General features: G+C 42.9%; 2 protein-coding genes across 4 annotated transcripts; one reads left to right on the top strand and one right to left on the bottom strand.

Moving 5' to 3' along the window:
* Positions 1-57,626: 57,626 nt before the first annotated feature.
* Positions 57,627-98,688, top strand: ccnh (cyclin H). Of its 2 annotated transcripts, none has more exons than XM_067982808.1 (10): positions 57,627-57,713; positions 62,262-62,404; positions 69,197-69,322; positions 69,671-69,744; positions 73,290-73,500; positions 79,583-79,746; positions 80,877-80,947; positions 89,370-89,481; positions 95,014-95,074; positions 96,706-98,688. In XM_067982808.1, the coding sequence occupies exons 2-10, from the start codon at positions 62,288-62,290 to the stop codon at positions 96,742-96,744; spliced, it is 975 nt and encodes a 324-aa protein (XP_067838909.1). In that variant the 5' UTR covers positions 57,627-57,713; positions 62,262-62,287; the 3' UTR covers positions 96,745-98,688. The 2 variants fall into 2 exon arrangements, with proteins under 2 accessions (XP_067838909.1, XP_067838910.1); XM_067982809.1 differs by lacking the exon at positions 57,627-57,713 and adding an exon at positions 58,422-58,565.
* Positions 98,689-112,728: 14,040 nt separating this feature from the next.
* LOC137320874 (ras GTPase-activating protein 1-like) lies at positions 112,729-288,127 on the bottom strand. 2 transcript variants are annotated; one of them, XM_067982806.1, is made up of 25 exons: positions 287,295-288,126; positions 242,542-242,694; positions 241,879-242,014; positions 231,956-232,026; positions 222,886-223,003; positions 219,006-219,037; positions 212,880-212,932; positions 211,197-211,347; positions 198,504-198,582; positions 196,661-196,781; positions 194,097-194,253; positions 185,004-185,091; positions 180,452-180,532; positions 176,134-176,291; positions 172,268-172,344; positions 167,711-167,883; positions 165,110-165,269; positions 157,792-157,934; positions 148,809-148,924; positions 145,132-145,218; positions 139,194-139,261; positions 130,376-130,464; positions 128,870-128,947; positions 121,867-122,001; positions 112,729-113,671 (listed from the first exon to the last, which is right to left on the bottom strand). In XM_067982806.1, exons 1-25 carry the CDS (start codon positions 287,645-287,647, stop codon positions 113,594-113,596), a joined length of 2,955 nt encoding a protein of 984 aa, XP_067838907.1. In that variant the 5' UTR covers positions 287,648-288,126; the 3' UTR covers positions 112,729-113,593. The 2 variants fall into 2 exon arrangements, with proteins under 2 accessions (XP_067838907.1, XP_067838908.1); XM_067982807.1 differs by lacking the exons at positions 112,729-113,671; positions 121,867-122,001; positions 139,194-139,261 and having other exon boundaries at positions 287,295-288,127.
* Positions 288,128-288,358: the final 231 nt, after the last annotated feature.

Here is a 288,358-nt window from a genome sequence, read left to right as displayed (position 1 = left end):
TAATTAGCCACTCCTACTATTATTTTGCGTTAGCAGCATGATGAGGACTAGCAACCTCAGCAGATTATTGTGTATTCCATCTTTAGTAACATGTAGCATAGTTTTCACCTTCAGCTGATAAATTTCTGGATCTGTGACTGAGGCGTTATTAGAAGAAAAACAATTAATAACTGAGGTGTCTCATCTGGAACCCCTGGGACCTGCCAATACCTCTGTTTTCTTTTGGTGTAGGCTTCTGTGCTATTTATTTTATTATTATTTAGCTACAGTCCAGCTCTGTAAGTTCAGCTGTTTTGATCAATTTATCATTTTTGTCCCCTTCTATGCCATAATAACCACATTTTGAGAAGTACTTTATTTCTAAAATCTCTCCTTTCTAGCCATCCAGGGCCAAATGTTTTTGTAATAACTGACCAAGTACCTGAGAATAGGCAGCTGTGAGACAATCTTACTTCATAAATACACTTGACTACCTCACGGGAAAAAAAACCTCTTCAGTTTAAAAGCTCCCATGTGCACAATAAAACAAATTGGTCTGACAAAAGGGCTTCTCACTGCCTGTACTTTATATATGACTAACATGGTCCACTACATAAAAGCAGTCAGTAAAATAGATTCTGGAGCCTAACCCAATGTCTTCAATGGTGTTGAAATGCAAATGTAAGGCAGGTTACATGGACTTTTTGTTTTCACTGGGCTTCAGGCTTTTCAGGAAGTTAATAATGTGACCAGCAAGATTGAATGAAAAGCAACCAGCCCATACTGTTTAAGTGGATTTAAAAAGATCAACATTGTTCGAAAGTGTTAATGAAAATTCAGTTTTGTGATAAATCCCTTCTAAATAAATCAAGCATATTTTTATTGAACTGCATTGTACACAGACAACCAATTATCATTTTTATTTATCATAACTTGACCTCACAAAGCAAACTGTAAGAATATTCAGGATTTATCGGGTGTATTACAGATTATACATGGCCCGATTATGTAAATGGCCTGAGAAATGACAGATGGATTTTAGTGTATAGAAATGATACGGTAAAATTGTACATATTGTCAAAGGATCCTGTTTTAAATAGGCCAATGGGAACTGTGGGATTGGGTTAAAACCAAATCTTTGGGATGCATCAGGTGCCTACCATTAAAGGAGCAATACCAATAAGATTACAGAGAGGGATGGTCAGTCTCAAACAAAACTAAAAAAAAATAACTGTAATAACAAAATTAAGTCAAAATTGTATAACATGAAAGGATCTTAGTTTAAGACTCCACTGCCAGATGGTGAAAAGGAAGAGGATTTGCTAGTAAACTTTGATTGTACCCAGAAAGCATGTGGTCAGTGTGAGGCAGTTATCAAAAATGCATATTGGGTACCAGGATGCATCTGGAGGCTGCTGGACTACAAGCCAGAAGACGTTATCTTGACATTGTACAGACCAATGATTAGACAAGTTCTGGAATATGTCACACAGTTTTAGTCAGCCTACCTCAAAAATTAATTGGTGCATTAGAAAGGGTTCAGAGAAAAGCAACAAAGATTAATCAAGGCTTTATGGGACTAAGTTATGAAGAAAGGCTGAAGTGACTAAATTTATTTTTGCTAGAAAAAAAGTGAGTGAGCAGGGTATAAGTCATTAAAATAATGATAGTTATAGAGACGATAGAAATAGTCAATCTATTTAACTTGCACAATGAGCATAAGACTAAAGAACACAAGTACAATATTCACAAGCCTCAAGCAAAATTGAGATTACTGGAATCATTTTCCCCGCAGGATAGTGGACATATGGAACAGACTTCCAGAGTGGTAACTGATTCAGAGTTTATTAACACTTTTAAAAGGGAGCTGGATTGATACCTGTTGAGAAGAGAATTGAAGGTTATAGAGAATAGATAACGCTGCTTGGAGGTTAAATTCGATAACCCTAGCAACGATTGACCCGCGCCCGGTCATTGAGATGCAGGCAGCACGTGAGATTCGCGCTGCCTGATAATCTCCATGATTGCTACGTGCAGCCAGTACTACCTGTGCTGTTGAGTAGTTGCATGCACCAGCAGGAGACCCAATATGGGGCATGACCAGCACTACTTAAAGGCAACCTGCACCTCTTAAAGGGGAGGTGCAGTGTCAATTCAATCAGTGGTGGAAAAAAAGTCTAATAGCTGGACTTGCGAGAGAGCATGCACCAAAGTTCTCGGATGACGCACTAGAGGCCTTGGTGGACGATATGGATGCACGGAGGGTCATCCTGTATCCGCAGGGTGGCAGGAGACCCTCCAGACACCAGCTGCAGAGGCAGTGGAGGGAAGTGGCGCTGGAGGTGAATGCCAGGAGCATTGCACCACGCACGTGGATGCAATGCAGGAAAAAGTTCAATGATTTGACATGAGTGGTCAAGGTGAGTGAATTCAAGTGTCAAATGGCACATCCTACCAACTGCACCACTGCTTCATGCACAACACTCCCCGTCACCCACCCACCAACAAATGCTTTCCAACCGTAAGCAATGCTGCACTTTGGATGCTGTATCTCACCTTCATATAGTACCACCCTTGCAAGCTATACACACACAACTCACAGATCACACACACTGGCAACTATTCAACCATGATAGCCACATCACCCAAACACCTTGTAGGACACTCACTGACACACTTCCCTCTGTCTTGCAGGAGAAGGTGACGCATAACAGCCAGCAGCAGCAAAGACCAGGGGAAGGACAGACTCGCCTACACATCCTCACCTCCATGGAAGAGACAGTGCTGGGGTTCATTGGGCATGCTGTCGCTATGGCCGTAGCCACTGGCGGCGCTCGAGGTATCAACGATGGTTTCCCACATCTCCCTCATCCCACAGGCTTTTCTGACCCACGTGCTGCAGGTGGTGTCAGCACACACAGCTTACTTTCTCCTCTCCCCACTTCACAACTCAACCTGTCTCCTTTTGTCATTGCAGATACCCAAGAACTGGAGCCAGCACCGTCTAAGGTGGAGGAGGAGGAAGACAGTGATAATGAAGCCACACTGTCACTTGATCTGACACTCACAGCCACTAGCTCAGATACTGACACTGCACGTAGTGAGAGGCTAGGTTAGAGGATCTGCACATGGTGAGACATCGGGCACAAGTTCACAGGAGCCGGGGCAGGGGGAACGGATACTACAGGTGCCAGCTCGCCACAGGGCGAGGTTGCACACTAGTTCTGCTGCAGAGGAGTCAGATGAGGACTTTGATGGGCCAGGCTACAGAAAAAGGCTGGTCGGCATACATAGCCAAATGCGCAGTGCACTGGAAAGCCTGCCGGAAAGCCTGCACACAATGTCAAGGGCATGGGGGAGTCCAGCTCGAACTTGGCACCGGGCTTTGCGCAGAGCTTGGACCCCATCCTTTCCCACATGGTATGGTTTTTATTTATGCGATGAACTGTGGGAGGAAGCAATGTGTAACTATAAGGAGGACAATTTGATGGTCATCTGGGAGAGGAAAGGTGAGGAGTGTAGGACTGTTGGTGAATGGGGAGGTGTTGTTCAGGTTACTGATATCACTCATGAATAAGGTGAGCACGCAGAGCTCTGGCAGACAGGGCCTATACACCTTTTGCCTCCTTGGCACTTCATCCACTTCCTCCTCCATCTCCTCCTCCTCCTTCGCCACTTCCTCCTCTTCCTCTACCTCTGGCTCAGGGTCTTGCTGGATAGGTGGTTGCAAGGGCTGTCCTCTCATAAGGGCAAGGTTGTGCAGCATGTAGCATACAATGACGAATCGTGACACCCGCTCCACTGAGTACAGCAGGGCAACTCCAGAATAGTCCAGGCAGCAGAGGGTTGCTTTAGGACATGCATGGTGTGTTCGGTGATGTTTTGTGTGGCCGCATGGCTCTCATTGTAGGCCTGCTCTGAACGTGTGCATGCATCCTCATCGGATTCATGAGCCTCCTCATGAGGTTGTCATGACCCCTTGTTGCCCAGTAGCCAGCCTTTGACTTGCTGTGCCAGTTGAAAGATTGGTGGGTCGTTGGACTGCAGCATAATGAAGGCGTCATGACTGCTGTCGGGGTAGCGGGCACTCGCCTGCATGATGCGCTGCGTGTGGTCGCACCAGCTGCACATTGAGGGAGTGGAACCCCTTTCTGTTCATGAAGATGGCCAAGTTGAGATGTGGATCACGCATGACAATATGCTTGCAGTCAATGGCTCCCTGCGTCATGGGGAAGCCTGCAGTGCGAGCAAACTCTCAAGCTCGCTCATTCTGCTTCTCTCTGTCAAGAGGGAACATTACGAATCTCTTGCGCAGCTCGTACAGTGCCTCAGTGACCTCCCTCAGCAATGCACTGCAAACTACGAGATGTTGCACCTATCACCAGCAGCAACCTGAAAGGATCCAAAACCGTAAAAGTTCAGCGCCATGGTTACCATCACAGCCACAGGCAATGCTGTCCTTGCCCTGCTCTGAGGCTGTAGTTGTGGCTGCAGCAGTTGACAAATCTCCATCACGACCTCTTTCGTGAACCGCAGCCGTCGGATGCACTGATCTTCGCTCAGGTTGAGTTAAAAAAATTGGATATGGCCTCCTGCTCAGTGCCCTGCACCTCCTCCTCCTCCTCTCTCTCCTCGCAGCTTGACCTGCTCTGCATGGCCTCTCTGCATGCTCCCAGTTATTTTCCATGCCCAGCAGGAGCCCTAGCAGGCCGCCCATAGTTGGCAGAAACCTTGTTCAGCAAACTGTTTTAAATGCCACTAACAGTAATGCAGGACCTGCCTGACCACTCCCTATATAACATTGCAACTTTCTCCAACATTAGGAAGCTTCAACCAACACATACATTTGTACTAGCAGCCAGAAGCAATAATCCAACAGCTAACCTGCAACACCTGCATGATCCCTTTAAATAGCGCTGGTGGGTGGGGTCCTCCAGGTCGTCTACAACCTGTTCAGCTGTGTGTGGTTGGCTGGAGCATTGAGTTCCAAAATCGCATCTGTCCCTTTAAATCAGCGTTGCACACTGATCTCCCACATATTGTCCCTACTTTACATGGTGCCGGCGTTCATTACCTGCGCGTGTGCAAACGCCTTTACCAAGATGGCGTCCGGTGCACATCATGCTAGAAGTGTACGCACACATTCCGGATGCCATTTTGAGTCCAAACGGGCGATACGCGGCCCAATTTATAGCCCCTTGACTTGTTCAGCAGTGGGAGCGACGCCCATATCCCGAAGAATGATTTAAAAAAGTGTTAAAAACAATTTTTAGTCATTGTACAAAAGCTACATATGGCTGTTCCAATCAATTATTTTTTCTTTCACCAAAAGTTAAGAAAATATCTTGCTATAAAATACTAGGGGCAAAATATTATCATTCACAATGCAAGCTTGCAACCTGTGCCTGCACTATATGCTACTATTATACACATATTGAAGGGAAAATGTTGCCCCAATCGGTTTGCCTGTAGTCAACTTTAGGCTCTTGGCTATAGTTAACTGTTATGAACATGCAAAATTGACGGGCAGGAAAAGACCAGCTGGTCCATCAATATGACCCGATCTTAGTAAGGTTTCATCCAAAAGGGAAATATTTTCAAATGCTAAAAAAAAGAAATTTTATCAGCCTAATGTGCTCCTGTCCACCTTTGGTCTTCGACCTGAAATGTTAACTCTGTTTCTTTCTCCACAGATGCTGCCTGACTTGCTTAGCTTCTCCAGCATTTTCTGTAATAGTATTACAGAAAATGCTGGAGAAGCTAAGCAAGTCAGGGAGGAATGGCTAGTAACAGAATTTTATATGGTTAATACAGATGCCATTTCCTCACTTGCAGATTTTAATTAAAGGAACGGAGAAGGAAAAGTTATGTCACCGTATCACAAGCCTTGGTCAATTTGATTGACAAGTATAGAATAAGGTGTCAGCCTTGGCTCAGTGGTAGCACTCTCGCCTCTGGGTTGGAGGGTCATAGGTTCAAGCCCCACTTCAGAGACTTGAGCACATAATCTAGGCTGACACTTCAGTTCAGCACTGAAGGCATGTTGCACCATCAGAGGTGCTGTCTTTCGGATTAGACATTAAACTGAAGTCCCATCTGCCCTCTCCTGTAAACATAAAAAATCCCATGACACTAATAAAAGAGCAGGGGAATCCTCCTGGTGTCCTGGCCAAAATTTATCTCTCAACTAAAATCAGAAGGGTAGAAATTGGATTGCACCTGAGTTTGATGACAACAACTGATGTGCAAGTGGACCATGCAAAATTGGTCCTCTGACATCATCAGGATGTGATCTGTGGGCACTAGTCATGCCTCAGGAGGTAGAGCGATGTTCCTGGAGAGGATGAAGATCGGCTGGCTGAGATGCTAAAACCAGACCTAGGATGAGTCGGTGAGAGTGGAGATCGGGATAGGGGAGAGTACTGGCTGGCAGTGCCCATAGTTTCAAAGTGGAACCAGGGAGGATTGCTCCTGCTTCCCCTGACTGAATCCACATTCAGGTAAGTAATTTTTAAAAATCTTACCTGTTTGTGGCAGTTTCCAGCGCTCCTTTTAAGGACTGCTGGTTTGGCTGCTGTAGGCCTGAGAAAACTGACCGCACGCTGCAACATGCTGCAGTCAGTCACGATCCAATATGGGAAAGGGGCTTGAAACCGTCGTTAGGACCTGGATTTGCATTGGAAATGGGCCTAACACTGGCTTCAGACGTGCATGCTGGACAACTCTGGAGTGCTCTAACCAATTCAGCATGCGGTGTGCTCTCAGCGTGGAACGAGGACAAGCACGCCACGAGAAACGGGTGCTGCGCGATCACATTTCTAAACCATGTTATCTGGTAATTTGTATTATTGCTGTTTGTGGGACCTTGCTGTACACAAATTGCATTTCCCTACATTACAACAGTGACTACACTCAAAGAGGGTAACTTTGACTTTAGATTGTGCCGAACGTGCGCTATCAGCTTGGGCACTTGTTAAACACATCTCCCAATTTTCATTTCCATTGACACAAATTCTATCCTGGGTTACAAATTTAAACTAGCAAGAATGTTCAAAACTATGAAGGGTTTTTATAGAGTAGATAGGGAGAAACTGTTTCCACTGGCTTGAGGGTCAATAACCAAAGGACACAGATTTAAAATAATTGGCAAAAGAACCAGAGGGGAGATGACGCAGCAAACTGTTCTGATCTGGAATGCACTGACTGGAAGGATGGTGGAAGCAGATTCAATCATAACTTTCAAAAGGGAATTGGATAAATACTCGAAAAGGAAAAATTTGCAGGGCTATGGGGAAAGAGCAGGGGAGCAGGACTAATTGGACAGCTCTTTCAAAGAGCCAGCAAAGGCACAATGAGCCGAATGGCTTCCTTCTGTATTGTAAGATTCTATGATTCTAAGATTCTATTCTATGAAGAGGTAAATTTAGGACTGATAACAGGAAGCTTTTCTTCACACAAAGGGGAAAAGTTAAAATTACCCTCCAAGAGTGAACATCAAATGGAATGGATTCCCAGATAGATTAGTGGAGGTGAAAGTGGATTCTTCAATGAGGGGACTTTGGATACATTCTAAATGAACTAAGATGGGCTGAACGTCTTCATCATCCATAATTACTTTGTGATCTTCTGAAACCTACAGTAAGCAGTAGAAAAAACATCAGTTCTAATGCTCAAAGTACAGTTACTCAAGTCAAAAATAATAATAAGGGTTGCAACTCTCACTGATAAATCATCCTAGCTTTAAATTGTGGAGTTCTTCAATGATTAGTTTGCAGGCCTCCCAGCAGCCTTTTTATTTCCTGCTAAAAGAATCAATAGCTGCGCTGCAAAGGTACATGGGGAATTCAGAGTAGGACCAGTTTACATTCATTTGTACTGTGTAATGAGGCCAGCACACAGTCAAAGCATTGCGTCCAAATTTTCAAAAACGTTTGTTCCCACAGAATCACTGAGGTCTACCCTTCTGACTCTGTGGACTGCACATGCTAGTGAGGAGCCACTGCCCAAGTGCACCACTGTGGAATCAGCCTGAGTATTCTTTTGAAGGCTGTGTAACCTAATATGCAGTTCACAAATAGATCTTCGTGCCTCAATTTCCTTGACATCTATCCATGAGGCACCCAAACAGAGAAGCAACTCAAAAATGGTGGCAGTGGAGCTTCCGACATGTGGTTGCTCCTTAGATTGAATAATCTGAGGAAGGCCCAGGAGTAACTGAAGAGGACAGCGGCAACCAGGAAACCCTGAGGCCGACAGCCAGGAATGCAGCTATAGGCTTCCCTGTGCAAGGCCCTGTCGGGGAGCAAGCCTGTCCTTGGTTTGCACCTGGGCCGTGCTAATGGCTTGGGACAGCAAAATCAGGTGGATTGGGGCCTTCACAGACACAGCACATTTTGTGCATGCTGCATCTGTCTAGCACCCGGGGCAGAGGGGAGAGGAAAATCAGCCCTATTATTTATTAGATCAATAAAGTGATCCTTGCAGCAAAGTGCACTACTTAATTATAAGATTTTATAAGCTTGTAAGAAAATATTGCTAATATGAGTAACTTTAAATGCTTTGTGAAACTACATACATTTTTCCAGGTTTATTAATGTTTGTTGATGGCAGCATTAAATGGTCTGTTGCTTCATACACTGGAATCTATTACTCACGAATTACCTTGAATATCCTGGGCACTGGACAGAAAATATTCTTATGATGGACAATTTACTTTTCATCACATCTCTTATATAATTCTGTGGATTGGGTTTAATATTTTTGAAATATACATTTTGCTGAAAGGTTTCTAATGGTTCTTAGCAATTACACTTTGATAGAAATCAATCACTGGGCTACACACGCCACACTGTGCACTTAATTATCATGTAGTTCTCCAGACTTTTGCACCTATCTGCGGAAGGATTCTAAACTTAAACAAAAAAGCATTAACATACGTCAGATGCATTTTGTATGTCCGTATATTTAAGACTTGGGTCTCTGATCTATGCTGCCTTTATTGGTTTTAGCGTGGCTCTCACCCAACCAATTTAACCAATTGGTGTAATTTAATCAGTTTTATTTTTAAATGAGGGGGTTATCAGCAGTGTCATTTGTCCTACGGCTGCATTCAGGTTTCTTTGATTTCACCTGCTGGGAATCTTTTGGTCTCTTTCAAATTGAATGGGTGAACAAAATGAAAAAGGCTGTACTGGGATAAGAGTTCCTGATTCAGCCCAATAATAAAATCAGTGGGTTCTAGTAATCCTCATTATGTGTCACAGAAGTAGTTTTAAACAACCACATTTTACACAGCAGCTCTTCAGCAACTTTCTCTGTTGTATCCTGGCTTGCAGCCTCTGCAGGAAAAATAAATGTATTGTTAACTTTGGTGTGCTAGCTGGTGAAGAGATTGAAGAATACATAAAAATATTAAAGAAAAGATAAACAATCTCGCAAACCCACTGAAGGCACAGAGACTTTCACGTCTTCATTCCTAACTGCCAGGCCAGAGTTCAAGCCAGTTATTGCCATTGCTCCCTATTCATATGCTGTTAAATGGCAAATGTTGGCATGTCCTCTTCCAGTGGCCTGGTATTTCCTGGCATTGTGTGTTACTTTCTCCTGCAGGAGGAATGTAAAGTGTTAATTGATTGTTGCAGTCTCCAGATGCATTGCGATTCATGGAATAAATGGTAGTAATGGTAAGTGTAATGGAGCAAGGACCTAGGGTGTGAAACGTCAATTTTTTAGCATCGATTACAGGATATGAGACACTTGACATGAGCGCTGCAAAGTGACTTTGCTTCTGAGACAAGGAACATGGTGCCATGTGATACCCTAATGGGCAAAGCTTGACTATCGGTCTAGAGAATATCCATGTGCTTCTCCGGCTTCTGGCATGTGCTCCCAGTACGTCACCTATTTTGGGCCCGAATATAGGCTGTTTTGAATTTGCACTCCATGGAATTGGAGGCATCCCTGTAGCATGAATAGGAAATTGAGGAGGAGGTAGGAGGCAGAGATTTAACATAAAAGGGATATTCTTGGATTAGTTGGCAGTGACAATTCAATATTTGAATGCCTCCCTATGTCTCTGTGATTAGATCTGGACTCAGTACTCAAGATGTGGTCTGACCAGAGCATTATGCAGTTTGATCATGACTTCTTTTGACTTGAATTCTACAGTTTTGGCTACACAGTTTAACATTCTATTGGCTTTGTTTCAGGATAGAGTTGAATCAAACCCAGGTCCCAGAGGTGAAAGGATGGTGTGCTAACTTACTGCTGTTGCTGGGCAGATGTCCCTGTATGTTACTGAGTGAGTGATTTTGAAGGGGAAGCAATAAGAAGTTAAAGAGAACATTTGCCTTGTTCGCTTCCATCAAGCTATCAAGCTTTCCCTTACTTACGCTGCTATTGACTCAATTTCTATGATTTGCAAGACTGCCTTCTCACGGCAGTTTACAATTCAGAGGTTGGCAGGACTACTACCAGTCCAGTTTCTCGTTTTCTAGTTGTGTGATAGGGAGGCAGCCAATCGAGAGTGAGAGAACGGGGCGATCATTTGTGGAGTGGGGGGAGGGAGGCGATTGGGAATGGACCGAGGGGCAGCCTTTACATTATGGTCACCATTCACCAGATGCTCTCTTACTACCATGACTGGAAAAGGATAGAGAGAACTTTACTATGCAACTGTTCCTAATATAAAAGCACTAGTGGCTGACATTGGGTACCTAAAATGGAAAAATGTTCTATTCCCCCAGGCAAAAATCTCCTCCTTTCATAAGCACAAAATATCACCAAACAACATATTAAACCAGAAACGTAAATGGAAGAGTTCTCCATCAGAGCTGCCGAGAATCAGATATCTCCCACCAAATTGCACAATGAAAAGATATGTACATTATATTTCTTGCACCAAGACTGATCCCTAATGTTTTCGGCCTAAGTTACGGGGAAGACTGGAGACACTTGACCTCACTGACAGGCAGGCACCAGAATTTCCGGCAGTGTGGGGCAGATTGGTACCAGAGATCATCCACAGTAGCACGGATGCCCAATGGCCCCATGTAAATTAGGTGCCCTCCCACTGAATCCACAAATTCCAGCGGGGTCAGAGCTGGGACCACCAGCAGGCACAATCCTGGCGTCACTGCCAAGATCATGGCCCAAGGACGTTCATGGCCATTCTGTTTATTCTATTGCTGCATAGCTTCTGGCAGAATGTTAACACTTTTTTAAATGAATCAGAACATTGCATTCTGTTCAGTTGTTCAGTGTTATTTTATACGTGTGAAATAACACTTTGAATTTTCACATGTCAAAATTATTACTGAGAGCAGCAATATTACTGTTACCTAGAGAATAACATTTATTTTATGACATAATGTCAATTTGATGAAGTATTCAACAGGGGCCAACAATAATTTTCTCAAAGAGATTTAAATATGAATGTGTTTACAAAGCATTAAATGTGAACAGGGAACTTTTCACGTATATTTAAACCTGTTTGAATTCTTTTAATATCCTGTGAAGTTTTAAATGGTGAACTGGGTGATCCAGTGTTATCTGTTGCAACAAATCGTTGCATTTAACTACACTGGGCAACTCTGGGTAGTCAAAGTCTGAATTGATCTCACCTGGGTTAGTTCATGAGAAAAGTACATCTGGATAGATCCAAACTCAGATCAATTGGGATTTATGACTTCACAGCTCACAACTAACCATGGAATATTTACGCTCTCATCTTTTGTTTAGCAGAAGAAAAAAGTGTTTTTTTTATTTTGGTGGGGAATTATTCTATAGCAGTTAGCTTCAAAAGGTTAATTTGTTTCTTTCTGCGTAACTGATGGCCTGGATAGGGTGAGTGTTTAACTTAAGAATGCACAAATACTGTGCAGTGCTTCACTGCCATCTAGTGGCCTGGACAATAGGCAAGTCCCATGTAGCCGAATATCTGCTCCAACAACTCCTGGTTCAGCAAGTGATGGTTAACTCTACTTTTGAACAAGAGACTGAGTTCCAAGTGGTAACATTACATGGGTAAAAGTTCCACAGAGGGAGAAGTCGTATGTAAAGTTTTGCGGCTTTCACGCTGTTTGGAATTTTGCAATTGATTCAGGATGGCCCAGCAGCTCTGCACCTTGCCATGAAGACAAATGTTTCTTAAGCACTAACAACTCTTATGGTACTGCTCCAGTCATAATGTTACTGAATACTTACAGCCTGCTCACATTCCGCTGAAGTTGTAGAGAGTGGATTCGGACATTTCGTAGGCCATCTTCCTCAAGACCACTGGATTACATGGCTTTCGGTTCTTTTGAGCCCAGGAACAGGAGATGGGTTTTCAACTCAACCTGTTGAACAGGGCTATAATATTCCATCACTAAATGTATATAGAATTTATAAGACAATGTGGTTGTCAAAGGTTCTCAGATTCTTGAGGATTACAACTTTAAACGAGAAGGATAGTGAATTGAGAGTATGAATGGATGAGGGTTTCAGTGTTTCAAGTAAATGTGCAAAGCATTAGAAATAAACTTGGGGAATTAGAAGCACTAACTAGAACACAACCAGAGCAAGATTAGGAATTAAATTAAATTAAATGGTGTAAAAACAACAATGTAACTTTCATTTAATAACCGGGGATACTTTCAAAAAGGACTGGTATAGGAGAGACAGGCTGCACCTAAACCAAGTAGGGACAAACAGACTTGTAGGTAACATTGAGGTAATAATCAAGTATCATTTAAACTAGGCAGGAGGATGGCAGGGCTGGGTGGAAACATGATCCTAGACAAAACTGAACATAGGGTGAAAGGTAGTCAGCAGGTGGGTATAGACACAGTGAGGGCAATTAAAATGGAGTGGGAAATTTACCCACTCTGTTCCATTCCGCCCTGATTTCAAATTGCAGGCGGCGAGGACACCCACCAGAAGGAGGTGGGGTCCTTTTCCAAAATACAGATCTGGCTCCAATCACATCATAGTGGCCCGACTGCTATTTTTACCTGAGACTGGAGCAGGGGAGCAGTGGGGGCTTCACTGCCAGGCTAAACCTGCCGGGAACAGGAGCCAGGGCCAGAAGAGGCCCAGTAAGGTGAGTTTTAATTTTTTTTACAAGTATCCTAGTGGGAAGTGCTCAGGAGTGCTCCTCCAGGCCCCACAAGGAAACCTTGGGCCTCCCCTGCCATGGACTCCCCCTCCCCCTCCCCGTCCCCGTCCCCCTCCCCGTCCCCCTCCCCCTCCCCCTCCCCCTCCCCAAGTCCTCGCAGTCACTTACCTCGTGCAGAGGATCATTCCCACAGGACCCCACCGGCGGCCTCTGAGCTGCCCAATTTTAATGGCTAGACTGCCGCTTCCTGTCGACTTCCCCGCACTTTTGGTTGAGAAGTTGCTCTGTTTGTAGCCCATGAGATTAAAGGGACAGTGGCTGCATGAATACGAAATTGGCCAAGAGACAGAAAGCAGAGAGTAGTGGTGAACAGTTGTTTTTCAGACTGGAGGGAAGTATACAGTGGTGTTCCCCAGAGGTCAGTATTTGGACTGGTGCTGTTTCTGATATATATTAATGACCGGGACTTGGGTATACAGGGCATAATTTCAAAGTTTACAGATGACACAAAACTTGGAGATGTAGTAAACAGTGAGTACATTAGGCAAACAGACTTCAGGAGGACATAGACATACAGATGAAATGGGCAGACACATGGCAGATGAAATTTAACGAAGATTCATTTTGGTAGGAAGAACAAGGAGAGGTAATATAAACTAAATGGTACAATGGTGCAGGAACAGAGAGATCAGGGTGTGTACATACAGAAATCTTTGAAGGTGGCAGGACAAGTTGAGAAGGCTGTTAAAAAGGCATACGGGACCTTTGGCTTTATAAATAGAGGCATAGAGTAAAAAGCAAAGAAGTTATGCTAAACCTTTATAATCACTGGTTAGGCTCCAGCTGGGCTATTGTGTCCAATTCTGGGCACCACACTTTTGGAGAGAGTGCAGAGGAGGTTTACTAGAATGGTACCAGGGATGAGGGATTTCAGTTATGTGGAAAGACTAGAGGACATGGGATTGTTCTCCTTAGAGCAGAGAAGGTCAAGATTTGATGAAGGTGTTCAAAATCCTGAAGGGTTTTGATAGAGTAAATAAGGAGAAACCATTTCCAGTGGCAGAAGGATCAGTAATCAGAGGACACAGATTTAAGGTAATTGGCAAAAGAATTCAGAGGCAAGTTGAGGAGAATTATTTTTACACTGTGAGTTATTATGATCTGGAATTTACTGCCTGAAAGGGTGGTGTAGGCAAATTAAATAATAACTGTCAAAAGGGAATTGGGTAAATACTTGAAGGGGAAAAATTTGCTGGGCTATGGGGCAGGGGAGTGGAACTAATTGGATAGCTCTTTTAAAGAGCCGGCACAAGCACGATGGACCGAATGGCCTCCTTCTGTGCTGTATCATTCTAAGATTCTAAGTCAGCAAACAGCATGGTAAATCGACTGAGTCTCCCTGCTATCACTCTTGAATGGGCTGGCCACTTGTTAGGCCAAGTTCCCACTAGAAGATAAAATCGACCCTAGTAACTCAAAGACAAACACATGAACCAGAGACCAGGAGAAGGCAGACACTGGGGATCATGAAAGGAGCCAAACAAATGTATATTATATATGTGTATATATATATATATATATACACACATGAATCCTAGAAGCAATAGAAATAAGTTGCTGGATCTGGAAGTCGTTGTGGCAGCAGGGAATTACAAAGTACAAAGTATCAGAAAAGTGGCTGCTAACTCCAGAGGATGGGAATGAGTATAAGTATAACATTCAGGGGTATAAAGTATTCAGGTAAAATAGAGTGGACACAAAAGAAGGTGGTATAGAGAATTCTAGGACGTGAATTAAATAGTTCCTTTGGGAGGTAGCAAGCTACACAATGAATTACTCTGAAGAGAGATGCCCAATGTGAAAAAATCCAAGCTAACACTAGGGATATTCTTTAGGCCTCCAGGTCACCATAAGAAGTAAGACCGTCCACTTTATGAAGGGATAGGAAGGATATATAAGAAGACATCAATCGACCTAATGAAAACTGGGAAAAGTGGTCTAGTGCCAGAGCTGGTAAATGTATTATGTGACTGCTTCATGGCCTAATGCAAAGAGAAGCTACAAGAGATAGTGCTCTGGTATTTGTAAATGACCCATAAAATGCACAGGAAATGGAAGTTGTGGGATCTGTGGCAGTGACCACAAAATGATTGGCCCAGAAATTGCTGGAGCGGTGCATCTCTAGGCGAGCACGTGAATTTAATTTTTCTCCTCAACCTTCAGGTCGTATTATTTTTGCACCACTAATTGCTGGAAATGCAAATTGATTAGTACTTGACATTTACAAATATAATCTTGTAAAAATGTTGAAATAGCTGAGCAACTATGGAAGTCGGCAGGTCAACCTGAGGGCGAGCACTAAGCAGAAAAAGTTGTGATCAGACTGCACTAAATTCTGGTTCACCGCTGAATGCTATCCAACATTCCGCACCCTGGGGTGGAACTTCCTGTGGGGGTGTAATCTGGAAATTACGCCCAAAATTACATCAATTCGTGCTCCCATTTTGTCAATGTCAATTTCATTGTAAGGGTGTCAAAGATCAAGGAAATTCAGGGAGGTAAGTGCACCTGAATCACTGCTTGTGGGCCAGGAGGAGCAGAAGTGCTTCTCCTGGCCCCCCAAGCAAACCTCTTTACAGACCTCGTGATCGGACCCCGCGATATCCGACTCCCCCACCCCCCTATGATATCTGACTGCTTAACCCCCACCCATGACCTCCGACTCCCCTCACCCTACCCCGTGATGTCCGATTGCTCACCCCACGCGATCTCCGACTGCTCACCCCTCTCGATCTCCAATTGCTCACCCCCCCCCCCCCCCACAATCTCTGACTGCTCAACCCCCCCCCCCCACAATCTCTGACTGCTCACTCCCCTGCAATTTCCAACCTCCACCCCCCTGCGATCTCCAATTGCTCACACCCACCGGATGTCTGACTTCCCCCACCACCCCCGCGATCAGACCCCCCCCACCCCGATCCAAACCCCGAAGACCCTGATCTCTCCCCAACATCCCCCCCCCCCCATCCTAACCCCAAGATCCTCTCCCTGGCTGCTTTTCCGCCCAACAGGCATATCAATCTGGCTGGCTGTCGGACGCGAAACCTGCTGGAAAAGTTTAAAAGGTGTCCTTCTGTCAAAATCGTCATGACGTGCGGTAAACCCATACTTCTGGATTCCCGTCCAAAAATCCTCCCCCATGTTCTCTTCCCAGCTCCGAGTAAATATCAGGGCCCATGCGTCTCTAGGCACAAATACACGGGATATTTCATCTCCCGCACACTTGTATTGAGTTATTACATCCCTGCCTGCTCAATCTTTATAGAATCATAGAGTCATAGAAAGGTTACAGCAAGGAAGGAGGCCATTGGGCCCATCGAGTCCACACCAGCTCTATGCAAGAGCAATCCAGTCAGTCCCACTCCCCCGCCTTTTGACCATAGCCCTGCAAATTCTTTCCTTTCAAGTACTTATCCAGTTCCCTTTTGAAGGCCGTGATTGAATCTGCTTCCACCACCCCACCGGGCAGTGCATTCCAGATCCTAACCACTCGCTATATAAAAGAGTTTTTCCTCATGTCACCCTTGGTTCTTTTGCCAATCACCTTAAATCTATGTCCTCTGGTCCTTGACCCTTCCGCCAATGGGAACAGTTTCTCTCTATCTACTCTGTCTCGACCCTTCATGATTTTGAATACCTCTACCAAATCTCCTCGCAACCATCTCTGTTCCAAGGAGAACAACCCCAGCTTCTCCAGTCTATCCACGTAACTAAAGTCCCTCATCCTTGAAATCATTCTAGTACATCTCTTCTGTACTCTCTCTAAGACCGTCACATCTTTCCTGAAGTGCTGTGCCCAGAACTGGACACAATACTCCAGTTGTGGCCGAAACAGTGTTTTATAAAGGTTCATCATGACTTCCATACTTTTGTACTCCATGCCTCTATTTATAAAGCCCAGGATCCCGTATGCTTTTTTAACCACTTTTTCAACCTGCTCTGCCACCTTCAACGATTTGTGCACATATACCCTCATATCTCTCTGTTCCTGTACCCCTTTTAGAGTTGTGCCCTCTAGTTTATATTGCCTCTCCTCGTTCTTCTTTAGCAGTCACTTATGACTTTTGAGAGACTCACATTTTCAAAGATGATTACATATTACATATTTCACATCAAATACTTTTTTTTCACTCAAGTGCAACAGCAACAAATCATTCCCCTTTCTTGAAACTCTGGTCTTTATTGTTTGTTTGTCCCTTGAATGGTAACATTCTGTGCAGCACAAGGGAACAATTAAGGTATTCATTCAACAAGTCAAATGCAAATCAGAAAAATTGCTTGACATTGTTTTTGCCTGAAAATAGTTTCCATGGCGTCTATATGTAAATTGCTGTAGAAAACCGTTAATTTTTTAAACCTTGATAGATTATTTTAATGAACCTGAGGAGTGAAGAATAATAGGAAACTTTGCCGTCATTACATGAGGTCATGTTTTGAATTTAAGCCTTGTCACTCAGATTCAGCAATAACCACCCATGTCATAATGTGCTTTTTCTCACCTCTGATAAGGACAGTTCCAACAATGAGAACAGAGCACGCTCAAGTAATACATTACTCAACCAGTTGTATACATACATCTATTTTCTGTAACAGGGCTCACAATTCATATTGGTACAAACATGGCACCATGATAAAAAGGGTCATTTAAAAGACTTCACAGATGCTCTGTACTGTGAAGGATTGAATTTTCAGTTGAATGCTTGCACTTTCACATCTTTCTGCCGACTGGAATTTACTTTTCAATGGCACACTGTAATAGGTGTTTCTTACTTTGCAGATCATGAACATATTTGTTATAATACCATGCTTCAGACTCATTTTGGCATAAGAAATACCCAAATTTGCCATTATGTTGATTGCTTTAAAAGAATGTTTAATTTTTTTTTTAAAAACAAACTTAGGACTATATGCTAAAACACAGTTCACATTTTCAAAAGACTGAAAAAAAAACAATTGTTATTGCAGCACTTTGTTCCTAAAAACATAATTTTAAAAAACTTTTATCCCCATTTTTCCAGCCACATCGTCTGGCTAAGTGATCAGACAAGTGGCTATGGATATCTCTAATGTCTACTAATTACTGTTGAGTTGCAAGCTCTATCAGGCAGACCTGTCCACTCAGTGCCAAGCACCTGGCCAAGACTGGCTGCTCATTGCCTGTGGGGATGCTCAAGTACAAATGTCTGTGATTTGAGGTTGGGTTTCAAACCCTGCTTTTTCACTAGTACTCTGCAGCACCAAGCTTCATAGAGCCTTATGTTTTTATTATGCTATACAAAATCCAGTTAATAAACTATTTAAATGCATAAGTGTCCCTGTAACTGATCAGTAGAAATCCTTGATTAAGTATTCATGTTGATAAATATTTGACAAAACAAATCCTAGCTTTGCTAGTAAGAAACATTTTGAATGTACTAGGAAGTCTCCTGTGGCATTGTTCATGAGTAGTCTGGGGCATGATCCAGGGAGCATAGCAGTTGGATGAGAACGGGAGAGCTGGGTTGGGACTGGAGCAGTTAGGCAGTGAACAGAGTATGGGACCAGAGAACCGGGCAGGTGGAAAGGTAGGAGTTGGCATGGGTTGTGGTGGGAGGGCAAGTAGAAATGGAGCGGGATCGGGATCGGTTCCCTGTTACCTGCCAGATAGGAGTAGAAAAATACAAGGAGTAGGGTAGGTCTGGCTGAATCTGGGAGCAGGAAGGTTCAGGGTATGGGGTATAAGGCAGGTGATAGTATTAGTAGGACTGAGTCCCAGGGAGATGCGAGGTTCCTGTTGCTAAGGTCGGTAGGGAAGGTGTGCGGTTGAGACTGGAATGAAGGCTCAGTATAGTGGCAAAGTTAGTGACGAGTTCAGGGACCCTGGGGGCTGTTGAATTATTGTAACCCATCAGTACCTGTAAAAACTTGATAGCTATTGATAGATTGAATTTATATATTGAGTGATTGGGGTGGAGAGCTGCAGGAGACAGCAAGAAGCCATTGTTATTTACTATATATATAAAAACAATTCAATGTATATTTAGTAAATATATTTTTTTCAAATATATTGAATTCATATTTATTGTTATATTGTTACATTTAGAGAACACTAGGAAAGGGCTGGGTCTCATTCAATCTATTTATATTATTACATTATTAATGCATTGATCATGGAGGTTGTTTAAGACGTGAAGTTTTCAGTAAATCTTACCTTGTACTGAGTTGATGTCACTGAGGTCAAGAGTTATCTCTTGCAGTTTTATTTGCCTGTCGCCATGGACATGGAGACTGAGAGCACTCCGAAGCAGGCCTCATACTAGTGAGGGAGAGGTCGGACTTATTCTGGAGATGCTGCCCATAAATATCCCCACCCCATCTTCTGCTCACCCTCACATCTCCCCACAATACAAAATCAACAGTTTCCTTGTCCTTTCCTGCTGGCAGACAGCACCATACCTGCCCACAGCCCTGTAATCCAGTGGGCTGAGTTCTTGCTCTGTTACAGCTCATGCCAAACAAATGGAACCAAGCAATGGAATGAAAATTTCTAATTGCAAATAAAAATTAATTATACAACCTGGAGTTCAGGGAAATTAAGACCAATAGCCCAAGGAACAGAATCAGGTGTTAGTTGTGGCTCCGTAGTAGAATTCTAGCCTCTGAATTAGAAGGCTGTGGGTCCAAGTACAATTCCAGAGACTTGAGCACGCAAACTAGGCTGTCACTACAGTGCAGTACCGAGGTCATAGAATCATAGAATGATTACAGCACAGAAGGAGGCCATTTGGCACATCGAGTCTGTGCTGGCTCTTTGTAAGAGTAGTCCTGTAGTCCCGCAAATTTTTTCTCTTCAAGTATTTATCCAATTCCTTTTGAAAGCCACGATTGAATCTGCTTCCACCACCCTTTCAGGCAGCGCATTCCAGATCATAACTACTCACTGTGTAAAAAAGTTTTTCCTCATGCTGCCTTTGCTTCTTTTGCCAATCTCCTTAAATCTGTGTCCTCTGGTTTCGATCCTTCTGCCAATGGGAACAGTTTCTCTTTATTTACTTCATCTAAACCCATCATGATTTTGAACACTTCTATCAAATCTCCTCTTAACCTTCTCTGCTATAAGTAGAACAATCCCAGCTTCTCCAGTCCATCCACGTAACTGAAGTCCCTCATCCCTGGAATCATTCTAGTATATCGTTTCTGCACCCTCTCTAAGGTCTTCACATCCTTCCTAAAGTGCGGTGCCCAGAATTGGACACAATACTCCGGTTGTGGCCGAACCAGTATTTTATAAAGGTTCAACATATCTTCCTTGCTTTTGTACTCTATATCTCTATTTATGAAGCCCAGGATCCCTTCTGCTTTTTTAACTGCTTTCTCAACCTGTCCTGCCACCTTCAAAGATTTGTGCACATATACCCCCAGATCTCTGTGTTCCTTCACCCCCTTTAGAATTGTACCATTTAGTTTATATTGCCTCTCCTCATTCTTCCTGCCAAAATGGATCATGTTGCACTTTTCTGCGTTAAATTTCATCGTGTCCACCCATTCCACCAGTCTGTCTATGTCCTCTATCCTCCTCACTGTTCATCACACTTCCAAGTTTTGTGTCATCTGCAAATTTTGAAATTGTGCCCTGAACACCCAAGTCCAAGTCCTTAAAATATATCCAAAAAAGCAGTGGCCCTTGTACCAACCCCGAGAACACCACTGTACACCTTCCTCCAGTCCAAAAAACAACCGTTCACCACTACTCTCTGTTTTTTGTCACTTAGCCAATTTCGTATCCATGCTGCCACTGCCCCTTTTATTCTATGGGCTTCAATTTTTCTGACCAGCCTATTATGTGGCACTTAATCAAATGCCTTTTGAAAGTCCATATACATGATAGCATTGCCCTCATCAACCTTCTCTGTTACCTCATCAAAAAACTCAATCAAGTTAGTTAAACATGATTTGGCTTTAACAAATCCGTGCTGGCTTTCCTTTATTAATCCACACTTGTCCAGGTGACTATTAATTTTGTCCCGGATTATTGTTTCTAAAAGCTTCCCCACCACCGAGGTTAAACTGACTGGCCTGTAGTTGCCGAGTTTATCCTTACACGCTTTTTTGAACAAGGGTGTAACATTTGCAATTCTCCAGTCCTCTGGCACCACCCCCGTATCGAAGGAGGATTGGAAGATTATGACCAGCACCTCTGCAATTTCCACCCTTACTTCCCTCAGCAACCTAGGATACATCCCATCCAGACCGGGTGACTTATCTACTTTAATTACAGCTAGCCTTTCTAGTACCTCCTCTTTTTCAATTTTTAGCCCATCCAGTATCTCAACTACCTCTTTTACTGTGACTTTGACAGCATCTTCTTCCTTGGTAAAGACAGATGCAAAGTATTCATTTAGTACCTTGGCCATGCTCTCTGCCTCCATGAGTAGATCTCCTTTTTGGTCCCTAATCAGTCCCACCCCTCCTCTTACTACCCGTTTACTATTTATATGCCTACAGAAGACTTTTGGGTTCCCTTATATGTTAGCCCAGTGAAATCGGGGTGCTCCGCACGCAATTGCAGCTTGATTGGAGCCACTTACCTTTGCTTCCGGGTTTCGCGCTGCAAAGCTGCGCAGCGGGTGGACTGCCCATGCGCAGCATAGGCTGTCAGCTCAAGGAGCCCTATTTAAAGGGGCAATCCTCCACTGACTGATGCTGCAGGAAATAGGAAAAATTACAGCATAGAGCAGCCCAGGGGGAAGGCTGCTCCCAGGTTTAATGATGCCTCACTCCAGGTATTATTGAATGGGATGAGGAGGAGGGGGAGGACAGAGATCTTCCACCCCCCCACACCCCGGCGGACAGGAGGAAATGGCCTGCCTCTGCCACCAAGAAGGCCTGGCTCGAGGTGGCAGAGGAGGTCACCTGCACCACCAACATATCACGCACCTGCATACAGTGCAGGAGGCACTTCAATCACCTAAGTAGGTCAGCCGAAGTGAGCACACTTACTCATTCCCCTACACTCCGTCTGCCACATCACCGCCCCCACCCCACACCTCCTTCTGCACTGCCAACACTACTCTGTCACATCACTCCTCACACCCACTCAAAGCTCACGCTCATCTGACCTGCACTTACTCACCTCGCCAGTACTCATCCCGCCACTACCACTCAACCCAATCCTCATACAATCTCATGGCTCTATCTCATACTCACCCTCTCGTGCATCTCTTTCGTGGTCAGCCTCACTCAACCTGCCACTACCTGTGTTGCAGCCACAGGGCATGCATCACATGTGCAGTAGGAAGGATAAGGCAAACGTGTCGTGAGCATGAAGGCGATGCACAAGGGTGTTTGAGGGTTTGTCATGGTTTTTACTTATATTTCATTTCTGATCAACTCACATTACATATTATATTGGCACCACTACTGCCACATCTTTGCGAATCTTGTCTGGTTTGTGCAATAATGCCCTTTCCTGAGGATCACTATGAAGACCCACACCTGATGCCACCCATTGTGTCACTGCAGAGTGGTGTAGGTGTATTTACAGGGCTCTTTTGTGCAGACGACTGAGAGACGTCGGCGATGTCCCCGGTGGCACCCTGGAAGGATGCGGAGGAGAAGTTGTTGAGGGCAGTGGTGACTTTGACAGCGACAGTTAAGAAGATGGTGCTCGGGCCAGCCAGGAGCAGCTCGGCATGATGGAGGCTGCAGATGTCCATGACTACATGTCGAATGACTCTGAGCCTCCGTGTGCACTGCTGCTCAGAGAGGTCCAGGAAGTTGAGCCTCGGTCTGTAGACCCTGTGGCGAAGGTAGCGCCTTCTGCGACGCATCTCTCTCTGCGGTTGCCCTCCCTCCTGCTGTGCAGGTGGATGTGTCACAGCACTGTGTTGTGGAGCTCCACGTGTCAGAGGTGGACGGTGTGGCTGGCGAGGCTGGTGATGCTGTTCGTCCTCCGAGGAGGTCATGACTGCAGCTATGGCGGCCCCCATCCGGAAGATGTACATCTGAGGGGGTCCACAAGGTAGGTAAATGTGTCTGGACACCGGGGTAAGTGTGCAAGTTGGTGAATTTTATTGTTAGGAGGAGGGTGGTGGAGGCCAAACTTTGTCCAAAGTGACAGAGTGGCCTCCTGCAATGAGTGAGGGTCTCCCCACCCCCACCACCCCCCCCACCTGTCAAATGGACCTTTGCAGCTGCCACAGGCTGATGGCTGCAACACGTCCATTTGAACTGGGAGTGTTTCCCCTGGTACAGGAAACAGTCCCAGTTGTTTGCAACATCCCACCCCTCCTAAAATGTCATGTTAATCAGGTCTCTAAACGACCTGAAATACCTTAATGATTACTTTAAGTGGCACCCCGCCGGCTTTAATTGCATGTCAGCGCGTCACTGGGGAACCTGGAAGTGGGTGGGTTGGAGCCGGGCTCCAGACCCGCTCCGGGATTCCCCGATTTTCACAGCCCCCCCACCACGAACGCACCTGCTCGGGGGTGTGAAAATCGAGCCCATAGTCTCTCTCTAGAGAGTATTTCCTTTTTCACTTCTCTGTACTTTTTATATTCAGCCTGGTTCTCACTTGTATTATCAACCTGACATCTGTCATATGCCCTCTTTTTCTGTTTCATCTTATTCTCTATCTCTTTCATCATCCAGGGAGCTCTGGCTTTGTTTGCCCTACCTTTCCCCCTCGTGGGAATGTACCTAGATTTAACCCGAACTATTTCCTCTTTAAACGCTGCCCATTGTTCAATTACAGTTTTGCCTGCCAATCTTTGATTCCAATTTACCAGGGCCAGATCTGTTCTCAACCCACCGAAATTGGCCCTCCTCCAATTAAATATTTTTACCTTAGATTGCTCCTTGTCCTTTTCTATATCTACTCTAAAACTTATGATACTATGATCGCTGTTCCCTAAATGTTCCCCCACTGACACTTGCAAAGTGCCACAGCAAGATTCACCTTTCATCCTTAGGCAGGTGTCCCCACTGCCCTGGAAATGGGTCAGGCATCAGCCGTTATACATATGTTATGTAGCCTCACCCTGGAATTTCCAACCGGGTCAGGGTGCTCTGCAGTGGGCAGGCAGAGTTCTACTCCCCCCACTTTCAAGCCTCCCAAAGACTGTCGTGGCCCTAATTTTTTAAAAAAATACTTCATTAGAAAATTGCCATCAACCTTACGTTTCTACATGCATACTGTCCATTGGTGCAAGAAAATCACAGTGTAAGGATGTCACAAAATAGGTTCTGATGAAAAGGGCTTTTTGACTCATTTGGTATCATCCTTTTAGAACACCATCTACTCTATAACGCAACCAACTGTTGGAGCACCCTTTGTGTTCATTGTACACAATTGAGGGTTTAAAAAAAATGCCATGTTAATGAAATTTAAGTACACCATGCAATATCGTTCGAATTTAGAAATATGTTCACCATCTTGCGTTCAAACATTCCCATTTGTTATCTTATTCTATGTATACACAGTAGTATTGCTGAGTGAATAAATCCCACTCCCACTCCACTGAGCTCTCTAAGAGCTACTCAGAAGTCACATTTCCAGGTCTTTCTAAGAAGAATAACTCATAAGCTTCCCCCATTGCACTGTAAAACTTTATGCAGTACTCATTATTTTGGAAGCATTCTTGTAATACATTAACAATTATTGGAAGTGGGAGAAATGAATTGTTATGCTTAGCTAGCTGAAGGATGACACCTCGGAAAATGGAAGATTTTTCCATTTTAAATCCAATGTCAACATTAAGAAAGTTGCTGTTGTAAATAAAGTGTTTGAAAGTTTTTTTTAAAGAAATAAGGGTTAGAATAAAAAATATAAACATTAAGGTTTATAATATAAAAATAGATAGTGGGGAAAATGGCATAAGGGCAAAGTAATTCAAAGTTCTGTTTCAACTGCTTATTTTCACAGTCTAAGGTTAATATTACAATAATTACAGCATGTGACTGCCTTGGAGGTGGTACAGAAAAGATTTATTAAGGTGATACCAAGGATGAGAGGCTATAGTTATGAGGAGAGACTGGAGTAACTGGGCTCTTTTCATTAAAACAAAGATGGTTAAGAGGACATCTGATAGAGGTATTTAAAATTCTGACAGTTTTTTTGACAATGTAAATTGAAAAAAACAATTTCCACTGGTCAGAAAGTTGGTAAATAGTGGGTATAAATTTAAGATCAACATCAAAGGAATGAAGGGAGATTTTAGGAGAAGATTTTCATGCAAAGAGTTGTTAGGACCTGGAATGCCCCACTAGAAATAGTGGTGGGAAAAGAATCCATAATAGCCCTCTGTATTTCCCTGCAAATTGCTCCTCTATATCCTTCCCACTAGTGGGTGGCCTATAGAATACACCCAGTAGTGTAATGGCACCTCTATTGTTTCTTAACTCTAACCAAATAGATTCTATCTTTGACCCCTCAAGGACATTCTCTCTCTCCAACTCTGCAATGTTTTCCTTAATCAATACTGCCACCCCCTCACCTCCTTTTTTTCCTTTCCTGTCTTTCCTGAACATCTTGGGGGTTAAATTGGTTAACCCTCGAAAACGGGCACAGGGATCGCAGTGTGCAATTAACCCACGTCCGGTCGCTGAGATGTAGGCAGCACGAAACATTCATGCTGCCCAGTGATTTCTATGATTGCTGCATGCAGCCAGGCCTACCTGTGCTGTTGAGTGGCTGCTCACCAGCAGGGGGGCCAGATATCAGGAGTGGCTAGCACAACATAGAGGCAGCCTGCACCTCTTAAAGGGAAGGTGCATTGTGGCTACAGGAAGTGGTGGAAGTCAATGGTGAAGTCAATCTGTGCTGCAATATAGTGAAGCATGGCAATGATGGGAACTCTGGAACTTTTAATGAGCAACAACTTGGCTGCTCATAGTTTGCGGGACTGTTATATTTTCAAAATATAAGATATGGGTCTGAATGGAGTCTGAACGGAGATCAGACATCGTACATGTAAAACACAGATGCAAGTCCCATCCTTATGTTTGCAAACTGTTGAGTTCCTTCAAAACATTGAATAAAGGTTGCTCAGCACTACAGCACCCCCACCACCATCACCCCATCACCCACCTACCAACAAACTCTTTCAATCAGTACTCAACTCTTCCAATCAGATGCTTCCTCTCGCCCTCATGCATTACCACTGTTGCAAGCCGCACACCCACAACTCACAGATCACACACACTGGCAGCTATTCAACCATAACAGCCACATCATCCAAACGTCTTGCAGGACACTCACCGACACACCTCCCGCTTTCTTGCAGAAGAAGATGGTGCATCACAGAAGGCAGCAAGTGACCATGGCTCCATGGAACATGAACCTCCTATCATCTCTCGGGAGGACAGCATTCCTGTCCCACCCCTGCCACTCCGCCAGTGCCCTTGCTGTTGTCTGTCAGCTAGCCAGCCCACTTCCTGTAGAGTATTGAAAACTTATTATAGGAACGTAGGAACAGGAAAAGGCCATTTACCCCTCAAGCCTGTTCCGCCATACAATGAGCTCATGGCTGATTTGTGATCTAACTCCATATACCCGCCTTAGCCCCATATCCCTTAATATCTTTCGTTAACAAAAATCTATCAATCTGCGATTTAAAATTAACAATTGAGCTAGCATAAACTGCCATTTGTGGAAGAGAGTTCCAAACTTCTCCCACCCTTTGCGTGTAGAAGTGTTTCCGAACTTCACTCTTGAAAGTCCTGGCTTTAATTTTTAGGCTGTGTCCCCTCGTCCTAGTATTCAAGTATAGGAGACCTTCCAAAACAGGTACAAATGCATCAGCAGCCAGAAGCAATAATCCATCAGCTAACCTGTAACTCCTGTATGATCCCTTTAAATAGCGCTGGTGGGGGGTCCTCCATGCCATTTAAGACCTGTTCAGCTGTGCAAGGTTAAGACAGTGTGATGTCTGGAGCGTGGAGTTCCAAAAATGCATCTGTCTCTTTAAATCAGCATTGCACACTGATCTACCACATAATCTCCGTACTTTACATGCTACTGGCGTTCGTCAAGTGTGCGTGCACAAACGCCTTTACCAGTATGGTGTCCTGCGTACGTCATGCCGGAAGTGTGTGCGTGCATCACGGATGCCATTTTTGGTCCTTAAGAGGCCCAATTCAGCCCCCCTTTGTATCCAGGAATATTTAGTACCCAATCCTGCCCTTTTTTGAGCTCGGTCTCTGTTATCGCCACTACATCATATTCCCATGTAGCTATTTGCACCTGCAGCTCCCCAAACTTATTTACCACGCTTCGTGCATTTACACACATGCACTCTAAACCTATCTTAGACCTTCTAGTATTCTCTCTTAGTCTGATCCCACCTAATACTATACTATTTCTTACTCTAGTGCTATTTGTCTCTCCCAATCCTTTGTGCACCTTGTTTCTCCTTTTTAATGCTACATCTTGGTGCCCACCCCCCTGCCAAATTAGTTTAAACCCTCCCCCACAGCACTAGTGAACCTCCCTGGGAGGACATTGGTCCCAGCTCTGTTGAGGTGCAACCCGTCCATCTTGAACAGGTCCCTCCTGCTCAAGAACTGGTCCCAATGCCCCAAGAATCTGAAGCCCTCCTTCTTGCACCTTGTCTCTAGCCACACATTAACCTGCACAAAGAGGAGTGACTAAAAGCTTAGTCAAAGAGATAGGTTTTAAGGAAAGTCTGAAAGGAGAAGAGTGAGGCAGAGAGGTTTAGAGAGGGAATGCCAGAGCTTATGGCCTAGATGGTTGAAGGCACGGCAGCCAACGTTGGGGCAAAGAGAGCGGGAAATGTGTAAGAGGCCAGAGTTGGAGGAGTGCAGAGTACTTGGAGGGTTGTAGAGCTGGAGAAGATTACAGAGATAGGGAGCCGTGAGACCATGGAGGGATTTGAAAGAGAGGATGAGAATTTTAAAATTGAGGTGTTGGTTGACCGGGAGCCAGTGTACATCAGCGAGCACAGGGGTGATGGGTGAGCGGGACTTGGTGCGAGTTAGGATACGGGCAGCAGAGTTTTGGATGAGCTCAATTTTATGGAGGGTGGTAGATGGGAGACCAACCAGGAGAGCATTGGAATAGTTGTCTGGAGGTAACAAAATCACGGAAGAGGGTTTCAGCAGCAAATGGGCTGAGGTGGGACGAAAACGGGCGATGTTATGAGGTGGAAGTATGCGGTCTTTGAGATGGAGAGGATATGGGGTCGGAAGCGCGGCTTAGGGTCCAATAGGATGCCGAGGATGCAAACGGTCTGGTTCAGCCTGAGACAGTGGCCAGGGAGGGGGATGGAATCAGTGGCGAGGGAATACAGTTTATGGTGGGGACCGAAGACAATGCCTTCAGTCTTCCCAATGTTTTCTCCTTTTTTTCTGATACTCGCTATCCATTTTGGAAATAGAAGCAACTTCTAAATCCTCAGGGTTTCTTTGGCTGAAAGCCATCTCCAAGCGTTAGTTTTTCGACCAATCTAAAACCCAGAGACCAAAGAGCGCCATGCTCAATATTTGATGTGAAAAATTGATCAAAGATTGACTATGATCAGAAACATTCCATAATTAATAGACATCAGAGAGGGAACCCCCAAATGGACAGTGTCACTCTGGGGAACTTCACATAGACTCAATTGGACAAATTAAAAACTATTTTTGTTCGTTACCTTATGTCCACTTGGAAGTGAAATGACATCCCCTAAGTTATTACATAATTCAGGCACTCCCTTTTGAGGCTCTCCCATGTCCTACACTATTCCTCATCCTCCATAAAAATGAAAATAAATAAGAAACTAGGCAGAAAATAATGTTTTAGGCAGGAAGGTACTCTATGGATGAATAGCAATCAATGATCCTGCTTTAAGTAGCCTTTTGGATTTGTGCATTAAATTATTTTTGGACACATGTCAGCATTTGGATAAAATACGTATGACAATGATAGGGTTGGAAGTCTCATGACAAACAGCTCTTGCACAAGCTGCAATTTATGCAGCTATTAGTAATAGACCATACAGTCAAAATTGTATGTCAACATCAGTCAGCAGGACAAGCCTGTTAGCTGTGTTTGTGTGTACTGTGCTTGATGACTGTTACTCTGAAGGAAGAACTGGGATTACATCACCAAAAAAAATCACCTGGGAATGATCACAATCTCCAATGTCCATTATTCAGATAGCCAAATTAGTTTTACAGAAACCTACTTCCATTGCTATGACTAAGTCATTAACAGTGTTAGGATTAGTTAGAGGCAATGAAAACACATGACAGCTGTCCCAAACTCTGGACATTTAAATTCACTGGAGCAATGGGTATCAAAATATCTGAATTTGAAGCAAAGCATGAAGATCATTTTGGAAATTGTAAATTCCATTCATACTCAGGTAAATCACAGGCAATTCGAAAATCTGATTGATGAGCTAGCTAAACGATGACCATTACCCTGGAGACCTTGGCCCTGAAATTTCATAGTAGTTCTCCTGTAACTTTGGTGGGAGATCAGTGACAGGACCCCCAGAGAAATTGTGCCATTGGCTGAATTTCAGTGCCCTTGTGCTTTACTGTGCAGGCTTTCCAGAGGAAAAATAATAAAAGTGATCGCATTCTTCTGAAGCAATTCATGGAAGAAAAAGGCAAAGCATCCCCTGAACTGACAGACTCTCACTTGGTATTGGATTTGGTGTTTCCAGCAGATATATTCTGCATCTGGACAAATTGAATCTGGAATTGCAAAGAAAGATGAAGTTGTTACCTGAACATATACATAATGGGTTTGCTTAAGCTGTACAGGACTCAATTACAGAGATGAACTGGTGCACTTCCCATCCACGGTGAAGGTTTGTGAAAATGGTGATGAGGATGAAGACCCGCAGAGCTACAAGCAATTTGAATTTTGGAAGGTTCTGACATGTGAGAAGTATCCAAACTAAACATCACCGCCCTTCATATGATTTCTATGTTCATATCCACTATGTGTGCAAATCTGCTTTTTTCTACTCAAACATGTAAAATCAAGATGTGGAGATGCCGGTGATGGACTGGGGTTGACAATTGTAAACAATTTTACAACACCAAGTTATAGTCCAGCAATTTTATTTTAAATTCACAAGCTTTCGGAGGCTACCTCCTTCCTCAGGTGAACCAGAGGAAGGAGGTAGCCTCCGAAAGCTTGTGAATTTAATGTAAAATCAAAGTGGAGGTACTTTGGCCTCTGAGTCATATTTTTTGGCATAGTGTCTCTTATCTTTACAACTTCTCAAATTTTACAGCTCAAATTTTTTACTTGTTCTGCATTGAGTGATCCAAACTGTCAGATCTACACAATGTGGGCTCGATATTACCAGGGCTGTGGGTTCGCGGCGGGGGGGCTATTGGGCGCGTGGGTAACGCGCCCAGCGAAATCAGTCTGCCCCGCGCGCGATCGCAGCCTAATTGGATCCACTTATCTAGTCTTCCGGGTTCCCCACTGCTGAGCTGCGCGTCGGGCAGATTGCGCATGCGCAGTAAGGTCTGTCAGCTGGAGGAGCTCTATATAAAGGGGCAGTCCTCCACTGACTGATGCTGCAACAAATAGGAAAAAATACAGCATGGAGCAGCCCAGGGGGAAGGCTGCTCCCAGTTTAATGATGCCTCACTGCAGGTATCATTAGATGGGGTGAAGAGGAGGGGGAGGACAGAGATCTTCCCCCCGGCGGGCGGGAGGAAGCGGCCTGCCTCTGCCACCAGGAAGGCCTGGCTCAAGGTGGCAGAGGAGGTCACCTACACCATCAACATATCGCCCACCTGCATACAGTGCAGGAGGCGCTGCAATGACCTAAGTAGGTCAGCCAAAGTGAGTACACTTACTCATTCCCCTACACTCTGTCTGCCACATCACCGCCCCCACCCCACACCTCCTTCTGCACTGCCAACACTACTCTGTCACATCACCCCTCACACCCACTCAAACCTCATCCTCATCTTACCTGCACTTACTCACCTCGCCAGTACTCATCCCGCCACTACCACTCAACCCAATCCTCATACAATCTCATGGCTCTATCTCATACTCACCCTCTCATGCATCTCTTTCACGGTCAGCCTCACTCAACCTGCCACTACCTATGCTGCAGCCACAGGGCATGCATCATATATGTGCAGTAGGAAGCGTAAGGCAAACGTGTTGTGAGCATGAAGGGGATGCACAAGGGTGTTTGAGGGTTTGTCATGGTTTTTACTTCTATTGATTTCTGACCAACTCACATTACATATTATATTGGCACCACTACTGCCACATCTTTGCGAATCTTGTCTGGTTTGTGCAATATTGCCCTTTCCTGAGGATCACAATGAAGACCCACACCTGATGCCACCCATTGTGTCACTGCAGAGTGGGTGTAGGTGTATTTGCAGGGCTCTTTCGTGCAGACGACTGAGAGACGTCGGCGATGTCCCCAGTGGCACCCTGGAAGGATGCAGAGGAGAAGTTGTTGAGGGCAGTGGTGACTTTGACAGCGACAGGTAAGAAGATGGTGCTCGAGCCAGCCGGGAGCAACTCGGCATGAAAGAGGCTGCGGATGTCCACGACCACATGTGGAGTGACTCTGAGCCTCCGTGTGCACTGCTGCTCAGAGAGGTCCAGAAAGCTGAGCCTCGGTCTGTGGACCCTGTGGCGAGGGTAGTGCCCCCTGCGACGCATCTCTCTCTGCGGTTGCCCTCCCTCCTGCTGTGCAGGTGGATGTGTCACAGCACTGTGTTGTGGAGCTCCACATATCAGAGGTGGACGGCTTGGCCGGCGAGGCTGGTGATGCTGTTCGCCCTCCGAGGAAGTCATGACCTCAGCTGCAGCCCCCCATCCGGAAGATGTACATCTGAGGGGGTCCGCAAGGTAGGTACATGTGTCTGGACACTGGGGTAAGTGTGCAAGTTGGTGAATTTGATTGTCAGGAGGAGAGTGGTGGAGGCCAAACTTTGTCCCAAGTGACAGAGTGGCCTCCTGCAATGAGTGAGGGTCTCCCTCCCCCACCTATCAAATGGACCTTTGCAGCTGCCACAGGCTGACAGCTGCAACACGTCCATTTCAACTGGGAGTGTTTCCCCCAGTATGGGAAACAGTCCCAGTTGTTTCTAAAATCCCACCCCTCCCGACATATTTCCTTAATCAGGTCTGTTAATGACCTGAAATAGCTAGATAAATATTGTTAAGTGGCACCCCGCCGGCTTTAATTGCCTGCGGGATTCCCACATACGGGGGCTGCGTGCGCACGTCGGCGCTTCTGTGGGGAACCCGGAAGTGGGCGGGTTGGAGCCGGGCTCCTGACCCGCTCCGGGATTCCCCGATTTTCGGAGCCCCCCCGCCAGGAACGCACCCGATAGCGTGTGCTAAAATGGAGCCCAATAATTCCAACTGGCTAGCAGTGCAGGCATATCCTTAATGCACATCCATGGGGCATTCCCTCCCTCCATTCAGTCATAGGTGAACCACCTTTCGGAATTGTATCTGAAAATATAGCTCTCACACTATAGCAATGTAATGTTTTTAGCAGAAGACACCAAAACCTTAATTATGCTGGTACAACGTGTATGCCATTATGGTCAAATCGGTTTGAAAACATGGTGTGCTGGTGGTAAAAACTATATGTTGTCCATCCACAATTCTGAGGATTTGGACGTGATCATTGTGCCTTTTTCTTCAGAAGTGCCGATTTTATGCACCTTATTTGGATGCTGTTGAATGTATTAGGCAGATTTCTGCTAAGATTTTTTTAAAATTGTGAATTTAAAATTTGTGTCAACATTAAGCACTCCTAGGTCAGGATAGCACAGCAGGTACAGAATAATATTCCCTCTAGTCAGTCTTAACAACGTGCCTCAGCCCCACCTTCAAAGGGCACCCTTCCTATTCCCAGTGTGAATTTTATGTTTCCCACATTAACAATCCATGAGACCTCGCTGATTGAATAGCCAATTTTTGTACTGGGAACTTGCATCTACTGGAATTAGGTGGAGATAGCCCAAACCCATTTCACATAGGGTCTTTCCAACTTGCAGAAAGAGGAGGTTTTTATCTTAAACATCTGGCTGGATTCAAACATAGGTACCTGAGGTGAAAGGACAATGTATTGCCCACATCACTGCCCTGTCCCAGGGAGATTAAATATTTCAGGTAAACAATGCTACAACAGAAGTATGTGCACAGATACTAATATGAGTTTGCAGTCAACAAATAAAAGATTATAATTCCATTATATATTTATTCAAAACCAATTTAATTGTAAAGCTACCTACCATTTGTTTAATTTTTTCAAATGCTTGTTGCTCATAATCATTACTATTTTACTTACAATTATAGAATCATAGAATTTTACAGCACAGAAGGAGGCCTTTCGGACTATCTCATCTGCGCCCTTACGGAGACTGCTGTTGTCTTAGTCCCATTACCTGCCTTTTCCCCATATGTTTTTAAATGTTTCTTTTTCAAGTAATGACCCTCTTCCCTTTTTAGAGCTATTATGGATTTTGCTTCTACCCCTGTTTATGGAAGGCCATTCCATGTCCTGACAACTCTCCGTGTAAAAATAAATTCTTCTAACTCTTCCCTTTTTTTTGGTAATGATCTTAAATTTATGCCCCGAGTTACCAACTCACCAACCAGTGGAAATAGTTTTTTCCCACTTTATCAAAACCTCTCGCAATTTTGAACATCCCTTCTGTTAACCTTCTTTAAAGAGCCACTGTTTTTCTAGTCTCTCCAAATAACTAAATCCTCTCATCCCTGGGATCATCTTAGTGAACCTCTGCTGTAACATTTCCATGGCCATGATATCCTTCCTAAATTAAGGTACTGAAAACTGTACACAATATTCTACCTCAGTCTAAGCTATGATGTATATAGGTTTAGTATTACCTCTTTGTTTATATACTCTATATCCTTACCTTCAAAACCTAGGTCCTCATATGCTTTTATTGCAGTTCTCCCACTTTTTAAGATTTGTATATCTGAACCCAGAAGTCTGCCTGTTCCTCTGCTCCTTTTAAAGTTTTACAATTTAGGATATATGTCTTCTGATTCTTCCTCCTAAAATGTATCACCTCAATTTTATTCACATTAAGTTTCATCATCGTTAACATCTATTTTATTGGTAATGGTAAGTGGTGCAAAAGCAAACAGTTCAGCTTTAAGAGCTTTGACATCCAGTCAAGATCTACAATGGTTATTGCGAAGTACATAAAGAATGTTCCATTCTGTAGCACTTCCAAACTACACACTAATATGAATAACCCATCTAAACTAGTAACTCTATAATACCTCTAATCAATTTAGTCGAAGCTTCACAATTATTTTCTACAATTAAGACATAAATGTTTATATCTAATTTCCATAATCACAGAAGTGTTCCCATGTCTCAATGTGTATTATAAAGGTGATAAATTTTAACATTGTATATAATTAAGAAAAACATTAGAAAATATATTTTGCCACAACAGCAAAACATTTACTGTTTCGATCTTTTTTGCATTTCCGTAATGTGCTGCTCTGATCACAATAGTGAGCTAAATTTCATTCCCTTGTGACCTAGTGCAATTTACATGATGTGGCATATTTCAGTAGCTAATACAGTATTTTTATTGAGTGTGTCAGTTTCTATAGTTACATTGTATATATGCATATATTTTGTGCAGCTTTGCACAGATCCAAATAAAGAACTATACACTGAAATCACAATAGTATTGAGAAATTCTGAAATGTAAATTGCCAAAATTTTGAAGTGTCAATTTTCTGCTGGTTCAATGAAGAACAGTCAGCATCTCTGTCAAAATATAGAGTAACATATCAGACAGACAGACAGCCATCTCCCAGTAATTATGGACACAGGTTTTAAACATGGTCTAAGAAACAATATTTATGAAAAGTTAAATTTATCAAACAAATGCTTTATGAGTTGTTTCAGTTATTAAAAGAAGTTTGAGAATTTCATTCACCCAAGAATTGCATACTGCCTGTGCCAGTGAAGATGCTCTCTGCTTTTATCATCTATCAGCTCGAGCAATTTGGTATTATTCAAAAATATCTGGTCACTTCAGGACATCATACCAAATTCCATGCAAAAAAAACCCAATGTCTCTCATGGTTTCTTTCATCAGTGTCTTAGCTGCCATTAGCTATTCCCATGTAATCATCCATAGACTTTAGTATGGACGAGGGTTAAATTCGATAATCCCCGAATCCGGGTGCAGTCAACACGATGCAGAAGGCCCAAAATGGGGAGTGGCCAGCACTAGTTAAAGGCAGCCTGCACCTCTTAAAGGGAAGATGCACAATCAAGGAGAGCAGTGCAGGATGGCAGGCAGGATTGCTGGACCGGCAAGAAAGCATGCACCAAGGTTCTCGGACAATGCACTGGAGGCCCTGGTGGAGGGAGTTGACGAAAGGAGGGCCATCCTGTACCCGCAGGGTGGTAGGAGACCCTCCAGACACCAGCTGCGGAGGCAGTGGAAGGCAGTGGCCCAGGAGGTGAATGCCAGGAGCATGGCACTGCGCACGTGGGTGCTGTGCCTCAAAAAGTTCAATGATTTGACACGCGTGATCAAGGTGAGTGAATTCAAGTGTCAAGTAGCACATCCTACCAATAGCACCACTGCTCCACGCATGACACCCCCCGTCACCCACCCACCAACAAACGCTGCCCATCCATATACAACGCTGCACTTCGCAAGCTGCATCTCACCCTCACATAGTACCACACAGGCAGGCCACACAACCACCACTCACAGGGCACACACCTGGCAGCTATTCAACCACAACAGGCACATCACCCAGACAGCTGGCAGGACACTCACTGGCACACTTCCTTCTGTCTTGCAGGAGAGAGTGATGCATAACAGGCGGCAGCAGGAGAGACCTGAGGGTGGACAGGCATGCCTACATGTCCTCACCCCCCTGGAGAAGGCAGTGTTGCGCATTATTGGGTGTGCCATCGCTGCGGGCATGGCCACCGGCAGCGCTGGAGGTCCCGACGAAGGGGTCTCTGCATACTTAATCCTCCTTCTCGTTTCCCACATCTCCCTCATCCCACAATCTTTTCTGACTCACGTGCTGCAGATGGTGTCAGCACACATGTCTTACTTGCTCCTCTTCCCGCTCCACAACTCAACTGGTTTCCCTTTGTCATTGCAGATACCCGAGAACTGGAGCCGGCACCGTCCGAGGTGGAGGAGGAGAGGGATACTGAATCCACACTGTCACTTGATCTGACACTTGCATCCACCAGTTCAGAGACTGACACTGCATGTCGTTTAGAGGCTAGGTTAGAGGAGGGATCTGCATGTGGTGAGACACTGGGCACAAGTGCGCAGGAGCAGGGGCGTGGGGAACAAATACCACAGATGCCAGCTTGCTGGAGGGCGAGGTCGCTCACTAGTTCTGTTGACGAGGGATCAGATGATGACTTCGATGGGCCAGGCTACAGAAGGCAGCTGATGGGCGTACAACATCAAAAGCTTGGTGTACTGGAAAGCCTGCCAGAAAGTCTATGCACAATGTCAAGGGGCATGGAGGAGTCCACCTCGAACTTGACACAGGGCTTTGCGCACAGCTTGGAGCCCATCCTTACCCACATGAAACGGGTGGTCAGCTCCATCAGCACACCTGAGCAACCCACCATGATGCAGTGCCCGATGGCCGATGTCGCGGCTTCCATTGCAGCACAAACCGACGTGATCAAAGGTTTGCAAGCTTCAGTTGAAGCTCAGACTGCTGCAATGGCAGCTCAGACTACTGCTATGGATGTGCAGACTGTTTCTATCGTAGCTCTGGGTATCAATGTGGAATGGAGCTTCCAGGATGTCACAGCACTCCAGCAGTCTGCTCGCCAGCTGATCACCAGGATTGCTGAGGCGCCACCCCGTGTGAGTGGCAGTGGTGCCATGGCAGTCGAACCTGCTGTCCTCTGTCCAGACGACAGCATTCTTGCTCTCACCCCTGCCACTCCGCCAGTGTTTTGCTGTTGCCTGTCAGCCAGCCAGACCAGACTGCTGCAGCCCAAGCCGAGATGGTACAGTCTGAAGCCGGGCCCAGAGTTGCTCAAGGTCATTCTCCACGGCCATCTGCACGCTCCTCCATTGAAGGTCAGCAGCTTTACACCACCCATGCTCCAGCCACTGGGATGCACCTCCTATGAGCACTTGGATAGGTAAAGGCACACGAACAACAGGCACTAAGGGAATGTACAAGGATGAATAGTCTCATTTTGTTTGCATCATTTCATCTGTTAATTTATAAATTTGAATTTGAATTTGCATTTGGTGGTGGTTTTTATTTGTGCGATGAGCTGAGGGGGAAGCAATGTGTAATCATATGGAGGGCGATTTGATGGTCATGTGGGAGAGGATGGGTGGGGAGTGTAGGACTGTTGGTGACTTGGGAGATGTCATTCACGTTATTGATATCGTTCACGGATCAGGTGAGCATGCAGAGCCCTGGCAGACAGGGCCAGTGTTCCCTGTTACCCCTTATGTCTTCCTTCACTTCCCCCTCTGTCTCCTCCTCCTCAGCCTCTTCCTCCTCTTCCTCCTCTTTCTCTGGCTCAGGATAATCGGTGGCAAGGGCTGTTCCCTCATAATGGCGAGATTGTGCAGCATGCAGCATTCCACGATGAATCTTGACACCTGCTCAGCTGAGTACTGCAGGGCTCCAGAAGAATGGTCCAGGCAGCTGAAGTTTTGTTTTGGGACGCCTATGGTGTGTTCAATGACGTTAAATGTGGCAGCATGGCTCTCGTTCTAGGTCCACTCTGCACATGTGCGTGCGTTCCTGACTGGACTCATGAGCCATCTCATGAAGTGATAGCCCATGTCACGCAGTAGCCAGTCTTTCACTTGTCGAGCTGGCTCAAAGATAGCTGGCACGTTGGACTGCCGCATAGTGAAGGCGTTATGACTGCTCCCAGGGTAGCGGGCATTGACCTGCATGATGCGCATTGTGTGGTCCCACACCAGCTGTACATTCAGGGAGTGAAACCCCTTTTGGTTCATGAAAATGGCCAAGTTGACATGTGGAGCACGCATGGCAATATGCGTGGAGTCAATGGCACCCTACACCATGGGGAAGCCTGCAATGTGAGCAAACCGTCATGCTTGCTCATTCTGCTTCTCTCTATAAGAGGGAATGTGATGAATCTGTTGCACATCTCGTATAGTGCCTCCGAGACCTCCCTTATGCAGCAGTGCACTGCACACTGTGAGATGTTGTACAGCTCGTCAGCAAAGGCCTGAAAGGATCCAGAGCCATAGAAGTTCAGCGCCACGGTTACCTTCACAGCCACAGGCAATGCTGTCCTTGCCCTGCTCTGAGGCTGTAGTTGGGGCTGTAGCAGGTGACAGATCTCCGTCACGACCTCTTTGGTGAGCCTCAGCCATCGGATGCATTGATCCTCGCTCATCTGGATGTAAGAATGGTGTTTCCTGAAGGCCCTCATGGGATATGGTCTCCTGTTTAGTGACCTGTGCCTCCTCCTTTTCCTCCTCCCTCTTCTCGCAGCTTGACCTGCTCTGCGTGGCCTCTCTGCATGCTCCCAGTTGGGTTCCATGCCCAGCGGGAGCCCTGGCAGACCACCCATGGTTGCCAGGAATCTTGTTCAAACATTGTTGTAAATTACAGCAACCTTAAAGCAGTACCTGCCAAGCCACTCTCAAATATACTATATCAACTCTCTATAAGCATAGGAAGCTTCAACAACACATCCTATTCTACCGGCAGCCAGAAGCAATAATCCAGCAACTAACCTGCAACACCTGCATGATCCCTTTAAATAGCACTGGTGGGGGGGTCCTCCAGGCACTCTAAGACATGTTCAAGTGTTCGTGGTTAAGACAATATGTTGAGTGGCACATTAAGTGCCAAAATGGTGTCTATCACTTTAAATCAGCATTACATGCTGATCTAACGCATAATCTCCATACTTTACATGATGCCGGCGTTCATTATCTGCACGTGCACAAAACCGTACCAAGATGGCATCCAGCGCGCATAATGCTAGAAGTGTGCGCGCGCATTCCGGGTGCCACTTTGGAACTTCGGGAGGCCGCATAGCATCTGAGCAACGGGCGCTACACAGCCCAATTTCTAGCCTGACATGTCTACCATACCAAGAAAGGTTTCCACTCTATTAACTTACAGTTATATCAGAGATATCATGATATCAGAAATATCATTGTGATGTGTGCACAGTACATCCCATCAGCTAAGGATGTTGCCTCTGCTCAGTGCTGAAATTGCTGACCCTTATTATAGGCAATCGACCATCAGAAAGGAACTCCAGATAACACAATTTTCTTAGCAGTTAATTTCTTTAAGTCTTCTTTCCTCTTCCTTTCCCCCCTCCCTTTACATATCGCTGTTATTTTGAGCCAAAAGGCAAACCTGGCAAACTGGTCCCAGGCCTATCTGAAAGCTACTCTCTAAGCTGTCAGTCCTGGCTCAATGGTAGCATGCTTGCCTCTGAGTCAGAAGGTTATGGCTTCAAGCCCCACTCCAGCGACTTGAGCATATCATCTAGGCTAGCAGTTCAGTTTAGTGCAGTATTGAGGGAGTGCTACACTGTCAGAGGTGCCACCTTTCAGATGAAATGTTAAACCAAGGCCCTGTCTGCCCTCTCAGGTGGCTGTAAAAGATCCCATAGCACTACTCAAAGAAGAGCAGAGGAATCCTCCTGATGCCTTTGCCAACATTTATGTCTCAACCATCATCTAGAAAAACATATGGTCTGGTCATTTATTTCATTGCTATTTGCGGGACCTTGTTGTATGTAAATTAGCTGCTGCATTTGCTATATTACAACAGTGACTACATTTCAAACGGTATTTTATTGGCTGTATAAGTGCTTTGGGATGTCCCGAGGCACTATATAAATGCCAGTTATTTCATTCTTTCTTTAACTGAGAACAACAGCAACCCAGATCGATTTCCCTTTAATATCTTCCCTCTCTCTCTGTGATGAAGTACCTTGTCTAAGCTTGCTACCTCGCTTAACGAACAGCTGAGATTAGGAATTCAACATTTGGGAATCACTCTGTAATGGAGTATGTAAGTAGAAAAATACACTGCAACACAATCCTGGATTTTAGTACATTACAAATACTATTACAGTGGTACAGGTTGGCTTCATCTTTATTATGGTACATAGCTTTTGGAATTAGAGGTCTTGTTACAGAGGTACAGTTGTAATCTAACAAATGAATATACTGTATGCATACTATTTATATATAGCTCAATAATTCTATCTTTTCATTATTTGTTGTTAATCACTAAAATATTTCTTCATTTTCAAGCAGGAAAAAAATGAATAGAATCTTTATTTAAGTGCTAAATTAGGCCATTTTTAAAATAGCTTGTGAAAAACAAAGGGGTAAATTGAACTCTATTTTCTTGTAGAAATAGCTGAGTAGAGTTCTGGGCACCAACGTACAACTCTGCCAATCTCACAACCAATAGGGAAAACATATCCATGGCAACAGCGTGTATCACTTTAACTAGCAGAGACAATTCTCCCAGATTTTACCTCTCAAATATTCAATGCACAGCATGTTAAAAAAGCTTTATTTAATGCTTCCTTTGTTAATGCTATACTTTGTATCTGTGGATTTATTTAGATAAAAATTCCTTCCACTTCAATAAACTATCCTTGAATTCCTTTGGCAACTTGCAACAGATTCACTTTGACTACCCTCCATAATTAAAAAAAATTATCATGAACATAGTGTCCAGAAATTAGCTCTAGTGAGCCCTCTACCTGCTATTTGGATGACATAACAACTTATATCTGGGGAAACCATATATACATAAGATACAAATTTTTAAAACTGCTGTAATTGATTCTCTTGAGAAAACTTTTGGATTTGCTGCAACAAACTGTCAAAAAAAGATTTAAGGTAAGAAAAACCTAAATGAAGATCTATAGACATTGTCAGAGTCAAATTAAGCATAAATGACTCAAGCAATTGTATATAATCATATACAGCGATAGTTAACCTGTAGGAATAATAGACATATTATAGAGCACAAAATTTATCTAACAACAAAAGAAATTGGAGGTTTCAGTTGAACAATTTGTAACTGTAATACTGTCAATTGGCAGCTTAAATTCACATGTATAAGTCATTACAAAATGCATGTTTAAAAATGTGTGCTCAGCTATAGAAAAAATATAAACAAAAGTGTGTTCATTATAGAGAAGAATCAGATGTACAAATCCATATTTTAATCATGCATGGATAAACTGTAATATTGATTCAGAATTAGATGTGTTAAAAGGCCTCAATCATTATGACAAGTTGCAAGGACTTCTTCAGAATATTTATACCTTTGTACATATTCTTCCAGTTAAAGAAAGATGGAAAATGTCCTCATAGACAATTCTTTTTTTCTATTGTGATATAATTTAATTCAGTGGCTCAAGACAGGTGAGTAAATAAATAATATGCTATTGTGTGCAACACTGTGGTCAATTTTTTTTAATGTTACGATTGTATACTGTGATTAATATTTGAATGTTTGAATGAATAAGTGACATGAATAATAAATCAGCATGTCTATCACATTATTCCCACTTCCATGAGGGAATCTAAAAACAATGTGTAAGTTCATGATGCTGTAACATATTTAAAAAAGCATAACTTTCACCTTCATTGGAAAATTGAAAAAAATTAAAAGCATGAGTCCATACAAATAGGGTTTTCCACTACTGTTGAGTCCCTATCATTTCAAAATATCACCAGCAACTCCTTTGGATTATTTGACAGTCTTTCACATCTCTACTAAGTAGGGTTTTATTCTGGAAAAGATAAAGTGCTGCGACAAAAACTAATGAATATTTGTAATCTTATAATGGTCTTTTCTACTGCTTCTCATCTGTGTGTGTGAAGGAGAAAGGGTGTATATGGGTTGGAGAGACAAAAAGAGAGTGAAAGGTTGGATAACAAGAGGGGATAGAAACTTAAAGAATAGGAAGGTTCTGCAGTCTAGATGGGTTAGGTTCAGTTGTCCCTTTCTAGTTTACTTATTATTAATGTATATCTACATGACCTTGACTTCTAACTTGGTTCTGCTTTTTCTGCTCTGTGAAATATGCTATGAAAACAGTGATGAGTAAAAGCAAAAAAGATGTATTTTAAAATATTATACAGTTATCAACAAGGATAGAGACACATGGGAAGGTAATCAAAAGCAGAACCACAGCATCGTGGAATAAAGGATATTCATGAAGAAAAGATAGGCATTAGCTTTAAGAACCAGGAGTGTGGTAGTTGTAGAGGGTTCTATAATTAGTGAGATAGATCATTTTAGCAGCGGTATGGTAACATGGTGGTTACGTTACTGCACGAGTAATCCAGAGCCTTGGACTAATGATCCAGAGACTGTGGGGTAAATTTTAATTTCCAGCCCGGTAGGCAGCGGGGGCGGGGGGGGTGGATGCTTTCCAGGTGTGAAACCCGAAAGATAAGATAAGTAGATGCAATCGCAACCTTAATGAGGCCCATTAATTGCACTTCCAAGTTTCACGCCCAGCAGCCAGCCTGATTGACAGGCTGGCTGGCTGGCGGGCAGGAAGGCTTGCTGCAGCAAGTCGCAGCTGGGGATCAGAGGGAGGGAAGGAGGGAGGGATCATAGGCTGGGGAGAAGATCGGGGTGGGGGAGCCGGGGAGAAGATCGTGGGGGGGGCCGGAGAGAAGATCAGAGGCAGCTGGGGAAGAAATTGGGGGGCTGAGAACATCAGGGGGCTGAGAAGAAGACTGGGGGGCTGAGGAGGAAATTGGGGGGCTGAGAAGATCGGAGGTCGCTGGAGGTCGGGTGAAGAGTAAAAAAAAACACGCACTTTAAGACTTTAACAAGCATCAGTGAACGTATCAGGCTTGTTTGAACATGACGGGGGTCCACCATGTTAGTGGGGGGGATCCACCATCGGGGGGAGCATCATCGGTGGGGGGGGGGTCGGCCAATCGCGGGGGTCCTGTTGGCCAGGTGAGATTGTTGGGCCTGGATGAAGCACTGCTGCTCCTCCAGGCCCCCAAGCAGTGCAATAAAGACACTCACCTCATGGATCCGGCCCTTCCCACCTGCTTTCACCTGACGTGAATCGGAAACAATGGGAAACCCGAACAGATAAAGTAAAATTTGTTTTGTTATTCCAATACACAAAATATTAAGTACCTGAAGTATCTCAGTGAGGTACATTGCCTTTTTAAGTATCAGCCCACCAGCTTTAAGTGGGGGTGGGACTTCCTGGTGTCTGCTGTCCACACGCAGACAAACCTGCCTGGGTTAATCCCAGAAGCAGGCATGTTAGAGTCGGGATGCGGTCCCGCTCTGAAAATGGAGTATTTTCACTCCCCACCCGCCCCCAACCCACCCATTCTTGGGAGTTAAAATCTACCCCTGTGAGTTCAAATCCCACCATGACAGTTTGAGAATTTGACAAATTCTGGAAATAAAAAGTTAGTATCAGTAAAAGTGACTATGAAGCTGTTGAGTTGTCGTAAAAATCCAATTGATTCATTAATGCTTTTTAAGGAAGGAAACCTGCCATCCTTATCGGTCTGGCCAGTATGTGACTCCAGTCCCATATCAATGTGGTTGACTCTTAACTGCCCTCTGAAGTGGTCTAGCAAGTCACTCAGTTATATCAAGACCATTACAAAGAATTTTTAAAAAAAGGCCCACCACCACCTTCTCAGGGCAACTAGGGATGGCCAATAAATATCAACCTTACCAATGACACCCACATCCCGAGAAGGAATAAAAAAAGTTTTGCAGCTATGTCGGAAGACCTGAATGGTGTCTTGCCTCTTAGGTGCCAGGGTAACGAAAATTACAGAACAGAAGATGTGTGAAAAGGAGAGAAAGTAGACAGAATTAATGTTAGAGGTAGGAACCAATAATATAGGAAAGCGTAGGAAGGATGGTTTGCAGAGAGAGTTTCAGAAGCTAAGTTCTAGGTTAAGGTGTCAGTCTTGGCTTGGTGGTAGTACTCTCGCCTCTGGGTCAGAAGGTTGTAGGTTTAAGTTCCTCAATCAACATCACTAAAGCAAATAGGGCTATAAATTGGGCCGTGTAGCGCATTTTGTAGGCGCTATATGGCCTCCTAAGGACCCAAAATGGTGTCCGGAATGCGTACGCACACTAGCATGACATGCGCCGGATGCCATCTTGGTAAAGGCATTTGCGCATGTGCAGGTAACGAACGCCAGCAGCATGTAAAGTCGGGAGAATGTGTGGTAGATCAGTGAGTAATGCTGATTTAAAGGGACAGATGCGATTTTGGAACTCAACGTTCCAGCCAACGCACTGCCTTAACCTCGCACAGCTGAACAGGTAATAAGCAGCGTGGAGAACCCCCCACCAGCACTATTTAACGGGATCATGCAGGATTTACAGGTTAGTTGCTGGATTATTGCTTCTGGCTGCTGATGCATTTGTAACTGTTTTTGGAGGTTTCCTATACTTGAATACTAGGAGTAGGGGACATAGGCCAAAAATTAGAGCCAAGACTTTCAGGAGTGAAGTTAGGAAACGCTTCCACACGCAAAAGGTGGTAGAAGTTTGGAACTCTCTTCTGCAAATGGCATTTGATGCTAGCTCAATTTTTAATTTTAACTCTGAGAATGATAGATTTTTGTTAACCAAAGGTATTAAGGGATATGGGGCTAAGGCGGGTATATGGAGTTAGGTCACAGATCAGCCATGATCTCAATGAATGGTGGAACAGGCTCAAGGGGTTAAATGGCCTACTCCTTTTCCTATCTTCCTATAATAAAGTTTCGATACTCTAGAGCGAGTGGAATGCTAGTTGACAGGCAACAGCAAGGTAACCAGCAAATTGGCAGGGGTGGGACAGGAATGCTGTCATCCTGAGAGAGGACAGCAGGTTCATGTTCCATGGAGCCACTGCCTCTTGCTGCCTCCTGTTATGTGCCACCTTCTCCTGCAAGAAAGCAGGACGTGTGTCGGTGAGATGTTTGTGTGATGTGCCTGTCATGGTTGAATAGCTGCCAGTATGTGTAACCTGTGAGTTGTGGGTTTGCGGCTTGCAATAGTGGTAATGTGTGAGGGTGAGAGGAAGCACCTGATTGGAAGAGGTGAGTACTGATTGAAAGAGTTTGTTGATAGGTGGGTAATGGGGGGGTGTGGTGTGTGGAGCAGTGGATGCGGCTAGTGGTGCAGTTGGTAGGAGACACCACTTGGCAGTTGACCTCACTCACCTTGACCACACGTGTCAAAGCATTGAGCTTCTTCCTGTACTGCATCCACGTTTGTGGTGCTATGCACCTGGCATTGATTTCATCCCCTAATGCCTGCCACTGCCTCTTGCACCCCGGCGGATATAGGATACACCAAGGCCTCTCGAGCATCAGCAGAGAACCTTGGTCCACTCTCTGCTGCAAGCCTGGTACAAACTCAAATCGGTAGATTAGTGAGGTCTGGCGTGCAGATTGGAGGATGTGGGATTTAGTAGTGTGCAACCTTTATTCAATGTTTTAACATAACTGGGACAGGACCTGCATCTGAGTTTTACGTGAGTGATGTCTGATCTCTGTCCAGGCTCTGTGCGAATCCATATCTTATAATTTGCAAATAAGAGGTGCAGGCTGCCTTTAAGAGGTGCAGGCTGCCTTTAAGTGGTGCTAGCCACACTTACGATATCGGAGCCTCCCCCGGCTGGAGCCACTCTACAGTGCAGCTAGGCCTGGCTGCGTGCAGATATCAGGTAAATCACTAGGCAGTACAAATGTTACGTGCTGCTTGCAACTCAACGACCGGGTGCGGGTTAATTGCGCTCCGTGACCCCCGCCCCAGCTTTTGGGGGTTATCCAATTTAACCCTCATAATCTGGCCATTATCACATGCTAAGACTTTGGGAAAGTTCTGGACCAGGGGAAAGCAGAGGATGTGGGGTCAGGGAGAAGTCACTTCGGTTCAATATTGTTATAGATATCTGCCTGACTGGGGAGCCTGGTAATTCCTGCGGAGGCTGCCCACTGTGGGGATTGGTGCACCCTCCCCCCAAAACACCCTGCAATTGGTATCATTGGCTACCTTTATAGGGGGTTAAAAAATCATCCTGGCTCCTCTTTTGCCCCAGCAACAGCCAGTACACTATCTTTCACTGGGTGTATCAGCTACTGCTGCTCCACCAGGCTAGGGATGAGTAAACACCTGGCCTGGGAGTCCCCTCCACTGGCCCCCACTGACACTTGTGACCTTGTTGCAGTTGGCAGGGGTTCCACCTCAAACAAGGCCCCACAGAACCTGTGGGGAAGGCCAAGACCCAGCGCATCTGCGTCCCAGCCCCTCTGCTGTACTCGCACTGGACCTACAGCAGGATTGCACTGGAAGGACCATGGATCTTCAAACCCCTATCTTCAAGTGTACAGTGATACATCGAAGTGGGTGATTGGAGAATGACAAGTGATTCTGGATTACTGTCAGACTGTTAACCAGCCTGCAAATCCTTCCACTACTTCATACTCTTGAACAACAGAAGAGTGTGAAGATACAAAAACAATAACAACATCACAATTTCATGTTTGTAGCAAGAAAACTGCTAGTATTAGTGAACACTTAGAAAGGTAACGTGGATTTGTAATGGGCAGGCGTAACATTTTGGGATTTTCCTGATATTGCCTGAGCAGAATTCTGTTAATTTATAATATTTCTTATATTAAATGAAGCATTTTGATTTAAAATTAACAGGCAGACATTATACTGGGGTGATGTCCCTCTGTAATTTGAAGTGTTGCTATCAAAAGAGAGACATGCCTGCTATAAAACAATTTATACGTGCGTGGCTCTATAGCTATGAGGCATTGGGAAAAGCCTCATGTGTCAATCATTTGTAAGCTGGATCTTTGACAAGGATGCACCCAACATGGGGCTTAACCTAAACACACATTCAGGACCCTTGGGCTCCCACATCAAAGAAGAGGCATTTATATTAGAGTGGCAACTGTGATTGACAACCCAGTAGACCAAACCCAAACACACACAAAGGTGAGGGGGTCAGAGGATTCTCTTAGTCTCTTAGTCTCTCTCTCTCTGACAGGTACCAAAGTGGGGAAGTGAACCTGTGCTGCTTGTAACCAAAATAGTTTGGGATTAGCTAGCTTGAAAATGTTTTTTTTTTGCCTAAAGTATCAATGATGTATCAATAGAGGATGGCCTCTTGCGCATCCCCGATTTTAATCGCTCCACCATTGGTGTCCGTTCCTTCAGCTGCCTAGGCCCTAAGCTCTGGAATTCACTCCCTAAACCTCTCCGCCTCTCTACCTCTCTCTCCTCCCTTAAGACGCTCCTTAAAATCTACCTCTTTGACCAAGCTTTTGGTCACCTGTCCTAATATTTCCTTATGTGGCTTGGTGTCAAATTTTGTTTGATAATTGCTCCTGTGAAAAGCCTTGGGACGTTTTACTACATTAAAGGCACTATATAAATGCAAGTTGTTGTTGATGTTGTATTTGAGAGAATATACAGCACAAAATCTGAAACTTGTGACAACAAATGCTTGACTAATTTAATCAAATTTCATGCTCGACTATTTAATCAAACTTCTTGAAATATTCAACATTTTGAAAAAGTTGGAGAAGGGAAGTAGTGAAATATTATTTGCACTGGTTGGTGAATTGGTTAACAAGAGGCTATAAGTTTAGGATAGTACTAAAATAATAAAGGGAACATTAGAAGGAATCTTTTCATGTGAATATGGAATGCGTTACCACAAGTGGCTATCAATGCTAAGGGATCACAACATTTAAGAGGTAATTAGATAAACACTTGAAGAGGAAAATATGAAAGGGTATGGGAAAAGAGCAGGGAAATGGGATTAGAATAAAACAGTTCTAAAGTGGAGCTAGCACTATAATTAACACTGGTACAATGGCCTCCTCTGTGCTAAAATGTATATGATTCTATGACTTAGTCTACAAAGAAAGGAAAAAAATGATAAATTTTATTCCCACTTTATGATGCAGCAGCCAATTCCAATTATTAAATAAAGTAGGAGGTGTTTGAGGAAAGGACAACATACTACTTACATAACAAATTGCAGTGGACAAACCAGGACGATCATTGAGTAAACACTTAGGTTGCTAAAACAAACCTGCAGATGGTTGAACCAATGGGGCATGGGAAACTTACATTATGCCCAGTCATGGTGCACAGAATTGTAACAACATGCTGGACAATACTGCCACAAACACATGCCTCAATGTGAATTTAATTGAGAATTAACAATATGAAAGACAGGACAGTCTCATTCTCCAATGCTTCTAGTGAGCCCTGAAATTGCCCAGTATAACTTTCATCGGAGATATTTATGACTAGGGAATTACTAGTTTTTCTTGCTTATTTTTGGCTAAAAAATGTTAGGTTCAGTTTGTGTTACTGTTGGAAAAATCACTGCCATTTTTGCAAAATAAGAGTGACACCCTACAATGTATATTAAAAGTGACATAATGTTATTTAGTGAATGAGCCCATGTCGTGCAAGTCTTCAGTGTTTTTGTGGGAACATTTATCCCTTGTGATTCATGTCGTTCTGGATATTGCTTTCCCATTATTCCTAAGTGCTCACCTAGCTGAGGGAGTAGCAGTGGTGTGTGATTCCTGAGCCAAATGGTGAACAACCTATGATTCAGAAGGCCTGCATCTTGCCCTGTGCATTGCTTGCTGATGTACCATTGGCAGCCGTGTAATGGTCCAGGACTGCTAGTGACATTACTGTCACTTGATTGCTCCTGTGTTGCTCTATACATCTCACTGCTCGAGGCCATCTCCTTACAATGCCTATGGATGAACTGACCAAGGTAGGCTTGGCAGGTTGATATTAAAACACAGTAAGTACTAACTGAAATAAAATAACATTGATAACAGCAAAAAGAACATTTTGTGAAGTTTTTATAAATTGAATAGACTTTTAAAAATTGTTGCAGACCTATCCATAAACTGTAGACAAAGAAACTACACTATGTTTGGAGAGAAACAGTGTATGATCAGTGAGATTAAGATGTAACCACCATGTCAAAATAATGTAATACTTTCCTTGTATCTGAAAAGTGTAATTATAATATGCCACAAACGTTATGTCTTCTTAGTGATGCAAGACCTAAATAAGAGATGAATACTATAATTAGCAGACATTATCCTATGTATTTCTTACTAAATCATCAAGCCTTTGACCAGATTCATATGATGACTTTGTATGGGTTTTAAAAAGAAGCATTTATTTTCAAAAAATAAGTATACTCAATATTAAATAATTATCTCAATATTTGTTTTCCCTCAGATATAATTTATGCAGGGTATTTTAAATAGACAGAATATTCTGTTCAAACCGAATATTGCAGGACAACTGCTAATTGCCCTATTCTACAACAGAGCCTGATAAATAAGTGCGTTCATAGTGCCTACTAGCTAGTTCTGTTGTCAAAGGATGACAAAAATTCAAATCCTGCAGAACACTAGCTTTTGATGTTAGTTGGATGTGTATGGCATAGACACAATTTAGGAATGTAATAGAACATGTTTTGACTTCAAGGAAACTTGAGTAAATAAGACAAACCTGATTAGGGAGTCTCTAACAAGATTTTGTTTATCTTTCCCAGCATGTTGGTAGCTGTCTTTGTAACTATATCAACTCCCTGCGTATGATACATACATTCTGTCAGAAATCTTTGACAACGGTCTTATTGCTAGAGTCTCTCTCTTGCTACCTGTCTATTTGATTCTTTTATCTATTTGTCTGGAATTCTACCTACCCATCTGTATTCCAAACAAACAAACTGAATTGGCACTAGTAAAATGTTACTGTGCATGATGCCAGTTCCATTTTCTGTATGCTTCACAAAGTGTACACATATTTTACAACAAGCCCCAGTTTAAGAGATGCTTTTCCAATTTTCTGTTTATTTGGAGATTGGGAAATGTGAAAATGCTTCATTTACTATGCTCCCCAAAAGATTTTCTTTTAAATGTTTTAATGAATACATAAATGCCTTCTCTAAGTATCTTTGAAATCACTATTTATAGTACAAGAAATCTGTTTCGTCTTTATTTTTAAGACAATCTACATCAGAACATCAAATTCCCAGGAATTTCCTCAGGGTTTCTTCTGCTCCACCGCCATAACTTTGGCAGAAGTTTGGCGGAAACCCCGTTTATGCATGTTATGGTGGCGGTTCAGGAGATGCCCTGAGGAAATTCCCAGCGTAAAACATTGCCTGGGGAGTTCTCTATGGACACATATCATCTGATGATCCTTTCTGGTAAACCACATAAAATGAAAGCCTCATTGCTTAACAAAAAAAGGGGATATGGATATAAAATTGTTAAATAGAAAACTACAAATGACTTCCCGTAGCATCCTAAGATTGCACAAGTGCGCTCTAACTTCTGCTTGTCTGTAGATGCCTCGAAGATGTACTGAATTGGTTGTAGTGCTTTTGCTTCCTTTCTACAAGGGAAGAGTTTGACTGTAAAGAACTGGCAAAATTTGCAAGTACATACACTAGCCTAATTAACATCCTTGATTATCAGAGAACGGACAATGCAAAAACACTGCACAGATAAACAGAATTCTGATCTACTTCAAGCAATAAGTCAACAGCAAAAATCATTGAGATCTTCTTTGCGATCCTTGACCCTAAATCCTAGGGTCAGGGTCATCTCAACATGGTTGGGGGGTAGGTGTCTATGCCACTTGTAGAGCTACAGGGGCATCCACTAATGCAGGGGGCGAGAATTTCAGAGTGGTACTTTGCTGCAATGTTCAGGGGACCAGCCATTCCAGCTAAAGATGGCAAGAAAGGTTAAAAGAAAATTCAACTCAAAGTTGATTGTTGGGAAACTGGCATTTGAAGCAGCTGTAAACTCCACTTCCTTCCTGGTGCACTAGTATGCCTTATGGTGTGTTTAACACTCGGGGTAATGGTGTCAGAACTAGCAGGATTTCTGGTTGATGACATTATCCACCATTCCAACTTTTCCGATGATATCTGCACGGGGAGGGCAGACACATCTCGCACCCACTCCCACTTCCCACAACATGTGGCATCTTACAAAAAAAAGGGCAGGAGACCTAGCAGAGCCAGGTCATGTCCAACATTCCAGTCTTCCTGTCCCAATTGGCTGTTGCTGTGCCCTCCCCAGCCAGAAATTTGAAGGAGGTTGTTAAAGTGGAGCAAGTATAAAAATGAAATAGAAATCAAATAAAGGGACTTTTCAAATTTTAAGAACATAAGAACATAAGAACATAAGAAATTGGAGCAGGAGTAGGCCAATCGGCCCCTCGAGCCTGCTCCGCCATTCAATAAGATCATGGCTGATCTGATCCCAACCACAAATCTAAAGAACACAAGAAGTCGGAGCAGGACCCGGCCACATAGCCCCTGGGCCCTCTCCGCCACCCACAGGGCATTGACCGATCCGAACTCAGCTTCATGTCCAATTTCCTGCCCGCTCCCCATAACCCCTAATTCCCTTTACTTCTAGGAAACTGTCTATTTCTGTTTTAAATTTATCTAATGATGTAGCTTCCACAGCTTCCTGGGGCAGCAAATTCCACAGACCTACCACCCTCTGAGTGAAGAAGTTTCTCCTCATCTCAGTTTTGAAAGAGCAGCCCCTTATTCTAAGATTATGCCCCCTAGTTCTAGTTTCACCCATCTTTGGGAACATCCTTACTGCATCCACCCGATCAAGACCCTTCACAATCTTATATGTTTCAATAAGATCGCCTCTCATTCTTCTGAACTCCAATGAGTAGAGTCCCAATCTACTCAACCTCTCCTCATATGTCCGCCCCCTCATCCCCGGGATTAACCGAGTGAACCTTCTTTGTACTGCCTCGAGAGCAAGTATGTCTTTTCTTAAGTATGGAGACCAAAACTGTATGCAGTATTCCAGGTGCGGTCTCACCAATACCTTATATAACTGCAGCAATACCTCCTTGTTTTTATATTCTATCCCCCTAGCAATAAAAGCCAACATTCCGTTGGCTTTCTTGATCACCTGCTGCACCTGCATATCAACTTTTTGATTTTCTTGCACTAGGACCCCCAGATCCCTTTGTACTGCAGTACTTTCCAGTCTCTCGCCATTAAGAAAATAACTTGCTCTCTGATTTTTCCTGCCAAAGTGCATAACCTCACATTTTCCAATATTATATTGCATCTGCCAAATCTCCGCCCACTCACCCAGCCTGTCTATATCCCCTTGCAGGTTTTTTATGTCCTCCTCACTCTCTACTTTCCCTCCCATCTTTGTATCATCTGCAAATTTTGATATGTTGCACTCGGTCCCCTCCTCCAAATCGTTAATATAGATTGTAAAGAGTTGGGGACCCAGCACCGACCCCTGTGGAACACCACTGGTTACTGGTTGCCAGTCTGAAAATGAACCATTTATCCCAACTCTCTGCTTCCTGTTCGATAACCAATCCTCCACCCATGCCAGAATATTACCCCCAATCCCGTGATTTTTTATCTTAAGTAATAATCTTTTATGTGGCACCTTGTCGAATGCCTTCTGGAAGTCTAAATACACTACGTCCACTGGTTCCCCTTTATCCACCCTATACGTTATATCCTCGAAGAACTCAAGCAAATTTGTCAGACATGACTTCCCCTTCATAAAGCCATGCTGACTTTGTCCTATTAAATTATGCTTATTTAAATGTTCCGTTACTGTCTCCTTAATAATAGACTCCAAAATTTTACCCACCACAGATGTTAAGCTAACTGGCCTATAATTTCCAGCCTTCTGCCTACATAAACTAGCTATTTCCATTAATCACAACATTAAGTTAGCAGCCAATCTGACCTAATATACATAACCAACTTACTTATCCAATAGAAAGTTAAAATTCACCACTATAAAATAGGGAGGACAGAATTATATGTGAAATATAACTTTGTTAAAAGAACGAGGACTCTAACACCTAAGGTTATTATCTTTTTTTCATGAATATTTCTCCATATACTATGCGTAATCTATACCACAGTAGCTTCTCAAGAACCCATTTAAGATGCACCAAGGGCTGATCTGAGAACAGTCATACCAAATTGTATATCCTGTTTGGTAGCAAAATCAAGATTAAGTGAAAATGTGTGGATTACTCCAGTAGCGGCTTTGCAGCAATCTTCTGAGCATCTGTAGCATAGGGCAGCATAAGAAGTGGCTACAGTCCCTGGTGGAATAGTATTTCATTTTTGTTAAAAATATAATGCCTAACCAGCTGATAACAGGGCAACACTCCCCAGAAAACAACTCATTGATCAGATACAAGAGAGTTCAGGCAAATAAACAGATGAAGATTCTGTAAGGTGGTTTGTACATCCACAAGGAAGGCCTTATGACATCCACACTGTGGAACACTTTCTTATTATCAGACTTTTGAGTGGGGAACAGAAAGAAGGATCTTTTGGGTTAATTTACTGTGAATTCAGTGATGGAGCTGGGTTTAAGCCTCATCTCCAAAGGCTGTCAGAGATAATTTAGGACCTGTGCCGTCGTACAGGTCCAGAGTTCAATATTCCTATTTATGCACCAACTTACTATTTCCTAGCTTCTATTTCTCTTTGCTGAATTGCAGCTTCATGGGAAGCCATCCTTTATGAATGGCTTAAGACCTTGCTGCTGGAGTCACGAGTCTCCTTATTTCTAGAACAAGGGGTCAGAAATTGATTTGGGCACAGAATGGGTGCCAAACTCGAAGTGCATGCCCAATCACATGGATGCAACTAAGGCCCCAAATTGGTCTCCCTGATTAATTAAAATAAAATAGGCTGGCTGCCAGTGCTACTGATGCTATTCGGTGGCAGCTTGCCTAAGGGGAAGCATCAATATCATGCGTTGCTTACAACATTTAAAAGGCAGCCTGACCTCTTAAAGCGTAGGTGCACTTTGGCTGCAAGCAACTATAACTGAGGATTGTTGACAATGGCAGGCACAGAGGAAACTGCAAGGGCCACCTGTTTTCTGACACTGCATTGCAGGTATCGGTGGAGGAGGTCAGCAGGAGGGACATCTTCTATCCCCTGGGTGGCAGAAAGACATCAAGGCAAGCTGCCAGGCGTGAGTGAGCTGAGGTGGCAGAATGGATCAGTGTCAGAAATATCGCCTCCAGGACCGGAGAGGAAAAGGACCCAGCAATGGAGGGCTCTATTTAGGGTGAAGCAGGGAGCTCACTTCATTAAGCATTCAGGTGGCACAGATGAGTTTACTGATCCTGGCGCTATCAAACTGTGGAGCAGCTGATGAGTATACGCTATGGCAGTAGCCCTATATGTTGAGGAGAAGTGTTGTAGTGTCAAAGATTGACTTGGTTATGTGGATGATACAAAGTTGACAATCTCCAGAATCTGGGCTTTTGAAAGACAGGAAGCTGGTTTTTAGCCAATCAACACACTCTTGTTAAAAAAAAATTGCTCCTCTCCCAACTTCAAAATAGACAGTAGGGGCAGGGCATTCAAAGAGTAAAGATAAGCGAAGCTATTTATTTTCAAAAATTGAGGGAGAAAAAGTTAGAATAAAGCAATATTAGAAAAGAGGAACATTCCATTTAAAATTTAAATATAGAGGGAATGGGAGAGGATAAAGCATCAACAGTCAACACAGGTAAAGTGATGATCTTTTTTATTTTCTTATAAAATTGTTTTACTTTACTGGCTGATGTTACAGTAATACATTTATTCCTGACATATAAAAGGATTTTTTGTTAACTGATTTGTTTGTGCTGTAGCAAGTGAGCTGATGACACACAAAACCACCAGGGTTTTTATCCTGAGTTGTTTTATGGATGATAATGATAGCATCAGTAATAAAACAAACCTGAAATGGATGCAGTAATTGTATCCATTAAATATGCAATTAAAAATAAGATTGAGATTAAAATTTTTAATCATGAGATTAATTGTGATTAATTCTTTTTAATCGCTTGACAGCATTAATCTATATATTATATTTCTATTGACTGCACACACATCCTGTGTCACACATTGTGACACTGTGAACATTTGGTAATGCCTGAATTCATGTCCATTTACATTATTTCTAATGGCAGAATGTGACAAGTATTGTTCCCCAGGGATCTGTACTGGAGCCTCAGCTTTTCACCGTATATATCAATGACTTGGATGAAAGAATAGAGAATTGTATATCAAAGTTTGCAGCTGACACTAAGTTAGGAGGAACAGTAAGTTGTGTAAATGGGAGCAGGAATTTACAAAGGGACATAGACAGATTAAGTGAGTGGAAAAAACTATGGCAGATGGAGTTCAATGTGGGAAAGTGTGAGGTCATCCACTTTAGATCCAAGAAAACCAAATTGGAATATTTTCATAATGGCGAGAGACTAGAAACTGTGGAGGAACAAAGAGATTTTCGTGTCCAGGTACACAAATCACTTAAATCTAGTGCACAGGTACAAAAAGTAATCAAAAAGGCTAATGGAATGTTAGCCTTTATCTCAAGGGGGCTAGAGTGCAAAACTGAAGAAGCGATACTTCAGTTATATAAAGCCTTGGTCAAACCCCATCTGGGGTATTGCATTCAGTTCTGGACACAGAACCTTAACAGTGAGGTCAATAAGCAGGGGGCATAGATTTAAAGTGGTAGAAGGATTAGAGGGGAGCTGAGGAATTTTTTTTCACCCAGAGGGTGGTAGAGGCACAAACTCTCAACTCATTTGAAAAGTACCTGGATGTGCAGCTGAAGTGCCGTGACCTACAAGGCTACGGACCAAGTGCTGGAAAGTGGGATTAGGCTGGGTGACTCATTTTTGGCCAGCGCGGAAACGATGAGCCAAATGACCTCCTTCTGTGCCGTAAATTTTCTATGATTCTAGGATATGGAGAGGGTCTAACGCAGATTCACCAGGGTTAAATTATGAGGACAGGTTGCATAAACTTGGATTGTATTCCCTTGAGTTTAGAAGGTTGAGGGGTGATCTAGGGGTTTAAAATGATAAAAGGATTCAATACAGTAGATACAGAGAAACTATTTCCTTTAGTGGGGGAATCCAGAATATGGGGGCACAATCTTAAAATTAGAGCTAGGCCATTTAGGAGTGAAATCGTGAAGTATGTTTTCACACAAAGGGTAGTGGAAATCTTGAACTCTCTCCCTCAAAAGGCTATGGATGTTGGGCTAATTGAAATTTTCAAGACAGAGCTAGATAGATTTTTGTTAGGTAAGGGTATCAAGGGATATGGAGCAAAGGCGGGAAGATAGAGTTAAGATACGGATCAGCCATGATCTAATTGAATGGTGCAGCAGGCTTGAGAGGCTGAATGGCCTACTCCTGTTCCTATGTAAATAACAATAATAATTCTCATTTGTAGCCTTGCAATGTATAGCCATTTCTATATTATTGCATTTACCTCCGCATCTCCCAGAAGACCACCATCAACGATAGGCGCTATTTACAATGGCCTTTCGAAGGGCACTTGTGAGCACTCCAGGAGGTCAAAACCCCAAGTAGGTGAGATCACTGAATTCCTCCCTATAACCTAAAGATCTGACACTCACAGGATAGGCAATCTAACCTTTAAGGAGATGCAGGAGAGGAAAGGGAAGCACTGTGGACACTAATCTCAAAGGAATTCATTGATAAGACATGTCCCTGATTTCCTCGGGTACTTTTTATCAGCATCACCCTCTTTACCATGTCGTAGAATCATAGAATAATACAGCACAGAAGGAGAAAGAGGCCATTCTGCCCATCGTGCCTGTGCTGGCTTTTTGAAAGAGCTATCCAATTAGTCCCCATTCTCTGCTCTTTGCCCCATATCCCTGCACATATTTCCCCTTCAAATATTTATCCAATTCCCTTTCAAAAGTTACTACTGAATCTGCTTCCACCACTCTTTGATCATTACAACTGACTGAGTAAAACAAAACTCCTCATCTCGCCTCTGGCTCTCTCTGCTCTTTTTAAGCCCACCTCCCACCTGTCCTTTGATATAAATAATAATACTAGAATCTAGCAAATTACAGCATCCTATTACTGTATTTCTGTCTTCACGTTCAGCTCCCATTCTCCTCAAGAGCTTGTCTCCGTTGATCAGGAAGTATTCCCACCTTTATACATGTAAGGAATCTTACATACACCAGGTTATAGTCCAACTGTTTTATTTAAAAATCACAAGCTTTCGGAAGCTTTCTCCTTCGTCAGGTGAGCGAGTGTGGGATCCCACTGACGAAGGGGAAAGCCTCCGAAAGCTTGTGATTTTTAAATAAAACAGTTGGACTATAACCTGGTGTTGTAGGATTCCTTACATTTGTCCACCCCAGTCCATCACCGGCATCTCCACATCATCACCTTTATACAGTCCGTTTACCGAAAATTTTAAAAACACTTCACATTCCGAACCGTTAACTGTACGTCAGCTGACCCCGCCCCAATAACGCCTGTTCTCTCGCGAGATTTCCGCCTCCCCCTCACCCCCGCAAAGAAAAAAACCCGCCGAAGCGCTTTTCAATTGGATGAGCACTCGGCATTACGTCACTGGAAGGCGTTTCGTTCGCGAACAACGTGGATTTAATTAAAAAGGATCCCGGCGGAAACAGGAAACATCGCCGGAGCCAGGTGGGTGTGAAACTCCGGAATCCAATTAGAGACCGAAAGGGTGTTAGGAATGAACACTTGGGTGGGCTGAGTGTGTAACACACCGGACAAGTGGCACTCACTCCCCTGGGTTTAAGTGTGTGTGTGTGTGTGTGAGAGAGAGTCGCCCCGTATATAACCGAAACAGGCTCATGAGCCACTCCAGCTATCGGGTCCGATTCACCTCACTCACCGGCGGCCGCTGATTTTGACAGCAGTAGTCTGCAGACCGATTCAAACTATTTGTGCTTCTGCCAATGTCCCCCCCCCCCCCCCCCAGCTCCTCTAGCTGTTATGTTTAATATTCCCTCACCTCATCCAATAAATTAAACCATTGGAAAGCAAGAGTTCCTGCATTGTGCTCAAACAATTAGGTTTTATTGATTGATCCGATGAAAAAGACGGACATGTCATTCTCACACTTTGGTTTTGGCCTTGCAGAATGACTGCCTGTCGGACCCTGACCCTATGTAGAGGGTTGGCGCTCCCCATTGTTTCTACTGTTTATAATTTGTGACTAACAGCTGGGTCATTCCGCGTACTTAAATTACTTTGCAACAATTTTTTTGTGCATTTTTTTTAGAGCTAGAAAGTAGGCCAGCTGGAAACTCTGTATACTAATTTTAAATTGCTACTTAAACTTTTTAAAGAAGAAAAAAAGAACTTGCATTTATATAGTCAAAAGCAAGATGCTGGAAATCTGAAATACAAACAGAAAATGCTGGAGAAGCTCAGCAAGTCAGGCAGCACCTGTGGAGAAAGAAACAGAGTTAACGTTTTCAGGTCGAAGATCTTTTGTCAGAACTGGAAGATGTTAAAAGTTAACGTTTTTGAGTAAGTACAGAGCCAGGGAAAGGGGGGGGGGGGAGGAGAGGAAAGAACAAAAGGGAAGGTCTGTGATAGGGTGGAGGATACGAGTGATTAAATGACAAAAGGGATGATGGTGCAAGGCAAGGAAGGTGGTAATAGGACAAGTTAAGAAACAAGAAGATTGATCAGGAGTAGCTGTAAATGGCAGCAACAGAACCATTACCAGTACTAGCTGACTGGAAAAAATATATAGTACCATTCACGTCTTGAGCACTTTACAGCCGATTAAATATTTAGAAGTGCAGCTACTGTTGTAATTTAGGTAAATGTGGCAGATGATTATCACACCAATGTGATAAAAGACCAAATAAATACATTTTGGTTATGTTGGTTGGGAGACAAATGTTAGTCAATACACTGAAAGAATTACCCTGCTCTACTTTGAATACTGTCATTGGATCTTTTATGTCCACCAGAGAGGGCAGATGGGGCCGATTGTCTCACCCAAGACTGCACCTCTGACTGTGCAGCACTGCCTCAGTACTGCACTGAAATAGCTGAGATTATGGGGGTGATTTTAATCCTACCCACTAGTGGAAACAGGGCAGGGGGGCATTTAAATTTGCTCAGGTTACTCACCTGCCCTGGAGATGCCAGGAGCTGGGGTTTCTTGGTTTTAATCTGCTTAACTGAGCAGGCGGCAAGGACACCTGCCCAAAGCTGGCGGAATCTTTTTTTACATAAGTATGTCTGATCCAAACGATGTCATTGGGATCCTATAACAATTTTGACTTGGCGGCATAAGCAGGAAGGTGCATTAAAGACAGCGGGGAAACAGACTGGGGCCAGAAGAGGTCAAATAAAAGTAAGGTTTTTGTTTTACTTTCCCTGTGGGGCCAGGAGGAGCAGGACTGTTGCCCCTGGCACAGCAAGCAAAGCTTAGGTCTTCCCTGCTGTGGACTTGCTCTCTCCCCAATTGTGAGACTCCCATGGGATGGCCCCGGCAGCCAACCCCACCACTTTCCTGGTCTCAGTGGGCAGCCTCTGAGCTGTGTAATTTTCTGCCACTTCCTACCAAGAACAGGTGGGAAGTTGGTCGGTTGGATGTAAATAAGGGTTGAGAGTCCCGGGCCTCATTTCTAGAATAGCGGGTTAGTTTCAAACTCAATCGCTACTCACCTGCTGTAACTGGCCCAGAGTTAAAATTAGGGCCTGTATGCTCAAGTGCCTAGAGGGTGGCTTGAGCCCATGACCACCTGACTCTGAGGTGAGAGGCTGCCACATTTTGTAAAAGGCCATTTGCAAAATGTAACAATTGCTCCTGTAAATGAAGCCCACTTTTTAATTTTTACTGTTTTAAGACAACTTAAGATTCAGCACATTCCATGCCTATCCTGTCTAAGAAGTAAAGCAAGTCTGATTTTCATTGATTCATTGATTTTCAGTTATCTATTGAGTTCACCATCAAAGTTGGGACTTATTGTATGGCTTACTGATCTCAAGTTGAAGTTCATGTTAGGCCCTCTCATCTGGGAAGAAAAGGTGTGGCTTTGAATGATATAAAAGCTAAGTAATATAAGCATTGCCCTGGATGTAAATTTACTGGACTTCTTGGAAGTAATGTGGACCTTGTTGACAGTGGAAACTCTGTGGCTGTGATGTAAATAGATTTCAGCAAGGCTTTTAATATAGAGCCATCAAGTGATTAGCCACAAGAAGTCACAGAATAGGAGGCAAGCTTCTGGGTTGGGTTTAAAATTGACTAAATCAGGGTATGTAAAGGTGGCTGTGAATGGAGATGTGTTCGCATGATAAGGGGGGTCACTAATGGGGTGCCACAGGGATCAGTGGTGGGGCTATTGCTGTTTACCATGTATATATAAATGATTTGGTGCTGAGAACAGAACTAAAACTGTCTTAAGTTTACATAAGATGGCAAACTCTGTGTGTGGATGGGGGGGGGGGAGGAAGGAAGGGGAGGAAGAAGTGTTTCAAACAAGGGAAGAGAAAAAGAAAGGGCTCTGGATAGATTGGGAACGTGGCCTGATAAGTGGTGAATTGGATTAAATGTGGACAAATAAAACCTAATGAGACCAGGGAAAGGAAATATATAGCCAAAATATAAAATAAATGGCTTTAGGCTACAGGACATGGGAGAAAGATCTGAGGGCATGATGAATCTGTATAAGGCATGCCTGGAGTACTGTGTACAATTCTGGATACCTTACTGCAGCAAGCACAGCCAGGCATTGGAAGCTATGCAGAAAAGGACAGCAAACCTGATGTCTTGTTTGGCATCTGATCTGTTCGGAGAGGTTGACGAGCCTGGGGTTGTTTATTCTGGAGAAGAGAAAGCTTGGGAGATACTATTCAAGACAGTGAGGGGAATAGATAAATTGAATCCCCAATAATGTGTTTGAGATTTCCACAAACTCTAGACACAGGGGATACAGGTTGAAGCTGAGAAGAGACTGTTTGTTTAGATTTAACTACTTTATGTAGAGGGTGGTGGATACGTGAAATGTATAGACATTGGAGGCAGTGGAAGTAGAATGAAAAAATTTAAGGGAGAATTGGATTGAACTTTGGAGTGGGTGATTGGGTCTGTCCAGATGGTCTATGTATTCTTTTCTACCTCTGTAATTCCCTACGTTCTTAACATGATTTTATTAACTTATCTATTACCTATATGCATGAAGTTTTAAAAAATGTTTATTTGTTCTTGGGATATGGTGGTACTGGCAAGGCAGCATTTATTGTCCACCCCTTGTTGCTCCAAGGGCATTAAGTGTCAACATATAGTTTGAGACTGAAGTCACAAGTAGGCCAAACTTGGTTGGGGTGGCAGGCTTCCTTCCCTGAAGAACATTGGTGAACCAGTTGAGTTTTTATGACAATTTCATGTCATTTTTATCTGCTACTGCCCACAAATTACTAGATTTATTGAGTTCAGTTTCAGAACTTGCCATGGTAGGATCTGAACTCTCAACTTCGGAGTTGCTAGTCTAGTATCATAACCACCACTCTACTGTATTCATTATTTAACATGAGTTTGTATTTAAAAATATTACGGTTGCATGTTTGTATGAAACATGTTTTCCAGCCATAAAAATCAAAGTATAGATTTGGCAATCAAGTAAAAGAAATTTTAAAATGTAAATTTTCACTTATCTTTTTTGACTAAATAAGTGAGGCAATTTTATGACCAAAGCAAGACCATGCCATGTTTATTCAGTTTTGTGGCAGTGTACATTTGTATTCTGCATTAGTGAAATGCCATGAGAATCCCAAAGTTAGTGAGCTCTGGAGTTATGCCTGGGGATGTTATGACAGGTTTTTTTGACTATGTGGTAGCGTGCAGTAATTGTATAGTAGAGTACTGTATGGTCAGATGGAAAATCAAGCATTGCTGTATAAAGGTTAATGCTAGAGATAGTGGTGAAAGAGTATGCAAAGTAAAGTGATGGCGCTGCATGAAATATAACACACATGTAAAAGTTTTTTTTAATGTAAACCTTGAAAGTAGTGGCAGGCGTATCACATTGAGTGCTGAATTAGATGTTGGAAATGCCAGTGGGGTTTGTCTCCTACTCTCACCATAGCAAATTGCCTCCAGGATTGGAAATGATATGCTTTACACTTTGCTGTCCCTGTGTGAAAATGTTTTAAGCTTTTAAGCAACCCAAAACATTGTTCTGTGATTTTTTTTTTTAATAACAGGAATGAATATTGAATGATGTTCAAAGATGTTTCACAACAGCACACAGAAGAAATGCTGGATTTTTCATAGCGAGGAAAAATTGGAAAAGTTGAGAACTGAAGCCAATCAGAAATTTCGGTCTAAGGTTCTGGCATGTGGAAAGGTAAAATATTACTTTGGTTTTGTATTCTCAGAAATAATAAAAATGGAGAATTGAGACTCTCAGGTATTCAGGAAAGATAGGGAAGGAAAAAAAGGACGGGGTGGCAGTATTGACCAAAGAAACTGTTATGGGACTGGAAAGAGATGATATAGTTGAGGGATCAAAGAATCTATTTGGTTAGAATTAAGGAACAATGGAGGAGCTATTACGCTACTGGCTGAAAAACTATAGGCCACCAAATAGTGGGAAGGAGATAGAGGAGCAAATTTGCAGGCAAATTACGGAAAGATGCAAGAACTATAAGAGTAGTGATAATGGGGGACTTCAGTTATCCCAACTGGGATTGTAACAGTATAAAGGGCAAAGGGCAATTCCTGAAATGAACTCTCTTGATCATTGTGTTTCCAGCCCAATGAGGAAGGAAGCAGTGCTGGATCTAGTTCTGGGGAATGAAGTGGGGCAGGTGGAGCATGTTTCAGTGGGGGAGCATTTGGGAAACAGTGATCGTAATATCGGGTTTAGAATAGTTATGAAAAAAGATGAGGAACAATCCAACGTAAAAATACTTAACTGGAGGAGGGCTACCAGGTGGATTGGAATCAAAAATTGGCAGGCAAAACACTAATTGAACAATGGGAGGCCTTCGAGGAGGCAATGGTTCGGGTACAAAGTAGACACATTTCCACGAGGGGTAAAGGAAGGGCATCCAAAGCTAGAACTCCCTGGATGACTAAAGACATAGAGATTTAAATAAAAGAGAAAGGAGGCTTATGGCAAATGTAAGGTTCATAATACAGAAAGTACAGAGGAAATCTTAAAGAAGGAAATAAGAAGGGCAAAGAGAGATTATGAGAATAGATTAGGGGCTAACATAAAATGAACTCAAAAGTCTTTTCTAAACATATAAATAGTAAAAGGGTAGTCAAGGGAAGGGTGGGGCCAATTTCGGCACAAAAAGGAGATCTTGTGGAGGCAGAGGGTATGGCTGAGATAATAAGTGAATACTTCGCATTGTTCTTCACTAGAGAAGAGGATGCTGCCTATATAACAGTAAAGAAGGAGGTAATAGCAAGATTGGAGAGGATAAAAATAAATAAAAAGGAGGTATTTAAAAGGTTGGCAGTACTCAAAGTAGGAAAAGTCACCAGATCCAGATGGGACGCACCCTAGGTTGTTATTTGGCCCATGTGCCTGTGCCGACTCTGAAAGAGCTACCAATTTATCCCACTTCCCTGCTCTTTCCCCATAACCATAAGACCATAAGAGATAGGAGTAGGAGTAGGCCTTTTGGCCCATCGAGCCTGCACCGCCATTTAATGAGATCATGGCTGATCTGATTTTTACCTCGACTCCACTTTTTTCCTTTTAAGTAGAGATCCAATTCCCTTTTGAAAGTTACTATTGAACCTGCTTCCACCACCCTTTCAGATCATAACAACTCGCTGAGTTTTTAAAAAAAGTGTCTCCTCATCTTCCCCCCCACCCTGGCTTTTTTGCCAATTTTATATTTGTATCCTCTGGTTACTGACACTCCTGCCAGTGGAAACAGTTTCTCCCTGTCTATTCTATGAAAACCCTTTTTAATTTTGAACACTTCCATTAAATCTCCCCATTACCTTCTCTGCTCTGAGGAGAACAATTCCAGCTTCTCTAATCTTTCCAGATAACTGAAACCTCTCATCCCTGGTGTACCATTCTAGTAAATCTCTACACCCTCTTGATGTCCTTTCTAAAGTGTGGTGCCTAGAATTGGACACAATACTGTAGCTGAGGTCCAACCAGTGATTTATAAAGATTTAGCATAACTCCCTTGCTTTTATACACTCTGCCTCTATTTATAAAGCCATGGATCCTGTATGTTTTTTTAACAGTTTTATCAACTTGTCCTGCCACCTTCAAAGATTTGTGTATGTGAACCCCCAGATCTCTCTGTTCCTGCACCTGTACCCCCTTTAAAATTGTACCATTTACTGCCTCTTGTCATTCTTCCTTCCAAAATACATCACTTCACACTTCTCTGCATTAAATTTCATCTGCCATGTGTCTGCCCATTTCACCAGTCTGTTTATATCCTCCTGAAGTCTGCTACTATCCGCCTCACTGTTTACTACATTTCCAAACTTTGTATCATCTGCAAACTTTGAAATTATGCCCCCTATACCCAAGTCCAGGTTATTAATATATATCAAATACCAACCCCTGGGGGACACCATTGTATACTTCCCTCCAGTCCGAAAAACAACCGTTCACTACTACTCTCTGCTTTCTGTCTCTCAGTCAATTTCGTATCCATGCTGCCACTGCCCCTTTAATCCCATGGGCTTCAATTTTGGTAACAAGTCTACTTTGTAGCACTTTGTCAAATGCCTTTTTGAAAGTCCACCAAACTACTTTTATCATCCCTCTTCATTATTTCATCAAAGAATTCAATCAAGTTAGTCAGACACGATTTGCCTTTAACAATCCCATGTTGGCTGTCATTTATTAACCCATGTTCTTCCAAATGACAATTAACTTTGTTCTGGATTATAGTCTCGAAGCTTCCCCACCACTGACTTTCGGCTGACTAGCCTGTAGTTACCTGGTTTATCTCTCTTCCCTTTTTTGAACAGGGGTGTAACGTGCAGCATTCCAGTCCCCTAGCACCACTCCCATATCCAAGGAAGATTGAAAGATTGTGGCCAAAGCCTCTGCTATTTCCACCCTTGCTTCCCTCAGCAACCTGGGATGCATCCCATATGGTGCACACTTTTGATGAAAAGTCAATATCTAATATGCTCCATGATGTTGCCTTTCATTATAAACTTGAAAAAGGGATTTTTTTAAAATATAAAAATATAAATTGAACTATAGAAAGTTGTACAAATAAAGAATTTGCATATTTTTGTTGACTGGCTCTACTCGAGCAGACAGTCAGAATTACTTGCAGAGTTGAAGTTGTTAACATAGGCCTAAAAAAACTGTCAGTTTCTTTTTTTATATTTGTTTTTGGAATATGAGTGACACTGGCAAGGCTATATTTATTGCCCATCTCTCGTTGTCCTGAGAAGGCAGCAGTGGGCCATCTCCTTGAATGACTGCATTCCTTGTGGTAGTGATGCTTCCATAATGGTGTTGGCTAGGGAATTCTACGATATTGACCCAACATTCATGAAGAAATGGTGATGTATATCTACGTCAGGGTGGTGTGTGACTAGAAGGGGAACTTGGAGGTAATGGTGTTCCCAAGACATTGCTGCTCTTGTTCTTGGTGGTAGAGGTTGCAGGGGAGGGAGATGCTGTTGAAGTAACCTTGGTGAGTTTCTGCAGTGCATCTTGTAGATCATACTGCAGCCACACTGTGCCGGTAGTGGAGTGGTAGGATATTCCAGTGGCAGGGCACTGATCAAGCGAACTGCTCTGTCCTGGATGGTACCAAGGTTCTTGAGTGTTGTGGCTTCACTCATCCAGGTGAACGAGGAGTATTCCATCACACTCCTCACTTGAGCTTTGTAGATGATGGAAATACTTTGAAGGCTCAGGAGGTAAGTCAATCGTCAGAGTTCCCAGCCTCTGCCCTGCTTTTGCCCTTCAAGTAATTAATGTTCAAAAGTATAAATGAACAAATGCGCAGAAACCAATATAATTCTTTCATAGAATGTTTAGAATTAACAATTTCAAAAAGAGTAAACTTTATTTTAGTTTTTTTTGTTGAGAAACACTATCAAAGTCCTTGGTGGGTTAACAAACAAAGCATATTAGCATTGTCAATGATTCATCAATATCCATTGCAAAATGCACTTGTAATTGTGGAATAAAATTAAACTAGTATGAATTTCACATTAATGACCACTAATGTGCTATGTTAATAATATCAGTCATGAGTATGGCAAAAAATCTGTTTTCCTCCCGTTGTTCCCCATCATAAATGTTATGTTAGCATATGCTTCTTGTATTACTTTACTGCTATTGATTCTTGTTTTGCCTTGCTTTATGAATGTTTAGAACATTTAGACTTTCACTGCTATCAGGTTAATTTTGATTAAACTTGATGATTATAGCTCTAACAGAGAAAGTAAATAATAGATAGTATGTACAATTATCTGTTTGCTTAGTATTGGTATTTTGGACTTATTTGAAATTATTTGTAAGGATATTGAACTTTTGGTTCTGAAGCAAGGATATGAGCCAAAAAATTGAGGGGTGGGTTTGCAATGTTTTTGTACCCCCTTGGTACTCGGATATCCTGCTCCCAGCCATGCCTCTGTGAGCTAATGCTGAGCAGAGGCTGGGTGCTTTTTCCATGCAAAAGTCATTCCAGGCTATGCTGTCTTACTCATAATGGGCTTCAGAAAACTATTGATGGAGGCCTGGGAGCAAGTCGTCTTGCATCTTCTGAATTGTGGATGGCGATTCATATGGGGAAACTGAGGAGAAGTGGGGAAGGGAGGGGGTGAAAAGTGAGTTTTTTACTTAAAAATTTCACTTACTGTTCCAGAACAGCAAACAGTATAAATGCTTTTGCAACCCATTAGTCCAGTCTGTTTCTTATTCCTGGTTAGGAGTGTTGCAATATTCAAATATGGTGTATTGTTTTAGTTCCTAATAATAGTCACTGGTAACACTGTTGTTTGTTTCATTTCTTTCTTTCTTTCTTGCACAGAAGTTACAGTTAGCTGCTTCAGGCAGGGTCACGAGGGCACCATGATTCTTCCACTGTGGAATATTTCTCATACCACATCCATTTTTTTAAAAAAATGGCCAGTGGGAAAGAAATTTCACAAGCCATTCAGAACAGGGAATAGGAGAGGTTACAGCATAGCTTTCCTTCTTAGTATAGTCTTGAAGGAATAAACGCATGAGACTTCCATATTAACTGAGAAACCAACTGTGCATCGGCCATCTCTCCTCATTATCCTGGCATCTCATGCATGCTGCTCCTGCTATTTCTGCCCCATAACCCAAAGCAGTGTCAGCTACAGTGACATTGTTTTAGCCACATGCACTAACTTTAGTAGAAAACACCTTACACACAATACAGGTAAAGGAACTTCACGTGCACATTTACTTAACCAACATCTATCGCTGTTCAGCGCAAAACTTTGCAGTCTGTCTCTTTCACCAAAGTTTGGAATTCCGGCATGAATTTATCAGACAAACACATCTTAGCGCAACTTCTAGGTTTTTGTCGAGCAATTGCACAGTACTTTGACTTCATCAGAGTGGTTGCTGAGAATGTTGACTTGCACAACGAGACTCACTAGACTTGCCCCTGCTGTCCAACCAGAATCTGCTTGGATGCTGCTTGCCCTCTTCCATGACGTGCCCAGTTGGAGCTGCTCATTATTGGTTGGGTTGGCTTGCTTCTGCTCGTCTGGAGCTGTTGTTCCGATTGGTCAAACTGACCATGATGACAGCTTCCCTCTCCATCCAATGTTGCTGGTGTTTCCGTGGTGCTGAAGTCCAGCATTTTCACTCGTGCTGCCCGCCAATTTGGCAGACAACCAATAAGCAGTAACCAAGGAAGTAAAGCACACACAATGATGAAAACCACTCGCGCATTCGTATTACCATTTTACCAACAAATGCACAAAAAGGGTTAAAGTACACATGCATATGCCTTGCGAATGAGTATTGAGATGACATGCCCAATAATGATGTATTATTATTCATTTTTTATTTACTCATCAAAATGCAATTAGCCGCATCTGGATTCCCTATTAGCCACATATGGCTAGTGGCTAACTAATTGAACAACACTGGCCCAGGGGACATGATTCACCCTTGTTGGCAAGCTGCATGGTGGTATGGTATGAGCTGGCTGGCTGCTTCTGGTCTCTACTTCCCACTCTGCTGCTGGCTGTTCTAGATATTTGGCCTAGCTTCAGCTCTGTTGATTCAGCCTCCCTGGCATGAATTTTCACTCCGAGCCGTGGAGATTGGGGTGGGGTGCATTTCTGGACGGGAAGCCCAGAAGTTTGGGTTTCCCAGATGTCCTTACAATTTTGACTAAAGGGCGTCTTTTAAAATTTTTTTTTGCAGGTTTCCCACTCAACAGCCAGCCAGATTGATAGGCTGTCTGTCGGATGGGAAAGCATTCAGGGAGCGGATGCCAGCAGGTAAGTCTGACATCCGGGGGGATGGGGGTTGGTCATCGAGGACTTGAGGCCGGACTTCGAGGAGGGGTGCCGGTCATCGGAGTGGTGGGGGGTGGTGGCAGAGAGTTGGTCGATCGTGTGTATCTGATCGCGGCAGGCAAGTTTGTTGGGCCTGAAGGAAACACCGTTGCTCCTCCTGGCCTACAACCAGTGCAATAAAGCCACTTACCTGTTGATCTGACCCTTCTCAACTCAGTCCCCAGGAGTTAAAAAATAAAAAAGCTATTAAAATGGAGGCATGCAGTCTCAAAATATTTTAGTGACCGACCCGCCTCCTGAGAGCTGGAAGTGGGCGGGTTTTACATTTTTACAATTTTTACCTTGCCCCATTGCCACTCAGTGACAGGAATTGAGCAGTGCATTTATTTTTTCAAGTCTGAACCAGAAGAAAATTCTCCTGAGTAATGAATAAAAACAGAAACAAATTTAAAAGATGGGTTTTGGAAAATAGCAGCATAGATTTAGCTAAAGTTCTCTCCCTCTTCTTTCCTCCGCCCGCCCGCCCCCCCCCCCCCCCCCCAAGCTGTTGTGAATGGTTGAAGCGAAACATAGTAAAGCTTCTTGCCATCTTTGCTCAGAGAGAAATAGAACATACAAAGGTGCAGTATGTGCCATTGTTTCTCTTGATAATGATTGCTTTGGTTTTGCTGACCAGCTTTCTCCAAATGACTGTCTGCTGTCTCTGGAGCCTCATGAAGAGGAGGTACTACGTAAATACTATGAAAAACGACTCTTGGAATTTTGCTCTGCATTTAAACCCGTCATGCCCAAATCTGTGATGGTAAGAATTATTTTGTAGTTTAGTAACTGACTATAAGTTTTTAATAGTCTGTAGAGTTTTTTTTGTTTATGTTGTCTACATTACAAAATAACACACTTGTTCAAGGTCTAATATTTTTGTTTAAAAATGACCCTGTTAACAAAAAAAGTACCAGAACAATGTTTTAAAAGCAAGTGACTGAGTGCAACATACTACAATTTTATTTTTTTAAAATAACATTATATTGGTGCTGTAAATGGTCAAAAAGTAGTTTATCAAAAACTATACTTGTACAAGATTGTTTAAATGAAGGTAACCTGTTGTATATATGATAGACTTTGAGAACATTGTTTATATTTCTTCATTTAGGGCACAGCAAGTATGTATTTCAAGAGATTTTATTTGAATAACTCCTTAATGGAATATCATCCAAGGACTATTATGTGAGTTTTTAGTCTATTTGTTGGCTGATTGGGTTGCCACAGTTGAGTTGTACCAACTTCTGATGTGAAAGTTTTGCTTAATTTTCTAAGAGCTGTTAATGCAGCCCCATTGTATTCCTATATTTCAACTGTGGCACGATATTATAAAATTATCAAAACCGAATAAATTGAAGATGGTGTTCCCATATTACCAAACATGGTCATAGAGTCATAGAGTTATACAGCACGGATAGAGGCCCTTCGGCCCATCGTGTCCGCGCCGGCCATCAGCCCTGTCTACTCTAATCCCATATTCCAGCATTTGGTCCGTAGCCTTGTATGCTATGGCATTTCAAGTGCTCATCCAAATGCTTCTTGAATGTTGTGAGGGTTCCTGCCTCCACAACCCTTTCAGGCAGTGAGTTCCAGACTCCAACCACCCTCTGGGTGAAAAAGTTCTTTCTCAAATCCCCTCTAAACCTCCCGCCTTTTACCTTGAATCTATGTCCCCTTGTTATAGAACCCTCAACGAAGGGAAAAAGCTCCTTAGTATCCATCCTATCTGTGCCCCTCATAATTTTGTACACCTCAATCATGTCCCCCCTCAGCCTCCTCTGCTCCAAGGAAAACAAACCCAATCTTCCCAGTCTCTCTTCATAGCTGAAGCGCTCCAGCCCTGGTAACATCCTGGTGAATCTCCTCTGCACCCTCTCCAAAGCGATCACATCCTTCCTGTAGTGTGGCGACCAGAACTGCACACAGTACTCCATCTGTGGCCTAACCAGTGTTTTGACAGTATAGATATGCAGTTTTTGGTTTTGTAGAAATAAATTGTGATGAGATTTAAAAGGTTAGCCTTGTGTTAACTCCTACTTTCTAATTTCTGCTGTTCAGAACTGACCTTTTTAATTTTTACATGATGTGGTATTTTCTGGGAACTGATTGTCCAGGACAGGTACATGTGTTAGGAAGTGTCTCCAGGTGGACTTGTTAGTGTTCAAGCTAACAAGGAAACAATTGGAGAGACTCTCACTTTATGGGAGGAAAAAGAGTTCCTGGAGCATGTATTGGAGGAGGTAGTCACCTCTGCAGCTGGAGAGCTATGGTGAGGAAAGGAAATAGGTGACAATCTTTTTTGGGGGTGGAGGAGGAAGAGGTCTTGGGTTGAGACAGCACAGGAAATTCCTGGGGATCCAAACCTGTGCAATAATTATACGGTGCTGGATCCTACAACTCTGTACGAAGGTGGTGATTCTGCAGGAAAATCATGAGCAAAGCTGTGACACCGAGGAGCAAGTGGCTACCCAAGTGGGGAGCGTTAAGTGGAGGAATGTAGTGGGAGATTTGATTGAAAGAGGAGTAGGCAGTTACTCCTGTAATTAAAAGCATGAGTTGCAAATGGTGTATTGCCTCCTGTGTGTCAGGGCAACGGTGTAGGTGCAGAGGCTCTCCAAAAGGAAAGGGGATCTGCTGGAAGTCTTAATTTTATGCCAACCAATGACTGAGAAGAATAGAATTTAGATCCTCTAAAAAGTGTTCTAAGGGTTTAGAGGTAGATTAATCACTAAGACCACAAAGATAGTAATCTCTGAATTACTACCAGTGCCACATCTCAGCCAGATCAGGGAGGTAAATATGTAGCTGAAGACACGATGTAGGTGGGAACAGTTCAGATTCCTTGGACGTTGAAACTAGTTCTGGGGCAGGAGTGAGCTGTACTGCCCAGGCAGCCTACATCAGAACACAGCTCGGACCAATATCATCATGAGAGGCTTACCTAGGGCATTGGGGAAGAGTTGAAACTAATATGGCAGTGGGAAAAGGAAAAGCAATAGATTTAAAATATAGGCTGTTTGAAGGGAAAGTAAGCTTTAATATCTGGAGGTAAAACGGTTAAAAGAGGTTAAATGGTAAAAATAGTAAAAAGAAATCAGTATCTGGGAATGCAAAAAAAATTGCCAAACCAAGGGACTCTAAAACAAAGTGTGTGTGTGTGTACATAAATGTGCAGAGTATAAGAAACAAAAGTGGAGATCTAGTTATCAATTAAAATGGAAAATCATGATGTAGCAATAACTGAAGCATAACTGCAGCTGGGTCAGGATTGGCAATTAAATATACCTGCAATACATTGCTACTCGTAGAAGGAAGAAAGTACTACTTGCCTTGGTTCTGGGTAATGAGATGGTGCAAGTATGTGTCCTAAAAGTAGAGGAAACTTTGGGAAACAATGACCAAAATATAATTAAGTTTGCTATAAGAATAGAAAAGTTGAGGAAAAGGGTATCTGACTGAGATAAAAAGGGACCTTGTGCAGGTGAAATGAATGATTCATGGAAGTTTACAACATGGAAACAGGCCCTTCGGCCCAACATGTCCATGTCGCCCAGTTTATACCACTAAGCTAGTCCCAATTGCCTGCACTTGGCCCATATCCCTCTATACCCATGTAACTGTCCAAATGCTTTTTAAAAGACAATGGAACTGTAGATGACCAATAGCAGGAAATGGAAGGTGTTCAAATAGAATATATTCCAGTAAGGGAGGGAGTATTTCGAAGGCTCAGGTTTTATGGGTGAACAGAGGAATTAGATTAAATTTGAAACTTAAGAATTTAGTGCTTACAGTGCAGACAATTTTTTTTAAAAAGCAGTCATGCGAAATGCAAAGAATGTAGAAAAACTACAAAAATGGAGATTAGAAAGGCTGAGGATTTATGAGAAAAATAGCAAGAAACATAAAGAAAATAAAAAAGCTTTGACTGGATATTAGTAAGAAGATAGTAAAGATAGGGGTGGGGTTGCTAAGAGATAAAGGAGGTAAAGTTGATAATATCCACCTCCTGTGTGAAAACTGGGATTGTAGAACCAGCAGAGGTGGGTGTAAAACAGTTAGTGGAGGTTACTATTTGAAGAGAAATGTTACTAAAGAAGTTAATCAAACTTAAGTTAGACAAATCACCAGGACCTGAGAGAAGCTAGGGAAGAAGTAGTGGAGTTTAGCTGCAGTTGGAGTATTGTGTACAGTTTTGGACATCCTGTTATAGGAAAGATGTAAAATTAATGGAAAAGGTACAACATAAGTTTGTTAGGATGTTACCAGCGATTAGGGGATTACAGTTATGAAGACAGAATTGAGAAGTTAGATTTTTTTTTAAATGAGCAAAGAAGGTAAACGGATGAACTGATAAAGGTCTTCAAGTTTATAAAGGATTATGATAAGTTAAATGGATTGTTTCACTGACAGTAATGAGAGGGCACAAACTGAAGATAACCACAAAAGTGACCATATGCAGAAGGTGGTTAGAATGTGGAATTCTCTACCATAAACTGTTGTCGAAGCAAAGTCCATAAATTATTTTAAAAGGAAATTAGATAATTGCTTGAAAAAGAGGAATATTAGAGTGTATAAGGAGTGAGCAGGAAACGGGATTAGACTAAATGGCTCATGTGCAGAAAAGCACCAGCCAGACGATGGGTTGAATAGCCTTTTGCTGTGCAGTAATATTCTAATTCTATTTTGGAATCTTCCTTCATTAAAGCCTTTTTATTCTCATTTTGATTTAGGTTGACAAGTGTCTACTTGGCATGTAAAGTGGATGAATTTAATGTCTCAAGTTCCCAGTTTGTTGCTAATCTGTGGGAGAGCCCTGCGGGTCAAGATAAGGCACTGGAACAGATCCTTGAGTATGAATTGTTGCTTATTCAGCAGCTGAACTTTCATCTTATTGTCCACAACCCATTTCGACCTTTTGAGGGCTTTCTTATTGATCTAAAGGTACCATGCCAACAGTGACTGGTCTTGTTCTGTAATTAAGTAATTCAGAATAGTCTTGAGACTATTGGAAGTTTGAAACATTGAAAGTCTGTTTATCTTTGCACGTAGAAAAGTCTTATTAAGTACCTTAGCGCCACAGCAGTAATGGTATCTGCTTAACAGTCTACAGGTGATAGGTTGGAGTGCTAGTGCTCTAGGTTATTTCTGCTTGCAAGATTCAACTGTGTTCAAGTTTCATCAGTTCTCACCGTGACCATAAGTTAGAAAGATTCACAATACTGCAGTGATAAATAAGTGTGGTTTGGTTTTAGTTGTTAGCTGATGGATAGCCTAAGCGGTGTATGTGAAACGGTAAGGAGTGAATAATGATATTGAAGTTTTATTTGCAGCTCCCATGATGACTGTGAACTTATGCAGTGAGTAGCTGAGCTATGCAGACCAGCAAGGTTCAAGTTTAATCCCCAGTCTGTGCTGACTAAACAAGGCATCAGTAGGAGCTCTACAATTGGCCCCAATATCCTGCATTAGAGAAAGGAAAATTTGGCAATGGTTTCCACTCCCAATCAGTGTATATATTATGTATGTTGCATGAGGACTAGATTAAGCTTATCTATGATACTCCAGTGGCTGAATAGCCAACCAACAATCGTTGTCAAGGGTGTAGAAGTAAAGGGAATTAGGGGTTATGGGGAGCGGGCAGGAAATTGGACATGAAGCTGAGTTCGGATCGGTCAATGCCCTGTGGGTGGCGGAGAGGGCCCAGGGGCTGTGTGGCCGGGTCCTGCTCCTACTTCTTGTGTTCTTTAGATTTGTGGTTGGGATCAGATCAGCCATGATCTTATTGAATGGCGGAGCAGGCTCGAGGGGCCGATTGGCCTACTCCTGCTCCAATTTTTTATGTTCTTATGTGTAATCTGTTTTTTATCAAGGAGTGGGTTTATTCTAATTATGCCCCTTGTGCCAGATTTGGAACTAGTCGATGGTAAATACAATTGGGAATTCTCCATTGCCTCAGATTGCCTAAAGGACTGATAGACCCAGAAGCATTTTCAAGGAGACCTGGGTCTCCTTCAGAGTTGCTATTATGGGGTGTTCCTGAATCTGTCGGGTTTTTCTGGTATCCACTATGAAGGCAAGATGTAAAATGGGGTTGGTTTGGTTGGATAGCCAGGCCTCCATGCCCAGCTGTAGGTTGTGGGGGCAGACCAGATTCCAAGCTCATTATCTGTGGAATTGGGCTGCCAATTAGTACTTCCTGACATTGGGAAGGCTGAGCCCTCATTTGTCTGAGGAACTGCAGGCATTTTGGGTGTATTTGTGGGTTTTTTTGCCTGCCAGAAGATGCGCTTGTAAGGTGTTGGAATTGCTGGGCCAGCTTCCTGACTGGTAACACCTGAAATATGTAGAGAAGGTTGGTGTGGAGTACTTTCATTTTTATTGTGCTAACCCTGCAGTCTGCTTGGGTCTGTGTATACTGCCAGGGAAGGGGAAAGATAATTTGGTTTGGGCTAGCTAGTTAAATCTTTAACATTGGTGAAGAGTTAACAAGATTGTTAGCATTTTATTCACATTTAAAAGTTACATAAGTGTTAGCTTCTTACTTCAGCAAGTCAATGCTATGTCAATGTAAGGTGAGACTACTTCCTTGAGGCCGTCTCTCGTCACTTGCCAAATCCAATGCAGTGTCAGTTCAGCAACTTTGAATCCCATTTACACTGCAGTTTTGGCATTGATACAATGCAAAAAAAAAATCAACCCTGCAATATAACTGGGATATGAAGTAACTTTTTACATTTGCTTTTATGCATTTATCTTGTGGACTGCATTTTTTAATGCGTTCAAACAACCTTTTATTTGTCATTATGTGCAGCTGACCATTAAAATATCAAAAATACAACTGCTTTAAACCACCACCAGGATTAGGATTAGCTGATTAACTGAAATTGCTCCACCTGGTGGATACTGTTGCTACTACACCAAAATATTTCACACTGGAGGTCTAGCTGAAAGCATAATTGAAGTGAAACATGGTTTCCAACACACAAAAAAATCGACCCTCTTCCAAAACCTGTACTCTTCAGGGTTTACTCACCTTTTTAATATTCTGAGCTGACATTTATTTTCTCTTGACAGTTGGGCTGTGTCCCCATTATCAGGTTTGTAAACTTGATCATACCTCCATAAGGCACTTTTTCAGTTGCTAAGGTGCCCATTGAATATAAATTGTTGCTTTTTGTGGAGAAACTCTTCTCATTTCCATGGGGGGAAAGAACAGCTTTATCCTGCCACCCCCTAATTCAGAATTAAATAACTTTTTTGTCCTAATTATAAAAAAAAAAGAGCAGTTGCAAAGGTTCAAATTCCAGGTGGAAATAGTATAAATAATAATTCTAAAACAAAACAAAAAGGAAGAGAGTAGAGTAATAGTCAGAAATTATGCTTTAGGCACTACAAGTAAAGGAAAAACTAAAAGATGTAAAGTAATTCAATCAGGAGAGATAAATAAGAAATGTGTGAGAAAAACAACATTAGAGCAAAAGGACAGGTTAGGGTGTGTGGCCCAAATAAGCGTCATTCGTACAAAGGCACGGAGTATAAGGAACAAATTGAATGAATTACAGGCGCAATTTCAACTTGGAGGGTACTACATGGTGGCCATCACTGAGACATGACTGCAAGACGGTCAGGACTGGGAACTGAATATACCAGGTTATAAGGTCTACAGGGAGGATAGGGAAACTGGTAGAGGGGGAGGAGCATCCTTAGTGATTAAGGATGAAATTACTTCAATGATAAGAGAGGATATAGCAAGATGTAAGCAGGCAGTGCAGACTTTGAGTAGAATTAAGAAATAGAAAAGAAATTAAGACTTTAGTGGGGGTTCTGTATAGGCCCCCTGGTAGCAGCTGTGAAGTGGCAGAATGTATAAATGCAGAGATTAGTCAAGCATGTAGCAAAGACAGAGTGGTTTTAATGGGGGATTTTAACTTTCATATAGATTGGGATAAGCAGACAAGCTCATGTCAGAAAGGTAGTGAATTTCTTGAATGTGTTCAGGACAGCTTCCTGCAACAATATATCCTAGAATCAAGAAGGGGCAGGCTATATTAGATTTAATAATGAGTTAACAGCCTAATGGTGCGTTAACATTTATCTAATAGCGATCACAATATGATAAAGTTCAATGTTGTGTTTGAAAGGGAGAAACCCGCATCAGCTACTAAGATTCTAATTTTAGGTAAGGCCGACTTCAACGGGATGAGACAGAGACTGTCCACAGTAAACTGGGTAAATCTGTTAATGGGTAAAATGACAGAAGATCAGTGAGAGGTGTTCAAAAAAGAATTTAACGTGATACAGAACCAGCTTATACCCCTAAGGGGCAAGAGCTCTACTTGCCAAAAAAAACACCCATGGATGACAAAAGAGGTAAGGGACAACGTAAAACTAAAAGAAAAAGCATACAAAAATTAGCACAAATCCTGGCAACTGGGAAAGATACAAAGAACAGCAAAGGGTGACAAAACAGATAGTAAGAGTTACAAAAAGGGAGTATGGAAAGAAACTTGCAAGGGACATCAAAATCAACACACAATTTTTACAATTATATTAGGAAAAAGAGGGCGGTCAAGAGCAATTTGGGCCCCCTTAAAAACTGATAATGGTGATATTGTAAATGAAAATAAGGAAATAGCGGACACGTTAAATAATTACTTTGCATCAGTGTTTACTGTAGAAGAAGAGGATAGCATGCCGGACACCCCAAGGAAACTAATTTTGAATCAGGGATGGGGACTCACCATAATTAACGTAAGCAAATTAACAGTAATGAAGAAAATAATGGCTCTAAAGAGTGACAAATCCCCAGGACCAGATGGTTTCCATCCTAGGGTTTAAAGGAAGTAGGTGAGATCATTGCAGATGCCCTAACTATAATCTTCCAAAGTGTTCTCGATTCAGGAACTGTTCTTTTAGATTGGAAAATTGCACATGTCACTCCGCTATTTAAAAAGATGAGAGGGGGAAAGCAGGGAATTATGGACCAGTTAGCCTAACATCTGTTGAGGGGAAATTACTAGAGTCTATAATTAAGGATAGAGTGACTGAACATCTTGAAAATTTTCAGCTGATCAGAGAGAGCCAGCATGGATTTATAAAGGGTAGGTCACGCCTGACGAGCCTGATCGAATTTTTTGAAGAGGTGACTAAAGTAGTGAACAGGAGAATGTCTATGGACGTTGTTTATCTGGACATCCAGAAAGAATTGTTAAAGTCCCTCATAAGAGACTGTTAGCTAAAGTTGAAGCTCATAGAATTGAGGGCAAATTATTCACTTGGTTAGGAAATTGGCAGGAAACAGAAAGTAGGGATAATGTGCAGGTAATCAAATTGGCAGGTTGTGACTAGTGGTGTCCCACAGGGATCTGTGTTGGGGCCTCAACTATTCACTATTAATTAACAACTTAGATGACTGGATAGAGAGCCACATATCCAAGTTTGCCAATAACACAAAGATAGGCAGCATTGTAAGAAGTGTAGATGGAAGCATAAAATTACAGAGAGATATTAATAGATTAAATGAATGGACAAAACTAGCAAATGGATTTGAATGTAGGCAAGTGTGAGGTCATCCACTTTGCACCTCAAAAGGATAGATCGGTGTACTTTCTAAATGGTGTAAAGCTGAAAACAGTGGATGTCCAAAATGACTTAAAGGTCCATGTACATAGATATTAAAATGTCATGGACAAGTATAGAAAATAATCATAAAGGCTAATGGATGCTGGCCTTTATATGTAGCGGACTAGAATACAAGAGGGTAGAAGTTATGCTATAGCTATACAAAGCCCTGGTTAGACCACACCTGGAGTACTGTGTTCAGTTCTGGGCACCGCATCTAAGGCAGGATATATTGGCCTTCGAGGAGTGCAGCATAGATTTACTAGAATGATACCTGGACTCTAAGGATTAAATTACGAGGAGAGATTACACAAACTAGGGTTGTATTCCCTGGAATTTAGAAGATTAAGGGGTGATTTGACCCAAGTTTTCAAGATATTAAGGGGAACTGATAGGGTAGGTAGAGAGAAACTATTTCTGCCAGTTGGGGAGTTTAGGACTAGGGGACATAACCTAAAAATTAGAGCCAGGACTTTCAGGAGTGTAGTTAGGAAACCAAAGGGTGGTAGAAGTTTGGAATTCTCTTCCGCAAACGGCAGTTGATGCTAGCTGAATTGTTAATTTTAAATTTGAGATTGATAGATTTTTGTTAACCAAAGGTATTAAGGGATATGGGGTTAAGGTGGGTATAGGGAGTTAGGTCACAGATCAGCCGTAATCTCATTGAATGGCGGAACAGGCTCGAGGGGCTAATTGGCATACTCCTGTTCCTGTGGTCCTAATTCATTCTGAAACCTACTTTTAACTAAATAGCATAGTGAGGAGATGTTCTATTCTAATGCTAATATGCTGGTGGTGGATTGCTAGCCATTAGCACATTGAGACAGAAGTCCCTTTTGTAAGAATGTAAATTCCACATATCACTGTCATTTCATATTGCACAGGAAAGCGTTCTTAATTTGAACTATTTTTAATTGCTAGTATTGGCATATATAGGGCAGAAAACTAGGTAAGAATGCTTCCTTTTGAACAGCCTATTTACTGTTTCATTTTAAACTTAAAACCTGATTGCAAATATGCTGAAAATATGAAAGTCTCTACTGCCTTTTAGTAACCTTAATGCTCTAACAGAGTTTGTCCATTCAATCTAAGCAGGGTCTAGGATTCTACATTGTTAACCATGTAATACATTTCCTAAAATTTCAGTGATCCTTGTACTCATTGCATCCTGTTACTAATGTGGCCAAATTATAAATGTGTATTGGAAACACAGTGTAATGAATCAAGGAATGCATTTTTTCAAAATAGGATGGTTAGCTTGTGTTGGGAGCACTTCATTTTCAGATCAAAAAAAGGAAGCTTTTGGTTTCTTATAAGATGAAAAACAACCGTACTGGTGAGAAATGATAATTGTGGAAATGTATGTTTCTAGACAATTATTTCCTTTTTCTACCCTTTTTAGGCTCGATACTCAGCATTGGAAAATCCAGAAGTTTTGCGAAAAACAGCTGATGAGTTCCTGAGTCGAGAAACCATGACTGATGCTGGCCTTCTGTTTACACCATCACAGATAGCAATAACAGCCATCCATTTCAGTGCCTCCAGAGCAGGCATTAATATGGATAGGTACTGGTACCCTTTAAGATTTCATCTGTTTTATCGCTTTAACAAAACAGTTTTTACAAGCTACAACATTTATAAATTATTGCCCCTTATTAATGCAGTCTTTTTCATTCTCTATAGTGGGCTCCATGCTAAATTTTATCTTTCGCATTCTAACTTGAAACAAATTTAAATGAGAACTAAGATGGAATTGCAACTCTGTGTTCAGTGCATAGTAAGGCTTTGTTTAGTTTTAGAAACTAGTAATCTGCGATATTTAGGCTAGAACAAATGATTAAAAAATGCAAATAATCGAATGAGGACTGCGAGTCTTGCAGGTCAGTTGAAGATACAAAAGCCAGTTGAGGATAACTTAAAATGAGTGTTAGTAATAAGACGAAAATAGGAAGTTAAATTATTGTTGACATGGAGTAAAAAAATATAACCTGTGCATGACATAGGTGTAGTGTTTTCAAGACCCGAGAGGTTGTTTAAGAGGTAAATAGGATGGAATTAGACATGGCAGATGTGTTCAATTATCTGTGTAATGCTTAATGAATGAAGATTGGATAAATTCTAGATTCATTCCAAATGGTTTGGGAATTTATAATCTGTTGACATGTTCGCAAAGCTTCAAAAAACAGCTGTCTGTAGGACATGTACAGTAGATAGGATGCACCCTCAAATCTTAAAGGAAATGGGTTTGTTTCTGAGTGGCATTTTAATGAGTTGTTAGTACAGAGACTGTACCTGAGTACTAGAGGATTGTTCCTATAATCCTCTTAGTCAGTAAAGGGTGGAATCTTTAGACCATTTAGTCTGACAATTGTAGTGAAACTTATGAGTGAATTTTACAAGGAGCTGTTGATAACTTCTAAGGAGTATAGAAGCCATAGAGAAAGTCTGTGATTGTATTTTTTGGAAGCAATAGGTTTTTTTGGAAGCAATAGGTTGTGCTTGATAAAGCTGCTGAAATTCTTTTAGGTAACATTTTGTTATCTGCTCCTGTTGGAGATATATGTGCCCACTGCTAGTGTTTGAGGCCATTATGTTGACATACATGGGTGAAATAGTCTCTTTTCCTATATTCAAGATCATTTAACTACTGCATTGATTAACATGATCTTTGCTTTGATTTTGTGTTGGTGCTTTAGTTACTTGATGGAATGCCTTATGTTAAAAGACAACAAAGAATGCCTGTCAAAGCTGGTTGAAGCAATCAGATGTGAGTAATCTTGTAGTTACTGTGGTGTATTGAATTTGCATTACCTGTAATCGATGCAACCAAATGCAGATTAATTAGTTGTGTAGTGTTGTGACAGCTTTTACTTCAGTTCAAATAAGTTGTGTCATAGTTTTAAAAGTTCTTAATATAGTATTTGGAATGCTACCATACAGTCCTTTCATGTGTTATCATAGAATTAGAATGTCACAGCACAAAAACAAGCCATGCAGCACATCAAGGCTTCGCTGCACCTAGCCTAATCCCAGTCTCCTGCTAGCTCCCCATACACTTGAACATTCATCTTTTTCAAGCAACTGTCTAATTCCATTTTTTTAAAGGATTTCTGGGTACTGCTTGTGCCCAACAGTTTGTGGCAGAAAATTCCACATTCTAACCACCCTTTGTGTAAAGATTTTTATTCTAACCTCTTTAATTCCTTTTTGTAGTTACCTTAAATTTTGTGCCCTGCTCTCACTGTCGTACTGTCTATTGGAAACAATCCATCACTATTTACCTTATCGTAACTGTCCATAACCTTTAAAACTTCTATCAGGTCACCCGTTAACCTTCTCAGCTGGTGAAAGCAACCCTAATTTCTCAAGCCTATCTTCAAAACTATAACTCCTGATCCCTAGTCTGCTTGTGCATCTACAGCACAGAATGAAGCCATTCAGCCCATCACGTCTGTGCCAGCTCTTTGAAGGACCTATCCTATTAGTCCCACTCCCCTACTCTTTTTTTTCCCCATAGCCCAGCAAATTTTTCCTTTTCAAGTATCATTTTATGATGAAGTGCTTTGTTATTTGATAAAGTAACAGAGGGTTGATGAGGGTAGTGCGGATGATGTGTATATTGGCACTCTGAAACTGGTGTACCAGTGATGACACCTTGGGGGTGTGCAGTCAGAAACAAATCCACGGCATCATGGGAGACTCGACTGCACAGGGCGGGGCACAAGAAAGGGTAGAAATGCAGTTATAGAGAATTCAATAGTCGGGGATAGACAAGCGTTCCTGCAACCGCAAACGTGAGTTCCGAATGGCATGGTTTTTTTTATTCGTTCATGGGATGTGGGCGTCGCTGGCGAGGCCGGCATTTATTGCCCATCGCTAATTGCCCTCGAGAAGGTGGTGGTGAGCCGCCTTCTTGAACCGCTGCAGTCCGTGTGGTGACGGTTCTCCCACAGTGCTGTTAGAAAGGGAGTTCCAGGATTTTGACCCAACGACAATGAAGGAACGGCGATATATTTCCAAGTCAGGATGGTGTGTGACTTGGAGGGGAACGTGCAGGTGGTGTTGTTCCCATGTCCCTGCTGCTCTTGTCCTTCTAGGTGGTAGAGGTCGCGGGTTTGGGAGGTGCTGTCGAAGAAGCCTTGGCGAGTTGCTGCAGTGCATCCTGTGGATGGTACACACTGCAGCCACAGTGCGCCGGTGGTGAAGGGAGTGAATGTTTAGGGTGGTGGATGGGGTGCCAATCAAGCGGGCTGCTTTATCTTGGATGGTGTCGAGCTTCTTGAGTGTTGTTGGAGCTGCACTCATCCAAGCAAGTGGAGAGTATTCCATCACACTCCTGACTTGTGCCTTGTAGATGGTGGAAAGGCTTTGGGGAGTCTGGAGGTGAGTCACTCACCGCAGAATACCCAGCCTCTGACCTGCTCTCGTAGCCACAGTATTTATATGGCTGGTCCATTTAAGTTTCTGGTCAATGGTGACCCCCAGGATGTTGATGGTGGGGGATTCGGCGATGGTAATGCCGTTGAATGTCAAGGGGAGGTGGTTAGACTCTCTCATTGGAGATGGTCATTGCCTGGCACTTATCTGGCGCGAATGTTACTTGCCACTTATCAGCCCAAGCCTGGATGTTGTCCAGGTCTTGCTGCATGCGGGCTCGGACTGCGTCGTTATTTGAGGGGTTGCGAATGGAACCGAACACTGTGCAGTCATCAGCGAACATCCCCATTTCTGACCTTATGATGGAGGGAAGGTCATCCCTAGTGCCAGGGTAAAGGATATCACTGGTGCAGTACATTCTGCGAGGGGAAGGGGAACTGCCAGAAGTCGTAGTCCATGTTGGAACCAGTGACGTAGGCAGGAAAGGGTTGAGGTTCCTTCAGGCAGAGTTTCAGGAGCTAGGAAAAAGATTGAAGAACAGCACCTGAAAATGGTGGTAACCTCTGTGTTACTCCCAGTGCCACGTGCTAGTGAGTATAGAAACAGGAAGATAGTGCAGCTGAATGCGTGACTGGAGAAGTGGTGCAGGAGGGAGGGCTTCAGATTCTTGGGGCATTGGGACCAGTTCTGGGGCAGGAGGGACCTGTACAAACCAGACGGGTTGCACCTGAACAGGGCTGGGACCAATGTCCTTGCAGGGAGGTTAACTAGTACTGTGGGGGAGGTTTTAAACTAAGTTGGCAGGGAGATGGGTACCAGGACGCAACAGCAGAGAGGAGAGACAAGGTTCATATAAAACTGAGAGACATACAGCAACCGAACAAAGAATAGTGCAGAAAGAGCAGGAATTAGATGGAGGGAAAAAAGCAAAGCCGACTAACATGGTGTTGGAATGGAGGAGTGTTACAAATACGGTTGACAAGCTGCAGGTGCAATTTGCCACATGGGGTTATGATATAGTGGCTGTAATTAATACCTGGCTTAAACATGGGCAGGAATGGGAACTAAACATTCCTGGCTACAATGTATTCAGGAGGGATAGGGAAGGAAAAAAGACAGGGTGGTGGTGGCAGTATTGATCAATGATATTACAGCTCTACAGAGAGACAATATTCTAGAGGGTTCAAAGACTGAATCTATTTGGTTAGAGGTAAGGAACAGAAAAGGAGCTGTTACATTGCTAGGTGTTTACTATAGAGAACCGTCACCACACGGACTGCAGCGGTTCAAGAAGGCGGCTCACCACCACCTTCTCGAGGGCAATTAGGGATGGGCAATAAATGCTGGCCTTGCCAGCGACGCCCACATCCCGTGAACGAATAAAAAAAAAAGACCCCAAAATAGTGAGAAGGAGATGGAGGAGCAAATCTGTCGACAAATTTCAGCGAAATGTAAGAATAGTACAGCAGTAAAAGTAGGGGACTTCAATTACCCTAATATGGACTGGCGAAAAAACACGAGTAAAGGGCAAGGAGGGTGAAGAGTTCCTAAAATGTGTACAGAAGAACTTTCTTAATCAGTATGTTTCTAGCCCAACGAGGAATGAAGTAGGGCAAGTGGAGTGTGTTTCAGCAGGAGAACATCTGGGTAATAATGATCATAATCTAATTAGGTTTCAAGTAGTTATGGAAAGGGACAAAGAAAAGTCAACGGTGAAAATACCCAACTGGAAGAATGCCAATTTCAGTGATTTGAGAAGGGATCTAGCACAGGTGGACTGGAAATAAAGATTGGCCAGGAAAACAGTAAATGAGCAATGGCAGGCCTTCGTGGTGGAGATGGTTCGGGTACAAACCAAGCATTTTCCCACACAGGAAAGATAGGGCATCCAAAGCCAGAACTCTCGGGAAGACACAGGAAGCAGAGGTTAAAATAAAACAGAAGAAGGAGGTTTATGACAAATGTCAGGTACAGAATACAGTTGAAAACCAGGCATAATACAGAGAGTGCAGGGTGGAAATTGAAGAAGGGCTAAGAGAGAGTGAGAGAAGATTAGCAGTAACATAAAAGGTAACCCAAAAATCTTTTATGAACATATAAAAAGTAAAAGGATAGTTAAAGGCATGGTGGGGCCGATTAGGGACAAAAAGGAAATTTTCTCGTGGAGGCAGAGGGCATGACTGAGGTACAGATTGAATATTTTGCATCTGTCTTCACAAAAGAAAAGAATGAAGTTATTGTCGCAGTAGAGATATTGGCTAGGATAAAAATAGATAGAAAGGAGGTGCTAAATAGGTTGGCATCACTCAAAGTTACGGGTACAGTAGCATAGTGGTTATGTTACTGGACTAGTAATCCAGAGTCATGAGTTCAAATCCTGCACAGCAGCTGGGGAATTTAAATTCAATTAATTAAATTTAATTAAATAAAATCTGGAATTAAAAATACTGGCATCAGTAGTGGTGACCATGAAACTACCGGATTGTCGTAAAAACCCATCTGGTTCACGAATGTCCTTTAGGGAAGGAAACCTGCTGTCCTTACCCGGTCTGGCCTATATGTGACTCCAGACCCACAGCAATGTGGTTGATTCTTCATTGCCCTCTGAAATGGCCTAGCAAGCTACTCAGTTGTAAAATCTCGCTTAAAAAAAAAAAGTAGTCATAAGAATAAAACCGGATGGACCACTAGGCACTGGACACGACAACGGCAAACCAAGCCCAGTCGACCCTGCAAAGTCCTCCTCACCAACATCTGGGGACTTGTGCCGAAATTGGGAGAGCTGTCCCACAGACTAGTCAAGCAACAGCCTGACATAGGCATACTCACAGAATCATACCTTTCAGCCAACGTCCCAGACTCTTCCATCACCATCTCTGGGTATGTCCTGTCCCACCGGCAGGACAGACCCACCAGAGGTGGTGGTACAGTGATATACAGTCAGGAGGGAGTGGCCCTGGGAGTCCTCAACATTGACTCTGGACCCCATGAAATCTCATGGCATCAGGTCAAACATGGGCAAGGAAACCTCCTGCTGATTACCACCTACCGTCCTCCCTCAGCTGATTAATCAGTCCTCCTCCATGTTGAGCACCACTTGGAGGAAGCAAGGGCACAGAATGTACTCTGGGTGGGGGACTTCAATGTCCATCACCAAGAGTGGCTCGGTAGCACCACTACTGACCGAGCTGGCCGAGTCCTGAAGGACATAGCTGCCAGACTGAGCCTGCGACAGGTGGTGAGCGAACCAACACGAGGGAAAAACTTACTTGACCTCGTCCTCACCAATCTACCTGTCGCAAATGCATCTGTCCATGACAGTATTGGTAGGAGTGACCACCGCACAGTCCTCGTGGAGACGAAGTCCCGTCTTCGCACTGAGGACACCATCCAACGTGTTGTGTGGCACTACCACCGTGCTAAATGGGATAGATTCAGAACAGATCCAGCAGCTCAAAACTGGGCATCCATGAGGCGCTGTGGGCCATCAGCAGCAGCAGAATTGTATTCCAGCACAATCTGTAACCTCATGGCCCGGCATATTCCTCACTACCGTTACCAACAAGCCAGGGGATCAACCCTGGTTCAATGAGGAGTGTAGAAAAGCATGCCAGGAGCAGCACCAGGCGTACCTAAAAATGAGGTGCCAACCTGGTGAAGCTACAACTCAGGATTACATGCATGCTAAACAGCGGAAGCAACATGCTATAGACAGAGCTAAGTGATTCCACAACCAACGGATCAGATCAAAGCTCTGCAGTCCTGCCACATCCAGTCGTGAATGGTGGTGGACAGTTAAACAACTAACGGGAGGAGGAGGCTCTGCAAACATCCCCATCCTCAATGATGGCGGAGTCCAGCACGTGAGTGCAAAAGACAAGGCTGAAGCATTTGCAACCATCTTCAGCCAGAAGTGCCGAGCAGATGATCCATCTCGGCCTCCTCCCACTATCCCCACCATCACAGAAGCCAGCCTTCAGCCAATTCGATTCACTCCACGTGATATCAAGAAACGGCTGAGTGCACTGGATACAGCAAAGGCTATGGGCCCCGACAACATCCCAACTGTAGTGCTGAAGACTTGTGCTCCAGAACTAGCTGCGCCTCTAGACAAGCTGTTCCAGTACAGCTACAACACTGGCATCCACCCGACAATGTGGAAAATTGCCCAGGTATGTCCTGTCCACAAAAAGCAGGACAAATCCAATCCGGTCAATTTCCGCCCCATCAGTCTACTCTCAATCATCAGCAAAGTGATGGAAAGTGTCGTCGACAGTGCTATCAAGCAGCACTTACTCACCAATAACCTGCTCACCGATGCTCAGTTTGGGTTCCGCCAGGACCACTCGGCGCCAGACCTCATTACAGCCTTGGACAAAAGAGCTGAATTCCAGATGTGAGGTGAGAGTGACTGCCCTTGACATCAAGGCAGCATTTGACTGAGTGTGGCACCAAGGAGCCCTAGTAAAATTGAAATCAATGGGAATCAGGGAAAACTCTCCAGTGGCTGGAGTCATACCGAGCACAAAGGAAGATGGTAGTGTTTGTTGGAGGCCAATCATCTCAGCCTCAGGACATTGCTGCAGGAGTTCCTCAGGGCAGTGTTCTAGGCCCAACCATCTTCAGCTGCTTCATCAATGACCTTCCCTCCATCATAAAGTCAGAAATGGGGATGTTCGCTGATGATTGCACAGTGTTCAGTTGCATTAGCAACCCCTCAGATAATGAAGCAGTTCGAGCCCGCATGCAGCAAGACGTGGACAACATCCAGGCTTGGGCTCGTATGTGGCAAGTAACATTCATGCCAGGCAATGACAATCTCCAACAAGAGAGAGTCTAACCACCTCCCCTTGACATTCAACGGCATTACCATCGCCGAATCCCCCACCATCAACATCCTGGGGGTCACTATTGACCAGAAACTTAACTGGACCAGCCATATAAATACTGTGGCTACGAAAGCAGGTCAGAGGCTGGGTATTCTGCGGTGAGTGACTCACCTCCTGACTCCCCAAAGCCTTTCCACCATCTACAAGGCATAAGTCAGGAGTGTGAAGGAATACTCTCCACTTGCCTGGATGAGTGCAGCTCCAACAACACAAAAAGCTCGACACCATCCAGGACAAAGCAGCCCGCTTGATTGGCACCCCATCCACCACTCTAAACATTCACTCCTTTCACCACCGGCGCACTGTGGCTGCAGTGTGCACCATCCACAGGATGCACTGCAGCAACTCGCCAAGACTTCTTCGACAGCACCTCCCAAACCCGCAACCTCTACCGTCTAGAAGGACAAGAGCAGAAGGCACATGGGAACAACACCACCTGCACGTTCCCCTCCAAGTCACACATCATCCCGACTTGGAAATATATCGCCGTTCCTTCATCGTCGTTGGGTCAAAATCCTGGAACTCCCTTCCTAACAGCACTGTGGGAGAACCTTCACCACACGGACTGCAGCGGTTCAAGAAGGCAGCTCACCACCTCCTTCTCAAGGGCAACTAGGGATGGGCAATAAATGCCAGCCTCGCCAGTGACGCCCACATCCCATGAACGAATAAAAAACAAGTCACCCTGTCCAGATGTGATGTATCCTCGATAGCTGAGGGAAGAAGTATGCAGTGAGGTCCCCCCAGGGTGTCGGTACTAGGACCATTGCTTTTCTTGTTCTATATAAATGACCTGGACTTTGTTATGGGGAGTACAATTTCAACGTTTGCTGATGGGTACAAAACTTGGCAACATAGTAAATAGTGAGCAGGATAGTAGCAGACTTCAGGAGGGCGTAGACTGGTGAAATGGGCAGTTACATGGCAGATGCAATTTAATGCAGATAAGTGTGAAATGATGCACTTTGGGAGAAACAACATGGAGAAGGCAGTATAATCTAAATGGTACTATTTTGAGGGGGGGGGTGCAAGAGCAGAGGGACCTGGAGGTGCATATTCACAAATCTTTGAAGGTAGTAGGGCAAGTTGATAAGGCTGTTAAGAAAGCGTATGGGATAACTGGCTTTGTAAATAGGGGCACTGAATACAAAAATAAGGAAGTCATGCTAAACCTTTACAGATCACTGGTTAGGCCTCAGCTGGAGTATTGTGTACAATCCTGGGCACCACACTTTAGGAAGGATGTCAAGGCCTTGGAGAGGGTACAGAGGAGGTTTACCAGGATGATACCAGGGATGAGGGACTTCAGTCATGGGGAGAGATTGGAGAAGCTGGGATTGTTCTCCTTAGAGCAGAGAAGCTTAATGGGAGACGTAATAGAAGTATTCAAAATTATGAGGCGTTTTCATAGAGTAGGGAGAAACTATTTCCTTTAGTAAGTGGGTCGGTAACCAAAGGTTATAGATTTAAAATAATTGGTAAAAGAACTAGAGGGGATATGAGAAGAATTATTTTCACACAGAGGTTTGTTAAGATCTGGGATGTACTACCTGGAAGGATGGAGGAGGAAAATTCCATAGGAAGCTTCAAAAGGCAATTAGACATATACTTGAAGAGGACTGGGTTATGGGGAAAAGGCTGTGGTCTGGGACTAAATTGGACAGCTTTTTCAAAGAGCCGGCACAGGCACGACTGGCCGAATGGCCTCCTTCTGTGCTGTAAGATCCTATGATTCAATGACTTCCCTGTAAACCACATGCAAGACATTTTCTTTATCTGTCCTCTTATTTTTATCTGATAGTTTAACAATTACATTTCTTTAAAATTTAGTCCTGTAGTTTGCTTTGTATTTTAGTATTTTCTTTAGGAGCTTGAGAGAGACTTTTAATCTCAGTATTTAGTATGATGATTATTACTGAACAGGTATAAAGACCCTGGTGAAGAAGTATGACCCTCCCAAACCTGAGGAAGTTAATCTTCTGAAACAGAAACTGGAACATTTTCACAGCTTGGACCTTGGTTTCAGCACAAGTTTGTAAGTATTGTTGACAATTGACAAAAAAAAAGCTAACCAAAGTCAAATGAGTGTGGTTGCAATTGTTTCATAAAGCCAGCTAAATTTTAGTTATAGTGTTAAGTCCCAAATGGCAAAAGGGCAAAGAAGTTCTCTGTTGTTTTCTAGCATTGTAATATTCAAACTGGATGTTAAAAACAAAAATTGAGCAAAGTTGTGAAGATGGAATATGGGCTGAATTAACTAAAGGAATATTGTTTAATGTATTAACCGCTAAGGTGCCAAAGTTGAGAACTTGTTTGTCGTACTAAACTACCTGTATGACTGATGTTATCCACTGTACAGCCTAATTAATGTGGTTGTCCCAATGATGTCACCAGATAAAATAACACTCTTCAGATTTGATTGACTAGAAACTGCTTCCAAAATGTACTTTTCTTAATAATAGAACTGATTTTAAGGTTGCATAGGTCAGAGCTAGATCCAGAAATACAAGTAAGAAACTAAAGTTGTAGTTATACTGTACAAGCAATCTCTGGTACCGGTGGAGTGCAATTAGTAGTCGGTAGATCTGAAGTTTATGGTCCCGACTTGTGTGTCACATTGAGGTCAGCCACAAAAGCTCACTGCATGTGAATGGGGAATGGAGCTTTGCACAGACAGCTAGTTAAATAACAGCAGAAATTGGACATTTCCATCTGGGCTCTCCTAAAATTAAACATATTTAACTTTTTTTTCAAAAAGTGCCCCAGGAGTCCAACATAAGAAATAGGAACAGGAGTAGGCCATATAGAACAGGCCCCTCGAGCCTGTTCAGCCGCTCAATAAGATCATGGCTGATCTTCTCCCCGAACTCTACTTTCTCGCCCTATCCCCATATCACTTAATTCCCCTTAGCGTGCAGGAAAAAAACCCCAAAGACTCTTTTAAAATGTGGCTTTGTACTAAGCTGGTATTATACTGCACCTGGTGTGAGCTCAAAACGGTGCTAAATGGCCTCCTGCAAGTGGTCTTTCCCTTCCTGACTAGTATGTTCAGGAATCAGATCAGGACCTGATACCTGAGTTATATTGCTACTTCTCGTGTTGGTGGACCATCTAAGCTTCAAACTCCATATCTTCTCCATCACAAATACCGTTTACTTCCAGATCCACAATATCACCCATCTCTGCACCTACCTCAGACCATCTGCAGCTGAAATCCTTATGTACCTTTGTCACTTCCAGACTTGCATCTATTTTCCTTATGCCTAACTGTGGAAAATTCTTTACATCAAAGATTCTATGTAAATTGAAGTTGTTAAGATTATCATTTAAGGTGTGATAGATAAGATAACATTTAATAGAAGGAAAGATGCTTATCGCATTCACTTGAGGATAAGCTCAAGTTGCCCTCTGCTATCCCAGCAAATTTAAGGTTAAGGTGTTCCATGCTAAATAACTTGTTTGAATCGTACTTTATTCCAGATCTCCATTGCTTTAAGGTATCTCACACTAGGTTACGTCACAAGATAGAATATTGTGGTATCAGTAGGAATTTGATACGCTGGATTAGGAATTGGCTCCAATCCCACAGCCAAAATGTTGTAGCTAACGGATGTGGTTCAGCCTGGAGGCTCATTACTAGTGGTGTCCCCCAGGGATTGGTCCTAAGCCTGCTACTGTTTACTGTCTTTATTAATGACTTGGACCATGGTGTTACTAAATAAATTTGCAGATGACACATAAATCTCTGCAAGGGTTAAGAAAGTAGAGGAGTGCAGTCAAATGCAAAAAGATTTAGATGTGCTAGGGAAGTGATCCACACAATGGCAAATGGCATTTAACTTGGATAAATATAGTGTCATGCATGTTAGCAGGACCAACACAGAATACACACATCATTTGCAGGGAACAATACTGAAAGAGGTTGAAAGAGAAAGAGATCTAGGTGTTATTTTGCACAGATCACTAAAGGTTCATGACCAATGCAGAGAAGCTGTAGCTAAAGCTTAAAGGGTATTGGGTTGTATTAATGGAACCATTTAGTATAAAACAAAGGACACCATTTTGTCGCTGTACAGGTCACTGGTCAGACCTTACCTGGAATATGTTGCCCAGTTTTGGTTCCCCCACAGCGTAGGTGATATAGTGGCCTTGGAAATGGTCCAGAGGAGAGCTTTGAGAATGACTGCCAGCTTAAAGAACCTCAGCGGGTACGGTACAGTAGCATAGTGGTTATGTTACTGGATTAGTAATCCACAGTTCAAATCCCGCCACGACAGCTGGGGAATTTAAATTCAACTAATGAAATAAAATCTGGAATTAAAAATACTGGCATCAGTAATGGTGGCCATGAAACTACCGGATTGTTGTAAAAACCCATCTGTGTTCACTAATGTCCATTAGGGAAGGAAACCTGCCGTCCTTACCCGGTCTGGCCTATATGTGAGTCCAGACCCACAGCAATGTGGTTGATTCTTAATTGCCCTCTGAAATGGCCTAGCAAGCCACTCAGTTGTAAAATCTCGCTAAAAAAAGTCGTCATAAGAATAAAACCGGACGGACCACTAGGCACCGGACACGACAAAGGCAAACCAAGCCCAGTCGACCCTGCAAAGTCCTCCTCACTAACATCTGGGGACTTGTGCCGAAATTGGGAGAGCTGTCCCACAGACTAGTCAAGCAACAGCCTGACATAGGCACACTCACAGAATCATACCTTTCAGCCAACGTCCCAGACTCTTCCATCATCATCCCTGGGTATGTCCTGTCCCACCGGCAGGACAGACCCACAAGAGGTGGCGGTACAGTGATATACAGTCAGGTGGGAGTGGCCCTGGGAGTCCTCAACATTGACTCCGGAACCCATGAAATCTCATGGCATCAGGTCAAACATGGGCAAGGAAACCTCCTGCTGATTACTATCTACCGTCCTCCCTCAGCTGATGAATCAGTCCTCCTCCATGTTGAACACCACTTGGAGGAAGCACTGAGGGTAGCAAGGGCACAGAATGTACTCTGGGTGGGGGACTTCAATGTCCATCACCAAGAGTGGCTTAGTAGCACCACTACTGACTGAGCTGGCTGAGTCCTGAAGGACATAACTGCCAGACTGGGCCTGCAGTAGGTGGTGAGTGAACCAACACGAGGGAAAAACCTACTTGACCTCGTCCTCACCAATCTACCTGTCGCAGATGCATCTGTCCATGACAGTATTGGTAGGAGTGACCACCGCAGAGTCCTCGTGGAGATGAAGTCCTGTCTTTGCACTGAGGACACCATCCAATGGGTTGTGTGGCATTTGCACAGTGCTAAATGGGATAGATTCAGAATAGATCTTGCAGCTCAAAACTGGGCATCCATGAGGCGCTGTGAGCCATCATCAGCAGCAGAATTGTATTCCAGCAAAATCTGTAACCTCATGACCCGGCATATTCTTCACTCTACCATTACCAACAAACCAGAGGATCAACCCTGGTTCAATGAGGAGTGTAGAAGAGCATGTCAGGAACAGCACCAGACGTACCTAAAAATGAGGTGCCAACCTGGTGAAGCTACAACTCAGGACTACATGCATGCTAAACAGCGGAAGCAACATGCTATAGACAGAGCTAAGCGATTCCACAACCAACGGATCAGATCAAAGCTCTGCAGTCCTGCCACATCCAGTCGTGAATGGTGGTGGATAATTAAACAAGTAACGGGAGGAGGAGGCTCTGGAAACATCCCCATCCTCAATGATGGCGGAGTCCAGCACGTGAGTGCAAAAGACAAGGCTGAAGCATTTGCAACCATCATCAGCCAGAAGTGCCGAGTGGATGATCCATCTCGGCCTCCTCCCGATATCCCCACCATCACAGAAGCCAGTCTTCAGCCAATTCGATTTACTCCACGAGATATCAAGAAACGACTGAGTTCACTGGATACAACAAATGCTATGGGCCCTGACAGTATCCCGGCTGTAGTGCTGAAGACTTGTGCTCCAGAACTAGCCCCGCTGCTAGCCAAACTGATCCAGTACAGCTACAACACTGGCATCTACCCAACAATGTGGAAAATTGCCTAGGTATGTCCTGTCCACAAAAAGCAGGACAAATCCAATCTGGCCAGTTACTGCCCCATCATAAGGTCAGAAATGGGGATGTTCGCTGATGATTGCACAGTGTTCAGTTGCATTCGCAACCCCTCAGATAATGAAGCAGTCTGTGCCCGCATGCAGCATGACCTGGACAACATCCAGGCTTGGGCTGATAAGTGGTGAGTAACATTTGCACCAGACAAGTGCCAGGCAATGACCATCTCCAACAAGAGAGAGTCTAACCACCTCCCTATGACTTTCAACGGCATTACCATCGTCGAATCCCCCACCATCAATATCCTGGGGGTCACCATTGACCAGAAACTTAACTGGACCAGCCACATAAATACTGTGGCTACAAGAGCAGGTCAGAGTCTGGGTATTCTGCAGTGAGTGACTCACCTCCTGACTCCCCAAACCCTTTCCACCATCTACAAGGCATAAGTCAGGAGTGTGATGGAATACTCTCCACTTGCCTGGATGAGTGCAGCTCCAACAACACTCAAGAAGCTCGACACCATCCAGGACAAAGCAGCCTGCTTGATTGGCACCCCTTCCACCACCCTAAACGTTCACTCCCTTCACCACTGGCGCACTGTGGCTGCAGTGTGTACCATCCACAGGATGCACTGCAGCAACTCGCCAAGGCTTCTTCGACAGCACCTCCCAAACCCGCAACCTCTACCACCTAAAAGGACAAGGGCTGCAGGCACATGGGAACAACACCACCCGCATGTTCCCCTCCAAGTCACACACCATCCCGACTTGGAAATATATCGCCGTTCCTTCATCGTCACTGGGTCAAAATCCTGGAACTCCCTAACAGCACTGTGGGAGAACCTTCACCACACGGACTGCAGTGGTTCAAGAAGGCAGCTCACCACCACCTTCTCGGGCAGTTAAGGATGGGCAATAAATACGGGCCTCGCCGGCGATGCCCACATCCCATGAACAAATTTTTAAAAAAGCTGCTTAGAAAGGCTTAAGGACCTTGCTCCATTTATTTTGGAGCAGCATAGACTTAGAGGCGACCTGATAGAGGTCTATAAAATGATTAAATGGCTGGATATCGTGCCTATTGAAATATTATTCCAGTTTAACAGATTGGGGAGGACCGGGAGACGTGAGTTTAAACTATGTAAGAGACTGGATGTTAGGTGGCGGTTCTTATCACCGTGAGTAGTGAGCCTCTGGAATACGTTGACTCTCTGCATGCCTCAAGGAGGGAGCTGGACTGGTTCCTGACTGGCGCAAAGATCACATCATGTGGCAGGTAAGTGGATTAACTGATAACGAACACATGGTCCATGTGATCTGGACTGGTTTTGATGGCACTGGGGTGGATGGAGAGGAATTTTCCAGATTATTTTTTCCTATATTGGCCCTGGGTTTTTCTCTTTTATATTTGTTCTCCACCCACACATTACAGTATTCTGAGCCAGTGAATTGTGAATGTGTGTGTTCAGTTATCAACTCTGTTTCTGTTGAAAACAGAAAGAAGAGGAAAGGATATGAGGAAGATGGAGCAATTTCAAAAAAAGCAAAAGTGGAAGAGGTGAGTGAGATCCTTCTATAACACTGGTTTGCACAGCATTTTACTTCAACCTGGGACATTGTGACACTGAAGAGGACTATGCAAGAATATGAGAGATGTCAACAGCTTGCTTCCTGATTTTTGTATATGGATAGCATTATTTAGGTCAGACAGCATCAGCTGCCGGTCAACTCAGGCCAGGCTATTCCTTCAGATCGTCAAAACCACCAGTCATACTGCATTGCTTGTTGACTGACTTAAAAGGTGAATAGAAGACACCGCAATGGTGGGAGAGTAGATTCTGAGAAATGTCCTTAAGCTTCAGCCATGGGTCTCCACAGCTAACTGAGGGAAAAGTCACCAGCACTGGTATTGATGCAACTTCTAATTGCAGGAAGATTGTGCTTTGTCGAAGAATGTTGATTGCACTTTGTTGACAAGTCAATTTAATGCATTAGTATTAACTATGGCTAGTGCAACAGCAGTCAGCACAAATCATAATGGACGTCTTGATATCTGCCAATACTGCGCTAGAGATCGGGTTTACTGATGTCTCCACTAGTCCTCCATTGTCACAATTGTCAATTTTGACTGACCCTGTCTCCCACTAAGGCCCTTCCTGTACTTTGGACGAAGCACCTACTGAGGAGATTCCTCTGCTGAGCTGGCCTAGTACAGATCTAGTCAATCACTCATTGGCAGCGGTGCATCACTTCAAGTGGACTGTCGTTTCTCCTGGTTGAAGCACCCATTGTCACTGGTCGAAGGAAATAGTTAATCTGTTCATAATAGGGCTCCATAATAGCTAATGCTGGTGCTAATTGGGCAAATTTGGTCAGTGTTATTAGGTTCTTAGACCATTGGCATGCTAAGCCATTGGGTGAACATCAGGCAGCCAAGTAGTGACGTGGGAGCAGAGGATGAGTGCATGTTAAGGTTCTAATAAACCTGTCATCCATGCCAGGAATGCACTGATATTGTTCATTGCCCCTGTAAAACAAGTACTGTTTTGGTTCTGGTGGGTTCACCAGTTTTGAAGGTTTTGCTTTCCTACCACCTGTGTTGACATACTAAATCCATTTGGAAGAGCATTGATCAGTTTATCTCCTTGTTGGGCTGGAAAAGCACTAGTCCCTTTACCTATTGAGGAATTCTTTTTACTGAACTGTTACATGGTCCCAAATACTGCTCCTACCTAAGGCTCACTGTTGCTGAAATCCTTCTCTATGCTTTTTTTCCCCACCAGATCTCAATTTCTCTAATGTTCTCCTTGCGGGCCTCCCATAATCTTCAACTTGTCTGAAACTCAGCCATCTGCATGCTGTCACATTTGCTGATCACCCCTGTCCTCCTACAATAACTTTCTGTCCCTGAACAGATTGAATTTAAATCTTCATCTTCAAATTCCCCCATGGCTGCCCCACCATATCTCTGCAACTGCCTTCAGCCTTAGATCCTGCACTTTTCAGTTCTCTTTTATGCATCTCCCTCCCCAAATTCCTCTGCTTCCCCACTTCTCTATCCATTTTTGACTAAACTTTTGGTCACGGCTCCTAACTCTCATCTGTTTCTTTTACCTACATTAATATTCTCTGTTTATATTCTGGTATCCTAAGTAGGTATTGTAACATTCTTTTGTGTATTATTTGTAGGAGGAATGGAGTGATGATGATCTAGTTGATACAATGTAAATGCTGCTTGACTTGCATTTTGAAACTCTTCATGGAGGAGCAGTTGCTGTGGTTCTCTGAATCGGGGTATAGTCTGAGACATGACATTCCGAGATGAGTTCTAGAGTTAAACAGGATGTGCCTTTGAATAGAAGAGCCAGAAGCCTTGTGATTTGAAAGGCCAATTAAGGCTGCAGACCACAGAAACTACTTCAGATGCAAAATTTTTTTTCTCTGTAAAGGACATTTGATGGTCTATTCATTTTTACCAAAACCAAAATATTGAAAGTACTTCAAAGCAAGTTTGAACTGATTGCATTGCCAGTGTCTGTATGTAATTTGTTATGTGGAAGCATATTTTAAGTGTCTTATTTTCAGTCCCAGTATTTGAAATAAAATTTGTAACATCTTTCAGAATTTCATTTGTCATCTTTGTTTCAAGGCAAGGGATAAGAATAAAAGTTTTGGTTTTATTCCTGGCTCATAAGATATGTAAAAATGTTTCTTTTTACAGAATTGTTTACTTTGCTATAAATTGTATCCCATAAATGTACCTGCATTTTAGATGATACTGAAAATAACAGTTTTAAAACTAAGGTTATGTGGAACTGACCTATGCTGTTAATTTCATGACCTTGATCACAATACTGAATAAGTGATGGCTGTTGCAAACATTTAGAGTATATCATGGTACTCAACATCGTAAAACTGCAGATTATATTTACCATTTTGATTTTGCTAAGATTTAAGTGTATTTTTATGTCACAGGCCCATTTCTATGATTATAGAAAAAATTAAGCCCACTACCTTTCATGTTCTTGTCGACCTCCTGTAGCATTGCACATGTAGAGTTGAGATCAAGTGTAGCCTTCAGGTAAAAGGTTACTAGAGCAGTAAATTACATGGTAAAAGATAAAAGTTTTGGAGTGTATTAGTCTAATGTGACTGAAGTTCTAAAGTCTTGATAAACAAAAGAAGGCTTGGGCAGTTCATGGCCTTTAAAACCTCAAAGCTCCAATCCATATTGCAATCCCTAGTCATGTTTTATTAATGAGATTTGCAATTTGAATGTGTCCTCCATTATTATTGTCAGTTTTTACTTTACCAAAGCTTTACATTATAAATGCAAGTTGTGTAGCGTTTTTAACATAGTAAAACATCCCCTAAGGTGCTTCACAGCAGTGATATTAGGACAGGAAAGAGGTAGGTTTTAAGGAGTGTCTTAAAGGAGGAGCGAGGTATGGAGAGATTTAGGAAGGGAATTCCATAGCTTAGGGCTTAGACAGCTGAAGGTTTGGCTGCTAATGGTGGGGCGAAGGAAATTGGGGATACACAAGAGGCATCCTTGGCCATCTACCAAATTAGATTTGGTGTGAGTTAGGATATGGGCAGCTACTGTGTATCTACTTTAACTTTCAACTGTGAAATTTGTGTAAATAGAAAGTGAAATATAAGATAGTGAAATAAGAGTCTGGCATTAAAGAACAAATTATGTAGTTTTGAAAAATGTACAGGGAGCTGAGTACTTTACTGGCAGTGAAAATCAGATATTGCTGGTAAGGGGTGGAGGAGGGGAGTAGGAATATATTTTCAGTGATGTCCTGTAGGCCGTATTTGGTAATAAAACCAGGTCTATAAATGGAAAATAAACTGGGTATAGGTGCCACCTTTTGCCAAAGATTGTTATGAAAATATTAGTGATTTAGATAGCTAGAAGTTTTATGTATCTTGCTGATATGATTGTCTATTGTGCTTGTAAGAGGTATTGCATACTCATTTTTGGCTTTTTGGATAGTGCACTAAATCCTAATACAGATGTATTAACTTAGTAAAAACTGAGCTAGCATCAGTTTGTCAGTAAACTAGATTGATGGGGCCTGGCTTTAAATTATTATTTTCTCTGCCTGATTCTGAATTCAATATGTGTGTATATATCCATAATATATTAAAAATCCTATGCCTGTATATTTTCTGTCTGCATCACTTGACTTCCTATTGTCACATTTTGTCATACTGTTTGTTAACTTTTCCTGTATAAATTCCTTTGTCCACATTTATAATGGAAATTGCATATGTAAGTTTGTCACACTCAATTTGTGAGTGACTGCAGCAGCTTTGAGCTGCTAATGGCAACAGCTGCCATCATTTTTTCCCAGATTTTTATCCTTGGGTAAATTATCTTTTAACCTTAGTTTTAAACCAGTATTTTCAAGTAGAAATACTGTGTACAGTTCTGGTCACCCTATTATAGAAAGGATATTAAACTAGAAAGAGTGCAGAAAAGATTTACTAGGATGCTACCGGGACTTGATGGTTTGACTTATAGGGAGAGGTTAGATAGACTGGGACTTTTTTCCCTGGAGAGTAGGAGGTTAAGGGGTGATCTTATAGAAGTCTATAAAATAATGAGGGGCATAGATAAGGTAGATAGTCAAAATCTTTTCCCAAAGGTAGGGGAGTCTATAATGAGGGGACATAGATTTAAGGTGAGAGGGGAGAGATACAAAAGGGTCCAGAGGGGCAATTTTTTCACTCAAAGGGTGGTGACTGTCTGGAACGAGCTGCCAGAGGCAGTAGTAGAGGCGGGTACAATTTTGTCTTTTAAAAAGCATTTGGACAGTTACATGGGTAAGATGGGTATAGAGGGATATGGGCCAAATGCAGGCAATTGGGACTAGCTTAGTGGTATAAACTGGGCGACATGGACATGTTGTAACTTCTATGATTCTATGAAATTACAACAGGTATTTCATATTTGTATATTTAACAAACATCACCACCATACAGTAACCAAGAAAGTAAAGCACTCAACGATCAAAAAACACTTGCACACATTGCTTTTTGTCTTACCATTTCAACAACAAATGCACAAAAAGGTTAAAGTACGTATGCATACACTGCAAATATGAGTAAAAGAACTTGCATTTATATAGCACCTTTCACAGGCGCTGGAACTCCCAAAGCACTTTACAGCCAATGAAATACTTTTGAATACTGTTGTAGGAAACTCAGCAGCTAATTTGGGCATAGTAAGGTCCCACAACTAGCAGTGACCAGATCGTTTGTAGTGATGATAGTTGAGGGATAAATATTGGCCAGGACACCGAGAAGAATTCCCCTGCTCTTCTAATAGTGCCACGGAACCCTTTACAGCCACCTGAGGGGGAAGATGGGGCCTCGGTTTAACGTGTCATCCGAGAGCTGTATTTATGCAGAAGGTTTTGGTATTGTTGCTGTGGTCAATTAAAATTTGCAGTTTTAATTAACAAATCAGTACAACTAATTTCAAATGAGGTTTCTTAGTTTCTTTAAATGGATTCCAAAAGTGCAGCACTCCCTCTATTGCTCTGGAGTGGGACTTGAACCTACAACCTTCTGACTCTGAGACAGAGTGGTACCATTGAGCCAAGGCTGACATCCTAATTGTTGAGATCGCATGCCCAGCGACAGTGTCAATTACTTATTTTTTATTTACTAATTAGAAATGCAATTAGACACCTCTGGATTCCCAATTATCCACATGTAGCTAGCGACTATTGTATTGGAAAACACGTACAGATTTTTTTGTTTCTAATTTAAAATGCTTATTTTTCTAGATTAAAAGTACCTTAATTTTTGGTGGGCTGCAGGCTATCCTCAACCCCTTTACTATGGCCTGCTGTGAATCCTCTTAAAGATTTTATTTTAAAATATTGTTTTGAAAGGTATTTAGTTTTAGGATTCTCTGTCCTCTTAAGTTTTGTTTTCAAATGCCACCTGTTCAGTCCCAGCTTTGTACTTTGCTCCCCAATGTGGTGTTATGACCCAAAAGCGAAGCAGGCAGCCAGCGAGTAGCATATCTGTGCACCTACGGGATTGGCTCTAAAGTGGAAGTTGACAGCAGGAAGGATAGCAGTGTTGTTCCAGCCTAGTACAACTCCATTCCGTACATCGCTACAGCAAGTGTTAGGCTTTAATCTTTCAATTGGACATGTACTTGAGGACTAATTTGCAGGGTATGGGGGGAGGATCTAAATTGGACAGCTCTTACAAAGAGCTGGCACAGGCTCAATGGGCTAAACACCCTGTGCTGTAAGATTTTATAATTCTAATCTGCTAGAGCTCTGTGGTCTTAAAAACTTAACACCAAAATTTAAAATTACCAATCTGAAATCCAGGAATAGTGAGTACCCATGGGGACTGGTATCCTACTGCAGCGAGCAGTATACACAACATCATAAATGGGCCAGAGTTATATATAATAGTGTTAGAAGCTGCCAATCCCCCTATCTCTACCTATAGTATCACCAATGCACTCAGAAGAATTCATTTTGTCTTGACTTTTCTTGGGCAAAGGCATAGGAGACCCACTAATATATTAAAAATCTTACACCACACGCACCTAAACTTTTCCCTATGTTCACATTTATAATAGAAACTGTCAATGTATACTCGTCCTGCTGTAATTACACCATCCTATCAGTGGTAGCACTGCATGCCTCCACAGGGGGAAGAGTGTAATTATTGATCAATTTTACATAGGCAGTTTCCAATATAAATATAGACATAAGGTCTGATACCTATCCTCCCTCCGAAATTACTGGAGCCCCACTTTAATGAAACTGTTATTTTTTTTGTTTGTCAGTAATGTTCTTCAGGGAAAGGGACTTGCCATTAGTAGCCGATTTGATCTACACATGACCTCTGTCCCACAATATGGTGAACTCTTAATTCCCTCCAAAGTGGCCCAACAAGCTACTCAATTGTAAACCAGGGCTACAGAAGCATACAAGAAATATCAGATGGATCTATTGAGAGTAACCCAGGAATTAGATCAGGACAAGACTCAAGCAATCCCAGCCCAGTCAACCTGCAAAGTCCTCCTCACAACATTTGGGGACTGGTGTCCAACTTGGGACAGTTGTCCCACAACCAGTCAAGCAACAGCTTTACACAGATGTACAGAGAGTAATTCCTATCAGCCAACATCCCAGGCTGCTCTATCACCCTCCCTGGGTATGTCCTTTCCACCTGCAGGATAGCCCCAGCAGAGATGGGGGGTGCAGTAGTATAAGCCTTGAGACCCCCTCAACATTAACTCTAGACCAGTGTTGCCCAAAAGTCAATTCTCAGCAATCACTCTGGTGAAGTCAAAGACCGTTTGCAACTGCTGGACAAAAACCTAGAAGCTGCACTAAGATGTGCTTGTCCAATACATACATGCCAGAATTCCAAACTTTGGTGAATGAGAAAGACTGTAAAGTTTCACAAAATGGTGGTAGACGTTAGATGTTACATTGAGTACATTTACATGTATCGTAAGGTAATTTTCTACTAAAATTAGTGCATGTGGCTAGTCAGCCATTTCTATTGGGCAACACTGCTGTAGACTCCATGAAGTCTCAAGGCTTCAGGTCAAACAAAGAAACTTCCTGCTGATTGCCAACTACTGTGTCACCTCTGTATTCCATAATGAACACCACCTAGAGGAAGTACTGAGGGATGCAAGGCACATGATGTACTCTGGGTGGGAGACTTCAATGTCCACCACCAAGAATGGCTCAAGTAGTACCACTGCTGAACTGAACTGGCCGAGTCCTTAAGGAAATAGTTGCCAGACCGTGCCTGCATCAGGTGGCAAATAAATCAACATGGGGAGACAGAACTAAGCAATTCCACAACCAATGGTCAGAGCAAAGCTCTCTAGCCCCACCACACTTGGTCAAGATTGATGGCCTAGGACTTTGATTTAGGAGTTTCTCAGCCCAATGCCTTCAGCTGCTTCAATGATCTTCCTTCTATCAGGAGTGGAGTTGTTTGTTGACAAGTCTACAATCTAATTTCCCATCCAAAATCTCACCACCTTCCTCTTTTGCTTAAGACCTTTCATCAAATTCACCGCTTTTTTTTTCACATAGAATGTACAGCACACGAACAGGCCATTCAGCCCAACAGGTCCATGTCAGTGTTTATGCTCCACACAAGCCTCCTCCCTCCCTCTTTCATCTAACCCTAGCAGCATATCTTTCTATACCTTTCTCCCTCATGTTTATCTAGCTTCCCCTTAAATGCATCTATGTTAGTCAACTCAACTACTCCTGGTCATAGAATCAGCAAGGTTACAGCACAGAAGGAGGCAATTTGGCCCATCGAGTCCACGCTGGCTCTTTGCAAGAACAATCCAGCTAGTCCCACTCCCCCGCCCTGCAATTATTTTTCCTTTCAAGTACTTAACCAGTTCCCTTTTGAAGGCCAGGATTGAATCTGCCTCCACAACCTCCTCGGGCAGTGCATTCCAGATCCTAACCACTCGCTGTGTAAAAAAGTTTTTCCTCATGTCACATAGAAAGATAGAAAATAGGAGCAGGAGTAGGCCATTCAATATTATCATGGCTGATCCTCTATCTCAATACCATATTCCCACTCTCTTCCCCATAGTCCTTGATGCCTTTTGTGTCTAAAAATCTATCTAGCTCCTTCTTAAATATATTCAGTGACTTGGCCTCCACAGCCTTCTGTGGTAGAGAATTCCACAGGTTCACCACCCTCCGAGTGAAGAAATTTCTCCTCATCTCAGTCCTAAATGTCCTACCCCATATCCTGAGACTGTAACCCCTCGTTCTAGACCCCCCAAGCCAGGGGAAACATCCTACATCCAGTCTGTCTAGCCCTGTCAGAATTTGATGTTTCAATGAGATCCCCTCTCATTCTTCTAAACTTGAGTGAATACAGACCGAGTCGACCCAATCTCTCCTCATATGACAGTCCTGCCATCCCAGGAATCAGTCTGGTGAACCTTCGTCGCACACCCTCTACGGCAAGTATATCCTTGGAAGGGTAGTAAACAGTGAGGAGGACAGTGATAGACATCAAGAGGATATAGACAAGCTGGTGGCACGGGCGGACACATGGCAGATAAAATTTAACGCAGAAAAATGCAAAGTGATACATTTCGGTAGGAAGAACGAGGAGGGGCAATATAAACTAGAGCGCACAACTCTAAAAGGGGTAGAGGAACAGAGGTCTGGGGGTATATGTGCACAAAGCATTGAAGGTGGCAGGGCAAGGAGACCAAAACTCCAGGTGTGGTCTCACCAAGTCCCTGTATAACAGCAGTAAGAGTTCCTTGCTCCTGTACTCAAATCCTCTTGCAATGAAGGCCAACATACCATTCAGTGACTGGTTTACAAGGACGCCCAGGTCCCTTTGTACATCAACATTTTCCAATCTATCACCATTTAAATAATACTCTGCCTTTCTGTTTTTCCTTCCGAAGTGGATAACTTCACATTTATCTACGTTATACTGCATCTGCAATGTATTTGCCCACTCACTCAACTTGTCTAAATCGCCTTGAAGCCTCTTTGCATCCTCCTCACAACTCACGATCCCACCTAGTTTTGTGTCGTCAGCATACTTGGAAATATTACATTTGGTTCACCTTTGGTTCTTTTGCCAATCACCTTAAATCTATGTCCTCTGGTTCTTGACCCTTCTGCCAATGGGAACAGTTTCTCTCTATCTACTCTGTCTAGACCATTCATGATTTTGAGTATCTCTATCAAATCTTCTCGCTACCGTCTCTATTCCAAGGAGAACAACACCAGCTATTCCAGTCTATTCACGTAACTAAAGTCCCTCATCCTTGGAATAATTCCAGTAAATCTCTTCTGCACCCTCTCTAAGGCCTTCACATCTTTCCTGAAGTGCGGTGCCCAGAGCTGGATACAATACTCCAGTTGTGGTCGAACCAGTGTATTATAAAGGTTCATCATGACTTCCATACTTTTGTACTCCACGCCTCTATTTATAAAGCCCAGGATCCCGTATGCTTTTTTAACCGCTTTCTCAACCTGCCCTGCCACCTTCAATGCTTTGTGCACATATACCCCCAGACCTCTGTTCCTCTACCCCTTTTAGAGTTGTGCCCTCTAGTTTATATTGCCCCTCCTCGTTCTTCCTACCGAAATGTATCACTTTGCATTTTTCTGCATTAAATTTCATCTGCCATGTGTCCGCCAGTGCCACCAGCCTGTCTATATCCTCTTGATGTCTATCACTATCCTCCTCACTGTTTACTACCCTTCCAAGTTTTGTGTCATCTACAAATTTTGAAATTGTGCCCTATACACCCAAGTCCAAGTCATTAATATATATCAAGAAAAGCAGTAGTCCCAACACTGACCCCTGGGGAACACCACTGTTCTCTTTCTATTACTTCTTCAAAGAATTCAATAAGATTGGTCAAGCACCACCTTCCCTTTTGAAATCTGTGCTGACTATTCCTTATTCTATTTTCAATTTCTAGTTGTTTTTCTATTACATCTTTGAGTATGGATTCCATTATCTTTCCTACCACTGACGTTAGGCTAATCGGTCTATAGTTCCCTGGACTGGTTCTATCTCCCTTTTTAAATATAGGAATCACATTAGCTGTCTGCCATTCCTCTGGCACTATTCCCTTTTCTAATGAATTTTTATTTATACGTAATATACCTCTGCTATCTCTTCCCTATCTTCTTTTAATATGCACAGATGCAATCCATCCAGATCAGGGGGTTTATCCGCTTTAAGTTTGAATAGTTTATCAATTATCTCCCCCCTTTCTATCTTAAATGTCTTTATATCTTTTTTTAAATCTCTTCTAATATCATGCCCACCATGTTAGTCTCCCTGGTAAATACTGAGGCAAAGTAATTATTTAGTATTTCTGCCATTTCGCTGTCATTACCTGTAAGTTTATCGCATGTATCCCTGAGTGACCTTAGCCCTATCCTGTTTTTCTTGTGTGTCTGTAGAATACTTAGGAACATAGGAACAGGAGTAGGCCATTCAGTCACTCGTGCCTGCTCCGCGATTTGATAAGATCATGGCTGATCTGTGATCCAGCTCCATATACCTGCCTTTGGCCAATATCCCTTAATACCTTTGGTTGCCAAAAAGCTATGTATCTCACATTTAAATTTAGCAATTGAGCTAGTATCAATTGCCGTTTGCGGAAGAGAGTTCCAAACTTCTACCACCCTTTGTGTGTAGAAATGTTTTCTAATCTCGCTCCTGAAAGGTCTGGCTCTAATTTTTAGACTGTGCCCCCTACTCCTAGAATCCCCAACCAGCAGAAATAGTTTCTCTCTATCCACCCTATCCGTTCCCCTTAATATCTTATAAACTTTGATCAATCACCCTAACCTTCTAAACTCTAGAGAATACAACCCCAATTTGTGTAATCTCTCCTCGTAACTTAACCCTTGAAGTCCGGGTATCATTCTAGTAAACCTACGCTGCACTCCCTCCAAGGCCAATATGTCCTTCCGAAGGTGCGGTGCCCAGAACTGCTCACAGTACTCTAGGTGCGGTCTAACCAGGGTTTTGTATAGCTGCAGCATAACTTCTGCCCCCTTGTACTCTAGTCCTCTGGATATAAAGGCCAGCATTCCATTAGCCTTCTTGATTATTTTCTGCACCTGTTCATGACACTTCAATGATCTATGTACCTGAACCCCTAAGTCCCTTTGGACATCCACTGTTTATAAACTTTTTACCATTTAGAAAGTACCCTGTTGCATCCTTTTTTGATCCAAAGTGGATGACCTCACATGTCTACATTGAATTCCATTTGCCACAATTTTGCCCATTCACCTAATCTATCAATATCCCTTTGTAATTTTATGTTTTCATCTACACTGCCTACAATGCCACCAATCTTTGTGTCATCGGCAAACTTAGATATGAGACTTTCTATGCCTTCATCTAAGTCGTTAATAAATAGTGAATAATTGAGGCCCCAAGACAGATCCCTGCGGGACTCCACTAGTCACATCCTGCCAATGTGACTACTTACACATTATCCCTACTCTCTGTCGCCTTTCGCTCAGCCAATTTCCTAATCAAGTCCGTACTTTTCCCTTGATTCCATGGGCTTCTATCTTAGCTAACAGTCTCTTATGTGGGACCTTATCAAATGCCTTCTGGAAGTCCATATAAATAACATCCATTGACATTCCCTTGTGACATTTAGTCACCTCTTCAAAAAATTCAATCAGGTTTGTCAGGCACGACCTACCTTTCACAAATCCATGCTGGCTTTCCCTGATTAACTGAAAATTGTCGAGGTGTTCAGTCACCCTATCCTTAATTATATACTCCAGCAATTTCCCCACAACAGATGTTAGACTAACTGGTCTATAATTCCCTGGTTTCCTTCTCTCTCCTTTCTTAAAAAGCGGAGTGACATGTGCAATTTTCCAATCTAGAGGGACAGTTCCTGAATCTAGAGAACTTTGAAAGATTATGGTTAGGGCATCTGCAATCTGCTCACCTACTTCCTTTAAATCCCTGGGATGGAAACCATCTGGTCCTGGAGATTTGTCACTCTTTAGTGCTATTATTTTCTTTATTACTGTTGCTTTACTTATGTTAATTTTATCGAGTCCCTGTCCCCGATTCAATATAAGTTTTCTTGGGATTTTCGGCATGCTATCCTCTTTTTCTACTGTAAATACTGACGCAAAGTAATTATTCAACATGTCCGCCATTTCCCCATTGTCAATGACAATATCCCCACTTTCAGTTTTTAATGGGCCAACACTGCTCCTGACCACCCTCTTTTTTTCCTAATATAACTATAAAAATTCTTTGTATTGGTTTTGATATCCCTTGCAAGTTTCTTTTCATACTCTCTTTTTGTAGCTCTTACTATCTGTTTTGTGACCCTTTGTTGATCTTTGTATCTTTCCCATTCGCCAGGATCTGTGCTATTTTTTGCCTTTTTGTATGCCCTTTCCTTACGTCTTATACTGTCCCTTACCTCTTTAGTTGTCCATGGCTGTTTTTTTTTGGCAAGTAGAGTTCTTGCCCCTCAGGGATATAAACCGATTCTGTATCACGTTAAATGTTTCTTTAAACATTTCCCACTGATCATCAGTCGTTTTACCCATTAACAGATTTGCCCAGTTTACTGTGGACAGTCTCTGTCTCATCTCATTGAAGTCGGCCTTACCCAAGTCTAGAATCTTTCAAACACTACATTGAACTCGATCATGTTATGATCGCTATTGGATAGATGTTCACGCAGTTAAGCTGTTAACTAAATCTGGTTCATTACTCATTACTAAATCTAGTATGGCTTGCCCCCTTGTTGCCTCTTGGACATACTGCTGTAGAAAACTATCCCGGACACACTCAAGAAATTCACTACCTTTCTGACAGTTGCTAGTCTGCTTTCCCCAATCTATGTGAAGGTTAAAGTCCCCCATTAAGACCACTATGCCTTTGTTACACGCTTGTCTAATCTCTGCATTTATACAATCTAGCACTTCAGAGCTGCAGCCAGGGGTCCTATACACAACTCCCACTATAGTCTTAGATCCTTTCCTATTTCTCAATTCAACCCATAAGGTCTCTGTTGGGTGCTTACCTCTCGTTATATCCTCCTTCATCATTGAATTGATTTCATCTCTAATCACTAAGGCTACTCCTCCCCCTCTTTCATTTTCCCTATCTCTCCTGTAGACCTTATAACCCGGTATATTTAGTTCCCAATCCTGCAGCCATGTCTCAGTGATAGCTATCATGTCATACCCTCCAATTTGAATTTGAACCTGTAGTTCATTTAATTTATTCCTTATACTCCTTGCATTTGTATATAGAACCCTTAGTTGGGCCACACACCCTAGTCTGACCTTCAGCTTTGATGCTGGGATAATCGCCTCACGCCTTCTAGTTTTCACTTTATCTGTAGTGACTAAAGTAAACTTTCTTTCCGCTGCTCTACGCTTTTCCCTTTCACTTGTCCTTGAACAACTGTTTGTACTATTTGTATTGTAAATTTCCCCTGGGTCTTCCCCTCTCTTGCTGCTCTCAACTTTACCCCCTTCTGACTCCCCGCTAAGGTTCCCATCCCCCTGCCACTCTAGTTTAAACCTTCCCCAACAGCACTAGCAAACATCCCCGCGAGGACATTGGTCCCAGTCCTGCTTGGGTGTAACCCGTCCCGCTTGTACAGGTCCCACCTTCCCCAGAACCGGTCCCAATGTCCCAGGAATCTAAATACCTCCTTCCTACACCATCCCTGCAGCCATGCATTCATCCTGTCTATTCTCCTGTTCCTATACTCACTAGCACGTGGCACTGGTAGTAAACCTGAGATCACTACCTTTGAGGTCCTGCTTTTTAATTTATCTCCTAACTCCTTGAATTCACCTTGCAGGACTTCATCCTTTTTTTTTAACCTATGTCATTGGTACAGATATGGACCACGACAACTGGCTGTTTACCCTCCCCCTCCAGAATGCCCTGCAGCCGCTCCAAGACATCCTTGACCCTAGCACCAGGGAGGCAACATACCATCTTGGAGTCACGTTTACAATTGAATCCCCTATCACTATAGCCCTGCCACTCTTCTTCCTCCCCTCCTGTGTAGCAGAGCCACCCGTGGTGCCACGAACTTGGCTCTTGCTGCTTTCCCCTGATAAGCCATCTCCCCCAACAGTATCCAAAGCAGAATATCTGTTCGAGAGGGAGATGGCCCCAGGGGACTCCTGCTCTACCTGCCTGGTCTTTTTACTCTGCCTGGCGGTCACCCATTTCCTTTCTGCCTGCGTAATCTTTACCTGCGGTCTGACCAACTCACTGAACGTGCTATCCACGATAGTCTCAGCATCGTGGATGCTCCACAGTGAATCCACCCGTTGCTCCAGCTCCGAAATGCATTTTACCAGTAGCTGCAGCTGGACACACTTCCTGCACACATGGTCATCAGGGACACTGGTAGTGTCCATGACTTCCCACATAGTGCAGGAGGAGCATATCACGGGTGCGAGCTCTGCTGCCATGACTTGCTTTAGATTTACCCTGCGTTCACCTCTCAGACTCTCCTCCCGCTCTCGATCTCTCCTTTTATACCGTCCTCACCTCTCGGACTCTCCTGCCTCACCTGCGACGTCGCACAGTAGTTGTCTCTTGTTGCAGGTCTGCTGCTGCTTCTATCCCCACTCTCAGTCTTCTGTTGCTCAGGTCCGCCGCCGCTCTGTGGAAAAAGTTAGGAAAAGCAAGGCAAAGCAGCACCTCCTTCCCCCACTTCACCGACCTCCCACACTTACCAAACTCTGAAGTGTTCACTCTGTGTTCCGCTGCACTCCGTGCTCAGTTAGCACTCTTTACTATTTCTTTTCATATTCCTTGATAATTTAATTTCGTAGTTTCTCTTTGCTTTCCCAATTGCTTTTTTAAAAAAAACTTATTTCCTAACCTTTTCGGATTCCCTTTTGTCATCCTCTCCTTTGTTGGCTATGTACTTTGTGTTTTTCTTTAGTTTCAATTTTGCCCTTATTTCTTCATTCATCCATGGTGTATCATTACTGGCTGCTTCGTTCTTGCTCGTTAGTGGTATATATTTCTCCTGGACTCTGTTGATCACTGTTTTAAATGTTTCCCACTGCTGTTCTATTTCTTTGTCAGTATTTTTCCCAGTTTATTTTCCCTAGTTCCATCCTCATTCCCTGAAAAATCAGCTTTTTTTCCCCAATTTATTACTTTGGTCTTTTGTCTTACTTATGTCCTTCTCAATCTATATCTTAAACCATAGTATGTTGTGATCGCTATTGCCTAGATATTCCCCTACACTGACTTCTCTTATCTGTTCTGGTTCATTTCCCATTAATAGATCCAGCAGTGCTTCCTGTCTTGTTGGGCTTTTTACATATTGGTTAAGAAAGGAGTCCTGCACACATTGTAAAAACTCCATTCCTTGTACTCCTTTACCTATCTCTTCTTGCCAGTTTATTTGGGGATAGTTAAATCTCTCCCATGATTATTATTCTATGTCCTTTACTCATTTCACATTTGCTTACATATTTCTTCCTCCACCTCCTTTCCACTATTAAGTAGTCTGTTGTATACTTCTATTAGAGTGATCGATCCATTATCTTTTATTTCAATCTATATGGATTCTGTTTCTATCTTTCTATTAGTTATGCCCCTTTTTTTCTACTGCCATTGTTATCTCTACTTAATACAGCTACTCCACCCCTTTCTTCCTTCCCTATCCTTTCTTATTATGTTATGTCCTGCCATATTTAGTTGCCAGTTCTGTTCTTTATGAAGCCATGTTTCAGTTATTCCTACTACATTTGGTTTCTTGCTATGGATTATTTGGATGCTGTGTACGTTGCTGTACAGGGAGTTTAATTCATCTCTTAAAAAATTAAGTAAAAGGAAAAACTATTAAATAGTCCTTTTTTTGTCACTCCTCCGAATCTCTCCTCTGTCTTGGTGTCCATTTTTCCTCATGCCTCTAAAGAGCTTTCAGACATTTTTCCAACATCAACGGGATTACACAAATACAACTTGTGAACATTTCCTACGGGAATTCTATCGTTAAAATGTCACTTAGATGTTACTTACCTGTAAGTACATAATACTCCACCAGGTCGCACTCTAATGGGAATTCATGTCAAAGGACACCGACCTGTAATGATTAGCTGTCAGGTCACTAGGTGATGCTGTATTATCTTTCCACCATAAATTACAATGCTTTCTGAAAAAAAATTGCATGCCATTTTTCCCTTAGTAACTAAAATTTCTAATGTCTGAAATAAGATTTTAAACAAAATAAAAATTTAAAACAAATACTCAAAGGCCTCAGCCTCTTCCAAAAATGTGGGCTTGGACTTGACATTTTTGCTCTGTGCTCTGACTGTCAGCTGAATGCAGATTGTGCATTCTGAGCATATGCAGCGTGCTCAATTTCCCAGATGCATCAAGCACTACCGGGATATTTATTTTCAGATTCTAGCAATTCCTGCTCAGTTGTTTTTCAAGATCATTTGAAAAAAATCTAGAGGGCAAAATTCAAAAGCTTCAATCAGATGAAGTTTATATTGACCTTTTTTTAAAAAAGTGTTTGTGTGAGTTGAGAGAAATATTTCAGACTACTTATTACATACTGGTTATAACTTTTGTTGTGTATATGCATTTTGTTCAAATGCAACAATCAGGTGAGTTTTGATGACTGTTAGAAAATCATGAGAGAGAGGGAGAAAAAGGAAAAAGACAGGAAGAAAAAGGCAGAGAGGAAAGAAGACATTCCGCACCCTAATTTGAGTTATTTTTGTTAAAAAAAAAGTTGAATTTTGAAAGCAAACAGCTAGAAGAGGATGGGAACAGGTCGAGGGCGAGGGAACCTCTGGTCCTTTGCCACCTGTCTTTGGGGATGAGTGGATGGAGAGTTAAGGTGAGTGACAATGGAGTGAGGGAGAGGGGAGGATAAATGGATAGGTAGGGCAGCAGGAAGGTGAAGAGGTAAGGGATGTAAGATGATGGTAGGGTGGGGGAAGTATGAGTGATGGAGAAGGAAGTGGGAAGGAAACCACTGAAGGCAACAGGCCACATCTTCTCCGCCCATCACTGGACAATGCAACCTGTAGCAATTTGCAGCTCCTTTCCCTGCCACATCACCCACCCAATCAAAAGGAAAAAGAGAAATAGAAGAGGCCATAGAGAGAAGCAAAAAGGTTAGGGAGAGAAATGGAGAGTTAAGGTGACATGGACTCGATGGGCCGAATGGCCTTCTTCTGTGCCATAACTTTCTATGATTCTATGAAATGCAGAAGAGGAAAGACACACAAAAGAGAGAGGGAGAGAAACAGCAATACAAAGACAAAAGACAGGTAAGAGAAACCATATTTTCCAACTTACTGTGTGCAATGCCACAGGAAATCCACTACTCTACTGTAAAAACCCCAAAACCCAACAGGTTTACTTGTTTGGCTACATCAGAAACAAAAGTTTGAAATGGAAACCTTTCATGTCTACACAGAGAATGAAATCTGAAAGCTGAATAATTGTATTTACAAATTTAGTAGAAACTATATTCACATCACACAATTCATCATAATTTACCATTTTCCTTATAAGTTTTACGACCGCTGTATCTGCAGTCCAATGTTGTTAAAATAGATGGTTTGAACCGGTGTCGATTTCAACACTACTTTTCATTTATAGAAACAAAAAGTCAAAGTAACAGGCTACTTTACAAAATGGTTTAATAAGTGCATGCATTTCCAATACAATGATCAATAAATTTATTCAACTATTGAATTTGTTTACAGTTGTAAACATTATACATACAAAGCTTTTGATTAAGTAACTTTAAAAGAACTTTTCTCACTCTGTTGTCTTTGATGGAAGACTTAGCCAATCATACAGTATAATTAAACAGTCAAAATTAGTGGCACAATAAATGCTGTGATATCTCTGCACGTTCATTCTGTCACGCAATGAATGTTTGTAGCAGAATTCTTTTCTAGAGTATAAAATAACCAGTCTTTAGTGAGGAATCCCTCCTCTTGGTATTTAAAGACATTTCCAACAAACTGTAAATATAACCAGAGATTAAAGATGTAAGCAATCTTAACCATAAAAGTAGTCAGTCAGAAATTACAGTACAAAACACTTTACAACCCATACTCCAGTTATAACAAACACAAGTAATTCAACTTGTTTCTTCATCTTGTCAGTTGACTGGCATTTCATACTGCAGCTCTGGATAGATCCTGGGAACTTTGGCAACTTGAAATATTAAACAACTTAAAAGTCCATTATGTTGTCAATCCACCTAGCATTGTGAAAGGTGACTGGTACATCAAGGCTCAGAGGCTAGTGATTGGTTCAGAGAAGAAAGTGCAAGAGGTGGCCTGCACAAATAGCTTACTAAGTTACTGGTGAAAACATCAACCAGCGGTTTTTCTGTTGCATAGTTCACACGATAGAGGGAATGTTGTACATAGGTGTTATTTCAGAAGTAACAAGAGAAAGTGAGATTGCTGTGAGTTGCCCAATGATAACCTTGGGACATGCTAATCCATGCAGAATTCTCTGAACAGGAAGGCTGCTACCTATTAGATGCAGAATACTGGTTTTGTTTCTGCTGCAACAGTTCTGTAATGGCTAGAAGTTTTTTCAAGACATGCTGAAAAAGAAAGACATCAGAAATAGCTTCAGACATAGTAACCAACACATTCTAAAATTGTTCAACAAATTAAAGATTATACAATGTTAAGTTACTTATTGTAGGTATGGTCTCATTCTTTGAAGTTCAAATATAAAGTAAGAATTCCCTTAATGCCACGTGGATGGGGCGGGGGGGGGGGGGGGGAAGAGGGGGGAACAAAAAATAGGGAAATATCTCTCCTTTAAAAATCAGTCAAGTGATCTAATTTTAAAACAGAACTTAATTTCTCCATCTGGATTAGACAACAGCAAAACCTATAAGACCAAGAGAAACGTGGCAATTGTAATAAAATTAAAATAAGCCCCAATACATTGATACGTGACACAGCTTTGAGATGTCGCATGAAAGAAGGAACTTCATAAAATATAGTAAGACACTCTGGTCAGGTCTGAAGATGAAGGGTTGGCCAGGAGGGAATTTAGTATGTGGAGTCTGAACTTTAATCAAAGAAGGATAAGGACAGCCTATATGGTATTTACCATATACCAAACGAGCAGAGCTCTACCCTTCTGGTAATTCCTACTTTATGAGCAAGCAACAGAAAAGTCATATGTTCCACATTACTAACCTGTTTTCTTAATGCTTTGCTTACAAAGGAAACAAATAACTAATTAGATCTTTTGCCCCATTCACATATCAAGCAGATACCCTGTGCATCTTATCCAAGTGTTTCTTTGTAAGAAAGTAACATAAGTGGATAAACTTTGGCACAGTGATCTCCTGAGATAAATGAACCAATATTGGGTTAAAAAAACCTGGATTAGGACTTGAGTGCTGCCATTTGTCAAACAAGAGGTGGTGGGGTCTACTATCCAGCCATGAAATTTACTGACTTTACATGCTAACATGGAGCTAGTACAGTGATCGTTCTAAATGATATCATGATAATATTCCAGGAACTGGTTGAAAGAATCTCACTAGCTGTTAAAAATTCAGTTCAGGTCCCATGTCAGAACAACCTAAATGACAATATGGGAACACTGCAACTCAAGGAACTTTGCTCAGAGTTGTTGAGCTGGAGTCCTAGGTGCGGACATTGCGGGAAAAGGAGACGATGGATCCTGTCAGTTGGTTCCCCGAGCAGACTGTCAATGTCATTTGGCAGAACGCCTCATCGCCAGAACTTTCAAACAAGCACCAAGACATAGCTTGGCTGGTGGTGAGAAGGGCCCTTCCTGTCAGATCCTTCATCCACTCCCGGACTCTCCGCGCCACCGCACATTGTCCCCGAGGAGGCTGCGGTGCAGACGAAACCGTCACCCATCTCCTTCTGGAATGTGCCTTTGCAAAGAAGGTCTGGAGAGAGATGCAGTGGTATCTGTCCAAGTTCGTCCCGAGCAGCTCCGTAACACAGGACTCTGTGCTCTACAGGCTGTTCCCGGGGATGCACACTGAGACAGACATCAACTGCTGCTGGAAGGCCATTAACTTGGTGAAAGACGCCCTTTGGTCTGCCCGAAACCTGCTGGTCTTCCAGTACACGGAGCTGTCCTCGACCGAGTGTTGCAGACCGGCACATTCCAAGGTCCAGGACTACGTGCTCAGGGACGCACTGAAGCTAGGTGCGGCCGCCGCTAAGGCTCTATGGGGAAAGGCAACCATTTAGAGCCTTCCCGCCATTGTATACCGAGGGGCTGCAATCAGGGAAAAATCCCACCCCCGGGCAGAATGTAAAATTCAAATTGCTTAATGTACCAATAATGAATCTGTAATCAATAATCTGCATTGAGTATAATGCAGTGAGACACCCCAGAGTGTCATGAACTGTAATTATGCACAATGTGTTCATTGAACTGTACTTGATTTAACCTGCAAATTGTATAATCTGTATTGTGTACATTTGGAATGTGATATGACAACTGTATTGTATGTTTTTGCTACAAATTTTATGAATAAAGTATATTTTTTGAAGAAAAAAATCAGGGAGGGGGAGATTTACCTGTACATTTTGAGCCAGGAGGCAGTCACACCCCTTAGGTTTAAGGTTAGGTAGTGGTTTGATTTGGTTAGTGGTCAGGGACAGGAGAATGTGACTGCGAGTCAAGCAGGTAAGGGGACCCCAGGTGCAGTGGTGGAGGAGCCTCAGCCTTTGCCCTTGTCCAACAGGTACAAGGTACTTGCTACCTGTATGGATGAGAACAAAGACTGCAGGAAAGATGGGCAAATTGACCATGGCACCATGGTACAGGAGGCCATTCAAGTGGGGGAGTGAAAGGAATGTAGTAGTGTTAGGGGATAGTATAGTCATGGGGATAGATACTGTTCTCTGCAGCCACGGCTGGGAGTCCCAAAGGCTGTGTTGTCTGCCCGGTGCTAGGGTTAAGGATAGCTCTTCGCGGTTGGAGAAGGACTCTTGGACTATTCAATATCCCCCATAGTGGATCCAGATGGGTGCACAAAAGTCCTGTCTGATGCTCTGGGAGTGAAAGGTGTGGTACAGAAAGGGTGATGGTTGTGCATGGTAGTTGGTGGTTGTATCCAGTTGTCGTAGTCCATGTAGGATCCAACGATGTAGGCAGAACTAGGAATGAGGTTCTGTTGAGGGAGTCTGGGACCAGTGTCCAGGCGAATTGAATAACTAGGACCTTAGATAGGGCTTTAAACAATAAGAGCGGGCTGGGGTTCAGGTTAAGGATAAATTTATAAGTCTAAAGAGAAAAGTCAAGGCTGTAGAGCAGAGTGGCGATTTGGATAAAACAAGCAGAATGTGTCAGGAAGGGTCAGTGAGTTTAACAAAGGTAATAGAGCATTAGTGACTAAGGTCACATCGTGGAAAAATAGTAAAAAGTTAAAATTAAAGGCGTTATATCTGAATGCATGAAGCACTCATAACTGATTTGTGCCATGAATTAATGGCACAAATAGAGATAAATGAGTTTGATCTAGTAGCCATTTCTGACATGTAGTTGCAGGGTGACCAAGGTTGAGAACTAAATATCCCAGGGTACTTAACTTTTTGAAAAGAGAAGCAAAATGGAAATGGAGGGTGGGTAGCCCTGATAATAAAGGATGAGATAAAGACAGAAGTGAGAAAGGACCTTAGCTCAGAAAATCAGGACGTAGCTAAGAAGCTACGAAATAGCTAAGGAGCTAAGAAATAACAAGGGGCAGAAAACACTGGTGGGAGTAGTTTATAGGCCCCCTAACAGTAGTCATAGTGTTGGACAGAGTATAAAGCAGGAAATTAGAGGAGCATGTAACAAGGGTAATGCAATAATCGTGGGGGATTTTATTCTTCATATGGGGCAAGATGGCTAAGGTAAATTGGGAGATTAGATTAAAAGATATGACAGTAGATAAGGAACGGCGAACATTTAAAGAAATAATTCATAATTCTCAACAAATATACATTCCCTTGAGGAATTAAAACTCCACGGGAAAAATGATCCAACCGTGGCTAACTAGAGAAGTTAAGGATGGTATTAAATTAAAAGAGGCTTACAATGTTGACAAAAAGAGTAGTAAACCTGAAGAATGAGAGGGTTTTAGAAATCCGCAAAGGATGACCAAGAAATTGATAAAGAGGGAGAAAATTGAATATGAGAGTAAACTAGCAAGAAATATCAGAACAGATTGTAAGAGTTTCTACAAGTATGCAAAAAGGAAGAGATTAGTGAAGGTAAATGTGGATCCCATCGAGGCAGAGAAAGGAGAAATTATAATGGGGAAATAAGAAAATGGCAGAGACATTAAACAAATATTTTGTATCTGTCTTCACAGTAGAAGACACAAAAATCATATGGGAAATAGTGGGGAACCAAGGGTCTAATGAGAGTGAGGAACTTAAACTAATTAAGATTAGTAAAGAAAAAGTACTGGAGAAATTAATGGGACTAAAAACCGACAAATCCACTGGGCCTGATGGCCTACATCCTAAGGTTTTAAAAGAGGTGGCTGCAGAAATAGTGGATGCATTGGTTTTGATTTTCCAGAATTCCCTAGATTCTAGAATGGTCCCTGTGGATTGGAAGGTAGCAAATGTAACCCCGTTATTCAAGAAAGGAGGGAGAGGTAGGGGTATTTAAGAAAGGAGGGAGCAGGTGTCCTTGTACACGAATCACAGAAAGTTACCATGCAGGTATAGCAAGCAATTAGGAAGGCAAATGGTACGTTAACCTTTATTGCAAGGCAGTTGGAGTATAAAAGTAAGGAGTTCTTGCTGCAATTATATAGGGCTCTGAAGACCATACCTGGAGTACTTTGTAGGTTTTGGTCTCCTTACCTAGGGAAGGATATACTTGCCTTAGAGGGTGCAATGAAGGTTATCTAGATTGATTCCAGGGATGAAAGGGTTGTCCTATGAGGAGAGATTGAGTAGAATTGGCCTATATTCTCTAGTGTGTAGAAGAATGAGAGGTGATCTCAATGAAACGTACAAAATTCTTAGAGGGCTTGACAGGATAGATGCTGAGAGGCTGTTTCCCCTCGCTGGAGTGTCTGAACTAGGGGTCATAGTCTCAAGATAAGGGGTCGGCCATTTAGGACTGAGATGAGGAAAAATTTCTTCACTCAGAGGGTTGTGAATCTTTGGAATTCTCTACCCCAGAAGCCTGTGGACGATCAGTCGTTGAGTATGTTCAAGATTGAGATCGATACATTTTTGGTAACTAACGGAATCAAGGGATACGGGGATAGGGTGGGAAAGTGGAGTTGAGGTAGAAGATCAGCCATGATCTCATTGAATAGAGGAGCAGGCTTGAGGGGCTATATGGCTACTCTTGCTCCTATTTCTTATGTTCTTATTCAGACCCGCTTAGAAAGGCAGAATAAGTTGTTCCCCTCCCATTACACCCAACAAAGCAGAGTGGAAATCAAAAACATGTCCAGTGATCATTCTTGGATGAAACACATATCAAGTGGCTAAAGATCAGTGAAGCCAGCTTTGATTGCTGATTTAAAAACACTGGTTTATTCCGATGTTTTTCAGGTTTTAATTTTAGCATCAATAAATGAGAGAAAATAATGTTTTTTTTAAAAATGGAACTCAAAAACTTGTTAAATTTGGAGAAAGTCAGTTTGTTTTTGTAACATTACTAAAACTCCAATTAAATCTTTCTTCTCTCTTCTTCTCTCCGCCCCCCCACACCACCACCACATCCCCACCAAGAATCAAGGCAAAGGACATCAAAGCTGTATTACTAGAAATAATAATTTGGCGATAGTTGAAAATCAGCTTTGAGATAGTAACGGGTCATTTACTTGCCAAACCTTTGTTTCGTCAAACCCCACTAAGTGTTATGCTCCCATTAATTTAATTCACTTTGGTGTATTTACTGTACTTATTGTAAATTTTCAAAATGTAAATTTCTAATATTAAAAATTCCAATAGTCCATATTAATTTTATATTATACTATGTATTAACTATCAGTATGCTTTAAAATGAATTGGATCAGTCAGCATTTTCCAATAAACTCGATTTATCTCTGTTCTATTAATCTTGAATCTGATCCAACTGCTGAACTGACCTCAAGTCTTCACTCCCTTCATGGAATAGGGCACTAAAAATTGTGCCCAAGATGCATGCGCATCACAGGTGATGACTTATGTACATGCAGCATGTACACCACTCAATGTACATGTTGACATACGCACCTTGGGATTCGCAAACACTAAAGAGAATTTGGGACCTTTCAGCTGGGAATTGGGACGGAATCAGTTTTTACTGATCCATCAACCTGAAAAATGCAACAATTTATGGTAGAGATTGGTAAAACCCAATTTTGATAAGAACGTGAGAAATATAAGCAGGCGTAGGCCTTACAGCACCTCGAGCCTGCTCTGCCATTCAATCCGATCGTGGCTAATGTTCCACCTCAACTCCACTTTCCTGCCTGATCCCCATATCCCTTGATTCCCCTAGAGTCCAAATATTTATCTATCTCAGCCTTGAATATACTCAATGACTCAGCATCCACAGCCCTCTGGGGTAGAGAATGCCAAAGATTCACAACCCTCTGAGTAAAGAAATGCCTCCTCATCTCAGTTTTAAATGGCCGGCCCCTTATCCTGCGACTATGTCCTCTAGTTCTAGACTCTCCAGCCCGGGGTAACAACCTCTCAGCCTCTACCCTGTCAAGCCCACTCAGAATCTTATATGTTTCAATGAGATCACCTCTCATTCTTCTAAACACCAGAGAGTATAGGCCCATTTTACTCAACCTCTCCTCATAGGGCAACCCTCTCATTCCAGGAATTAATCTAGTAAACCTTTGTTGCACATCCTCTAAGGCAAGTATATCCTTCCTCAGATAAGGAGACCAAAACTGTACGCAGTACTCCAGGTGAGGTCTCACCATAGCCCTGTACAATAGTAGTAAGACTTCCTTACTCTTGTACTCCAAACTCCCTTGCAATAAAGGCTAACGTGCCATTTGCCTTCCTAACTGCTTTCTGTATCTGCATGTTAGCTTTTTGTGTTCTTGTACTAGGGCACCAACATGTAATAGTTTCTCACCATTTAAAAAGTATTCTGTTTTTCTATTCTTCCTATCAAAGTGAATAACCTCACATTTTCCCACATAATACTCCATCTGCCACCTTCTTGCCCACTCACATAACCCTTTGCAGACTCTGTGTCCTCCTCATAGCTTACTTTCCCACCTAGCTTTGTATCAGCAGCAAACTTGGACACACTACACTCGGTCCCTTCATCCAAGTCATTAATACAGATTGTAAACAGCTGAGGCCCAAGCACCGATCCTTGCCGCACCCCACTAGTTACAGCCTGCCAACCTGAAAATGTCCCGTTTATCTCTACTCTGTTTTCCATCCATTAACCAATCCTCTATTCATGCTAATATGTTACCCGCAACCTCATGAGCCCTTATCTTGCGTAACAAACTTATGTGGCACCTTATCGAATGCCTTTTGAAAATCCAAATATACTACATCCACTGGTTCCCCTTTAACTACCCTGCTAGTTACATCCTCAAAAACCTCTAATAAATTTGTCAAACATTATTTCCCTTTCATTAAATCCCTACTAGTAGCCCTCGAAGGCAGGAAAAAATGAAGGCAAACAATCCACAATAGGGTCACAGTAATGCCATTCTTCATGTGTGAGTCTAGATAGTGAGCATTGGCAGTTTATTTGGTCGTGGAAGGCACTTCCAGCTTTATTCAACCCTGTTCTCATCCAGCATCCATAAAAGTAAACTTATCAGGAAGATGCACTTGTTAACAATCAGGAGTGGGAACTATGAATTAGTGCAGGCAGAGGTTGAACATGGAGCCTCTGGTCTATATGGTTTAGCATCATACTGTACAATATCTTTATCCTTGCTTGTGATATTTTGGGGAGCTACCGTGATTAATGAGTTGAATTTTTTTTTATATTCGTTCATGGGATGTGGGTGTCGCTGGCGAGGCCAGCATTTATTGCCCATCCCTAACTGCCCTTGAGAAGGTGGTGGTGAGCCGCCTTCTTGAACCGCTGCAGTCCGCGTGGTGAAGGTTCTCCCACAATGCTGTTAGGAAGGGAGTTCCAGGATTTTGACCCAGCAACGATGAAGGAACAGCGATATATTTCCAAGTTGGGATGGTGTGTGACTTGGAGGGGAACGTGCAGGTGGTGGTGTTCCCATGTGCCTGCTGCCCTTGTCCTTCTGGGTGGTAGGGGTTGTGGGTTTGGGAGGTGCAGTTGAAGAAGCCATGGCGAGTTGCTGCAGTGCATCCTGTGGATGGTACACACTGCAGCCACTGTGCGCCGGTGGTGAAGGGAGTGAATGTTTCAGGTGGTGGATGGGGTGCCAATCAAGCGGGCTGCTTTGTCCTGGATGGTGTCGAGCTTCCTGACTGTTGTTGGAGCTGCACTCATACAGGCAAGTAGAGAGTATTCCATCACACTCCTGACTTGTGCCTTGTAGATGGTGGAAAGGCTTTGGGGAGTCAGGTGAGTCACTCGCCACAGAATACCCGGCCTCTGACCTGCTCTTGTAGCCACAGTATTTATGTGGCTGGTCCAATTAAGAATTACTGGGCCTGTTGACCTAAAAGACCAGGGTGTGTCAACAACTATGCTTCAATTGGTATTAATTCTGTTCCCTCATACCACCGATCACAATTCTTCCCATTCATGCAACCAAAGATGTTAATCAGAACTCTTTGTAACATTTCAATTTTAAAGAAGCTTCTGGATAAAGACACAAGTTACCTGCTGGACTCCCCGTTCATTGCTTAGGGTGCGAAGTTCATCCGAATGTGCCGCACAAACTTCATGCAAAGCTGCCAGGTCACGAGACAAGTCAGTTCTAAAGTGCTCTGTAGTGTCAGGAAGCTCAGGGACATTCTATAGGCAACAATGAAGTATCTCATTTAAAAAAATCCAGATACAGTAATCTGTTCCTTAAACAGAAATAGAATCCAAGTTGATGCCAACATAAATAAGGAGCCTTTCAAGGGTGCATCAGTTCTTTCCAAAGGAAAATCTAATGAATATGTTGTGATGTTTGCGTATTGATAGAAACAGATCCTTCTAAAAAGGAACAGACTAGGCTGTTTGGGCAGGTGTCTGCCACGTGGAGCATCCTATAAACACAAAATGAAGACAACCATACTATCAGGATCATGTATTTTTGCTACAGTATGTGTCATTTTTTGAATGCAGTTCAATTCCTACATATAATAGGAACAGTCAATTAAACTAGGAGGGTTTTGAGATGTCGGCGGTCCAGACTATGGTTTTTAACAAAGCAGAAAGCTCACATCTTTGAAATATTAATCTAGTTTTTTTTTTAAAAAAGGGAAATCTTGCAACTAGTAAGGTTAAGATTATTAACACAAATTAAATGTGTGAGACAAATAAAACAACAGAGACCAACTTTTTCCTGGTGCACTGACAACTGCTATTGATTAAAGAATTACAAGAAATAAGATGAACTTGGAACATATATGGCACAAGGAGAAATGTATAATCAATATGCATCAACCTTTCTAAGGGACAGTTTCCCCATTATTTCTTTCCCCATACCTCAGGTTGAATGATGGCCTATTCATTTGTATGAAGAAGTTGAACAAATGACAAAAAATCTTCATAATTACCTACTGTGGGTATGCTCCTCTTTATTCTTTGAATGAACTTCAACTTTTACATACAAATAGAATATTGTAATCATTCCATGGCAGACACATATTTGAGGACACCATCTCTCTCAGAAATTGTAGCACAGAACAGTCAGATAATCTTTCCCCACTTTGCTGAATGCAAGAGCTTATTCTTGATTGAGTGTCTTGACGGAAAAGCAAAACGTAGTAACGCATGTAGACTAGTTCCTAGCCACTGCATGTAAGAAAGAGAAAGAGGTGGGCTGGGAGGAAACTTTATATGTAGAGAATGAGCAAGAACCATAGTAGGTAACTCCACATGTGGCCCCTCATTCAATTCTAACATACAATACCAAAGTTAACAAAGAAAAAGCAGGAGGGTTTAAGAGGATCCACATCTTCAGGCCAGCTTGGACTAAAGTATTGCTGAAACCTTCATCATCCTGGGCTGCTTAAGTCAATACAATAATGCTTATCTGAAAGCATGCTTCTGTTAGAGACAAAATTAATAATTATGTAGAATGATTAAACCACTATCAATTATGTGGCTAATAAAACTTCGGCATTCTGATCTTTGAAATAAGTGAAATACATAGTTATTATGGCAAAAATATTGAATGAGGCTGAGGAACTACCCTATCTGCATGCCAAACAAGGACACAAAGCAGGATAACAAGACCAGCAGAGCTTGTGCCCAAGCCTGTATAATATTCTCCCCAACAGGGAAAAGAGCAGATACTGGAACATAAGAACAGGAGTAGGCCATTCAGCCCCTTGAGCCTGTTCTGCCACTCAATTAGATCATGGCTGATCTGTACCTTAACTCCATTTACTCCCTTACCTAACAAAAATTTATCAATCTCAGTTTTGAAATTTTCAATTGACTGAGCCTCAACAGCTTTTTGGGGGAAGAGTTCCAGATTTCCACTACCCTTTGTGTATACCAGATTCGCTGGTGCGCAGTGCTAACATCAGAGGCCACAAAGCATTTCCTCTGAATTCCTGGATCAATCTTTGCTGGGTCACAGTTGACTCTCCACTTCTCCTTGGTCCTTTGATTCCACTAGACAACCTCCAGCAACTATACTCTGCCTCTCGAATAGCTCCTGAATCCACTCTTTCTTCACAACCATCTCCAAACCTAGACGCTGATTCCTGAACGCTCCAACCTGACTCCACTCTTTCTACAAGTAAACTTCATCCGACCAAAGGACCTCAGACTCCAAATTTACACTCACACTGTCTCCTCCCTATCCTCTGTTTACAATCACGGCATGCCTTTCCTAATCTCTGCCATGCCTATGTAATCTGAATTCTGTTAGTGGCCACTTGCATGTACATTTTGCCTGCTGCGCCAGATCCGAGCCAGTTACTTCTACCTCCATTTCTTTTCTTCCCTTGGCCCCTTCTCTCCTAGAGCAGGGAGGTTATGCTAGAACTGTATAAAACACTAGTTAGGTGACAGCTTGAGTACTGCGTACAGTTCTGGTCACCACATTTCAGGAAAAATGTAATTGCACTAGAGAGGGTGCAGAGGAGGTTTATGAGGATGTTGCCAGGACTGGAGAATTTTAGCTATGAGGAAAGATTGGATAGGCTGAGCTTCTTTTCTCTGGAACAGAGAAGGCTGGGGGATGATTTAATTGAGGTGTACAAAATTATGAGGGGCCTAGATAGAGTGGATAAAAAGGACTTATTTCCCTTAGCAGAGGAGTCAATAACCAGGGGGCATAGATTTAAAGTAATTGGTCGAAGGATGAGAGGGGAACTGAGGAAAAATGTTTTCACCCAGAGGGTTGTAGGGGTCTGGAACTCACTGCCTGAACGAGTGGTACAGGCCGAAACCCTCAACTCATTTAAAAAATACCTGGATATGCACCTGAAGTGCCATAACCTACAAGGCTACGGACCAAGTGCTGGAAAGTGGGAGTAGGCTAGGTGGCTCATTTTCAGCCAGCACGGACATGATGGGCCGAATGGCCTCCTTCTGTGCTGTAAATTTTCTATGATTCTATGACCACACTGCTCCACTTTCCATCCAGAATCTGTGTTCACCCAGGAACAATGTCCTTGCCATCTAAGACCCTATTACGGATGATTGCATCCACATCCTGGATTTGACTTACGTCCTGGAGTGGTGGGTAGTTTTGGCGTTACCTTGCCCAATACTGAAATCTCCCTGTCTGGCTATATTTTGCACCATGGTGGGGCGTGTCGTCCTGATTGCCAAATCACACCTCAATCTCTTCCCCTACTCCTCTGGTAACTTCTGCTCCTCAGAGACTCTATCCTCTCACCTTTCATTCAAAATCCTCATTGTTTACCATTCCCCATTCCAAGACTTACCAGGATACCCTTCCTCAGCCTCGAGATGGAAATTACAGACGATAAGGAGTAGCTAAATCTTGAGTTCAGCTCCTCTCTTCTCTGAATGCACTGGCCCCTTGTCCTCCCTAAACTTATGCCTCCACATAAACTCCCCGACTCTCATTCACAGCTACCCCTCATCCTGGTCATCTCCTGTGGCATCTCTACGCCCATGATCTCAAGGCCATGAACACTTTCTTGTATCTGCATCCCCAACTCCAGTGCAACCTCACTTCCTGCTGTGTCCACTACTGGAATTAACTCTCCCCTATATCACTTACAACTGTACTTTCAAACTCCCAGCTGCATAGCCTTGCGTCCTCCATTCGCCACAACACTTCTGCAGCTGTCGATCTGCTTGGCCATTCTCATTTCCACCTTTGATGCCCTTGTTCCCAGGAAAACCTTTAGCTCTTCCATCCCAGTCTTTCCCCTGGTATGGCCCCCATCTTTGTCCCTCAAGTCCAAGAGATGGAGACTTGAGGGTATCCAGTGCACAACTAGTTTAACCATCCACTACGAGAATTGACCGAGCCACATCAAGAGCTAGCGGGCTTCAATCTCCTCTGCCAAAACCACCCACCACTCCAGGGTCATCCTGGATGGCAATGGTAACCCTGGTTTTTCTCCACTAGTAATAGTCTCCTTAAACCTCTCTCCTTTGTCCCCTCCACTCTCTGCTCCAATAAGTGTGAGGAGCTCATGGACTTTTTGTCACTAAGATTGAGCCCATCTTTAGCGGCCTCTGCTGCTTTCCCCCTCCCCCATCAAGACACGGCTCCACCCAGATTCCGCCCCTCCGTCATAGCCCTGAACCCAACTTTCTATAGCTTCTCTCTTATATCCCACTATGCCCTCTCCAATCTCACCTTGTCCATCGAGACCCACCTCCTGCTCGCTTGACCCTATTCCCACCAAACTGCTGACCACCGAACTTCCCTTCCTAGACCCCATGCTAGCTGCCATTTTAAATGGTTTCTTCTCCTCAGGTAATGTCCTCCTCCATTTCAAAACTGAAATCACCACTCTCCTCAAAAAACCCATGCTTGATCCAATTGCCCTTTCAAACTACCACACCACCTTCCACCTCCAAAGTCCCTGAACTTCTTGTTGCCTCCCAAATTTGTGCTCACCTTGTCCGCAACTCCCCATTTGAACCTCTCTAATTAGGCTTCCACCCACCACAGCACCAAAACAGCCCTAACCAGTCACAAAAAACCTCTGACTATGACAGTGATGCATTATCTCTGCACAGCATTTGATACAGTTGACCAAACCATCCTCCTCCAATGTCTCACCTCTGTTGTCACTTCAGAGGGGCTGAACTCGATTGGTTCCACTCCTGCCTATCCGAAGTATGAGAGAATGGCTTCTCTTCCTATCCCGTTAACTCCGGTGTCCTCCAAGGTTCCATCTTTAGCCCCCTCCACTTCCGCATCTGCATACTGCCCTTTGGCGACATCATCCGTGGATATGGGGTCAGTTTCCCCATGTAAACTCATGACATGTAACACTATCTCTCCACCAGCTCTCTTAACCCCTTCACTGCCTCTCATCAGCCTTTTTGTTCAACATCCATTCAGGAATGAGCAGCAGTTTCCTTCAGTTAAAAGCTTGGAAGACGAAAGCCATGGTCTTCAGCCCCCACTTGTACACTTGCTCTTCCCCAGCCATTACATCAAGTTGAACCAGACTGCTTGCAACCTCTGTGATCTCAGTTTTTGACAACATATGCTCTCCATCACAAGGACCGCCTACTTCCACCTCCCTAACATTGCCAGCTTCCACTCTTACCTCACCCCATCAGGATAAACTGTCACTTCGAAAGGCACAGACTGATCAAGGACAGTCTGCACGGATTTGTTAAGGAGAGGTCGTGTCTGACTAACTTGATTGAATTTTTTGAGTAGGTGACAAGGAGGATCGATCAGGGTAGCGTAATTGATGTAGTCTACATGGATTTTAGCAAGGCTTTTGACAAGGTCCCACATGGCAGATTGGTCAAAAAAGTAAAGGCCCATGGAATCCAAGGGAATGTGGCAAATTGAATCCAAAATTGGCTCAGTGGCAGGAAGCAATGGGTAATGTTCGATGGGTGTTTTTGTAATTGGAAGGCTGTTTCCAATGGGGTGCTGCAGGGCTCAGTACTAGATCTTTTGCTTTTTGTGGTATACATTAACGATTTGGACTTAAACATAGGGGGCGTGATTAAGACATTTGCGGATACAAAGATAGGCCGTGTGGCTGGCAGTGAGGAGGAAAGCTGTAGACTGCAGGAAGACATCAATGGACTGGTCAGATGAGCAGAATAGTGGCAAATGGAGTTCAATCCGGAGAAGTGTGAGGATGCATTTGGGGAGAGCAAACAATGCAAGGGAATACTCAATAAATGGGAGGTTACTGAGAGGTGTAGAGGAAGTGAGGGACCTTGGAGTGCATGTCCACAGATCCCTGAAGGTAGCAGGACAGGTAAATAAGGTGGTTAAGAAGGCATATGGAATGCTTTCCTTTATTAGGCAAGGCAAAGAATATAAAAGCAGGGATGTTGTGCTGGAACTGTATAAAACACTGGTTAGGCCACAGCTTGAGTACTGCGTACAGTTCTGGTCACCACATTACAGGAAGGATGTAATTGCATTAGAGAAGGTGCAGAGGAGATTTACAAGGATGTTGCCAGGACTGGAGAATTTTAGCTATGATGACAGATTGGATAGGCTGGGGTTGTTTTCCTTGGAACAGAGGAGGCTGAGGGGTGATTTGATTGAGGTGCACAAAATTATGAGGGGCCTAAAGTGGCTAGGAAGGACCTATTTCCCTTAGTGGAGGGGTCAAAAACCAGGGGGCATAGATTTAAAGTGATTGGTAGAAGGATTAGAGTGGAAATGAGGAAAATGTTTTCACCCAGAGGGTGGTGGGGATCTGGAATTCACTGCCTGAGAGGGTGGTAGAGGCAGAAACCCTCAACTCATTTAAAAAATACCTGAATGTGCACCTGAAGAGCCGTGACCTCCAGGGCTACGGACCAAATGTGGGAAAGTGGGATTAGGCTGGATGGCTCATTTCTCAGCTGGCGCAGATACGATGGGCCGATTAGCCTCCTTCTATGCTGTAAATTTTCTATGATTTCTATCTGCTGCTGAAAGCCACATCCATGCAGTGTTACCTCCAGACTCAACTATCCCAATGCTTTCCTGACCGGCTTCCCATCCTCTACTCATATCTTATCCCACACCAAGTCCAGCTCACCCATCTTGTAATGGCCTCACCCCTTCCTATTCTCTAACTTCCTCTACTCCTACAGCCCCTCAGATCTCTGTTTCTCTGATTCTGTTTCTTTGTGCATCCCAAAATACCTTAGCCCCAACTACTGGCGGCTGGGTGCTTTCAGCCGTCTAGGTCCTAAACTCTGGAACTCCCTCCTTAAGCCTCTCTGCCTTTCCATCTCCCTCTCCTTCTTAAAACCCACCTTTGACTAAGCTTCTGGTCACACTTCCTAATAGCTCCTTCTTCAACTTGGTGTACATGTTTTATCTTATTACGTCTTTGTGAAGCACCTTGGAACATTTCTCGATGTTAAAGGCACTATTATAAATGCAAGTTACTGTTGTGGACCTCATTAATTCAACTAACCTCAGAATAAAATGTAACACAAGGTTACAATAAAATATGTTTTGGTGCAGAAATACCAACTGCTATATTCAAGAGAGCTAATTTTTGAACAACTAAGCAATGTTAGATGCACTTACCCCCAATTCATCTAAGAACATAATCATTCGATGCTTGTTGTTTTTGATGAATGGATTTACACCTTCCATGTAGGGCTCCTATAACAAAATAAACTTTTATCAATACAGGTGCTTTTCCGTTAGATACTGAACATCATTCTGCTTACAGAACATTACGTACTCAAGTTGTAAACACATATTGTACTCATGTTTAATCTATATTACCTGAATCAATTCTGCCTACAAGGTTATTTTGTGACAACTTATTTGCTAATCAGCAAATGAAACAAGAACATTCCCCTGGAAGATTTGTTCCAAACAGTTATCATTGAAAAAGTTATTAAAAATCAGTTTTAAAATTATTTCTCAGTAATATGAATATGTGGGGTACACTGATATTTGCACCTGTCCTCCTAATATATGCACTGTCTTGCAAAGTTATGTATTAGGAGCACCAATTTATAAAATCTGCCTTTATACAACAGTGTGTTTAGCCGTATCATTTATAGACTGTACTGCTTAAGCTTCTCTAATCTCTCCTCATAGCTCACCCTCTTTACACTACTTAGTTCAATCTTGTTGCTCTTTACACACACTCTAATGCTTGTTCATTGTGGTACATAAACCAAAACTAGACAGAATGGCCTAAATTTTCTACCAGGGTGGAATCACTTTGAGAAGTACATCAGGACTGCACTTCCAACTATTTTGTCAACCTAATTGTTTGAGGCTGGTTTTTCAGGGAACAGAGCCCCCAAAATTTTCAGACTCTTCAGTTGAGATGTTCTAAGCAGAAATCTAGCAAAGTAGGCCACAGATTTAATTTGAGAGAGGTGGGCCACAAGTGGCAAAGGAAGGAAATGCAATATGGGATCTGGCAGTAGCATTTATATTCCATTTGGATATGGCAGGCTGTATTTCAGCAGGATCTGCCAGGATCAGACATTGATGGGCCAATAAATTGCAACAAGTTTTAGGACTGGCCAGGATTCTGGCCTCTGGGCCCATTTTCCTCTCTTACCCACCTGAAAAAGTCCAAAATAGTGTGGCAAAATGGTGGAAAATCCAGGCCAATGTTTCAAATGCTGTCTGATCAGCATATTGTAAAGCAACAGTATAGCCTCCAGAGACTTCTACTCTACTGTTCTGGCTATGTGTCCAAGTAATTTTTGTTGTTGTTTCTTCACACTGTCGAGACATTGAAAATGACTCAGCCATTACACTTCCAGGTCCCTTTCTACATTTCCCTCTGCCAATTCATATGCCAGTTGGATAGCATGTTAAAATTTTGTAAATCTTATGCTACATCCTCTGTCTGTACTGCTTTCCCTATGGAATCCATTCCATTCAAAAGCTGGGAGTTTTTCAGTGGCCATTTTACTTTTCTGTAGACTGGAAATGAAAATGTTATTGGGGTGGCATTGACATTGTTGTGATGGCAAAATAAAAACATTTTAATGTGATGACACTGTGATTTTGAAACATTACCTATAAAACTGTGAAGAACTACATTCAAATTTAGCATACCTTAGCTCCAAATTCCACTAAATTCGCCAAGTTTTGAAGTGACTTTGCAACAAGAGTGAGAGTCCTTGCAGCTGTGGAAGAGGGAGGATCTAAAAAAAAAGTGGGAAATAAAAGTTAATTGTTGCACTTTGCATTTTGTCATTACATATTTACTAAAATCTTGTCTGATTTATGCTAAAGCAAATCAATGATCATATGGTCAGATATAATTCCCTACTTTCCCTGCATCATAAAAATAAAGCACTTCTCTATCATGGGGGGGGGGGGGGGGGGGGGGGAAGGGGAGGGTGCCCGGGGTGGGGGCCATTGGAAGTACTCCAATGTTACCCTGGCCCCAAGAACATTTTTCAGAACACTGGTAACTTTAGAACAGTGTTTTATCTGTGCGAGGGATCCTTTGCACGTATTGACAAACTGACCCCCTGTCCTACATTCTGAAAAATATCAGATACCTAAAAGGAAAACCACAGCAGAAAACATTTTTAAAAAAATTATTACTGAGCAATAGATATACCTTGCTAGTAAGCTAATGCAGAACAAAATATAGAATTCTTGAGATACTGTGCTCATGGTATATAATATGCCTAACCCCAGACAGAAACCTTATGATCATCCGGATTCCCAAGGAGCCGTATGCCGTAGATACACTTTTGCCAATAACAACTTGGATTTATATCGCGCCTTTAACGTCCCAAGGCGCTTCACAGGATTTGACACCAAGCCACATAAGGTGTTATTAGGACAGGTGAATAAAAGCTTGGTCAAAGAGGTAGGTGCAAAGGAGCTTCTTAAAGGGTGAGAGAAAGGTAGAGGGGTTTAGGGAGGGAATTCCAGAGCTTAGGGCGTAGGCAGCTGAAGGCGCAGCCACCAATGGTGCAGCGATGGAAATCAGGGATGCGCAAGAGGCCAGAATTGGAGGAGCGCAGAGATAGAGTCATAGAGAGTCATAGAGTTATACAGCACGGATAGAGGCCCTTCGGCCCATCGTGTCCGCACCGGCCATCAAGCCCAGTCTAATCTAATCCCATATTCCAGCATTTGGTCCGTAGCCTTGTATGCTATGGCATTTCAAGTGCTCATCCAAATGCTTCTTGAATGTTGTGAGGGTTCGTGCCTCCACAACCCTCTCAGGCAGTGAGTTCCAGACTCCAACCACCCTCTGGGTGAAAAAGTTCTTTCTCAAATCCCCTCTGAACCTCCCGCCTTTTACCTTGAATCTATGCCCCCTTGTTATAGAACCCTCAACGAAGGGAAAAAGCTCCTTAGTATCCATCCTATCTATGCCCCTCATAATTTTGTACACCTCAATCATGTCCCCCCTCAGCCTCCTCTGCTCCAAGAAAAACAAACCCAATCTTCCCAGTCTCTCTTCATAGCTGAAGCGCTCCAGCCCTGGTAACATCCTGGTGAATCTCCTCTGCACCCTCTCCAAAGCGATCACATCCTTCCTGTGGTGCGGCGACCAGAACTGCACACGGTACTCCAGCTGTGGCCTGACCAGTGTTTTATACAGCTCCATCATAACCTCCTTGCTCTTATATTCTATGCCTCGGCTAATAAAGGCAAGTATCCCATATGCCTTCTTTACCACCTTATCCAACTCTTCCGCCGCCTTCAGGGATCTGTGAACTTGCACACCAAGATCCCTCTGACCCTCTGTCTTGCCTAGGGACTTCCCATTCATTGTGTATTCCTTTGCCTTGTTAGTCCCTCCAAAGTGCATCACCTCGCACTTTTACGGGTTAAATTCCATTTGCCACTGTTCCGCCCATCTGACCAACCCATCTATATCGTCCTGCAGACTGAGGCTATCCTCCTCGCTATTTACCACCCTACCAATTTTTGTATCATCAGCGAACTTACTGATCATACCTTTTACATTCATATCCAAGTCGTTAATGTAGACCACAAACAGCAAGGGCCCCAGCACAGATCCCTGTGGTACCCCACTGGCCACAGGCTTCCAGTCACAAAAACAACCTTCGACCATCACCCTCTGCCTTCTGCCACTAAGCCAGTTTTGTATCCAAAGTGCCAAGGCACCCTGGACTCCATGGGCTCGTACCTTCTTGACCAGTCTCCTGTGCGGGACTTTATCGAAGGCCTTACTGAAATCCATGTATACCACATCCACTGCGTTACCCTCATCCACACGCCTGGTCACCCCCTCAAAAAATTCAATCAAATTAGTCAGACATGATCTTCCCTTGACAAAGCCATGTTGACTATCCCTGATTAATCCTTGCTTCTCCAAGTGGAGACTAATTTTGTCCTTCAGAATTTTTTCCAATAATTTTCCTACCACTGATGTTAGGCTCACTGGCCTGTAGTTCCCCGGTTTTTCCCTACTCACCTTCTTGAATAATGGTACTACATTAGCGGTTCTCCAGTCCTCTGGCACATCCCCTGTGGCCAGAGAGGTTCTGAATATATGTGTTAGAGCCCCCGCAATCTCCTCCTTTACCTCACACAGTAGCCTGGGATACATTTCGTCCGGGCCTGGGGATTTATCCATTTTTAGGCCTGCTAAAACCGCCAATACCTCCTCCCGCTCGATGTTAATATCTTCGAGTATATCACAGTCCCCCTGTCGTATTTCTATGTCTACGTCGTCCTTCTCCATGGTGAAAACAGATGCAAAAAATTCATTTAGAACCTCTCCTACATCTTCCGGCTCCACACACAGATTGCCATTTTTGTCCCTAATGGGCCCTATTTTTTCCCTAGTTATCCTCTTACCCTTAATATACTTATAAAACATCTTAGGATTTTCCTTTATTTTGCTTGCTTTATTTTGTTTTCAGGGACTTAACTCCTGGACCTAAGATAAATAAGAAGCAAAAAGTAATCCAAAGTGGGACGTCACCAAGGAAGAGGTAAGTGATTGGTTGGTGAGTATTTTCCTGCTGAATTTGTCTAAGGTTAGAGTTTGTGGATTCTAGGGTCTCTGTTGTGTAGTGGGGGACTGCTGTTCAGCAAGGGCCCTTGAGTATACCTTTTAATTGAAGTGAAATTGGTGGGATTCATTTAATTTGAATTAATTAGTTAAAGGGTAAGTCATGTCAGGACAGCCCAGCCTCGTGTTATGCTCTTCCTGCTCTATGTGGGAAATCAGGGACCCTTCCAGTGTCCCTGAAGACCATGGGCTCGATTTTGCCAGGCCTGCGGGTTTCCGGCGGGTTGGGTTTCGGGAGCGTGGTCAACACGCTCGGCGAAATGAGTGGGTTGCCCGCGCGATCGTAGCAGGCAACCCACTAATAGGCATCAATTACCTGATCCTCCGGGGTCCGCGGCGCTGGCCTGCGCGTCGGGCGGGCTGCGCATGCGCAGTATGATCTGTCAGCTGGAGGCTCTCTAGTTAAAGGGGCAGTCCTCCAGATGCTGCAACCAAACTGACAGATGCTGCAACCAAAGGAACAAATTGCAGCATGGAGCAGCCCAGGGGGAAGGCTGCTCCCAGTTTAATGATGCCTCACCCAGGGTATCATCAGATGGGGTGAGGAGGGGGGAGGACACAGATCTTCCCCCCGGCGGGCGGGAGGAAGCGGCCTGCCTCTGCTACCAAGAAGGCCTGGCTCGAGGTGGCAGAGGGGGTCACCTGCGCCACCAACATATGGCCCACCTGCATACAGTGCAGGAGGCGCTGCAATGACCGCAGTAGGTCAGCCACAGTGAGAACATGAAGTCTTTCCCCTACACTCCGTCTGCCACAACACTGCCCCCACCCCACATCTCCTTCGGCACCGCCAACACTACTCTGTCACATCACCCTTCATACCCACTCAAACCCCATCCTCATCTTACCTCCACCTACTCACCTCGCCAGTACTCATCCTGCCACTAACACGCAACCCAATCCTCATACAATCTCATTGCTCCATCCCATACTCACCCTCTCGTGCATCTCCCTCACGGCCAGCCTCACTCAACCTGCCACCACCTGTGCTGCAGCCACAGGGCATGCATCACATATGTGCGGTAGGCAGCGTAAGGCAAACGTGTCGTGAGCATGAAGGGGGTGCACAAGGGTGTCTGAGGGTTTGTCATGGGTGTTACCTCTATTGAATTTCAGAGCAACAAACAGCACACATTATATTGACACCACCACTACCATGTCTCCGCGAATCCTGTCCGTTGTGTCCAATAATGCCCGCTCCTGGGTATCACTATGAGGACCCACCACTGATGCCACCCATCGTGTTACTGCAGAGTAGGTGCAGGTGTATTTGCAGGGCTCTTCCGCGCCGACGACTGAGAGACATCGGCGGTGTAGCCGGCTGCACCCTGGAAGGATGCGGAGGAGAAGTTGTGGAGGGCAGTGGTGACTTTGACAGCGACAGGTAAGCAGTTGGTGCTGGGGCCAGCCAGGAGCAGCTCGGCATGAAAGAGCCTGCAGATCTCCACGACTACATGTCGAGCGAATCTGCGCCTCCCTGTGCACTGCTGCTCGGAGAGGTCCGGGGAGCTGCACCTCGGTCTGTGGACCCTGTGGCGAGGGTAGTGCCCTCTGCGATGCGTCTCTCTCTGCGGTAGCCCTCCCTCCTGCTGTGCAGGTGGGCGTGCAACAACACCGTGTTGGGGGGCTACACGTCTGTGCGGCGGACGGCGTGGACTGCGAGGCTGCTGGGGCTGGTCATGCTGTTCGTCCTCCGAGGGTGTCCACGCACCACCCATCTGGCAGGTGTTGGTCTGAGGGGTTGTGCAGGGTAGGTGGGTGGTTCCTCAGACTGGGGCAGCGGTTTCGTGTCGGTCTGTCCTCTGGCTTGGCGGGGGGTGGTGGGGGGCAGGGGTTGCCCTATGTGACGCGGTGGCCTCCTGCGTGGGTGAGGGCTCTCCCCCGTGGAGTGCACCTTGGCACCTGCCACAGGCTGCTGGCTGCAACACGCCTGGTTGGAGAGAGACTGTTTCCCCCAGTGTGTGAAACTCACTGCCTTGAACCTAAAATCCCACACTTCCTCTTTTGACAGCTGCTTCAGCTCATTAACTGACCTCAACAAGCAAGGTAAGTACTCTCAAGTGGAACCCCGCTGGCTTTAATTGCCTGCGGGATTGCCACCAGCGGGGCTTGCGCGCGCAGCCCCGCACGTCAGCGCGGTACCCGAAAGTGGCCGGGATTTCGTCGCGATCCGGTCACGTGACCGGATATCGGGATTTTCGGGGCCCCCCCGCTGGAAACCCGACGTGAAAATCGAGCCCCATGTGTGCGGGAAATGTATCCAGCTGCAGCTACTGACAAACCGCATTGCGGCACTGGAGCTGCGGATGGATTCATTATGGAGCATTCGCGATGCTGAAAACGTCGTGGATAGCACGTTTAGTGAGATGGTCACACCGCAGGTAAAGGTTGTACAGGCAGGAAGTAAGTGGGTGACCTCCAGGCAGAGTAAGAGGAGCAGGCAGGCAGTGCAGGGGTCCCCTGTGGCCATCCCCCTCTCAAACAAATATACCGCTTTGGATATTGTTGAGGGGGATGACTTATCAGGGGAGGGCAGCAGCAGCCAACTTCCTGGCACCAGGGTTAGCTCTGCTGCACAGGCTGGGAGGAAAAAGAGTGGAAGAGCTATAGTGGTAGGGGATTCTATCGTAAGGGGAACAGACACGCGTTTCTGTGGACGTAAACGTGACTCCAGGATGGTTTGTTGCCTCCCTGGTGCCAGGGTCATGGACGTCACTGAGCGGCTTCAGGGCATTCTCAAGGGGGAGGGTGAGCAGGCAGAGGTCGTGGTCCACATTGGGACCAACGACATAGGTAGGAAGGGAGATGAGGTCCTGCATCAAGAATTTAGGGAGCTAGGTAGCAGATTAAAGAGCAGGACCTCAAAGGTTGTTATCTCTGGATTACTCCCAGTGCCACGGGCTAGTGAGTATAGAAATAGGAGGATAGAACAGATGAATGCGTGGCTAAAGAGTTGGTGCAGGAGGGAGGGTTTCAGTTTCCTGGATCACTGGGCCTGCTTCTGGGGAAGGTGGGACTTGTACAAGTCGGACGGGTTGCATCTGAACCAGAGCGGGACAAATATCCTTGCGGGGAGGTTTGCTAGCACTGTTGGGGGGGGTTTAAACTAACTTGGCAGGGGGATGGGATACAGAGTGGAGCTACAATAGGGGGTGATGTACAGCCAAATATTGAGAAAAAAACAAGTCAGCTTGGAAGACAGGGCAGATATGTAAGAGCAAGGCTGGATGGCATCTATTTTAATGCAAGGAGTCTTGCAAATAAGGTGGATGAACTGAAGGTATTGATAAACACATGGGAGTATGATATTGTTGCTGTCACAGAGACATGGTTGAGGGAGGGGCAAGACTGGCAGCTCAATATTCCGGGGTACAGAATCTTCAGGCGAGACAGAGGGGAAGGTATAAGAGGAGGGGGGGGTCGCAATATTAATTAAAGAATCAATTACTGCCATAAGGAGGGATGATATATTAGCAGGTTCCTCAAATGAGGCCATATGGGTGGAGCTTAAAAACAAAAAGGGGGCAAGCACTTTGATGGGAGTGTACTATAGACCCCCAAACAGTCAGGGGGAGATAGAGGAACAGATATGTAGGCAAATCTCAGAAAATTGTGCAAATAATAGGGTAATAATCGTGGGGGATTTCAACTTCCCCAATATTAACTGGGATACTCAGAGTGTAAAAGGCTTAGAGGGTACAAAATTCTTAACGTGCATCCAGGAGAGCTTTTTGAGCCAGCATGTAGAAAGTCCTACAAGAGAGGGGGCGGTACTGGACCTAATTCTAGGGAATGTGGCCGGCCAAGTGGAAGAAGTGCTAGTAGGTGAGCACTTTGGTGACAGTGACCAGAATTCAGTGAGATTTAAGGTGGTCATGGAAAAGGACAGAGAGGGGCCGGAAATAAAGGTTCTAAATTGGGGGAAGGCCGATTTTAATAGGATAAGGCAGGATCTGGCCAAAATGGACTGGGATCAGCTGCTTGTAGGAAAATCCGCATCGGAGCAATGGGAGTCTTTCAGAAGGGAGATTGAGACCATACAATGGCAACATGTTCCCGTAAAGGTCAAGGGTGGTTCCAAGAACTCCAGGGAACCTTGGATGTCAGGGGATATACGAGAATGGATTAGGAAAAAAAGGAGGGCTTTTGGCAGATACAAAAGGCTAAAGACGGAGGAAGCCCTAGAGGAGTACAAAAAGTGCAGGGGGATACTTAAAAAAGAAATTAGGAGATCAAGGAGGAGGATATAGAGATAGGGAGGGGTGAGGCTATAGAGGGATTTGAAAACAAGGATGAGAATTTTAAAATTGCCAGACTGGGAGCCAAAGAAGGTCAGCAAGCACCGAGGCGATGGGTGAGAGTTAGGATACAGGCTGCAGAGTTTTGGATGTGCTCAAGTTTACGCAGGGTGCAAGGTGGGAGGCCGGCCAGGAGAGCATTGGAATAGTCGAGTCTAGAGATAACAAAGGCACGGATGAGGGTTTCAGCAGCAGATAACCCTCACCAAGAAGATATGGGGTCGGAAGCTAAGCTCAGGGTCAAATAGGATGCCAAGGTTGAGAATAGACTGGTTTGGCCTCAGACAGTGGTTAGGAATGTAAGTTTTGGATTGGTGGAAGGGATGGAGTCGCTAGGTTAATGGCTAGAAAGTCACTAGACAAACTCTCCCCATTCCAATATAATCAATAAAAGCTGCAAGTTTGGAATTTTTGCCCCCTCCCACCATTCCAAAACTTACATTCCAAGAGATTCAAATCCCACCACTTTGATCAAAATAATATGGTGACTAAGAGTGGAAAAACACACTTACATTTTTCTAACAGCATTAAGTCCCTCTGCATCATATGCTGATGAAGGGGATAGATAGCCAACTTGCTTCTGAATCACAGTCCATTATTCCTTTATAACTGGGAGCAAAGACTGGAAACTTTAGCCTGCACAGAACTGTGGATGAACCTGCATCCTTCTACTGTGGAATTGATGCCACAGTGGTATATACCAAAGCACTACACCAATTTCATTCCATTTCTTTACAGGATTTTCTAGAATATATCCATAACAATATTCAATTTAACTAACTAAACATACATATAAAAAAATTGAAGAAAATAATTTTCAACTTATTACTTAACAGGTACAAGGTAATGGATACATCATGACATTAACCTTTTAAAGAAGGGATAGCCCAAATTTTTGTAGCTGGGGTAAGCCTCTATGAATAAAAGTGCATGTCCATTCATAATCAAAAGACCTCATGTGCACAAAAATAAAAAAATAAATCAAGATCAGCCCCATACATGAAATACAAAATCATGCAAGCCTCCCCACCCTCCCTCTTCCCCAAAGCCTGCTTCTTTCACTCTTCTCATTTGTTCTCCATCTTCTCTTTTCTGATCTTCTTTCACTCTCCTCTGTTTATCGCACCTCTTCTCATTGTCTCTTCTCCGCCCCCCCATCCCCTTTCCTCCACAATACCCCTCTCCATCACAACACATCTCGAAAGACTCTATTGTCTTCAAAAATATAACCCGTTTCTGAAGAAGTTTCTTCAGGAAAACAGGCAGCAGAAGACATCCGTCTGTGGCTACTAGCGTCCCAAAGGAAGCTCTTTAAAAGTGGTTGCCTTAAAGGACTAGTAAAGGCAGCTCCTTGATTGGTCAATCTTCCAGACTGGGAAATTTTAAGTAGCTTTTGCATTTTAAATAGATTGGAGGTGTTGAAGTTGGTTTTGTGTACAACTGCAAAGGAGGAGGAAACTGGCAAGAGCTTTGCAGGATGGATGAAAGAAGCTCATGGGCCAGTTCTTGGACATCACTGTTCTAAAGTATAAAGCAATGCAAACTTTTGTCGGGCATGACTCACCCAAAATGATATTGAACATCCGTGGATTGAGAATAGCTGGACAAATCAACCGCAAGAAAACAAACCCACTACAATTGGGAGAGAAAGGGAAAAAAAACACCAAACATTACATATAATTCACCAGATACACTGTTCTAGAGAAAAAAGAATCCACATACACAAAGAGCAACTAATGAAAATACTTTTCTCTGAATAAATGTAGCAACTTGACCAAAATAACGAGTTGACATACTCTCGTTTTTCATATCTCCTCAAAATCTAGTCAAGCTTAATCTAGTGGGGTCATGGAGGTAAGAATTGGGATAAAAAAAATTGACTAAAGGACAATTGTTAGGAGAATATTGGGTGGGGTAAGTGTTGAGGTAGAAGGTTTAGTGATCGGTGTTATATTAACAAATTCAAAAGTTCAATCCGAACTGGTTAAATCTGCAGATGATACAAAACTGGGGGCTGGGGAGAAAAGAGCAATTGAATCTGAGGAGGTATCCGAGGATCTACAAAATGAATAGATAAAATATGTAGATGAGCAGTGTCAGATGCAAGTTAACACGTTCAGGTGTAAAGTATTGTGCACAGTGAGAAAAAAAAGGGTTACATAAGTACATGAATGGAGTTGAAATAGCTGAAGGTGATTTTAAAAGAGATCTTGGGAGTATTAGCAGGTTTGCACTTCTCACAAGGTACGTTCTGATGAATGGAGTTTCCTGGCCACAATCAGCCTTCCTGATAACCCATTTCAGCTATTGATGACCCTTATAACATCTCCGTTTCTTCTCAATGTTGAAGAGCCCTAGCTTATTATGTCATTCTTCACAGCTCTTCTCTAATAATAGTAATCAACTTTGCTGCTATCCGCTATTGCCTCAAGTGTCAGCTTGGCCCAGTGGCAGCATTCTTGTCTGAGTCAGAAGGTCGTGGGTTCAATTCCCACTCCAGGACATGAGCATATAATCTAAATTGACACTTCAGTGCAGTACTGAGGAGAGGCTCCATTGTTGGAGATGCTGCCTTTCAGATGAGACATTAAACCACGGCCCCATCTTCCTGTTCAAATAGGCGTAAAAGATCCCATGCGAAGAGAACTATTCGAAGAGTTCTCCGTGTCCTTACAAACATTTATCCCTCAATCAACACCTCCAAACATAAATTATCTGTTCATTTATCAATTACTGTTTGTGGGGCCTTGCTGAATGCAAATTGGCTGCTGCATTTGCAGACAAATCGGGAACTACACTTCAAAAACAATTAATTGGTTATGAAATGCTGTGGAATGTCCCAAGGACGTGAAAGGCACTATATAAATGCAAGTTCTTTCTTAATCTCGTAGTGACCAGAACTGCATGCAATACTGCAGATGCAACCCATCATACAGTTTCGGCACAAAGTCCAGGAAATTAAACCTAGGATCCTAGTAGCTTGGTTTATTAATGCCTTAGTGTTCAGACATGGCGAGTGCTGATGCAACTAGTAGGCCCGTTGGTCTGTTGCAAACAGGAAATGTTGACATCCCTTTTCTTGTCAGACACACCTAGCTAGAGAACTTCATACCATGATTTTTCCTGCAGGACTGGCTGAACTACTTTATCCTCCCAGGCAGCTTCTCCACTACTAACTGAGCCCTGAAGGACATAGTTGCCAGACTAGGCCTGGGGCAGGTGGTGAGAGAACCAACACGAAGGAATAATTTTTTGACCTCATCCTCACCAATTCAACTGTCACAGATGCATCTGTCTAAGACAGTATTGGTAGGAATGATCACCGCACAGTCCTTGTGGAGACCAAGTCCCATCTTCACACTGAGGACAACCCCCGTCTTGTCGTTTGACACTACTACTGTGCTGAGTGGGATAGATTAAGAACAGATCTCAGCTCAAAACTGGGCCTCCATGAGGCACTGTAGGCCATCAGCAGAATTGTAAACCACCGCAACCTATAATCTCATGGCCTGACATATTCTTCACTCTTCCATCACCATAGCCAGATGATCAACCCTTGTTCAACGAAGAGTGTAGAAGAACATGCCAAGAGTAGTACCAGGTGCATCTGAAAATGCAATGCTAATCTGGTGAAACTACAATACAGAACTACATGCATGCTAAACAGCGAAAGCAGCATGCTATAGACAGAGCTAAGCGACCCCACAACCAATGGATCAGGTCAAAGCTCTGCAACCCTGCCACAATCTTGAAGGGTGACGGGCAAATTAGCAACTAATGGAAGGAGGAGGCTCCATGAACATCTCCATCCTCAATGATGGCAGAGCCCAGCATGTGCATAAAAAAGGACAAGGCTGAAACATTTACAACCACCTTCAGCCAGAAGTGCCAAAATGGATGATCCTTCTTGGCCTACTCCCAAGGTCCCCGCCATCGCAGATGCCAGACTTCAGTCAATTCAATTCACTCCAAGTGACATCAAGAAATGACTGAATGCACTGGACAGAGCAAAGGCTACGGGCCCCAACTACATCCCAGCTGTGGTGCTGATGACCTGTGCTCCAGAACTAGCTACGCCCCTAGCCAAGCTATTCCAGTATATCTAGAACACTGGTTTCTACCCGACAATGTGAAAAATTGCCCGGGTATGTCCTGTCCATAAAAAGTAGAACAAATCCAACCTGGCCAATTACCGCCTTTCAGCTGACTCCCAATCAGCAACAAAGCAATGGAAGGAGTAGTCACCAGTGCTATCAAGCGGCACTTATCCACCAATAACCTGCTCACCGATACTCAGTTTGGGATCCTCATAACAGCCTTCATCCAAACATGAACACAAGAGCAGAATTCTAGAGGTGAGGGGAGAGTGACTGCCCTTAACATCAAGGCAGCATTCCACAAAGGGTGGCACCAAGGAGCCCTAGTAAAACTGAAGTCATTGGGGATCAGGGGGAAAACTCTTGAGTGGCTGGAGTCGTACCTGGCACAAAGGAAGATGGCTGTAGTTGTTAGAGGCCAATCAACTCAACTCTAGGATATCACTTCAGAAGTTCCTGATGGCAGCATCCTAGGCCTAATGATCTTCAGCTGCTTTGTCAATGACCTTCCCTCCATAAGTTCGTTGATGATTGCAAAGTGTTCAGCTCCGTTCGCAGTTCCTCAGACAATGAAGCAGTCCATGTCCGCATGCAACAAGACCTGGACAACATCCAGGTTTGGGCTGATAAGTGGCAAGTAACATTCATACCACACAAATGTCAGGAAATAACCATCTCCAACAAGAGAGAGTCTAACCACCTCCCCATGACATACAATAGCATTACCAGCACTGAGTCCCCTACCAACATCCTGGGGGACAACACTGACCAGAAACTCAACTAGTCCAGCCACATAAATGCCATGGCTACTAGAGCAGGTCAGAGGCTGTATATTCTGTGGTGAGTGGCTCACCTCCTGACTCCCCAAAGCCTCCACCAACAAGACACAAGTCAGGTGTGTGATGGAATGCTCTCCACTTGCCTGGATGGATGCAGTTCCAACAATACTCAACATGCTCGAAACGATCCAGGACAAAGCTGTCCACTTGATCGACACCTCATCCACTAGCCTAAACATCAACCCTCTTCAGCACCGACGTACCACAGAATCATAGAATTGTTACAGTACAGAAGGAGACTATTTGGCCCATGTCAGTTCTTTGTAAGAGCAATCCAGTTAGTCCCATTCCCCCACTCTTTCCCCATTTACTTTATCTAAACCCTTTATGATTTTGAACACTATGAAATCTCCTCGTAACCTTCTCTGCTCTAAGGAGAACAACCCCAGCTTTTCCAGTCTCTCCACGTAACTGAAGTCCCTCATTCCAGGAATCATTCTAGTAAATCTTTTCTTCATCCTCTAAGGCCTTCACATCCTTTCTAAAGTGCGGTGCCCAGAACTGGACACAACACTCCAGTTGTGGCCGAACCAGCGTTTTACAAAGGTTCAACACAACTTCCTTACTTTTGTACTCTATGCTTCTATTTTATAAAGCCCAGGATCCTGCATGCTTTTTTTAAAAACCGCTTTCTCAACATGTCCTGCCACCTTCAAAGATTAGTGCACATATACCCCCAGGTATCTCTGTTCCCAGACCCCCTTTAGAATTGTACCATTTGGTTCATATTGCCTCTCGTCATTCTTCCTGACAAAATGGGTCACTTCTCATTTCTTTGTGATAAATTTCACCTGCCACGTGTCTGCCCATTCCATCAGCCTGTCTACGTCCTCTTGAAGTCTATTACTATCCTCATCACTGTTTACTATACTTCCAAATTTTGTGTCATTTGCAAATTTTGAAGTTGTGCCCTGAATGCAAAATCCAAATCGTTAATATGTATCAAAAAAGCAGTGTCCTAGTACTGACTCCTGGGGAACACCAGTGTATACCATGTCTGCAATAGGTACTATCTACAGGCTGCACAACAGCAACTCGCCAAGGCGGTTTCGGCAGCACTTCCCAAAGCCATGACCTCCATCATCTAGAAGCACAAGGGCAGCAGGTGCATGGGAACACCATCACCTTCAAGTCACACACCATCCTGACTCTTTTTTTATATTCGTTCACGGGATGTGGGCATTGCTGACAAGGCCAGCATTTATTGCCCATCCCTAATTGCCTTTGAGAAGGTGGTGGTGAGCCGCCTTCTTGAACCGCTGCAGTCCGTGTGGTGAAGGTTCTCCCACAGTGCTGTTAGGGAGGGAGTTCCAGGATTTTGACCCAACGACGATGAAAGAACGGCAATATATTTTCAAGTCAGGATGGCGTGTGACTTGGAGGGGAACATGCAGGTAGTGGTGTTCCCATGTGCCTGCTACTCTGGTCCTTCTAGGTGGTAGAGGTCGCGGGTTTGGGAGGTGCTGTCGAAGAAGCCTTGGCGAGTTGCATCAGTGCATCCTGTAGACGGTACACACTGCAGCCATGGTACGCCGGTGGTGAAGGGAGTGATTGTTTAGGGTGGTGGATGGGGTGCCAATCAAGTGGGCTGCTTTGTCCTGGATGGTGTCGAGCTTCTTGAGTGTTGTTGGAGCTGCACTCATCCAGGCAAGTGGAGAGTATGCCATCACATTCCTGACTTGTGCCTTGTAGATGGCGGAAAGGCTTCGGGAGTCAGGAGGTGAGTCACTCACCGCAGAATACCTAGCCTCTGACCTGCTCTTGTAGCCACAGTATTTACGTGGCTGGTCCAGTTAAGTTTCTGGTCAATGGTGACCTCCAGGATGTTGATGGTGGGGGATTCGGCGATGGTAATGTCGTTGACCGTCAAGGGGAGGTAGTTGGATTCTCTCTTGTTAGAGATGGTCATTGCCTGGCACTCGTCTGGCTACTTGATTTGGTCATATATCGCTGTGTCTTTATCATACCTAACAATATTGTGGGAGCGCCTTCACCACACGGACTGCAGTGGCTCAAGAAGGCAGCCCACCACCACCACCTTCTCAGGGCAAGTAGGGATGGGCAATAAATGCCAGCCTTGCCTGTGACATCCACATCCAGAGAATGAATTAAAAATAAGTTGAAACTAGCAAAAATATTAAGGCTGTTTAAAATGATGTCCATAATAATTAGGACACTAAATTATGAGCTTCATTTTAAAAAAGTCAGTTGAGAAAAAGTATGTACCTCAGGTGCAACAGTATTTTTTTTTTTCAGGATATTTTGATACCATTAACTTTGGAAAGGAAATACTTAGCAATTTTACCTAAACATTGCAATAAATAAAACTACATGACTCTTCAGATTTAATCATAATTTTTCACTACTAAAGTCACAAAGCAATTAATTTTTTGACAGACCTGTCAATGCTGTCCAGTGCAGTTAATACTCTAATTTAGTCTAAATTGTTTGCTCAATCAAGGCACACATTATTGCCGCTAACCCACAATATGCCCAACCACAAAAGCGATGCAAAATAGCCATGTGAAATGGTAAATCACAAAAATGAATTCACAAAATGTTTTACCTCACAACTCTCGTCCTCATTGTAGGATTTGTCGGCCATTTCTGCTGGACAGATTTTTGTAAACATCCGTAAATATATCTTAAAGCCCTGTTAAAATACAACATATTGGAATAACATATAAAGAATTCACTGGAAGAACATCATGCAGTTCAAAAACCCATATTTAAAAATCTAAATATGCAATTTTACATTCTCTGAAGATTGGTGATGTATCACATCGTTGCTCACAGAGACTATGCGATTTATTTTTGGATGCTGAAGTTAATAATCATACCATGAGTGCTTACGAGTATAAACAGAATACACTGCATCAAGCCACCGTCTACAGAACTTATCCCACTCATGGGGAGCTACACAACTTCATGGCTCTGGTCCTCATTATTCAATCCTCCTTGTATATGATATAGAAAGATCAAACAAAGGCATACAGCAGAAGTCATCCTAGGCCATCACAAAGAGAATCACACACACAAAAAAACTTGCCTTTAAGAGACATTTAATATCCATAACATAAGTTGTAAGTTAGATGAGTTAAAAATGTGGGTGAACTCCTCAGGAGTATTGCCCATAATGTGACAAAGCTTAAAGTCCAAATTGAAAGGGGAAACAATTCACCAAATTGCAATAGGGCAGATTTCAGAAAGATGAGGGCTGATTAGCTGAGGCGAGGTAGAAACAGAAATGGGCACACAATCCATATTAAAAAAAAGTAGACTACTTCAAGTTTCAGAATACCATGGATACATGGAGAGGTTAGAAACAAACTATGAAAGAAAAAAAATGTCCCAAGGCACAGAGGTGTAATCAAAAAAATGGATTCTGAGCCAAAGGAGATATTAGCAGGGATGAGAGGTGGGTTCTAAGGGAGAGACAAAAGTGGAATATTGGAAGTGTTTAAGAGATGGAAATTCCATAGCGTATGGCCTAATTGGCTGATGGCAAGTCTAACCACCTCCCCTTGACATTCAACGGCATTACATCGCCGAATCCCCCACCATCAACATCCTGGGGGTCACCATTGACCAGAAACTTAACTGGACCAGCCATATAAATACTGTGGCTATGAGAGCAGGTCAGAGGCTGGGTATTCTGCGGCGAGTGACTCACCTCCTGACTCCCCAAAACCTTTCCACCATCTACAAGGCACAAGTCAGGAGTGTGATGGAATACTCTCCACTTGCCTGTATGAGTGCAGCTCCAACAACACTCAGGAAGCTCAACACCATCCAGGACAAAGCAGCCCGCTTGATTGGCACCCAATCCACCACTCGAAACATTCATTCCCTTCACCACCGGCGCACAGTGGCTGCAGTGTGTACCATCCACAGGATGCACTGCAGCAACTCGCCATGGCTTCTTCAACTGCACCTCCCAAACCCACGACCCCTACCACCCAGAAGGACAAGGGCAGCAGGCACATGGGAACACCACCACCTGCACGTTCCCCTCCAAGTCACACACCATCCCGACTTGGAAATACATCGTCGTTCCTTCATCGTTGCTGGGTCAAAATCCTGGAACTCCCTTCCTCACAGCACTGTGGGAGAACCTTCACCACACGGACTGCAGCGGTTCAAGAAGGCGGCTCACCTTCTGAAGGGCAATTAGGGATGGGCAATAAATGCCGGGCTCGCCAGCGACGCCCACATCCCATGAACGAATGAAAAAAAGGGTGAAGGGAGAGCGGGATGCACAGGAGGCCAGAGTCAGAGCACTGGAGAGTTTGGATGGGAGGAGGGGTTGTAAGCCCACAGCAGGTTACTGAAACAGTGAGGTGCAAGGCAATTAAAATATTTAAAAAAAGACTGGAGAGTTTTAAATTTGAGGTGTTGGGGACTGGGTGCCAATGTAGGTTAGCAAGGACAGGGATGATGGGTGAGCTGGATATAGTATGGGGTAAGATATAGGCAGCAGAGGTTTGGATGAGCTGAAGAAGTTTATGGAGGGTGCAGGATGGGAGGCTGGCCAAGCGAACATTGAAGATGACAAAGGTGTGGATGATGGTTTAAGCAGCAGATGTTACCGGTGGAGGTAGTCTTTGAGATGGAAAGGATATGGAGTTGGAAGTTCATTTCAGGGGTGAATAGAATACCAAGGTGGCAAACAGTCTGGTTCAGACTAAGACAATGATCAGAGAGGGAGATGGAATCAGTGGCAAATGTATAGAGTTTGTGTCAGGGCTTCCCAACATTTAACTGGAAAAAAACTGTGTTTCATCCAAGACTAGATGTTGGACAAGCAATCTGACAACAGAGGCAGTGGAAGGAATGAGAGAGGTGATGGTGAAGTAATGCTCGATGTTGTCAGGAGGAAGCTGATCTCACGTTTGTGGATGACGTCACCAACGAGGGCATATAGACAAGAAAGAGGCGGCCAAGAATAGATCTTTGGGGAACTCGAGGTAACGGTGCGGGGGCAGGAAGAGAAGCCACTGCTGGAGATGCTCTGGCTACGATCGGATAGGTAAGATAAGGACTAAGCAGGGGTAGTCCCACTGAGCTGGACAATGGAGATGGGGTATTGGAGGAGGATGGTATGGTCGATGGTGTCAAAGGCTGAACATAAGTAGAGAAGGATGGGAAGGGATAATGCACCTGTCACAGAGAATGTAATTTATGACTTTGGTTAGGGCGTTTCTGGTACTAGGGTAGGGCCGGAGGCCTGATGGGAGATTCAAACATGCAGTTGTGCAAAAGACGGACGCGGATGTGGGAGGAGACAACACATTGAAGGACTTTAAAGTAAAGGGAGATTGGAGATGGGACTGTAGGTTTTTTGCGGAAGAGGGGTGATAAGAGTGATGAAGGAAAGGTGGGTGGATATCTCGGGGAAAAATTCAGGGTGGGGTTGGCAGACAACAGGAATTTTAAAAGGAGGTGATGGGTGGAAGGTGGTGAGGTGTTCAAAGGAGGAGAAGGCACCAAATGAGTCAGGGGAAAGACTTGGTGATAAGGGCCACACCACCACTGTGGCAGTAAGGGCAGGGGAGGTGGTGGAAAGTATAACCAGTTTTTGGTAAGGGGCAAATGTTTTCACCCATGAGCTAAGTTTCAGTTAAAGCCAGGATATCAATGCACTCATCCACAATAAGGTAATGGATTGCAAGGGTTGCATTATGGAGGGAAATGCAGAAATGGGCGGTGATTGTTAATCCGCTTACAAGGTCCAAGAGGGTAGTGGTGGGTGGGGTGGGGTGAGCAGGACAAAAAGGAGACTGTGAGGTTAGCCCCCAGTAGGCACGCTGCGTGGAAAAGTTGACAAGGAGGAGGATGAGCAGTTGTGATTCCGATGGAGAATGCTGAGAGGGCACAGAGAATAAGCAGTTAGCTTATTCTCTGTGCCCTCTAAGGGGGATTGAAGCTTGGCATGGTGGCAGGGATGCACGAATATGGTTATGTATGTACAATAGAGTATTCTTAATGATAACTGGGAATGATACAATTCAGCAAGTGCAACAACACTTCAATTTCTTTCTCGCTCTCTTTCACTCACCCCACATAATCTTAGGAGTTTTGCTGTACTTACCTAACTTCTCCCTCCCCTTTCTTGTCAGTGGGAGAAGCCAGAACTCCTACACACTGCCCTATCCCTCAAGATCATTACGACAACATAATAGCAAACTTGAGATGTTTAACATTTTTTGTCCATAATGTACAGCTACATATTTTGTTACTTACTGAGGCAGTTCTTCTGCAGCCATGAAAATCTTCTCCACCAATTCGGACAGGAGAGCCAGTAGGTGTGTCAAATTAGTGTTCACATCTTCATTTCTTTCAAGTTTGGAAGGATTTAGCTGTAAATCAGAGGCTTAATCTATTGTGTTTCTCAATTTATGTAGTATAAATCGAAATAGACAAGATGCTCTCTAAACAATGTAGTATTTGACTAATTTATTAGAGTTCTTTGAGGAAGTAACAAGCAATGTGGATAAAGGGGATCCTGTGGATGTGGTGTATTTGGATTTCCAGAAGGCTTTTGACAAGGTGCCACATAAAAGGCTACTACACAAAATAAGAGCTCATGGTGTAGGGGGTAACATATTAGCATGGTTAAAGGAGTGGTTAGCTAACAGGAAACAGAGAGTAGGCATAAATGGGCCATCTTCAGGTTGGCAAGATGTAACGAGTGGAGTGCCACAGGGATTAATGCTGGGGCCTCAACTATTTACAATCTATATCAATGACTTGGATGAAGGGACTGAATGTATGGTTGCTAAATTTGCTGATGACACAAAGGTAGATAGGAAAGTAAGTTGTGAAGAGGACATAAGGGGCCCGATTTTACCAGGGGTGCGGGTTCCCGGGGGGTAGGCCAGTGGGCGCGTGAAATTAGTGGGTTTCCCGCGCGATCGTAGCAGGCAACCCACTAATTGGAGCCACTTACCTGCTCCTCCGGGTTTCGCGCTGCTGATCAGCGCGTCGGGCGGGCTGCGCATGCGCAGTAAGATCTGTCAGCTGGAGGTGCTCTATTTAAAGGGGCAGTCCTCCACTGACAGATGCTGCCACAAACTGAAAAAATTACAGCATGGAGCAGCCCAGGGGGAAGGCTGCTCCCAGTTTGATGGTGCCTCACCCCAGGTATCATTAGATGGGGTGAGGAGGAGGGGGAGGACAGAGATCTTCCCCCCGGCGGCCGGGAGGAAGCGGCCTGCCTCCGCCACCAAGAAGGCCTGGCTCGAGGTGGCAGAGGGGGTCAGTTGCGCCACCAACATATCGCCCACCTGAATACAGTGCAGGAGGCGCACCAATGACCTCAGTAGGTCAGCCAAAGTGAGAACACGTAGTCTTTCCCCTACACTCTGCCTGCCACAACACTGCCCCCACCCCACATCTCCTTCGGCACTGCCAACACTACTCTGTCACATGACCCCTCATACCTCATCCTCATCTCATCTGCACCTACTCACCTCGCGAGTACTCACCCCGCCACTACCACGCAACCCAATCCTCATACAATCTCATGGCTTTATCCCATACTCACCCTCCCGTGCATCTCTCTCACGGCCAGCCTCACTCAACCTGCCACCACCTGTGCTGCAGCCACAGGGCATGCATCACATATTTTTTTTTTTATTCGTTCACGGGATGAGGGCGTCGCTGGCAAGGCCGGCATTTATTGCCCATCCCTAATTGCCCTCGAGAAGGTGGTGGTGAGCCGCCTTCTTGAACCGCTGCAGTCCGTGTGGTGACAGTTCTCCCACAGTGCTGTTAGGAAGGGAGTTCCAGGATTTTGACCCAGAAACAATGAAGGAACGGCGATATATTTCCAAGTCGGGATGGTGTGTGACTTGGAGGGGAACGTGCAGGTGGTGTTGTTCCCATGCGCCTGCTGCCCTTGTCCTTCTAGGTGGTAGAGGTTGCGGGTTTGGGAGGTGCTGTCGAAGAAGCCTTGGCGAGTTGCTGCAGTGCATCCTGTGGATGGTGCACACTGCAGCCACAGTGCGCCGGTGGTGAAGGGAGTGAATGTTTAGGGTGGTGGATGGGGTGCCAATCAAGCGGGCTGCTTTATCTTGGATGGTGTCGAGCTTCTTGAGTGTTGTTGGAGCTGCACTCATACAGGCAAGTGGAGAGTATTCCATCACACTCCTGACTTGTGCCTTGTAGATGGTGGAAAGGCTTTGGGGAGTCAGGAGGTGAGTCACTCGCCGCAGAATACCCAGCCTCTGACCTGCTCTCGTAGCCACAGTATTTATATGGCTGGTCCAGTTAAGTTTCTGGTCAATGGTGACCCCCAGGATGTTGATGGTGGGGGATTCGGCGATGGTAATGCCGTTGAATGTCAAGGGGAGGTGGTTAGACTCTCTCTTGTTGGAGATGGTCATTGCCTGGCACTTATCTGGCGCGAATGTTGCTTGCCACTTATCAGCCCAAGCCTGGATGTTGTCCAGGTCTTGCTGCATGCGGGCTCGGACTGCTTCATTATCTGAGGGGTTGCGAATGGAACTGAACACTGTGCAGTCATCAGCGAACATCCCCATTTCTGACCTTATGATGGAGGGAAGGTCATTGATGAAGCAGCTGAAGATGGTTGGGCCTAGGACACTGCCCTGAGGAACTCCTGCAGCAATGCCCTGGGGCTGAGATGCTTGGCCTCCAACAACCACTACCATCTTCCTTTGTGCTAGGTATGACTCCAGCCACTGGAGAGTTTTCCCCCTGATTCCCATTGACTTCAATTTTACTAGGGCTCTTTGGTGCCACACTCTGTCAAATGCTGCCTTGATGTCAAGGGCAGTCACTCTCACCTCACCTCTGGAATTCAGCTCTTTTGTCCATGTTTGGACCAAGGCTGTAATGAGGTCTGGAGCCGAGTGGTCCTGGCGGAACCCAAACTGAGCTTCGGTGAGCAGGTTATTGGTGAGTAAGTGCCGCTTGATAGCACTGTCGACGACACCTTCCATCACTTTGCTGATGATTGAGAGTAGACTGATGGGGCGGTAATTGGCCGGATTGGATTTGTCCTGCTTTTTGTGGACAGGACATACCTGGGCAATTTTCCACATTGTCGGGTGGATGCCAGTGTTGTAGCTGTACTGGAACAGCTTGGCTAGAGGCGCAGCTAGTTCTGGAGCACAAGTCTTCAGCACTACAGCTGGGATGTTGTCGGGGCCCATAGCCTTTGCTGTATCCAGTGCACTCAGCCGTTTCTTGAAATCACGTGGAGTGAATCGAATTGGCCGAAGACTGGCTTCCGTGATGGAGGGGATATCGGGAGGAGGCTGAGATGGATTATCCACTCGGCACTTCTGGCTGAAGATGGTTGCAAACGCTTCAGCCTTGTCTTTTGCACTCACGTGCTGGACTCCGCCATCATTGAGAATGGGGATGTTTGCAGAGCCTCCTCCTCCCGTTAGTTGTTTAATTGTCCACCACCATTCACGACTGGATGTGGCAGGACTGCAGAGCTTTGATCTGATCCGTTGGTTGTGGAATCGCTTAGCTCTGTCTATAGCATGTCTATAGCATGTTGCTTCCGCTGTTTAGCATGCATGTAGTCCTGAGTTGTAGCTTCACCAGGTTGGCACCTCATTTTTAGGTACGCCTGGTGCTGCTCCTGGCATGCTCTTCTACACTCCTCATTGAACCAGGGTTGATCCCCTGGCTTGTTGGTAATGGTAGAGTGAGGAATATGCCGGGCCATGAGGTTACAGATTGTGCTGGAATACAATTCTGCTGCAGTCGGCAGCGTAAGGCAAACGTGTCGTGAGCATGAAGGGGATGCACAGGGGTGTTTGAGGGTTTGTCATGGTTCATACTCCTATTGAATTAAAGAACAACTCACATCACACATTATATTGGCTCCACTACTGCCATGTCTTCGCGAATCCTGTCCGGTTTGTGCAATAATGCCTGCTCCTGGGTATCCCTATGAGGACCCAGCACTGATGCCACCCAGTGTGTCACTGCAGAGTGGGTGTCGGTGTATTTGCAGGGCTCATCTGGGCAAACGACAGAGACACCGGGGATGTCCCCGGTTGCAGCCTGGAAGGCTGTGGAGGTGCTCTCACGGGCACCGAAACCCAGGGGGCGTCGGCCCAAAGCATCTACCAGGCCAGGGCACGAACAGGAGCAACCTGCCACCACCTCTGCTGGAGCCACAGGGGTAGCACCTCGTAGGGGTACCAGGAAACGAAAACCCAAAGTTCCGTGAGCACACAGGGATTGCACCAGGGTGTTTGTCTATTTGTTATATTTTTATTTCCAGTCTTTGAATGGCAACACGAAATAAACTCACTTCTTCTCACCAATGTCATAGAGAGTCATAGTCATAGAGTTATACAGCACGGATAGAGGCCCTTCGGCCCATCGTGTCCGCGCTGGCCATCAGCCCTGTCTACTCTAATCCCATATTCCAGCATTTGGTCCGTAGCCTTGTATGCTATGGCATTTCAAGTGCTCATCCAAATGCTTCTTGAATGTTGTGAGGGTTCCTGCCTCCACAACCCTTTCAGACAGTGAGTTCCAGACTCCAACCACCCTCTGGGTGAAAAAGTTCTTTCTCAAATCCCCTCTAAACCTCCCGCCTTTTACCTTGAATCTATGTCCCCTTGTTATAGAACCCTCAACGAAGGGAAAAAGCTCCTTAGTATCCATCCTATCTGTGCCCCTCATAATTTTGTACACCTCAATCATGTCCCCCCTCAGCCTCCTCTGCTCCAAGGAAAACAAACCCAATCTTCCCAGTCTCTCTTCATAGCTGAAGCGCTCCAGCCCTGGTAACATCCTGGTGAATCTCCTCTGCACCCTCTCCAAAGCGATCACATCCTTCCTGTAGTGTGGCAACCAGAACTGCACACAGTACTCCAGCTGTGGCCTAACCAGTGTTTTATACAGCTCCATCATAACCTCCTTGCTCTTATATTCTATGCCTCGGCTAATAAAGGCAAGTATCCCATATGCCTTCTTTACCACCTTATCCAACTCTTCCGCCGCCTTCAGGGATCTGTGAACTTGCACACCAAGATCCCTCTGACCCTCTGTCTTGCCTAGGGTCCTCCCATTCATTGTGTATTCCCTTGCCTTGTTAGTCCCTCCAAAGTGCATCACCTTGCACTTTTCCGGGTTAAATTCCATTTGCCACTGTTCCGCCCATCTGACCAACCCATCTATATCGTCCTGCAGACTGAGGCTATCCTCCTCGCTATTTACCACCCTACCAATTTTTGTATCATCAGCGAACTTACTGATCATACCTTTTACATTCATATCCAAGTCATTAATGTAGACCACAAACAGCAAGGGACCCAGCACCGATCCCTGTGGTACCCCACTGGCCACAGGCTTCCAGTCACAAAAACAACCTTCGACCATCACCCTCTGCCTTCTGCCACTAAGCCAGTTTTGTATCCAATGCTGCCACCTCTTGTCCATAATTCTGCGGCTTGTGCAATATGTCCCTTCCGTGCGCCTCATCATGACGACGACCACCCTGTCCCACCCATTGGGCATAATACAGTGGGTGCAGGTGTACAGGCACCACTCTTCTGTGGAGGGAGCCTGTATGGACCCTCGTCTGTGCACGTTATGGCATGTGAACGCCTCACACAGTGTGATGTTCGGAGAACCGTTGGCATATGAGTGCCTCCCTGGCCTGACGAGCACGCAGGTGAGCCGGTGTTCGGGCCATGGGTCGTTCCTCCTCCTCCCGCTCGTACTCCTCTTCTTCCTCCTCCTCATTGTCGTCCTCAATGTGGGTGGCGGGTGTGCATGGGGCCTCCTCCAGCGGCACCCCTCTCTGTAGTGCCATGTTGTGCAGGGCACAGCAGACAACTATAATTCGTCGCACTCGGAGTGGCGTGTATTGGAGCGCCCCCCCGGAACGATCAAGGCACCTGAAGCGCATCTTGAGAAGCCCTATAGCCTGCTCAATTGTAGACCTGGTAGCAATGTGGCTGTCGTTATATCGACGCTGCGGCTCGGTAATGGGGTTCCTCAGAGGTGTCAAAAGCCACGTGTGCAGGGGATAGCCCTTGTCGCCGAGGAGCCAGCCATTACCGGTGTTGGGTGCGTGGAAGAGGGGCGGGACGGTGGACTCCCTGAGGACGAAGGCATCGTGGCAGCTGCCAGGGTATCTGGCGCACACGTGTGGGAATCTCTGGCGGTGGTCACAAATGAGCTGGGCGCTCATGGAGTGATACCCCTTCCTGTTGGTGAACAGCCCTGGCTCATGCGGAGGTGCCCGTATGGCGATGTGGGTGCAGTCGATTACACCCTGCACCCGTGGGAAGCCAGCCATAGCATGGAATCCAACCGCCCTCTCCATCTGGATGCGCTCGTCCATGGCGAAGTTGATGTAGTGCGAGGCCCTGTGGAACAACCCATCGGTGATCTGCCTTATGCACTTGTGTGCAGAGAACTGACAGACCCCGGTGATGTCCCTGGTGGCACCCTGGAAGGATCCAGAGGCGAAGAAGTTGAGGGCAGTGGTGACTTTGACGGCGACGGGTAGGAAGATGCTGCTTGGTCCATCCGGGAGCAGCTCGTCATTAAGGAGGCTGCAGATGTCGGCGACTACCTGGCGAGTGACTCTGAGCCTCCGTATGCACTGCTCCTCGGAGAGGTCCATGAAGCTGAGCCTCGGTCTGTGGACCCTGTGCGGAGGGTAGTGCCTCCTGCGACGCATCTCTCTCTGCGGTTGCCCTCCCTCCTGCTGTGCAGGTGGGTGTGCCACAGCACCGTGTTGGGGGGCTCCACGTCGCTGAGGCGGATGGCGTGGACTGCGAGGCTGGTGATGCTGTTCGTCCTCCGAGGATGTCGAAGCGGCCTCCATCTGGCAGGTGTTGGTCTGAGGGGTTGTGCACGGTAGGTAGGTGTATCCTCGCACTGGGGCTGCGGTTCCACATCGGTGTATCTTCTGGCTTGGAGGGGGGTTGTGGAGGGCAGGCGTTGCCCTATGTGACGGAGTGGCCTCCTGCGTTGATGAAGGGTCTCTCCCCCCCCCCCCCTCCCTGTGGAGTGCACCTTGGCAGCTGCCACAGGCTGCTGGCTGCAACACGTCCGGTTGGAGTGAGACTGTTTCCCCCAGTATGTGAAACAGTCGGAGTTGAAGGTAAAATCCCACACTTCCTAATAAGACAGCTGAATCAGGTCATTTAATGATCTGAACAAGCAAAGTAAATACACTCAAGTGGCATCCCGCTGGCTTTAATTGCCTGCGGGATTCCCACCAGCGGGGCCTGCGCACGCAGCCCCGCACGTCAGCGTGGAACCCGGAAGTGGCCGGGATCGCGGCGCGTTCCGGTCCCGCACCTGGGGATCGGGATTATCGAGCCCCCCCCGCCGAGAATACACACGAAACCCGATGCTAAAATCGGGCCCAAGGAATCTGCAAAGGGATTATAGATAGGTTAAGTGAGTGGGCAAAAATTTGGCAGATGTAGTATAATGTGGGAAAATGTGAACTTGTCCAATTTGGCAGAGGAATAGAAAAGCAGTATATTATTTAAATGGAGAAAGATTGCAGAACTCTGAGGTACAGAGGGATCTGGATGTCCTAGTACATGAATCACAAAATGTTAGTATGCAGGTACAGCAAATGATTGGGAAGGCAAATGGAATGTTGTCATTTATTGCAAGGGGAATGGAATATAAAAGTAGAGATGTTTTGCTACAGTTGCTCTGGACATTGGTGAGACCACATCTAGAATACTGTGTGCAGTTTTGGTCTCCTTATTTAAGAAAGGACATAATTGCTTTAGAGGCAGTTTAGAGAAGGTTCACATGACTGATTCCTGGGATGAGGGGGTTATCTTATGAGGAAAGTTGGACAAGTTGGGCCTGTATACATTGGAGTTTAGAAAAATGAGAAGTGATCTTATCGAAACATATAAGATCCTGAGGGGACTTGAAGGGGTAGATGCTGAGAGGATATTTCCCCTTGTGGGAGAGACTAGAACTAGGGTTCCCAGTTTAAAAATAAGGGGTCTCTCATTTAAGTCGGAGACTGAGAGGATATTTCCCCTTGTGGGAGAGACTAGAACTAGGGTTCACAGTTTAAAAATAAGGGGTCTCTCAGTTAAGTCAGAGATGAGGAGAAATTTTTTCTTTGAGGGTCATGAGGAACTCTCTTCCCGAGAGCAGTGGAGGCAGGGTCACTCAATATTTTTAAGGCTGAGTTAGATAGATTCCTGATTAACAAGGGAGTCAAAAGTAGGTAGACGGGAAAGTAGTGTTGAGGTCACAATCAGATCAGCCATGATCTTATCAAATGGCAGAGCAGGCTCGAGGGACCGAATGGCCTACTCTTGCTCATTAATCGTATGTTCGTATGTAATGCTTTACATATAGAGGAAATTGGAGAACAAAAGTATAGTAGCAAAAAATTTCTAGCCATCACAAAAATATGCAAACAAACTCTATGATTGGATTCAGTGAATATTGATTCCTTGTCAATCCTTTCACTATTTTGTCCACAGGAAATATGACATGGTTATGGATTACTGGTACATTTTGGATTAAATTCAAATTTAAACAAGTTTGCTCTATTTCTCAATTATAATGCTATAGTTAGGAGTCCAACTCCAGTCCAGCATTCACATTTTTGAAAATTTGATTTTACTGATGTACTGCCACAATCTTGGGAGTATTACATCCATTGATTTTCAATTTCCAGTCATTAAAAAGGTAAAACCTAAAATAGACAATGAGGTCAAAAGTGAAGTCCTTACCCACCTCTGTCTACTTCCAGTTCACTTTTAGGGTGCATAGTTCATATTCAGGTTTCAGCCAAGGTTAAACTTGAATTTTACTGCCCAGCAGAGAGCTCCGCTCTTAATAATCACATATTAAATCTTTAGACTGTGTGTATGGTGGTAATGTTTGCACTGTCCAAACATTTAAATTGAGGCTTAGTGTTAAAAATTTCCCAGGAGGTCTAAGGCACTCCCTGGTCACTTTTTACATGTGGTTTGACAATGAATTGCATTTATACTTGATATGATGTGGAATGGAAAGAGGTCAAGATTTCCTCCTCTAGGGAATCTTGTACAGATTCTGCCTGAAGTCAAGTTGGGCCCTAACTCCAGATATATACTACAACTTAAGTGTTGATGCAAAGTGGGAAATGCTTCTCAGTGATATTAAAACTGTAGTGTAAATGCACCCATAAATATATTGGTTTAGCCCTCACTACTGCAACCTTTATTGTAGTCCAGTATCTTACCTCACATGACTGTTTACTCTCCATTATCTTTAGGATGGTTTCTTTCAGAGCATGATGGATAAACGGCGTTGCTGTTGATTTCATGTATTGTTCCATAAGCGTGCTTGCCAAGGTTGTGGCGCGGAAGAGAGTGGTGGATTCATCTGAAGGAAAGTCATATAAATAATGTTAAAAATGTAGAGATGTCACTTTTTGCCAATTCTAAACCCAGGGAGGGCAGAAAAGACAGGATGGGAGTGGGATCCTGCCTTGAATTCTTATATTTGCTTTTGCAAGGTAAAATTTCACCAAACCCTTAATCTCAATAATGAACACTTCGTAACTACTTCGTAACTACTTCGTGGGAAAAAGTTTGTAAAAAATGTTTTTTTATTTTGTTGAATGGATTTTTGACATCTGGTTGACTCAGAAATTTCCAGCTGAAAAAAAAACTGCTTCCAATCATAAACCATGCTCACCTTTGTTAAAGCATACTAACTCCCAACAATGTTAACATACAAGATTAGCTGTCTAGAGATGTACTGATTTGCCTTGTATTAAAGTCTGAAAATGACTCAGGGCTAAAAACATACTGTTGATAATTGGAGCCTGTTGATGGCACAAGATAATACAGATGAGGAAGGCCATTCAGCCCATCTCAGTTCATTCCTCCAGGAAGACCCCAAAGTCCCTCCATTGTAGCATCCAATTGAATATCTCCCATAGGTCTCGGGGACCAGAACTGGACACACTACTCTCAAGCTATGGTTTGTGCAAACCACGTTAAAGTTTGATGACAATTTCCTCGGACTTGTAATCTACTGTTTCAGCTATATAGTCCAATGTTCTACTGGCATTGTTGATTGCTATTATGCACTGGTTGGACACATTAATTGCTAATTTTACTAAGGCTCCTAGATTCCTTTCCATTTAATCCGTAGCTATTTAAATACTATTTATGGAACCTATGTGCCACCCGTTAAATTTCATCTGCCATTGTTCTGCCCACTTACATATTTTGTCCAACTCATTTTGTCATTTCTGGGGTGCCTCCTCGGAGTCCACTACCCCACCTAGTTTTATATTATGTTTTGGAATTCAAGTTATCACTGTAAATTTGAAATAATAGTGATCACAACATAGATTTGGCTTGAAACAAGGTTTCTTGTGATGTATACTGAAGCTCAGCTCCTGGAACATGGCAAGCAACTGCTCGGCAACTGCCTGGGTGGTCTCTTGATAGGGAACTCTCACGAGCAAGCTGTTCAAGTATAGACAGATATGCAGGCAACACATCTGAGAAGTCCTGTTACAATAGATAGGCATATCCTGAACATTCTGGGGTTGAGGAAAGGGTGAAGGTAAGCATTCTATCGATAGCCTTGCCAGAAAACTGAATCCAAGGTACCTGTGCTAACAGTGCCAAGTGCCAATGTAAAAGCAGATATTCTTCAAAACTAGTGCAGCCAGTCAGTCTCCTAAACATACTGTCCGAATGACCAGAGTTATGAGTTATGTTACCAACTTGAGCGGTTTCACATGAAGGAACCAGTTGAGACCAAGAGTGGGAAGGCATCCACTTGACTTTTTGGGAACCGCAACGTATTAAGAGCAGTCCCTTTCTTGATCTGATGCACTTGCGCAATTATACAGACAGCCCATCTAACTTGGTCACAATTGTCACCAACTGATAGCCTGGACCATACTACAAAAACGCAGGATTTCCACCCAGAAATATATAGATGGGACCCCTGTGCTGAATGTCTCCTGGACCCAAGTACTGGGTACAAGTGCCTTCCACATGGATTTGAGGGAGGTGGGTTGGCGTGAACAATGAAGTTGGACACTATTTTGTTTGGTGCTAGGACATCTGCTCAGAAGTAAAACTGAGCCTAGAAAATTTGGTGGTATACAATTTTGACTTGTGTCCTGTCCTGTGCAAAGGCTGAGATTGATCTTACCAATGGTATTTACTGTTCCAAGTTTATAGCTCACAGTTCAATGAAGGACACCTTCCAGTGCATAAATAAAACAAGGTTAGATAGAGATGGCAGTGCAGGTGGTGTGCCGTAACTGCAGCACGTGGGAGTTTGTGGAGAGCAGCGTTATCTCAGGGAACCACATCTGCAACTCAAGGAACTTCGGCTCAGAGTTGCTGAGCTGGAATCCAAGGTGTAGACATTGTCATGCACCAAGGAGGGGAAAAAGAGTTACCTGGACACTGAGGCTGGAGGCAGTCACACCCCTTAGGTTAGGTAGTCGTTTAGATTTGGTTAGTGGTCAGGGACAGGAGGATGCGACAGCAAGTCACACAGGTAAAGGACCCCAGATGCAGTGGTGGAGGAGCCTCAGCCTTTGCCCTTGTCCAACAAGTACAAGGTACTTGCTCCTGTATGGATGAGAACAAAGACTGCAGAGGATGGGCAAATTGACCATGGCACCATAGTACAGTACATTCAAGTGGGGGGAGTGAAAAAGAATGTGGTAGTGTTAGAGGATAGTATAGTCAGGGGGATACTGTTCTCTGCAGCCGCGACCAGGAGTCCCACAGGCTGTGTTGCCAGCCCCGTGCTAGGTGAAGGGCATCTCCTCGCAGCTGGAGACCAACTTGAAGCAGAAGGGGGAGGATCTAGTTGTCGTGGTCGACGTAGGAACCAACGACATAGGCAGAAATAGGAATGAGGTTGTGCTGAGGGAGTTTAAGGAGCTAGGGTCCAAATTAAAAAGCAGAACCTCAAAAGGTAATAATCTCTGGATTACTACCTGAGCCACATGCAAATTGCCATTGGGACAAACAGATTAGATGGTTAAATGCGTGGCTGAAAGAGTGGTGTGGAAAGCAGGGGCTTCAAATCATGGGGCACTGGCAACAGCACTGGGGAAAGAGGGAGCTGTTCCGTTGGGATGGGCCTGCACTTGAGTGTAAAAGACAAGACTGAAGTGTTTGCAACCATCTTCAGACAGAAGAGCAGAGTGGATGATCCATTTCGGCCTCATCCCGAGATCCCCGGCATCACAGAAGCCAGTCTTTAGCCAATTCGATTCACTCCACGTGATATCAAGAAACGGCTGAGGGCACTGGATACAGCAAAGGCTATGGGCCCTGATGACCTCTCGGCTGTACTGCTGAAGACGTGTGCTCCAGAACTAGCTGTGCCTCTAGCCAAGCTGTTCTAGTACAGCTACAACACTGGCATCTACCAGACAAAGTGGAAAAATGCCCAGGTATGTCCTGTCCACAAAAAGCAGGATAAATCCAATCCGGCCAATTACCGCCCCATCAGTCTACTCTCAATCAGCAAAGTGCTATCAAGCGGCACTTACTCACCAATAACCTGCTCAGTTTGGGTTCCGCCAGGACCACTCGGCTCTAGACCTCATTACAGCCTTGGTCCAAACATGGACAAAAGAGCTGAATTCCAGAGGTAAGGTGAGAGTGACTGCCCTTGACAGCAAGGCAGCATTCAACAGAGTGTGGCACCAAGGAGCCTGAGTGAAATTGAAGTCAATGGGAATCGGGGGGAAATCTCTCCAGTGGCTGGAGACATACCTAGCACAAAGGAAGATAGTAGTGGTTGTTGGAGGCCAATCATCTCAGGCCCAGGATATCGGTGCAAGAGTTCCTCAGGGCAGTGTCCTAGGCACAACCATCTTCGGCTGCTTCATCAATGACCTTCCCTCCATCATAAGGTCAGAAGTGGGGATGTTCACTGATGATTGCACAGTGCTCAGTTCCATTCACAGCCTCTCAGATAATGAAGCAGTCCATGCCCGCATGCAGCTAGACCTAGACAACATCCAAGCTTGGGCTGATAAGTGGCAAGTAACATTTGTGCCAGACAAGTGATAGGCAAATGACCAATCTCCAACAAGAGAGTCTATTAACCACCTCCCCATGATATTCAATGGCATTACCATCGTCAAATCCCCCACCATCAACATCCAAGGGGTCACCATTGACTAGAAACTTAACTGGACCAGCCACATAAATACTGTGGCCACAAGAGCAGGTCAGAGGCTGGGTATTCTGCGGCGAGTGACTCACCGCCTGACTCCCCAAAGCCTTTCCACCATCTACAAGGCACCGGGACTTGATGGTTTGACTTACAGGGAGAGGTTAGACAGACTGGGACTTTATTCCCTGGAGAGTAGGAGGTTAAGGGGTGATCTTATAGAAGTCTATAAAATAATGAGGGGCATAGATAAGGTCGATAGTCAAAATCTTTTCCCAAAGGTAGGGGAGTCTATAACGAGGGGGCACAGATTTAAGGTGAGAGGGGAGAGATACAAAAGGATCCAGAGGGGCAATTTTTTCACTCAAAGGGTGGTGAGTGTCTGGAACGAGCTGCCAGAGGCAGTAGTAGAGGCGGGTACAATTTTGTCTTTTAAAAAGCATTTGGACAGTTACATGGGGAAGATGGGTATCGAGGGATATGGGCCAAGTGCAGGCAATTGGGACTAGCTTAGTGGTATAAACTGGGCGACATGGACATGTTGGGCCGAAGGGCCTGTTTCCATGTTGTAACTTCTATGATTCTATGATTCTATAAGTCAGGAGTGTGATGGAATACTCTCCACTTGCCTGGATGAGTTCAGCTCCAACAACACTCAAGCAGCTCGACACCATCCAGGATAAAGCAATCCGCTTGATTGGCACCCCATCCACTACCTTATTCACTCCCTCAACCACCGGCGCACGTGGCTGCAGTGTGTACCATCTACAAGATGCACTGCAGCAACTCGCCAAGACTTCTTCGACAGCACCTCCCAAACCCGCAGCCTCTACCACCTAGAAGGACAAGGGCAGCAGGCACATGGGACCAACACCATCTGCACGTTCCCCTCCAAGTCACACACCATCCCGACTTGGAAATATATCGTCGTTCCTTCATCGTCGCTAGGTCAAAATCCTGGAACTTCCTAGCTAACAGCACTGTGGGAGAACCTTCACCGCACGGAGCGCAGCTGTTCAAGGCGGCGGCTCACCACCACTTTCTCAAGGGCAATTAGGGATGGACAATAAATGCTGGCCTTGCCATAGCCCATGAATGAATAAAAAAAACTCCACCGGAAAAGGGATCCAATCGTCGCTAATTAGGAAGGTTAAGGATAGTGTTAGATTAAAAGAAGAGGCTTACAATGTTGCCAAAAAAAGTAGCAAGACTGAGGATTGGAAGGATTTTAGAAATCAGCAAAGGATGACCAAGAAATTGATAAAGAGGGAGAAAACTGAATGATTGTAAATTAGCAAGAAATATAAACAGATTGTAAGAGCTTCTGCATGTAAAAAGAGATTGGTGAAAGTAAACATGGGTCCCTTAGAGGCAGAGACAGGAGAAATTATAATGGGGTATAAGGAAATGTCAGAGATGTAAAACAAATATTTAGTATCGGTCTTCACAGTAGAAGACACAAAAAACAGCAGGGGGGAACCAAGGGTCTAAAGAGGGTGAAGAACTTAAAGTAATTAATATTAGTAAAGAAAATGTACTCAATAAATTGATGGGGCTAAAAGTCAACAAATCGTCTGGATATGATGGTCTCTTTTCCTGGGGTTTTAAGAGGTGGCTGCAGAGATTGTGGATGCACTGGTTTTGATCTTAAAGAATTCCCTAGATTCTGGAATGGTCCCAGTGGATTGAAAGGTAGCAAATGCAACCCTGCTATTCAAGAAAGGAGGGAGAGAGAAAACACGGAGCTATAGGCCAGTTAGCCTGACATTAGTAGGGAAAATGCTAGAGTCTATTAGTAAGGGCATAGTAACAGGGCACTTAGAAAATCATAGTATGATTAGGCAGAGTCAACATAGTTTTATGAAAGGGAAATTGTGTTTGACAAATCTAGTAGAGTTTTTTTTTGACTGTGTATCCAGCAGGGTAGATAAGGGGGAACCAGTGGAAGTAGTATATCAGTTTTCAAAAGGAATTTGATAAGGTGCCACACAAGAGGATGTTACACAAGATTAGGGTTCATGGAATTGGGGGTAATATATTAGCTTGGATCGAGGATTGGTTAACAGATAGAAAACAGAGAGTAGGACTAAGTGGGTAATTTTTGGGTTGGCAGGTTGTAACCAATAGGGTGCCGCAAGGATCAGTGCTTGGGCCTCAGCTGTTTACAATATATATCAATGACTTAGTTAAGGGGACCAAGTGTAATGTATCCAAGTTTGTTGACAATACAAAGCTAGGTGGGAAAGTAAGCTGTGAGGAGAATGCAAAAAGACTGCAGAGGGATATAGTCAGGTTAAGTGAGTGGGCAAGGTGGTGGCAGATGGAGTATAATGTGGGGAAATGTGAGGTTATTCACTTTGGTAAGAAAAATAGAAAAACGGAACATTTTTTAAAATGGTGAGAAACTATTAATTTGGGTGTCCTTTTACACGAAACACAAAGTTAACATGCAGGTACAGCAAGCAATTAGGAAGGCAAATAGTATGTTGGCCTTTATTGCAAGGGGTTGGAGTACCAGAGTAAGGAAGTCTTCCTGCAACTGTACAGGGCTTTGGTGAGACTACACATGGAGTACTGTGTGCAGTTTTGGTCACCTTACCTAAGGAAGGATGTACTTGCCATAAAGGCAGTGCAACGAAGGTTCACTAGATTGATTCCTGGGAGGAGAGGGTTGTCCTATGAGGAAAGATTGAGTAGAATGGGACTATATTCTCTGGAGTTTAGAAGAAGGAGGTGATCTCGTTGAAACATAAAAGATTATAAGAAGGCTTGATGGGGTAGATACTGAGAGGCTGTTTCCCCTGGTTGGAGTGTCTAGAACTAGGGGTCATAGCCTCAAGATAAGAGGTCAGCCATTTAGGACTGAGGTGAGGAAAAAATTCTTCACTCAGATGGTTTGGAATTCTCTACCCCAGAGGGCTGTGGATGCTCAGTTGTTGAGTATATTCAAGACTGAGATCAATAGATTTTGGGACACTAAGGGAATTAAGGGATACGGGGATAGGGCGAGAAAGTGGAGTTGAGGTAGAAGATCAGCCACAATCTTATTGAATGGCGGAGCAGGCTTGAGGGGTCGTATGGCCTACTCCTGCTCCTATTTCTTATTATGTAAAAAGAGTCAACCTCACTCAGCTGAGAGCTATGGAACAGGAGCAGCAAGCTGTACCAGTAAAATTGTGATGGCTAGGATTTAGTCATTAAAGTAGTGGAAAACTAATTCAGACTTAGTTGAAAATGCAACAGAACTTGCATATTTAATAGCACACCTCATGTACAGGAGGATATCTCAAAGTGCTTTACACTGATCAAATAAATATATGTAACAAATGTATCTAATCCGATAAGCAACCTATAACGAATAGTAAGTGATTAAGCAATAAGCCTACCTTCCATGCTAATTTCTCTATCATTTAGTATTCGTAGTAACAGTGACTCAAGCTTCTCATGCCGAAAAATTCTCAGTAGAATGCTAGCCAGTAATGTGCGATCCTGGCCACACACATGGGATAAGGCATATATCACATGGAATTCTTTCTGAAGAATAAGCTGAAATAAATGAAATATTTGAAGATGATAAATTTAATAAAACGCAACGCACCTTTTAATTTATTTTAACAGAATTTCTTACAAATGTATAATTTCAATAAGAACACTTTTTAAAAAAAAGTTTAATTAGATTTTAAAATTCTGTGGAGGAATAATGCAATGATGGAAGTTAATTAAGTCTGATGTGAAGATCTGGGCAGGATCCATAACACAAATTTGATGTCAGAAGCTGGCATTAACCAGAGCCGCTGGATTGAAGTACACCAGGCAAGGCCTCAATAAGTTGTTTTTCCAAGATGATAGCAGTGGTGCAAAAACACCGATTATTTAAATTTCTTTAATGACAATGTCCCAGGTGATTCCACCTCCCTTTGGAATAACTCGATTCCTATTTTCATGTGGTCGTTGAGGGTATGAAGATTTTTTTTGGGAACTCAGATTGACTTTCCCCTTCTCAATCCAGAGATTCTGGGTGCAACATCTAGTTTTGGATGAGCTGCAATTTCCTCCAGCTAAACATTGGAAAGACTAAAACCATTGTCTTCGCCACCTGCCACAAAGTCTGTACCCTGACCATTGACTCCACTTCTTTACCCAGCCATTGTCTCAAGCTGAACCAGACTGTTCCTAACCTCGGCATCCTATTCAACCCTGAGCTCAACTTCCGACCACATATCCTCACCATCACAAAGATCATCTATTTCCATCTCCATATCATCATCTACCTTCACCCCTACTTCAGCCCATCTGCCACTGCAACATTCATCTATATCTTTGTCACCTCCAGACACGACTATTCCAAAGTTCTCCAGTCTGGTCTCCCATACACCATCCCTTGAAAACTACAGCTCACCCAAAACTGCACTATTCTTATCCTATCCTGCACTATGTCCCACTCACCCATTACTTCAGTCCTTGCTAATCTACATTGGCTCACCGTCCCCCAGTGCTTCAAATTTAAACTCATCATCTTCTTTAAATTCTTTCCTGGCCATGCCCCTTCCCATCTCTGTAATCTCAAGCATTACATCCCAACCCCCAAACTCTCCATTCCTCTGACTCTGGGCTGTTGTGCATTCCCCCCCCCACCCCCACCCCACTTCATCCCATCATTGACAGTCGTGCCTTCAGCCACCTAGGCACAACACTAGAATTCCCTCTCTAAACCTCTTCACCTCCCTTTCCTTTAAAACCCTCCTCCTTTGGCTAAGCATCCAGTTTCTTCCTTCAAAGATACACTTTGAGGCTATTTCCACTTCAAAAGGCACAAGATAAATGCAAGTTGTTGGTTGCATGACTTAACTACATAGTGGCCAAACTGATTTTTAAATTAATTTAAACTAAATGTGGAAGGGGAACTGCTAATGCTTCATGGGATATGGAAGGAGCTCCTGATCAATAAGTATACTCATTTACAGACCCCAAAGTGTGCCTGGATGAATAAATTCATCGGTGGTACATTCAAGGTTAAAAATATACAGCTGGTTAACCAAAATCTACTTCCAATCTATCAACTGGCCACTTTTCTATCTTAAGCTAAATCCAGCAGCATCCAGTCTCATAAGCACCAGAGGAAAAGAAATACCAGAACTAAATAATGGAGACTCCGCCAGGAGCTGTCACTATATCTGGTAAAACAGAAAGAAAACACTTGAGGCAAGTGAGGAATTAAAAATTAAACATAGGAACAGAAGTAGGCCATTCATCCCCTCGAGCTGAGGGTGGGAACATCAGACAGAAGAAAATTTAAAAGCGGCACTGTAGACAGAACAAAATTTAGGAAAGTGGTGGAATGGGGAGGAGAAGAGAGCAGGTAAAGGGAGAAGGAGGACATTGTGCCTCAGCCTGGGCAGTGAGGGCTGTTTGAGCTGAATTTGGTTATAGACACAGGAGTTCATTTGGGCGTCAGTGTCATTATTTATGTCTCAGCTGGGAGGCGCGGTTCGTAACCTGCACTTCTATGCACAGTTGGGTGTTTCTTTGGCTAACTAGTCAAGCTTTGAGGAATCCAGGAATTTTTTTTTAAACTTTGGGAGGTAGAAGTTTCTTTTGAGATGTTAGGTTGGTTGTTGGTTCTGTTCTGTGTATTGAAATTTAAAGGGCCGTTTATTCAGTTTCATTTTGGAGTTTTTAAAAAAGTTTTTCTGAAGGCAATCATTTTTTTTTAAAAACATGCACTTCATTTTTTAAAATAATTCTCTTTGATTTTTTTTTCTTTCCCACCTGGCTGGTTTCCAAAAATTAGATTACATTTTTTTTGTTCAGGCCCCATCATGAAATGTTAAGATCACGGAGCCACCTACAGGTGTGAATGATTCCTTAGGAATGTCGTCAGGACACACGATTTTTTATATTTGATAGATGTTGATGGCTAATTCTTAGTGTTCTGCAATTTTGAATCAAAGAACATGCAGAGCACTGAAAACAAAGAAATGTAATACCTCTTTGAACTCACTGTATTCCTCTTCTGGCATGATTTTTTCCAACGAATATCGTGCTCTTACACGTAGAGAACCAGGCTCAATTCCTTTTAGAGGAAAATGCGAACTGAGAGGGAACCACTCATCAATCAGTTGCCCTTTCTGTATCCTAATCAAATGACCACGCATGAATACTGAAAAACAAAAGTTCTCGTTAGTCCTGTTCCAATCTTTAACTTTCATCAGGTTAATTAGATACTGTATCAATACAGAAGAAACAGCTTAAGACATCAAGTTCTGGATGTCCCAAAACTTTCTCCAGCTTAACATGAGCAAGATTGAATCATTCTGTTTGCCACCCACCAAAAACCAAGAATGCTAGCCTTCAATTCTGTCCCCCTCCCAGTAGACCAAACAGAACACCGAAGTGGTGCACTGTCTGTTCATAAGCTGAGCTTCAAACTCCACATTCTTTCTTTCAGTCATCAAGACCACCTATTTGATGATTCAAAAATTGGCCATGTGGTTGATAATGAGGAGGAAAGCTGTAGCCTGCAGGAAGATATCAATGGACTGGTCAGGTGGGCAGAAAAGTGGCAAATGGAATTCAATCCGGAGAAGTGTAAGGTAATTCATTCGGGGAGGGCAAACGAGGTAAGGGAGTAAACAATAAATGGGAGGATACTGAGGTGCAGAGGAACAAAAAGGACCTTGGAGTGCATGTCCACAGATCCCCGAAGGTACCAGGACAGGTGGATAAAGGTGGTTAAAAAGGCATACGGGATACTTTCCTTTATTAGCCGAGGCATAGAATATAAGAGCAAGGAGGTTATGCTAGAACTGTGGTTTTTTAAATTATTCGTTCATGGGATGTGGGCGTCACTGGCGAGGCCAGCATTTATTGCCCATCCCTAATTGCCCTTGAGAAGGTGGTGGTGAGCCGCCATCTTGAACCGTTGCAGTCCGTGTGGTGAAGGTTCTCCCACAGTGCTGTTAGGTAGGGAGTTCCAGGATTTTGACCCAGCAACGATGAAGGAACGGCGATATATTTCCAAGTCGGGATGGTGTGTGACTTGGAGGAGAATGTGCAGGTGGTGTTGTTCCCATGTGCCTGCTGCTCTTGTCCTTCTAGGTGGTAGAGGTCGCGGGTTTGGGAATTGCTGTCTCTGAAGCCTTGGCGAGTTGCTGCAGTGCACACTGCAGCCACAGTGCGCCGGTGGTGAAGGGAGTGAATGTTTAGGGTGGTGAATGGGGTGCCAATCAAGCAGGCTGCTTTGTCCTGGATGGTGATGAGCTTCTTGAGTGTTGTTCGAGCTGCACTCATCCAGGCAAGTGGAGAGTATTTCATCACACTCCTGACTTGTGCCTTGTAGATGATGGAAAGGCTTTGGGGAGTCAGGAGGTGAGTCACTCGCCACAGAATACCCAGCCTCTGACCTGCTCTTGTAGCCACAGTATTTATATGGACGGTCCAGTTAAGTTTCTGGTCAATGGTGACCCCCAGGATGTTGATGGTGGGGGATTCGGCGATGGTAATGCCGTTGAATGTCAAGGGGAGGTGGTTAGACACTCTCTTGTTGGAGATGGTCATTGCCTGGCACTTGTCTGGCGCGAATGTTACTTGCCACTTATGAGCCCAATCCTGGATGTTGTCCAGGACTTGCTGTTGCGGGCTCGGACTGCTTCATTATCTGAGGGGCTGCGAATGGAACTGAACATCCCCATTTCTGACCTTATGATGGAGGGAAGGTCATTGATGAAGCAGCCGAAGATGGTTGGGCCTAGGACACTGCCCTGAGGAGCTCCTACAGCAATGCCCTGGAGCTGAGATGATTGGCCTCCAACAACCATTACCATCTTCCTTTGTGCTAGGTATGACTCCAGCAACTGGAGAGTTTTCCCCCTGATTCCCATTGATTTCAATTTTACTTGGGCTCCTTGGTGCCACACTCGGTCAAATGCTGCTGTGATGTCAAGGGCAGTCACTCTCACCTCACCTCTGGAATTCAGCACTTTTGTCTATGTTTGGACGAAGGCTGTAATGAGGTCTGGAGCCGAGTGGTCCTGGCGGAACCCAAACTGAGCATCGGTGAGCAGGTGCCGCTTGATAGCACTGTCGACGACACCTTCCATCACTTTGCTGATGATTGAGAGTAGACTGATGGGGCGGTAATTGGCTGGATTGGATTTGTCCTGCTTTTTGTGGACAGGATATACCTGGGCAATTTTCCACATTGTCGGGTAGATGCCAGTGTTGTAGCTGTACTGGAACAGCTTGGCTAGAGGCACAGCTTGTTCTGGAGCACAAGTCTTCAGCACTACAGTTGGGATGTTGTCGGGGCCCATAGCCTTTGCTGTATCCAGTGCACTCAGCCGTTTCTTGATATCACGTGGAGTGAATTGAATTGGCTGAAGACTGGCTTCTGTGATGGTGGGGATATCGGGAGGAGGCCGAGATGGATCATCTACTCGGCACTTCTGGCTGAAGATGGTTGCAAATGCTTCAGCCTTGTCTTTTGCACTCACGTGCTGGACTCTGCCATCATTGAGGATGGGGATGTTTACAGAGCCTCCTCCTCCCATTAGTTGTTTAATTGTCCACTACCATTCACGACTGGATGTGGCAGGACTGCAGAGCTTTGATCTGATCCGTTGGTTGTGGAATCGCTTAGCTCTGTCTATAGCATGTGACTTCCGCTGTTTAGCATGCATGTAGTCCTGAGTTGTAGCTTCACCAGGTTGGCACCTCAATTTTAGGTACGCCTGATGCTGCTCCTGGCATGCTGTTCTACACTCCTCATTGAACCAGGGTTGATCCCCTGGCTTGTTGATAATGGTAGAGTGAGGAATATGCCGGGCCATGAGGTTACAGATTGTGCTGGAATACAATTCTGCTGCTGCTGATGGCCCACAACGCCTCATGGATGCCCAGTTTTGAGCTGCTAGATCTGTTCTGAATCTATCCCATTTAGCACGGTGGTAGTGCCACATAACACGTTGGATGGTGTCCTCAGTGCGAAGACGGGACTTCATCTCCACGAGGGCTGTGCGGTGGTCACTCTTAGCAATACTGTCATGGACAGATGCATTTGCGACAGGTAGGTTGGTGAGGACGAGGTCAAGTAAGATAAAACATTGGTTAGGCCACAGCTTGAGTACCGTGTACAGTTCTGGTCACATTACAGGAAAGATGTGATTGCACTAGAGAGGGTGCAGAGGAGATTTACGAGGACGTTGCCAGGGCTGTAGAATTTTAGCTACGAGAAAAGATTGGATAGGCTGGGGTTGTTTTCTTTAGAACAAAGGAGGCTGAGGGGACATTTAATTGAGGTCTATTAAATTTTGAGGGGCCTAGATAGAGTGGATAGGAAGGGCCTATTTCCCTTAGCAGAGGGGTCAGTGACCAGGGGGCATAGATTTAAAGTAATTGGTCGAAGGATTAGAGGGGAGCTGAGGAGAAATTTTTTCACCCAGAGGGTAGTGGGGGTCTGGAACTCATTGCCTGAAAGGGTGGTAGAGGCAGAAACCCTCAATTCATTTAAAAAAGTACTTGGATGAGCACTTGAAGTGCCGTAACCTACAGGGCTACGGACCAAGTGTTGCAAAGTGGGATTAAGTTGGATAAGCTCTTTCGGCCGGCAAGGACACGATGGGCCGAATGGCCTCCTTCTGTGCCATAACTGTCTATGATTTGTGATAAATCACTTGACTGCAATACTGCCATACCTTCAGTGCTGCTGAAATTCTCATCTCTTTTGGGGCGGGGGAGAAAGAAAGATGATAGATTTGGATGTGGGAAAGAGTACACATTGGTGACAGTCAGAATGACAAAGAAAAAGCAGATAGCATGAGCAAAGAGTACGCATGAAGCAGAGCGCAGTGAGAAAGCGTGTAAAACTGACTGAGTGAGAGAGCAGGCAATAGATAGCACAAGTGATTAATTGAGAAAAGAAAAAAAACAAATAAACAAAATTGACACACCCATACACGGAGGAAGAGAACAAACGTCAGACTGCGAGCATGAGTGACAGAGCCAGCGAGCAAGCACGAGTGAGACATATGGGAAAATGACCGTCAGAGAGAAAGAGAAAACAGACAAAGAGACAGAGGGGGGAGTAAAAAGATTAAAGTTAATGCAGTATTTCCTAAGCCCCACCTGACCATGCCATATCTCAAGTCTTGAACTTGGCAAAAGATGGCAACTCTACTCCCTAGCTCAATCCTGCACAAACTCCAATTTTTCCAAACTCTGCCGCTCATATCCTATGTTTGCCCCACTCTACCCATGCAACATCCTTCAGCCCTAAGTAGTCACCAACAGTGGTCACATTATGCTGTCTGGAATATTTAGAAACCAAAAAAGTTAGCAAAGCCATCATTAGATCCTTCTGAGCTGTTCAACCAAGATCTTACCCTGCTTACAGGTCTCTAAGTTATAGGATGGCTGGATCTTGGTACCCAAGCACACATTTTATGTTGTGACAAAAAAATACACATCCAAAAAAGCTCATCATCCAAGGACTGAAATTTTGGGTGAAAAGTAAAATCCTTCCACCTAGTAGTCAAATATATACTTACAGATATCAGGATCCTTGCTCTTCTTTGTTCTGTTACTGAGACTTATCTCAAATCTGTTTATATCTGATGAGAGATCACTAGGAAAATGAAGGTATAAAGAATTTAAGAACGCTGCAATCTTAGAAGGTTTTACATCACATGCTCTTATTTATGCTATAATAAACATGCACTTTTAAATTGTGGAAGCTACAACATCATGCCGCTTTAGGTAAAAACAAATCTTTCTCGGAATCCACTTAATAAAGCTGAATTACAGAGAAGATTAACTTTAAGCATGGCAATAAAAATTGAGTTATCCTTTTCACTCTGTGTGCTACGGTACAAAGAATTACTCACTGAACAAGCTGCTAGCATTCTCAAAATGCCTCAATTATAAAGCACAATGCCTGTTTCTGTACTGGAGGCTGTTTCTGAAGGAAACACAAGGACTGGTAGACACCACTTGGACCATGGTATTACCTAGGTATGAGGGGCGAGTTGGCTAAGGTAGATTGGGAAATTAAATTAAAAGATATGACGGTAGATAAACAATGGCAAACATTTAAAGAAATAAGTCATAATTCTCAATGAATATGCATTCCCTTGAAGAATGAAAGCTCCACGGTAAAAGTGATCCAACTGTGGCTAACTAGTTAAGTTAAGGATAGTATTAGATTAAAAGAAGAGGCTTACAATGTTGCCAAAAAGAGTAGTAAGCCTGAGGATTAGAAGGGTTTTAGAAATCAATGAAGAATGACCAAGAAATTGATAGAGGGAGAAAATTGATGTATATTTGGATTTTCGAAAGGCATTCGATAAGGTGCTACACAAGAGGTTGTTACACAAGATTAGAGCTCGTGGGATTGGGGGTAATATATTAGCGAGGATTGGTTAACAGACGGAAAACAGAGAATAGGAATAAATGGTCATTTCAGTTTGGCAGGTTGTAACTAGTGGGGTGCTGCAAGGATCAATGCTTGGGTCTCAGCCGTTTACAATATACATTAATGACTTAGATGAGGGGACAGAGTATAATATATCCAAGTTTGCTGACAATACAAAGCTAGGTGGGAAAGCAAGCTGTGAGGAGGACACAGAGTCTGCAAAGGGATAGCGACAGGTTAACTGAATGGGCGAGAAGGTGGCAGATGGAGTATAATGTGAGGAAATGTGAAATTATCTACTTTGGTAGGAAGAATAGAAAAGCAGAATATTTTTTTAAAAGTGAGAGACTAATAAATATGAGTAGTCAGAGGATTTTAGGTGTCCTTATACACGAATCACAGAAAGTTAACATGCAGGTACAGCAAGCAATGAGGAAGGCCTTTATTGCAAGGGGGTTGAAGTATAAGGGTAAGGAGGTCTTGCTGCAATTATATAGGGCTCTGGTGAGACCACACCTGGAGTACTGTGCACAGTTTTGGTCTCCTTAACAAAGGAAGGATATTCTTGACTTTGAGGGGGTGCAACAAAGGTTCACTAAATTGATTCCTGGAGGGAGAGATTGAGTAGAATGGCCTTTATTCTCTGGAGTTTAGAAGAATGAAAGGTGATCTCATTGAAATGTATAAAATTGTTAGAGGGCTTGACAGGGTAGACACTGAGAGCCCGTTTCCCCTGGCTGGAGAGTCTAGGACTAAGAGTCATAGTCTCAAGATAAGGGATCGGCCATTTAGGACAGAGATGAAGAAAAATTTCTTCACTCAGAGGGTTGTGAATTTTTGGAACTCTGTATCCCAGAGGGCTGTCGATGCTCAGTCATTGAGTATATTCACGACGGAGATCAATGGATATTTGAACACTAGGGGAATCAAGGGATATGGGGATAGGGCGGGAAAGTGGAGTTGAAGTAGAAGATCAGCCACGATCTTATTGAATGGCATAGCAGGCTCGAGGGGCTTTATGGCCTACTCCTGCTCCTATCTCTTATGTTCTTATGTTATTAGCTAGGGCACAGAACGAGACAAGTGCAAGTTGGGGGAAATTCAATGATATGGGGATACATAGTGACTGTGGCAGTGACTTTGGATTCCAGATGGTTCTGGCACCAGGGTGAAGGACATCAATCAATCTACAGACAGACTTTTGAGAGCGTTGAGTGAGAAGCAAGTGGTTGTGTTCAATGCGAAAAGCAACGGTGGCACTGAGGAAGATGTCTTTTACAGAAAACACAAGTTGGTAGGAAGAAAACTAAAAGGAAGAGCTGAAGGCTAGTAGTCTCAGCAATACAGACTGTGTAAAGTGTTAAGCCATATAGGCAGAAAAAAAATTAGGCACTTGAATGTATGTTTAGAAGAGGAGTGTAGAAGGAAGAGCTTATGGGGCACTGGGACTAGTTTTGGAACAGGAGATGGCTGTACAAAAGGGAAGGGCTTCAGCAGAACCAAACTGGCATAATGCATCACAAGATGTAATTGATTTGGAATGAGCTGACATCTTTAAAAAGCTGGATCAATATCTGTTGATAAGGAGGATCGGTGTTCAGAATGACATTTCTTGCTCTGGATTTTCTCATGTCCTGGCATCAAGGTTAGAGCTGTGGGTGAGTTTAAACTAGTAAGCTCAGGGCATGGAAAGGAGAACATTGCCTACAGCTTATGGCAGAGGGGTCAAGAATAATTGCAGTGAAGGGACAAAATAGTCTAAAAGAGTAAACTCAAGGTGAGTATCGAGACATCTAGGGCAGATAGGAGAGAAGATTAAGAAGGATGGTGAAGGAAGAGGAAAAAAATACAAGTGAAAAGGCTACTGAGGAGTATGAATCAGTCAGGTTTGCAGTGATATATAAAAATACACAAAGCATTAGGCATAAACTTGAGGAATTGGAAGGACTAATTGGAATTGAGGGATGTGTTATTATAGCCTTGAAGGAAATTTGGCTTGCACTGGAGTGGAACTGGGAACTAAATATTCCTAGCTATAATATTTTCTTGCAACAAAGAAAGAAATAAAAGGAGGGATAACCTGATTAATCACAGATATAGAAAGGAAAGTTTTTAAATTGAAAGTGGTGCTCAGACTCGGTCTTGGGTAAGCCAAGTAATAAAGGAATGTGTTACCATACTGAAAGTGCATAAGAAACCGAGGATGAAATTTGTATTTAAGACTGCCTGAAAGTTGGTGCAGGCAGGCAAATGGGTGCACAAGGTCCCCACCAGACATTCAACTGCCGGTGGTCCGTTTATCAGACAAGAAACAAGTGGCCAGCAGTTGAAATCCCTCTGCCACCAACTCCGATAAGTTCTAGCCTCACTCTAGGACTTCAGCACATAATCTGGACTGACACTGCAGTACAATAGAGGCAGTGCTGCATTATCGTTGGTGCTAGGCCATTCAGGGGTGATGTCAGGAAGCACTTCTTCTCACAAAGGGTAGTGGAAATCTGGAACTCTTCCCTCTCTCTTCCCCTCTTTCTTTCCCCCCCAAAAAAAAACATATTTCAAAACTGATAGATAGATTTCTGTTAGACAAGGATGTGGAACCAAGGCAGGTAAATGGATTTAAGATCAGCCATGTTTTAATTGAAAGGCAGAACAGGTTTGAGGGGCTGAATGTCCTACTCCTGTTCCTATATTCCTAGTGCCATCCTTTGGAAGAGACATTAATGTGAAGTTCCGTGTACTTCAGGTGGATGTAAATGATCCCAGAGCATGATTTCAAGAGAAGCAGGGGGCTGTTGATGTCCTGAGAAACATTCTTCCATCAATCAAAACCAGCAAAATTAGCTGCCACATTTTCCTGTAGTCATTGCACTTCAAAGTAATTGTCTTTGAAAGACTTCAGACCTTTCAGAGACACAAGATTAGGTACTAAATCCTTGCAAGTTTTTTGTAAATCTTCATAAAACATAATCACTGAAAAGGTTTTATTCTGAAAGAAGCACTCACTCAAAAATGAATTCTTCTGTCCATACAGGATTCTGTCCTTCCCTGGCATGAGTTTTTGCTACTTGAACACTGTTTAGGTAGATATTACAGTAAGGGTGTGTGAAATATTTCACTGGGAGTTTATGGGCTTCTTCCACATACAACACCAGACTACTGACCTGAGGAAGAAAAACACATTACTTTTATTACATTATAGGAAATTTCACATGACAGTCAAAGGATTTAATTGCATCAACAAGTTACTTTTAAGGTATACCTTAATCACATCCTATGACCAATAATTTTTGAACTTCACTATTTTCGTGGCAAAGCCAACAAGTGTGAGATAGCCAATTGTACTGCATCAGCAACCTGCAAGAAGTATTTTATTAATGCTGAGAGGCAAATGAATCTTTTATTGCTCTCTCAGGCGTTACTCACATTGAGCAGGAGGCGACACTAGTTTGTAAAGAGAGGAATGCATGATATAATACAGAATGTATTATTCTAGTGGTATATCATTGGGTTAGTTAGGAATATAGTAAATAAATAAATGTCAAAGATTACATTGGATATAGAATTTGAAATCAAATAAATAATTAATTGAACTAAATTAAATAGTATGTAGGTTTTTATATAATTTTAAAGGTTTAAAAATAAAGGGAACATCAATTTAAAATAAACAAGATCGTGTAAAATAGGTGAAATTATACATTAACGGGGTTTTATATATAGTTACGAGCGTCATAATACATATCACACAATGCTGCATTGAACATTGTGTTATGTACTACTTTCAGGGCCACTAACTTACAGGGACTGAAAAATTGAAATTCTGTGGCAGTCCAGGAATTTTACCCTTTTGGGTGGGGGTGGGGGGGTGGAATTTCATCCCCATATACTCACTCTCTCATATTCTGGCTGCCTTTCTCCCCATTCCTCTCCCACTTCCTTCCCTTGTGTTTCGATCTTGGATGAACTACAATCTTCTCCAGTTAAACACTGGGAAGACTGAAGCCATCACCATGGATTCCATCCCCCTTCCTGGCCACGTTCTCAGGTTGAACTAGTATGATCGTAACTGTAGTGTCTCATTTGACCCCAAGCTGAGCTTCCAACCCCATGTCCAGTCCATCACAAAGACTGCCTACTTCCACCTCTAACATCTTCCTCTTCCACCCTGCCTTTGTCACTTCCAGACTCGACTATTCCAATACTTTCCTGCCCAACCTCCACAAACTTCTCATGCAAAAATCCGCTGCCCAAATTCTATCCTGCACCCTCCCTTTCACCAATCACCTGGCCTATGGCGACTTTCGGTGCCCCAACACCTTCATTTTAAGCTTTTCATCCTCATGTTTAAATGTCTTCATGGCCTTGGCCCTCCCTATCTCAGCAATCTCTTTCAGCCTTACAACTCTCCCAGAACACACTCGCTCCAATTCTAGCCTTTTGTGTACCCCCCCCACCCCGCAACCGCCCACCCAGCCTTTCACTCCACGTCTGTCCTCTAGACCCTGGAATTCCTCCCTAAACCTCTCTAGCTTTCACTCATCCTTAAAGCCTACCTCTTTGACCAAGCTTTAGTCACCCATATATCTCCTTCTTTGGCTCGGCATCCAATTTTGCACGATTTAGGCCTCTGAAGTGCCTTGAGGTATTTTTCTACATTAAAGGAGTTATATAAATGCAAGTTGTGTTTTTTCCTCCTTTCCTTCGCTCTCTTTCCCTCACACCTCTCAGATTTTCACTGCCTTCTTCTGCACTATTTTTCTTTTTGCTCCCCAGAAATGAGAACTTTTTTTTTAATATCCCAAAAGAAAGGAAGCTTTATCTTTTCTTTTTCATTGGTATATATAAAATGGGAGGAAGCCACAGTGGTTAAATGGGGATTTAATTTGGCAAATGGGACTCAAGAAGAGGCACTTCAGGAGTTACAAACAGTGTAATAGTCAAAAAGAGAAAGGTAGAAGAAGCAGTTAACATTAACAAAGAAAGTATAAGAGCTAAAGGAAATGAATTTAGAAAGGAGCAAATAATCAGGACAGTTGCAAAACATTTTCTTATGCTAGGAGTCAAATGTCAGTTAAAGAACAAATATGACAATTGCAAGGGAGGGTTATAAATGTGAAAATGGCATAGGAGAGCTGAGGTAGTTTGTATTTGTTTTTAAACAAAGAAGGTTGCATCTGCCCTTACCTAGCAGTTAGGATTAAAATCCAGATAGTTGCTTCTAGATCACAAGGCATATAGTGTTAGCTTAATTAAAAGGACTCAAGGAGAAAAAGGCAGTTGGGCCAGTCTTGCCACTACTGGTACTGCTAAAGTGCATTACGCTGAAGGCAAGTCTTCATTTTATTTTTCCATCACTAGCTAGCCTTACTTCAACCTCTCCACTTCTCTACCGTCTGCTACCATTCCAAGCCAGCTGCCCAATTTTGTTGGCTCCCTCTTCTCGGTGTATATATAGATGATTTAGGACTTGGGCCCAAAGGGTGCAATGTCAAAATTGCAGAGGGTTTGGCAAACAGACTATAAAAAAGGAAGACAGGTTAGTGGAATGGGTAGACAGATGGCAGATGCAATTTAATATGAATAAGTGTGAGGTAAAATATTTTGGGACGAAAAACATGGAATGGGAATATATACACAATGGAAAGATACTAAGGGTGTGGATGAACAAAGGGACCAGGTGTGCAATTATATAATTCTCTGATTGTGAGTGAGCAGGTAGATAAAGCCATAGACATTTTTGATGGAACTTTAAAGCCATAGAGGGCATGCATAGTAGATTCACCAGGATGATGCTAGGAATGGGAAACCACAATGTGGAGAAACTTGAGGCATTGGAACTATTTCCACTGGAGCAGAAAAGACTAAAAAGGAGATTTACTAAAGTTTTAAAAATTTTGAAGGGTTTGATAGAGTGAATAGGGCAAGACAATTTCTTAAGAATGGGGAGTCAATGACAAGGGGTCATCAATTTAAAACGGTCACTAAGAGTAACGAAAGAAGTTCAGAGAAATTTCTTTACAGAGGGCTGTTGAAATATTTTGCCACAGGGAGTGGTTGAGGCAAAGATTAACACTTTTTTTGAGGGAAAATTGGATAAATATTTGAAGCAGAGGAAGATACAAGAAGGAGCATCAAAAAGCCTCCATCAGTGCTGTAAACTATTTGTCTATTCAATCTACCCTCAAATGCTACCAAACCTAAGTTACTCCCGATATATTACCATATCCAAAAGCAACCGCTCAATGCTACCAAAGCCCAACAACTCCATAACAGCTACTAAACCCAATACTGTCTCTCCCTACTATTTCTATATTCCACATATCTATCCTCCAAACTATACAAGTTGCTGTGCATCTCTCACCATACCCTCAGTTTAAAAAGCCAAAAGTTAAATTTGTGTGCACAAGTGAAGGAATGTAGAAAAGGCCACTTGATTTCATGAAAAACTGGACAATCTTGGGATTTGATCCACAGAACCATATAATAAGAGTGTAACTTGACTTATTCAGTCACTGCAAAACAGCAGCGCTCAATGCATTATGCAACACATTTCTACAGTTATAAAACAACGTGTCCTCAACTCACTGCGAGTATGCCATTGGAAATCTCCTATTAGTAAGAGTCCGTTTATCAGTCAGTATATCCAATTCCTACCATGCAATTTATCTCAATATATTTCACTTACTCAAGTGTGAGCCTGCGAGGTGCAGCACATCAGAAAGCATACATCAATGGACATGCAGCACTGGATAAAGCATAGCAGCAAGAGGAGGGATTCATCCTGATATATTTCTTACATCCATGCCAACAGCAAAAGTATCAATTGTCCCTGGCAGTAAACACCTCAATATCCCAGGGGGTCAAACATGGAATCATAGTCTACTATCTCCAGCAGCAATGCTAAATACCACAGGGGCCACCAGTCTCACAAATAATCAGAGTTCAAATAAATCTCCGAATTCTAAAACTTGACAACTATGTTGTGATTTATGCTATTTTAAGTGTATACATTTTTAAAAAAAAACTTCCCAACAGTTCCCATGGTAGGTTGCTCCCTTAAGTGGATGAGGCGAACCATTTTCACTTATGAACGAATTTGCAGTCTGCATATCCAACAATTAAAGCAAAAAATTAGCTGCCATGAAATTCACTTTGCAAGTATTAGCTGCTCATCTAAAATGGGACAATTTAGAATCTCTCACTATTTGCCAACTATATTCTAATCAAGTATGATGCAGGTTGTACCTATTTGTAGAGTCCCATGCACTATAAATTGACCTTTTGTGCCATAGAAACGGCAAAGTAAAATCTTTCTTCCTTTTACCTGTCGAAGGCGTTTGTTAGAGGTTGGTAGCACAGGTTTCTTCAAGCTACTGCAAAATACCCGTAGACGCTTCATCCAATCCTACAAAAGCAAATTAAAAAAAAAAAATATTGGTAATATCTAGATAACAGAACCACTAAATCATTCAGGACATTCCTAACTTCATTAACAACTTTCAATCAACCGTTACAACTTATTTTTCAGCCAAAAAACAATATTTTTAATTTTATTCTTAATCTAAAGCTGATTATCAGTTTTGTGCAATAGAGTTCAAAGCACAAGAGAGCTGTGAGCTCATCCAAGCTTGGGATTGCAGCAGGAAAAGAGATCAGTAGGAGTATCACCATAGGGTGGGATGGGGACACGACAGGGTCATGATGCAGTAAGCTACAGAACAAAGTGAGGAGTGTTTTTAAACAAAAAAGGGACTGTTAAAGGGTGGAATGAGCAGATGAAAGATGGCTGAACAGAGAGGGAGGGAAGCTCGGGCCTGAAGCAGTAGCAAAATGTGTGTGCAGATGTACACAGAGTGGTACCTTTTGAATTGTGTACAACCCATATGTTAACCTATATGCGAGTTTAGGACAGTTAGAGATTGAACTCAAGAATGGTGGCTGGAATAGTATGAGGTCAACTTTGCAATCAAGGTCCGGGGCTTCTTGGGAGGGCCAAGATCTGGACTTTTTTTAAAATTCGTTCACGGGATGTGGGCGTCGCTGGCGAGGCCAGCATTTATTGCCCACCCCTAATTGCCCTCGAGAAGGTGGTGGTGAGCCGCCTTCTTGAACCGCTGCAGTCCGTGTGGTGACGGTTCTCCCACAGTGCTGTTAGGAAGGGAGTTCCAGGATTTTGACCCAGCGACAATGAAGGAACGGCGATATATTTCCAAGTCGGGATGGTGTGTGACTTGGAGGGGAACGTGCAGGTGGTGTTGTTCCCATGTGCCTGCTGCTCTTGTCCTTCTAGACGGTAGAGGTTGCGGGTTTGGGAGGTGCTGTCGAAGAAGTCTTGGCGAGTTGCTGCAGTGCATCCTGTGGATGGTGCACACTGCAGCCACAGTGCGCCGGTGGGTGAAGGAAGTGAATGTTTAGGGTGGTGGATGGGGTGCCAATCAAGCGAGCTGCTTTATCTTGGATGGTGTCGAGCTTCTTGAGTGTTGTTGGAGCTGCACTCATCCAAGCAAGTGGAGAGTATTCCATCACACTCCTGACTTGTGCCTTGTAGATGGTGGAATGGCTTTGGGGAGTCAGGAGGTGAGTCACTCGCCGCAGAATACCCAGCCTCTGACCTGCTCTCGTAGCCACAGTATTTATATGGCTGGTCCAGTTAAGTTTCTGGTCAATGGTGTCCCCCAGGATGTTGATGGTGGGGGATTCGGCGATGGTAATGCCGTTGAATGTCAAGGGGAGGTGGTTAGACTCTCTCTTGTTGGAGATGGTCATTGCCTGGCGAATGTTACTTGCCACTTATGAGCCCAAGCCTGGATGTTGTCCAGGTCTTGTTGCATGCGGGCTCGGACTGCTTCATTATTTGAGGGGTTGCGAATGGAACCGAACACTGTGCAGTCATCAGCGAACATCCCCATTTCTGACCTTATGATGGAGGGAAGGTCATTGATGAAGCAGCTGAAGATGGTTGGGCCTAGGACAGCAACTGAATGCACATTGGTTGTGGTACTAGTTTGGAAGTCTAATTTTCTTTCTAAATGTAGACTGCAAGATTCTCATTAAAGCTTTGGGTCTTAAATTTAAGAAATCCTGACTGACTTGATCTCTTGGATCAGAACGGTTTTATCAAGAGTTGATTGGGGTTTCTAAATATGATGTCACTACATAAGGATTCTGTATTCTCCACAATTGCCAGTATAAAGCATTTGATAGAACAGTTTTCTTTTATACCATGCAGCATTTTGGGTTCATTACCAATACTAATATCCTCTGGCACCAATTCTGCAAAGATGTTTGTCCTCCCTCCTGTTTTCTACAGTTTCCTCCTGCCTGTTCAATGTGACAATTAAAACCCTAATGACCAAAGTCCATACACACACTGGGCCGGGGTGGGTGGGGGGGGGGGGGGCGGCAGGAGTGGTTAAGACTGTAAAAGAGAAGAAATAATTTGTTTTATGCTACCCTTTTACATGGACAACATTCCTCAGTCTGTGATATTACTTTCTTCCTAATCCATATCTGTTCCAGATAGTTTAATCAAAAGTTTCTATTACACAGCGAATTGTGTTATTCACATCCTGAGAATATACTCTTTGCTTCCTTTTTGATGACTTAATAAAATGGTGTGCCTGTGCATTATAGTCAATAGAATTAGTCAGCCACCTTTCCATCGTCTAACTTATCTTCGCGTTTTACCAATCCTGAAATTGACTTGCGTAATGGGTTGTCTTTGCTCTCAGCTGAAATTATTAGGACTACTGGCTAAATGTAATTGTTTTACTGATTTTGTCCTTTCTATTCTGTCTCTCCCTTTCCAAATAAATTGAGCATTTTTAAAAAAACATATAGACACACACTCCATTCTAAGAGATAAAACAGGAAATTCTGGAAACAATCAGGCAGATGCTGTCTGACCAACTGAGCATTTCATTTATTTCAGATTTCCAGCATCTGCAGTATTTTGCTTTCTTTGAGGTTATGTTCTCTGCATGCAACATAGATCTTCCCAATCTCATCACTGGTTCTGCAAGCTACTTGTAGAGATTTTGACATATTACACATGACATATTCCGAGAAGAGTCTTTCCTCATCTTATCCTCACATGGCTAATTCTCAAACTCTTAAGTCTGGTTGAGAGTATTTCAAGTTTTCTACACTATCAATAATGACTAATCTATATTTGACAAATTTAATTGCAGTTTTTGAAGAATTGACTGATTGCATAGATAAAAGGGAATGAAGTAGATGTAGTGTAAATGGCATTTGATAAGGTGCCTCAGAGGAGACATGTTACAAAAATTCAGACATATGGCATAAGGCGATTAGGGTTAATGGCTGTTGCTTCGATTGGAGAAGGGTTGGAAGTTGGGTACAAGGGCTAGGTCCACTTCGGTTCTTTATATATAACGATCATTTGGACTTGGGCATAGGGATCACAAAATATAAATTTACTGACGACAAAAGTAGACAGTTTGGCAAATAGCAAGGAGAACTATAATAGATTTCAAGAGGGCATTGACGAGTTAGCGGAATGGGCTACAGGTGGCAGATGCAAGTTAATGTGGAGAAGTGGGAGTTAATGCATTTTGGGAACCAAAACAAGAAATGGGAGTATAAACTCAGTGGAAATACATTATATAGTGTGGAGGAACAGAGGTTGAGGGATGCAAATATACAATTCTATCAAAGTGCGAGTGCATGTAAATAAAACAAGATAATCGATAGTGTCTTTTTTTTAATATAAACAGGGGCATATAGTACAAATCAAAGTAGCAATGATAAACTTGTACAAGGTCAAAGTTTGAGTACTGTGTACCGTTTTGGGCACCCCATTATAGAAAGGATATTAAAAGCCAGAGTGTATACTGAGATTCACCAGAATAATACCAGGGATAAGAAATATAGTTATGAGGAAAGACTTGAGATTCCAGGACTATTTCCATTAAAACAGAGAAGGCTAAGAGGACACTTAACAAAAAGTTTTTTAAATTATGAAAGGTTTTGATCTGGTGACTAGGAAAAGATTATTTTCTCTGGGTGGGGAATTAGTGATGCGTGATCATCAATTTACAATGTTCAATAAGGGAATATAGAGATGGGTTAGCAGAAATGTCTTCATGCAGAGAATTCTTATAGCATGAAATGCTTTGCCACAGAGTCTACTGCATCTTTTAAGGGAAAATTAGATAAATATTTAAAACAATGGAAGATACAGGGATATGGGGTATGGGGTGGGGGGGAAAAGAGAGCACAGAGCAATGGGGTTAGTTTTGGATTGCTCCAGAGCTGGCGCACACAAGAGGGGCCAAATGGCCTCCTTTAGCGTTGTAAATTCCCATCATTCAATACTGGCCTATCACTCTTCTTTGCTCTTGGGGTTGATCTCCTGTTAGGGTGTCCCATTTTTTTCTTTTCTCCAACCAATTTGTTCTCTTACCGACTTCTCGTTACCGAGTTTTGTGTTCGATGTCTGTTTGTATATAATAGGTTCCGCCAACTGCTGTATATGTGCAAAACGGGCTTTTATAAAACTACCTTCTCGCACGAGCTGTTTTGTTCTTGTGCATTTATATTGACTTTTGTATTATTGTTTGTCTCTTACATTTCAAAAATCGCCTAATTCATGTATAATTCTTGAACAATGTTATAACTTTTATTTAAAAGCCCAGCTATCAATTATTTTCAACATCAACAGCTTGTTGATAATAAAACAAAAACACCCATCACCTTGTTTGTCCAAAACAAGAGCTTTCAAAGATAGCCATTATGCTAACTCAAATATGGCTATCAGTTTTCTTTTGGTATGAGCAGACAGCATACTGTACATTTGGTTAACACAGCCATCTCAAAAAGTTATAATCATTTACCAACTTTCAGCATTTTACCTGTGCCTGTTCTGGAGTTTCTGTTGCAAAGTAGAAGATGTAATGGTCTTCACTAAAGTGCTGTACTACTATTTGAAAACAGTTTGGCCTATAAAAGGGAAAATTACAGGAAACAAATTAATCCATGAAAGTGCAGCACAACTAATCTCTGCTGCAGAGGAAACTGCTACCAATCTATTCATGAAAATTGCAACTTTTAATATTTGTGCACATTTATCGCTAAAGCTGCAGTCTCCCACAGTTACCTCAGTTCCCCTTTCTTCCTCTTTTGACAAATAGGTAGGAGCTTAAAAATGTAAAAAGATCTTTTTAAAATATCGGCACATTATGAAGACAATTATTTCAGATTAAGTTGAAAAAAGTTTGTGTACTTATTTTACTGATCTTAGGTTTCCTTGCTGTGAAAGCGATGGGAATCTGGGCAAACAGCAGAGGTCAGCAGTGCAAGGATCACAAAGTACTTTCACTAGAAATGGCTGACAGCATTAATATACAGATGCTTGAGGGCTACAGCCATTTACTCAGACATACTACAGTGTAGTAACATTACCATTGACAGTTTTAAGCACAAATGAACGGATAAGAAAGCTTCTCATTCTTTAACAGGAATAAAATCTTAATTTTGCTAACCGGAGAGAAATTTCTCTATGGCTAGGAAACAATGAACTATTTAACCCTGCAACCAAGATCTTCATAGTACATGCACTCAGAACCGAGAAAAGCATCCCCTCGAATGGAGGGAAATCCTATTTGAGATCGGGAGGGTTAACCTTCCCAATGTCCAGCAGGCTTTGATCCTAGACATTGAAGAAATTAGTATTCTTCCACCCATGAGTTCAGAGTGGGGTTGGGGGGGGGGGGAAGAATCAGTGAGTCAATGTCAAAGCTGATACAGAAATCAGAAGGCTGCATATATCAACGGAAACCTTTGCATCATGGCAGAACAGAACGGAAGGAACTACATCCTCAAATATACCAAAACACTAATCTGATAATACTTGAAATTGGTGAGGAGATGGACCAAAAAGTGTCAATTTCAAAAGCATTAAAAATATGTACCAAGGAATGGAAATCTAATGATGTACACTATTTGCTACCAAGATGGCAAATATCAACAAGCAAAACTGTTTTTTCTAAAAAAAAAATCTACAAAATAAGACAAAATTCAGAACATTTTCTTGCGAGGAGCCAATACTGAAGCACTATTGGGAGATGGGAGGAAAAGAAAAAACAGGAGACTCCCAAGGATGTGGTACTTAGATAGCTTTATGTACCAGAGATAAGAAATGATTACATTATACACAAAATGTTAAGCATATCATGTCTCTACGATTTTGCTTAAAAGATAACTTAGCCAATCCACTGTGATGCAGAGGATAAGTAAATGAGGAATAAAGTAAAATTACTTTAAATTGAAAAACTGCTGAAACAAGCAAATGTTGGAAATACAGAGCTGATCCATTAGCTCCTGAAAGGAGAAAAGGCATGTAAACATTTCAGTTCACTATAAGGTGGGAGTTTTAATCAGTTCTAGAACATTAACCTTTTTATTCATTTTTCAGATACACCGTGAGAAGCATATACAGTATATTAAATTAGATGAGGTATATAAATTCTCATACAGAATTAGTGTTTGGGCCTTGGGCAATGATGTAAGAAAAATGAATGGTATATCTGCTACTGTTACAAAAGGAAATTACCAGGGGAAGAGTAGCTGGAAGTCAGGATGATGGCTAAACAAACAAGGATATCAGAGGGAATGGTCCTTCTGGTGAGCAGAAGGGGGAGAGAAAAAGGAAGATGTGCTTGGTGGTGGGATCATATTGTAAGCGAAAGAAATGGCAGAAAATGATCTGATGATTGTGGAGGATAGTAGGATGAATGCCGAGGACGTGTTGACCTCATCATTGTCAGATGAGGGAGAGAGAGAGAGAGCAGAGCAAGAGGAAATGGGACATACAGTCAAGACCCCAGTCAACCACTGTTGGGCCAAGGAAAAAGTATATTCAGAAGCTCTGGTATGGAAAATGGAGTCAGCAAAGCACATCAAACAGACAGTAAGGAGGTTTGAAGGATAGGTGGGGTCAGAAAAAAATTAAGGGGAAGTAGTGATATCCAGGAGTTGCTTGTAATTCTGGTGCTTGCTACTTGAAAGGAAGAATTTTTTTTGTTGTTAAAGCAACAGATGAGAAGAACAATGTGGAATGGAGTAGCAGCACAGCTATGGTATAAATTCAGCTGTTCCGCTGAAGAGAGGTCAGGGTTACGCATTCGATAATGCAAGGTAGAGAGGGTGGATTGCATGAACCATCATGAGCAGTCACTAGAGAAGCACTGAATATCAGAGGCTGAATCAGAATTTTACAGCATGGAAGGCGGCCATTGGCCCATTGCCCTATGCTGGCTCTCAAACAACTACCCACTTAGTCCATGGTCATGAGTGGATCCAAAGTAATAGGTTAAAGTTTGGATGAAATCTACATGGAATGAGTTGAATTTTGAGGCAGGTGTATGGTTGTGAAAATCAGCATCATCAATTCAGAAAGTTCACACACTATCAGAGGTTTAACAGCATGTGTTTCTGGCTGTGGTAGTCTCTCCTGGTCAATCGTTGCCTGGAACGCATTTCAAAGAGTTAAAACATCACATGCTAATTCAGTTTCAGCGGGCATCGTGCCATGAGAAATGAGAGTTTCTGGTCGATATCATAGTATAATCACTCCAAATTTTTCTGTCCTCCCAACAACCATCTGGGTCAATTTAACATTAAATCTGTCCTCATCAGTTATCTCCAGCTACACCCGACAACTCAGTCATTATCCTGTAAAAAGATATCTTTTCTGACATTAGTGTGACTTTAAGGGTGAATGATATGCCATCTGATGCATCTCCTCAGTGAACTTTACAGTAGATACTCCTGCCATAAAAAAAGTCAACAGAGTACTGGGTTTTATGGCAAAAGGTGTAGAATATAAAAGTTGAGATGTAATGGTGAATCTATATCAAACCTTAGTAAGGCCACAGTTTGATTACTATGAGCAGTTTTGGACTCCACACTATAGGAAGGATGTTGAGGCAATAGAATGCAGCACAGATTCATCATCATACTGTTCAGTATGAAGAAATACAAAAATAAAGACTTCAAAAAATGGGGCTGTTTTTGTTAGAACAAAGGAGATTAAAAGGTGAGGTGATGTAATAGAGATTTTAAAATTATGAAGGGAGGGGACAGAGTAGATAGGAACAGACTGTTTCCAGTGATTGAGGGGGCCTAGAATAAGGAGACATAGATTAAATGCAAGAGATTTAGGATACAGAGCAGAGTGTACTTTTAAAAAAAAAATATTGAGGGTTGTGAAGCTGTGCAATGCACTATCAGAGGTAATGATTGAAACAGAGACCACATTAACATTTAAGAATATGTTAGATAGATGCTTGAAGGAAAGGGGAATATAAGGATATAGCAATAGAGTTGGCATATAGGATTAGAACTACTGGTCATGTGGAGGATAAACACCAACATGGTGAAGCTGAACAGCCTATTTCTGTGTTGTAATTCTATGAATCACACATAGAAACATAGAAAATAGGAGCAAGAGTAGGCCATTCAGCCCTTCGGGCCTGCTCTGCCATTCAAAATGATCATGGCTGATCATCTAACTCAGTACCCTGTTCCCGCTTTTTCCCCATATCCCTTGATCCCCCTAGCATTAAGAAATATATCTATCTCCTTCTTGAATACATCTAATGACTTGGCCTCCACTGCCTTCTGTGGTAGAGAATTCCACAGGTGCACCACCCTCTGAGTGAAGAAATTTATCCTCATCTCAGTTCTAAATGACATACCCCGTATCCTGAGACTATGACCCCTGGTTCTGGACTCCCCAGCCATCGGGAACATCCTCCCTGCATCCAGTCTGTCTAGTCCTGTTAGAATTTTATATCTATCGATGAGAACACCTTTCATTCTTCGAAACTCCATTGAGTATAGGCCTAGTCGACCCAATCGCTCCTCATACGTCAGTCCTGCCATCCCAGGAATCAGTCTGGTAAACGTTCATTGCACTCCCTCCATGCCAAGGACATCTTCCTCAGATAAGGAGACCAAAACTGCACACAATACTCCAGATGTGGTCTCACCAAGGCCCTGTATAACTGCAGTAAGATAACCCTGCTCCTGTACTCAAATCCTCTTGCAATGAAGGCCAACATACCATTCACCTTCCTAACTGCTTGCTGCTCTCAAATGCTCGCTTTCAGCAACTGGAGTACAAGGACACCCAGGTCTCGTTGCACCTCCCCTTTTCCCAATCTATCATTATTCAGATAATAATCTGCTTTTCTGTTTTTACAACTAAACTAAATAACCTCACATCTATCCACATTATACTGCATCGGCCATGTTCTTGCCCACTCACCCAACTTGTCTAAATCACATTGGAGCCTCTTTGCATCTTCCTCACAGCTCATTCCACCCCAGCATTGTGTCGTCTGCAAACTTGGAAATGTTACATTTAGTTCCCTCATCCAAATCATTGATATATATTGTGAATAGCTGGGGCCCAAGCGCTGATCCCTGTGGTACCCCACTAGTCACTGCCTGACACCCAGAAAAAGACCCGTTTATTCCTACTCTCTGTTTCCTGTCTGTCAACCAATTCTCAATCCATGCCAGTATATTCCCCCCAATCCTATGTGTTTTAATTTTGCACACTAACCTCTTGTGTGGGACCTTATCAAAAGCCTTCTGAAAATCCAAATACACCACATCCACTGGTTCTCCCCTATCTATTCTATTAGTTACATCTTCAAAAAAACTCCAGTAGATTTGTTAAGCATGATTTCCCTTTCATAAACCCATGCTGACTTTGTCCAATCCCGTTTATGCCTTCCAAGTGTTCTGTTATCACATCTTTTATGAAAGACTCTAGCATTTTCCCCACTACTGATGTTAGGCTAACTGGTCTGTAATTCCCTGTTTTTTCTCTCCCTCCTTTTTTAAATAGTGGGATTACATTTGCCACCCTCCAATCTGTAGGAACTGTTCCAGAGTCTATAGAGTTTTGGAAGATGATCACCAATGCATCCACTATTTCCAGGGCCACTTCCTTTAGTACTTTGGGATGTAGATTATCAGGCCCTGGGGATTTGTCAGCCTTTAGCCCCATTAATTTCCCTAGCACTATTCTTTTCCTAATACTGATTTCCTTCAGTTCCTCCCTCTCACTAGACCCTTGGTTCCCTAACATTTCTGGGAGGTTATTTGTGTCCTCCTCTGTGAAGACAGAACCAAAGTATGTGTTTAATTGTTCTGCCATTTCTTTGTTCACCATTATAATTTCCCCCATTTCTGACTGTAAGGGACCTACATTTGTAATCACTAATCTTTTTCTCCTGACATATTTATAGAAGCTTTTAGTCAGTTTTTATGTTCCCTGCTAGTTTACTCTCATACTCTATTTTTCCCCTCTTAATGGGCTCGATGTTACCACGGCTGCGGGTTCGCGGCTGGGGGGCTATTGGGCGCGTGGGTAACACGCCCGGCGAAATCAGTCTGCCCCCCGCGCGATCACAGCCTAATTGGATTCACTTACCTGGTCTTCCGGGTTCCCCACGGCTGATCTGCGCGTCCGGCGGACTGCGCATGCGCAGTGAGCTCTGTCAGCTGGAGGAGCTCTATTTGAAGGGGCAGTCCTCCACTGACAGATGCTGCAACAAATAGAAAAAATTACAGCATGGAGCAGCCCAGGGGGAAGGCTGCTCCCAGTTCAATGACGCCTCACTCCAGGTATCATTAGATGGGGTGAGGAGGAGGGGTAGGACAGAGATCTTCCCCCCGGCGGGCAAGAGGAAGCAGCCTGCCTCTGTCACCAGGAAGGCCTGGCTCGAGGTGGCAAAGGAGGTCACCTGCACCACCAACATATCGCCCACCTGCATACAGTGCAGGAGGCGCTCCAATGACCTAAGTAGGTCAGCCAAAGTGAGTACACTTACTCATTCCCCTACACTCCATCTGCCACATCACTGCCCCCACCCCATATCTCCTTCTGCACTGCCAACACTACTCTGTCACATCACCCCTCATACCCACTCAAACCTCATCCTCATCTTACCTGCACTTACTCACCTCGTCAGTACTCATCCTGCCACTACCACTCAACCCAATCCTCATACAATCTCATGGCTCTATCTCATACTCACCCTCTCGTGCATCTCTTTCAGTCAGCCTCACTCAACCTGCCACTACCTATGCTGCAGCCACAGGGCATGCATCACATATGTGCAGTAGCCATGATGTGGAGATGCCAGTGATGGACTGGGGTGTACAAATGTAAGGAATCTTACAACACCAGGTTATCGTCCAACAGTTTTGTTGGACTATAACCTGGTGTTGTAAGATTCCTTACATATGTGCAGTAGGCAGCGTAAGGCAAACGTGTCGTGAGCATGCAGGGGATGCACAAGGGTGTTTGAGGGTTTGTCGTGGTTTTTACTTATATTGAATTTCTGACCAACTCACATTACATATTATATTGGCACCACTACTGCCACGTCTTTGCGAATCTTGTCTGGTTTGTGCAATAATGCCCTTTCCTGAGGATCACAGCGAAGACGCACAACTGATGACACCCATTGTGTCACTGCAGAGTGGTGTAGGTGTATTTGCACGGCTCTTTTGTGCAGACGACTGAGAGACGTCGGCGATGTCCCCGGTGGCACCCTGGAAGGATGCGGAGGAGAAGTTGTTGAGGGCAGTGGTGACTTTGACAGCGACAGGTAAGAAGATGGTGCTCGGGCCAACCAGGAGCAGCTCGGCATGAAGGAGGCTGCAGATGTCCACGACTACATGTCGAGTGACTCTGAGCCTCCGTGTGCACTGCTGCTCAGAGCGGTTCAGGAAACTGAGCCTCGGTCTATGGACCCTGTGGCGAGGGTAGTGTCCTCTGGGACGCATCTCTCTCTGCGGTTGCCCTCCCTCCTGCTGTGCAGGTGGATGTGTCACAGCATTCTTGTGGAGCTCCACGTGTCAGAGGTGGACGGCATGGCCGGCGATGTTGTTCGCCCTCCGAGGAGGTCATGACTGCAGCTACGGCGGCCCCCATCTGGAAGATGTACATCTGAGGGGGTCCGCAAGGTAGGCACATGTCTCTGGACCCCGGGGTAAGTGTGCAAGTTGGTGAATTTTCTTGTCAGGAGGAGGGTGGTGGAGGCCATACTTTGTCCCAAGTGACAGAGTGGCCTCCTGCAATGAGTGAGGGTCTCCCTCTCCACACCTGTCAAATGGACCTTAGCAGCGGCCACAGGCTGACACAGCTGCAACACGTCCATTTGTACGGGGAGTGTTTCCCCCAGTATGGGAAACAGTCCCAGTTGTCTATAAAATCCCACCCCTCCTCACATATTCCCCTAATCAGGTCAGTTAATGACCTGAAATAGCAAAGTAAATACTTTTAAGTGGCACCCCACTGGCTTTAATTGCCTGCGCGAGTCCCACATGCGGGGGCTGCGCGTGCACGTCGGCGCGTCTGTGGGGAACCCGGAAGTGGGCGGGGTGGAGCCGGGCTCCGAACCCGCTCCAGGATTCCCCGATTTTCGGAGCCCCCCCGCCAGGAACGCACCCGATAGCGGGTGCTAAAATTAAGCCCAATCAATCTCTTTGTCCTCCTTTGCTGAATTCTGAACTGCTCCCAATCCTCAGGCTTGCCGCATTTTCTAGCAATTTTATATGTCTCCTCTTTGGATCGAATACTATCCCTAATTTCTTTTGTAAGCCACGGTTGAGCCACCCGTGCCTGTTTTATTTTTGTGCCAGACAGGAATGAATAATTGTTGTAATTCCTGCACATGTTCTTTAAGTATTAGCCATTGCCTATCCACCATCATCCCTTTTAGTAAAGTTCCTCAATCTGCCACAGTCCTGGGACCTCCTCAGCACTCCCCAAGAATACTTTTCCCCTCCATCAGCACCAACCTTTCCAAGTCATGTACATTTTGCACACTAAAGCTCTCCACTTTGTTCTAACAGTATCTTTCAAACCCGCCTCAGAAGCGCACTGCTACATAAGCGTTTTCAATTTCCATACTAACCAACTTAATGATCTGAATGAGTTTGCCAATTTAATATCTACCTGCATTAAATTGTGAGCTATTTTATGTTGTAAGCCCACAATCATTAGAAACTTGAAGACTGTCGAAACAAAATTCACACAGGATCCTTAGAGCCCACTGAAGGAGAGAGGCTTCAATCCCACTGTTTTGGGCTGGATTCAAAGTCAGGTTCCCAGAAGTGAAAGGATAGTGTGATAATCAAACACGACTAGAAGGTTATAGAACGATTCAATATGTGCAATTCGCTGGTTATGAGGATTACATGGATAGCTATTTTGAATGGAAAAGAATACCAGTGATAATTGTGGAGAGGGCAGATGTCACTAATGGAATTTCAGTAGTTGAGCAAGTGAATCCTGAGCTTGACTAATGGAGAAATTCTGTGGAAATGAAAATCAGAGATTTGTGAATTCAATGGAACTGAACAGAACAGAAATCTGCAGATACCTATTGCCTCTACTTAGAATTTAAAATCTAATTAAGTCCTTAACTTACTGAAGGCCACAAAGTGTGGCTAGTTTCCAGATCACGCAATAATGAAAGCAACCATGTCTGATGAATAAAAGTCAGTTTTCCCAGATTGTCACTTATTATTGCAGTGACTAAGCTATCAAATACTGAATGTTTACAGACAGTTATCAATATGCCTGCTTTGGTAATAAACTGCAAGGTGATGAGTGGAAATAGATTCTCGAGTTTTGTTAATGTGCAGACTGGTCATGTGGATAGATGCCACAATACCCATTTTTAACAGAATCTGTTGAAGGAAAGACATGTTTTATTTTGTTTAAAAGTGTAAAAAATTATACTGAACACAGATTACAATTACAAGTAAGTACCATAAAATGCTTACCTTGGATAATTAGGTTGGGGAGGGGAAAAAGGGAAGATTACAAATGCCTTGCATACAAGAACTTTAAAAAGTCTTAAAATACTTATTACAAAAAGACTAGCACTTAAGTTCAAGTGTATAAATATCTTCACCTGCCAAACAGACTGTCATGAACTCCATATACAGAACAAACGCTGAGGTCTATTAATCCTTTTGGTTTTGTGGCTCTCTTTTCACTTTCAAAATAGATTAGCTGGGAGTCATTCCCCTCCAAAATGAAGTACAAGTTTTTCCATCGTTTACCTTTGCCTGAAACAAATGACAAATTCAGGGTTTGTGTGTCACTGAGGGAAAATATAAAAGAAAATTGCTAAACACAGTTCAACATTTATTCTGATATCACAATTGTGCCTCATCACTATTCTGGTGATGGTGAAATCAATTTCAGTTTTATTTAAAAGCATCAAAGTACAGAAAAATACAGCCGAGGACAAGCGTGGTGGTGCTATCATTTAGTGCCATAGAGCTGGAATAGATGCAGTTTCCAATTGTGAGTTGCATTGAGCAGAGATGTGCCAAGAAGCTAGGGTGTCTTCCAGCACATGAAGGGAAACGTCAGGGAACACTCGGGTGAACGTAGCTCACTCTAACACCTTCTAGCAGCTAGCTATGGGGGACAGCTTGGGAGCATACCACACCATCACCCACTTAGCTGCAGAGGAGGGGAAAATTTACTCAAATTCCCTCACTAAAAGTCCAATAAAAAGAAACAAATACATAAATGATTTGGACTTGAACAATATTGAAATTTGCAAACAAAATCAATTTTGGTGGTGGGGGGGCGGGGAGTACAATCGCTGTGCAAGGATTTTGAAAGGCTGCAGGAGGACATAGATGAATTGGCTGGATGGGCAGAATAGGTATCAGAAAAACGAGCTTTCTACTTGACTTTATTCAAAGTTACTTAATTCAAATTATTGGAAAATTCAAACATTTTTAGTGCAAAAATGATTTTGAATTATCAGTAGACTGTAATACATACTGGAACTAAGAATAAAGAAAGTAAATGCACTTTAAAATAGTAAGGTTTTAAAATAAATAGACGAATTTTGATGTTCAGGTATACGGATCATTAAGAGATAACAGCAAAAGTAGATAAGGTCATAAAAAGGCTAACTGAATCCTCAGTTTTATATCTAGAAACGGAGAATACAAAAGCAAGGAGGAAATGCTAAACTTGTACAAGACCTTGGGCTGCAGCCGAAGTACTGTATAGTTTTGGGTAGGATACAAAAGCAATGGAAAAGGTGCAGCACAGATTCACTCGGATGTTACCAAGGATTAGGGATTAGTTATGAAGAGACACTTGAGAAGTCAGGGTTTTTCCCACTAGAGTGAAGATGATTAAAAAGTGACCTGATGGAGGTCTTCAATATTACAAAGGTTTAACAATAAATAATAATAGATTATTTACAGGGAATACCGAGACTGTAACAAAACAGCACAAGTTTTAGGCCACAAAGAATTAAAAGGAAAAAAAATCTTTACACATAGCGTGGTTAGAATGTGGTATTATCTAGCACAAGCCATTGTTGAAGTAGATTACATAAAATTTTTAAAAAGGGAATAAGATGCTTAAAAAAATTACATATTAAAGGCCATGGGGAGCAAGAAGACTAAGTTGCTCAGCGCACACTTGATGGGCTGCATGACTTGTTTATGTGCTGCAACATCCCATGTTATCAATTCTCAGAATGCACTATGTATTTACTGAAAAAATGTTCAATTCTACTTATTTTAAGCAAGTATATGGCCTGCAATTTGGAGTTGCAGCTTGTCTAGAATTACCAAAAATGGCAGTCAGTTTTTGTTTTATTATATTCTAAATTTATGTTCTTTTTAAATGGAACACATCATGTGTTTTGTGTAGGTTATAGAATGAATTTAGTGACGTAGGATGTCCCCAAACATGGTAAAGGCTGCAAAGCCTAGGATTCTTGTTATCCTGGTGGCTCCAGGAATTGGGGCTATCTTCCTTGGACATGTGCGTAGAGGAATTTGAATGAAGTTTTTAAAAACAAGGGATTGGATTCTGTCAAGTTGGATAGGTTATTTGTGATTGATAGGCAAAGAGTTGAGAGAGATGTTAGGAAGTATTTTTGGTGTCGTTTCCCTCAAACCAATTACCAAAGCATGTGCCTAGTGTGGATTCCTTAAAAAGGGAGCTGGACAAGTTTAGAGAGAGGAGCATATTCCAGTTACAAGGTGTATATTATATGTTAGCTTGGATTAGAAAGATTTATGGGTTACCATGGTTTCCTGAAGTCTTAGCTAGATTGTTTTAGGGAGTCAAACATAAATTTCCCTGTGTTTTTCCTAAATTGACCTCAATTCCCTCACCCCACCTTTTTTTAGTCTCTCCCAGGAGATTGTGTGATTAGGGAGCAAATCAATGCTTCACCATGTCTAGATGGGGCAGGCTTGATGGATCGATGCACTTTTCCTGTCATTTTCGTATGTGTTCTGTAGGTACATCAGTCAGCAACAGTTTTCCCAAGGTAAAACATAGATACTGACTGCAGTTTCATATTTATGAAATCAATGACAGAAAACAATTTCTTTCAGCAGTATCCGCACAAGAGGTCAAGATTTTTGTAACAGTGTTTATGTGAGGGGAAGTCAAACTCAACAATTTCTTTAAATTATGTTTTCTTACTCTTTTTCCAGAGATAGCCATCCTTCACTATGTTCTTATAAAGTGCATCCTTTGGCTTGCGCCGGATTGTATTGTATATTTCTCGACCGTCAACAGAATCATTGAGTACTTGCTCTTGATGCTAAAAAATAAAATTAAAATCCTTCATTAGTTGCATCATTCCATTGCCACATATTTTACAAATTACAAACTTGGAATTCCAAAAGATGAACACAAAATGCCAGTCCTAAGATCTTAATATTGAAGTACACTGGTCCATGTTACACAGCTATTAAATGACCACCAATTCCACTCTATATATTCTACAGAAGTTACCAATATTAGATTAAAATTGGTCTTGATACATTCACTGATAGTCCACAACTCTAACACAACACTAACAGAAACCTGCTGGTTGCCTTTTAAACTTAATTTCGATTGAAGTCAAGCTGATGCAAAGATCAAAAGGTAAAATTCACAATTAGAACTGCCAAACAGGAGGGGGGGAAAGAGACATAACTGGGTCTTAGTCTAAATTCTTCAGTTTCTTTCTCACTGTACTGCTATACAGACTGGAAGCAATGAAAGGAATTTATAGGTTGTCAATCCCAAATAACAACTTTTCTTACGGGTCACAATTTGAGAATTGCTGTCTCTCCAGAACTTTCATTGTTTACAAAGTGCTGGTGGGAAAACAAGTATTATTTTACTGTTTTCAATCTGCTGAATTATTCTTGCTTCTGTTTGATGTTACTTAATAAATATGAATTCAGTTTTTAGCCTGAAACACAGTCTTGACAGTGTTATTTTCCCCAAACAATTTCAGAGAGATTAGGAGTTAGAGGTAATCCATATTTTTCCAGTTTACATACTGACATGAAAAGTAGTTTATCGTTTGCCTCGGCACACTTCACTTCTCTAGAAAAGAAAAGGCTGAGGGGTGACCTGATAGAGGTCTGTAAGATAATGGCAGGGTTTGATAGGGCAGACAGAGAAAATGTTTCCATTTGTGGGGGAGTCCAAAACTAGAGTTCATAAATATAATGTAGTCGCTAATAAATCCAATAGGAAATTCAGGAGAAACTTCTTTACCCAAAGAGTGTTAAGAATGTGGAACGTGCTCCCACAAGGAGTAGTTGAGGCAAATAGCAGAGATGTATTTAAGGGGAAGCTAGATAAGCACATGAGGGAGAAAGGAATAGAATAGAAGAGAAAGGAATAGGAAGTAGGGAGGGAGGAGGCTCGTGTGGAGCATAAACGCCGGCATAGACCAGTTGGGCCGAATGGCCTGTTTCTGTGCTGTAGTTTTGATGTAACTGCATCTTAGATACACATGATCAATAGGGAGCACAAACTCATCTATGGAAACTAATTTTTGCATTGAGTGTGCATTGAAAGTATCGTGAGGGGTGTATGGATTGCAAAAATCTAGCCTTCCCTCAAAGGTCTAGCAAAATAAAAGTTCTATCTTGAAGAGTGCCCATCACATTGAGGATATGCTCTTCCTTTAAAGAATCTGTATTAAGTGTATCTGGGTTCTGTCTAATTGCATCATGTTTGTGTACCAGGCTCTGAAATTGTGGTTTGAAATCTACTAGTATACATGTTTTATATAATCAGCAAAATAGTAAAAGAATACGATTATGTAAACAGGATTAAAAAACTCTATTTAGATGTAACAAAAACCACTCACAAAACAGAATCAACATACATCACTCCATCTTCAAGTTTAGCCTATGCACATTTAAACAGGTCTAGTGGCAACGCCAGAGGTAAAATTTATAGATTAAAAAATAGTATTTACAAAATCATGTGGTCCATTTTATAAGAAAGTTTCATTGATTCTGTACAGTTCTTAACCCACCTGCAAGGGGACAGGATCTTTGAGGTAATAACCTTCAACAATCTGCTCCTTCCTATAGTGCTCAATGATTTCCTCTATACTGTAATAAAACATGTAAATATTTTTAATTGATAGTCAAAATCATTTGTGAGAATACCAAATACTATTTTTGGTTGCAATTTTTAAACTTAATAGACATTAAATTGTCTATATTTACAGAGCTCACCTGACCAATAGACTGAATACAACACATGGAAGTTCAACTAAATATTATAGGGAACAATGCAAACAGATCACAGATAATTCCTTACATTTAAACTGCATTTCAGATCATATTGTTTTCCCTTTAGGATTCTGAAGCAAGATACTGGGCTCAATTTTAAAATCAAATTGCGGGTGCGTTGGGGGCAGGGCGGCTGCAAAAATGTTGAAAATCCCAAGCGGGTAAGGAAGCCGGCTCCAACCCGCCGACTTTTGGGTTTCCCACAGACGCACCTGTGTGTGCGCGCACTTCACGAATCCGGAAGTCCTGCCGGCAATTAAAGCCGGCGGGATGATAATTAAAGAACCAAATGTACCTCATTGAGGTACTTAAGGTACTTCATTTCTGACGTCGTAAATAGTTAAAACGATTTTAAACTTACCTGGGCGGCTTTCCCACGGCTTCCAATTCATGCCTGGTAAAACCAGGCGTGAAGGGCCGGATCAGGCAAAAATAAACAAAATAAATTAAATAAAAAACCATTGCACAAAGTTCAAAAGCAAAATAAACCTACCTTTCCAACCTGCTCCAATAGCTCCCTCACCGATGTCCCCCCACCCCGAATGTCCCCCTCTCCTCCCCCCCCCCATCCCCGATGTTCCGCGCCCTCCACTCTGTTCCGGGGCCGGATGACATGTCTCTCTCTCTTCCCCCCTCGGCGTTGCAGCTCATCAGCAGCCAGCCTGTCAATCAGGCGCGAAACTCGGAAACAACTTTAATAACCATCAATTACATCACGATCACGTCGGAAAAGGTAAGTTCTTTTTATTCGGGTTTGCCACGCGCACCTTCACCACCCCCCTACCCCGTTGCCAACCTGCCATCATTTCAAAATTGAGCCCACTATGTCTCGCAACGGCCTCAAGCTGGCATTGTGTGTGCAAGATATTACCATATGAAATTACTCTCGAGTCTTGGTTGTAATGTCTACATCTCAAGGGTACCAGACAAACATATGCTCCGGACTCATTGATTTCAATACTTCAGAACCAAACCACTGCTCCCGATTTTTCAAATCAATGTAGAAACCTGTACTGTGTTGTCAGTTGTGCCATTCACAGCTACTCCAGATCCATCTTTTGTTTCTTAACCGCCATCCCATTATCAGCCTCCTTACCTTGTGCCATCATCCCTTCAATCATTCTTGTCCTCCACCCTATCACAGGCCTTCCCTTTTGTTCTTTCCTCCCCTCCCCTTCCTCACCCCTTTTCCCTGGCTCTGTACTTGCTTAAAAACTTTAACTCTAACATCTTCCAGTTGTGACAAAAGGTCTTCGACCTGAAACGTTAACTCTGTTTCTTTCTCCACAGATGCTGCACCACTTGCTAAGCGTTTCCAGCATTTTCTGTTTTTATATGCTATAATCTGTTGTATAGCAGGAACAAACAAACATATTAACAAGGTAGCTTGAATCTCAAAGATTTTTGCTTCATTATTTAAATGGCTGCCTCAGAGAAAAACACAGGCTTTTAGCCTGGCCATTGTCTCAAGATAAGGGGTTCGTCATTCCAGACTGAGATGAGGAAAAATTTCTTCATTCAAAGGGTTGTGAATCTTTTGAATTCTCTACCCCAGAGGGCTGTGGATGCTCAGTCATTAAGTATATTCAAAACAGAGTCCAAAAGTCTATGGATCTCAAAGGGAAGCAAGGGATATAGGATAGGGTGGGAAAGTAAATTGAGGTAGAAGATCAGCCATAATTTTACTGAATGGCAGAGCAGGCTCGAGGAGCCATATAGCCTACTCCTGCTCCTATTTCTTATATTCTTGTATCTAATCCACACCTAATTTGCTAACTATATTAGGGTCAGTTGGAACATGGATTAATTTCAAAGCTACCAAAATCCATCCATAGTTACATTATCTAAAAGACAGCTGCTGCAACTGTTCATTTAAATAACGAGTATGTTTTCCAGGATCAAAATAGATAGGATTATGCCACCTCAAATGTGTACGCTGGTTAGTTTTTTTTGAAAAAGTTTTTCTAATCACAATTTAGGTATGTGATGTTATATTGGTATTCATAACTACTTTTCCTACAGAATATTACAAGAGACAACACACTTTAGCTTCAAAATGCTGTATGTTAGGATTCCAGTAATCAATGTGAAGCATTATTTCCTAGTAGAAATATAAAATGATGCTAAATACAATGGCTTCTGAACAATGGCGAATGCTTCAGATTGTGGGAACAAAAGCTTTAATAAAACACCAAGTGGCAAGTTTATACAATTCCCCCCCCCACAAAAAAACATTTCTTTTCATCTGCAATTTTTTTTGTTCCTGCATTTTATACTCTGAATGGAAACATTAAACAAATAATTGTTGGAAAATAACTCAACATTAAAGTTAATGGTTCCTGATATTTATACCTAAGACATCAGAAAAAGTGGCATCAGAAATACAGATTACGGATTACATGCCTCCTAGGCTCATGTTCATTTTTTGAATGAAAGCATCTTCCCCATCACTGAAGGGCCCAGGCTGTCAACAGGGAAACCACAAAGACATAATTACTGTAAAACATTTGTGATATCTGTGACAGAATTTACATGGTCTAATCTTCCAATGCCGTATAATGCTATTTTCTCTGCATTTTCTTATGAGTACATTATTTCTATTGCTGTATACTAATAAACAATTAGAAACACAAGAAACAGGAGCAGGAATAGGCAATATGGCCCCTCAAGCCTGTTCTGCCATTCAATAAGGTCATGGCTGATCTTCGACCTCAACTCCACTTTCCAGCCTGATCCCCATATCCCTTGATTCTCAGATTCCAAAAATCTATCGACCTCAGTCTTGAATATACTCAACAACTGAGCATCCACGGCCCTCTGGGGTAGAGAATTCCAACAGCACCATGGCACAATGGGTAGCTCAGCTGTATGGGGGGGGGCGGGGAGAAAGGTCAGGAGAGCAATAGTGATAGGGGATTCCATAGTTAGGGGAGCAGACAGACGTTTCTGCGGCCGCATATGTGATTCCAGGATGGTATGTTGCCTCCCTGGTACCAGGGTCAAGGATGACACTGAGCGGCCGCAGATCATTCTGGAGGGGGAAGGTGAACAGCCAGATGTCGTGGTCCATATCGGTACCAACAATATAGGTAGGAAGAGTTTAAGGAGTTAGGAAAGAGATTAAAAGCAGGACCGTAAAAAGGTAGTAATCTCCGGATTACTCCCAGTGCCACGTGCTAGCAAGTATAGAAATAGGAGGATAGAGCAGATGAATGCGTGGCTGGAGAGATGGTGCAGGGGACGGAGTGGGGGGGCTTCAGATTCCTGGGGCATTGGGACCAGTTCTGGGGAGGGCGAACCTGTACAGGCCGGACAGGTTGCACCTCAATGGAGCTGGAACCAATGTCATCGTGGGAAAGTTTGCTAGTGCGGGGGTGGAAATGGGCATCAGGAATGGGGAAACAAGGGGCACAAAGGATCGGGAGAGAAGGATAGACCTACAGTAAGAAATAGTAAGGTATTAGCTGGGGTCAGACCAAGAGAGAGTACAAGAAAGTCTAAGACAGGTTTGAAGTGCATGTGTGTGAACACATGAAGCGTGGTAAACAAGGTTGGTGAGCTGCAGGTGCAAATAGCCACATGGGAATACGATGTCATGGTGATAATGGAGACCTGGCTCAAAAAAGGGCAGGATTGGGTACTAAATATTGATGGATACAAGGTGTTCAGGGAAGGAAGGGAAGGAGTGGGGGTGACAGTATTCATTAAGGAGAATATTGCAGTGCTGGAGAGAGAGGATGTCCTGGAAGGGTCAAGGACAGAATCTATTTGGTTAGAGTTAAGGAACAATAGAGGTGCCATTACAATACTGGGTGTATTCTATAGACCACCAACTAGTGGGAAGGATAATGAGGAGCAAATTTGCAGGGAAATTGCAGAGAGGTGCAAAAGCCATAGAGTAGTGATGACAGGAGATTTCAACTATCCTAATATAGACTGGGATTACAATATAAGGGCAAAGAAGGGGAGGAACTTTTGAAATGTGTTCAGGATAACTTTCTCGACCAGTATGTTTCAGGCCCAACGAGGAAGGAGGCATTACTGGACTTGGTTGTAGGGAATGAGACAGGCTAAGTGGAGTAAGTGTCAGTGGGGGAGCATTTAGGGAGCAATGATTATAGTATCATAAGGTTTAGTATAGCTATGGAAAAGGAATCTGACCACTCTAAAGTAAACACACTCAATTGAAGGAGGGCCATTTTCAGTGGGATGAGAACAGATCTGGCCCGGGTAAATTGGAATCAAAGATTGGCAGGCAAAACTGTAATTGAACAGTGGGCGACCTTTAAAGAGGAGATGATTCAGGTTCAGGCAAAGTACATTCCAACGAGGGAGAAAGGTAGGGCAACAAAAGCCAGAGGTCCCTGGATGACAAAGGAGATAGAGAATAAGATGAAGCAGAAAAAAAAAGTGACATATGACAGGTATCAGATTGATGACACAAGTGCCAACCAGAGAGAATATGGAAAGTTCAGAGGGGAAGTGAAAAAGGAAATAAGAGGGGCAAAGAGAGAGTATGAGAATAGACTAGCAGACAACATAAAAGGGAATCTAAAAGTCTTCTACAGGCATGTAAACAGTAAACGGGTAGTAAGAGGAGGGGTGGGGCCGATTAGGGACCAAAGAGGAGATCTACTCATGGAGGCAGTGGGCATGGCTGATGTACTAAATGAGGACTGTGCATCGGTCTTTACCAAGAAAGAAGATACTGCCAGAGTCTCGGTAAAGGAAGATATAGTTAAGGTACTGGGTGGGCTACAAATCAAGAAAGAAGAGTTAGTTGAAAGGCTAGCTGTACTTAAAATAGATAAGTCACCTGGTCCGGATGGGATGCACACTAGGATGCTCGGGGAAGTAAGGGGGAAAATTGCAGAGGTACTGGCCATAATCTTCCAGACATCCTTAGATACAGGGTGGTGCCAGAGGACTGGAGTATAGCAAATGTTACACCCTTGTTCAAAAAAGGGTATAAAGATAAACCCAGCAACTATAGGCCAGTCAGTTTAACCTCAGTGGTGGGGAAACTTCTGGAAACGATAATCCGGGACAGAATTAACAGTCACTTGCATGAGTGTGGATTAATTAGGGGAAGCCAGCATAGGCAAATAGTGTATAACCAACTTGATAGAATTTTTTGATGAGGTAACAGAGAGGGTAGATGAGGGCAATGCAGCTGATGTGGTGTGTATGGATTTTCAAAAAGCGTTTGATAAAGTGCCACATGGTAGGCTTGCTATTAAGATTGCGGCTCATGGAATAAGGGGGCAATAGCAACACAGATATAGAATTGGCTAAATGACAAGAAACAGAGCGTAGTGGTGAACGATTGTTTTTCGGACTGAAGGGAGGTGTACAATGGTGTTCCCTAGGGGTCGGTGCTGGGACCATTGCTTTACTTGCTATATATTAATGACTTGGACTTGGGTGTACAGGGCACAATTCCAAAATTTGCAGATGACACAAAACTTGGAAGGGTAGTGAACAGTAAGGAGGATAGTGATAGACTTCAAGAGGATATAGACACGCTGGTGGCATGGGCGGACACGTGGCAGATGACGTTTAACGTGAAAAAATGTGAGGTGATGCATTTCGGTAGGAAAAATGAGGAGAGGCAATATAGAATTGTGCCCTCCAGTTTATAAGTGGTAGAGGAAGAGAGATCTGGGGGTATATGTGCACAAATCGTTGAAGGTGGCAGGGCAGGTTGAGATAGCAGTTAAAAAAGCATACGAGCTCCTGGGCTTTATAAATAGAGGCAGAGAGTACAAAAGCAAGGAAGTCATGATGAACCTTTATAAAACACTGGTTCAACCACAACTGGAGTATTGTGTCCAGTTAAGTCCTGGAACGGGGCTTGGACCACGACCTTCTGTCTCAGAGGTATTGTGTCCAGTTCTGGGCACTGCACTTTAGGAAGAATGTGAAGGCCTTAGAGAAGGTGCAGAGGAGATTTACTAGAATGATTCCAGGGATGAGGGACTTAAATTATGAGGATAGACTGGAGAAGCTGGGATTGTTCTCCTTGGAACAGAGAAGGTTGAGAGGAAATTTGATAGAGGTATTCAAAATCATGAAGGGTCCAGACAGAGGGCATAGATTTAAGGTGATTGGCAAAAGAACCAACGGTGACATGAGGGAAAACTTTTTTTAACGCAGTGAGTGATTGGCATCTGGAATGCACTGCCTGAGGGAGTGGTCGAGGCAGATTCAATCATGGCCTTCAAAAGGGAACTGGATAAGTACTTGAAACGAAAAAATGTGCAGGGCTATGGGGATAGGGTGAGGGAGTGGGACTAACTGGATTGCTTGTGCATAGCGCTGGCGCAGACTCGATGGGCCGAACGGCCTCCTTCCGTGCTGTAATCTTTCTATGATTCTATTCACTATCCTCTAAGTGAAGAAATTCCTCCTCATCTCAGTCCTAAATGACCAACCCCTTATCCTGAGATTATGCCCCTTAGTTCTAGATTCTCCAGCCAGGATAAACATCCTCCCAGCATCCACCATGTCAAGCACTCTCAGAATCTTATATGTTTCAATGAGATCCCCTCTCATTCTTCTAAACTACTCGAGAACACAAAACTAACTACCTGTGGTACGAAAAAGAAAGGAACAAAAGATCTTGCATTTATATAATGCCTTCCATACCCTTGGGATATCTCAATGCGCTTTATAGCCAATTAATTACTTTTGAAATGTGGTCACTGTTGTTTTGTAGCAAAACGCAGCAGCCAGTACGGCAAAATCCCTTTTAACAGCTATGAAATGAATCACCACTTTATCAGTTTTTGGTGGTGTCGGTTAAAGGATGAAAGTTGGCCGGAACACTAGGAGCACTCCCCTGCTCTTCTTCGCATAGTGACATGGGACCTTTTAACTGCTATCTCAACCTGCCCTGCCACCTTCAACGATTTGTGCACATATACCCCCAGATCTCTCTTCCTCTACCACTTATAAACTGGAGGGCACAATTCTATATTGCCTCTCCTCATTTTTCCTACCGAAATGCATCACCTTTTACAGAAGGTCGTGGTCCAAGCCCCGTTCCAGGTTAAGTCCTGGAACGGGGCTTGGACCACGACCTTCTGTCTCAGAGGTAAGAATGCTGCTACTCAGACTGTGCCGATACCAAGTTTCTTCAACTGTTAAATATCACAATTAGTAAGTAGACAAAATCTGGTTTCACGAATCCGTGGGAAAACCTGATCAATCTACATAAGATTATCAGAGATAGCAACAGGAAAAATGGTCAAAATAGCATATGTGAGCATGATTTGTGAGTTTGTTACTTTTAAGCTGCATGCTGGGATTCAGAAAGGCTGCAATCAAAAGTCAGAGCACATGCTGTACACCACAATGAAGAACGAAAGCTTGATGCTCTTACTGTATTCAGTTCCAATCTCGCCTACACTGATTGGAGGCTGCAACCTCTCCCCTAAAATAGGGAAGATCCCACTTGGGCTGCTCGCAAGAGCTAGCAAGCAGCCAAAAAGGTCTTTGGCAAAACTCTTGCAGTAGCGCTTTGGTTAATACATTTGCAAGTCCAGGCAGACTACCAATTTTTTTATGGATATGTTTTTGGGAGGAGGATGTTTTATAATTATTCATCTCCCAGATCCTTGCCCCTGTTCCTGCCCATGCATCCATAACTCGCCACCAGCAGCCACTATAGCCCAGTCAACCACCAAAAAACAGTTGTGTCTAAACTGGACTCTGAATTTAGTGAAGTTGGTTGACAACTGTAAATTGTTAAGAATTGGCATTTATTTTAATTAACAAAAATCCTTACATATGTGTTTTGTTACACAATACTTTCAGGGTACTACAAAAAAAATTGAAACTGTTGGTACAGTTAAAAGTAGATTGGGAAGTCAGAATAATTTGGTGTCTTCAGGTTCAACTGAATCAGGGAGATTTCCAGGCTTCTGCTTGCACAGAGGGTCTCAAAAAGTTGGGTTTTAGCCCTGTGTGAAGCCTTCACAGCTCAAAGGGAAGAGAATCTGTAAGAGTTTGTGACTGCATTCCCATTTAACCTATTCTTGCCATCGTGGCCTGGGTCTGTGGTGGGGATGACCGAGGAGGGTAGTTTCAGGAAAAGGCTCCAGAGTACAATGATTCTAGATTTCCAAAACTGGTTAGCACATTTTCTGTTCCACAAATGTTTCACTCACAGGTTTGTTGTAGGGAGGGTTGCACTTTTCCATGGGGGGAGGGCAGAGGGAATGCATTTTCTTGGTGGTAGCATTAGTTTAAAAGTTGCCTAGGACATCTTACTCCTGTGGGTAGGCCTGGGTCTACGGGAATGGAGAGTCAAGTCATATTCTCTGTGGTTTCTTGGACTGCTATCCAGAATTATGGAAAGCAGAGGATACAACAAAAGTATGTACAGCTGTGTGCCTTTCTGACCACAGCAGCCTCTAGGGAGGAGTGGAATCTGTGGCGTGTGGTACACTCGATGTATTGACTTAAGCTGACCCTTTCATTGGTGATGCCAATAGTTTTCTTCCATACTTGTTTCCACTCCCTCTCTATCTCATAGCCTAAATCTCATTCCCAAGCCTCCCTCAGGTTTTGAGTGGTCTTTTGAACTGGAGGAAAAATGTGATGTGTTAGCGGGGATATAGTAGGAATAAAGCTACAGTTCCCCAAAGGTTGGCCCCTATTGAAGTTGCTGCAGTGGCAGGATCCTGGAGGAAGCATTTAATTTGTAGGTACAGGTACCAGTTATGCTTGCAGTGCTGGAATTTTTCTATTAGCTTTTGAAAGGGGATAATTTGTTCCTCATCAAGGAGTTGGCCTATCCCTGTGAGACCTTTCTTGTACAAGGTTCAGAATCTACTTGTGGTGAATACGCCCGGGAGTACGCCAGTGTGCCAGAATGGGACAGGGCCAATAGGACCTGCCCAATTTTCAAGAGAGTCACGGGCAGATAGCGTTTCCAGACTTCTGTTGGCCTTCTCTTGGGGGGGGGGGGGGGGGGGGGCGGGGTTGCACTAATATACTTCCAATTTCCCTAGAGGATTTGGGGCTTTATCCTGCACAGGGAACTTTCCACATTTTGTTTACACTTGGAAGATAATTGGCAAGTCACTATAAACAGGATCCCTTCCTAAATCTGGGAGATACAGTACAGCCAAACTTTGCAATACATTATAACCAGTCTCCCGATCTTCATTGTAGTGCATGCAAGGGGTGACAGAACGTAAAGCTGTGACTGGTGAATATATCCACCAGATCTAATACCACATCTCCCTGCACTAGAACTGGATTCCCAGCAGTGAGGCAAATCCAGACACTAAACTCAAAGGATGTATGATCGCTGCGTTCCTCCAATTCTGGCTTCTTGCGCATCCCCAATTTTAATCACTCCTCCACTGGTGGCCGTGCCTTCAGCTGCCTAGGCCCTAAGCTCTGGAATTCCCTCCCTAAACCTCTCCACCTCTCTCTCCTCCTTTAAGACGGTCCTTAAAACCTGCCTCTTTAATCAAGCTTTTGGTCTCCTGTCCTAATATCTCCTTATGTGGCTCGGTGTCAAATTTTGTTTGATAACGCTCCTGTAAAGCACCTTGGGACATTTTATGACATTAAAGGCTCTATATAAATGCAAGTTGTTGTTGTGAGCAGTATATCTAGGAATTCCTACTAAGATCAACGGACCTCCTTGGGATAGGAATTCCTTCCTCATTTCCCCCTTTCAGAAAACGAGGGGAAAAAAAATCAGCTTGCCACCTCAGGTAACCTAGCCAAGCAGCAGCTTCCCTTGCATTGGCTGATGCTGAAGTTGTCTTAGTGGCAATACCATACCATTGGGCATCTGGCCCAAATGCAAATCTGTGTGTGCAGACATTTGGTCCGCCAACATTTTACAAAGGTTGCCACTACATTCAGACAAAGGTAGATAAAGCTTCAAATCATATGAAATTGACAGGCAGGTAAAGACCCGCTGGTCCATCAAGCCTGCCCATAGCAGGCCCTCAAAGGCTGAATGAACACTTTGCTCTTGCACATTTTGGATGATTGTTGATGTTGGTGGTAGAGATGGAGCCGCTTTCAGCTGAAGCCCCAGGGTCATACTTGATCTAGATCAAGTTTTAGAAATCAAGGTGGCTGCTTCAAGTTGTACCGAATTTGACAGTGGAAACACAACAATTACCCAATTGTAAACAATTTTACAACACCAAGTTATAGTCCAGCAATTTTATTTTAAATTCACAAGCTTTCGGAGGCTACCTCCTTCCTCAGGTGAACAATGTGGAAATGAAATCCTCGAAATGAAATCGCATTTATAATTCACAGAACAATGCTTGGTGATTACAGACAGTTTTTTCAACTGCCCGTTGCCAAGGCAATCAGTGTGCAGACAGACAGGTGTTACCTGCAAGTTCTCAGAATATACAAATCACCAAAAAAAACAAACAAAAAAAACAGAGATAGAGAGGTAGAAATATAGAAAAGACAGCAACTGACCTGTTATATTAAAAACAGATAACATTTGTTCGCTGGTGGGGTAACGTGTAGCGTGACATGAACCCAAGATCCCGGTTGAGGCCGTCCTCAAGCTTGTGAATTTAAAATAAAATTGCTGGACTATAACTTGGTGTTGTAAAATTGTTTACAATTGTCAACCCCAGTCCATCACCGGCATCTCCACAACAATTACCCAGGCATAGTAAGATTTTAAGACATCTTGGTCAGCGCACACATCAATTGATGACAACTCAGCAGCTGAACCTGAAGGATGAGCTGATTTGTGATTTTATGCTAGAGAAAGTTACATTGGATCTAAAGCCTTTTCTGGTTGCACAAAGTAGTGTTAAGGGGCAAACTTGCAATCCCTCCCTACTCAGGCTCTAACTTAGGAGTGAGGGAGTGCTTTAGAGAGCCAAATCCTTTAGTCTCACTGCATTCGGATAAACTGATTTTAGACATTCTGGAAGAATTCCTTTCCAGCCCTGAGTCGATTGCCTGATTGGTGTCTAGAATAAGATGGAGAGAGAGAGAGAGAGAGAGAGAGAGAGAGAGAGAGAAGTATCCAAACTATTAACCAATAAATGGTGACGAAAATTTCTCTGGTGTAAGAGGCAATGGAATACATCTACTGCCTAAATGGGAAATAGAACTGGAAAGGTCTGTCTTTGATCACAGCTGTAACACATGGTGGGTAATCATTATGTGATTGAACAAACCATGAAACTTCAAAAAGAATGACATGGCAGAACATTTCCCTGTCGGAATAGAAATTTTTAATTGTACCAGGGAAATGTATAAATGGAAAAAAGAATGCAGTATTCAAGCATGATGGTCAATCTGGGCTTCCAATCTTTTTAAGCTTGTGGGAACAAGTGAACTCCAAGCAATTGTGACATAATCCTACTAACATGGATATTTTAAGCCAATGAAGTTAACGCTAACATTTCGATAGTCTACTACTCATATCAGAGTGTCAAGAATTTGAATTTCTGCATCGATCACTTCGTGAAAAATGTACCGGGATATGAAGGTTCATTTGCTTGGGAAACATACTGTTCAATCAACTCTTCAAGTAGCCATTTAGAATAAACTCTAATACAAACCACTAGCTAAAAGGATCTTCCTGGTATCACTTGCAAGTTCTCTTCTTTAGGAAGTACATCTTGGAACTGTGATGCCAAGTGATTATATTCTCCTTTTATTAAAAGAAAAAGTTAAATAAGACTTTATTCCAAAGTGATGGTGATTTTTAAAAATATATATGGAACTCCCATGACTCACTGGTAAGTCAGGGGATAACCTTTGTCCCTTACATTTGTGGTGGTATTCATATTGTTCTCTGCCTGCCTGTTCTCTCGTTGTTTGTGTGTTGTGCTCTCTACCGTTATTGTCTTTGTGCTCTTTTGTTTGTTTTATCTATTTGTTGGTTTTTTTTGCTTTTGGGTGGGAGGTTGTAGTTAACGTTTATGGGAATAGAGCAGTTGAGGGCTGCGGGTTGTTATGTCCCGGGATGGCACAGATGAAGAAGCCATTTGAAGAGGAATGTGGAAACGAGGTAGAGCTGGTCATGCAGTGTAGGATGGAACAGACTTTACTGGGGACTAAGTGCAAAATATATTATTTGTATTTCATAAAACTATTATTAATTAGCCAATTAATAATTTTTACACAATGGTATCTACAGAGAAAAAGAGCAAAGAGGAAAGCATACCAGGCTTCAAGAATTAATATTGTGCAGGTTTCATCGTCTGGCCGTGATTTAGACCTGCACCATCTGTAGCAAGGACTGTCGCTCGAGAATCAGAGTCTTTAGCTGCTCATGGAGTTGCAGCATGGCAAATTAACTGAACTGCTTTTGCACTTGCACTATTCTCTTTTGAGACTGACTGTTGCCATATCAACCATAATTTTCAGTTCTATCTGAACTTAGTTTGCAAAACTGCATAAGTGAGATTGGTTACCTGTTGTAGTATCGTCCACCCATCATAAACTGATTGTTCGATGTTGGAGATATTTTAAATCGTTGAATATTTTCATTTGTCCGAAAATAAAGTGAGTAGTCACCCGGTGTGTTATCCGATGGTCTTACAAGAAAGCCACATGTTTGGCCCACTGAAGAAAGGGGGGAAAATGCAAATTAATTATTCTATTTAATACCTTTAATGCAAGCAAGTTAGCAATTAAATGTTTGTTGGAAGTAATTGAACTGGATGAAACTGATGTATATGAAACACAATTTTACACTGCAGGAAAAATGTGGCGTGCAGCTCTCAGCAACCTCTTCCATCAATCATGCTTCCTGCATCACCGTACTTCCATCTTCTATTACTTCTTCCATCCTGTTTTCCAACTACCAGGTCGCCTTCCTACCACCCCTTTACTTCCATTGCTAGCTCTACTTGTTCCCGAGATGCCTGCTCATCCCTCGCATCTTCCTCTCCTTCTCTTACTCTGCTGTCACTCACCTCAACTTTAACCGTCCATCCACTCCCATCTCACTCTCCCAAGGTTAGGTCAAGAGAGGCCAATGGCTCACTCAACCCGCTTCCTTCCTCCACTTCCTCTTTCTGTTTCCGTTTCCGTTAAAGAAACTTGGTTTGCTTTCAAACTACAACTTACTTGTGTGATTTAAAAAAAAAACTCAAATTAGGAGGAGGAAAGATATTGTCCCTCTATCTCATTTTTTGTCACCGTCTCAGGAAGCTCTCAGCTTAATATGCTTTCTGAAGTTTATAGAATACCAAACAGAAGCTACAACAGGTTTATAATCTCACACACATGCATACACACATCCTGGCTATTTTATAAAGCACTAAATATAAACGTGGTCTGAATAATGCTTTTAATATTTGTCCTCTAGCTTTTCAAAGTATTCAGAAGTTCATCTGACTGAATGGCACTGAAACAAAACATAGGATATTGGTACCAGTGTATTATCTGAGTGTGTGCAATCTGTATTCAGTTAACAAATTCAGTTCAGAGTAAAAATAGCAAGTCCATCCTAGGCTTTTGGGAGTGATTCAAGGCTTCAAGTAAAAACTTTTCATGAAAGCATTAAAGGACACAAAAGACAATTCAATAAATACATTTAATCATCCTATTATGTAATATGTAATTTTTTTTTGTTTAAAAGTTATTTTTGTTATGAGGCATTTTAGTTACGGAAAGCATAGAATAATTTGTGGGGAAAGATAATGCAGCAACAGATGGGGTTACAGGGAGCCATGATACTATTTGGAACTCCATCTACTGGCATTACAAGACCACAATTATTAAGTCAATAGTTAAGTGTGAACATTTTAAAACTGGAATTTTCATAGGAAATGTTTACATAACAGTTTTCAATGGAGCACAAACCTACCTAAGAAATTTAATATATAATAATGCCCACATCCTTAAAATTTGTTGTGCCTATATTTAGAACATTTACCTTTACAAATTATATTATTGTTTGTTAATTGTAAATTGGTCATACTTTTATGCAAAAACAATATGTGTTTGTTGGGAAAAGGCATGATCAAACATTTACAAAATGCAGTCTTTTGACAGAACAGACAAAGGCACAAATTAATTGTCAAAATACATTTTAGAAGTGCAGAACGGTATTTCCACATTAACCTACACCATGTGTAATAGACCAATACCTGTCATTAGAAGATTATATGCCTCTTGCTTTGATATTTTCCCATGAAACCAGCTGGAGAAAAAAATATGGAATTATAAAATAGGTTGAAAAAACATTTTTGCTTTAATAGTATTTCCTACACAGCAACATTCTGAGTTAATTCTGCAAGCTAAGTCATTCTCTCAAATCTTGTCTGGAACAACGTACCACAAAGGTGAACAGTGCGATATTCACCTCTGGTATCCCTTGCAGGTAATTTGGAAAGTTACGGTGTGGCTGCAGTAGCTCATGCCTGCTCACAGATGCTAACAACTCATGCGACATTGCTCCAGTCATGATCTCAAAAGTCAGACAGCCTGGCCAAATCTCTAACAAACAGATAACTACAGACTGACTCTGCCGTCTGCATCCACTAGTATTTGACTGTTTTAAGTTTCATGGCCTGGGTTTTCTCCGCAGCTCAGGAATACAAAACTACAGGCTCTTTCGAACACTAAAGTTACTGACCATGACAAGCACAAGAAACATTTAACAATTAGAATCATAAAATGGTTACAGTACAGAAGGAGGCTGCTCTGCCCATCAAGCCCATGCCAGCTCTTGTAAGAGCAATCCAGTTAGTCCTATTCCCTCGCTCTTTCCCCGTAGCCTTGCAATTTTTTTCCCTTCATGTATTTATCCATTTCCATTTTGAAAGCCACAATTGAATCTGCTTCCACCACCCTTTCAAGCAGCGCATTCCAGATTATAACTACTTGCTGTGTAAAATTTTCTTTCCTCATGTCGCCTTTGGTTCTTTTGCCAATCACCTTAAGTCTGTGTCCTCTGGTTCTCGACCCTTCCGCCAATGGGAACAGTTCCCTTCATTTACTTTATCTGAACCCTTCAAAATTTTGAACACTTCTATCAAATTTCCCCATAACCTTCTCTACTCTAAGGAGAACCACCCAGCTTCTCCAGTCTATCCATGTAACTGAAGTTCCTCATCCCTGGAACCGTTCCAGTAAATCTTTTCTGCACCCTCTCCAAGGCCTTCATATCCTTCCTAAAGTGTGGAGCCCAGAATTGGAAACAATACTCCATTTGTGGCCGAACCAATGTTTTATAAAGGTTCAACATTACACAAGCTTGTGTACTCTATGCCTCTATTTAGAAAGCCCAGGATACCGTATGCTTTTTTTAAAAAACTGCTTTCGCATCCTGTCCTGCCATCTTCAAAGATTTGTGCACATATACCCCCAGGTCTCTCTGTTCCTTCACCCCCTTTAGAATTGTACCATTTAGTTTAGATTGCCTCTCCTCATTCTTCCTGCCAAAATGTACCACTTCGCACTTCTCTGCGTTACATTTCATCTGCCATGTGTCTGCCCATTCCACCAGCCTGTTTATGTCCTCTTGAAGTCTATTACTAGTCTCCTCACTGTTTACTACACTTCCAAGTTTTGTGTCATCTGCAAATTTTGAAACTGTGCCCTGTACACCCAAGTCCAAGTCATCAATATTTATCCAAGAAAGGAGGTCCTAGTACCGACCCCTGGGAATCACCACTGCATACCTTCCTCCAGTCCAATAAACAACTGGTCACCACTACTCTCTGTTTCCTGTCACTTAGCCAATTTCGTACCCATGCTACTACTGCCCCTTTTATTCCTTAGGCTTCAATTTTGTTGACAAGCCTATTATGCAGCACTTTATCAAACGTCTTTTGAAAGTTCATATACACATTAACCCCCTCTGTTACCTCATCAAAAAACTCAATCAAGTTAGTTAAACACAATTTGCTTTTAACAAACCAATGCTGGCTTTCCTTTATTAATCCACAGTTGTCCAAGTGACTATTAATTTTGACCCGAATTATCTTTTCTAAAAGCTTCCCACCACCGAAGTTAAACTTTTTTGAACAAGTGTGTAACATTTGCAATTCTCCAGTCCTCTGGCACCACCCCCCTATCTAAGGAGGATTACAAGATTATGGCCAGTACCTCTGCAATTTCCAACCTTACTTCCTTCAGCAACCTAGGATGCATCCCATCTGGACTAGGTGACTTATCTACTTTAAGTACAGCCAGCCTTTCTAGTACCACCATCAATTTTTAGCCCATCAAGTATCTCAACTTCCTCCTTTTTCACTGTAACTTTGGCAGCTTCTTCCTCCTTGGTAAAGAAAGGTGCAAAGTTCTCATTTAGCATCTCGGCCATATCCTCTGCCTCCATGCGTAGGTCTCCTTTTTGGTCCCTAGTTGGTCCCACCATCCCCTTACTACCCATTTACTATTTATATGCCTATAGAAGACTTTTGGATTCCCTTTTTACGTTAGCCACCGGTCTATTCTCTTTGCCCCTCATTTCCATTTTCACTTCTCTTCTGTACTTTCTATATTCAGCCTGGTTCCCACTTGTATCATCAATCTGACATCTGTCATATGCCCCCTTTTTTCTGCTTCATCTCATCCTTTATCTCTTTCGTTATCCAGGGAGCTCTGGTTGCCCTACCTTTCTCCCTCGTGGGAATGTACCCGAACCATCTCCTCTTTAAAGGCCGCCCATTGTTCGATTACAGTTTTGGCTGCCAATCTTTGATTCCAATTTATCTGGACCAGATCCGTTCTCAATCCACTGAAATTGGCCCTCCTCCAATTAAGTATTTTTACTCTAGATTGCTCCTTGTCCTTTTGCATAGGTAATCTAAACCTTGATACAATGAAGGTATGTTGGCCTTCATTGCAAGAGGATTTGAGTACACTCAGAGGGTGGTGAACCTGTGGAATTCTCTACCACAGGAGGCCAAGTCATTAGATGTATTCAAGCAGGAGGTAGATAGATTTCTCATCACAAAAGGCATCAAGGGGAGAGAGCGGGAATATGGTAGTGAGATAGAGGATCAGCCATGATCATATTGAATGGTAGAGCAGGCTCGAAGGGCCTAATGGCCTACTCCTGCTCCTATTTTCTATGTTTCTATGTGGCCTCCAGGACACATGAAGCGTTTTGAAGTTCCCACATGATGCAGGAATTGCAGGCAACGAGTCTCGGCTGCCCAGCCATTATATTTAGAAACCTTTTTTTCTAAATTCCCTTTAGAGACTCGATTATTATTAATTTACTTACTGTTTACTTACCATGATTAACCTACTCTTTTATTCCGGATCTCTGAGCTCCTCCTCTCTGTTCACTGTGATATCACTATGACGTCACTCTCTCTGTTCTTAGTGAATGGGGAAAGGGCTTCTCCCCTGGTGCTCAGCACCGCTTCTCTCGACTCCGCTCTCGCTTTTGTATTGATACCTAGGGCTTCTCCCATGATGCTCAGCGCTGCTTCTCTCAGCTCCACTCCCGCTTGTGTACTGATACCTGGGGCTCCTCCCCTGATGCTCAGTGCCACTTCCAAATTATCATACTTCTACCAACTATTTTCACTTCTTGCTCAGTGCACTGAATGTTTGATTGCCTACCACAAGTGTGATAGGTTTATGCGTCCAAGTTTCAATGGTGAGCCAAGCAGGCTAGTCAATCTTTATTAGTGCCCTGGAGTACTGTGAACCTGTCTGACTCAGGTATCGGGTTTCCAAGTCTACCACGGTTCTGAACCTCCACTGCCAGGTGTGTCATCTTGGAGCCCACCACAACCCACGACGGATAGTCACTAGTTGGCCATTAGACAATTGACAATCCTGAGCTTCGATCCTGTGTATGAGCAACAGGGTGAGTAGCTAACACCAAAAAATGAGTGTACATTGCTACCATCCTTTTAACCACAGCATGAACACATACCATGTCCTACTGAATAGTGGTGCCAACAATTGGAGGTGTACAGCTTCAGTAGCCGTTGCTTGCCTCTCTGCAACCACATCATGGTAGGCATGAAGCCATAGATATTTAGGCACATTCTATTTATGTGTCCAGGATGAGAAAAGGCCATCAGGCGTGTTTACTCCTATGCTTCAGCAAATTCACTCCCATGAACCAATCCTCTCCCCCCCCTCCCCCACCAAACCTCCTGGGAGGGCAATAAAAGAAACAGATCCATAGCCAATTCAAGAGGCCAGTGTCAAAAATTCCTCTCCAACAGCCCCCCCTTCACCACTCAATGAGTGATGAGTCAAATCACATGAAGCCCCAAATACATAATCAGCATTGAGGTAATGCCTTCAAGCAGCTGTAATTCAGTTTCAGTTGCTTCATCAGCTAAAGAGGTATCGGTCTTCAGCACACTAAAAATTACCTACACAAGGCAGGTGCTCCCCGATAGCCATCTTCATGCTCTAAACATCCAAATCCAATGCCATGTACCAGGCTTACTCTTCACCAGTTACTTAATCCAGGTCCTCACATAAAGGGTTTGGGCAAAAAGACATGCCTGTTGAGGTTGACTCCCCCTCCAGGGTACTCATTGATGGAATCAACTCCATAAATTTTTCTATGCAATTAGAATTTTTAAGATAATTGGCAAAAGAACCAGAGGGGAGATAAGGATTAAAAAAAAATTGGGCCACGTTATGATCTGGAATTCACTGCCTAAAAGGGTGGTGGAAGCAGATTCAGGAGTAACTTTCAAAAGGGAATTGGACATATACTTGAAAAGGAAATATTTGCAGGGCTATGAGGAAACAGCTTGGGAATGGGACTAATTGGATATCTTTCAGAGAGCCGGCACAGTAATGATGGTCGAACGGCCTCCTTCTGTGCTGTATGATTCTATAATTATACCAAAATAGTAAGGAAATTGGCTGTAGGAAGTTAAGTTGGACCACTGCAGCACCAAAACATTTGTTATCCTGAGCTGCTAGAATAGGACAATGCAAGGATTGCTGCCTTGTAGGCATGAGAGAGAAATCCTATGCTTGTTGGCATGTGAAGTGGCCACAACAAAAGCAGACTAAATTTTAAACTTCATCTGGTGATTTCTACCCCATCAACAAATAGCTAAAGGAGGTAGGTGCTTTGCTAATCAGTTTAGTGAATGGATTTAACCCAAGTATTTGTTCCCAAAGAAACAAATGGCTGGTTTTAAGAACATAAGTACATAAGAAATTAGGAGCAGGAGTCGGCCAATCGGCCCTTCGAGCCTGCTCCGCCTTTTAATAAGATCATGGCTGATCTGATCCTAACCTCAAATCTAAATTCATGCCCAATTTCCTCCCCTTTGATTCCAAGTTCAAAGCAGAAACTCTAAATTCCATTGGATTACAGTTGTGATCTCAGCACCGGACACAAGCCTTTAAGATTAAGGCATTCTTAGAAGACATGATGTGAGGCTGATTTTCACCAGAGCCATGCTGTCAATTGTTAGTTGTATGGGTTACCATGCCATGTCTAACTGTCCATCTATAGTACAACATCCTGTCTGTATAGGATCCAAAGGGCTAGGTGATGAGAGAATAAGGTTCCCCATACCCAGTACGGAGTCATAATAGCTGCTTTGTTTTATCCAAATCTCATGAATGATCCTAGGAATAAAAATAATGATGGCAGCTATAGTAGATCCCATCAATTTAGGATCTGAACAATACAAGGATACTGCATCATGATCTGCATTTCTTTAGCAAAACCTCAGCAACCACAAAGTCCCAGTTTGTAATCATACTTGGAGAGTAAACCTGAATCACCTTGTGGTGAATATCCAGTTGAGAGTCCAGACTCATCTCTGCTCTCATACATCCATCTTATATCAAGGTGAATGTTGAGTTACGAAGTGAGAATATTGTTGCTCTAATGCTTCAATTTTGGGCTTCAATTTTGTCATTTTAATAAAATTAATACTTTGAAGAGAATTCTTTGACAGTCATCAACGTGTGAGATTTCATGTCAAAACTACAAAAGTCCAAAGTAGTACTTCTATTCATACTTCAACAAAAAGTGCTTTCTGGTATTAGTTACATTAGAAAGGTCGCATTTTGGAGCAATACATCCCAGCTGTCCAGACTAGATCTGAACCTAGGCTGTAGAAGTTGAAGTTCAGTGTACTAACCCAATGATCCTTTATTATTCTTAAAATGGATTTTTTTTTTAAATGAAGCAATTTGTATTGCTGTACCCATTAATAAGTACAGAGTATCTTCACTTTTCTCCTGCTGCTTCTGATCCTGAAGCGACTTATTTTATAGGTACTGCAACTGAATTAAAGAAAAAAATTAAAATATCTTACATTTTTCCTTCATGTGGATCTTCTTCACGGTCCTGTAAAATAATCCAGATTGAATATCCAAACAAAATGAATGAAAACTGAATATAAAATAGGAATGCAACTTTTTTCTGGTACAATTGAGTAATAAAAAGTTCAATACATTCATGTAACAGGGCTGTACTTTACACAAGATATCTTGAGTTTTTCTTTAGAACATTGTCCTGTGCCCTACAGACTGAGGCAAATTAAAAAAGTTATCACCCCAATTTGTCAGCTTGACTCAATGGCAGTATTCTAGCCTAACTGGGGGCTGCTTCCTAATGAAAGAAGCGGGAAAGAATCATCCAGAAAGGTTGAAGGCTAGCACCTCTGAGGTCTTGAGGAATGGTTCAACTACTGATGGAAGAACATCTGGAACATACACATTCAGGCATTGAGCCATCTGGTATTGAAAGCATCAAATAATTCAACCTGCAAACTCTTCTTTGCTCTGGCCACACTTGGGCTCCATGCCTGCAAGCACCATCAACAGTGGAGGACTTCCTCAGGTTTAACCAACAAGCAAAACTGCAAAGATGTCTCTCTAAGACTAGCGTCACCATCTAAAAACTCAGAAGTGAATTGGGTCAAAACTCTCAATATTAGCTTCTGCAACTCAGGCAGAGGCAGGTAAAACGTCGGTATATTTCCAGGGAGCAGAAGTTATGAGGATCTGGACATCCTCAAGAATTGCAGGCAGTACATCAAGATGAGCAAGTAAGTGGACCTCCAGTATAAGACCCATTGGCCTCCCAACATCCTGGAGCTCATCCTTGGAGAAAATGACTGCTGAATACAGGCATAAGGCTTCATAGGGTAGTGCCCAATATTAGAGTGTTAATGGGGACAACCTACTTGAGAATTTTGGTACTAGTCAAAGCTGCCAATGGCAGATCATGGAGGAGAGGTTTTGACCTCACAGATGTGTGTTGATGGCACGTTCAGCCACATATTCAGCAACTACTCCTCAAAAAATGCTGGAGTCTATAATTAAGGATAGGGTGACTGAACACCTCGAGAATTTTCAGTTAATCAGAGAGAGCCAGCATGGATTTGTGAAAAGTAGGTCGTGCCTGACAAACCTGATTGAATTTTTTGAAGAGGTGACTAAAGTAGTGGACAGGGGAATGTCAATGGATGTTATTTATATGGACTTCCAGAAGGCATTTGATAAGGTCCCACATAAGAGAATGTTAGCTAAGATAGAAGCCCATGGAATCGAGGGAAAAGTATGGAATTGGTTAGGAAGTTGGCTGAGCGAAAGGCGACAGAGAGTAGGGATAATGGGTAGATACTCACATTGGCAGGATGTGACTAGTGGAGTCCTGCAGGGATCTGTCTTGGGGCCTCAATTATTCATAATATTTATTAACGACTTAGATGAAGGCATAGAAAGTCTCATATCAAAATTTGCCGATGACACAAAGATGGTGGCATTGTAGGCAGTGTAGATGAAAACATAAAATTACAAAGCGATATTGATAGATTAGGTGAATGGGCAAAACTGTGGCAAATGGAATTCAATGTAGACAAATGTGAGGTCATTCACTTTGGATCAAAAAAGGTTAGAACAGGGTACTTTCTAAATGGTAAAAAGTTAAAAACAGTGGATGTCCAAAGGGACTTAGGGGTTCAGGTACATAGATCATTGAAGTGTCATGAACAGGTGCAGAAAATAATCAAGGCAAATGGAATGTTGGCATTTATATCTAGAGTACAAGGGGGCAGAAGTTATGCTGCAGCTATACAAAACCCTGGTTAGACCGCACCTGGAGTGCTGTGAGCAGTTCTGGGCACCGCACCTTCGGAAGGACATATTGGCCTTGGAGGGAGTGCAGCGTAGGTTTACTAGAATGATACCCGGACTTCAAGGGTTAAGTTACGAGGAGAGATTACAAAAATTGGGGTTGTATTCTCTGGAGTTTCGAAGGTTATGGGGTGATCTGATCGAAGTTTATAAGATATTAAGGGGAACAGATAGGGTGGATAGAGAGAAACCATTTCCACTGGTTGGGAATTTTAGGAGTAGCGGGCACAGTCTAAAAATTAGAGTCAGACCTTTCAGGAGCGAGATTAGAAAACATTTCTACACACAAAGGGTTGTAGAAGTTTGGAACTCTCTTCCGCAAACGGCAATTGATACTAGCTCAATTGCTAAATTTAAATGTGAGATAGATAGCTTTTTGGCAACCAAAGGCATTAAGGGATATGGGCCAAAGGCAGGTATATGGAGTTAGATCACAGATCAGCCATGATCTTATCAAATGGCGGAGCAGGCACGAGGGGCTGAATGGCCTACTCCTGTTCCTATGTTCCTAGATGACTTACACCAGATAATGCTGGATTAGCAGCAATGTCAGTCACAGTGGCACTTGTAGATGTGTGGGACAAACTTACACCATGCTTTTAGACTTTGCCCTAAAAGTCCTCTGAGAACATGAAGCCAACCCTACCCAATCCAACCCTAAAAACCCAGGCAGATGGCATTGGAATCAGTATTATATTTGGTGGACAGGCAACAGTCACACCAGTTGTGTCACCTGCTGGTGAGCACTTCACACTGTGCTTAAGTTTAATGTCAACATTTAAGATGAAAACTGACCACCCCTTTCAATGCAGTGCTTGCCTGTGGTGGAAGACATATTCTCTTCTTAGACTACAACTCTATACCAGGCTCATCACTTATTATGCAGATGGAAAAGAGGTGGATAAAAGCCTTAATCAGTTCATATGAAATCCACACCATCAGAGGCAACAAGCACAATCTCTACCTGGTACAGGTTGGAGGTGACACGTCCAGCCCAACCTCTAACTAATCAACACAGTCAATCTAGACCGACAACAGACCATGCCCAGTGAAGGTAGAGATTTTGGTGGTGTGTTTTTGGCTTGGTGAATCCTCAAAGAATTGTGTCTTCGTGCAAGGTCTCAAATTATCGAAGGCCACTATCCTGTGGCAAAAATTGATTAATTTTCTTCATAACTAATAGGTCTTGTCTTGCATTTTTAAAAATTCATTCTCGGGATGTGGGCACCTCTGGCAAAGCCAACATTTATTGACCGTGCATAGTTGCCGAGAAGATGGTGATGGACCATTTTCTTCGATTGCTGCAGTCCTTGTGGTGAAGATGCTCCCATAATGCTGTTAGGTCGGGAGTTCCAGTTAGTGGTTTTACACACCCGAGTGGCTTGCTAGACCACTTAGGAGTCACCTACTTGGTGTTGGACTGGAGTCACATATAGGCCAGGCCAGGTTAGGATGGCAGGTTTCCTTTCCTAAAGGGCATCTATGCACCAGTTGGGTTTTTATGACAATCCGACAGCTTCATAGTCACTTATATTGACACTAGCTTTTCATTTCCAGATTTTATTTTAAACTGAATTCAAATCCTCAAACTGTTATGGTGGGATTTGAACTCACGGTCTCTAAATTATTAGTCGAGGCCTCCAGATTATTAATCCAATATTATAACCACTACACTACTGCAAACAAATGTTCTTGCTATAATAGTTATCTATGTATACATAACATTAAAGCCTTTTATATAAAAAATTCTCATCTTATTTCTTGCAACTTACGTCAACTTTTACCAAAGTTTCTGGCAGGCAATGCCCTAGAATCTCTAAATTTCTGGAATTTAACACTTCTTAATTACGCCAAACATAGTTAAGAAATGGTCACAAAATTAAAAGGAAACTAACTTTACATCATTGCTCAAATAGCTATTTCAAGATTTCCTATTTTTTTATTACACAGATGAAGAAAATGTCCAACATTTTCAGTTAAGCATTCTTGGTATATATCTTGTGTGAATAAATAAGACATTGGAAACTTTAGACTGATTTAAATTCAGCTACTCACCACTTCCTCCACTAGGTCCTCTACGATGAGGCCTTGCTCGTCAGTTCGCAGGTTGGTCACCCACATCCATCCATCCTCCAGTTCATTATGAACAATAAACATATCCCCCTTCAGAAAACTGCATAAACAAAATACCCATGTTGAAACCGCAGCAACTAAATATTAAAACCATTTTCATATTGTCACGCAGATGAAAATAATTGTTCCTACCCTAGAATCGAAACAAGCAAAACCTTTTCCAAAATAGCCAAATGAATTTAAAAGTCAGCATTGATGAAGCCTGTTGCAGTGTTTCCTGAGTAAACTGCCCAGGTAATCTGAGGCAGTGCAACCATCTTGAACTTCCCCTAAACATTTGTTAAGAAAGCATAGATTTAGACTAGGAAACACCATGATTTGTTGTGGCCCATGAAATCTGAGGAAAACCAGTTCCTTTCCTGAACTACCAGAAAGCTCCTCTAGACACAGGGATTCCTTGTTCCTCACTGTTACAGCTTTGAAGACTTGATGATGGGTGAAACCCTCCAGTGACTCCTCAATCTACTCACCAAAGAGTCCCTCAAGATTGGTGCATCAGCAAAAACTTAGACTGGATTTCAACTTGGAAACCAAACACATACCATGCATCAAGTCACAGAACACACTATTGCACCAAAGGCATCCACATCAGCTTCAGGGAGGTAGTCTACAGACCTTCCTATGGTAGCAGGATAGATTATCTTATCCATACCTGAAATGTCTTCAATAATGAAAGGAATGAGAACATCACCTGCTTGCAAGAAACTCTCTCAATGAATATGCAATTGCATTAATCTAAGAGTGCAACCTATTATACTCTGTCAGTTAAAACTAGGTTAGATTCCTAGATTTTGTCTAACCACATTCTGCATATGCATGGTAAACTACAGCAGACTGTACATCAGGTGTAAATACAAAGGCTTACCAGTTGCACAGTGGACATTACATAAATGATTTCCATTAACTGTTAGCAGCAGCTTTTTGCATACTTTCTTCAGTTGTGGTCCAGGGCAAAAGGGAAAAGAGCTGAAAGAGCAAGACTCCAAAAAGATGACCTTTGGGAAAATTTCCACCCTGCCCTCAGGCAAACTTTTACTTGATTTAACAGGCTCACCCAATTTGTGCTGATAAACAGAGATATTGTAAAGACAGGCCTCCTCAAGATGACCTAATTCTGTTGGCCACAGCGAGTGTTGTTGATAGACAAAACTGGTGTCTCAGGCACTCCACAATACATCATCATGGTAAACTTCCAATGACCTCAGAAACAACATGCCCATCATTTGGCTCACTCCTGTTGCCAATTCAATTCTTCAAGGTAATTTTCTCGCACTGTCAGCCTAGTGCAAGTTGGTAAGCACAGGCACATTTCAAATCCTATTTATTGGAAATGTTGGTATAGACAGGAGAGGCAGTTGCTGTGGTTTTCTGAAACAGTATATGGATTGAACCTGTTCATATAATAAATAAATTAAAAATTCTTGGCATCTTGGATCACAGACAAGTAGGAACATTAAGTCTTCTAAAAATGACATGAAATAGGCTCATGGGAACAGCAGTACAAAGTACCCACTTGACAACAGGGAAAGTAAGTGACTGGTTATTCCAGATTAATTTTTTACAGAGCCTCGGAAGGGGAGATCACATAAGCAACATCAATGCCAAAACATCTTAAAAAGGAATGAAGAGGTGGGTCATTTAGAAATATTTAGATATGACCAAGTGGATAAGGATATGGTAAAATTGCTAAATGAATATTTTGCTTTGCTCTCTATAATGTGAAGGAGAATACAATACCGGACATCCAAAGAAGACTAGATATTAGTCAAAGGGATTGACTTACAGGCATCAGTAAAAACAGAAAAATTGTAATCGTGAAAACAATGGCTCTGAAGTCTAACTAATCCCTAGGCTGAGATGGTTTTCAAATTAAGAACATGAAAATAATTGGGAATGCATTAGTTACAATCTTTGAAGAAATTAGGAACTAAGTTATAATTTTCCAAAACTCATTGGATTCAGGGAAAATTCCATAAGATGGAAAGCAGCAAATTACACTTTATTGTAATGCATCTTTACTCACAAAGGGAGGAAGAGGCAAACTAAGTACAGGTAATAGTCGAGCAACTTGTAAGGGGAACTGGGTGCATAGCAAGTTACACATTAGCCTTTTGTTTCTGGGACCCAGGTTTAATTCCAGCCCTGAGTGAAGGAATGAAACTGTCCACTGCTGGATGGCTGAAGTGGTATTGTGTAAAGTGAGATTGGACAGTCTCAGTCCAGTTCTTACTGGACATGGACCTATAGCATAAAGCTGCTCCTAATTCTGTACTAATTGGCAGAGTCACTCAGATAGGCCTAAGGGTATTTGATGTGAGAGACGGAAAAAAATGCAATACTAGCGTAGAAGGGGGCCGAGGCACGTTGTGGGGCTGGAGTGAAAGGAGTTGTGCTCTGCATTTGTCTGCAAGAACATAAGAAATAGGAGTAGGAATAGGCCATAAGGCCCCTCGAGCCTGCTCCGCCATTCAATAGGGGCTAATCTTCAACCTCAACTCCACTTTCCCGCCCGATCCCCATATCCCTTGATTCCCCTAGATTCCAAAAATCTAATCGATCACAGCCTTGAATATACTCAACGACTGAGCATCCACAGCCCTCTGGGGTACAGAATTCCAAAGATGTACTGCAATAATCTGACAGTGTTTGATGTTGATGTTGGGTGACTGAAATGAAAACTGTTCTATTCCTCAACAGTGACTTCCCTTACTATGATAAACAAAAAAAAGAGAATCTTTCATCAGGGACAGAGCAAGTCCTCCAGTTAAACATGGGAAATAGTGAAGTCGCTGTCTTCAGCTCGTGCCACAAGCGCCGTACCCTCGCTACCAATTCCATCCTCCTTCCCAGCCACTGGTCTCGGGTTGAACTAGATTGTTTGCAACTTCAGCATCCTATTTGACCCCAAACTGAGCTTCCAACACCATATCCTCCATCACAATGACCGCCTATTTTCACTTCCGTAACATTGCCCACATCACCCCGCCTCAGCCCATCTGCGGCCAAGACCCACATCTCTGCCATTGTCTACTCCATTCTTCATTACTCCGATGTTCTCCTGACCAAACTCTCATCCTCCAACTTCCATAAACCTCAGCTCATCCAAACTCTGATGGTATCCTATCCGACACCAAGTCCTGCTCACCCCATCTCCCCTGTGCTCACTGACCTACACTGGGTCCCGGGTCCCCCAATGCCTCACATTTAAAATTCTTATCCTACTGTTCAAATCCCTTCATGGCCTCACCCCTCCCTACCTCCGTAACCTTCTCAAGCCCTACAATCCCTTTGCATTCCTCTGAATCTGGGCTCTTAAGCATCCACTACTCCCACCTCCCCACATTGGCAGCTGTGCCTTCAGCTGTCTAAACCCTAAGTTCTGGAATTCTCTCCAGTCATTAAAAACTAGCCTACAGGTGTAAAAAGTGATATAAAAGGCTAATAGAAACTGAGATTCACCACAAGAAGTATAGACCATGAAAGTATGGGACTGCTACTGCAATTATAGAGCACTGGTTAGACCTCAAGGGGAACAATGTTTTCCATTTTGGGAATTTCATCATAGGAAGGACATGCTGGCCTTGGAGAAAGTCCAATCAATAGCATTTCGGATGAGACTGGCTTGCTCATAACTGAAATTTTGGCTACATTCCCTTAAGATGATGAGGTTATAGGGTGATCTGATCAAAGTGTTTAAAATAATGAAGGGGGTAAATAGGCAATTACCCTTCCCTCTGGTAGGAGAATCTAGAAAGAGGGTGCATTACCTCAGAATTCAAACTTTTCAGGATTTCTGACTACGTCACTAGAGGTGGATCTTGGTGTAATACATTAAAAATGTTATTAAGCAGTAAGGGCAAGCACAACATGTTCATTATTTTGTACTATTACACTAAGATAAGTTATATTGATTGAGATAAGTGAGTCTAATTGTAACTGTTGCTCCACATGTCCCTTTCCTATAAAATACAGCAACTTAACAATTTGCACCAGCCACGTTTCACCAAGTTTTTGCTCGGTCTACCTTCGGAGAGATTGATAAAAGCACACATGCAAAAGACATGAATATCCAGTCCAGAACACAAGAGGGTGCTATTGTTACAACCCTGGGCTATGTTATCATACAAGCAGATAAAAGGGAAGCGTAAGTCAATTCCCATAAAAGACATTCAGACCACTTACGAGAGTAACTGATGCCATTGAGCCCAAGAAATATCTACACCAGACCTGTATTTGTAGCACAGGTTTAAAAAAGCAAATGCTTTCACAGATTATAAGAATGTGGAACACACTGCTCCAGAAGGCTACCGATGCAAAATCAACTGAGGTTTTTAAAAATATACTTATTTGGGAAGGATATTATATAATAAAAAATGGCAGGAAAATGACATTGAAAAGATAGAGCTGGTACGGCTAATAAAGGTGGAGCAGGCTCAATGAAACAAATAGCCCACAATTGTTTTGATGCTTGGATTTTCTTCCACCAACTTACATTTATATAATGGTTTTAAAAAAGAAAAGCAACCCAAGGTGTTTCATAGGTATAAGGAAGAATTTAGCAGGGGTGACCAAAGCTTGGTTAAAGAAGTGAGTTTTAAGGACGGTCTTAAAGGAGGAGAAGGAGGTGGAGACCCAGAAGGATTTATGTTAAGTGTCGGTTTGGCTTAGTGGTAGTACTCTCGAGACAGAAGGTAGTGGGGTTCAAGCCCCACTGCATGACTTGAGCACTTAATCTACACTTCTATGCAGTACTGAGGGTGCGCTGCATAGTCGGAGGTGCCACCTTTCAAATCCAAGTTCACCTGTTCAGAAAGACAGAAAATATCAACATGATTTAAAGAGTTCCCTCAGTGCCCTGGCTAAAATTCATCCTTCAACCAATACCACTGAAAAAAAATTAACTAGTTATACGTCTCTTTGCTGTTTGAGGGACCTTGCTTGCACAAATTGGCTGCCACTTTTGCCTACATAACAACAATGACTACACTTCAAAAACTAACTCTGGCTGTGAAGCACTTTGGGATGTTCTGAGGACATGAAAGATGCGATATTCTTTGGGAAGGAATTCCAGACAATGGGATCAAGTTGACTGAAGGAAGGGAGAGGGGTACTTAAAAGGCCATAATCAGAAGAATGGAGGCTGTAGTGCTGAAAGTAAGATACAGAAATAAGAAGCTGTGAGGCTGTGCAGAGATTTAAATACAAGGATGAAAATTTTTAAATCTGAGGCATTGGGGGAACTGGAAGCCAATGTAGGTCAGTGAGAACACAGGAGCTGGGTGAGTGGAACCTGATGCGGAAAAGGATGCAAGCAACAGTTTCGGATCGACTGAAGTGGAGAGGATGGGAGGCTGGCCAGGAGAGCACCGCAGTAATTAAGTCTGGAAGTGACAAAAGCCATGTATAAAGGTTTCAGGGGCAGATGGGCCATGGGTAGAGGTAAACAATGTTAGAGGTGGTAGTATGTGATCTGTATAATAGAGAGGACATAGAGCCAGAAGCTCAGCTTGGGATTGAACAGGTTACCGAGGTTGCTAACAGTCAGGTTCAGCCTCAGACTGAGGAGGGGGATGTACTTGGTCGTGAAGATATAGTTTGCATTGGGGGCCAAAGATGAAGGATTCGGCCTTCTCAATGTTGAGCTGGAGGAAATAACTGCTCGTCCAAGACCAGATGTTGGACAAGCAGTCTGGCAATGAGGTGGAGAGAGAGAGAGAGAGAGAGAGAGAGAGAGAGAGAGAGAGAGAGAGAGAGATATTATATATATATATATATATATATGGTGGCGGTTGCACTGGGAGCCATCAGCATACATATGGAAGTTATGTCAGCAGATGAGGTCACAAAAGGCAGCTTGTATATTAGGAAGGGGAGGGGGCCAAGGATGGATGGATCCTTGGGGGTCTCTCAATGTGGGAAGAGAAGCCATTGATAGAGATGCTCTGGCTATAATTGGATAGGTAATAGTGGAATTAAACAAGGGCAGTCCCATCAAGCTGAGCAACAGAATAGAGGTTTTGGAGGAGGATGGTACGGTTGGGATGCATCCTGAGGGAAGTAAGAGTGGAAACTATAAATGCTGGCCTCACCAGCGACACCCATATCCCATGAACGAATAAACAAAAACTGCGGTGGTACTGGCTATAATCTTCCAAACATCCTTAGATATGGGGGTGGTGCCAAAGGACTAGAGAATTCAAAATATTACACCCTTGTTCAAAAAAAGGGTGCAAGGATAAACCCAGCAACTACATGCCAGTCAGTTTAACCTAGGTGATGGGGAAACTTTTAGAAATGATAATCCGGGACAGAATTAGCAGTCCCTTGTGCAAGTCTGGATTGATTAGGGAAAGCCAGCATGGATTTGTTAAAGGATTTGTTTAACTAACCTGATGGAGTTTTTTGATGAGATAACAGCGAGGGTAGATGAAGGCAATGCAGTTGATGTGGTGTACATGGACTTTCAAAAGGCGTTTGATAAAGTGCCGCACAATAGGCTTGTCATCAAGATTGAAGCCCGTGGAATAAAGGGGGCAGTAGCAACATGGATATAGAATTGGCTAAGTAACAGGAAACAGAGAGTAGTGGTGCATGGTTGTTTTTCGGATTGGAAGGAGTTGTACAGTGGTGTTCCCCAGGAGTCGGTACTAGGACCGCTGCTTTTCTTGATATATATTAATGACTCGGACTTGGGTGAACAGGGCACAATTTCCAAATTTGCGGATGACACAAAACTTGGAAGGGTAGTGAACAGTGAGGATAGTGATAGATTTCAAGAGGATATAGACAGGCTGGTGGAATGGGGGGGAAAACACGTGGCAGATTAAATTTAACACAGAAAAATGGCGAAGTGATACATTTCTGTACGAAGATTGAGGAGAGGCAATATAAACTAGAGGGCACAATTCCAAAACAGAGAGATCTGGGGGCATATGTGCACAAATCGTTGAAAGTGGCAGGGTAGGTCGAGAAAGCGGTTAAAAAAGCATACGGGATCCTGGGCTTTATAAATAGAGGCATAGAGTACTAAAGCAAGGAAGTCATGATGAACCTTTATAAAACACTGGTTCGACCACAACTGGAGTATTGTCCCCAGTTCTGGGCACCGCGCTTTAGGAAAGATGTGAAGGCCTTAGAGATGGTGCAGATGAGATTTACTAGAATGATTCCAGGGATGAAGGACTTTACTTACGTGGATTGAATGGAAAAGCTAGTGTTGTTCTCCTTGGAACAGAGAAGATTGAGAGGAGATTTGATATAGGTATTTAAAAATCATGAAGGGTCTAGACAGAGTAGATAGAGAGAAACTGTTCCCATTGGTGGAAGGGTCAAGAACCAGAGGACACAGATTTAAGGTGATTGGCAAAAGAACCAAAGGCAACATGAGGAAAAACTTTCTTTACCCAGCAAGTGGTTAGGATCTGGAATGGACTGCTGGGAGGTGGGGGGGGGGGGGCGGTGGAGACAGATTCAATCATGGCTTTCAAAAGGGAACTGGATAAGTACTTGAAAAGGAAAAAAATTGCAGGTCTACAGGGATAGGGTGGGTGAGTGGGACTAGCTGGATTGCTCTTGCATTGAGCCGGCACAGACTAGATGGGCCAAATGGCCTCCTTCCGTGCTGCAACCTTTCTATGATTCTACGTGTTGAAGGCTGCAAAGAGATAATGCACTATCATAGTCACAGAGAATGCTGTTTATGACATTGGTTGTGGCCATTTAGCTCTGTAAGAATGGACAAAAATCTGATCGCGGGATTCAGAGACTTGCAAGAGAGATGAGATGAGCACAGATCTGGGAGACAACACCTTCAGGGACTTTGGAAAGGAAATATAGATTGCAGATGGGCTGGTAGTTGGCAAGGTCAGAGGGATCAAAAGTGGATTACTTGAGAAATGATTAATGACAGTGGTTTTGAAAGGGAGGGGGACAGTGCCTAAGGAGAGGGAATCATTTAAATCAGCTAGCATTGAGGCCAGAAAGGGAATATGGCTGATCAGGAGTTTAGTGGGAATGGAGTAAAGATAGCAGGAGTTAGGTCTCCTGTGCAAGATGAACTGGACAAGGACATGGGGAGAGACTAGAGAAAGATGTGGGTTCAGGGCTATAGTAGGAAGGACACTAGAAGAAGATTTGGCTTAGTGGATAAAGGAAGTGGGGAAAGGAGCAAAGGCAGCTGAATGGATAATCTCTATCTCGATGACTAACAAATATATGAACTCTTCGCACTTCTCGTTTGAGTTGGGGTTGGAGGGGGCAGGGGAGAAGGGTTTAAGAATACAGTTGGTACTGAAGAAAAGGAGTCTAGGGTTATTTTTGGCATGAAGAACAATCCTAGGGTAGCTTGTGATTTGGCTGAGGAAGGCAAGGCCAAGAATGTGGTAAAGCTAGATCTAGGATTGGATGGCTAAACTAGTTCTGCGCTAGTTATGCTCAAGTGTGTACCCCTTGGGCTTGAGACAGCGAAGATGGAGGTCATACCACAAGGAATGACAGAGATGGGTGACAGTGAAGGTTTTGCTGGGGACAAAGGCATTGAAGTGGAGGTGAAAGAGTGGTTCAGCAAATCAACAGTTGCAGGATATATCACAGCGAATAGAGGGTCAAAGTTAAGAGCTTGAGAGGGCAGCTGTAAGTGACTTGAGGAAGAGTTTTTTCCAGGGTCTGATGCAAAAGGAAGTGGGGTTGAAAGAGTAGAGGTTGTGGATTAACCTCTGCTGTAAACTTGGATTTACTCCAATATACAGAGGATAGCAGTATGAAGTACATAGTATGGGCACTGTTCTGAGGTTATGGTTATGACACAGCTTTAGGACAGAGCAGAGATCTGGACACAGGTGTGTTCTACCTATTCTGGGAACGTTTGATGTTGCATTTGGTGCTCCAGATGAACTTTCACTTTGGCAAGTCCAAGAAGTCACCAAAAAATATTTTAAAAGGAAGTGAAATTCTTTATTCATCTGCAAAAAATAAGTTTATTTCAATAACTTACCTAATTTCATCTGTATCTGGCACTTTGGTGTATGGCAAGATCGCTCGAACTCTCCTCCTGTCCTCAACAGGCTATAATTTTGGATAGGAAAAAAAATTCTTAAATAACTTTTACAAAAGAAAATTCTACCAAAATAGAATCTAAAAATTTTGCTTTAAATTATGAGTTCCTACATGGAGTATATTATGACTGATTAATAACTTAACACATGACACTTTAGTTACTATGTCACTTACATCATAAAACTGCAGTTTTATGATGTAAGTGACAGTTGCAGGGGCAGTCTGTAAACACCATGTATTGTTCAATATGTATAAATGCGTAGGCTTCAAGGAGCTCTTGAAACATTTGCCTGAGGAAGGAGAAAATCTCCGAAAGCTTGTGAATTTAAAATAAAATTGCTGGACTATAACTTGGTGTTGTAAAATTGTTTACAATCATAAAACTGGAAAAGGCATAGGCACAGATAGGAGGTGCCAAATTGTTTTTTTTAACAGACACAAAACACATCTAATTCAACAATCCATGTGGGTGACAGACATCTCATCACAGTGAACATTTTTCACTTACATGCCTCGTTACTGATTAGTGTCTTAGAAATCAAGGAATTGAAAACTTAGATGGAAGGACATGAATGAACACCATGCTTGATCATCAACAATTTAAATTACATGAAAGCATAACCAAAAGGGGGCCACCACAAAGACCAATTTATTGAAGTACATCAAAATGTAATTACATGGCAACAAAATTCATTACTTAACGCATATGCATCTTAAAGTAAAATTTAAATTGGTATTTAAGGTAATAAAGGATAATTTTCTTTGGAGTTAGTTGACAGACTGTTTCAGAGGGGCTCTGTAACAAGTATATTACTGAAATATTAAATGCTTTGCTTAAAAAAGGAGGAATATTGAAGGCTTTGGAAAGCATGGAGTAGAATGGGATTAGACTAGACGGCATGTGGAAAAAAACAGCAGTGCATATTGATGGCCTATTTCTGTAACATGTACCGTAACATTTTAATGATTCTATGTAATAAAGCTACTATCTTCCTCAAAAAAAGGGCACATTGATGACGCATTGATTTTCAAACAAAAGTGTAAAATATAGATTAATTGCCTCGTAGGGTTATCTTTATTGATCTATTATAGGTCTCTTCCATCCACTAAATCAAAAACAAAATCCAGCGGATGCTGGAAATCTGAAATAAAAACAGAATGCTGGAGAAGCTCAGCAAGTCAGGCAGCATCTGTGGAGAAAGAAACAGAGTTAACGTTTCAGGTCAAAGCTTTTTCATCAGGACTGGAAGATGTTAAAAGAGTTAAAGTTTTTGAGCAAGTACAGAGCCTGGGAAAGGGTGGGGGGGCGGGGGGAGAAAGAGGGCAGGGAGGAAAGAACAAAAGGGAAGGTCTCTGAAAGGGTGGAGGGTACGAGTGATTAAATGACAAAGGGGATGATGGTGCAAGGCAAGGAAGGTGGTAATGGGACAGGTTAAGAAACAAAAGATTGATCAGTAGCAGCTGTAAATTGCTGCAGCAGAACCATTACTGGCACCTGCTGTCTGAAAAAATGGGGAGCAGTGGTTACGATCTGAAATTATTGAAATCAACGTTGAGTCCGGAAGGTTGTAAAGTGCCTAAACGAAAGATGAGGCGCTGTTCCTCGAGCTTACGTTGAGCTTCATTGGAACAGTGGTAAGAAGCCGAGGACAGAGAGGTCAGAGTAGGAGTGGGAAGGGGAATTAAAATGGCAAGCAACCGGCAGGTCAGGGTCACTCTTGCAGACAGAGCGGAGGTGTTCGGCAAAGCAATCATCCAATCTGCGTTTGGTCTCCCCAGTGTAGAGGAGGCCGCATTGTGTGCGGCAGATACAGTATACTAAAGTAGTACAAGTAAACCACTGTTTTACCTGGAGTGTTTAGGGCTCGGGACGATTCCCTCCCAGAACCACGATAGGGTCCCCCCTGTCCTCACCTTCCACTCCACCAGCCTCCACATTCAACATATCGCCCTCCGTCATTTCTGCCACCTCCAGCATGATCCCACCATCAAACACATCTTCCCCTCCCCTTTCAGCATTCCGAAAGTACCGCTCCCTCCGCGACACCCGAGTCCACTCTTCCATCACCCCCAACACCAGCTCTCCGCCCCACGGCACCTTCCCGTGCGAGCACAGGAGGTGCAACACCTGCCCCTTCACCTCCTCCTTTCCCACCGCCCAGGGCCCCAAACACTCCTTCCAGGTAAAACAGTGGTTTACTTATACTTCTTTCAATTTAGTGTACTGTATCCACTGCACACAATGCGGTCTCCTCTACATTGGGGAGACCAAACACAGACTGGGTGATCGCTTTGCTGAACACATCCGCACTGTCCGCAAGCACGACCCTGACCTGCCAGTTGTTTGCCATTTTAATTCCCCTTCCCACTCCGACTCTGAGCTCTCAGTCCTCAGCCTCTTACACTGTTCCAATGAATGTAATGATGTGGAGATGCCGGTGATGGACTGGGGTGGACAAATGTAAGGAATCTTACAACACCAGGTTATAGTCCAACAGTTTTATTTGAAAATCACAAGCTTTCGGAGCTTACCTCCTTCGTCAGGTGAGTGTGAGGTTCTAAAAACGCATAGCATATATTAGGCTGGGAGACGATCACAGCAATCAAAGGTGTCGTTGGTGTTCAGACAGGTTAGCCACGGGAAACATTACATCCCAGTATACTGAATACACAATGGGTCAGATTACAAAGACAGAGAGAGAAAGAGACCCGAAAGGCAGTGAGAGAGGGAGAGAATGTCCAGTTGTATTAAAAACAGGTAACTTTTTTTCCCCGCTGGTGAGGTTACGTGTAGCGTGTTCTCCGCAGCCTTCAACATGTCAGCGATGACGACGAACACCTCGCTAAGGCCATCCCCACGCCTCCACTACTCGCCTTCAAACAGCCACCCAACCTCAAACAGACCATCGTTCGCAGCAAATTACCCAGCTTTCAGGAGAACAGCGCCCACGACACCACACAACCCTGCCACGGCAACCTCTGCAAGACATGCCAGATCATCGACACGGATACCACCATCACACGAGAGGACACCACCCACCAGGTACATGGTTCATACTCCTGTGACTTGGCCAACGTTGTCTACCTCATACGTTGCAGGAAAGGATGCCCCGGAGCAGTGTACATTGGCGAGACCATGCAGACACTGCGACAACGGATGAACGGACACCGCGCAACAATCGCCAGACAGGAGGGTTCCCTCCCAGTCGGGGAACAATTCAGCAGTCAAGGACATTCAGCCACCGATCTTCGGGTAAGCGTTCTCCAAGGTGGCCTTCGAGACACACGACAACGCAAAATCGTCGAGCAGAAATTGATAGCCAAGTTCCGCAACCACGAGGACGGCCTCAACCGGGATCTTGGGCTCGTGTCACGCTACACGTAACCCCACCAGCGGGGAAAAAAAGTTATCTGTTTTTAATACTCAACACCATCCAGGACAAAGCAGCCCGCTTGATTGGCACCCCATCCACCACCTTAAACATTCACTCCCTTCACCACCGGCACACTGTGGCTGCCGTGTGTACCATCCACAGGATGCACTGCAGCAACTCGCCAAGGCTTTTTCGACAGCACCTCCCAAACCCGCGACCTCTACCACCTAGTCACACACCATCCCGACTTGGAAATATATCGCCGTTCCTTCATCGTCGCTGGATCAAAATCCTGGAACTCCTTCCCTAACAGCACTGTGGGAGAACCTTCACCATACGGACTGCAGTGGATCAAGAAGACGGCTCACCATCACCTTCTCAAGGGCAATTAGGGATGGGCAATAAGTGCTGGCCTCGCTTGTGACAGCCCATGAACGAATAAAAAAAGTGATACACCCTCCAACTTTTACAAACAGACCTTCACACGGTTCTTACCTGATCCATGAAAAAGAACAGGAAGACAGAGATACCAAGTCGCACTAAGTCCACAAGGGAAAGATAGGATGACACAACACCCACTACCAAATGACGAAAACCCAATAATGTAATTAATCTTTCTCTTTTCATTTGACATCTTGCTCACAGTGATGAAAACTGACCAGTCAGGATGGGGGTGGGGGCATAGAAACAGATCCAGGGGAATAGAGTCCCATGAATAGCAGCTGGAACGCTAGAGCTAGGAGGGTTTTTTTCAAATTCAAAGACTAAAACCCATAATTCTGAGGTTGAAAAGAGTAGCTACGTCAGGAAGTATGAATTAGGTGATGCCAAGCTTGGATTTTAAAAGTTTGTAGATGGAATGAAGGCTGAACGAGGTAAAGAATTCCACAGATTTGAGGTCCTGGGAACAGAGTACTAAATGGTGCAAAGAGTTTCAATTTCAACACAGTGGGGTTGCAGGGAACAGATGGAGCATATGGGGCGACATATTTGCAGCTTAAGAAAAAAAAAATTTAAAGGAGCACTGATGATAGTAGTATTGATAAACTAGAGATACAAGAAAAGTTGCAATAGCAAGATTGGGGTCAGCGTTAGATGTGGGAGAAGGGATACATATCAACAGCAACAACTTGCATTTATATAGTGCGTTTAATGTAGTAAATGCCTCAAGGCACTGCACAAAAGCATTATCAAAGAAAATTTGACACTGAGCAACATAAGGAGATATTAGGACAGGTGACCAAAAGCTTGGTCAAAAAAGCAGGTTTTAAGGAGCATCTTAAAGGAGAGAGCGATGGAAAGTTTAGGGAGGAAATTCCAGAGCTTAGGCAGCTGAAGGCACGACCACCAGTGGTGGAGCGATTAAAATCGAGGAAGTGCAAAAGGCAACAATTGGAGGAGTGCAGAGGTCTCGGAAGGTTGTAGGGCTGGAGGAGGTTAGAGAGGTAGGGAGGGGTGAGGCCATGGAGGGATTTGAAAACAAGGATGAGAATGTTAAAATCGAGGTGTTTCCAGACCGAGAGCCAATGTAAGTCAGCAAGCACAGGGGTGATGGGTGAATGGGACTTGGTGCGAGTTAGGATACGGGCAGTAGAATTTTGGACAAGCTTTTTCTTATATCTTGTTTATGACTGCAAAGGATGTTAGAAGAAGAGGATAGCATGCCGGAAATCCCAAGAAAACTAATATTGAATCGGGGACAGGGACTCGATAAAATTAATATAAGTAAAGCAACAGTAATGAAGAAAATAATAGCACTAAAGAATGACAAATCCCCAAGACCAGATGGTTTCTATCCCAGGGTTTTAAAGGAAGTAGGTGAGCAGATTGCAGATGCCCTAACTATAATCTTTCAAAGTTCTCTAGATTCAGGAACTGTCCCTCGAGATTGGAAAATTGCACATGTCACTCCGCTTTTTAAGAAAGGAGAGAGGGAAAGCGGAGAATTATAGACCAGTTAGCCTAACATCTGTTGTGGGGAAATTGCTGGAGTCTATAATTAAGGATAGGGTGACTGAACACCTCGAGAATTTTCAGTTAATCAGGGAGAGCCAGCATGGATTTGTGAATGGTAGGTCATGCCTGACAAACCTGATTGAATTTTTTGAAGAGGTGACTAAAGTAGTGGACAGGGGAATGTCAATGGATGTTATTTATATGGACTTCCAGAAGGCATTTGATAAGGTCCCACATAAGAGACTGTTAGCTAAGTTAGAAGCCCATGGAATCAAGGGAAAAGTACGGACTTGATTAGGAAATTGGCTGAGCGAAAGGCGATAGAGAGTAGGGATAATGGGTAAGTACTCACATTGGCAGGATGTGACTAGTGGAGACCCGCAGGGATCTGTCCTAGGGCCTCAATTATTCACAATATTTTTTAACGACTTAGATGAAGGCATAGAAAGTCTCATCTAAGTTTGCCGATGACACAAAGATTGGTGGCATTGTAGATGAAAACATAAAATTACAAAGGGATATTGATAGATTAGGTAAATGGGCAAAATGTGTGGCAAATGGAATTCAATGTAGACAAATGTGAGGTCATCCACTTTGGATCAAAAAAGGATAGAACAGGGTACTTTCTAAATGGTAAAAAGTTAAAAACTGTGGATGTCCAAAGGGACTTAGGGATTCAGGTACATAGATCATTGAATTGTCATGAACAGGTGCAGAAAATAATCAAGGCGGCAAATGGAATGTTGGCCTTTATATCTAGAGGACTAGAGTACAAGGGGGTAGAAGTTATGCTGCAGCTATACAAAACCCTGGTTAGACCGCACCTAGAGTACTGTGAGCAGCTCTGGGCACTGGACCTTCGGAAGGATATATTGGCCTTGGAGGGAGTGCAGCGTAGGTTTACTAGAATGATACCCGGACTTCAAGGGTTAAGTTATGAGGAGAGATTACACAAATTGGGGTTGTGTTCTCTAGAGTTTAGAAGGTTATGGTGTGATCTGATTGAAGTTTATAAGATATTAAGGGGAATGGATAGGGTGGATAGAGAGAAACTATTTCCGCTGGTTGGGGATTCTAGGAGTAGGGGGCACAGTCTAAAAATTAGAGCCAGACCTTTCAGGAGCAAGATTAGAAAACATTTCTACACACAAAGGGTGGTAGAAGTTTGGAACTCTCTTCTGCAAACAGCAATTGATACTAGCTCAATTGCTAAATTTAAATGTGAGATAGATAGCTTTTTGGCAATCAAAGATATTGAGGGATATGGGCCAAAGGCATGTATATGGAGCTAGATCACAGATCAGCCATGATCTTCTCAAATGGCAGAGCAGGCACGAGGGGCTGACTGGCCTACTCCTGTTCCTATGTTCCTAAGAACCTCCCCAGATACAGAAGTTTTGTTCAAGTCTTGGACAAACAGATGATAGTTGTTGAGGGGAAAAGAATAGATTGGCAAGAAAGAGGAAAGCCAACTTATTGAAGGTAGGAGTAAAAATGGAGATGTGGGAGACCATTTGAAATGATGGTTGAGTCATAGATGAGAGGTGATTGCTGCTGGTTGGACTTGCAAAAGACATTAAGAAACTCTTTAAAGAGCTGGAAGAAACCAGATTTTCATTGCTGCAAAGGGCATGTTGGAGACCAAGATGTAGGAATTCAGCTTTTGCAATGCAAGAAGCAGAGGTTATATGCAGTGAGGGCAAGTGATCTGAAGGTTGTCGATGAATGTGGAGAGCAATTATCAGCAAACGAGTTGATAGGCTTGAGTGAAAAGTAGAAAAGGTTACCGATACAGAGAAGGAATACAGTGGGAGAGGGAGACCCTCCAAGTTGATGAATAAAGACAGCTGATGAGGAAACAACTTAGATGATACGATCTTAAAGGAAATTAAATAGCCACTTAACTCTAGCAGCAAACCATGTGAGGGTGGGAGAAAGATTTTCTATGTGTGATGCATTGCTCCAATATCATTTCTATAAAGCCATCTCCTTCCCCTAAAGCCAAATTAAACAAGGTCGTTCCACTACTAGGCTTTTGTTAAATTTTCTCAGAAACAAACTTCAAGTCAAAAGAATGGAGACTGATAAAGATAGAAAGGTATTAAATTCCAGGATTCATTACCTAAAATGAGAAATATCTTGAGATTGATCACAAAAAGAGGCAATAACTACAACATGAACACTAATAAAACCTGGTTTCAACTCCTAAAGTTAGCTGTTACAAATTCCCACCTGCATTAGACACTTTCTTGAGTTCAGTGGTGTCAGTTGCCCCTTTAAGCAGTCTTTTACCAGAGTTGATTCTCACTGCCATATATCTATTTATACAATAGCATAACCTGGGGATGCTATCTGGAGCAGAAACTTGTGCCTTGCACACTTCCTTATTAATTCGATCCACATTTGGAAAGATTGAACACTAGATGAGGTGAAGTTTGGTTTGAATCATAATCACAGTAATGTCAAACGTACAGAGCAATAGGTATGAACACAGTTGCTTAGTTCAATAGATACAACTTGTATTCGAATAATGATACAAAATAAAGAACATGCAGCACTACTCCCACAATAGTGGAATGACTTACTTAATAAACAGAATAATCCCTTTGAATTCTAACTGGATGATTTAAATGAAGCTCCTTTGAGTATGAATAACAGGCTTTTGACCCGGTTGACAGATATGACAAAGGCGCAAACAATGGGAATGAAAAGACTATCATGGAGACCTCTTACCGTCCATTGGCAGCCTTCCTCAAGCTTTGTTCACTGTGTAGCCAGCAGGGAACGGTAATATTCATTCATCATTTAATCCCAGACCTAATCACCATTATGTTTCTGGCTGCCTCTATCCCACAGGTTGCCACTATGTCTCTACTTTTCTACTGCCACCTCACACTGTCAGACAAATGTGTCTATTCCAGTCCCAGCTCTAATTGCTCCTCCTGGCTGGCTCATTCCCTCAGCCAATGGCCCTATTTTTGTCTTTGATAAGGCCCAATCCCAGACGCTTTCGCCCAGACAGTTGATCGCCATGTTGATTATAGGTATAATGGCCAAGACCCCTAGAATTCTGCTGCACACCTAGCCAAATTCTGTGGTATGAGAATGTAAATCCTGTAACAAGTCTGTCCAGTATTTGAGGACATCAGTATAATAAATATTTTAAAAATGCTGTATAAAACATTGCTACGCCTAAAACATTAACAGTTCTGTTCTCTCCACCAATGCTGACTGGCCTACTTTATGGTTCCAGCAATTTCTGTTTTTTGTTTCTAAGCTTGTGGGTTTTGTTTAGAAAATTTGTGCATTTTAAAATGATTAAAAGCAGTTTACTCTGCTCAGTCTTTGTGCAGTAATGGCTGCCACTTGACACTTGGCTGTCTCACCAGAATTTTCATCTCCCTCGGTGAGGCAGGTGACGTTAAGTGGCAACTAAATGCCTAATAGTAATAGATGACCAATATTTGATATACCAGTATCTGATCATAGAATGATACAGCACAGAAGGATGCCATTTGGCCCATTGTGCCTGTCTGAATTAGAATGGCATTGATGCCAATCTTCCAATTTCCAAAATCTTCAACTCATTAATCCCCACAGATTTCACACATGGCTTATTTACCTGTTAGATAGAACTAAGTTTCTAAGCCAATTAGTTAAGGTGATCAATGAGATTACATGATTTCCAAGAATTTCACACCTTGAACATTTCAGTAACAGGTGAAACAAAAGACAAAATGCTGTAGATGCTGAAAATCTGAAAAAAACACAGAAAATGCTGGAAACACTCAGCAAATCAGGCAGCATCTGTGAAAAAAGGAAAACATTAATGTTCCAGGAATAGCCCTTCATCATGCTACCAGTCCCCATGGGCGCATGGCATGCTCCTAGACTTCAATATTATTTCCAAACTCTAACTCCAGCCTCAGATGGCTACTCCCTTCAAGACCCCCCCTACCCACTCCTTTCCACACCCTAACTTCAGATCTCATCTCTCCCAGCCTCAGTCCCCAAGTTTCTCAGGAGCCGCTCCTGTCGTTCCCCCCACCCCCCAGCACCCAAATGAATCCTAGAGGAGATCAAGGACAAATAAATGTACATTTGTTTCCTCTGGAAACAGTCACACCTATAAACTTTAAATGCATTAATGCACCACCACCCCACCCCCCAAACACCAAAATCCTGTCTCTCAGTCAGGGAATGCAGGGCCAGAGCTGTCTTTCACCAGGGTTCGAAAATAATATTAGAAAAGGTGAGTATAAGAAGCAACTCTACCTTGATATTGATCTCATAATTTAATACACAATACTCTCCGCAGCACCAGAGGACTAAGTTTCATGCCACCACCATTTGGGATCACTGTTACCAGGGAAAGTGGAAGTGGGAGAGGAGAAGAGGGGAGGGGAGGGGTGTTCAGTGCTAGGGTCAGGGCGCTGGCTGTCTTTCATCACCCTGCTTTTCATATGTCTGTTATATTATTATTTACCTTGGTCCAACACTAATATTTCTAAATTATAACAGATACACTTACCTCTGGAGGTGCTACTGGAAACAGAAGCTTCTCTCCTTTTAATAAGCAGGACACGTGACTGTAGTAACCAATCAGATCTGAAAGCGAGGAAAACCGTCGTCCACCAATGTAATAATCACCGCACATCGCAATGATCCTAGAATGGCCACAACAATGCAATTCTGAGTTGTAAGGTAATTTAACCAATCATTTAATCCATATAATTTATAACAGACTAACGTAACTAATCTGCCATACCAAATTATTGATTAAATTCTGACAAACAAAATCGGTAGGATTTTGCAACTTCTATGAAAATTAGGGGTCAATTAAAAACAAATCATTTCAAATGATGAATCTTCTCAAGACTAGTGAAAATAAGAACTAAGCTAACAGATCCTGGACCTTTATAGAGGGTGGGGATGAGCAGGTACTGCTGACTAAAAAAGATTCCCGAAAACCAGTCACAAATTTGCACAAAATTGTGCAAATGGTGAAGAAATATTTTCATTTCATGAAATCCTGGCATGATATTACTGTCCCCCCTATTAAGGAACAGCAGTACTCGCCCTAAATTATTTCTAATTGGCATTTTCAAGGAAACAAACACAGTATGTTTAAATAACACGCCCCCCACCCCCCACACATTGATGATTATTAGATATAAAATATTAAACTCATCACCTGAAATGATTGACCAAGCCTGTTTTACTTAGAAACGAAAGCACAAATGAACCTGGTCTTCGATCACTTTCCCTGATGAGATAGCTTCCTGGTCGGCCTGCCTGACAAAGCCGCTCTTCAGCAATTGTACGATCCAGTTTTCCATGATACCACCTGAAAAAGTAAAACGAATAATGCATTTATACTGCACCACAAACTGTAGACATCAAAATTATTAGAGTTTTAGCTCAAAATGCACGTAAAAGTTGAAGATTTCTGTTATTAAGCATAAATCTGAAGCCTAGTATAATCAGGAAAATCCTTTAATATTTGCACCTTTTTGTGATAGGATGCATCTCAGTACAAATTTTAACTGCTATTTCATTTGTGTGTGTAACAGAGATTTCTTCCTATGATAGGTAGATAACCAACAACCAGCACAGATGCCACCAGAATATCATAGCAGACATGAACAAAGTAGGGTAATTGTTCATCACTGTAGGAAATCTAATATAATTTTACACAACTCATGTCCTTCAGGGTTAAGCCGATCAGCTTCTTTAAAAGACATTCATCTTCCATATTTTGAAAAAAATTTGTTCATGGGATGTGGGCGTCACTGGCAAGACCAGCATTTATTGCCCATCACTAATTGCCCTTGAGAAGGTGGTGGCGAGCCGCCTTCTTGATCCGCTGCAGTCCGTGTGGTGAAGGTTCTCCCACAGTGCTGTTAGGAAGGGAGTTCCAGGATTTTGACCCAGCGACGATGAAGGAACAGCAATATATTTCCAAGTCAGGATGGTGTGTGACTTGGAGGGGAACATGCAGGTGGTGGTGTTCCCATGTGCTTGCTGCCCTTGTCCTAGGCGGTAGAGGTCGTGGGTTTGGGAGATGCTGTCGAAGAAGCCTTGGCGAGTTGCTGCAGTGCATCCTGTGGATGGTGCACACTGCAGCCATAGTGCGCCGGTGGTGAAGGGAGTGAATGTTTAAGGTGGTGGATGGGGTGCCAATCAAGTGGGCTGCTTTGTCCTGGATGGTGTCGAGCTTCTTGACTGTTGTTGGAGCTGCACTCATCCAGGCAAGTGGAGAGTATTTCATCACACTCCTGACTTGTGCCTTGCAGATGGTGGAAAGGCTTTGGGGAGTCAGGAGGTGAGTCACTCGCAGAATACCCAGCCTTCTGACCTGCTCTTGTAGCCACAGTCTTTATATAGCTGGTCCAGTTAAGTTTCTGGTCAAAGGTGACCCCCAGGATGTTGATGATGGGGGATTTGGCAATGGTAATGCCATTGAATGTCATGGGGAGGTGGTTGGACTCTCTCTTGTTGGAGATGGTCATTGCCTGCCACTTGTCTGGCGCGAACATTACTTGCCACATATCAGCCCAAGCCTGGATGTTGTCCAGGTCGTGCTGCATGCGGGCTCGGACTGCTTCATTATTTGAGGGGTTGCGAATGGAACTGAACACTGTACAATCATCAGCGAACATCCCCATTTCTGACCTTATGATGGAGGGAAGGTCATTGAAGAAGCAGCTGAAGATGGTTGGGTCTAGAACACTGCCTTGAGGAACTCCTGCAGCAATGCTCTGGGGCTGAGATGATTGGCCTCCAACAACCACTACCATCTTCCTCTGTGCTAGGTATGACTCCAGCCACTGGAGTTTTCCCCCTGATTCCCATTGGCTTCAATTTTACTAGGGCTTCTTGGTGCCACACTCAGTCAAATGCTGCCTTGATGTCAAGGGCAGTCACTCTCACCTCACCTCTGGAATTCAGCTCTTTTGTCCACGTTTGGACCAAGGCTGTAATGAGGTCTGGAGCCGAGTGGTCCTGGCGGAACCCAAACTGAGCATCGGTGAGCAGGTTATTGGTGAGTAAGTGCCGCTTGATAGCACTGTCGACAACACCTTCCATCACTTTGCTGATGATTGAGAGTCGGCTGATGGGGCGGTAATTGGCCGGATTGGATTTGATATAAAATATGACTACACAGGAAAATTACTTTGCAACACATCTTCCATAGATCTAAACCATATCAGATTGGAAAGCAAAATGAGAAGCAAGAATATGGAAACTAAACTTCTAACATTTCTCATTCTTCAACTTCCACATACAAAAGTATACAAAAACAATGCACAAAATGCCTGACAAATTTCTTTGAGAAAGTGACAATCCCAAGTAGATTGTGGTAACCCCTATATTGTAGTGTACTTCAACTTTTGATAAAATTCTATACGAAAGGCTATTAATTAAACTTAATGACATTTAAAATAATGATTGAGATAGATAAAAGTAAGGCAAAGACTAAAGTAATGGATTGCGAAAAAGCTAATTTTGAGGGGGATGAGAATGGAACTAGGGAAGGTAAAGTGGAAAAAAAAACTGACAAAGATAGAACAGCAGTGGGAAATATTTAAAACAGTAATCAGAGTTAAGGAGGAATACCAACTTAAATTATCAAGGAATATAAAAATAGTAAAGTATTCTACAGACATATAAATAACAAGAAAAATCAGGATAGGGATAGGGCCACTAAGGAAGCACAAGATAAACTCATAGGTAATGACAGCAAAATGGCAGAAATATTATATAATTACTTTGCCTCAGTATTTACCAGGGAGACTAACAAGGTTGGCATGACATTAGAAGAGATCATAAAGATACAGACATCTAAGATAGAAAGGGGGGAGATAATTGATAAACTAATCAAATTCGAGAGGATAAAACCCTGGTCTGGATGGATTGCATCCACGCATATTTAGAAGAATTTAGGGAAGAGATAGCAGATGCACTATAACGTATATATAAAAATTCATTGGAAAAGGGATTAGTGCCAGAAGACTGGCAGACAGCTAATGTTATTCCTGTATTTAAAAAGGTAGATGGAACAAGTCCAAGGAACTATAGACCTGTTAGCTTAACGTCAGTGGTAGGAAAGATAAAGGAATCTTTACTCAAATATGTAATAGAAAAGCATCACAAAAACAAAAACATAATAAAGAGTAGTCAGCACAGATTTCAGAAGGGAAAGTCATGCTTGAGTAACCTTTTGAATTCTTTGAAGGAGTAACAGAAAGAGTAAACACAGAAACATAGAAAATAGGAGCAAGAGTAGGCTATTCAGCCCTTCAGGCATGATCCGCCATTCAAAATGATCATGGCTGATCATCTAACTCAGTACCCTGTTCCCGCTTTTTCCCCATATCCCTTGATCCCTTCAGCATTAAGAAATATATCTATCTCCTTCTTGAATACATCTAATGACTTGGCCTCTACTGCCATCTGTGGTAGAGAATTCCACAGGTTCACCATCCTCAGTGAAAAAATTTCTCCTCATCTCGGTTCTAAATGGCATACCCCGTAACCTGAGACTGCGACCCCTGGTTCTGGACTCCCCAGCCATCGGGAACATCCTCCCTGCATCCAGTCTGTCTAGTCCTGTTAGAATTTTATATGTTTCGATGAGATCACCTCTCATTCTTCTAAACTCCATTGAATATAGGCCTAGTCAGTCCAATCTCTCCTCATACGTCAGTCTTGCCATCCCAGGAATCAGTCTGGTAAACCTTTGTTGCACTCCCTCCATGGCAAGGACATCCTTCCTCAGATAAGGAGACCAAAACTGCACACAATACTCCAGATGTGGTCTCACCAAGGCCCTGTATAACTGCAGTAAGATAACCCTTCTCCTGTACTCAAATCCTCTTGCAATGAAGGCCAACATACCATTCGCCTTCCTAACTGCTTGCTGCACCTGAATGCTCGCTTTCAGCGACTGGTGTACAAGGACACCCAGGTCTCGTTGCACCTCCCCTTTTCCCAATCTATCACCAGTCAGATAATAATCTGTCTTTCTGTTTTTACAACCAAAGTGGATAACCTCACATTTATCCACGTTATACTGCATCTGCCATGTTCTTGCCCACTCACCCAACTTGTCTAAATATCTTTTGCATCCTCCTCACAGCTCACATTCCACTCCAGCATTGTGTCGTCTGCAAACTTGGAAATGTTACATTTAGTTCCCTCATCCAAATCATTGATATATATTGTGAATAGCTGGGGCCCAAGCACTGATCCCTGCAGTACCCCACCAGTCTCTGCCTGCCATCCAGAAAAAGACCCGTTTATTCCTACTCTCTGTTTCCTGTCTGTCAACCAATTCTCAATCCATGCCAGTATATTCCCCCCAATCCTATGTGCTTTAATTTTGTACATTAACCTCTTGTGTGGGACTTTATCAAAAGCCTTCTGAAAATCCAAGTACACCACATCCACTGGTTCTCCCCTATCTTCTACTAGTTACAGCCTCAAAAAACTCCAGTAGATTTGTTAAGCATGATTTCCCTTTCATAAACCCATGCTGACTTTGTCCAATCCCATCAATGCCTTCCAAGTGTTCTGTTATCACTAGACTCTTGCATTTTCCCCACTACTGATGTTAGGCTAACTGGTCTGTAATTCCCTGTTTTTTCTCTCCCTCCTTTTTTAAATGGTGGGCTTACATTTGCCACCCTCCAATCTGTAGGAACTGTTCCAGAGTCTATAGAGTTTTGGAAGATGATCACCAATGCATCCACCATTTCCAGGGCCACCTCCTTTAGTACTCTGGGATGTAGATTATCAGGCCCTGTGGATTTGTCAGCCTTTAGCCCCATTAATTTCCCTAGCATTTTTTTTTCTAATACTGATTTTCTTCAGTTCCTCCCTTTCACTAGACCCTTGGTTCCCTAACATTTCTGGGAGGTTATTTGTGTCCTCCTCTGTGAAGACAGAGCCAAAGTATGTGTTTAATTGTTCTGCCATTTCTTTGTTCACCATTATAATTTCCCCCTTTTCTGACTGTAAGGGACCTACATTTGTCTTCACTAATCTTTTTCTCTCGACATATTTATAGAAGCTTTTACAGTCAGTTTTTATATTCCCTGCTAGTTTACTCTCATACTCTATTTTTCCCCTCTTAATCAATCTCTCTGTCCTCCTTTGCTGAATTCTAAACTGCTCCCAATCCTCAGGCTTTCTGGCAATTTTATATGTCTCCTCTTTGAATCTATTACTATCCCTAATTTCTTTTGTAAGCCACGGTCGAGCCACCTTTCCTGTTTTATTTTTGTGCCAGACAGGAATGAATAATTGTTGTAATTCCTGCACACGTTCTTTAAATATTAGCCATTGCCTATCCACTGTCATCCCTTTTAGTAAAGTTCCCCAATCTCTCATAGCCAACTCGCGCCTCATACTTTTGTAATTTCCTTCATTTAGATTCAGGACCCTGGTTTTGGATTCAACTACTTCACTCTCCATCTTAATGAGGAATTCTATCATGTTATGGTCGCTCTTCCCTTAGGGACCCCATACAACAAGATTGTTAATTAATCCTTTCTCATTGCACAATACCCAGTCTAGGATCACCTGTTCTCTAGTTGGTTACTCAACGTATTGGTCTAGAAAACCATCACATACACACTCCAGGAATTTCCCCCCCCCCCCACAGTATTATTGCTAATTTGGTTTGACCAATCTATGTGTAGATTAACGTCACCCACGATTATAGTTTTACCCTTCTTGCATGCGTCTCTAATTTCCTGTTTAATGCCCTCCCCTACATCTCCACTACTGTTTGGGGGCCTATAGACAACCCCCACCAACGTTTTCTGCCCCTTGGTGTTTCTTAGCTCCACCCATACAGATTCCACATCGTGATTTTCCGAGCCAATATCTTTCCTCACTATTGCATGGATTTCCTCCTTTACTAACAATGCTACCCCACTTCCTTTCCCTTTTTGCCTGTCCTTCCTAAATTTTGAATACCCCTGGATGTTCAGTTCCCATCCTTGGTCACCCTGCAGCCATGTCTCCATAATCACAACTATATCATAACCATTAATATCTGTCTGATCTGTTAATTCATCTAGCTTATTGAGAGTGCTCTGTGCATTAAGATACAACGCCTTTAGACTTGTCTTTTTAAGATTGCTAGTCATCTTAGTTTTATTTTGCATTATGGCCCTATTTGTTTCTCGCCCTTGTTTTCTCTGCCTTCCACTATTGCTTCTTCCCTTTCTTTCTTTTGTTTCTATCTTTGTTTCCCACTCCTCTGTCTCCCTGCTCAGCTTTCCACCCCCCTGCCATTCTAGTTTAAACCTTCCCCAACAGCACTAGCAATCACCCCCGCGAGGACATTGTTCCTGGTCCTGCTCGGGTGTAACCCATCCTGCTTGTACAGGTCCCACCTTCCCCAGAAACGGTCCCAATGTCCCAGGAATCTAAATCCCTTCCTCCTACACCATCCCTGCAGCCACGCATTCATGTGGTCTATTCTCCTGTTCCTATACTCACTAGCACGTCGCACTGGTAGTAGCCCTGAGATCACTACCTTTGAGGTAGACAAGGGTAATGCAGTTCATGTGATATACGTGGATTTTCAAAAGGCCTTCGATAAGGTACCTCATTGTAGACTCATGACTAAGGTCAGAGCACGTGGAGTTAGGTAGCAGAGTGAATAGCAAGCTGGCTACAAAACAAAAAAGGGGTTATGCGTAGCTACTTAGGCTGGCAAAAGGTGGGAAGTAGTGATCCACAGGGATTGGTGCTGGGACCACCATTCTTCACAATTTACATTAACGATTTGGACTCGGTAATCGGAAGTACAATTTCAAAATTTGTGGAAGACACCAAATTGAGGGGTGTAGTTAATACAAAACAAGAATGCACCAAAATGCAAGACGACATTAATAAACTGACAGAATGGGTGTGTAATTGGCAAATGAATTTCAAAATAGATTAGTGTGAGATGGTGCATTTTGGTGGGAAGAATAAGGAGGCCACATACTCCTTGGATAATAAGTGTCTAAATGAGGTACAGGAGCAGAGATATCTCAGGGTACAGATACACAAATCACTAACAACAGTGACACAAGTTAATAATGCCATCAAAAAGGCAAACCAAGCACTGGGGTGCATTTCTAGAGGGATAGAATTGAAAAGCAGAGAACTTACGTTAAACTTGTATAGAACCTTGGTTAGACCATACTTGGAGTATTGTGAACAGTTCTGGTCTCCATATTATAAAAAGGATATAAAGGCATTGGAGAAGGTGCAAAAAAGATACACAAGGATGATGCCAATACTGAGGGGATATCCTTATCAGGAAAGGCTGAACCTCTTTTCTCGAAAAAAGGCTGAGGGGTGACCTGATAGAGGTCTTTAAGATAATGAAAGGGTTTGATAGGGTAGACTGAGAAAAAATGTTTCCACTTGTGGAGGAGTCCAAAACTAGAGTTCATAAATATAAGACAGTCACTAATAAATCCAATAGGGAATTCGGGAGAAACTTCTTTACCCAAAGAGTGGCAAGAACATGGAACGCGCTACCACAAGGAGTAGTTGAGGCAAATAGACACATTTAAAGGGAAGCTAGATAAGCACACGAGGGAAAAAGGAATAGTAGGGTATGTTGACAAGGTTAGATAAAGCAGGGATGGAGGAGGCTCGTGTGGAGCATAAACGCCAGCATAGACCAGTTGGGCCGAATGGCCTGTTTCTGTGCTGTAGACTCAATGCAACTCAATGAGGAGAACTAAGGGATGTGGATTCAGTTAATTTTAGGATTGATAACAGGAAATCTTTCTTTGCACAGAGTGATCAATGTGTGGAATAAACTTCCAGATGGAGTAGTAGAGGCAAAAAACTTTGATTCATTTAAGAAACAACTGGATGTTACAATGGGGGAATATTAGGACCTCACTGTATGGATGAATTAAGATGGGCCGATTGCATTATCTTATGTGTGCAAAACAAGAGGCAACCATAAAACTTTAATGATAAACAGTATGCTACTAAATATTAACTGTGGAAGAGCTAAAGCAAAGTGTTTAGCAACAGAATTATTTCCAGTGGGAGAAAAAGTTCTGAGCTACCTTGAGTTTAAATCCCTCAGGGTCTTGCCCCTCCCTATCTCTATAACCCTCAATGTTCCAACTACACTCCAACTCAGCTCTTCTGACTCCAGCCTCTTGTACAATCCCCTCTAGCAGCAGTTCTTCCAGCTGCTGAGGTCCCACACTCAAATGTTCTTCCTAAATCCCTTTGCCTTTCACTTTCCTCTCCTCCTTTAACACCCTCCTCAAAACCCACCGCTGACCAAGCTTTTAGTCACCCCCTCCTAATATTTCCTCTTTTGCCTCGGAGTTAATTTTTTTCCTTACGCTTTTGTGAAATGCCTTGGGAGGATTTTCTACATTAAAAGGTGCTATATAAATGCAAGTTGCTGTTGTTACAGAATTACACCTCACTTGCATCAAAAGTTGCAGTAAATTATGCCTCATTAGGACAATATCTCAGTGATACTCCATCCTCAATATAGAGCATGATCAAGAAAATGCTGCTTAATTTCACACAATTTTTTAATAGATCAAAATTAAGCTATAGCTAGCTGCATGTCTATATAGTACAGAATCTACTATTTCAACACTCTCCTGGCCAGCCACCCATCCTCCATTAGGGAGTTAGAGGAGGGATTGTTAGAGCAATTTTCTTGGGTTGATCAGGACAGTTTGTGTGTGCCATGTGCAACTAATTTATGCTAAATCTGTGATTTTGTGCAGTGAATCGTTGATATGCAAGTATGTAGGGAGTCACGGTACAATCTTTTCCATCCTTCTGTTAGACCCGTATTTAAATTCTGCATTAACACCTTGAAATTACAATCCACTCAAATTGGAGTCATTTCAGATGGAAATTTTTTTCTGGTCCAGGCTTCAGAATCAGCATTCCGTTGCGAAAAGAAAAAACTATTTAAAAGTGGAGACTGCAGTGAAAAAAAGGGCTAGGTTCATCCACCGCTCCACAAATATGATCCATTGTGACTGCCATGATGTTTTATTGAAGCTACAAGCAAACTGCATGATAGACCCAAGGCCTCAAGGGCTTAGTGTACAGAGAAAAAAAAGTCAACCTTGCCAATGTCTTGATGACTGCTCTCTCTGCTTTGCTTATTTTGTCCCAGATGCTGGCGAAACAAAAAAGCCTCACATGATAGATGACCGCTTCCACCCTACAGATAAGCAACAAATCACCAAGAAAATTCCCTCATCAACCATCACCTGTCATATTAATGCCAAAGAGAATATCAGAGACCAACTAAGTATTGTAGGCCAGTCAGCTCTTAGTTCCAAGTTGAGAAGTCATCTAATTAAGCCAGTGATTTTCAACTGCTTGTGTACATTCAATATGCAGCAAATGGATCAATAGGAGATCATTTCCTTTTCTGTAAATTACTTCTAAGTCACAGCACAACAGCAGCAATCTTTTAGTGTCACCATGAACTCATTTCCCCAAATGAATCTTGCTTAATGTAGGTGCATTAGAGTCTGCATAAAGGATTCTCCTTACTTGCCCCCATGCTTACTTCTGCTTCTACCCTCAATCCCCTCCTATTCTTCATCAATATGCTATCCCCTGGCAACATTATTTATAAAAACGGGGTCAATATCCATCAGTATGCCAACAATATTTAGTTTTACCTTTCAATTCCCACAATCGTTACTGCAATATCCCGATTACTTATCCAACATCAAGTCACATATGAGCCAGAAACTTCCACAGCTTAACACTGGCAAGGTCAATGCCATCTAACTTCCTGAAACAAATTCTACACCTTAGACCCAGATTCCATCCACTTACCTGGCTGCTCACTCAGGCTGAACATGACTATTTGCAAACTTAACCCGGAGCTAAACTTCGGTCCGTTCGTCTAAGTTTGCTGACGCTAAATAGCTAGGTGGGAAAGTAAGCTGTGAGGAGGAAGTAAAGAGTCTGCAATGGGATATAGACAGATTAAGTGAGTGGGCAAGAAGGCGGCAGATGGAGTATAATGTGGGGAAATGTGAGGTTACTCACTTTGGTAGGAAGAATAGAAAAATGGAATATTTTTTAAATGGCGAGAAACTATTAAATGTCAGTGTTAAACGGGATTTGAGTGTCCTTGTACACAAAACACAAAGTTAACATGCAGGTACACCAAGTGGTATGTTGGCCTTTATTGCAAGGGGGTTGGAGTACAAGAGTAAGGAAGTCTTGCTATAGTTATACTGGGCTTTGTGAGTACTGTGTACAGTTTTGGTCTCCTTACCTAGGGAAAGATATACTTGCCTTCGAGGGGATGCAACGAAGGGTCACTAGATTGATTCCTGGGATGAGAGGGTTGTCCTATGAGGAAAGGTTGAGTAGAAGGAGCTTATACTCTCTGGAGTTAAGATGAATGAGAGGTGACCTCATTGAAACATAAAAGATTCTAGAGGGCTTGACAAAGTAGATGCTGAGAGGATGTTTCTCCTGGCTGGAGAGTCAAGAACTAGGGGCATACTCTCAGGATAAGGGATCGGGCATTTAGGAATCAGATGAGAAGAAATTTCTTCACTCAGAGGGTTGTGAATCTTTGGAATTCTCTACCCCAGAGGGCTGTGGATGCTCACTCGTTGAGTATATTAAAGACCGAGATCGATGGATATTTGAACTCTAAGGGAATCAAGGGATATGGGGATCAGGTGGGAAAGTGGAGTTGAGGTAGATGATCAGCCATGAACTTACTGAATGCCGGAGCAGGCTTGAGGGGCCGTATGGCCTACTCCTATTTCTTATGTTCAACTTCTATATCTAGTCAATCATGAAAACTGCAAGAAATGCACGTATGGAGAATAATTTACCTATAAAAACCCCATTCTATTAAACATCACAGTATGACAAACTATTGAAAACTGGTCTTAATATACAAGAAATATTTCTATTACTTTAATGCAAGTTTGTATACTGGAAAAGCATCCGTTCTTTGTTAACACTTTCCAGTGAAAAGTGAACCAATCAAAAATACTAGATACATTCTCAACATTCATTCACTGACCAATTTTTTTTTAAGAGTGGAATTACAAAAGACTCTCTAAATTCACGTATGGTTCAGTAGCACCGTCAAGACATAAGTAGTTATTTATAGATTTTTTAACATCTGTGCTTATGCTCAATGGGCATAGAGCAATACGCATCACTAAATCAGCAGCATTGCTTCTAAAGAGCCAATACTTTTTCTCAGCTTTCTTATTGGTTATAGAATTCTAATTTTCACCAAATAGCTCTCACAATCAATTTAAAATACACCAGTTGCGCAAAGCTATGGCATTCTATTTTTCTGGAAGTTACCTCAAAAACAATTTTCAAGACTTGATTTTAAAAAAACAGGATTTGTTACTTACCGCACCCATTGTGTAGCACTGTAACAAGTGTTGATATTTGCATTTAAGCTCTTCCAAACACAAAGCAGTACAAAAGCAAGCTACTAATAATCTTAATGGGTCAATGGTAACTAGCTGTAATGTTATATGAAAGGAACTGTAGTACCCCATTAGGAAGGCTCATGAAATCTAAATGCTGCATATGCTCATTTTTTTTAATAACACAGAAAAACAGATTAAGTCAGATTAGTAGGTTTGTAAAAAGAAAAGCAACTTTTTTTTTGAAAGCTCTGACGATATGCCACTGAATAGTGATGCACTTTAAAATGAAAACTAATAGCCAGAGTTGAAATCATATGTAGCATTCAATTAGCAGTGTTTATCAATTTGCTAATCAATCATTACACGACCATATAAATTAGAAATTCCCAATTATTGGGCACCAGTTAATTGGTGCTTTTAAAAAAAATATATAGTAAATGAAAAAATATGAACATTTCTTATAGATCCCCAATGCAGAAACACCGATAAATTACTAATTAAGCAATCATCCCAACTCATTGGATAGTCATTAAACCATTTTGGATAGTCATTAAACCATTAAAAAGTATTTCTCTACAACAATACCTGCAATGTGAAATCGCATAACAAAGTACAGCTTCTAACCAAAACAGAAATACCACCACTGCACTATGCAGTTTAACATTTGTTTACATTCTTACAAAATCCCACATAATTATTTTGTTCCAAAATACTATTCTACCAAAAACAAATACAGTGTTCATTACCTACCTCATCTAGTGCAACAACTAAGCACTGAATTTGCGATTGTATAGGGTGGCTAACTGGAAGTCACGCAGCGGTTCACATGTTGGTAAAGCAGCTTTGTTAAAGCATCTCAGAAGGCAGACTGTCAGAATTTATCAGCATCAATATGTGGTTGACATGCACTGAAGTACTGCATACCAATTTTTTTTGTAAATCCTTATTGCTAGATCTATGGCAAACCAATACTAATTTCAACCAGTTTACTGAAAACCTTATAATGAATTTCTACAGATAATTACTGAGTTCTATTTTGAAGCAGTTGATGCTTTCACTTTTTAATGAGTTAGCAATCAAAACACATTTAAGTATGAAAATCTAGCTAAATTTATACTTTGTACAGTGTCCTTAATTGCTTCCTTATAAATATTATAGCACACCAGTTTCAAAGTGTTTCAGAATTTATGAAATGCCATAATGAATAATGTATTCAAATAAAAGAAAATGAAGATTGAATCTTTAAACAATTAAACAATGTCTTCAAACATTATGGTACAGTATCATCAATGTCTAGACTACTGTTGCAATGAGTGCACTCTATATATAAGTATATTAATAATTTACATAAGCATGAATGTTAAAAATTAAAAAGCAGCTATTTAAAGTAGGCAAGATCAGAAAAATAAAATATTGCAGCTATAAATAATGATGTATAATTTCCAGGAAGTTAGCCTGTTCCTATAAGCTTAGTTGAGGGACAAGTTAGTTGGGATCATTGTAAGTTAATAAGACATTATTAGCAAATGCTCAAATTCACATACATGGATTGTGCTAAGTAAGCTCAAATAAATGGCACATTTTTTAAGCAACATTTGCCAATTATAAATGAAATTCTGTAAGTTGAATGCCTGTTTCATTGAAATCTCATTACAAGTACAGTTCTATTCCTATAGGTGGCACTGTGATAGGCATTTTCAATATTAAAGGTGTTATGTTGCAATTGTTGATATTTTACAGTGCACATATCACCGTGATTGCACAATCTAGCCACCAGGCTCCCACAAGTTGCCCAAAATGATTTCTGAATTTTTTTTTCATCTACCGTTTTTTTCTTCCATCAACTGAAATTTCTAAGACCCAAAATAAGGGCTGAAACAAGATTTAAAAACAAAAAAACTACATAGTTCATATATGTGATTAAAATTACACACAACTGTTTTTGTCTTTTAATACCATGCTTAACATTTTTATTGAATGCCTCAGCCTCTTCTATATCAAAAAAAACTGGGCTTGGACTTGATATTCTTGGCTGGAACCATGACTGCAAGTTGAATTTGGATTGTGGAGACTGAGCATGTGCTGCGCCCAATTTCCCAGGATGCATCAGTACAGTTGTCGGCTGTACTAATCAAGTTTTTTTTCTTTAGCTTCTGGCACTTTCTACTCCAAAAATTTTGAAAGAAACAATGGGAAAACTTTTAAAAGCTTTGAGGTAAAATGTATATTGATTTTTTTTAAAAAGAAAAGCAATGTGTGTGTAAGAGAAAAAGTCAGTGTTCTAAATACAAAGCTATTGTAGCTTTAATACTAAATGCATTAAGCAGACAACGAGCACAAGTAAGCAACAAGGAGCGGATTGAGAGAGGAAAAGAGGAAAGGGAGCGGAGCGGAGCGGAGAGAGTGCGTGCGTGCATATTTGGACTTCACAAAATACAGTGTGAAAAAGAAACCCATTTACTTAAATGTAATTCGAGACCCAATTGAGCGACTGGTGTCATACTATTATTTAGACACACATACACAAAACGACAAATAAAGAAAAAGTCGGAGAAAGTTTCTTTCCTCATTTTGAATTGATTTTTTTTAAATTGAATTTTGAAACCAGTGGATGAAGGGTTACGGGTGAGGTGAGAGAAAGCAGAGCAAATGTGTTGACCAGGTAGCTCAAAGGCGAAGATGTACTGGTGGTGATGAGATTGGCAGGGTGATTGTGGGTGACAAACAGCAACATAAAGACTTACCATGTGCAATGTCACAGATGATTGGCTAGTAATATATTACAATCTGTAGGTCGGTCAGCACATTCCATGCAATACCTACTGCACCTGTAAGTGGCACTGTGATAGGGTCTTTCAATGTAGTGTTACTAATAACAGCCTAGTCAGCATCTCAGTGCTAGTACAATAATCAAGTGCTCTTGTCCTTGAACTGTTTTTTTTAAAAAAAGAGGGCTCACTGATGTTCTAAAAATTGGGACCTATTAGTTAAAAAAAAATTCAGTACTTCTTCCAACTAATTGGAATCGAATCTTTGAAAAAAAATCTACTTTCCCTCCTCTGCCCCACCCTAAGTACTTTCCCTACCTTACCCTACTGAGGTAAGTTTCCCCCACTCCTATTCCTGCCCCCTTCCCTTGGCCTTTATTCCCGTTCCTCTAATTCTACTTGACTGAAAGACAGCAGTCTTGGCAACCCAAGTGCAAAGGCATGGGAGGAGATTGACTAGTGCTACTAAACAAAATCCAGGAGGGCTGAGCAGTAGCCGCTTGAGATAAGTATACAGAATAGATTTTTAAAAATTAAATACTAGTGTACATTAAACCTAAAAGAAAACTAGAAACAAAATAACCTGGTCAAGCACTTAAGCATTTCATAAAAGGAACCAAAGAATCACCTTTTGCAAAATCTGTTCCTCTCACCAGTCAAAAAAAGTATAGACAGGGAAGATTTAAAAGCAAAACAGCCTGTCAGACCTCATCACTATCATATAAAGATGGGAGTGCTCTTTTCATTAAATATTCTGAAAACCATCAGAATTCATGAATCTGTTGATGTCTTCTCTGGCAGTTTAATTGGGAAGTCTCCAAGGAACATCAGATGCTTTAAATTCTTAAAGCAGTTCTTCAACTTTCAGACACAGTGACAACCAAATTTTCCTGTCTAATAGTAAAGACAACTTTTTTTCCTCAATAAGTCTCTGACTTGAGCAGGCACCTTCCTAAATAATGCATGTGTGGTTCTTGGATTGAAAATAGCACAAGATTGGAATACAAGTTACTTGCTTACTTGAAAAGAAAAGCTGCAAATTCTGGAAATCCAAAGATTGATCAAGATCTTTGTTTTATTCTCATTTAAGAATTTTTGGAACTAAAATGTGACTAGGATGCTTCACCTAACATTTTCCAGTAGAAGGATGCATTTTATCAGCACTTTTGAGTTATTTTAATATAACTATAGGTTACTGTGGTGTTGAAACATAAAAACATAGAAAATAGGAGCAAGAGTAGGCCATTCAGCCCTTCGGGCCTGCTCCGCCATTCAAAATGATCAGGCTGATCGATTAAACTCAGTACCCTGTTCCTGCTTTTTCCCCATATCCCTTGATCCCTTTAGCATTAAGAAATATATTTATCTCCTTCTTGAATACATCTAATGACTTGGCCTCCACTGCCTTCTGTGGTAGAGAATTCCACAGGTTCACCACCCTCTGAGTGAAGAAATTTCTCCTCATCTCGGTTCTAAATGGCATACCCCTTATCCTGAGACTGTGACCTCTGGTTCTGGACTCCCCAGCCATCGGGAACATCCTCCCTGCATCCAGTCTGTCTAGTCCTGTTAGAATTTTATATGTTTCGATGAGATCACCTCTCATTCTTCTAAACTCTAGTGAATATAGGCCTAGTCGACCCAATCTCTCCTCATACGTCAGTCCTGCTATCCCAGGAATCAGTCTGGTAAACCTTCGTTGCACTCCCTCCATGCCAAGGACATCCCTCCTCAGATAAGGAGACCAAAGCTGCACACAATACTCCAGATGTGGTCTCACCAAGGCCCTGTATAACTGCAGTAAGACATCCCTGTTCCTGTACTCAAATCCTCTTGCAATGAACGCCAACATACCATTCGCCTTCCTAACTGCTTGCTGCACCTGAATGCTTGCTTTCAGCGACTGGTGTACAATGACACCCAGGTCGTGTCGCACCTCCCTTTTTCCCCATCTATCACCATTCAGATAATAATCTATCTTTCTGTTTTTAAAACCAAAGTGGATAACCTCACATTTATCCATGTTATACTGCATCTGCCATGTTCTTGCCCACTCACCCAACTTATCTAAATCATATTGGAGCCTCTTTGCATCCTCCTCACAGCTCACATTCCACTCTAGCTTTGTGTCGTCTGCAAACTTGGAAATGTTACATTTAGTTCCCTCATCCAAATCATTGATATATATTGTGAATAGCTGGGCCCCAGCTATGAACTGAAACAGCTTATGGCTCGAGCATTTATTTTAAGAGCTCCAATTCCAAAATGACACGTCAAGCAATGTTAGGGTGTCAGCAGGTACAAGCAGGGTCTGAGCATCAAATAAAGTTTTAGCAATTTTTAATTTTGGGCTACAGAGTACATTGTACTATGCACATGCTTGTGCAACAGAGATACAATTCTCCCATTCTATTATGTTTTCTATGTCAACATACAAATTTTGCCACATGTGAAGCGCTTCTGAAACAACAATGCAGAAAGGCACAAGATGAAGGCAAGTCTTGTTGAAAACACATGAAGTGCTGAAGCTAGCTGGATTGCCATATTGAATCAATGTCAAAAATTCCACCACGAAACCCACTACATTGATACAATTTCAAAATCTAGATGGGTTTATACTTTTTATTCCAAACAATCTAGGTTTGCACCATTGAAAAGGCAAATGGGATTTAAATCACTTTTCTCTGGCACCTTGGCTTCCAACTGACATTATAAACAAATTATAAATTAATATAGTTAATGATGCCTCATATTTTAGAATTCACTTCAAAAATCCACTTCACTTCTGATGCAACTTATTTGCACAGGAGAAATTAGAGCCTAGAGTTGACAGAGGTTTCTCTTGCATCGAGTCCAGGAATGTGACATGTACTAGTAGAGTCACCCCCATTCCCTCCTCCATACTTGGGAGCAGTCTTAGATGAACTTGGGCTTTCTAGATAGCGGAGACAAAAGTGTTTGGCACAAAAAGAGGAAACAGCTTCAGCAATCGAGGCAATCAATATCAAAGGAACAAGAACCCATCACTACCTCAGGACATATATCTATAGCCCCCGTGTCTCTTGACACTTCAGAGGAGATCTGCCTTCACTAGCTCCGCTTCACAAGACAGGCAATCGTGCAGTTGTACATGTTGCAGGATGACCTATACACATCTGGAATAGAGACAGATCTTCCTGTAGAAATGAGGGTTACTGCAGCATGAAACATCTTCTGAGCAACCCTGGGAAAACCAGGTATTAAGCAGGCAAAAAAAAATACTGTAGCTCGGCAGTCCCATATAATATAAACCTCTAAGAACTGCACAACTGTGTCAGTTTTAATCAGAAGCTAGACAGTGACCAACTAAAGAGTATACCCCAGCAGCAAAAAATCTACACACCTGAAAGGATAGTTGCGTGGGATTGCAGTGTGTTAAGGGTGCATATCATTTGACGAATGAAATCCCCTACAAAGTAAATAATCTATCTTTTTAATTGAAACATCCTCCACACCCCCTATTTGGGACTGAACATGACCCTCCAGGAACTAAAGTAGCACAATTTAGGAGGGCAGGGACAGCAGAACTGTTACGCTAGTTGCCAGGGCAGAAGAGTCATCAATTTAATGTGTGGCAGTCAAACGTAGATGGTAATGCTTCGTAAATATGATAATGTTAAGTTCTGATGATAGGTCATTGACCTGAAATGTTAACTGTTTTCTCTCCATAGATGATGCCTGACCTGCTGAGTTCTTCCAGCATTTTATCTTTTTATTTCAGATTTCCAGCATCCGCTTTTTTTATTGCTTATGTTAATATTTACTATACTGCCACCTTGAGTAATCCTATCATAGGGCATGATAAAAAACAACTTTACAAAATCTACAAATGTAAACAGTCCAAACAGTATAGAAAATGTTTGAGAGATGCTCAGGATGCAGTTGTACAATAGACTGCATAATCTTTAATCATCTTCACTGCAAGAGAATAGCAAAGTGGCGCTCAAACTTCCACTTCACTGTTCACTGCTTAGTCACCAGTTTATGCAAATGGAAACTGGTAATAGTCAAGAAATTCAAAATAGTTTTGTAAAAGGTGAGATACGTAATAACTTAAGGATCTACAAGCATCTACATGGAAACAATGCTTCACTTTCAACAAGTGAAATCGCAGATAAAAATGGACAATCTATTGGTTCAAATGTAACTGGGAAGCAACTTTTGATGGGAACTGCAGCTGAGTGTAATGAATAACCCAGTCAGTTTGCCAAATCAAATCTGGTTGCTCTACAATAATAGCTTCCAGTTCACCAATTCTGTGAGCTGGAATGGAAACCAACAATAGTGCAGTTTTTTTTAAGAAACTCAAGAGCACACAATCCAAAAGGTTCAAGCAGTGGAAAAGTTAAATCAAGGTCCAAACTAGGAACAGGTGAAGCCCTATGTAGATACAGCTTCCATACTACATTTAGTACCTCATACATGGTTTTGCAAAAGGATCACAGACAAGGGCTTGGATGATCCAATCATCCAGATACAAGTGAACTTGGAAATGTATCCTAAAATGGGGCGATACTACAAACAATAATTTTGTAAAATCCCTACATGCCGAGATGCCAAAAGTCAGTAGCTGGTACTGGTAACTTTACTCCTTTAAGAACGTTTGGTGTTACTCCTCATAACAATACAATACAAAAGACTATTAACTCTATGGCTGCTAGCCAGTACCCAGGACACATCATCTGAATAATCTGAAATAATGTGGCTGGACATACATCAAGAAAGTTCTCCTGAACACACTTCAGAAATTCCTCCACCTCTTTGATCTTTACACTATTACTATCCCAGTCTGTATTTGGATAGTTGAAGTCCCCCATTATCACTACTCTACAGTTCTTGCACCTCTCTAATTTCCCTGCACAAATTAGTATATTATCTGTGCAAACATGCACTACCTTATCAACAGCAGTTTTTGCATCTCTCTGTAATTTCCCTGCAAATTTGCTCCTCTATATCCTTCCCACTAGTTGGTGGCCTATAGAATACATCTAGTGTAATGGCACTTCTATTGTTTCTTAACTCTAACTAAATAGATTCTGTCCTTGACCCCTCAAGAGCATCCTCTCTCCAGTACTGCAATATTCTCCTTAATCAATCAATATTGCCACACCCCCCCCCCCACCACCTTTGTTTCCTTCCCTATCTTTCCTGAACACCTTATATCCAGGAATTTTTAGTACCCAATCCTGCCCTTTGTTGAGCCAGGTCTCCATTATTGCCACTACATCGTATTCTCATGTGGCTATTTGCACCTGCAGCTCACCAACCTATTTACCACGCTTCATGCGTTTACACACATGCACTCTAAACCGATCTTCAACCTCTCCTATTCTCTCAGTCCGATCCCACCTAATAATGCACTATTTCTTACTCTAGTGCTATCTGACACTCCCAATTTTTGTGCCCATTGTGTAGGCACTATGCGGACTCCTAAGGACCCAAAATGGAGTCCATGATGCATGTGCACACTTCTGGTGTGACACGGTGCAGACACCATATTGGTAAAGGCGTTTGTGCACTTAACGAACGCTGGCAGCATGTAAAGTAGGGAGATTATGCAATAGATCAGCTTGCAATGCTGATTGAAAGGGACAGATGCAATTTTGGAACTCCACCCTCCAGCCAACATACTATCTTAATCTCGCAGAGCTGAACAGCTCTTAAACGGCACAGTAGACCCCCACCCCCCACCAGCGCTATTTAAAAGGGATCATGCATGAGTTACAGGTTCATTGCTGGATTATTGCTTCTGGCTGCTGATGTATTTGTACCAGTTTTTGGAGGTCTCCTATACTTGAATGGATGAAGGGACATAGCCTAAAAATTAGAGCCAGGACTTTCAGGAGTGAAGTTGGGAAATGCAAAGGTTGGTAGAAGTTTGGAATTCTTTTCCGCAAACGGCAGTTGATGCTAGCTCAATTGTTAATTTTAAATCGTAAATTGATAGATTTTTGTTAACCAAACGTATTAAGGATTATGGAGCTATGGTAGGTATATGGAGTTAGGTCACAGATCAGCCATGATCTCACTGAATGGCGGAACAGGCTCGAGGAGCTAAATGGTCTATTCCTGTTCCTATAATAAAGTTTCAATACTCTACAGGGAGTGGGCTGGCTAGCGAACAGGCAACAGCAAGGGCACTGGTGGAGTGGCAGGGGTGGGACAGGAAAGCTGTCATCCTGAAAGAGGACAGCAGGTTTATGTTCCATGAAGCCACTGCCACTTGCTGCCTATTATGTGCCACCTTCTCTGCAAGAAAGGGGGAAGTGTGTCGGTGAGTGTCCAGCAAGATGTTTGGGTGATATGGCTGTCATGGTTGAATAGCTGCCAGTGTGTGTGACCTATGAGTTGTGTGTGTGTGGTAATGTGTGAGGGTGAGATGAAGCAGCTGATTGGAAGAGTTGAGTACTGATTGAAAGAGTTTGTTGGTACATGGGTGATGAGGTGTAGTGTGTGGAGCAGGGGATGCGGCTGGTGATACAGTTGGTAGGATATGCCACTTGATAGTTGAACTCATACACCTTAACCACTGCACTTCTTCCTACCCTGCATCCATGTTCATGGCACTATGTTCCTGGCATTGACCTTGTCCCCTACTGTCTTGGGAGCATATTTCTGGAGGGCCTCTTGCCCCCCACCCCCGCGGATATAGGATGCCCCTCCTTCTGTCCACCTCTTGCACCAAGGCCTCTAGTGCATCATCAGAGAACCTTGGTGTACGATCTCTCGCAGGCCCGGTACAAACTCAGATCGGCACATTGTAGGGGTCTGGCATGCAGGTTGGAAGATGTGGGATGTAGTTGTGAGCAACCTTTATTCAATGTTTTGAAGGAACTCAACAGTTTGTTAACATTTGGACAGGACCTGCATCTGTGTTTTACATCTGTGATTTCTAATCTCCATTCAGACCCGTATCTTTATATTTGCAAAATAGAACAGTCCCACAAACTTTGAGCAGCCAAGCTGTTACTCATTAAATTTCCAGAGTTCCCATCACCAGCGCTGGCTGCACGCAGCAATCCTGTAAAACAGCAGGCAGCACGAACGTTACGTGCTGCCTGCATCTCAATGACCGGGCACGGGTTAATCACGCACCGCGATCCCTGCGCCCGTTCTCGGGGGTTAACCAATTTAACTGCCAGATACTCCAAACGTAGATAGGCAGCTACCACTAAAAAGAATTTGTGAGCATGGTAGAAGCCAGAAACAGGCCTAATCAGAGCACTCTGTATTGAAAACTCATTCTTGATATGAAATGAGGTAGATGAGGATGAGGATAAGGATGAGTACAAAGACAAATGAGCCATGGTCACAGTAACACAAAATATCAACAAACCAGAGCATTCAAAGCCAGTGAAGCAGCATTTTTTAAGATGCAGCATTGAAGATCAGATGAGTTGCACTTTAAACATCAGTAGCAGCAGTCTCTGCAACTAAAGACTCTAGGCTTTTTCCAGTTTTGTCCATGCCATCCTCACATCCTCTACCCACTCCAACTTGTTCAAAACTCAGCTATCTGTGCCGTCCTGTACTAAACCTTGCTTACCCATCACTTCTGTCCTCACTTACCTACCATGTCTGCCTGCCCCCCCCAACACATTGAATTTAAAATCTTCTTTCTTCAGATCTCTTCACGATCTCATTCCACCCTATATTTTCAGCCTCCTCCACTGTACATCCTCTATCACACCCTTCCATCCTTCAACTCTGTCCTTCAGTTAATTCCCACTCCCCTATCAGTATTCAGCCACCATGGTACTAAATGCTGAAACTCCTTGTCTAAATTCTTTAACCATCTACTTCTTACTCCAATTTTAAAAATCTGGTCTAAACCCACCTCTTCTAACTTTCACACCATGGCTCGATGTCCAATTCCTTACTATTTAAACCATATTTTTTCTTCTCCCATTCATGTGGTGTGTTGGGGTGTTTTCTATATTAAACATTCTAAGTGCAAGTTGTTGTTACTGGATGCAGAGCAGAGAGATAGCAAGCCTTCATAAAGAAATAGGTGCAGTGCATTACCTTTTGCCTGTGTCAAAGTTCCAACGTAGTCTTAAGATGTCTTCTTTTGGAAGAAAGGCTACATGTGCAATACTTAATCTCATTCGTTTGAGGAACTCAGTACTAAGGAAGCGCTGCACGGTCGGAGGTGCCTTCTTTCGGATGAGATGTTAAACTGAGGCCCCGTCTGCCCTCTCAGGTAGACGTAAAAGATCCCATGGCACTATTCTAAGAATAGCAGAGGAGTTCTCCTCGGAGTCCTGGCCAACATTTGTCCCTCGACCAACATCAATAAAACTGATTTTCTGGTGTCTGGTCATTATCTGATTGCTGCTGTGGGAGCTTGCTGTGCGCAAATTGGTTGCACGTTTCCAACATTACAACAGTGACTACACTTCAAAAGTACTTCATTGGCTGTAAAGCTACTTGGGATATCCTGATGTTGTGAAAGCCACTATATAAATCCATTCCCTTCTTTCTTTTTCTTTAAGACACTCAGTCCAATCAGTCTGTATGGTGTTTACCCTCCATGCGAGCAAATAGTTCTAATGAAATTTACCCACACTCTGTTCCAAGATCCTTTCAATCTTGTTTCCTTCACCCATTTATCTAATCTAATCTTGAATGTTGACACAATTTCTGATTAAACCACTAACCCTGGATGTTAATTCCACAGCCTTACAACACTCTGTGCAAAGTTTCTCCTGCCCTCTTCTAAATTTTTTTACATTTAACCTTGCACCTATGGCCACTTGTTCTAGACCCCCTCAACCACTAGGAAAATTCTACTTCTATGTTACCTATCCCATCCTTCCACAATATAAAATACTTCAATCATATTACCCCGCAATCTGTGTTAATGAAAAAAGTCTAATTTTTATGTCTTTCTTTGTATTTATATTTCTTTCCACTGTTGCTCTGTTTCAGTTTCTCCTTCCATTTCACCATGGCAAGCATGCTCCTCATCTTTCTAAAAAATCTGCCCTAATCCACTTTGGTGTTCTAGTTTTGTACTGACTTTTTGCCTTTCTAATTGGATCTTAACCCTCATCATATTGTGGCCACTACTCCCAAGGTGATCACTCACATTTAGCTCATCTACTTAATCTATTTCATTACTTATAACCAGATCTGGCAACACCCCAATCCTTGTAAGCTTACTAACACAATGTTCAAGGAAGGAGTCCTATACACATTATAGAAATTCCATTCCGCTATAGGAATTGCATTTTTTTTCTATGTTTTCTCCCTCTCTGTTCTAATTGACAAGTGGATAGTTGATCGTTAAAATCTCTCAGAGCAATCATTGTGTTATTCCTACCTATCTCTCTAATCTGACGATAATTTCCTATTCCATTTCATTGCCACAATTTGGAGGTCTGAAATACATCCCTACTAATGCAACAAGTTCTTTATCTTTGAGCTCCAATCATACTGACTCTGTCTATACCCCTTTCTTGTCCACATCAACCCTCTCTCCAGTATGTATTGCCTCTTTTACCAATACTGCCACTTGTCGCCATTCTTATTTTCCATTCTTGTGCTTCCCCTTGCAAAATCTTTTCCCGTTTATGCAATACGTCCCTTACCCCAGCACCTAGGAGGTAACAAAGCATCCAGGATTGTCGGTGTTTACTGCAAAACATTGAGTCAGTTCTTCTAACTATTGAATCCCCTATCACTACTGCATTACTAATCTCTTCACCACCACCCCCCACCCACCCCCTACGTGATGCCATTAATACTTATTTTTGCCACAGGAAACAAGCTGTCCAAATCTGTTTGCGAACACAAGGTGCTCCTGTTCTAACATTTCCTTCTTGCTTTTCTCTGACCCTTGGATAGTCACCCATCTTTCCTCCCCCACTACCTGCTTCTTAGGTGCTCCTGCTCTAACATTTCCTTCATGCATTTCCCTGACTCCCAGATAATCACTCATCTTTCCTCCTCCGCTGCCTGCTTCCTATCTCTCATCAGTGTGACTACCCTTGAAATTCACTCCAAAAACTGCTCTCCCCGATGTGTCGAACGCGAGTTGGTGACAGTTCCCAGAGACAAGTTTGCCCAAGTTAACGCTTGGTGCTCAAAACTCCCACATCTTGCAGGAACAACATAAAGATGATGCCATGGAACATTCCCCCTCTGCTGCTCTATCTGGAGCTGGGATTTAAATTCTGCTCTGTTTCTGAGCTCTGATAAGGGATCCTGGCACGTTAACAAATAAGAAAATGCTTGCTAGGTGAGAGAACAAGAGAGATGTAGCATGGGAATTGAGAGCACACCACGATAACTGATGTAATATGACAAAAACAGTTAGAAGCTAGTGATAGGAAAAAAGTAAGATTTAATTTCTCTTCACCACCCCACCCAAATGTTTTATACATAGTTCAGGCTCCAGCCAATGAACATGACTAATTCATCATAGGATGTTTTGGTTTTCACCACTCTCTTGTAGAACTACAATACCCAGAGAGCACCATGACAATCAAGCAGGGAATGTTCAAATAGTGAAACACTCTGAGCTCTTAAATAGCATTTCTGAACTAAATGTGCCCAGGAGAAGTATTTTTGTGTTGCAGAGGGAATTATACGTGCTACAGGGTTGCAGGGTGATTTTTATGACCCACTTTGATGCTAAGCTCAAACAGTGCCGCCACAGTTAGTCAACCACCCCCAAACTCCGCCAAATGACAGTCTATTCAAGATGGACAGTGGAGACTCAACATTCGAAAAACCTCCCTGGTGCAACATTACACCAAGGACAATTTATGAACCATGGCTAGAAGGGCGAGAATAAATATTTTAGGATCACGTTAATTGAGGAGAAGACATGTTTTGGGGAAGGAGAAACAAATAAATAATTAAAAGTACATTCATCTTAAACATCAAAGTGCAAATTCATTATGGGAGGTACAGTAGAAAAAAATCTATTTTTATAACGTAAATAATTGACAACATAAGATTTTGAGGTGAGGAGAGAATAAGATTACCTCTATCTTAAACAAGTTTTGTAAAATAGCACATAAATAGTATTACAAATATATCTAAGGTCTGTATCTTCCAGCATCAGTAACTTATGTAATATTTATTTTGTTTACCTAGTTATGTGATTTATTGAGGGGAATTCTTAACCACCCCCCCCCCCCCAACAAAGGGCAGGACAGTGGTGGTGGGGGAGGGAGGTTAAAATTTCAAAAATCTGCAACTCGACCCCAACGCACCTCCCACATCTGGTTTTAATGGAGGCGGGTTGGGGGGTGATGATGAACTGGCTCTCGTGAGGTTGGTCAGTTATTTAAATATGTTAATGAGGCTGCGTGCCTCGAATTTTAACAGACATCTACATTTAATTGCTGCGGGCCAGGTTTCCCAGGACTCGGGAAACCTGGCAGCTAAAGGGAGGCGAGAATGGCTGGATCTAGTAGGTAAGTGCTTTTCCAGTACTACTGTGGATCAGAAGGAGGAGTGCTATCCCCCAAGCAAACCTGCCACAATCCACCGTCCCCCCTCGGCACGACTGTTTTTCCGCTGCCCCCCTTTCCCCCGGCCGGACCTCTCTTCCGCCGCCCTCCCCCCCTCCGGCCCGACCTCTCTTCCGCCGCCCCCACCCCCCCCCCCCCCGGCCTGATCTCTTTTCCGCCGCCGCCCCCCCCCCCCACCCCCGGCCCAACCTCTCCTGCCACCCCCCTGATCCGCCCGCCATCTCTTCCACCTCTCCCAACATCTCTTCCACCCCCCCACCCCTGACCATCCCAAAGTAAAGCAAAAATGTCCTACACCACAGCATTCAACATATTACAAAAGGCAGTCACACTTCGATCTCGCACTTAAGGCACAGCGGGATACCAATGATACAATGAATACAGACTATAAAGCTAAATTTGCTAAGCCATACTGTAATCTTGAACATTAAATATGGTGGTTATATCACTTTAATGCAGAACACAGCTAATGTGATATTCTGGTTAACTTGAATTATTGTTGTAACTGTGAGTTTAGGTTTTTTACTGATTAATATTGAATATAAATTGCTTTACTCCTTTAATCCTTAATACTTAACCTTTAGATGGTGTTAATTAATGCATCTGTAACTGAAAGGCACTTTTAAAAAAAAATGGCCAGGTTAGATTTGTCCTGCTTTTTGTTGCTAAGACATATCAAGGTAATTCTCTACATTGTAGGGTAATTGCCAGTGTCATAGCTGCATTGGATTGGCTTAGCTAGGAGGCTGCGTGGTTCTGGTGCCTACGTCTTCAGCACAACAGCCGGAATGTTATCAGTGTCCAGTGTACTTAGCTGTCTCATATCACGTTGAGTGAAGCAAAATTGGCTAGAAGTTGGTATCTATGATGGTAGGGATCTCAACAGGAGGCAGAGTAGAATTATCTACTTTGCATTTTTGGCTTAAGATATTTGCAAAGACTTCAGTGTCGTCTCTTGCACATTCATCCTGGGCTCTGCCGTGGTTGGGAATGGAATTCATCCTTCCATGATTGTTCACCACCATTCTTGACTGGATGTGGCTTTGCTCTTATCTGTTGGTTGTAAGGCTGCTTAATTCTGTTTATAACCTGATGCTTTTGGTAGCCCTATTTTGTAGCTTCACTAGAGGTTGGTGCCTCATTCAAAGATGCTGCTCTGGTATACTCTTCTACACTCCCCATTGAATCATTGTTTTACTGTGGTCCTGCTGTGAATGATTTAGGTCAGTTAACAATTAATATAATTTCAATTGGTATGTGGAACGGTCCAAAGGCCAGCTTAATTAGGCACCTTATAAACCCTAGACATGAATGATAAATTCATCCAAAATGGGGGACCCATTCATCTGCCATTTTATTATAGATTACACATTGGAATTTCAGATGCACGATGTAATATTTAATCTAATGCCTAATACCGCAGGTTTTTGTTTAGTCTGGCCTGTCTATTTAATGCCGCTACTTTAAACTGGACCAGAAGTTGAAATTTAATCCCCTACCAGTTTAACTAATGCCTGTATTGAGGGGCTGGATTGAATAGGTAGGTAGAGTTAAAAATAGAAAAGAAAGAACTGGCATTTATATAGCTCCTTTCATGTCCTCGTGTTATTAAACCTATACTGGTGAGTCTGGCTAACAAACTCTGCAAGTTTCACAGCTGACTGGATCAGGTACTGGCAAAAAATTTAATTTAAGCAATTCTTAGGTTCATCTGCAAGAGGATGAACAGTTGCACTTTTAAAATGTTTAAAACCTCTGGTAGAAAATCAAATAGCCATTTCGCCTCCTAGCTAAATGTCCACGGATGGGTAATCCTTAGAACTGGATTAGTGCATGCACCCTGCAGGGTGATCACAGCTCGCTGCTTAACTTGTTTCGTATGGGCAAATAGAGGGCAGCTAGGCCAATCCATATCCATGCCCAGCTGCAACTGAAGTGATTTGGTCTCTGTACATACAACATTCCCAACCCCAAAGACTAGCTGTGTCTAAGGATAGCTTCTTTCGCTACAAGGAATATTTTTATATATAAAATTTGTATTACAACATTACAAGAAAAACATTAGCTCCTGTGTCTGGATTGAGGTAGGTATACTGGAAACATCCTGGAAGTTCTCTTACATCATGTTGTACATTATTTCTTGTGGCAAAATCAGGGCACATGGGACACAGCTGAGTTACTGTACATAGTCTGTTTACATCTGTGCTCGTTTTTAGAGCGAGAGTCCAAGGTACTGATTTCTACTTCCAATGTACACAGGTGTTTAATTAAAAACAAACTTTTGGTGCATGAAAACACCTTCTGATGTGCCCAAGTCTCATTTAGCTATCAAACAACCATAAGCCTAATAGCACAAAACTGGAGCACTTTGTGCTTAGTTTTTTTAAAATAAAATGGTCATGTACCTAAAAAGGGCAAAATATTCCCTTAGCTAAAGCTTTTCTCAAGCTTATAGCAAATTCAAAATCAGCCTGCACTTAGTTGCCACGAGCTGAAAGGGGACATAATAAAAACCCAAAACTGCTAAAAATAATACCAGGAAAAGTAAAATGAACCAAGACTATACTTATCCTTCCTGTAAAAAATGCTAGAAGCTGTAGGGCCTGGTTCTGGAAGTCAGGAAATTGCAGAAAAACATAAAATTTTCTCAAGCTGGGATACAAAAAGTGCTATTGTACAAGTTCCAGGGCTATACATCATGCATACCAAGGTCATGTGTAGTGCAGTCCCAATGATGTTATGATGCAAATTTAAGGGTCATATTCAGGGCATGATTTGGTATAACCAATTAAGCTTGGACAAATTCCCCTAGTACGTGAAGAATATCAACATGAAGAAGCTGGAACAAGATTTTCATGGCATATGGAGATCATGATACAAGGATTCAATCATAGTACTGCAAGAGAACTGGAGGTTAAGAACATAGCAACCTGAAGGCAAAGTGGAATCAGCAGCAGAGTGGATAAATGGGGTAACTGATATGAAGAAGAAATAATGCAGGGAAGATGACAGAGCCTTGGGAAAGAAGAATCAGAGGATGAACCATTATCTACAGATATTTAGGACTATTTGAGAATAAAATAGATAACGATGAACATAGCTTGGGTGAGAGACCAGATAGGAACATAGGAACTGCCAGACGGAAAAAGACCGAGGTTCATCTAGTTCACCCTCTACCATCCAGGTAGTCCGATACTACAATAACGGCGATGATGAATAATCACGGTAATCAATCTCTATCAATTAGTCCACAACAGACTCAGACATGGGGTGAGGGGAAACCCTGCCAGTGGTGAAATGTTTTGGGAACCATTATCACCTGTTTCTCTCAAACATACTACACTCACCATATTTCCATGTCTCAGATTACTAGTATATTGTATTTCAAAATATCCAGCATCTGCATATTCTGCTTTTGTATTTCAAAATATTACGTTCTGAAAGTGGTTCCAGGGATGAGGGACTTCAGTTATGTGGATAGACTGGAGAAGCTGGGGTTGTTCTCCTTAGAGCAGAGAAGGTTGCGAGGAGATGTGTACAAAATCATGAAGGGTCTAGACAGAGTAGATAGAGAGAAACTCTTCCCATTGGCAAAAGGGTCGAGAACCAGGGGGCACAGATTAAGGTGAATGGCAAAAAACCAAAGGCGACATGAGGAATAAATTTTTATGCAGCGAGTAGTTATGATCAGGAAAGGGTGGTGGAGACAGATTCAATTGTGGCTTTCAAAAGGGAATTGGATAAATACTTGAAGGGAAAAAATCTGCAGGGCTACGGGGAAAGGGCAGGGGAGTGGAACTAACTGGATTGCTCTTGGAGATCCGGCCTGGGCTCTACGGGCTGAATGGCCTCCTTCTGTGTTGTAACCATTCTATAAGAAATCTACCTAATTTGCATTTGAATGAATCATTACTTCCTGCTTCCACTGCCTCCCTATGGAGCCCGTTCCATAGATTCACTACTCGCTCACTGAAACAATGTTTCCGCAGATTAGTTTTGAATTTACCCGCCCTTCAAGCACGGGCCATTTCTACTGCTTTATCGATTCAAGGGGTGGGCAGGACACAACAGTGCCATTCCCATGGATCATCACAGCATGTTGGCCACCAAATAGTGGGAAGAAGATAGAGGAGTAAAATTCAGAAAGATGCAAGAATTACAGAGTAGAGATAATGGGGGACTTCACTTATCCTAATATAGACTGGTAAAATAACAGTGTAAAGGGGAGGAATTCCTGAAATGTGTACAAGAGAACTTTCTTGATCAGTATGTTTCCAGCCCATTGAGGAAGGACAGAAGTGGGGCAAGTTTCAGTGGGGGAGTATTTGGGAAACAGTGATCATAATATTAGGTTTAGAGTAGTCATGGAAAAGGACAAGGAACAATCAAATGTGAAAATATTAGAACAAGAGGAGGGCTAATTTCAGTGAGTTGAAATGGGATCTGACCCAGGTGGATTGGAATCAAAGATTGGCAGGTAAATCAGTAAATGAGCAATAGGAGGCCTTCAAAGAGGAGATAGTTCGGGTACAGACTAGACTCATTCCCACGAGGGGCAAAGAAAGGGCATCCAAGCTAGAGTTCCCTGGACAACTAAAGATATAGAGATTAAAATGAAACAAAAAAGAGGCTTATGATAAATGTCAGGCTCATAATAGAGAACCAAGCTGAATACAGAAAGTACAGAGGAGAACTGAAAAAAGAAAAAGCAAAGAGAGTGTATGAGAATAGATTAGCCAGTAATATAAAAGAGAACCCAAAATAAATATATATAAATAGCAAAAGGGCAGTCACAGGAAGCATGGGACTGATTAAGGCCAAAAAAAAGAAATCTTTTTGTGGAGGCAGAGGGCATGGCCGAGGTACTAAATAAGTACTTTGCATGTGTCTTCACTAAAGAAGAGGATGCTGCTAATGTCACAGTAAAGGAGGAGGTAGTAGGGAAATTGTGTAGGATAAAAATAGATAAAGAGAAGGTACTTAAAAGGTTGGCAGTGTTCAAAGTAGAAAAGTCACCCGGTCCAGATGGGATGCATCCTAGATTTCTGAGGGAAGTAAGGGTAGAAATGGTAGAGACTAAGGCCACAATCTTCCAATCCTCCTTAGATATGGGAACGGTACCAAAAGACTGGTGGATTGCAAATGTTACGTCCTTGTTCAAAAATGGAGATGGATAAACCCAGCAACTACAGGCCAGTCAACCTAATGTCAGTATCAGATGGGGAAACTTTTAGAGACAATAATCAGAGACAAAATTAATTGTCACTTGGAAAAATATGGGTTAATAAACAACAGCCAGCACGGATTTGTTAAAGGCAAATCTTGTTTAACTAACTTGATTGAGTTCTTTGATGGAGTAACGGAGAGGGTTGACATAGGCCATGCGGTTGATGTTTATGTGGACTTTCAAAAGACATTTGATAAAGTACCACATAATAGACTTGCTAGCAAAATTGAAGCCCATGGGATTAAAGGGGCAGTGCCAGCGTGGATACAAAATTGCCTAAGGGACAGAAAGTCGAGAGTAGTGAAAGGTTGTTTTTGAGACTGGAGGGAAGTACACAGTGATGTCCCCCAGGGGTCAGTATTAGGACCACTGCTCTTTTTGATATATATTAATGACCTAGACTTAGGTATAAAGGGCATAATTTCAAGTTTGCGGATAACACGAAACTCATACGTAGTAAACAGTGAGGAGGATAATAACAGACTTCAGGAAGACATAGATAGACTTGTGAAATGGACAGACACACGGTAGATGAAATTTAACGTAGAGAAGTGTGAAGTGGTGCATTTTGGTAGGAAGAGGCAATATAAACTAAATGGTACAATTTTAAAAGGGGTGCAGGAGAGACCTGAGGGTGTACATACACAAAACTTTGAAGGTGGCAAGGCATGTTGAGAAGTTTGTTAAAAAAGCATATGGGATCCTGGGCTTTATTAATAGAGGCAGAGAGTACAAAAGCAAAGAAGTTATCCTAAACCTTTATAAATCACTGGTTAGGCCTCAGCTAGAGTTGTGTGTCCAATTCTGGGCACCATACTTTAGGAAGGATGTCAGGGCCTTAGAGAGGGTGCAGCAGAGATTTACTAGAATGGTACCAGAGATGCAGGACTTCAGTTACCTGGAGAGATTAGAGAAGCTGGGATTGGACTCCTTAAATCAGAGAAGGTTAAGGGGAGATTGGAACAAGGTGTTCAAAATGATGATGGGTTTTGATAGAGTAAATAATCCAGTGGCAGGAGAGTTTGTAACCAAAGGGCACCGATTTACGGTAATTGTCAAAAGAACCAGAGGCGAGATGAGGAGAATTAATTTTTTACCCACACAGCTAGTTGTAATGATCTGAAAGGGTGGTGGAAGCAGATTCAATAATAACTTTCTAAAGGGAATTGGATAAATACTTGAAGGGGAAAAATTTACAGGGCTGTGGGGAAAAGAGTGTGAGACTAATTGGACAGCTCTTTCAAAAAGCCGGCACAGGCACGATTGGCCTAATGACCTCCTTTTGTGCTGTATGATTCTATGATTGGTCTTCACATTCAAATCTATATTGGGATACATCAAGGATTTTTTTTTAAAGTCAGATGAGTGACGCATATGGAAACCCAGCACCCACCAAGAAATCTGCACAAGTAGATTTTCTATTTCTCTGATATGGAGCACATTTTCTCCCCATAAATAAAAGCCCCATTTACGTAAATCCAGAGATCTTAAGGAACAATTTGTCAAGAGCCAAGGCTTAGTAACTGCTGAGAGCCCAGAGAGGTACTCCTGATGTTTAAGCAGCTAAAATCACGCTGCATACTAGCATAGACCACTGATGAGCTTACCGTCACTTGTCCAGTGAGGATCATTGTACCCTTTAGGGCATTGCTATGCAGGGTTATCTAGAGCCAAGTAGGAAGAACCCCAGCTTCCAGTGACAGGCCTGCACCACCCCGCACCACGTCCCAAGTGAGCCAGGCTGGCTGGTCAATTATCAACAGTGCCCTGGAATACTGTGAACCTGCCTGGCTCAGATATTGAGAGTTTACCAGAGAGAGTTGCTTGGTTCTAACCTTCTATCGCTGGGCATGACTTGTTGGGCACACTGCTTTCAGCTATTCTCTAAAATATTATATTCTTACCCAACTTCCTTTAATACAAAGGGTTTCAACTCACCACACAAAGAGGATCTTGTTCTTCCTATGCAACAAACGGGCCAATATTGCACTGCTGCAGGAAGCCCATTTAGTCCCAAAAACACTACAGTAAAATGTGATGACTTGCTAATGTACACCTCCCATCCTCTAGCCAGAAGGAATGGAAGGCCATCCTTTTCAGCAAGATGCTCTTTCTTAAAGCTTCCCAGAGCTTTGAAGATGATCAGAGTTGCTATATGCTATCAACACAGCCAGGAACTTCATCACTATACATAATATGTAAGCCCCGACTGAAGACATAGGAAAATAGGAACAGGAGTAGGCCATTCATCCCCTCAAGCCCGCTCTGCCATTTGATGAGATCATGGCTGATCTGTGATCTAACTCCATATACCTGCCTTTGGCCCATATCCCTTAATACCTTTGGTTGCCAAAAAGCTATCTATCTCACATTTAAATTTAGCAATTGAGCTAGTATCAATTGCCGTTTGCGGAAGAAAGTTCCAAACTTCTACAACCCTTTGTGTGCAGAAATGTTTTCTAATCTCACTCCTGAAAGGTCTGGCTCTAATTTTTAGACTGTGCCCCTTACTCCTAGAATCCCCAACCAGCAGAAATAGTTTCTCTCTATCCACCCTATCTGTTCCCCTTAATATCTTATAAACTTCGATCAGATCACCCCTTAACCTTCGAAACTCCAGAGAATACAACCCAAATTTGTGTAATCTCTCCTCATAACTTAACCCTTGAAGTCCGGGTATCATTCTAGTAAACCTACGCTGCACTCCCTCCAAGGCCAATATGTCCTTCCGAAGGTGCAGTGTCCAGAACTGCTCACAGTACTCCAGGTGTGGTCTAACCAGGGTTTTGTATAGCTGCAGCATAACTTCTATCCCCTTGTACTCTAATCCTCTAGATATAAAGGCCAGCATTCCATTAGCCTTATTGATTATTTTCTGCACCTGTTCATGACACTTCAATGATCTATGTACCTGAACCCCCAAGTCCCTTTGGACATCCACTGTTTTTAACTTTTTACCATTTAGAAAGTATCCTGTTCTAACCTTTTTTGATCCAAAGTGGATGACCTCACATTTGCCTACATTGAATTCCATTTGACACAGTTTTGCCCATTCACCTAATCTATCAATATCCTTTTGTAATTTTATGTTTTCATTTACACTGCTTACAATGCCACCAATCTTTGTGTCATCAACAAACTTAGATATGAGACTTTCTATGCCTTCATCTAAGTCATTAATAAATAGTGAATAATTGAGGCCCCAAGACAGATCCCTGCAGGATTCCACAAGTCACATCCTGCCAATGTGAGTACCTACCCAATATCCCTACTCTCCGTCGTCTTTCGCTCAGCCAACTTCCTAACCAAGTCCGTACTTTTCCCTTGATTCCATGGGCTTCTATCTTAGCTAACAGTCTCTTATGTGGGACTTTATCAAATGCCTTCTGGAAGTCCATATAAATAACATCCATTGACATTCCCCGTCCACTACTTTAGTCACCTCTTCAAAAAATTCAATCAGGTTTGTCAGGCATGACCTACCTTTCACAAATCCATGCTGGCTCTCTGATTAACTGAAAATTTGTGAGGTGTTCAGTCACCCTATCCTTAATTATAGACTCCAGCATTTTCCCCACAACAGATGTTAGGTTATCTGTCTTTTTCAGACATCTTCCTAGTATTGAAGCAAAAGCAAAATAGTGCAGATACTTGAAATCTGAAATAAAAGCAGAAAATGCTGGAAACACTCAGGTCAGGCAGCATCTTATACAGAAGGTACAACACAGAAACAGGCCATTCGGCCCAACAGGTCCATGTCGGTGTTTATGCTCCTCACAAGCCACCTCCCTCCCTACTTCATCTAACCCTATCAGCATATCCTTCTATTCCTTTCTCCTTCATGTGCTAATCTCGCTTCCCCTTAAATGAATCTATTCTCGTTGCCTCAACTACTCCTTGTGGTAGCGAGTTCCACGTTCTAACCACTCTCTGGGTAAAGAAGTTTCTCCTGAATTCCCTATTGGATTGAGCAGTGACTATCTTATATTTATGGCCCATAGTTCTAGTCTCCCCCGCAAGCGGAAACATCTCTACGTTTACCCTACCAAACCCTTTCATAATCTTAAAGGCCTGTCCATGTTACCCCTCAGTCTTCTCCTTTCCAGAGAAAAGAACCCTCAATCTTTCCTAATAGGTATACCCTCTCAGTTCTTGTCATCCTAGTAAATCTTTTTTGCACCTTCTCTGGTGCCTCTACATCCTTTAAATAATATGAAGACCAGAATTGTTCACAGTACTCCAGTGTGGTCTAACCAAAGTTCTATACAAGTTTACATAAAAACATAGAAAATAGGAGCAAGAGTAGGCCATTCGGCCCTTCGGGCCTGCTCCGCCATTCAAAATGATCATGGCTGATCGATTAAACTCAGTACCCTGTTCCTGCTTTTTCCCCATATCCCTTGATCCCTTTAGCATTAAGAAATATATCTATCTCCTTCTTGAATACATCTAATGACTTGGCCTCCACTGCAACTTCTTTGTGGTAGAGAATGCCACAGGTTCACCAACCTCAGTGAAAAGATTTCTCCTCATCTCGGTTCTAAATGGCATACCCCATATCCTGAGACTGCGACCTCTGGTTCTGGACTCCCCAGCCATCGGGAACATCCTCCCTGCATCCAGTCTGTCTAGTCCTGTTAGAATTTTATATGTTTCGATGAGATCACCTCTCATTCTTCTAAACTCCATTGAATATGGGCCTAGTTGATCCAATCGCTCCTCATACATCAGTCCTGCCATCCCAGGAATCAGTCTGGTAAACCTTCGTTGCACTCCCTCCATGCCAAGGACATCCTTCATCAGATAAGGAGACCAAAACTGCACACAATACTCCAGATGTGGTCTCACCAAGGCCCTGTACTCAAATCCTCTTGCAATGAAGGCCAACATACCATTCGCTTTCCTAACTGCTTGCTGCACCTAAATGCTCGCTTTCAGCGACTGGTGTACAAGGACACCCAGGTCTCGTTGAACCTCCTCTTTTCCCAATCTATCACCATTCAGATAATAATCTGCTTTTCTGTTTTTACAACCAAACTAAATAACCTCACATTTATCCATGTTATACTGCATCTGCTACGTTCTTGCCCACTCACCCAACTTATCTAAATCACATTGGAGCCTCTTTGCATCCTCCTCACAGCTCACATTCCACCCCAGCTTTGTGTCAAACTCAAACTTGGAAATGTTACATTTAGTTCCCTCATCTAAATCATATATATAAATTGTGAATAGCTGGGGCCCAAGCACTGGTCGCTGTGGTACCCCACCAGCCACTGCCTGCCACCTGGAAAAAGACCCTTTTATTCCTACTCTCTGTTTCCTGTCTGTCAACCAATTCTCAATCCATGCCAGTATATTCCCCCCAATCCCATGTGCTTTAATTTTGCACATTAACCTCTTGTGTGGGATCTTATCAAAAGCCTTCTGAAAATCCAAATACACCACATCCACTGGTTCTCCCCTATCTATTCTACTAGTTACAGCCTCAAAAAACTCCAGTAGTTTTGTTAAGCATGATTTCCCTTTCATAAACCCATGCTGACTTTATCCAATCCCGTTTATGCCCTCCAAGTGTTCTGTTATCACACTTTCAATAATAGACTCTTGCATTTTCCCCACTACAGATGTTAGACTAACTGGTCTGTAATTCCTTGTTTTTTCTCTCCCTCCTTTTTTCAATAGTGGGGTTACATTTGCCACCCTCCAATCTGTAGGAACTGTTCCAGAGTCTACAAAGTTTTGGAAGATGATCACCAATGCATCCACTTTTTTCAGGGCCACCTCCTTTAGTACTCTGGGATGTAGATTATCAGGCCCTGGGGATTTGTCAGCCTTTAGCCCCATTAATTTCCCTAGCATTTTTTTATATTAGTTTCCTTCAGTTCCTCCCTCTCACTAGACCCTTGGTTCCCTAACATCTCTGGGAGGTTATTTGTGTCCTCCTCTGTGAAGACAGAACCAAAGTATGTGTTTAATTGTTCTGCCATTTCTTTGTTCACCATTATAATTTCCCCCATTTCTGACTGTAAGGGACCTACATTTGTCTTCACTAATCTTTTTCTCTTGACATATTTATAGAAGCTTTTACAGTCAGTTTTTAATGTTCCCTGCTAGTTTACTCTCATACTCTATTTTTCCCCTCTTAATCAATCAATCTGTTTGTCCTCCTTTGCTGAATTCTGAACTGCTCCCAATCCTCAGGCTTGCCGCTTTTTCTGGCAATTTTATATGTCTCCTCTTTGGATCGAATACGATCCCTAATTTCTTTTGTAAGCCATGGTTGAGCCACCTTTTCTGTTTTATTCTTGTGCCAGACAGGAATGAATAATTGTTGTAATTCCTGCACACATTCTTTAAATATTAGCCATTGCCTATCCACTGTCATCCCTTTTAGTAAAGTTCCCCAATCTATCATAGCCAACTCGCGCCTCATACTTTTGTAATTTCCTTCATTTAGATTCAGGACCCTAGTTTCGGATTCAACTACTTCACTCTCCATCTTAATGAGGAACTCTATCATGTTATGGTCGCTCTTCCCTTAGGGACCCCATACAACAAGATTGTTAATTAATCCTTTCTCATTGCACAATACCCAGTCTAGGATCACCTGTTCTCTAGTTGGTTCCTCAACGTATTGGTCTACGTTGTACACACTCCAGGAATTCCTCCCCCAGAGTATTATTGCTAATTTGGTTTCACCAATCTATGTGTCGATTAAAATCACCCATGATTATAGTTGTACCCTTCTTGCATGCGTCTCTAATTTCCTGTTTAATGCCCTCCCCTACATCTCCACTACTGTTTGGGAGCCTATAGACAACCCCAACTAACGTTTTCTGCCCCTTGGTGATTCTTAGCTCCACCCATACAGATTCCACATCGTGATTTTCCGAGCCAATATCCTTCCTCACTATTGCATTGATTTCCTCCTTTACTAACAATGCTACCCCACTTCCTTTCCCTTTTTGCCTGTCCTTCCTAAATATTGAATACTCCTGGATGTTCAGTTCCCATCCTTGGTCACCCTGCAGCCATGTCTCCGTAATTGCAACTATATCATAACTGTTCATATCTATCTGCGCTGTTAATTCATCTACCTTATTGCGAATGCTCCGCGCATTAAGACACAATGCCTTTAGATTTGTCTTTTTAAGATTGCTAGTCATCTTAGTTTTATTTTGCACTATGGCCCTATTTGTTTTTCACCCTTGTTTTCTCTGCCTTCCACTATTGCTTCTTCCCTTTCTTTCTTTTGTTTCTATCCTTGTTTCCCCCTCCTCTGTCTCCCATAACATCCCTGCTTTTCAATTCTATCCCTCTAGAAATGAACCCCAGTGCTTGGTTTGGATTTTTTTTTAAAAAAAAGCCTTATTAACCCACGTCGCTACTTTTAGTGATTTGTGTATCTGTACCCCCAGGTCCTTCTGCTCCTCTACCTCATTTAGACTCTTATTTTCCAAGCAGCATGTGGCCCTCATCTCTTTCCTACCAAAATGTAATACCTCACACTTATCTATATTGAAATTAATTTACCAACTATACACCTATTTTGCAAGTTTAATGATGTCTTCCTGTATTTTGTCACAGTCCATCTCGATATTAATTATATCCCCAATTTGGTGTTGTCCACAAATTTGAAATTGTACTTCCGATTCCTGAGTCCAAATCGTTGATACAAATGGTGAACAGCAGCGCTCCACATGCTGTGACCTTAGTCATGAGTCTACAATGCATTTATTCTAGTCGCCTCAACTACTCCTTGTGGTAGCGAGTTCCACATTCTAACCACTCTCTGGGTCGTAGGTGGAGAGAGTTAATGTTTCAGATTGACCTGAAACGTTAACTCTGTTTCTCTCTCCACAGATGCTGCCTGACCTGCTGAGTGTTTCCAGCATTTTCTGTTTTTATTTTCCTAGTACTAACTTTTCCTAGTACTATCTAAGCCCAATCACTAATGTGGGAGGAAGTGGAACTTCAACCTTGTTCTCTTTCCACAAAAAGACAATTTGACAGCCAACGCCCACCTCCGCAGACATGCACAAAACATGTTAAAAAAATAAAATTTATTTTATCCAAAATTCATCCTCTAGCTTTTCTTCAAATAAATTGGAAAAAAAAAATTGTTATAGGCTAAACAGAAGCATTTTTTCCATTTGGGCTGATGAAGTGCCACTGGTACATTCAGGGAAATTGCACATGCTCAGCCAAAAAGATATTGTGCAGTCTAACAGATTCATATCCAGTCCAATGCCTGAGTTTTGAGAAGTACTCACACCTCCAATTAAACATATTAATGAAGGTATGCAAAGATAAAAAATGATTTGCTGCTGTTTTACTTTGAGCCAATCAGAACTGAAGGTGAAGAACATATGAATCAAAAGCGAGGAAAACAGCTAGAAAATGGTCAAGTGAAACTACTAAGGACTTATCATAGAATTTTAGAATGATACAGCACAGAAGGAGGCAATTCGGCCCATCGCGCATATGCTGGCTCTTTGAAAGAGCTATCCAATTAGTCCCATTCCCCTGCTCTTACCTCATAGCCCTGCAAATTTTTCCCCTTCAAAGTATTTATCCAATTTCCTTATGAAAGTTACTATTGAATCTGCTTCCACCACCCTTGCAAGCAGTGCATTCCAGATCACAACAACTCGCTGCGTTAAAAAAAATTTCTGCATGTTGCCTCTGGTTTATTTTGCCAATTACCTTAAATCTGTGTCCTCTGGTTATCAACCCTTCTGCCACTGGTAACAGTTCCTCCTTATTTTGAATACCTCTATCAAATCTCCCCATAACCTTCTCTACTCTAATGAGGACCATCCCAGCTTCTCTAGTCACTCCATATAACTGAAGTCCTACATCCCTGGTACCATTCTGGTAAATCTCCTCTGCACCCTCTCTAAGGCCTTGACATCCTTCCTAAAGTGTGGTGCCCACGAGTGAACACAATACTCCAACTGAGGCCTAACTAGTATTTTACAAAGGTTTAGCATAACTTAGTTGCTTTTGTACTCCATGCCTCTATTTATAAACCCATGGGTCCCATATGCCTTTTTAACAGCCTTCTCAACTTGTTCTGCCGCCTTCAAAATTTTTTGTACGTACCTCCAGGTCTCTCTGTTCCTGCAACCCCCTTTAAAATTGTACCATTTATTAAAACAACTAACCTTGAATAACCAGTCAGGCTATAACAATAAAAAGAAAAGGGAATTAAAATGAGCCAATCGAATCACAGATGCTTGTTGAAAATAAGAAATCCTCAGTATTTCTAATGTCAAAATATAATTTTAAACAAAATAAAATCAAAAGACACTTCATGATAACAATTAAAGTTGCCCATTGCATTGTTTTTAATACGTTAAAGTTTTGATTTCAAGTGCCCAGCCTGTCTCAAAGGAGCGATAACTGGATATTCTGCAGAGAACAGCTGAAAGGAGTAGAATGGGCCTATATTCTCTGGAGTTTAAAAGAATGAGAGGTGATCGCATTGAAACATAAGATTCTAAGAAGGCTTTGACAGGGTAGATGCTGAGAGGATGTATCTCCTGACTGGAGAGTCTAGAACTGGAGGACATAGTCTCAGGATAAGGATAGGACTGAGATGAGGAGGAATTTTTTCACTCAGAGGATTGGGAATATTTGGAATTCTCTACCCCACAGGGATGTGGATGCTCAGTCGTTGAGTATGTCAAGACTGAGAACGATAGTTTTGGATTCTAAGGGAATCAAGGGATATGGAGATTGGGCAGGAAAGTGGAGTTGAGGTCGAAGATCAGCCATGATCTTATTGAATAGCAGAGCAGGCTCGAGGGGCTGTATGGCCTACTCCTAATGTTCTGCACAACTGTTATGTGTAGTTCATCCAACCTACCTACCAATCTAACATCTTTCCAATGTTGTACCATGGACTTTACAAAAAAAAACAAGAAAAAATTAACTGCTTAGTTCAACTATTTTAAGTCTTGCCTTTTTTCCCCCAAATAAAAAGTCAAGGATCCACATGAGATTGGTAGGGCAGATGTTGACCCTATTCCCACTATCCACCAAACTGATGACCATCCAACTTCCATCCTTGCCCCCATGCTAGCTGATATTGTAAACTGTTCCCTCTCAAGTACTGTCCCCCTCCTTTTCAAATCTTCCGTCATCGCCACTCCTCCTCAAAAAAACCATCCTTGATCCCTGTCCTTGCAAACTAATGCCCCATCTCTATCCTCCCCTGCTCCTATTTTTTATGTTCTTATGCTTGCTAACCTTCATTGGCTCCAGGTTCACCAATGCCTCGATTTTAAAATTCTAATGGTGTTCAAATTCCTTCACGGCCGTGCCCCTTTCTATCTCTGTAACCTCCTCCAGCACTCCGAAAACTCTGCATTCCTCCAACTCTGACCTGTTACCATCTCTCCCACTTCCATCGCCCTCGCATTGACCATGCCTTCAGCCGTCTAGGCCGCAAACTATCCACCTCTCTCTCTCTCCTCCTTTAGGATACCCCTTAAAACCTACCTCTTTGACCAAGATTTTAGTCACCCATCCCAATATCTCCTTCTTTGGCTCGGTGTCAATTTTTATCTGATTACGCTCCTGTGAAGCACCTTGGGACACTTTACCATGTAACAGATGCTATATAAATGCAAGTTGTTGTAGGTTGAAGGTAGATGAATGGTGTCTGAAGTACTGGTAGGTGTGGTTTTTAGTGTTGAGAAGGTGATCCAGGGATATGGGAGAAGGACAGGTGGTAGGGTATAAGGAAAGTAGATGAACATTCGGTGTGATAGTATCAGGGAGGGGGCTGTTCTTAGGTCTTGGAGGGATGGGAGGTGTTCTGTGAACGCTGGAAATTGTGCATTAGTAGCAGAAAAGGGCAAGAGGGTTCTGCCAGCAGCAATAGGTTAGTCTTGGAGCGCGGGATGATTGTGAAATAGAATTTCTCTGTGTCCCTTTATGGCCTTGCCCATACCCATTTATGTAACCAATGGTCCAGCCAATAATCCCCCCCCCCCCCAGAACTTGCTGTTCCTCTAAGTTAGGCCTCTTGTGCAAACCCCCTCCCTACACAACAGCAATGGCAGTGATATCTTCAGCCATCTAGGACCCATGCTATGGAATTTCCTCCTTAAGCCCCTCCACCTCTCTCTTCTGCTTTAAGACCCTCCTTAAAAGCTACCTCTTTGACTAAGCTTTTGGTCACCCCTCCTAAAATCATCTTCTCTGGCTCGATGTCCATTTTTGTCTGATTACACCTATGTGAAGCACCTTTCTACATTAAAAGGTGCTACATAAATGCAAGTTGTGTCAGTGTGGGGGTGAGGATCCTTGGGGTAAAAACAGTGGGTAGGGAGTTTTTCAGTGCTGTTAATAAAAGCATTTCAGCCTTGTTCACAGTTGTATAGGAATACAAGAACACAGAAACAGGAGGAGGCCATTGAGACCCTCGAGCCTGTTCTGACATTCAATCAAATCATGGCTGATGACCCTGATTACCTTGACTATTTACCATCCTTTGATCCATATCCCTTGATACTTTTACTTAACAAAAATCTATCGGTCTCAGTCTTGAAAATTTCAGTTGACCCAGCATCCACAGCCTTTTGGGGAAAAGAGTTTGGATTTCTACTACCGTGTGGAAAAACTGCTTTCTAATTTCACTCCTGAATGACCTAGCTCTGTTAAGATTGTGCTTCCTTGTTCTGTCTGGATTACCCACTGGAGGAAATAGTTTTTCTGTATCTACTCTATTGAATTCCTTTATCAACTAGATCACTCCTCAATCTTCTAAACTCACAGGAACACAAGCAAATTTTATGCAACCTGTCCTCATAACTTAACCCTTTAAGCCTGGTATCATTCTGGTGATTCTGCACTGTACCACATCTAAGGCCAATATATCTTTCTTGAGGTTCAATGCCTGAAACTGAACACATTACTCCAGATGGGGTCTGACCAAGGCTCTGTATAACTAAAGTATCACTTCCTCCCCTTTTTGTATTCCAACTCCCTTGAAGTAAAGGCCAACATTCCATTAGCCTTTTTGATTACTTTTTCTAGCTGTGCACTAGCTTTTAGTGATTTGTGTACCTGGGCACCAAATCCCTATGCTTCTCCATAGTTCATAGTCTCTCACCATTAAGAAAATATTTTGATTTATCTTGGATCCAAAGCGGATGACCTCACACTTCCCCACAATGAACTCCATCTACCAGTTTGCCCACTCACTTAATCTGTCTATGTCCCTTTGTAACTTCCTGCTTCCATCTACACAACTTAATGTACCTCCTGACTTAGTGTCATCTGCAAGCTTGGATATACAATTCTCTATTCCTTCATCCAAGTCATTTATATACATGGTGAAAAGCTGAGGACCCAGCACAGATCTCTAGGGAGCACCATTTGTTACATCCTGCCGTAGACATAGATTGTTGTTCCATCAGCCACTGGCTGAATATCTCGGAGTGCCCTACTTAGTACCATTGTAGGAGTACTATTCGCACTAAGACTGTGGCAGTTTAAGCAAGCCCAACACCATGTTCTCACCTCAACTAGTAATGGATAATAAAGGAGGCATTGCCAGCACTGCCCACATCCCAAGAACAATTTTTTTTTAAAAAGCTGAGAGGATATAGTAATGATGAGAAAATTAAAAAAACTCAAACTGTATTTACTAGGGCTGAGAGGTTAAAGGGAATCTAACAGAAATATTCAAAATTCTGAAGGGACATGAAAGAGTAAATAGTGAAAGCCCACTGGATAGTGAAACCATAACAAGGGGGCACAAAATTAGACCTAGTAATAAAACCATGAAGGGAAGGTTAGAATTTTTTTGCACTCGAGTTATTATTGTGTATTACTATAAATGACCAAAGATGTCAATCACTGCATTTAAGAGCCACAATACTAAAAAAGGAGAAATGGGGAAAGAGCAGGGAAATTAAATTAAAAACAGATCAATGTAGATTTTGCACTGACACAGGCAAGATGGGTGGAAGAGACTCCTGGACAGAAACTTATGGATTGGAGATTTGTACAGGAACCAAAATATGAGTTCATATTTATAATTATGGTGCTGAATATGAGTAAGCAGTTTTACAAATATAGGGTTCATTACACAGGCCGTGTGCACCTGGGGAATTGGTAACCACGAATCACCAACCACACATTTCCTTGTATCATCTGCATGATGATGATGCCATAGAACCCTCACTGACTCCCAACAGTCCGCTCTGACAGTGATGCAGGGCTGCCTTTTCCTAAGCAAATCTATTCCTAGGTGTTTAAATAAAGACAGTACGTTTGGAAACTTTACAATAAGACACACAGTCCCGGTGTGTAAGCAACTGTCCGCTACATGTTTCATGTACGAACCCCGCTCTGCCACAAATTATGCGAATGTGCTTCCAAATTGAAGCAACTCACACGATATATATTTAAAGTCTTAATTCAAGGACTATCAGTGAACAATAATCAATAAAATGTACGGGATGCACACGAAACAAGACCAAAAAAGGCAAAAATACTTTCAGGTGGTCCCGGTTTCCTCTTAACAGTTACATTGCACACTTCTGATATCCGCTACCAACTTCCAACACAAGTTACAGGGTTCGGAAAAAGAATCATTTGCAACTGAATCCAAGATTATTTCAACATCTTCGGCACCAAACAAGTTAAATATATATTGCTCTGCAAGGAGGCAATTTTGAATTTCTCAGATATTTAAACCTCAATCTGCATGGGGTAAATAAAAGAAAATGAGTTCTCGGGTATGACTGAGCTATTAATTACACTCCTGCTGCTGGCAACAGACAGCATTTTGCACTGTGTTCTTTCAATTAGTTTTGTGTTTACAACTACTCGGATCCAGGTGCAATCGCAGGGCCGCGGCACTGGTTCTTTGTTCTCGGGAGCCCTCCCTCCTCCTCCTCCTCTTTTCCCCCGGTGCCCACACAACCCCCTGAGCCGCCGGGCGTCTCTTGGTCATTACTCACTGGTTGGTCGGAGGTGCCATCAACGGGATCTCCACTTCTTCCTCTTCAAATTCATGGCCGTCGAAAGAATCCACTTCGTCCGGGGGCAAGGGGAGAGCAGGGGCGCCGGCGACAGGGGCAACAGCAGCGGCGGCCGCCACGGGAACAGGGTCGGAGAGGAGAGAGACGAAGGCCGGGGCCGGAGATGATGAATCGGAATCGAGAGCCGGGAGTGAGCCCAGTTCCGACACTTTTTGCGGCGGAGACTGGAAAGCAACCGTCTCTCCATCTCCGCCTGCAGCTGGAAGCGGAGCCGTCGCCACGGTCACAGCTGCCGCCGGTAGGCACTCATTCCCGACTTCCGTCGCCATCATGGTCACAGCGCGCGCACAGACCCACAAGAACAGAAAATAAACTTTTTTTTTTCGCGACTGGGGAAGGTGGAGCCGCAATTTCAATGAAAAGAGCACTAGCACAGAGGAGAGTTCATGACTTCATCTGTCTTCCTTCCGTCCGTCAGTCAGTCAGTCAGTCCGCCCGCCACTGGCGGGGAGGGGTGGGGAGACCACAAGGCCGCTCGTTCGGCTCGCTAACTGACTCCGGCTCTGGGGAAGGGAGGTGGGGGGGGGGGGGGGACTGAGAAACTCGAGCGCGAGCTCGCGGTGCGGCCGTTGAACTGTCGCTGGCGCGCGCGATCCACTCAGCTGCTGCCCCTGGGTCACTTCTCCGCCTGTCACTCGCAACAGACGATCGCGGGCAGACAGGCGCGCGCGCGCGCGCAGGGAGTGGGAGTAAAGAAGATCTTTTTTCTTTCTCTTTCTCTCTGCTGCTCGTTTCTTGCGCAACTTTGGTTGTATCCGATTCAGGCTCGAGGAATCGATTGGACTCGGTAGCAACTAGGGGGAACGATGTGCTCTGCGATCCCGCGACAACTAAGGCTATATAAATCAGGGTGAGTGGGAGAGTGTGTGCGTGTTGTGTGTGAGAAAGAGGTTAGTGGGATCCCTTATTGTGGAACCATGTTTACTAATTTTGACATAAAAAATCTATACTACTTTGCTTCATATTATTTTAGAAAAATTAAG

This window comes from Heptranchias perlo, chromosome 4 (genome assembly GCF_035084215.1).
Source record: "Heptranchias perlo isolate sHepPer1 chromosome 4, sHepPer1.hap1, whole genome shotgun sequence".
In the NCBI taxonomy this organism is placed as follows: Eukaryota; Metazoa; Chordata; class Chondrichthyes; order Hexanchiformes; family Hexanchidae; genus Heptranchias; species Heptranchias perlo.
This window is presented reverse-complemented; position numbering and strand designations above follow the sequence as displayed.

What these genes read in the sequence shown, in the direction of transcription:
- ccnh (XM_067982808.1), top strand. Translation starts at nt 62,288, where the DNA reads ATGTTTCACAACAGCACACAGAAGAAATGCTGGATTTTTCATAGCGAG. An exon ending in TCATGCCCAAATCTGTGATG is followed by an intron (nt 69,323 to 69,670) that starts GTAAGAATTATT and finishes TTCTTCATTTAG; the next exon opens with GGCACAGCAAGTATGTATTT. An exon ending in GCTTTCTTATTGATCTAAAG is followed by an intron (nt 73,501 to 79,582) that starts GTACCATGCCAA and finishes TACCCTTTTTAG; the next exon opens with GCTCGATACTCAGCATTGGA.
- LOC137320874 (XM_067982806.1), bottom strand. Translation starts at nt 287,647, where the DNA reads ATGATGGCGACGGAAGTCGGGAATGAGTGCCTACCGGCGGCAGCTGTG. An exon ending in CCAGATACAGATGAAATTAG is followed by an intron (nt 223,004 to 231,955) that starts GTAAGTTATTGA and finishes TTGTTTATGCAG; the next exon opens with TTTTCTGAAGGGGGATATGT. An exon ending in AGAGTAAACAGTCATGTGAG is followed by an intron (nt 148,925 to 157,791) that starts GTAAGATACTGG and finishes TCTGATTTACAG; the next exon opens with CTAAATCCTTCCAAACTTGA.